General features: G+C 41.3%; 7 protein-coding genes across 10 annotated transcripts; 2 read left to right on the top strand and 5 right to left on the bottom strand.

The window, feature by feature from the left end:
* Positions 1-661: 661 nt before the first annotated feature.
* On the bottom strand, positions 662-16,715 carry FAM221A (family with sequence similarity 221 member A). Its single transcript, XM_054992122.1, has 7 exons — positions 16,454-16,715; positions 13,940-14,113; positions 12,816-13,006; positions 11,295-11,501; positions 4,753-4,866; positions 3,726-3,814; positions 662-856 (listed from the first exon to the last, which is right to left on the bottom strand). The coding sequence occupies exons 1-7, from the start codon at positions 16,516-16,518 to the stop codon at positions 800-802; spliced, it is 897 nt and encodes a 298-aa protein (XP_054848097.1). The 5' UTR covers positions 16,519-16,715; the 3' UTR covers positions 662-799.
* A 1,676-nt stretch (positions 16,716-18,391) lies between these two features.
* Positions 18,392-25,420, bottom strand: CCDC126 (coiled-coil domain containing 126). Of its 2 annotated transcripts, XM_054991504.1 has the most exons (4): positions 25,340-25,420; positions 25,140-25,210; positions 20,774-21,149; positions 18,392-19,966 (listed from the first exon to the last, which is right to left on the bottom strand). In XM_054991504.1, exons 3-4 carry the CDS (start codon positions 21,009-21,011, stop codon positions 19,791-19,793), a joined length of 414 nt encoding a protein of 137 aa, XP_054847479.1. In that variant the 5' UTR covers positions 21,012-21,149; positions 25,140-25,210; positions 25,340-25,420; the 3' UTR covers positions 18,392-19,790. The 2 variants fall into 2 exon arrangements, with proteins under 2 accessions (XP_054847479.1, XP_054847478.1); XM_054991503.1 differs by having other exon boundaries at positions 25,140-25,419.
* Positions 25,421-30,161: 4,741 nt separating this feature from the next.
* TRA2A (transformer 2 alpha homolog) lies at positions 30,162-46,856 on the top strand. Of its 2 annotated transcripts, none has more exons than XM_054990782.1 (8): positions 30,162-30,347; positions 37,455-37,588; positions 39,110-39,269; positions 41,250-41,438; positions 44,904-45,019; positions 45,266-45,373; positions 46,039-46,106; positions 46,270-46,856. In XM_054990782.1, the coding sequence occupies exons 1-8, from the start codon at positions 30,312-30,314 to the stop codon at positions 46,278-46,280; spliced, it is 822 nt and encodes a 273-aa protein (XP_054846757.1). In that variant the 5' UTR covers positions 30,162-30,311; the 3' UTR covers positions 46,281-46,856. The 2 variants fall into 2 exon arrangements, with proteins under 2 accessions (XP_054846757.1, XP_054846756.1); XM_054990781.1 differs by having other exon boundaries at positions 30,163-30,347; positions 45,263-45,373.
* A 33,742-nt stretch (positions 46,857-80,598) lies between these two features.
* IGF2BP3 (insulin like growth factor 2 mRNA binding protein 3) lies at positions 80,599-184,682 on the top strand. Of its 2 annotated transcripts, none has more exons than XM_054991815.1 (15): positions 80,599-80,893; positions 82,502-82,562; positions 120,741-120,789; positions 138,528-138,579; positions 138,661-138,724; positions 150,956-151,240; positions 152,390-152,524; positions 154,271-154,393; positions 159,006-159,141; positions 160,966-161,097; positions 173,550-173,669; positions 177,372-177,446; positions 179,079-179,210; positions 179,322-179,435; positions 182,084-184,682. In XM_054991815.1, the coding sequence occupies exons 1-15, from the start codon at positions 80,719-80,721 to the stop codon at positions 182,183-182,185; spliced, it is 1,755 nt and encodes a 584-aa protein (XP_054847790.1). In that variant the 5' UTR covers positions 80,599-80,718; the 3' UTR covers positions 182,186-184,682. The 2 variants fall into 2 exon arrangements, with proteins under 2 accessions (XP_054847790.1, XP_054847791.1); XM_054991816.1 differs by lacking the exon at positions 80,599-80,893 and adding an exon at positions 81,876-81,950.
* A 5,554-nt stretch (positions 184,683-190,236) lies between these two features.
* MALSU1 (mitochondrial assembly of ribosomal large subunit 1) lies at positions 190,237-201,611 on the bottom strand. Its single transcript, XM_054991928.1, has 4 exons — positions 201,255-201,611; positions 198,485-198,663; positions 196,507-196,588; positions 190,237-191,703 (listed from the first exon to the last, which is right to left on the bottom strand). The coding sequence occupies exons 1-4, from the start codon at positions 201,532-201,534 to the stop codon at positions 191,546-191,548; spliced, it is 699 nt and encodes a 232-aa protein (XP_054847903.1). The 5' UTR covers positions 201,535-201,611; the 3' UTR covers positions 190,237-191,545.
* Positions 201,612-204,459: 2,848 nt separating this feature from the next.
* GPNMB (glycoprotein nmb) lies at positions 204,460-225,872 on the bottom strand. The gene is made up of 11 exons (XM_054991454.1): positions 225,719-225,872; positions 218,323-218,475; positions 217,228-217,371; positions 216,079-216,261; positions 214,366-214,524; positions 213,410-213,718; positions 212,517-212,639; positions 211,581-211,683; positions 209,526-209,731; positions 209,143-209,236; positions 204,460-206,925 (listed from the first exon to the last, which is right to left on the bottom strand). The coding sequence occupies exons 1-11, from the start codon at positions 225,795-225,797 to the stop codon at positions 206,772-206,774; spliced, it is 1,707 nt and encodes a 568-aa protein (XP_054847429.1). The 5' UTR covers positions 225,798-225,872; the 3' UTR covers positions 204,460-206,771.
* Positions 225,873-239,610: 13,738 nt separating this feature from the next.
* On the bottom strand, positions 239,611-249,968 carry NUP42 (nucleoporin 42). Its single transcript, XM_054991006.1, has 7 exons — positions 249,649-249,968; positions 246,350-246,572; positions 244,984-245,078; positions 243,840-243,916; positions 243,376-243,462; positions 241,578-241,662; positions 239,611-241,457 (listed from the first exon to the last, which is right to left on the bottom strand). Exons 1-7 carry the CDS (start codon positions 249,764-249,766, stop codon positions 240,895-240,897), a joined length of 1,248 nt encoding a protein of 415 aa, XP_054846981.1. The 5' UTR covers positions 249,767-249,968; the 3' UTR covers positions 239,611-240,894.
* Positions 249,969-254,131: the final 4,163 nt, after the last annotated feature.

Genomic DNA, 254,131 nt, shown 5'->3' on the forward strand with positions numbered 1-254,131 from the left:
AGCACCCATTAAAAACATCTAAAGCTATCATAGGAGGATACTTGGCTTGCAGGTTCCCAACATTTTGTGCTTTAAGCCTCAGAACTCTATGGCAGCCATTTTGTGACTGGGCCCAATACAAACAGCAGCCATTTTGTGTGACTCCCTCTTCTCAAAGTGCCCATGGGCAGGATTCCTGCTTTATGTAATAAACACAGCAACTGATGAAACTTTTAAAAAAAAAGCCTCCTATGCATAGCTTCATCTTCTGCTGCTAAGACAAAAATACATCGTTGCTATACTACTATGGTTATGATTTTAGTTTATGTAAGCAGTTGGTTTGGGGGTAGGGTTGTCAGGTCCAGGATGGGAAATTCCTGGAGATTTTGGGGGTGGAGCCTGAAGGGGGTGGGGTTTGGGGAGGGGAGGGGCCTTGGAATGGTATAATACCATAGAGTGTACTCTCCAAAGCAGCCATTTCCTCCAGGGGAACTGATTGTCACCCTAGAGATCAGTTGGAATTTTGGGAGATCTCCAGCCACCACCTGGAAGCTGGCAACCCTATTTGGGGGGCATATTTGGCTGAGTGTGATTGAATGTGTGTGTATAAAGGCCTATCTTAAAAGAATATGTCAAATTAATCAGTTAACATTTCACATCAGTTACTGCGAACAGACATACATAGTGCCACATATCAGTTTTAATTTATCTGCATTAAATACAGCAGAATCCATAACAATACAAACATACTGTAATCATTAAAGAAAACACTAAATGATGATAAATGCAGCTAATAAGAATCCCCTTGTATTTATTGTCATTAATTCTTTGATGGCACTGGGCCTTTCCCCTTCTTTGCAGTCTTCTCTTTTTTCAGCTGTAACAAAAAAAGGAAAAATGGACAGGAACAACAAAATCAAATATTACTTCAACAATGAAATGGTCCTGAACCATTCACACTTACTCTGCCTAGCCTACCTGTAGGGTTGTGAGGATAAAATGGGGAAGGAAAACCATGAGCATCTTAGATGAAAGGTAAGATGAAAATGTTCTAGATAGATGGGCCAAATATAACTTTAACTGGTTTCTAGAGGGAGCAATTTCCATTTTTTTTGCCAGACCTCACTTTACCTGGCCCTAGCTGCAGCAGACCAAGCATTCAAGCCAGTTTTCTTTTTTTCTCAACATTCATCAAGTGTCAATCTCCATTGTACATTCACTCAGAACATTTTGGCTTGTTACTTTCCCCACTGCTACAGACCATAGGACAGTTAAAGCATGAGTAAATATCAACTCTTTCTGGAGAGTTATGAATATTAATATGAGGTTTTGCAGCTCTGGGAAACAGCTGAGCATGTACTTCTCGAACTGATTCAGCCTTCCTTAAGCCAGAAGTTTTGCCATTGCTTTGAACACTTTGTTGTGTTCACAGCAACTACAACAAGGATTCCTATTCAATCATGGAAAGCTCTATATAGAGATTTAGACTTTTTTCAACATTGTATTAATATTTGTACTTACTTTGGCAATTAATAAGCTCGCTTTTAAAGAAATATAGGATCTCAACCTTGCAAAAAAACCTGTGTGTATAACGGTGGGTGGATTCACCGAGGCACTGGCACTAATTTTGTTCTTTTCCGAATCTTCACATATACCCTTTGCCTAACTGGGCAATAGCCTTACAAAAACATTGCCAGGAATCATGCAGAATACTTCTATGAGGCTTCTGGATATGATGCCTCCTCAAAGTTCTGCAAGAACACAGAAAAGGACTTAAGAGTCTCTCGATATGAGACATCTGACACGTGAAGAACACGTGTCAGGAGATGCAATGTTAGCTGGGATGGGTAGTTTAAAAAGAGAGCCAACAGCAGGGCAAAAGCTTTGCTATACACGAGTTGTGTGAAGGGGCTGTGAAATGCCAAAGGGGAAATTTCAGCCCATTATAGCCTCTCCAGGTCCAAGCCCAGCTCTGGAAGGCAGCTCCAGCCCATTTTCATTCCTCACTGCCCTCTGGTTGCAGATCCCACACACTTTTAAGGGAGGCGAAGATGAAATTAACAAACCCTCTGAGGAGTGATCTTTGCCAGCTCTGTCTATTTAAACTACACCTCCCCCTACACTTGACAAATACACAAGGCATCTGTGTAGAGAGACTCTTAGATAATTTATCAGAAGGCTGGGCTATCCATTTGAAATGCAAATATGGAGACAGTACTGCCAAAAGGAAAAACTTCTGCCAGCTGTTCATTGAACAGGAGGAGGAGGAGAATGGGGTAGCTCTAAACCCCTTAAGTCTTCTTGTCAAAGACAAAGGCTGATACATGAGTAGATTCATGATACAACTGTTTTCAGTTACAGAACAGTTTAATCAACTAAAGCAGGGTTCCCCAATGTGGTGCCCTCAGACACCTTTCCTGGTGCCTGCCAAATGTTTTTAGAAAGTAGATGGAGTCAGGTAGGCCCTCTACCCAGTGGGGCATCGGACTGGCTATGAAGATTTTTGAAAAGTTGCTTCAGCAGCAGCTGCCACTATGCTACAAGGATCTTCTCTGTATAACTGAAGACAAGCTTCATACATACAAGAAAATGTTTTTTATACTATGTGAGTGTCTATATGGGCCATGAAGTCACAATTGATTTATGGCAACCCCAGCAAGGAGCTTTCAAGGCAAGCGAGAAGCAGAGGTGATTTGTCAGTGCCTTCTTCTGCAGAGTCTTCTTTGGTGGTGGCCCATCCAAGTACCAACCCTGCTTAGCTTCTGAGATCTGACAAGATAGGGCAGTACCTTCCCTCCCTTTTAAATCATATGTTCATTTAAAAAGACATCTTGTTAAAACAGCTTCTGCCTGAAATGTTGAAGTTAATATTAGTGATTACTCCCTGAGATTTTGTGGCTGGTTCTACCTCTTTGGGCAACTGTTTTGTAGTTGTGCCCACCATGCAGTGTCAGAATTCCAAAGGTACCTACAGGCTTAACAAGGGTGGGGATCCATGAGCTACAGCATTAGCTGATTAAGAAGCAGGGCAAATTTTTGATTTGATTTGATTTGAAGCAGGGCTGAGACTGAAGGGCAGTAATGGTTTATTTTTAAGTCCTTTATCCTATCATGCATTGATGTTAAGGAATGAAAACATTAACAATGTCTGTCCCTTTCAAAGGCAGCAGAAGCATTTGTTATTCAGTTTTCAATTTCATTTGAACTAATTAAAAGTCCAGGCAATTGATTAGGTAAAATTTAGTTGGTGGGCAGCCCTAAAGCAAAGGTTCTTACAAATTTTCTTTAACAGCATTCACTAGTCTGTCTGGTAACAAGTTCTTTATTTTGGCCTCTCAAGTATGAAGTTTTTTGGTTGCTTTTGTCTTGTCTTTTTTGCTAATTGCCCCTTTTCACTGTTGCAAATATAGTAACAGAAGTGGTAGTTTTTGCTTTCTGTATCATTACACTTAGAATGAAATCATTTAAAGGAACAAACAATTTCAAATATGATCAAGAAAAGCTTCCATCATAGAAATGACAGAACATAGATTTTCAGTCTAAATTGGAGCTCAACCAGCATTTATTTTATGATAGTCATGGCAAACACAACCCCTTCTTTGCATTGCTATATTTGATTCTGATATACTAATATAATTTTCCTAGATATATTTAGCAAAGTGAAGAGAGAAAAATATTAAGTGTGCCATTCAAGAAATGGTAAAAAAATGCTTATGTTTTATTAAATGATATATGAAATTGCATACCTTTTCCTGATATTGCCTTTCAAAGTAAGCCATGTCATCTTCTTCAGTCCTTTTTAAACTGGAAACTTGCATTGCTGAACTAGCACCGCCTTAATGATAATTAAAAAAAAACCTGTTGCTTTTAAAGATAATTTAAGTTTATTGTTTTCAGGGGGGGGGTTGTTTCATTTCAATTAAATACTAAGCAAATTTTCTTGGAAGAAAGCCTATTTGAAATCAAAAGGACTTATTTGCAAATCAACACTGGTACGATCACTAGACTTCCAATAATCTCTATAGCTAGCATGTTTTTTGGGTAAGATCAAAACATTACTGTCATCTTGAAATCAACTGCTTGACAGTAATAGGAATGCTTGTAAATAAAGTTCTTGATTTGCCATAATTGTTCATTAAGGCCAAAACTTACTAAGAAGCATTTACCTTAAATTCAAAAGTCACATCCTAAACAAACTGCAAGTGGGAATAAGAAAAAGTATCCCTTGTTCACAATAGGGTACAGTGGATTTTGTCACAAACAATCTTCTTTCTGTCCTCCCTACCAACCTACTGTGAGCCAGATATATAGAAACCTTGGAAGAGAACTAGTTGCAAGAGATCTCAGAACCACAAGAACTGCATGATACTTTCTCAACATCATAGATTTTTCTGTTCTGGAATTCCTGTATTTGTTACAGTTTAATCCCCAAAACGTTTTACGGGTTAAATGTGTATATAATGGCTACAGCTCAATACAAGGTTCTTTAGCGGACTGCCTCAGTTTCCTCCAGTGCAGTCCTAAGCACAATTTCCTCAGCGTAAGCCCAGTATATATACCTGAGTAAGATTCTGCGTAGACTGGCTGAGGGATTGCTTCCCTGGTCTATTTCATAGAATGATGCAAGGATAAGCACACATTAAACATGATCTGAGCTAAATCTGGCCATGTATCTGCCTTTAGCATAAAAGGAACATTTCTTCTAAACTAGAAAAAGCACAGTTATGCAGCCATACAATGACTACTTTAAACACACATACACCGTAATATTACCATCTGTTAGTTGGGAGCTTGTTTGTATGGAGCTAGAATGTCCTTGGAATGCTCTTAAAAAAGGATGGTCTGTGTTGGCTACAGGAGATTCTAGGAATTGAGCTGAAGGTGACCCTTAAAAGGAAATAAATGAGAAAAAAGCACAAACAAGTGGCAAAAACAATAGTTAATAGAGATAAGCCAAACCAGAATTTTAAATACTGGCTGTTCAATAAGACTATTAAGCAATAATCATTGATGGTCTGGTAGTTTTACAAATCTTTAATAGCCTGTTTTGAAAATCAGTTACAGAGCTCATGAAAAAAACAGGGTTTTAAGAATTAAGCTAATGTCTGCACCTATGCTAAAACAATAGGTCCATAAAGAAGAATAAAAATAGCTTGGAAGGATAAACCAGATAGAATGAATACAAAAAAGAAATAGCTCAAGCAGAGAAGATTTGACTATACCACGATTTAATTGGAATATGTTCATACACATACTACATTTATTTATATACATAATTGTATAAAGGCTGAAGAAAATGTATTAGTTTGGTTAGCCATAGTTTTATATGTTACTGCATTTTTATATAAATCAAAACATAGCAACAAGTTTTTGCAAATTTATCAGCCCAAAAAATTGAGATTCAGACCACTCCCCCATGAAGTCAGACTCCAAAAATACCCCACAATGTGGGTTTTGCTGCCCTTTTGAAGCATTATTTTAGATTGTACACCTGTGTATGGAGACTTTTTTTTATTTTTGTATGTTGCCTAATGACTTTAGGAGTCTTGTTGGTTTAAGAGATGTTATTGCAAATGCCCCAAGGCTCTGGAATAATCTCATTCAGAACTGGCTGCTTCTTTGGGGTCTTATTAATAAATAAGAACTAACTTCTTCCTTGGGGTCTTATTTATAAATAAATTCTCAGAGAGGTCATTTCAGAACCTTGGGGCACTTACAATAAAAGCGAAGGGCCTAGCTGTTAATGGTTTTCCACCTTATAAACTAAGGTTCTACCTTATAATGATTTTCTCTCGCATACTGAGACTTTATAGAACAGATCCTAATTGATGCTGGAGTACCTAATAGGGAGAGGTAGTATCTAAGGCAGGAGTGTCAAACTCAACAAGGACTGGATCGGACATAAATATCACAAAGGTCACAAAAGCAAGGCACAGTTCAATGGAGAGGTCACAGCACTAGCAGGATTCTGACACGTTGCTTCCACTCCTCCTGGTTTTCTGTGGCTGGGTTTTATAGTGAGGCTGGACTTGCAGCCATCTGCTTGGGCACTATCCTGTGGTCACTCCTCATCACTCTCCATAAGCAGCTGGCATCTGGCCAGGAGGCGTGCGCTTTGCCGCCTTTCCTGCAGCTCCACACGTTGCCTTTTGTCTGCAGCGCTCTCTGGGTGAAGCTGGGGGTTTGGACATCCTTGACTGCACTTCACCAGTGGTATTGAGGCTAGAGGATGTTGGTGCTTCTGGTTCAGCTGCTGGTTGTGGATGCTGATCAGCCAGCAGCTGTTCTTCCTGATCCCTGTACTCTGAAAAGTCAGGGCTGGCTACACGAGGCTCTTCTCCTCCTGAGGAGTCCCGGCTGGCTACATAAGGCTCCTCTCCTCCTGAGGAGTCCTCACTATCACTGAGCCCTATGACAGTATAGCACTTTTGAGTATGCTGTTCAAGTGTGCCTCTGTAAGCTGAGAATGTACTTTTGATTTACTGACATTCATTACAGAAAAGAGCTGTTCACAGATATACGTTGTCCCAAACATAAACAGAATTTTAGAAGCAAAAGCCTTATGTTGGGGGAAATTTGACCCCAAAAATGGTAAAATTTGCTAATGCCAACTTCAGAAAGCTTCTTCTTGAGCACAGCATTACACTTAGGGCTGCCAATCCCCCACCCGGGGCAGGGGATCCCGTTCCCACCTCCTCCCCCCTGACCCCACTTTCCTGGTCAGAGGGGCCCTGCAACTGGCCCTGCAACAGGCCAGTTTTGGGCCAAATCGGGCCTGTGGGGGGGGGGAGAATTCAGCCCTTCAGCAAGTGCAGGAGCACACATCGGTCCACCCTTTGACCCGCGTGATGACGTCACTTCCCAGAAGTGATGTCATCACATGTTCCAGGAGCTCATGCTCATATCGCACACACGAGAAGGAACACCAGACACTGTGGAGGGTGAGTGCCAGGTTCCCAGTCCCCCACTGGGGTACTAGAGGGATCTGGCCATCCTGATTACACTGCAGATAAATTATTTCCATCTGGAGCTCCTCTGAAATCTCATGGACATCCACAGAAAATGGATTATGGAAAATTCCAAAATCTCTGTAGGTTTCTGAAGACAGAAAATCTTTCTTGGGATTCATTTTTTAGTTCAGATATTTTTCTCCTGTGTTTTTATGCTGTCATAAAATATGAGCCTTGCTACAAGTGACATTTTACACGTGAAGGATAAAGGATCATTTTCGCAAGTCTTTCTGGGAACTGAAGTTCCTCTCCCCCACCGCTTTTCCTTTTGTTCCTTCCCCTCGCGGCGAGAGAAAGCCTGCGGCAGCAGCAACTTTTGCAAATCGTTTCTCCAGTCACAAGCCTGCTCTCAATGATCTTTGGGGCAGGCAGCTGCAACTTTCTCAGCTTTCTCCGGAGCATTCCCCACCCCCACCCCCCCAGCAAGACAATTTGCAAAAGCTGATGTTGCCCTAGGCTCTCTCTGTCTCTTCAGGCAGCGAGGGGAAGGAACAGAAGGAAAAGGGGTGGGGGAGAGGAACTTCAGTTCCCAGAAAGACTTGCGAAAATGATCCTTTATCCTTCATGTGTAAAATGTCACTTGTAGCAAGGCTCTATGTCACAATTTTGTTTCAACCTTGCATCTTTGTGGTGAGACAGTTCAGGTGTTCTGTTATATCCACCATAAAAGCAGAACCTTGGCCGATTCCAGACGGCCCCCTGCCTTGCGAAACGTCGCGCATCGTCGCGTGTCGTTGCGCAGAAAACGCGAAATATCGCGTTTTCTCGCGCGAGTTTTGCGCGACATCATGCAAAACTCGTGCGAGAAAACGCGATATTTCGCGTTTTCTGCGCAACGACGCGCGACGACGCACGACGTTTCGCAAGGCAGGGGGCCGTCTGGAATCGGCCCTGGAAACCATTCATTATCTTGTAATTCAGGGACAACTTCCCTTCATAGTTCATAGAAGCATTTCAGTATAGCTCCATGACTTAACCATGGCACTTCAGCATGATGGTACTCCGTGTCTGATCATACTTTCCTCAAGAAGATTGTTAAATAGTCTATGACTGGCTTGAATAAAATTTAACACTTTTTATGACCATGTTCATCACATTATCCATCTTCAATGTTTCACTGCACAGAGTTTCCTGGTGCAAAATGCAATGAAAATTGAAAAACTGATGATGTGGGCTTGCAGCTACCAATTCTTCCCTGAGTTCTGCAGCGACTCCAGCTCCTCCCTCACCTCAATTGTGTCTTTGGCCATAGTCTCCACTTTTGCCCAGTTCACATCTATTTTATTCAGAGTTCCTACCATGTTCTTGAAGATGTCTCATCACCTGTGGTTGTGTTTTTCATTAGAACTATTTCTACAAATTCTTCTGTAATGTATATCTTTTTATTAACTCCACAAATAAAAATTGCAAGCTGTACTAAATCAGTAACATCTGCCAGTGAACAATGGCATAAGTGGAGCGCAGAAGGTACCCAGCGGGGAAGCAACACACTATGCCTACTGGGGCTTCAGGACACCACTTTTGGACAGGGATGGGCACACTTCCCTCAGGGGAATGAGTGAAGGTGAGGGCATAGGAGCCATGCAGCAGCTCAAAGTTGATTGAGGGGGCCTGGTCTGGATGAAGGGTGCACCCAGCCAGCCACATGCTCAGCTCCCTGTCCCAAGGCAGCTTAGACAGCAGTAGAATGTTTTTGACTTCACATATTCATTAGGAGATAGACCATGGCATTCTGCATCAGCTGCAGCATCTCAAACTTCTTCAAGAATAGTTCCATGAAAACAGGATTAGAAAAGTCAATCATCAAGGTTACAGAAGCATGTATGATGAGATGCCTCTTCAAAAAATAAAAAAAAGGTCAGAGCTTGGCAGCTGGTAAGTACTACTCTGGGCCACTGTCTCTACTTGTTTTTGATGGAACAAAACAGTGCTGGAAAAATCAAAAGTGTAAATAGTGCTGATAATATGAGCACCATTCTGCCCCCAAACAAGTGAAACAACTCCCTCAAGAGCATTGGAATTACCAACCATCATTACCTCGGTCTTGTCTGGATTCATCTTCAGTATAACATCATTCATGTGCCCACAGCTTCCAGGTACTTGATTAGGGCCAATCCAGCCAGTCCTGGATGCTTAAAGAAATCTAGAGCTAGGTGTTGTGGGGAAATGCCTTACCCGCCCAGAACTTACATCAAAATTGACAAGTCTCAGGTCTGCACGTATCAAAGGCTACAAAGCACCATTTACAAAAGATACACAAAGGGCAAGCATGGCAGGTATGATTCATCTCCTAGCACCAGAGCCATCCACCTCTATAGATAGATAGCCATAGCTGGGAAGAACAAAAGATAGAAAAGTCACACCTAAGCCAAAGAGCTTGGAGGGCAAAAAGGGGAAGAGCAGGTCTTCCTCTTGGGACAGAAAATGAAGGATGACCCATAAGCAGTGGACAAAAGGGGGAAACTGTAAAGCCCCTAGACAAGACAGAAAGATGTTTGTATCTTTCACTTCTCAGAATTCTCTTAGCTATCTTGTCTGAGCTCCATCACAATAACAGCTTATATGACCATGCTGCTGAACAAAGGGGAGAAACCACCTACTAGGAAACTGAGGTAATGGGGGATTTTTGAATACTTGAATACAATTAAACAGCCTATTCTAATTTTGTCATCATGTAGTATATGTACAGGGTTAGCATTATAGGACTGCATTTAAATTCCTTTATTTTGATCATTCTGCATTCCACTCAAAATGTTGTGTGCATTTGTTATTTCTGTATTAAATTTCTTAACATTTTGAACTATGGTAGACTGGTTTCTGTACCCACATATATCTATACAAAAGGGAAACCATGTTCCTGATGACGTACTTTTTTATCATGGTGCGCCTGTGCTGGAGCACCAAGTTAAAATGTGTGTCTTGGCCAATGTGGCCTCCACAGGGAGCCGCCACCACAGGACAGCCAGGCAAGCCCACCTGCCCCTCCAGAGGGAGCCGCAGCAATGGTGCCACCACCGCAGAACGGCCAGGCGAGCCCGCCCGCCCCTCCGGAGGGAGCTGCTGCCATGGGACCGTCGGGCAAGCCTGCCCGCCCTTCCAGAGGGAGCCACAGCAGCAGAACAGCTGGGCAAGCCCACCCGCCCTTCCAGAGAGAGCCACCGCCACAGGATGGCCAGGTGAGCCCACCCGTCCCTCCAGAGGGAGCCATGGTAGTGGGATAGCCAGGCAAGCCCACTCTTCTGGAGGAAGCCGCCACCACAGGAAGCCCAGTGTTTCTGGGTTTACTAGGGCCCCTTTTTTTAAAAACAGGCTCTGTTGCTAGTCAAGGCATATTCAGTCACCCTTATTGAAGAAAATCATAGGGGAGAGGGCAGCAGTTGATCCCTTCATCTGCATAGTACACAAATGCATTCGTTTGTTCCTGAGTTAGCTAGCATGAATGAAGTGGAAGATGCGAAATCAAGCTGGAGTCTTTAAATAACAACACAACTAACAGTGCAATCCTAAGCAGAGTTACTCCAGTCTAAGATCATTGATTTCAATGAGCTTAGCCCAGAGTAACTCTTCTTAGGATTGCATTGTAAGAGTACTAACCCTTTAGGAGTTATTCTTTAAGGTTAGCTGGTGGCAGCAGATGTTTACCCAGAGAGAAGTTGGTTACCCTGGGAATAAGGAGGACGGAGCCTCTCACCAGGAAGAGATCTAGGATGCCCGCAGAAGGTTCAGGTTCCTACATAAGCAGAAACAGGGCTTGCAAGACAGTTTCCTCACAGGTGTCATTTGCATTATGCTGACACTCAACTCCAAAATTCTGGATAGTTTCTCCCAATGCCTTCGTATAACTATTAAAAAACCTCACACTGAGCATGAGGGACACCAAAGGTTAATGCCATTGGGGCTGAAGAAGCATCCCAATTATAGATGTTATTAGAAGAAACGTTTATTTATTTACTTTATAGCCTACCTTTCTCACTGAGGCTCAAGACAGATTATACTGCATAAATCAATACAACCTAATATATGAGACATCTGACAAGCAATGCAATAGGACTAGGATTACAAATCTGAAACAAGGCTAAAAAAGTATCAGGCATGATATTAAAAAATGGACCGACAAAAGTAGACAATCAGTAAGAGCAGGATAATACATGCCATTGTATTATGCAAAATATCAAATTAGGATATCACAGTGTCATTTCTGAAACCATACTTATTTTAAAATCATGTAAAAGTAGCAATACAATGGTTTTCTCCAAATTACATTGGATCTCTCAAGTAAAAAAAAATAAAGTCCTCTATTCTTACCTATCCCACTGTCATCAAGTCTCATGTAGCCTTCTGCTAGGGAACTAAAGCCAGTTAGTCCTCCCATTGCAGCAAAAGGGACATCTTGCCCCACTGGTTTTCCTTGGGCTAAGCGCTCTTCTTTAGTTTCGACCACTGTTTCATGAGTATATGTTGGTTGACCACATCCACAAGTAGAGCAACTGTGAAAACCTGGACATTTGGAACCTAATGGGAAAAAGTATTTTAAAAGGGAGTCAGATGGACTGACATCTTCAACTATCTTTCTACTCAGCAGCATTTCCACTTCGCAATCCTTCTGTTGCCACTACATGCAGAAACATTTGCAGCAACAACTGTGTCCACATAATAGTTTTTTCCAAACTTCTTTGCTCCATCCCCTTAGAGCCACATTTTCTCCTCCCTCCAGCACTGGAGGGCTTTTTAGGCTTTTTAAAAAGATCAGTAATTGACATACTATTACTATATCTTAAATCACAAAATGACAAGGCACTACAACCTCATATAACAATATTTCAATTATGACTTTTTTTAAAAAAAAGCCAGACAAAGTCCTCCAGTGGTCTGCACAGGTGGTGGTGGCTGCAGGAAACTAAAAGTGTGAATACAAGTGACTTTCTTCACATGGAGAACGCTAGATTTTTCTTGCAAGGTTACCTCGGAAGTGAAGTCCAAGTGGTCCTTCCCCTCTCTGTTAGAATCGCTGCCTGAAGAGCCACAAGAGGGCTTCGTTTGGGGGCAGGCAGCTGCTACTTTCTCCCAGGGCGTCCTGCAGGCTGCCTGCTCCCAGGGAGCTGCTCTGGAGAAAGTGGCTGCATCGGTGAAGCTTCAGCCGCAGCGACAGTGGAAGGATCCCTCTTGTGGCTCTTCAGGCAGTGATTCTAACAGAGAGGGGAAGGACCACTTGGACTTCACTTCCCAGGTAACCTTGCAAGAAAAATCTAGTGTTCTCCACGTGAAGAAAATCACTTGTAGCTTTGCTCTGAGCCAAGGAAAATGTGGGTGGGTGGAACCTGCAAAAATGTGCACCTTCTTTGCCATACAGTGTGTAAAGGTACTCTGACTGTAACCTTTCTCAAAATATTGTAATAAACCAGTTTCGGGAAAGCTTGCAACAAAGTGGGGGTAAACACAGAAAGCAGACAGAGGATGGCATTGTGTGGATGCTTCAAAAAAGCCTGTTCCAGTTAAGACATGAAACTGAAGTAAAACCTATGTGTGGAGGCAGCCAGTGTCTCTATTGGGCATGCTTCAGAAAATCTGTATTCAATCTCCCATTTTTGGGAGCAGACCAAATTAGAAAACATGTAGCATTCTGGAAATGAACTAAATTTGAAAAGTTTATACTGAATATTGAACATGGGTTTTTTAGTTAGTTGCAAAATATTTTAATCAGAGACCATAGTACCCCACATAAGAATACACAGTTATAATTATGTAAAGTCTACAAAGACAGATCTTTGAAATAGAAGGCTGTGATAATCTTAAACAAGGAATACTTATTTAACCAATCTCACTTACATGTGGTACATGGAAAACCAGGTGCAGCACTATGTTGATCAGCAAAGTGCTTACATCTACAACGGATGGGTTGAGTACCATTAAGAGGGACAAAGTGATAAGATCTGCAAGGGCATCGGCTCACTCGACAAGGTACATAAATAGGACGTTCTTTTGGAATCACTTCAAAGTCTGTCTTATGTTGTTTATACCTGTGGAAAGTTTTTTTTTAAGTGCACACATACTGGTCAGTTATCAACTCTGTAAAATAATTTATTCCATGCAACAGAGTTCAAATATTTTAGTAAGAGATCTTGTTATGATTTGGGATTGCCCCTCCAAGAAACCTTATGTTATATGCTGAGGGCTGTGGAGAAAGGACTGGACTGGTCTTTTATTTTGCTCCAGTGTTGCAGAGGTCCTTGCTACACCTGGATAGCCCAGGCAAGCTTGATCCCATCAGATCCCATCAGATCATGGTCAGTCTTGGTTAGTAATTGGATGGGAGACCGTCAATGAAGACCAGGGTTGCAGAGCCAGGCAATGGTAAACCACCTCTGTTAGTCTCTTGCTATGAAAACCCCACCAGGAGTTAAGTCAAGTGACTTGAGAGTAGTTTTTTATTCACTTCAGGAACTTAATAAGAACTGTGTGTCAGCTGACACTTCACCACACAAAAGACTCCCATTTTCATCTACTCCCAACTCGGTATTCAAATCATTAACAGACTCAGACACAAATATAATACCATAACAACAGTAAACTCTTCCAGAAAAGAGATTTTGGAGTGAACGTTTAGCTCTTAATTACACTGCACCAAAGGGCACTTTGGCCATACTTCGCAGTACCACATTCTTTCTGCCAAAGACTAGTTACTGAGGGCCTGGTAATACAGACAAACACAAAGGCCCATATCATAGCTATGAAAGCCCAGGGAAGCATAAGGCCAAACACAGTGGAAGTTCTCTTCATCCTTCTCTGCAGTACAGAAGAATAAAACTTGGAGATGAAGTTACATGGATAAATACATGCACCAAGCCATGCACTATCAAGCCATAAAATCTCAAGCTGAATTCACCATCTACTGGCATGGCACTTTTCTTTAAAAGGGAATGTGTACATAATAGACACACTCAAATCCTCACCTATGAGTACAAAAACATGGAGTTTCTGGGCCCACAAGTTTACAGTCCATCCCAGTTGGTGACCTCCAGCTCACATATAATCTGTTTTGCAACCGTATTGGTAACACTTTTTTCTTGTATTCTTCATATTCTTCAGGGGTGAAGAGTTTCCCTCCATCATCTTCACCTACAATTCTGTAAATAAACATTCATTCCAGTAATACTTTGCATCATATTTTAATAAATTCAAAGACATTCTAATAAAACACACAAAACACATGTAATGGTGTAATGACTTGTGAGAAAGGAAAATGAAAAAAATCAAGCAGTTTCAAATCAGAAAATGTTTGGGACTTCTTATTCTTCTTAGACTTGTGGTGTAGTAGTAGTAGCTCTAAATCATAAATTTTATGGAATATTCCCATTTAATAATAGTTTACTCTGAGGAAGAAGTCTTTAAAGTCCATTCTGAAATTTACATTGTAGAATGATATATACATACCTTCTTTCTCAAAGGCCTCCAATATGAGACTGACAGTGCAATCCTAACAGAGCTACACTCTTCTAAATCCATTGATTTCAATGGACTTAGAAGGATGTAAATTGTTTTAGGAATCACACATTTCATGATAATAACTAAATTCAGTAACCCGCTTCATTCTGCACAAAAGTTGTAATTTGTTAAGCTGTCTTGCTGTTGTTAATTGGTCCTATTAAAAATATTACTTTGTATGTTTGGGCTGCCACAATTTGTAAAGATGCCTACTAACATCTTTGAGGGGAGTTTTGACAAATCCATCAACAGTTTTCACCCAATTTAGTTAAATATCAGTTACCAAGCTTAATTCAAAGTACTGGCTATCACATACAAAGGTCTTCACGACCTTTGTCCATCGCCTCTCTCCCTATGTTCCACCAGCTTTACTCATCTGAACAGCTTTACTCATCTGAATAGAGCCTCAACTGCTGCCCATACACGTGCATTCTCTGTGGTGGCCTCTGCTTTATGGAATGGCCTACCTGAATAGGTTAGGAAAGCTCCCTCTCTCCTGGCTTTCTGCAAACTGTGCAAAACTGAATTATTCAAGAGGGCTTTTTTTTCTCAGACAAGAGAGCTTAAAGGGATAGGGAGTGACTATAGACTTTACTAAAATTGCTGTAAGTATAATCCTACTGGGTAGATCCTATGTTGTTTAATATGTCCATCTTAAAATTACTTATGCTCTGTTTCAGCATTTCTTCATGTTGGGTTCCCGCTGCTTTTAAATCCTTGCAGATGTGCATGTATATACACTATTCCATGTGTATTGAAATATATTAGAAACTGACTGTACTGAAACTGACTCTGTAATATGCCTTGAGTCTCAGTGAAAAAGGCACATAATGTAAATAATAATAAATAAATAGAACCTCCATGCTCAGAAGCAGTATATCTCTGAATTCAAATTGTGAAGGGGGCAACAAAAGACAAAAGTTTGGGCCTCTGTGCATTCCTTGTGGCCTTTCTGAACATCTGACTGGCTGCTTTGGTAAACTGGATGTTGGCTTGAGGGGCTAATCCAGCAGGACTTTTGTATGTTCTTATTCCCTAGAGCAAGAGTTCACTAGTGGCTTTCCACAGGATCTTCAGCTTGACTGCATGAAAAGCCAGGCAGGCTGTCCATGGTGCATCCCACCCTGGTCATTTTACTTCCTCTTGTTCCGGTTTTTAAAAGACTGCATGTAGAATTTAAACAGGTGCAGCTTTCTGCATGGCTATATCTCCACCCCCACATTTAGTTTTCTTGTTGAATTGCGGCATCTCAAGCTACAAGCAACAAGGCAGGATAAAAGGGAACCATGCAGGGGGGTGGGGGAAGCAATCCTCTGCCACAACCTGCAGACCCTCTTTTTAAAAAAAATTACTAATTTTTCCATATAATTCACATAAACGTTTAACTAAAAAGGAGTGTTAACTATTAATTAATAAACACCACAGCAAAGGGAGAAAAAGTTCTCACACTATTTATACAGATTACACACCACCATAATCAATGAGCCAAGAAATAGAGATAACAAGTGCCTCAAAAACCAGTGACCCTCTTTCTAATCCCGGGTGTTTAGGGGCAGGCTACAGTTCTCAGAGGAGGGAGGCAATACCCTTTTGTATATAGCAGTTAAGTCGTTGGGTTGCAAATCAGCACTCTGCTGGTTGGAATCTCACTACTGCTGTGAGATTTGCAGGTGACCTTGGGTCAGCCACTCCTCTCAGCCCCAGCTCCCCAGCAGCATTGTGGGGGTAACAGGGAACACTGACTCGCTGCTTTGAGTGGGCACTGACGGCGCGAAAGCACACTGTTATTGTGCACTCAGAGGCATCCTTGATTATTCTCTCAGGGATGCGGTGTAGAGTTCTCGTACTGCAATCCGAAAGAGCGGCAAGGCTAGACTTGAGAAAGAAATCGCAGAGCCTCCCGGTTCCGTCTCCCTCCCACAACAGCGGGCCCAACCCGCCACTGACATGTTCCGGAAGGCGTCGGGCCCTCCTCGCCTCACCTCCTGTACTCCAGGTACTCGTCTATGGCTGCGGCGGCTCCCGGCTGTAATGACAGTCGCTCCATGACGAAGCAAAGTAAGGCGCTTCCGTGGCCAGCTTCCCGCCGGGCAAACCGCGACAGAGCGATGTTTCGCGGCCTTCCTTATGAAAGCGAGAGTCGCATCGAGCAGGGGGCATAACCGGGTTGAGGCAGAGGCCACCCGCCCGTTCGCGCGCCTTCCCGGCCAGAAGGAGCACCGAGCTTGCTACGCCGCCTGTTGGGGCTCGACTGTTGCTAAGAGAAGACTGTTGTAACGCGCCTCTCCGAGTCAGCATTAGTTTTGCTAAACGGGAGGCGGCCGTTGCGACAGGCGGTAGAGTGCCGAGTTGGTAGAATGAAGGGTTCCCTTGAGATTTTCAGACTTCCCCAACATTAAACATTCCCCCAAGCCACTCAAGCCATAGGATCTTGCCAGAAAGGGAACAGAGAGGCATGGACCCTATACTATCCTTTTCTAACAAGGGGCCTTTGGGGAATGCATTATTTTGCCACCTTGCCTCCTGCTATTAGTGTGGAGGTAGTTGGAAGGTCTGTTGCCTCCCTTCACCTATACAAGCTAAATGGGTATTGCAGTTGCAGAACTTGAACATAGGAGAGTAAAACTCTTTAGAAAATCTAAACTTGGATCCCCGCCCTGCTTTTCTGATCCTGTAGTCTTCAGAGAACTAGTAGAGCCCAGCCCATTGAAATGCACACCACATGTATCCCCATACACACTGCTATCATCTTTACCCAGGAAGAAGACAGTTTCCTTTTTATTCGTTATTAGTTTTATCAGTTATTGGATGAATGAGAGGTACTGCAACTCTGCCTTGTCACTAGTTGACATGAGAGAAGAGAATAGCAACTGCTTCCAAACCAACTTACTTGTTGTGTAACAATGTATGTTTGCAGGGACGTCAAAGTTGATCTTTTGCAAAACTGCTGCAGTGTATTTTTGAACATGAAAATATACATATGCTCAAAGCTAATTTGCATTGTGTCTACATAAAAGCAATATTTAAAAAGATAGATGGCAAATTTATATGTTTATTCCTTTCAATTGGAATTCATGCTCTTTTTTATTTGTATTTACACTCTTATAGTCTCACCCTCTACAGTCAGCTGTTTCACAAATGTACATTACTAAAAAAAAGTCACACATGAGAACAGAAGAACAATGCACACAGGCACAGAATTTTCACTCTGTACCAGCTTTACTTGACAGGGCAGCCAACTTCAATAAAAAGGACTTCAACAGTAAAGAGGAATTCTGTACCATGAATTTTCATTGAAGGTAGATGCATGGGCAGAATAATTGCATAGTAAATTGGAGCCTCAATGCATAAGGGCTGTACCAGACATGAGAATACAAACATGTGTTGGACCCATGATTTAGAAGCTCAGCAAGGACATCTTGCCCTGATCTGGATAGCCCAGGCAAGCTCGATCTCGTTAGATATCAAAAGTTAAGCTGGGTGGGCCTTTGTTAATAATTGGATGGGAGATCTCCAATGGAGACCAGGGTTTCAAAGGCAGGCAATGGCAAACCACCTTTGTTAGTCTCTTGTCTTGAAAATCCCAGCAGGGGACACCATAAGTCAGCTGTGACTTGATGGCATTTTCTACCACCAAGTACATCTTGTCAAAGTAGATAAAGAAATGTGGCCTCATATACAACCCCTAATATACTGTAGTGCAGGTATACGTGTTTAGGTATGTAGCCTTACCATTTCATTTATCAAGTCTAGCAGCTGTTAAGATTTAAAACATGTAAATTAAAGTAACAGGAGGGAGAAAAGGTTGAAAAAATACAAGCCATTTAAACTTTCAAAAAGCAATTTTAAATTTTCTTTTCACACAAAATCATATAAAAGAAAAATAGACTGGGGAGTCAACGATTTCACCTGGTATTTTATTTTATTTTTTAATTTAATCAAACCAGCTTTTATAGTCATCTGCAGGGATAGTCATTTGGGACAATATATAATCTAGCACCACATATCTTGATCTTCCTTTAAATAAAAGTTCTTTGAAAACTACACAGCATATTTTAAGCAAAAATACTGGTGTAAACCCTTTAGAAATCATTCCATAATAAATGCAAAAACTCAAACTGGCACTTTTTAGAATGTATGATACAGAAAGCACACTATAGAATGTAGTGCACACTCACTGTTATTCTCTGCTATAAGGCTTAACATGGAAATAAGGCAGCATTCCACTTCTATTTGTTTTCAAGTCCATCATAAAAGAGCTTAGTGACAAGTCCACAGGACAGTTGCACAGCAGCACTGCCTGCCGGATTGTACCTTTTTAGTATATCTCCTTAGTAAGTGTCAAGATGCCATTCTTCCATTCATCTCAGTTCACCCTCCTCTTAAAAAAATAGCTTAACAGGTGTGCCATATTTATCATAGGCTGTAAGGTATTCAAATAGTCACAAAACAGCAATGAATAAAAAGCTAGCAGTGTTCAATATCTTATGTGACTTCTATTAGTTACTCTTCAGTTGCTAAACACATATTTAAATACTTTAGACAGCTATGTACTATCACAGATTATAGGTTTTTTAAAAATCTAACTGCCCTAATTCTTTAGTAACTATGCATTTTGGCATGTTGCTACTTTCACAAATATAAACAGTATTTTTAATACATTCTCTCTCTCTAGCTATTTCACAATAGTGCAAATAAGAACATTCTTTGGATAGCCATTTTCAAATGTCATCCACAGTGTTACCTTGATTTTTACAGTCAGCCAATGATGATGTTAAAAGTACTTTAAATACACTTAATTTCCAGCATTCATGTTAACAAAGACATTATCCTTCATTGCTATGTATTAATAACTAGATCACAAAAAAGATTAAGCTAATTTTCTCACTTAATCAAAAGATATGTTAGGTTTATATTTAAATAAATTTTAGATATTAAATCTACATCCTTCTCCATAATCTGTTCATAAAATCTCAAACAATTTACACATTATCCACTTATCTTATTATGCTAGCTATGTTACCAGCATTCCTTTAAATAAGATATTGTACAGCATTGCTTTATGACACCTATCTTACCCAACATAAGATTTCTAGAGTTGTATAAAAAAGTTAGAATTTTATTCAATATTCCCTGTTGAAACAGGACGCAGACTTTCACGATCCAAGTGTTGTTTTTCCTCACTGGAACGGCACTAAATCTATGGCAAATAGAGCTGGACACAGTGATTCTGGAACAGAACTAAATCTATGGCCAATACAGCTGCACAAAGTGAATTCTGAACAGAATTAAACAAATGGCACACAGTGATTTTATATGCTATCTTATGTTGCTTGCTGCATTTACCCGTTTGCTTGTAGTTGCTGGCATCAAGTTTCCATTTGTTGTATTTGTTGTTGAACCATTTACAACGATGTAGTCAACCTTGTTTTCCAATTTGCCCAAGCGCTGCAAGATGTCATCTAGAAGAACTGCAATTGTTCTTTTGAGATCAGCTAAAGAACATAAAAGACAGAAAGGAATCCTATTTTGTACTCTAAAGTTTAATGACATAGTTAAACTGTAGTTAATATGTGCATACAGAAGTGAGAATCTCACAGCACTCTAAGAAGTCATAAGAATAGCAGTTACCAGGGGGAATGGGTCCAAGTCAAACTTGTTTGTTTCACATTTAGTTTAGGCGTTAAAGAGTTCATCCGTATATTTCCAGTCAGTGTGATATAGGCAACTATATACCCCGTAGAACGTGATTGGCTGTGGGGAGGTGCTTTTCGGATTAGGCCTTCCTGGTTTCCTTCAATCTGCCTGTACACAGAACTAGCCAAACCATTGCTAATGCACTGCTCTCTTAATGCTAACATTCCACAAAATGAGCACTGCACTTCTATAAGCATTTTTAAATTATTCCATATCCCTGATCAAGTTTTTTTTGCTGTCCTTGGTACTGTTTCCACTTCTGTTGCATCTTTCTGGAGCTTACATATCAAGAACTCTGAATATTCAAAGCGTGGACAGAAGTTATATATAACAGAATGATCATCACCTGTATCATTCTAATAAGCTCATATTCTGATGAGTTCTCTCAAACAACATCAATGAAGCATGCATTTTCAGGGCCACAACAAAAACATAATATGTTTCCCGTTAAAGATTGTGGATCTCCTTGTTTACGGGCTGTCACTTTAAAATATAGAATTTTATGTAGCATTATTGCAAACTGATAATACTTTTTATATGAATAAAATTAAGTGACATTAAATATTGACACATGACACTGCAAAAAAGCATTTGTTTACCCTTACCATATCCTGCCATTGCAGCTCCATTACCACCATTGATTATATTCTTGTTTTCTTCTGCTAGTGCTCTGACGTATCTTTTACTTAAGTCCAGGATTTGTTCACGCAGCTCAGCACTGCTCTGTTGCCTTGGATGTTGAAAGGTATAGCGCAGTAACATTATGCCCCAGATAAAACCAAAAACCAGTAGCAATAAACTTAATTTCTGGGACACATTTTTTCTTGAAAAAGTGAAAAACATTTCTGATCAGGCCAAAGATATAAAAGTAAGTTGAAGTCACAGTATTTTCATGGTAGATTATTTTTAATAGTCACAGAACAGTCACTCTTCTGGAAAGAGTATTTCACCTATTTGTTTTCCAGTGGACATGCTTGATTCCTGAAATTTAAACACAAAAGAGTGTTCTCATTCAAAATGCCTTTGGAAAATACAAAGTCCTTACACATATCACAGTTGGATTTGCTACACAAAAGAAAAGCAGCCAGGGCACCACTGTGACAGACTTCAAAGATCACCAGTATTCATCATGTATATATTAGAGAAACCCTACAGCTATAGACTTCACTACTATTGCTATAAGTATGATCCTACTGGGTAGTTGTTTAATATATCAGTCATAGAATTGCTTATGTTCTGCTTCAGCATTTCTTCAGGTCTGCATTGGATTTCTGCTGGTTTTTAAATCTTTGCAAATGTGCATGTTTATACGCTTTACATGTTTGAAAAGACTGTATTGTCTCACACTGTGTAATTCGTCTTGAGTCTCAGTAAGAAAGGCAGACTACAAATAATATAAATAATAATAAGCCCATTGAAAATATATAGGTACATAGAGGGTAACTCCATATGATTGTACTGACACTGTCAGTATCAGTAAGAAGGGTGTAATAATACTGGCTTACCAGATTTGTAAATATTATGAAGATAATACATGACCACTATAAAAAAGATAAAGGTAGCCCCCTGTTCAAGCACATTACTGACCCACGGGGGGATGTCGCATCACGACGTTTTCTTGGGCAATGTAAATACTAAATATTGTTGTTATGACTTTCAACTGGTTCCATTACCTGGTAACATCCTAAGCCAAAAAAGCTTATAAAGGTGTCCTTCACCCCAGCTAACGAATTACAATTTAATTAAGACTGGTCCCCACTGACTACCCAATTCATTTATTATAATAGTTAGAAGCCAAAATCTATTCACCAGTTACTAACCAGGATGGATGATTGTTAGAATAATCTATTCCCACTGCAAATCGTCATCTGGCATTACCCTAGCAATAACTGGGCTTCAGAGTGAAGAGCACTAGGCAATACCAACTCATCCCTGACTATAATAATAAACTGTTAACAAACTAGGGTGTTTTTTTTTTTGAAAAAGCCGATTTAGACATATAAAATAAAATACTTAAAACACATAGGCAAAACAATAATAGATATAACATTACATAAGTACAAAGTTTAACAACAGTATAAACTCAAAGATAACTCTCATTTCAGAATATATTTTGAAATTGGATTACCACCCAGAAAGGAGAAACCACAAGCCAGTATCTCTATTAATCAAAGAGAAGGCTGACCCTGATAATTACTGTAAATCCAAGTTAACAACAATTGCATGGACTTTTGAAATAAATCTGGCAGTAGCCAAAGTAAGCACATCTGTCATTTCCAGATAAAAGAATAAATAAATGATATACATAGGAAAGGACAGGGGGTGTTTATTTATTTACTTCAGTTATACCCTGCCTTTCTCCCTAGTGGGAACTTAAAGTGACTTACATCCCTTATCCTCACAACAACCTTGTGAGATAGATTAGCCTGAGTGTATGTGACTGGCCCAAAGTTACCCAATAAAATTCCATAGCAGAGAGGGGAATTCAGTCCTGAGTCTCACAGATTCTAGCCCAATACTAATCATTACACGACACATGGAAAGGAAAAATCTGAGAAAGTTTCAATTTATGATAAAGTTTACACGAGAAAAGACGATCTGTTAAAGTTTTATGCACCTGGAGCCCACAGGCAAATTCTTTGATCCCATGGGATGTTAGAAAATCTGTCAAATAGATCAGTAATTGGTAATGAGTTAAAAAGGGGCAAATGGAAAAAAGTGGCAGTACAAAAGGGCTGAGAGTATGTAAATATCTGTACAATGGGGAACAAGTGCATTTAGAAGAGATGTTGCTAGTCCTATGTTTCCAGCTGACCATTCACTAAGGCACAAGGTCTGTTAAACCCCTGGGAAACAAAGCCTGAGATTGAAATATCTAACGCACCAATTTTGGTATCCACCAATAAATTGGATCTGCCTCTAAGAAAAAAAATTATGCTGAAAACTCTGAAGTATCCTGGACTATAAACCTATGATGCTCATAAATGGTAGATTACTAGTTATTTTTACAACTGGCGAAAAGATTCTAGAAGCCAATGCAAACCTAATATAGAAATCTCTAAATCCTGTTGCCAGGTAAGTATGCATCTCTGCACACATCAGCTATTAATAGTAACTGAAATCAAAATCACTATTGCAAATATTGGCATAACCCTATAATACCATCAGTATATACATTGATTTTAAAAATTTGGAATTTTTCCAAAGTGTCTACATTAAGTGAATTTGGTAATTTAAGGGATAGGAGACAAATTTATTTGGGGGGGATTAGAACTAGTATCCATTTATGATTTTGAAAAACTAAATATACTATTAAACACAGTCAATTTTTTTCCAATATAAACCCAAAAGAAATGTTTACTTTAGGATGACAAAATGTTCTTGCAATCTAGTTTTATAATAGAATATTTTTCAAAAGTGACATACATCACAAAGCCAAGAGTAGATCTTCTCCAACTCTGATTGTACCTATATTCAAGAAATAACCATCCTCTGCTAAGCTAAAGTGGTCCTAAAGTTGAGCAACAGATTCCAAACCTGCACTGGTGCTCAAATCAGTATCAGTGTGAATAAAATGACTTAGTTAAATAAATACATCTCTTAGTAATTATCAAAGCAAATAACATAATCTTCCACTAAAATGACAGCCATTTAAGAAATGGTAAAAATTCTGGAGAAAGAAAAATCAAGGATGAGAAAGTGGAAATACATTTAGGCCATTACTCAAATAGAAGAAAAAACAGATTAATTAGATAAGAGAAACTAGAGTATAAATTTCATAATTATTGCAAAAGTCCATAAAGAGTTTAAAGTAAGTTTTAAATCATTAAAAGATAAAACTCTAATGCAAAAATAAGATCAACAGTAATTATCTTCTTCCTGTTCTGTTTAAAAATGCCACCTTCTATACGCTTAAGACAGAAAAGATCAGTAATAATATCTTTAATAATATATAATATTATATCCATACTATCCTTTTTACCTTTCCTTTGTGGTTGAAATTAGCAGTAAGATAAAACATAGACAAAACCATTTTTTTATTCGGCCAGTTTTCTCCCCCCACCCCCAGACAAAAGTTTAAAGTTACCCATGCCTTCAGGAACATTAATGATTATTCCAGCATCAAATTCTTCAGATTAATCAGTAAATTGAAACACAGAGCAGCAATTCAAGACTAATAATGATTAGTAAAATGGAGGGCTTTTTTTTACTTAACACATAGCATATCTAGACTATACACCATATTTCAAGGCATTTTTAATACTTTATGCCAAGGGACTTCAGCTAGATAAAAAATAGGGCAAACATTAACCAGTTCATTCAAATACAGTAATGCTCTCAAAAACTATATTATATCCTAACAATTATTTCTATATCAGGTATTCCAAGGTCCGATTCCAATTACAAAAATCTGATTACAAAGTTACACATAGCCTATGTATTGTCGAAGGCTTTCACGGCCAGAGAACGATGGTTGTTGTGGGTTTTCCGGGCTGTATTGCCGTGGTCTTGGCATTGTAGTTCCTGACGTTTCGCCAGCAGCTGTGGCTGGCATCTTCAGAGGTGTAGCACCAAAAGACAGAGATCTCTCAGTGTCACAGTGTTACACATATCCTGCTACAATAACATATAAAGATTTCATAGCAAATGAATTACAGTATTTATGAATGAAAGCAGAAAATTATTACTTGGAAAGTGGACACCTAGAATCAGGAATAGACCTTTAAGAAAAGAACACTGTTTTGTTTGCAGCATGCAAACATCTAGTTCAGACTTTCTGCAAAACAAGTAATTGAGGGAGGACTTGCTAACTGAATACGAAGATTCAGAAGCTCGAGAAGGAAAGCCATGACAGCGTGCCTTAGTGTAGATAAGTTAATACTGACAAAAGAAATAGTATGGTATAAGGTAACGTCTGATTTAAAAAAAAAAACGGAAGCACAAATCCCTGTTACGCATGACAAATCTTACCTTGAAAACACTGCCGCTTGGGATCACCGGACTCGAACGAGGCCACTCGCCGCCCATTGGCATCTCTCGCCCTGAAATGTTCCACAACCCGCGCTAAGCCATTGCCAGTGCCCAAAGAGCCCTGTCTTGTATCCCTCCAGCCCTCGACCACCTTCTCACCCCCCACCCCGGTCGCGTTCTCCAATCCTAAACAAGGTTACCATGCAACCCCACGCGCTCTAGCGAGCTGTCAGCACACACAACAAGGGCTCCCATTGACTTCCGCTCCTTCCTAGCCAGCGCCTTCTTACTGCGCTGAGCATAGAGAAAAGGCGGAGGAAAGACGTGTCTATTTCCGGCTCTCGGCGGGGGAAAAAAAAGAGTAAACAAAGCAAACCGCCATATGCGGGCAGCAGAATAGATTGTACGTAGTCAGCCCGAGAGATTTTGGGATTAGTATTACATGCGTGAAAAACCAGTCGTTTTGAAGCCTACTTATTTTTCGCCATTCTACTTCTTTTTTTGGAACGGGGTTTTTTGGTCTATATTCAATTAGAAATGTTTTTAGCAGTTAAAGTACGTCACATTAAAAGGTGGTATTGCATGAGGAAAGGACAGCAGGATTTGAGTCTAGCTACACCTTAAAAGACCAACACGATTTTCAGGATATAAACTTTCCAGAGTCAATGGACCCGCCCCCTCCCCCCCGGGATGAATAGAGATAATAAGATTTTTATCTCGCTGCAGATGCTAATTTCTACTCTAATCAAGCAGTCCTGTACCTTTACATACTGACTCCCTTCTTTGCTTCACCCCCCACTGGGATATAAAGGCGTAGGGATTTCTTTCCACTCCTTGTATCTGATGAAAGGAATTTTGACACAAAAGCTTATACCCTGAAAATCTTGGTCTTTAATGTGCCACTGGACTGAAACCCTGCTGTTCTATTGTTGACCAACTCAGCTACCCACCAGAAACTATGAGGAAAAGAGGAAGGAAGGAAACCCACTAGGTCACTTAGATGATTTACATTGCTGTCCTAAGCAGATCAACACCATTCTAATCCTGATTGACTTGTTTAGAAAGGCATAATTTTGTTCAGGATTGCACAGCTGAAGCTCTACTTTATGTATGCATAATCTCTTTTCTGACCTCCGTTTTGCAAGACATCTATCCTGAAATCCACCAAATGGTCGAAATCTTGAATTAAACTATTTAAAGGCCAAAGCAGGTAAGGCACAATCTTCCCAGCATTTTCATCAGTAACTTGCTGCAGTAGGGTCCTCAAATTTAGATTGGGACACAAGCAGGGCTTTTTTTCCAGTGGGAACACGGTGGAATGGAGTTCCGGCACCTTTTGAAAGTACTCGACAATAGCTCGTGAAAATAATATTATTTCAAAGAATCTCATGTGTTTCTCCCTCATTTCCCTCTTGAGAGTTCAGCCACCTCTTTTCCCAGAAAAAAAACTCCAGGACACAGGCATGGGTCAGGAGGTTTAAACCTTCTTATCCCACGTGGTTTCTTTTTTAAATTTTTTTCCCTAAACAACAAAGGAGATGCAGAAAAAAAAAAGATAAGGAAAAACAAAATGCCCATTACATTGGGAGAAAATTAAGAAACACCAATTATCTAGAACATGATCACTATAAATCATTTGAATATTATGTTCAAGCCCACAACAACCATTCTCAGAGAGATTTCCTCTCTCTTCCACTGTCTTGCTAGTAAACTAAAAATACTGTTAGAAACTATTTAACAATATTTACCGCTATATAGCTCAGAACACACCACGATCTATACATTTCATTACTATACTACAATGCACCAAACTATACTAGCTATACTAAACTAATTTTCCATTTTGGAAAATCTAAAGTTTAAAATAAACAATATTTTAATAATCTCTCTCAATCTGAGCTCCTATTCAAATTTACTTTATTTACATTATTAATTTTTTATTTTTCATCTTTATCTATAATAAGCAAAGTAATTTTCCCATTTTTTTTCAAATTCTCTGATAGGTCTTATCCCACATGGTTTCATCAGCCAAAATTTCCACTCCTCCAGCAATTAGCCATGGAAAGATAAAGGCAAGCAATGAGAGGGCAAGCTTCTGAACATACATCCAGACTGACACAGAAAATTAGGTTGTGTTTGCACAGGGAGAGGAAAACAGAGATCTTGTGGCTGTGAGTGGTTGTGTTCAGTAGAAAAGGATGACCAAGACCAGATGTAAAGGTTTAAATGGCAATATGGATTTTATTGAGGGATTTAGTACAATATTAGGGAGGGGGCATCCTAAAAAAATACAAGCAGTACTACATCAAGGTACAGACAAATAGCACACTCCTTATCTAAACTAACGATATCACAACAACAGCCAGAAATCAACTACAGCTACTCCATCTTAGAGCAGGAGTTACATTTAAGCTAGAAGTGTAAATGTGGGGAAAACAAGGAGTGGAACAAAGGTGAAGTTGTCCAGTCTTCCAAGTATGAGCCACTAACTAGCAAAGAGGAACAGAATGCCAGGTCTTTGTGTGGTGGAGTGCGAGTTGGAAATTGGAGGAGATAGAGACGGGGAGCACAGAAATACTTTTCCTAGTCTGCATAGAAATCAGGATGGAAGAAGGAAGGATTCAGTGTGTTGGGAGCCTGAGCTGCAGTCCAGGTTGTAGCCAGGGTCAGACTCAAATTAATGCTCTAAAGCCAAGATTTGGGGGGCAATGACTAATATGGGAACCTTTCAGATAACAGAATTGCAGTTTAGAATAAAGGAATGACTTGGGAGTTGGGTGAATTATCTGGAGAGAACCACCGAATGTGGAGTGTACTGATTGAATTACCAGGGACCAGTACAAAGACAAAGTTAGAAAACTGAAGGAATGACACTGACTCATACCTTTGCTGGGAATTTAGGCACAATGGGAAGGTTTGAATTGGATGTTTTCAGCTGTCACAAGGCACTGGAATCCAAATTGTGTTAGTGGTCCATGATTGCATTACCATGTCAAGAACAATACTGGGTGCAGTGCCTTTGGCTTCTAGCCCAGCTTGACTTAATTGCTCTAGTCCTGTTGGCACAAATATTACAACTTGCGCTCCCTGATTTCTCTTGGCAAAAATGGCTTCTTCTTCAAAAGTTGTTTCCGGGGCAGTATTTGTGCTTGCCTCGCAGGGGCAGGGAATTGTTCATGGTTTTACATACGCAGTACCAACTTTCATGCTGTGAATGAAGGGTGCATAGATGAAAATGGGGGGGGGGCTAGCAACATATATCTTCTTTACCCCTTCCAAGACTAGTAACAGCCTGTAGGAAGGAAAGTGGTCTCAGTTCAAATTTGTAAAACCAAACAGAATGTATGCAGTTCTGTAATTCCAACCCCCATTTTATAAAATAATGGTCCAAGATCAAGTTATGAAAGGTCCAGTATTTAGGTTGGCCTTCATGTAGCTGGAAGTATCTTTCACTGCCTACTATCCCAGAGAGTTGCTGCCTCATGTAGAGTTGTCAGCTCTGGCTTGGGAAATTCCTGGAGATTTGGGGCAGAGCCTGGCAAGAGAAGGGAGCTCAGCAGGGATGGGATTCCATAGTCTACTGTCTGAAGCTGCCACTTCCTCCCAAGGAACTGATCTCTGTACTCTGGAAATCCATTGTAACTCCAGGAGAACCTCTGGCCCCACTTGTAGGATGGCGACTCTAGAAAGCACACATGAGATATTAGGGCAAGCCCTCAAACAACCAGTTCCCTATTAAATATAAGGGAATGTCTCATAAATTCTATCACAACATAAACACTGTTGTTGGGGATTTTTGTAGCCAATGTACCAGTTCATCTCTCCACACAGTATACCCCAAGCCTTTGCTAAATGGATTGGTATAGCAAAATCTTTTGCCTTATTACATATTATTTCTTTGGAGTTTTAAAATGGTCCTGCAAATTTCTTGGCCTACAAGAAAGGGAAATAAGCAGCATTTATTTTAAAATTTACCCTGTGTTATTTCTTAAAAGAGATTTATCAACAGGTTATACTTTTGTGGTATGCTCACAGTTGGGCATCAGTCTCACAATGATACAAACATTGCTAAGGTTCTTCTACACCACCTAGAAAGCTGAAAATTGGTAGAAAACACAGTTAAAGATAACTTGTTTATGATTCCAGATATGTTGGTCTGTAGTTGAACAGCAAGATTCAGGTCCAGTACACTTTAAAGGCCAACTAGATTTCTAGAATATGAGCTTTCGAGAGTCAAGGTTCCCTTTGTCAGATATGAAGGTAATTTGACTCTCCAAAGCTCGTACTCTGAAAATCTAGTTCATCTTTAAGATGCTACTGGACCCAAATATTGCAAGTCCAGATGTGTAACTGTTTTTAGGCTGTAGCAGCAAACTAAAACAGGAGTCCAGTGACATCATAAAGATCAACAACATTTATTCCAGAAGCTTTTCTAAGTGTCTATCCATTAGGCTGCTGCTAGCATAACTGTCACGATGCCAAAGTCCCACTTCTTGGAAACGGTTGGCTACACAGGACTAGAAGCACCACAACGCTCTGCCCCTCGCTGGGCCAGTTGCTTCAGAAGAGCCACTGAAGGTCCAGCAGAATCAACGCAGGCGCGCGCGCCATCTGTTGTGTTGATCCAAGTCATCCATCAAAGTAACCAGGTCAGCTTCTGTTCTAAACCCAGAACGGAACCTCATTTGAAATGCCACTTGCATCCCGTGATATATTATTATTATTATACTGTAGAAACCTTTCAATACATAACTCTGCAAGTCTTCAAGAACATTCACAATTCCGTCACAAAAGACAGCGCCACAACCGCGGCAGATAATACATCCCAAAGAAGTACAGTTGCCCACGTTGAACGTATGCGCAGCTAACTAGACCAGAGAGGATTGGAACAGAACTGGATAACCGTCAGTGCGCTTGCGCGAACCTACAAACTCACCGTTTCGTTCTTTGAGGTGGCAGCGCCTCCATTGTGGCACAAAGGGCGGGGCGTTCCGTTGGCCCCGCCCCCTATGTAGTGTCGCGAGCAGAACTGGTTGACTAAGACGCCATTTTGCGCTGCCACCACTGGTCGACAGTTGGTGGTTTGAACGTATTACTGGGAGAAAGGCCGGGCTCGCTGCCCCTCACCCGGACTGCCGCTCGTTGATCCGCCAGTGTTAGAAACTCGCCGACATGAGCGACGTGGAGGAGAACAACTTCGAGGGGAGGGTGAGTAGTGAGCGGCTGGCTCTGTCCGGGCCGCGGTGTCGGAGGCCTGGCCTGTGATCCTGAGGGCGTTAAGTGGCTGAAGAGCAAGTGTTAGCCTTCTCGCGGGGTGGTGAGCGGGAAGAAAGACGCTCGGGAGGCGTTGCTGGTCCTCGCCTAAGTGGTTTCGTTGCCAGAGGCGAGGCCGCGCCGTTTCCTGACTGGCCCGTTCTCTCGTTTCCACCCCCTGCTTAGCCGGCTTTCCTTTCTAGTGGTTCCGTATCAGAGTCTGTAGACTTTACGGCCTCGCTCCTGGGACCCCTTGTCCATGTTCTTTGCCAACCCCATCCCTTCGCCATTCTTAGTTTTCCGTTGCCCCCCCCCCCCCCCGTGGCTCTGAACCCTGCCAATGGTCTCGGCTACCGACCATCCTCCGCTTAAGTCTTCCTCGCTGCCCTCCTTCTTCGCCCTCACCCTCCAGCGCGTTCCCAAGTCTCGTACTAGTCAAGGAGAGTGTGCGTGTTGGGTTGGTGCGGGTGGGATTGTGAACGGGCGTAGACCGGGAAACGGAAGCATTGTGGAAGGAAGAGTCGGATGCTGAGGCCCGCGGCGTAGGGTTAAAGGGTTGCGATGTCGCCGCTGGGGTGTACAGGATGGAGGAGCTTTCTGTAGATAGGCTCCTCGGACTTTTCAGCATGATTTATTGTGTGCATATCAGATGCTTGAATCAACTTTTTGTTCTGTCAGGCATTAGGAAAGGTATGGTAGCCACAGACATTTCCCCCGCTATGTGTATTTTTGTTGTTAGTAACGCTGAAAGAAAGGCAAACACTTCACATTGAAACAGTTCCAGCCAGTTGCCCTGTATTTATGTGCTGGTCTCAGGGTTTTTTTATTTGCAGAAAAACCCTCAAGTTACCCCTTCAGTAAAGGAAGATTACTATGATTATTTAGAGGTATTTTAAATAGTTACTGGGATTGCTGCCCTCCTGGAGAAAATCCCTTGTGTGCAACTTTATTTGCTAGGTCTTTTTTAGTGTATTTCTGTTTGTGTGTTGAGCAGCTAAGCATTTTTCCCCAATTAAAAAGATGTGAGGGACTTGATGCTTATTTTCAAAACACGTGTGTTTAGCACATTTCACAACTTGTGACATTCCCTGCAGCTCTGAAAACTACAAATACAAAACATAATTGAGCAATGGTAGCCAGGATTTTTTTACTTGCTACATGGATTGTTCACATTGCATTTGGCAACTAAGATTAATGTTATAGCCATGGAATGTGGCTTTTATTGGTAGGCTGTAGAACATTCTGTGATATTTTGGTGACTTATATTTCACATATGTTGTGCTATTCCTCCAAGATGATCAGAGCAGTATACATTTTATCCTCTTAACAACTTTAGGGAGTTAGGTTTTAGCTAAGTGACTGCCTTAAAGTCACCCAATTAACAAAACAAATAATTGAATTTGGTCTTCCTTGGCCTAGGCTGACAGTTGTGCAACCCTGGCTATATGTCATTGAGTTTTTATATTAACTTTTTAGCATTTTGTGTTTCATGTATACTCCTTGAACTTAAGAAAAGTGACTTTTAGAGGTTTTTAATTGAAAACCAATCCCAAGTATAGCATGTGGGAAGTAACTTTTAATGTCGCTAGGTCATTTGGGTAGACAGAGTTAACAGCACAATGTAGGTTTAGATATGGCTGCAGTAAATGTCAATTTTTCTTGTGGGAACAGGGAAAACATTCAATACAGAATTGTTTGTAAGGCTGTTCAGTAACAGTATATCAATGTCTTATTCGTTAATTACATTAAGCTTCAGTATGTATCAATTTTTTTTAAAAAAACAGACTTTATATCCTGTTTTTCATCAGTGTTAGTGTTCTTTTGGTAATATAAACATGAGTATCTTGCATGGGCTTGTAAACATACCCAACATTTATTAGTTCATCTGCTCACAAAAACTTCCATTTATAGCTTATGACCTATAGAAAAGAGAGTCAGAAATAATTTCTATAAACATACCTGGCTTCTTGAAGACAATTTGTAACACAGTTATTGGCATCTGTGGTAGAGTGAAAATTTCCAGAAATATTGAAGCCTTAGAAAGATCAGAAAGTACATTACAGTATTCCTCTAAAGTGCTTGCCAGTGGTGAATGTTTCTCATCCTGGCAAGTGCTTTTAAGACAAAAGTAATTGTAGCACTACTCTTTTAAAGGCTTTAAAGCACAAGACTTGTGGCTCTCTTTACTTTTTGTCTTCATCCAAGTTTTTTCTTTATCTCAAAAGCGGTTGTCTTTGGATGCCCTTTCTCATTCCATTTCCCTCTTATCATCACTCTCAGAGAAAAAGGGAGAGAGAGAGAGCACAGCACTTCCATAAAATAGTAACTAAAAATCAGAGTGAAATAGGGTTATCTAGCAGGTGAGAATAGTATGTTCTTAAAAAACTGAAATTAGATTTATCAACGATTTCTATTAAAAAGTTTTCCCAGACTTAGTTATGAGGTTTCAGCTATGTCCACTCTGATCATATGTATATTGATTACACCCCACACTTTATTTTAAATAAAATTAATGCAATGTTTATTCAGATTTAATAGGGCTTTCTCCCAGGGAAGCGTGTGCAAAATTGCAGCCTTGAACATGTGAAACTGCCTTACGCTAAGTTGGGCCATTGGTCAAGCCAACTCAAGATTGTCTACTGAGACCAACAGTAGATTTCAGGATCACAGTAATTCTACCTGTGCTAACAGATCCTTCTACCTGCACAAGCCAGTGTCTGAAATTGAGGACCTGCACACAAAGCATGTGCTGTAGACCAAGCTGTGGGTTCTACTCTATATAAACGGATACTTTGTATCTTAAAAAGCTGGATAATTGAACTCTAGCCAGCAGAAGGTCTTGTAAGGCGCTACAGAACTTTGTTCTTGGGATCTTTTCAGTCTTCTTCACTTTTGTAATAATTTGTTTGGGCACGCATTTAATTCAAACATTGCACATAATTTTTACAGCAAGCTCTAATAGTATACAACATACACATTTTGTGGCACAATCAAACCCCAATGGTAAGGAAGTTAACACATTGGCACAAATTTCTTCACATATAGTATATTTGTTTAGTCCATTGATTAAATTGATGAAAGAAATAAAAAGGGCAAACAGGTCAGAAATTATAAAACAAATTTAATTTCATGTATTCATTTATTGAATATAGCGAAAATGGAAGTTGTTATTTATAGTCTACCTTTCTCAGGGATGTCCAAGGCGGATTACACAGTACAATTGAAAATACAATATAAACAACAGCTATTCTTTGTTTAACGGGTTGGTTCCCTTCATTAACAGAGAATAAGGTCCTATCAGTCTAGGAATGACTGTTACAGGTAATATAGGATCAGATTTTATAGTGTGTTGTAATAGTTAACTGCCAAACTTAGCCCATACTTGTGGATACCCGCTTAAAAAGATGTGCTATCTTCTAAAAAGTTCAAGTACATTTTCAAGTTTTGTATGTGCCTGTAACCATAATAACTTACGGAGTGCTACGTTTGGATAGCTTGCACAGCAGTTGCTTAGGCTGTATATAAGAGGGTTCAGGAATTATGTCACGCACCTTTTAGTGTTTCACTGCTGGGTGAGACTGCTCATAAATTGCACCCTGGAGGGTTCTGACTAATTCTAGATGCGTAGGGCATGGCTCTAGTTAATCATTGATGAAAGGAAGTCTCTTATTTACTACTGCTTCACATGTTTAAGACTGTGCATTTACTTTTGAAAACAGATTTAGCAGCTAAGCTCTCTTGACCTTAGGATGGAGGTTTTCTTATAGTGTTGCGTGTTAATATGGAAAGCATTTTTTTAACCCAAACTAAGGCAGCTATAAAATAAATTAACATTATTCAGGTTTTTAAAAGGTGCTTGCTATGTTTCCTTGGTACTGCTTTCATATCAAGAAATGAACTCTAAATGGCCCTTTAATGCGGGAATGGTCATGTAAGATGTCAAACGGGATCACATTTGAGAACTTGTGCATGAGAATTTCCTAATTAAAGATACAAATCTGCAGCTACTTTTCTACTCACATTTTCAAAACATAAGTAGACTAAAATACACTGAAGCAGCCTTCAAGTATGCATACTAGAACAAAGTCCTTGTAACATTTTCCTCACTGGATGAGGCAAATGAGATACTGCCATTTAAGAAGTAGAAGTCTAAAGATTCCCTGGATGTAAAAGACTGATTGCTTGATTGACCAGGCCCTGTACACCCAAAGAATCTTTAGACTTGTACAGCTTGAATGGCCATATCTCATTTACCTCATCCAGCGGGGAAATGTTACAAGGATTTTGTACTAATATGCATACTTATTTCAGATCAACCTATTTCTATTTATTTATTTATTTCAAATAAGCCACCCCATTAACTAGACATGCATTAAAGCATTTTAGCCTTGTTCCCTACCAGCACAACTGTTCATCTCCTCTGAATATTTTGGTAACCAGATATTATTTTTGTCTTTGCCAACTCCATTCTTCCCATCGCTCCTCCACAGTGCACAGAATTTGGGGGCATAGTCTCTCGGTTGGTGCTGGAATTAGGCAACTGGTTGCTAAGAAGAGATTCATGGTTGCTGAGTGCTGACTCTTGGGGAACCTGAAATATTAGACAGCACCACCTCAAAACTCAGTTGAGACTCCCTGTCCATGTATGAATTGTTACAGCCTTGAAGATATGAAACTGCCGTACACTGTGCCAGGCCATTGGTTCATGCAGCCTGGACAAGGCTAGGCTCTACTCTCTATCTCACAGGGACTCTGTGAACTCTTTCCAGAAATAGCCCTGTAAGGTGCCACAGATCTTTGTTCTTGGAAACTTGTCAGGTTAATGCTCTTAGTTTTGCTCAGAAAAAATATATCCTGTTTGGCACACTACCACATTATGAATTTGGATTATTTGTAGGCATCAAAACAAGGCTTATTCAATATGGGAAATAACTGGTTGGAAGGGACTGATTATTAGATTGATGAGCATTCCCTTCATATTATACAGTGAGACTGCCCTGTGAATTTAAGGCAATGCTGAAGTCATTTTTACTGTCTTAACCTGGTTTCTTGAGAAAGTAGAGTCTTATATCTGTAGCTCTTTTTACTATTAGCATTACCTGGTCCAGAATGGCATTCGAAACTTATACAATCTAGCACTACACTGTAAATTCTTCCTTTTCTAGAGGTATGCTAGTGGGCACATTGAGTCTCCCAGTTAAGTGGGCTTTGTTGGCATGGTCTGGCAAGTAGTGGTGTAAGGCACACTTTTTATATCTAGCATTTTTTGACGCGCAGGTCTTTACTATGAGGTATTTTAGTAATCTGTGAGGAAAACATAGGGATACTTTTTAAACTTGAGTAGAGGAAGGGCCATTAAGAGAGTTGAGAATTCTTACAATAAAGTACATTCCTTGAAAGCTTCCCAGCTTTACCCTTCTTTACAAAGACAGGAACAATACAAAACTGTACAAATATGGAGAAATTGAGATTAAAAAAGATGGTGTCAAGTGATCATGCTAATGTTGTAATCAGAAATGGGCCCTAAAACAGTATTATAATTGTTAGAAATAGCAGCATTTGTCAAAAGAAATGTTAGCAGTTTTCACTGTCTAAAAAGATTACTGAGAATTTTAAGGGAAGGATGCTGTTTTTAATGTACCTTAATTCATATTCTTCCTGATGTACATGTAATGAAGATTCAAGTACATTGAGACCTAAACCTTTGGGTAAGATTATTTTGAGGGAAAATCTTTGTCTATTCCTTCACTTCATTTCTTACTGCCTTACTTAAGTGCACTAATGCATATACTATATTGGCTTTTTCCTGTATTACTTTGGTGCATCTGTTGCCATGACATGAAAGGGATACAGGATAACAGCCTAATATCCTGTGGATTATTTCACACATGTAGCACACTTGGTGTAACTTCTGGTATAGAACAAGAATCTTAGCTTCACTTTATTTATATTTGATTGAGCAAGTATTTTGTAGCTTTTGGATTGAATGGTATTTAGAAATAACTTTGCATGCCTGGATGTTCAGATTAAATGTATCAGTAGCCTGGATCCAAAGAACCACAGTAGATCTGTTTATCTTGAACTGTTGACAAATCTCAAAAAAAAGAGAGAGAGAGACATTCCACTGTACTTAAAATAGCTCTGTGGATCCTGGTATATATATTTTGATACATTCAGGCAACCTTAATACTTGAGACAACATTTAAGTGTGTGTGTGTCTGTCTGTCTGTCTTGCAGAACTGAAGAGATAAAAGTTAGGGAGCGGAATAGATGTAGAACATTTGAGAAATGCACAAGGAAATCAGTGGACTCATTATTAGAGCCTATATGATTACACCAGTTAAAATACTTTCTAAAAATTGCTTTTATAATCTAGTTATTTGCACTTTACCTGCTGGCTATTCCACTTTGGTAGATAAAATTCTGAAACTCCAGCAGAGTCTTATAATCCCCACTTGCTTAAATATACTAAATGTTCTTTTTCCATTAAGGTTAATGTTCGTGAAGAAATGGAAGAGTTTTTTCCAAGAATGTGGAAGATAAATCAAGATAAAAGAAGGCTAATGAAAAGTATTAAAGATCAGAAAATTAAAATTGAATGGGGGAAAAAATTGAACAGAAGATTGGTCAGATAGAAGCACTTGAATATTTTTAAGGCTATAATGAATTGTTTTGAATTGGGGAAGAATACACGAAGTATGAAAAATGAAAAAATGAAGAATGAAGAAAAGTAGAAAGCAAGAGTGAAGTAGAATTAAAAGAATCTGGAAGAATGAATGGGTCCTAGGTTAAGTAAATGTATGGTTTATGTTCCAGTGTCTGTATGATCAAGTTGTAGATGAATTTGCATGATTACTTAGTTAATAGAGCATTTGGTTCAAGTAGGGAATTATTTGAGGAAATCACACAATGTTAACAGTGGGTTAAACAGAAATTTGTTCTGGAGGGTACTGCCTAACCATTTATCTTTCAGGCACAATCAATAAAATATAGTTACTTTTAATATAAGAAGGTAGGCATTTATGCAACCAGTACCATTTGTAATACTGTTTTTTTTGTTAGGAGTCGCGCTCCCAGTCAAAATCTCCAGCTGGGAGCCCTGCTCGAGTAAAATCTGAGAGCAGGTCAGGATCTCGTAGTCCATCAAGAGCTTCTAAACATTCTGAATCACGATCTCGATCAAGGTCAAAATCCAGGTCAGTATTTGCATGCTGTTAAGATTCACTGAGTAGCATTCTTATACTTGGCATAAATGTTGTTTTGGCCTTTGATCTTTGTGGATGAAACTTGTGGCGAGATTTTGAGTTGTATGTTTTAGAAGTGTATGGACTGTGAGTGCTAGGCGTTGTGAGGTGGGGGGAAATGTTTTGCTTTCCAGGAAAGTTGCATAACTACTCTATATAGCAATTGTTATAGCGAAGGCTGGCTCACATGGGTGGGTCCTGACGGAATCTTCGTCTCCTATATGTCATGTACTGTAAAGTTAGTTCAACTACCTTTCAAGATGTCATCATGTTACAGTGTTGGTTAGGTTACAGCTAAGCGACCCTGTGCAAAAATAAGTGTGTAATCGGAAGTAGCTTTAGGTCATAGGGAAGTTCTGGGTATGATTCTTGTAGAGATACCTGAAGACATTCCTGTAAAATGCCTTTATTTGATGACACACCATTAATATACATTTGCCTAGAAATCAGGACATAGTTAATGGTTTTATTTTTCCATTCTTTTGTAGGTCCTGTTCAGAGACACTTAATAGTGTTCATCTGCAGGGTTAAATCCAAGAGTTGGAGACTAGTAAAGGATTTGATAGAAAGTAATTGTATAAATCACTGGAAGTATGAGGCATAGCTTTCAAATTGCTGAATTATGTCAGCTTAAACATTTTTGTTAAAAATACTGTAGTGCATTGTTCTTTAATCCTCCTCATGATAAAATGTTACGGTAGTCTATTCGAATAAGTGCTTAATATGTTATGACTCTTATCATGTCTTTAGGCAGTTGCACAATTTCCTTGTTTCTACAGTAAAATTATATAGAAAATTTTTGCAATATGTTCTTCACTCTTGCTAAACATGTTTTATAACAAATAGTTACCAAATATGAATTTTATAGCATTGGGCGAAGATAGGCATAATATCTTTTGTCTTCATGTAGATGTCAGATGTCCTTAGACGCCTGTAAATTCCCCACCTTATATGACAAATATCCTGACATGTCAGGAAATCCATGTACTGTCCCCTCCTCCCATTGTAGTGAAATTTTGTAAGCCCAACATTCTGCTATGCATATGGTTGTACATGCTTCATGCAGGGGTGCTGCAGCTTAAAATGAACTCTGCAGAATGTCCTGAATGTTGTGTATCAGATATGCAGAACTCCTCTATTTTCCAGTGTTTCTGGTGATTAGTACATCTTGGACTGCACGCACTGTATTCCATCTAGCTCTTATGCTGAAGACAACTGAGGCTTAAGTGTGCATGCACAAAGACTTTTCTGTATGAATGGATGATAGAAATACTTGGATATTAAGAAAATGTAAAAATTTAAGTCTACTCACAAAGTTTATTCTTATTTACTCTTGTAATACACGCATTCAATGAGTATATTGATTTTAATATAGGTTTTAAATCATTGTAAATTATTTGTAAAATTGTAAAAAATGTAAATAATTTATCTATCATCAGTATTTGCATCTAACTTGAATTTTATCATTTGAAGGTCTCGCTCAAGAAGGCATTCTCACAGGCGTTACACTCGCTCTCGATCCCATTCTCACAGAAGGCGATCACGAAGCAGATCCTACACCCCAGAGTATCGTCGTCGAAGGAGCCGCAGTCACTCTCCAATGTCTAATCGAAGAAGGCACACTGGCAGTAGAGTATGTGGTCAATGTAACTAAGTTCTAAAGAAATGCATTTAAGTCTTCAGGCTTATATCATTACAGAAACTTGCCTAGTGTTTCATTAAATGTTACTTTATTTTGTGATGATTAGCCATAATATGCACAGCTTGCTAGCTTCCGTGGCCAAGGAGACAAACCCTTGGCTTTTTCTACTTGCCAGACATGAGAGGCAGTGTATTGAAGTAGTTAGAATATTGGGCTAGGCTCTAGGATACCTGGATTCAAATCTCCTCTCACCCATGAATCTCATTGTGTGACCTTGTGGTCAGTCTTTCTCTTCGCTTCACCTACCCCATAGGGTTATTGTGAGAATACAATGAAAGAACAGAAGTATGTATGCCATCCTGAGCCCCAAAGAAGAATAATGGGAGGAAAATTGCATGGGATAGATGAGTTTTCCCCAGTGCGGTTTTTCCCCAGGCAACAGTACAGCTAGCAGACTAAGCATCTATACTACCTCCACAACCGAAGGGGAGTAGGACAGGCTGGCTTGTTGGCAGTATTATTTTCCTGTGTTTGTCTTTGAGGAAAGAAGAGTGAAAAATAAGAAAAGGCATTATTGCTGTATCGCACAGCAATAATGATTGTATTAGACCTTACACCTTAGACAGTCTAATGGATTCCAGTAAGATCTTTAGTTATCAGTGCATTAACATGTTGGTAGAGTATGCTCTGACCTGGATGGCCCAGGTTAGCCTGATCTCTCAAGATATCAATGATAGGGTTGCTGCTGATTAGTACTTGGATGGGAGACCACCACTGAAGACCAGTGTCATATGCAGAGGCAGGCTGTGACTTGACAGCACATTACACACAAATGTAAAACTTCAGATATGATGGTTGTTAGGTAGTTGGGGATAGCAGAGTTGTGGCTTTAAAAAGATGACATGGCCTTAGTACAGGGCTGAAAAGACATTCTGTGAAAGACTTTCCTTGCCTTTTACTTATTGGGAAGTGCTTCCACTTAGTCTTCAGTGTAGAATGTTAATTGCATGAATATATATTGGACTTAATTTCATGTAAAGACCATGGAAACTTAGTAGATCAGAGAACCTCAGCTGGATTGCTGGAATACAAACCGATCTATTTTTCTCAGTAAAACATCCAGTTATTCTGAAATGATCTTTATAATTTAAGTTTCAGAAATGTATCACCTGGCATGTAAGTATTGGAAAAGCCTCTGTGCTACAAAGAACGAAAACAAGATTGGAATACCTACAAGTAAAAATTATTCCCTTAAAAGGACTGATAACATCTTAAGAGTGAAGAGTTCTATGTGCCCACACTAGAGTTGCTTTAGGAATGGGAAGGAGCTTGAGAGGATGTGTGACTAATCCTTTCTCTTATCTACTGAAGGTATTTGGAGCACTTTATATGGGTGGTGGTGGTTTCAGACAAGAAATATCCATTTTGTGTTGCTCTCTTGCCAAAGCCACAGAAGATGGAGGTTCTATGAAGTCAGCTGTCTAGAACATGCAGCTACAGACAATTACATGCATATGCAGTCATGTAGCCTATTGCTAGATTATAAATGTGTATTTTCAGCTGCACAAAAATTGAACTATCAAAGCTCATTCGATGGATATCAAAGGAACTATCCTGATGCTTGCTACAGTATGATATAACTGACACAAACTGCCTAACCAGGTTAGGTATGCAGGCTTATCTGCCTCATGGATTTTGCTGTAATGCACTCTACTGTGCAAACACGTATCCCCATCCAAATCCTTGAAATCAATTTAATAAACTAAGATGGAATACCTTCCCTTTGCCCGGTAAGAATTCGATCCTGTGGTGGTGTACAGCAGGCACAGTCGCCTTCATTTCTGGTGTGCAGTATACTGTAAAATAGAATTTGTTTGCTGAGGAAGACCATTAAGGAAATGTGTATTTTAAGGAATAATTTCTTTGAACCACTATTGTAGGCATTCCTGAATAAATTGGTTCATTCTGCAGGCTAATCCAGATCCTAATACATGTCTTGGAGTGTTTGGCCTCAGCTTGTATACCACTGAGAGGGATCTTCGTGAAGTCTTCTCTCGTTATGGACCTTTATCTGGTGTCAACGTAGTTTATGATCAACGGACTGGGCGATCACGAGGATTTGCTTTTGTTTACTTTGAAAGAATAGATGATTCTAAAGAGGTAAAAGCTTCTGCATTCTTAATGTCTTTATTTTTTCTTTGCAAAGTATGTAACTGCTGGAACTTTTTGGTAGTTCTGTGCATTTAATTTGTATAGTTCTGTGAACTTGCAAGGGTTTTTTTGTTTGTAATATCTCTGCTGTACATCCAGAGAGTGATGTGAACAGCTATATGAAAGACAAAGGGTGAAGTTTAGAATTAACAAATGTAAAAATAAGTCACCCAAGCTAGATAGCAGTACCTGAGAAAATTCAAGCATGAAAACACACAGCTTCCTGCTAAAATCAGCTCTCTATCCAAGGGGGTGGAAGCTTTTCAGTGTATCATTCTTAAATATCCAGGATATTTAAAATTTCTCAGCTTAATTTCTGTTCCAGGGGGCTGGGGATGAGCAGATTTCATAAGGAGGATAGCCACCAATGTAGTACCCCAAGGACCAGTGTTGCAGCAGTCTATATTCATTTCTTATGAGTGATTTGGAATCTGCATTGAGCAACCTTATTATGAGTCCCACCAGTAATCTTGGAAGTGTAATACAGTTCATATATACTGAGATCTTAATTTGTCTGGCTATGACTGTTGAGTCATGTTGGAAGCCTGCTTGAAAATGACAGGTCAGCATACAGCAGTCTGTCAGCACAAAGCGCATGGATTTTCACAGCATTCCTCTTCACCCAGCAGTGTTTTCTCATTAAATTGTTTTCTGAAGTTACAGGATGTGCTTGGACAAATAGCCATGAGCATTATAAGTTGCAGTGAGGGAAGAGGAAAGGAGGTGAATACATGGAAAACACCTTCGAGTTGTGCTGATGGAAAGGCGGACAGTTAACCTCCCCACACACACACACTACTGCGCCCTGACCTGCATGGCTGCTAGTCCTGCAACCTCAGGGATCAGGACTGCAGGTGGTGGTGGGGAACCAAAACTTACCATGCTTTCCACTGAAATTGCTGGATCCAACCCAACATGAAATAAGAGGAATGTGATGATAAAAGTCCCATTATATAAATACATGGGTTGGGCTGATCTCTAACTATGGTGAAGAGATATGACGCAGGGTGTGGGACTGCATGCACCATCCTCATTTTATGTTGTGGATTCTCTGTGCCCTTCCCCAATGGCCTTAACCACAATTAAAGGTTATATGTGCCTTGGCTCCAATACCAGTTAATATTAAGAAGCATTCTCATAGTATCCAAGTTTTGAATCCAAGGATCTGAGAATTGTCATTTGGAAGGAGAGACATGTTAAGCTTCCAAAATACACCTAGCATAAAACCACATCCTAATTCATGTCTTAAATGTGGCTACTTCATATCAGTATCTGTAGTAATAGTTTTCTTCAGAAATCTCAGTTTCCCTTGAATGTATAATGACTGGAAATACTTTTGCAGTAGTAGATTAAAGTACATCATTATAGCTTCAGAAGCTTTTACCTTTTTTGTCTGTAAAGTGATTAAAAGTGGTGACAGAGCAACTGAGATACAGTACTGTCTCTTTGAAAGGCAATTTTTCAGGTTGTAATGAAGTTTGCATATATGAATCTGAAGTATACAGAGGATGTGATGCTCTTAATTGCATGTTTTACGAGTTCTGGCTTGTTCTCTCCTATGGACTTTTTGGTGGGGGTGTTTTAAAATAGTGTTTCTATGAGGAAAGGAAATCACTAGGTGGCGCTGCAACCTACATTTAATGTGATTGTAGAATATGCTACTTTTGTTAAGATGTAAAGAGTGACTATATGGAAGTAGGTTTATTTTCATAAACCCTAAATTCCTGGGGAAGCCGAGGTTTTTAAAATCCAACAAAATTAACGTGGGATAAAAATATTTATGGTTTGATGTAAAGGTGCTATCAGGAATGTTGCCTCCTCTACTAATTCTGAGCGCTGATCACAGCCATTTCAGCAGTCAGGCAGGTGAGACGTGTTCCCTTTTGTTTGTGCAACTAAAGGCTCTCCCTTTCCCAAAGGCCTTGCCTTTCCAGTCTCTGGGTTCATTCTGGGGTGCACCTATGCCCAAGTTATGAATTCCAGACTCCACTTAAATAAAAGGGTTTTTTCCTTAAGGAGCGTTTGCAAAAAGCATAAAGCACTCTTACACAGGCAACAGACATTAAAATAAGAAAATCTTACTGTTAGTACATAATAAGATCTGCTTATCTAAAACTTGAGAGCTAGCTTATCTCACCCGTCTGTTAGAATGTGAGCCCTCTCCCTTGTTCAGTCCCTTGGTTTGGCATAGGGACGTGCCGAAGTGATGAACAGCATGCAGCTTCCAGCTTCTCTCAGGCATAATGTCAATATGTTTGCTAACTAGCCATTCTTCTGGGTGAACTAGGAAGCCATCTTTTCAGGACTCAGTGAATCACCCAGCAACTCAACAGCCAATCAAGACTGAGCTATTAATTAGCAATTCAGCAGTGTGAAAATCTAGGGAGTGAACTGAGAACAACCTCTCTAAGGTTGAACCTCTGGGGTACTCAAGAGACAGCTCCACAGGTGTTATTAATCAGCCCAGCAACCACACATCTGAGCTAGGCCACAACCTGACAACACTTACAATTCTGAACCTAAGTCCAGCCATTTTTACCAAAGACCTAGTCTTGGGCTGACAATTTCCTTACAGGTGTGCTTCTGCATATGGGAAGGCTTACATGCTTATGGGCAGATGGAAACATGAGAACTGTTGTTCCTGTTCCTTGTTAAAGCCTCCCAAGTTATTCTGTTGGTACTTGCACAATGATCTGCAGAATAGCACTTGAAGGGTTTTTTCTTTACAGATCTTTGGTCCCCTGGAAGTCTAACAGCATCATCCTATTACTCTGGTCTGAACCATAGCCCATAGTAACTTTTTGTAGGATTGCTCTGTAGATTACTTGATTAACATTTTACTTCATAAATTATAAATCATAAACCAGGAAAAGATTTTTTTGTCAATAAACATGTTGGTAGCAACCAAGAATTCTTCTTTATAATCATAAAAAGGGACAGTAATCAAATAGTTGTATTTCAGAAAATGTACTGTTGTACATCTGTGTCAAATGTTAAAAGTAGGACTAAATGCCATTAAGTGATACAAAGTATACAGAAGCAGGAAACTTTGAGACCCATGAGAATAGAAAAGATGAAGTTTGGTATAGAATCATTCTCTTTAATATACTGGTTGATAAAGTTGTATATGGTGAGTTAGTAGAGAAGAGAGTCATACAGACTGAACCTGCCATGTTAAACTCCGCTGGAGTTGGGCCTTGAAAGCCAGCTGGCAAAAGATTGGGAAGCATGAAATGGCAGCTGGTTAGCAGTAACCCAGACATGTGCACCCTGCAGGAAGTTATACTGTTCCACATTCCTGTTCTAATTCATCCCCTTGTATCAGTCAGAGCAAATCTTGGAAGGGCCTAGTCTTCATCAGAAAAAATTACTGCTTGTTTACCCTTTGGTAAAGTATCGCTCATTTCCTTATAGGCAATGGAACATGCAAATGGAATGGAACTGGATGGCAGGAGGATCCGTGTAGATTATTCCATCACAAAGAGAGCGCACACACCAACTCCAGGCATTTACATGGGCAGGCCAACCCAGTAAGACATTTACTAGCTTTATTCTGGGCTTTTTTAAATGGTAGTGTTTTTTTATTTAAGGAGTTGATAATCAGTAGACTTGTAACAGTCTACTTCTCCTAGTTTAATCACTGTAATAGTTGAAAGGATTCATTCTGAAACATACATTTAAATGGTTTTTAAACCTGAGTCTTAAATAGACAAAATACAATATTTGGTATACCATTACAATGTATTTTTTTTGTACTCCCCCCCCCCCCAAAGCAGTGGAGGTGGTGGTGGAGGTGGAGGAGCTGGCCGTCGCCGTGATTCCTATTATGACAGAGGCTACGACAGAGGATATGACAGATATGAAGAATATGATTATCGCTACAGGTACATGTTTTGTAAATGCTGTAGGAATCTCTGTGACAAACATTATATTCTATCAGTGCCTTTAACTTAACTATACATCCACACAGTGGCATGCTGTTTACTATACACAGTGTCTGATATGTATTTCTGAAAATGAGAGTGTGTCCAATATATGCTCATGCATATTTTCTGAGCATAGGGCCAAAAAGTTAGTTTGCTTTTCATTCAGTCAGAATATGTGCAAAAAGTAAAGCTGCACTTGTAACAAGGCATCTCCCTCTTCTTCTTAGCAGTTTGATAATACTAGCAACAAGAGATTAGGTAGCCTGCTGGTTTTGTAATTGCTTTGGGACTGAAAAGAAGCTTGTTAGGGAGGGAGCACACCTGTAATATGAAAAACTGAGGAAAAGCGACTTGCTTTTATAATTAAACTGTTTTTATACAAACATTTCCACATCAAACCAGTAGTTCTAGAACATTGTAGAGCACCAGCTAAAATAGAAAAGCGTGTACATAGTTTGTTTTCATATATGACAGTTTACATTTGTCTGAGGGGAAATTGTACACTCTATAAACCATTTGACCAAAAAAAGAATGTTTTAAACTTTGAATAATGAATATGGACAGGAAAGAATTAAACATAGGTATGAGCTACTGCCAACAAAACTACTTTGTTCTCTTCAAAGGAGGCGATCACCTTCTCCTTATTATAGCCGTTACAGATCACGATCAAGATCTCGTTCCTACAGCCCAAGTAAGTATGCATTTCTATTGAGTAGATGTATCCTTTTAGCATAATGAAAGATCTTGAAGCATACAGCAGGTGAGTAGAAATTATAACCATTGTTACTGGGAGGAGGGGAAAATGCAAATGTGAAAGTATGATGGTTTACCACTTTTTTTCTCTTTCCTTTCAGGGCGCTATTGAAGAACAGAAGCCAGTTACAATTGCAAACATGGTTTTTAAACAGCAAGTTCTGACCTTAGCTTTTCTTATAGATCCTCTGAAGTTACCCTAGACCCTATTAAAGATCTTTGGTTCATTATGTATTTTTAGTTGAAATATCAGTTTTCCATCTCTTATTGTAATTCTCCAAGTGTAATTGTTGTAGTTTTATGTACTTAAATGTCTTTAAGAAAAACGAAATAGGCTTCCCAAAGTGTTGATACATTTTGTAAATCATTTTCTTTATTTTTTAAGCAAGTGTATTTCTGTTGAACCTAATGGGGGCGGGGAAAGAAATAATTAGTTTGTTTTAAAGCTTGCACATTGTATTTCAGTAGAACCCTACTATTTGAATAACCATCTTTTTGCCTATTTCTTCTGAGAAAATGTTGACCTGTATCTTCAGTTACACTTCAGTATGTATCCTTGAGCCGGAGTTATCATTTATAGTTCTCAATGTAGTAAGTAAACATTACTGGAGGGAATTCTGTGGAAATATTAATTGTATACTGAAAATTACAGCTTGGTATGTGTTGGATAAAATCTTTTTGATGGCAATATTGGTGACATTTGAAGTTATTTCGTTAAAGTATATGAAGCAAAGCTTTCTTTAAATTGTACTTTATCTATTTGCAGCCCCGTTGTCAGGACACAGGCTTAAGCCTTAATGTTCTTGGCATAGCAAATATTTGATATTCACAATAATTCCATGATTTTTAAATTATGGTTAAGCAGGTTCTATTTAGTAGTATGGATTGAAAAATTATTACTCTAGACTTCTTAAAATAAATTTTAAATTCTGTCATTGTAGCCTTTCGGTATTTATGATTGGATAGATTAGATGGATTTTATTTAAGAAAAGACAGGAGAACATCCAAAGGTACCTTGGATAAATTGCCCATTTTGAGCTTAATTTCATCAGAGCTTGGAAGCTAAGGGTTGGTACTGGGATGAGAGACTGCCAAGGAAAATAGGATGCTGTGCAGAGAAGGCAATGGCAAACCGCCTCTGCTCATTTCTTGCCTTGAAAACTTCACGTGTTAGAGGTTTATGGAGTTGCCATGATCAGTTGTGACTCAATGGGCACTCTTTATCTTTAATAGGTAGGTCAGTTACTTCTTTTGCTCCTAAGTGTGGTAAGGATAATCTGATAATTTCAACTATCCCCACTAGCAACAGGTTTTGATCCTCTCAACTCTGATGTTGCAGCACCATCTTCAGATAACTTCAAGGATACTTATTACCAGTTAAATTGAATTTGGACCGTTTGAGAGGTTAACTGATTTGATAGGTTCACTCATCTAACTGAAACATTTCTGAAGATAGCCTGTGCAGAACACAAAGAGTATGCTACTATGGTGCAGAGTAATCTGGTTTTAAGGTGTTGTAGGCCAGTTTCTTCTGTCTTTCCATATAAATACAATTTCTCATACTAGGGTAAAAAGGGGATAGCTATCCATCTAAGCTGTTTCCTAAAAATGCCAGTGAGCCAAATAGACCTAGTTGAATCTGAAATCCTCCCATGTGGAAAATTATTTAAAAACATTTAAAGATGCCAGTGGTCATCTTTAGGAATCAAAGTAAGTGTATCACTATGATCTAATGCCATCATGGGAGTCCCTGGCCATTTTCAAAAGTAGTTCTATGGCACAAAGCTCTGATAATTCTGACAACTCTGAAAAGTGAATTAACAAGACAGGAACCTGTATGTTTTTTTACAAGTCCTAATCAAGTAGGAGGAACCTGTTGCTAACCCTGAGCTCACTGCCATCCTTAAACCTTTTGAGGAAGCTAACTCAACACAAATGACTCCTAATGTTGATCACCTAATGGGAAAATGAAGAAAAGAACATGTTTTCCTCCTCTGTGGCTCTCCCACCTACAGAACAAAAAGCCATTATAGGTAAACTTAACAGATGTAAATGAAATACTCCCTGTCATTAGGAACCAAACAAGAACAGTTCTTCCCAACTATGAACAGCTTAACTAATGCCCACTCAAGTCTGATAACAAGCTATCTTAATCAGATTCACTACTGAATGACACTACCTTTAATACTAAAAAATAGGGCACGTTTGTGAGTAAGCCACAATCTAACACTTCAATATAAGTGTAAAAGAATAAAATTTAATGAGCTGCTTGAAATGCTTAAGGAAGTGTTTGGATTGCTTGTGCAGAACAATGGACTCCACCATTATGGACCCAGAAACCTTGAAATTCATCATACGCAACAAGATTTTAAGAATGTATTGCTAGTAGAGGAAGTGGTACAAAGTTGATGTATGGCATGGTAGGGACATGGCAGAAATGTCTCTCAATTGCAAGAACTAGCTGGTCACGCCACAGAACTTCGGCTTGAGAAAGAAGCTCCTCATCAGTCCCCTCTTCTAACACTTGATTACTAATGTGCTTAAACCAGGGGTTCTCAGCATGGTACCTGCTGACACTTTTCCTGGCTCCCACCAAGGGTTTTTAGAAAGGCCGGGTGGGGCCTTGATTAGCTTTTATAGATTTGACATATTCTGCTGGATGGGTGTTTCTTAGCTAGCTCAGTATGTACATTTGGGTGTGTGCATATTTGTGTCTATGCAAGGAAATATTTTAAACCATTTATTCATTTTAAAAAGCATCATGTTCAATAAAGCTTCTGCCTGAAATGCTGAAGAACTACAAACAGTTATGCATAACCTCACTCCCTCACATTTTGTGCTTGGCTCCACCTGGAACAGCCATTTTATGGGTTGCACCCACTATCCTGTGTCAGTTGGTGAACTGTGGTTTCATTCCCCTCAGTTTTAATCTTATGATTAAGATATTTCAGGACATTAAAAACAGAAAAACCTTCCTCCCCTTATTATCCTTTAACAGTCGACAATAATATGTAATACATTGGTTTGCACAAGCTGACTGCTATGCTGGAGTGCTGCATGTATGTTGAGCTTGTAAAAATTTCTATAAACTGGAAGGCATATTTATTCACACTTTAAAGAATAGCAAGACTGTGCAGCCACAATGTAACTTTACAAAGCATAAGATTTAAAATTAACATAAATATTACACAGCGCATACCAGCAGAACCTGGAGTAATAATCTCTTTGAGAGAGAGGGGAAAGGAAGCTTTTTGAATAGTCAAGGAGTAAGTATGGGGAAAGCTTGGCTTTTCAGCCATTTAATACTGTTTTACTATTGCCCAGGAATTGTCAGCTTGCTGTTACTGCTTTTGGTTTGGGTGAGATGGATGTTTAGTATAATTTGGGGTGTTGAAGGAGGGGGCGGAGAAGAAGAGAGCAAAGGAAATCTTGAATACTGTATAGCTTGATAGTTTTGTTTTAGACCTATCAGATATTTAAGATGTAAAATTTAACATACTTTCCATAAAGAAGGACTAAAGAAATCTTTCTAATTCTTCCTAAGCAGGTTATCAATAAATGCATCTCTGAGGCTAGAATATCTAATATAAGACCAGTTTTAATACACTTACTTGACTTTGCTGCTTTGAGGTGTATACTGGTACTAGGACAACAGCATGCTGCATAACATTCATTTTTGTTTTGTAGTGTATCGAGAAGAAGTTATATATAGGAATAGATGTCCCTTCTTCCTCTGTACTACACCTGGTGACTAAGAGCAAAACAGCCAAAAGAATTTGGGTAGATTATAGTACAGAATAGTATTAACCACTGATATGTATCTTTGACAACCTTGGAAGAGTTGCTTTTGTAAGAACTAATCTGAAGGAAGCTTTTCATATTAGCTTTCTTCCTTGTTTTCAGGGGTAGGTGGCAGTCTTGTGTCGGGGGGCGGGGAATTTAGCAATACCAATGTTGTCCTTTCTTGACTACAAGAAAATGTAGTGAATGTACCCCTTTCTGGCAGTCTTGCAGCTTTCAACACCTGCTACAGATAGCTGACCCCATCTCTTACTTCCTGACTGCCTATTTAAGGATGTCATGTGTTGAGGAACGAATAAAGAATGTGGAATGCCCGTACCCTGTAACTGCTGGCCTGCAATCAAATTTACTAGAACACAATCTTCAGTTTTAACCCAATGCTGTTCATCTTTCATAAAGTATTTCTGCATTAAAGACAACATACGTTTTGGATGTTGGTTTTCTAATCAGTATTAATCACTGTAGCAAAGCTTGCATTAATACTGCAAGTAAGCACTGTTATCTACTGCAACTCATTAAGTTTTCTTTACAACTTCTACTGTAAATTAAGTAAGTGCAATAATAAAATAAAACGTTTAATGTAGGCATATATATACCATATGGGGAGACAAGGTATACAACTGATGCTGTTCTGTCTTTGTGTTGTGCTAATTTATTCACAGGAACAGTTTGACAGCCAGCTAAATTGTTTACGCAGACTTAAAAATACAAGGAATTTTAGGATACTCAGCTATATAACCCAAACTGTGAAGGGTTTAGTTTTCTATATGGAATGGAGAGCCACATTCCCAAAAGATAACTTTGTAATTTCTCTTAAATTCTAGGGGAAATGAGGCATTGTAGAAAGGGTATTAGGGCTGTGGTAACTGTTCTGATACAAAAAGGTGAATGAAAAATAGCATAAGAGATGACTTGCTAAGAAACTTTCTATTTTCAAAACTGGTAGGCAAAATGATATCTAGATAAGAAATAAATGTTTACATCACTCACATAGAAATATTTCAATATTTAAAGTGTTTTACTCAGCATAGAACACCAAAGCAAAAAAACTCATCAAAATTCCTCTTGCATCAAGCTCTGCACAGCCCAAAATTGCCTTGTCACCCTACAGCCATGTGAAGGGTAGGTTTTATAGCCTTTCTTAAGTTCATGTGAAAATGACATCTGACTTGAAGATATTCCAAAAGTTTGGGGCAGTATCCTACTGCGTATAGAGCAGTGGGGGACTGGTTCTCTGTAACTATTGTGTATGACAATCTCAGACTGGAAGATTCCTGAGCAAGGAAAAATCTTTAGGTACAAGCCTCATATACCTTGATTTGGGCCTAAATGCTCTCAGGTAACCAGTGCAGTTGTCATAGATCCAGCTGTGAATATGTTTTTCCAGTATGCATTGGGAGATGAGCTACTGCATTTGGCACTTGCTGTAACTTCCAAGTCTCTCCTCCCCCACTCCATAAAGCACATCATAATGGAAACAGATTACAAAAGATTGAATAAGCAGGGTGAGTGCCTATGTCTCCAAAAAGGCCTCGCCCAAATATATGTGAGAAAAAATTAGGTCTTGCTTCCCAGGAACATTTCCAGGCCCTGAATTTGTTTTGATGGGTAATAAGCACCCTATCTGTTAAAGGCATGGCATAACACAGCCCTTAATACCACAGTAATTACCTATGTTGTATTTGGGTTTGTTTTGTTTAATCCCTTCCATTTATGCATTCAGCCATTGAGTTTGCTGTTCCAGGATGCTTGCTTTCTTAAGGAGATACAGAGCATATTGATAACATTCTATCCCAAAACTGCAGATGATTTCTTTCAGTGGTTTTATATGCCTGGTAACCATTGGGCCAGGCTGACACAATCCTTCTTCCTTGTATGAAAATCATTTCAAAGTGTTCAATTAACATCGGTCATGTCTGAACATGGGCACCTTAACAGCTTGCCTTTCCTCCCAGTAACTGGCATTCTTAACCGTAACCAGATTGTGCCCATCAAACATACCCAATTTTATTCATGGCATCTTAGAACGGCAGACTGAGAAGTATAATAATAACTGTGCTTATATACTGCTCTTGTAGACAGATCAGTGTCCCACCTGGAGTGGTGAACCAAGTCAGTGTTGTCAGTGTTATCATCCCCACAGTACAGTTAGGGAGCTGGAGCTGAGAGGAGTGGCTTACCCAAGGCCACTTACTGAGCTCATGGAAGAAAGGGGATTGGAAACAGCAAAACTGATTTGCAGCCCAACCACTTGACCACTATGCTACAGCAGCTCTGTAAGATCAGTAGGGAGGTATTCTCCCTGGTAACCTTAAAAACCACCACGTTTATTGGGGTTGTCTTAGTCATATTGCCAGGCTGGAAGCCTAATTAAAGCAAATCTAGGAAGGGGGGTTTTTGTTTGCTTGTTTTTGTTTCCACATCCTAAGAAGAGAAGATAACTCTTAAAACTAGCCCAATCCCCTAAACAGTCTTCTGGATGGCTAGATCTCTAATACATATGGGGCATTCCGCTCCCCAGTGGAGCTTTAATAGACCTAGGTAGTCCTTTGCTTGACTACAACAGAGTTTGTAGATTGTGAGTCTCGCTGTGTTCAATAGCAGAGATTATAAGGAAAGGCAGAATGCCTTTTCCTTACCAGCAAGCCAACTTAGATCCATCTGTGTGGAGCCCTGATCAAAGCAAGTACAGGGTTCCCAGCTATCAAGTGGAACACCCCTCGGAACTGAGGAAAGGATGCAGGCCCTTGCTTAATTGCTCCAGTAGTCCTGTCGATTCCCTTTTCTGCTGGCTGTGAACGAAACTAGTCTAGCCACTATGATATGAGAGAAGCAGATAGGTGAATGGGTACTAACTAATGAAGCAGGGTGAATCGGGGGGGGGGGGGGGCTTCTTTCAGTGGTGAAATAGCACAGCCAGGCAATTTTCAGGCACCAGGAAGTAAATACCAGGAAGTATTTGGCTTTTTTGAAGACAGCCTAAAATTCTGTTACTACATAAAATAGGCTGTCTACAATCGGATCAAAATAATTAGCTCTTAGAAAGTAAATATGGTATTCATATTGCTGCTTCTGAAGGGTCATCTACCATTTTATGGACTCATAGAATTAACATTTTGGCATGGACAACCAGAATAGAAAAACCAGAATAGCACTCAGTACATCCTTCTCATTTATAAAACTCATTGCTTTGGCAGAAGCCTCTGCCTATGGATCCTGACAGGTCTTTGAGAGTGTTCAGGCCACCACCTGGTCTCTGGACCTATGTCCATCCTGGCTTTTAAAATCTTGCCAGGAAAAGATACTGGAACCATTAGTGAAAATCCTCAGTTCCTCCCTGATTAAGGAGCTCCTCCTAAACCTTTGAAGGAGACAGTTGTTATACTTCTGGTAAAAAAAAACTTCATTAGCTAGGGATGAGGTGGCCAGTTACAGGCCAGTCTCCAATTTGCCTTTTCTAGGAAAGATGATAGCATGTGTGACAGCAGAGCAGTTCCAGGACTTTGTAGATAACACATCTCATTTTAACCCAGCTGTGCTGAAGCTATGGTCTTCAGACAGCCATCTGTTGGCTATCCCACCTCTTAGGGTGGCCTATCTGATATTGAACTGAGCCAGAGCCTTTTCAATCATGGCCCCTGCTCCATGAAATGGGCTCTCTGAAGAGGTGTGGGGAGCCCCCACCTTGGAGATTTTCAGGAGGTACTGCAAGGCCTGTATGTTTTGAGGGAGATTTAATGACAGGTATTTTTTAAGGGGGGATAGAGGAAGGGATTTTTGGTTTTAACTGTAAATGTTTTTAAATCTATTATTTTAAGCTGCCTTGAACCACAAGGAATGGCGGATAAAAATGTTTTAATAAATCAGTAAGTCTGTGAGGAAGTTGTAAGAGGAAGGTAGAATGCCTGGGAAGACGGGCCAGGTGAGAGCTGGCAGTAGTGGGTATTGGTGGGAGGTGCTTCCTCCTCTGGAAATTATTACTTGAATTTTCTGTGGATTGTGTGGTTTGGGTTCACTGCTACAATTTTGATATCTCTGAGGTATGTGCTTGGGAATTAACGTAAGTGCAGGGAAGGATGGTGGGGCAGGGAGAAATAGCAACAGACAGACGTACAATACAAGATGAAGGTGGGGTGTCAGTGACCATCTTCCTTTCCAGTCAAGAAATAATATTTGGGCCATGTGTGTGTAAAAAGTTAAGCCCCCCCCTCACCATTTACCCTCATCCAGTTTGGGGCCTATTGTCATGAGCCAGTGACACCTAATTCAGCTGATTTCAGCTTTTTATGAAATGCTGACAGAATCCAGTCACACATATATTGCCTCATCTGGTTTGATAATTAGATGAGCCATTTTTATAGGGCAACTACAAAAAAAACCACAGGAGATGAGTTGATGTTTGGATGAATTTTATTTGTTCAGGCTTAATAAGGGGCTCAGAAAGTCTACAACATGCTGGGGAAAGTGTGGCTTATCTGTATGCTTGGACCTTGTCCATCCTGGCTTAATCCAAAGGGGGAAGGGGGATGACCAGTTGGGTCTAGGGGCTGGTTAATACTTTACTGAGAAAGGGAGTGGTCTCTACTTCCTTGAAGGAGATGGTTGTTAGATTGTTCTTTTAAAAAGCCCTACTGGCTTTGAATAATAATTTCAACAATTATTGGTTGGTTGCTGATAATCCCCCACCTCCTTTCTCTCTCTTTAAAACTCGATGGTGAATGGGTAGTGGCTGTATTCCTGAATGAAATTTATTATTCTAGACCCACTCAATCCAGCTCCCTACTAGTTAGGGACCAAAACTTATTTGGTACTCCTGAAAGATGACCATTGATGGGGTACTTTGAGGGAATGCAACTTCTCAGCACATTTCAGTACTGTTAACCATAGTTCACCCTTCGACAGGCTCTTTGGGAGGGGAATTTGGATCAGTGCTGTCGTAGTCCTATTACTGTTTGACTGCTGAGTTGTAGAAAAAAGAATTGAGGGGCTGTTCTCTATTATCTTGACAGCTGGAGGCAGCTGTATGGTCCCATAGGATTCTTTAAAAACATAGGAGGAGCCATGCTAAGTTAGACCAAAGGCCTATCTTGTCCAGCATTCTGTTCACACAGTGGCTGACCAGCTGCCTCTGGGAAACATACAAGCAGGATGACTCCAACAGCACCCTCCTGCCTGTGCTCCCCAGCAACTGATATAAAGTGACATAGTGCCTGGTGCTGGAGGGAGTGGATATCCATCATCATCGTAAGTTTCTATTCATATACCGCCCTTCAGGAACAACTTAATGCCACAGAGCGGTTTACAAAATGTATTATTATTATCCTCACAACAATCACCCTATGGGTGAGGCTGAGAGCTGAGACAGACCCAAGGTCACCCAACTGGCTTCAAGAGGAGGAGTGGGAAATCAAACCCAGTTCTCCAGATTAGAGTCCTGCCCCTGTTGACCACTACACCAAACTGGCTAGTTGCCATGGATAGCCCCATCCTTCATGAATGTGTTCACTCCCCTTTTAAAGTCTTCCAGTTTGATGGCTATCTCCACATCCTGTAGCAGGAAGTTCCACAATTTAACTAAGCACTGTGTGAAGAAATACTTTATTTTGCCTGTTCTGAATCTCCCAGCCCTCAGCTTCAGTGGGAGTGAGGGAGACAAGCACCCTCAAGAATTTGGTGAGTTAGTATGCGGGTGGGGGGAGGGGGATTATAGTGAGAAGAGATCAATGCTGGGATAGTTGTGGCAGACTTGAATCTTGTATGTCAGCTTTTTCATGCATCCAAAGGTGGTAATTAGTGATAACATTAACAACCATGTTCCATAGAAGCAGGGCTCATTTTGAGGGGGAACACGGAGGAACGAAGTTCCGGCAGTTCCCCAAAGAGGTTACATGACAGGTGGCCCCGCCCACTTGACTCTCAGCCATTTCGGGCTCATTTCAGCCTGGATTGGGGCCAAAACAGCCCAGATCGGGCCTCTGACAGGTGGTGAATCACTCTCCCACTCAGCAGCGGCCCGATCCTGACCATTTTGGGCCCCTTTACAGCCATTTTCAGCCCCTTTTTGCCATTTTGGGCCCAATTTCGGCCCTGAATGGCCAGGATTGGGTCCAAAACAGCCGGGATAGGTGATGTCAGGGGGTGTGGCATATGCAAATCAGCTATGCTAATGAACCACTTCCGGCAATGGCAAGGGGCGTGGTACATGCTAATGAGTTATGCTAATGAATTATGCTAATGAGTTCCTTCAGCTCTTTTTCTACGAAATGACTCCTTTGGAAAGAAGTCATGTTGTTGGCATTCAGTGGCACAGCTGCTCTGTGCCTGAGTATGTGAGATCTATAGGTTTTAAGGTTCACATGCTAATGAAACTTAAGCTCCCCCTTCCCCCCTGCCACATTCTCACATGAAGTGCAAACTGTATATAATTGCTAATGTTCATCCTTGCAGGTCTGGAGTGCAGTGATAGAAGACAGCACTTCTTAGCAAATCAGTATTTTTTGCTGTAGCAGCAACTGGGAAGTGGAAATGATGCTTTACTTCCTCCTGCTGTCTTGGCATGAGTCCTTCAGCTGCTCAGGCACAGTTGTGATTGAAAGAAGTAGACTTAATGTGTTCAAGAGGCATGGAAAGGCCAGGTGATGGGAAAGCAACACCAGCATGATTGCTGTAGCCACTGAGAATGACTGCAGACATTACCAAAAATATCACCAGCTGAATGTTGAAATAACTGCTTATTTGGCTGACAGCACTACTTTCGATTCTGGGGGTTTCTCCATGTTATGCTTGTATGCAACAAAGCACTTTGTAATGCATCTCAGTTCATGGGTAATGAGCAATTCTAAACTCAGAAAGTATATTTTATTTTCGACTGGAGTATTTTTGTGACTGTGCATTTGGCTAGTTGGAAAAAAAATGATCAGGGTGCAGACTTGTGCTATATTTGCTTTACATTAGATGCACAGTACTTTGTTATCCGAGAAGTATAGTTGACATATAAGCCTTAACCTTAAGTACATGGCTACAATCTGTCGACATACCTGGAAACACTAATACAGCCAGAACATGTCTATTTCCTTCTGCTTGTGTCAGACTTGTGAGTTCTAAAACAGAGCAACAAAGATTGTACAGAAAGGGCTATCCAACTTCTTTATTTGTGCCAGAAAAGCAGCCCTGCTAGTTGTTGCAAAAGCAACATAGTGTGTAGCACCTGAAAGTCTCATACATTTATTATGGCTTCTACAGGCAAGGAATTAGCTGATGATGGACCTGCTAGCCTACAAAAGTCCATCTGGCAATAAACATATTGATCTTAAAAGTGCCAGCAGGCTCTGCCAGTTCTCATCTTGTTATCTTTTTCATACGCTGCCTCTTGTCAGTTTTGTTTTAGCATCTCCAAGTTTCATAGTCCTGTCCTGTAGCCATCTAGATAAACCAGCAAGTTCAGGCCACTGCAGCAAAGCAATGAAGAACTTCCTTGAGGTACATGAACTTATATACTCCTGCAGTAGGGTAAGAGAAGCCCTGACCTGGATAGCTCAGGTGAGCCTCATCAGATCTCAGAAGCTAAGCAGGGTTGGCCTTGGTTAGTAACTGGATGAGAGACCTCCAGTGAAGACCAGGGTTGCAGAGGCAGGCAATGGCATACCACCTCTGATAGTCTCTTGCCATGAAAACCCCACCAGGGGTCGCCATAAGTCAGCTATGACTTGAGGGCACCATACACACACCGGGTAAGAGGAACCAACTGACTTTTTGGTCTTGCTACCGGGGCACATGGGCATACCATTACCTCTCTGCTATTCAATTCTGCAATGCCAGTTAAAAGGATCAAGCAATAGATAATGAGAAAAGACTTCTGCCTGAGACCCTGGAGAGCTTCTTCTGCCTGTCAGAGCAGGCAATGCTAACCTTCATAGCTCAATGGCTGGACTGAGTGTAAAGCAGCTTCATGTGTTCAAACTCCCACAACAGTCTTCTTATATTAAATGTTTAATCAAATTATAGATTATCTTTCCAAATTTTATTTCTACCCTGAAAAAAGTCCAGAGCAATAAAGAACAAGAGGAAGAGGGAAGACCTAATCAAAGAGGCCTATAAGTTGAGTGCCACTGCACACTTTATTGGGCACGTGAATTAATTTGCAACATTATGTACATTGTTGAATGTTACACAGCGGGTTGTCGTGCTTTAGCGGGTTTTTTTTCCAGATTACTTGAAACAGGTGGTGATTTTGTCAATGCAGAGGAAGCAGCAGTTGCTAATTCACGTGGGGGGGGGAGTTGATGTGTCTTGCTTGTAATTAACTGAAATATGAATGCCCCTAATGCTATATCATTCTGTGTCTCCTTTTACTTCTAGGAAACCAAAGATGCATTTTGGCGGATTTTCTGCTGAGTATCTTCCTTGAACGGGTTCTTCAGCAGAAATAGTCAAGTGTTCTGAGGCCTGTTCAAGAACATTCCCTGTACTTCCTAGAAGCCAGCTCTGTAGCCAGTGTGTTATGCTGGTGCTGAGCAGCACCAAACTTGCCCGGTTTTCAAGAGCTAAAACTCCAGTTTGCAGCTTCCCCAGTATCCATTAACCTTCTAGTTGCTGCTGTTTAGGGGTGGGAGTGGGGGTTGTGGTGCTCCTTTCCTCTGTTGTACCTCTTCTCTTCCTGTCCTGTCCTCTCATTTCAGGCTGATTGTGTTCTGTTACACTGGAGGTTATATTGTGAGTCATTTATTCTCGTCCAGTAGGAACAACCTTCAGCAACTTTGTGACCCTGTGATTTAACCTCACCGGGCTCTCGCTTTGACATCATCATCTTCTACAGCCAATGTGAAACATGAAGAAATATATTTGGTCTTTTTAGAAACCCCCTGTGCAGGAGGGATCTGTTTTTGTTCTGGAAGGTGGAGAGGGTCCTATAAAGGTGCCCCACACCTAGTTTAAGACATAGTGGAATACTAGTAAAAGATTTGTTTTAGGTTTCCAGCCTCTGGGCCCTTTCAAGAAGCCTTAAGGAGTGTGCATCAGTGCTCGGGGAAGAGACTATTATTTAATCTCTGAGTCTACGGACATCTTAGGGTGCATTATCATTGGTACTGAAGGCATGGGTATCTGTCTTCTATGTCTTTCAAGAGTTTCAGTTGTCAAAAGAAGACTGGAAATTACTCTTTGCTATTCATCAGCCTGCAGTGCTGGTTGGCTGGCAGTGAAGTTTTCAATAATGCTTTCAGCTTAGCCCATCAATGTCATCTATTACATCATTGGCATTCCACCCTAATCTTCGTTATTGCAACAATCTTCCAATGAGCCAACATTATAGATTGGTCAGATCTAGTAACATTATACTCCATTGGGGTGAGCAGTACAAGGTAAATCCAAGAAAAGCCTTGCTGGGTCAGAAGAATGGTCCATCTAGTGCTGTTTTCTGTTTCTCACTGTGCCTCAGAAGGCCCACAAGGATGCAGAGGTTAAAGCAGTTGTTGTCCTCCCCTCCCCCAAAATGCATACTGCAGTATACTGGTTGGGACGTGGAGTTCCTATATAGCTGACATTGCTATTGATGGCATCATACATTTGGCTACTTCCCTTTTAAAGGTACCTAAGCTTGTAGCCATCACTATATCCTGTGGCAATCAGTTCCACAAGTCTATTATGTGTTCCTTGAAGAAGTATGTACTTTATTTTCATAATGGTCTATAGAGCTGCAGCAGCAAAATCTTTGTTGCTCAGACTAGTGAGGAATTGTATAGTAGCTGGTCTCTTAAGAGCCTTTTGCTCTTAAGAGGTCTGGCTGGCTTGGTAGTGATGTACAGCCAACCAATATCATGTCCAAGGTTCAGGATGTACTGCAATCTCAAGTTATGAGGCATTTTTAAACTACTAGGCAGGCCAGTGTGATTCAGAAATGATAAGGCTTGTCTTAGACTGGGTTCAAATTCCTATTCAGCGCTAGGTATATTGGGTTACCTAGGCCAGCCTCTTTTTCTCAGCGTAACCCAACATGTTAAGAGACTGAGCTTGCTGGAAGAAGAGGGACATGAAAATGTAATACAGAATATATGTTCATTACTGAGGCCCACTAGAAAATAAATGGCTTCAGTGGCATGTGTTTTTCCATACCATCTACTTGACTCGGTTAACAGGAGTGCTACTTCAAGTCTGTATCATATTTGGTTCATATTGAATACACTCTGTCTATTGCATCTTCCAAAGTTCTTGTATCCAAACACATTGGATTTGCCTGCGGCCAAAGAGAAGAAAGGCATAGCTCCTTTGTTTCTGTCACCTTCCTAGGAGCTGTTGCTTTTCTGCACTTCTGTACAGAAAATCATGTAATCACTTAACAATTGTTTAGGAGCAAAACTATTATTTTGAAAGATCTCTTGATTGCTGTATTGCTACAGATACTCCCAAGAGTCATCAGTGCTTGTACTTCTTGTATTGGGTTTGTTTATTTTATATTATTATATTAAGGTGAGAGAGAACGACTGGCCCAAGGACATGGACCAGGCAGCGATTTAAACCCAAGTCTTTGCAGGTCAAGCCCAATCATTACAATGAAAATACCACAAATAGATAAATTATGTTCATGTAGTTTAAAAACAGAATGTTCCCAAGAGCTTTGTTCAGAATATAAAAAACAAAATTGTATATAATGCACAGCAGTCTTTACATTTCCCATGCTACAGATATTCTCGTGACAACTGAGAGGGGCTTTAGCATATCTCCTTTAAATGTACCCAAAACATTTTCTGAAAGGACAAGGAAGTAAATGAGCATGAGCAGATAAAGAAATAAGTGCATCATAATTCAAAGCTGAGAGAATTGCATATCCTGAATGTAGGTCATCATTGTGGTGAAATTCAGTTCTTTAACCTAATTTTTTGACATTGTTTCACTTGACATGCTAGTAGCGTTGGGGACATTATGAGATGAGACCATTGTGCTTATGATAAATTTAGATTGGATCTGGTACTGGATGCTTCTTGTTATTCCCCACCCCACCCCCAAATCTGCTATCAGGCCAATCAAAGCTTCAGTCAGAAGGTGGCAATATGTATTCCATGCAAAACTAAAAAAAAAAACCTCAAAACAATCCCAGTTCTCTCTATTGCTGAGGGAGTATGATAGGGTAACTGTGAAAATAATCCCCTAAAGTAGCTATAGACAGTCTCCAGTTTAGGAGTATCAGACAAAACATACACATGTACACCATGTATCAGTTGTGGAACACCATCCACAATGACCTGGGACTAAGGTGGCCTTCCATATAGAGGCCAAATTTAAAATTACATTGTTGGTTTCAGAGACTTGAAGTCTCATCATTTCCTACTGGCCCAGCTAAGAATTATACTAATTTCATTGGATCCCTAAATATTTTAAATATTTTACTGGCTCTATGTGTACTTTCAGTTTATGCACCTGAGGCCTCTTGGCAAACAAAATGATGTTTACTTTAACACAGGGGTTTTTTTTCAGCAGGAACACGGTGGAACAGAGTTACGGAACCTCTTGAAAACGGTCACATGGCTGGTGGCCCCGCCCCCTGATCTCCAGACAGAGGGGAGCTTAGATTGCCCTCCGCACTGCTCGGCGGCACAGAGGGCAATCTAAACTCCCCTCTGTCTGGAGATCAGGGGGCGGGGCCACCAGCCATGTGACCATTTTCTCCAAGGGCCAACCCATTGAGTTCCACCACCCCTTTTCCCAGAAAAAAAGCCCTGCTTTAACATCATTTGGTAGTATATATCAATACATTGAAATCTCAACATGGCCCCATCTCTGTATACTTAAAGCCAGACACTGGATCCATGGAAAGGCAGGACAGATGTTTCTACAAACCTGAGGAAAGCCCCAGGTTTGCAGAAAATTCTTAAATCTAAAACAAACAAAAAACTGTGTGGGCGTGGGTGGGTGGGGCATTAAACCCTTCAAATGGTTTAAACTGGCCTATAACTTTAAGAAATGAATGCTCTCAGTGACCATTTCTAGGCAACCACAATATGTTGCCAGCCTTGGTCTCTGTAAGTAAAAGGCAGGGGAGAGGGTGCAGAGCTCTTTCAAGGGCTGTTCTGGCCTTTGAGGGAGGACTCATCAGTCCCAGGGTGACCCTTCTTGGCCCTTCTCTCTCTCTCTCTCTCTCTCTCTCTCTCTCACACACACACACACACACACACACACACACACACACACAGCCTAATCTAGTATACAGGGTTGTTGAAAGGGTAAAATGGAGGCAAGGAGAATAATGTAAGCTGCGTTGGGTCTCCAAAGGGGAGAAAAGTGGGATATGCGTGAAAGAAATAAATCATAACTTCATCTGAAGATGGGAGAAGATAAAGGTAGGTTAGATGGCGGGTGTGAAGGGGAAAAGACAATGGGGAATGTTGAGGATATCTGAGCTCCCAGAAGGGTACAAAAAGGAAATAGCGTGAAGAGGGGGATACAGGGAAAATGAGGTTCCCCTGCAAGTCCTTGCAGGTTCCTCACTGTCCAGCTGTGCCCAGCACCATGCAACTTGACTCAGCGTAGTGGCTGGCACCATGCAATTCTGCCAGACTTTTCCAGGGGTTGCCAGGGGAGGGAAAGAGAAAAAGCTGAAGAAAGGAGGGCAGATAAAGGTAGATTGGCTAGTGGGTGGGAATGAGAGAAGAAAGCAGGAAAAGGGGAGATGCTATGGAGGCTTTCAAGAAAAGGAAAAAGGAAATAGTGGGAGAGAGGAAAATTAGAGGCCCACTGCAAGTTCTTGCAGGTCCCCTGTTTGTTATAATTTAATCCCAAATCTCTTAGAAGGTGCTTCATCTCTATTAATAATGGTTAGTGCTGAGTTGTCCACGTGTATCAGAACTGAAAGTATATAATCATGACAATTAAGATAATGCTGTGGGCAGGAGAACAGACAACAGAGGAATGCATGCAAAATTATGTTAAGACAAATGTAAAAGAGTCTCTTTAACATTTGTCCAAATGTAATTGAGGAGAGACAGAAGCTAGACTAATTTCAGTAAAGCTGCCTGTTAGTACCGCAAGCTTTTATATGTTTGCGCACACAAGTATAAAGCACCAGTTGCTGGGTGGTCTGTGTTAAACAGCCAATGAAAACAAAATCAAAAAGAGTCCAGTAGCACCTTTAAGACTAACCAACTTTATTGTAGCATAAGTTTTCAAGAATCACAGTTCTCTTCGTCAGATGCATGGAGGGCAAGAAGAAACTGGTCAGATATAGAGGAGGGGAGGGGAGGGAGGAGTAGATGCAAACAGCTCTCAAACAGCTCCTTCTGATATGAAGATCAGTTTGCTTCTGTACAGGAAATCAGTTACTTTTGATAATGAGATAACCATTCATAGTCCCTATTCAGTCCCAGCTTGACAGAGTCAAATTTACATATGGATTCCAATTCAGCAGCTTCCCGTTGGATTTTGTTTTTGAAAGGTTTCTGTTGAACTACAGTGACCTTTAAGTCTTTGATGGAATGTCCTGGTAGATTGAAGTGTTCTCCCACTGGTTTCTGGACGTTGCCATTTCTAATGTTAGATTTGTGTCCATTTATTCTTTTGCGCAGAGGTTGGCTGGTTTGTCCAATGTACAGAGCAGATGGACATTGTTGGCACATGAGGGCATATATCAGATTGGAGGATGAGCAGCTGTAAGAGCCAGAGACAGTGTCGTTGATGCCATTGGGTCCTGTAATTGTATTCCCTGGGTAGATATAAGGGCAGAGCTGGCATCTGGGTCTGTTGCAGGGCCTAGTACCTGTGCTGGTGACTCTGCTAGCCGATTCATGATTGTAAGTGAGAAGTCGTTTAAGGTTGGGGGGCTGTCTGTAAGCAAGGAGAGGTCTTCCACCCAAGGCTTCTGAGAGAGAGGTATCATTTTCCAGGATGGGTTGTAGCTCACTGATGATACGTTGGATGGGTTTGAGCTGGGAGCTATAGGTGACAACCAGTGGTGTTCTGTTGATAGTTCCGTTAGGTTTGTCCTGGAGCAGGCTGTTTCTGGGTACTAGTCTGGCCCTGTTGATTTGTTTCCTCACTTCATTTGGTGGGTATTGTAGTCCCAAAAATGCTTGTTGTAAATCTCTTAAATGGGAGTCCCAATCAAGAGCATTGGAGCAGATACGGTTGTAAAGTAAGGCTTGGCTGTAGACAATTGACCGAGTGATATGTTTAGGGTGGTAGCTGGAGGCATGTAGATATGAGTATCGGTCTGTGGGCTTCCGGTATAAGGTGGTATTTATCCATTATGTAGTTGTACAGTGGTGTCCAGGAAGTGTACCTGTTGTATAGAGTGGTCCAGGCTCAGGCTGATAGTAGGGTGAAAGTTGTTAAAGTCCTGATGAAATCTCTCAAGGGCTTCCTTCCCATGGGTCCAAATGATGAAGATGTCATCCAGGTATCTTAAGTATAGTAGCGGTTTCAGTGGATGGGAGCTGAGGAAGCATTGCTCCAAGTCCGCCATGAATATGTTAGCATATTGTGGTGCCATGCGTGTGCCCATGGCTGTGCCATTAACCTGTAGATATATTAACCTGTAGACAATCATGAATCGGCTAGCAGTCACCAGCACAGGTACCAGGCCCTGCAACAGACCCAGATGCCATCTCGGCCTCTATATCTACCCAGGGAATACAATTACAGGACCCAATGGCATCAACGACACTGTCTCTGGCTCTTACAGCTGCTCATCCTCCAATCTGATATATGCCCTCATGTGCCAACAATGTCCATCTGCTCTGTACATTGGACAAACCAGCCAACCTCTGCGCAAAAGAATAAATGGACACAAATCTAACATTAGAAATGGCAACGTCCAGAAACCAGTGGGAGAACACTTCAATCTACCAGGACATTCCATCAAGGACTTAAAGGTCACTGTAGTTCAACAGAAACCTTTCAAAAACAAAATCCAACGGGAAGCTGCTGAATTGGAATTCATATGTAAATTTGACTCTGTCAAGCTGGGACTGAATAGGGACTATGAATGGTTATCTCATTATCAAAAGTAACTGATTTCCTGTACAGAAGCAAACTGATCTTCATATCAGAAGGAGCTGTTTGAGAGCTGTTTGCATCTACTCCTCCCTCCCCTCCCCTCCTCTATATCTGACCAGTTTCTTCTTGCCCTCCATGCATCTGACGAAGAGAACTGTGATTCTCGAAAGCTTATGCTACAATAAAGTTGGTTAGTCTTAAAGGTGCTACTGGACTCTTTTTGATTTTGCTACTACAGACTAACATGGCTAATTCCTCTAGATCAATGAAAACAAAGCCTGCAGTTAATAAATATACATGGTAAATGACAAAAAGGTGCACCCATTACATATTTGATTAGGGTAACCATCAATATTTTTAATTCTCAACTTGGAACCACCTGTAGATACTTTAATCTAGAAACTGGCCCATGGACAGACAACACAGATCTTTCTACAAACTTGCAAAAATCCCCACATTTACAGAAAAATCTGAAAAAAAATTGCTTGGGGGGGTAAGTGCCCTCCCCCCAAGCATCTCCTGTAGCTTTAAAAAAGTGAGAACCAGTGTGGTGTTGTGGTTACAGTGACAGAATAGAATCTAAGTGACCCAGATTTGATTCTGTACTCTACCATGGAAGCTTGCTAGGTGATCTTGGGCCAGTCACACACTCTCAGCCTAACCTACCTCATAGGGTTTTTATGAGGAAAGAATAGAGAATGATGTAAGCTGGTTTGGGCCACCTGTGGGGAGAAGGGTGGGGTAGAAATGAAGTCAAATAAAAAATGAATGCTCTCATTGGCTATTGCTAGCCAACCACAACAGTATTACAAGCCTTAAAGCCTTGGTTTCTGTCAGGAAAATGTAAGGGTCCTTCCCAGGGCTGTTCTGGCCTTTGAGGTGGGGACTCATCAGGGCCAGCAGCAACCATCAGGTGACTTGCTACCACCCTGTTAGCATGACTAACCCAAGCCCAGCTGCTTGCTGCTGTTCAACAGCAACCACCACAAAAGCCAGTGTGGTTTAGCATTTCAGACAAAGATTTGGGAAACCTAGGATCAAATCCCCATTCTGTCCTGGGTAACCTAGGGTTAGTTCTGCAATCTCAGTCTAACCTACTTCAAAATGTTGTGAAGATAAAATGGAAGTAAGGAGAATGCTGTAAGCTGCTTTAAGTCCTCATTGTGGAGGAGGTGGGGTATAAATGAAATCAATCAAATATAGCTGAAGATTGGGCAGATAAAAGGCAGGTTGGTGGATAAGTGGAAAGGATAAAAGGAAGCATGGAAAGGTAAGGATATGGTGGATGCTTGGATGAAGAAAAGTAGGAATACTGTGGGGAGGGGAATACAAAGAAAAGTGAGGTGCCTCCTGCAAGTCCCTGTGTGTTAATTTCTACCATGCAACTGGCTCAGCCTAGCAGCCAGCACCACTCAACTGGGCCTGGACTAGTTTGGCTCAGCCCATAGAACCATGCACTTTTCTCAGAGAAAGGCTGCCAGGGGTAGGGAAGAAGGGATAACTGATGAAGGGGGAAGGGGGCAGATAAAGGTAGGTTGGTTGGTGGGTAGGAAGGAGAGAAGGAAGCAGGAAAAAGGGAGAGGCTATAGGGGCTTCTAGGAAAGAAAAAGAGGAAATAAAATGCCTCCTGCAAGTCCTGGCAGGCCCCCCTTGTTCTGTTCTATAAGTGAGCAAGCAGAAAGAGTATTCCAGAACTTTAAGGGATATGCTAAAGATGTTTGTGCTAAGGGCCAGTTTGTATGGAACAGAATCATTTCTTTCTTCAAACACCAAAGGTAAGTAGAGGTTCAGTGCAATCTGGGAATGAATGTTTGCCACAAACATTGATGAGGGATATATATTGAAAGACACTATATGCTCATGGTGGAAAGAGGAAGAATGTGTCAATTAAAATACAAGTGGTTCTTAGCAGACTGTGCATACCAGACAGGAATACATTCAAACACACTGTGATCTGGGAGCTTGCCTGGAAAGCCCAAAAATGTCTACTAGAGCAATGTGCCTATTTAATGGCATTCCCATGCCTCCACAATAGCTCTGCCCCAGCTGGGATGGAAACAGCTCTTCTCACATTACATTTTGCAGGCTTGGTATTGTCAATCCTAGAGTGGCCTAAGCAGCAAAACATAGTGTAAAAATACATGTTTGGGCTAGGGTTGCCAGCCTCCAGGTAGTGGCTGGAGATCTCCCAGAATTACAACTGGTCTCCAGGCCACAGAGATCAGTTCACCTGGAGAAAATGGCTACTTTGGGGGGTGGACTCCATGGAATTATGCCATGCCAAGGTCCTTTCCCTCCCCAAACCTCACTTTCTCCAGGTTTCACCCCCCAGATCTCCAGGAATTTCCCAACTTGAAGCTGGCAACCCTGGTTTGGGCTCATCTGGCTGTCTCATACACATAGACTCTTATACAGCCATCTTCAGTGTTCAAGAGAGGACCTGCGGCTGCTCCATGAAGCTAGCCTTCAAACATGAGATACATCCTGCTCCTCATGCAAAAATGGCTTTTGAGCTCCTTTATGGTTCCGAAGTATTCTTCGTGCAGCAAGTAGTGCAGATGTTTAAAAACTATTAAGACCACTAATTCTATAGAAACATGGAAATAATTAGCTAGGGCTGTATATGCCAGCAATGGATCTTTCCTTTGGTTCAGGAAGCATTCCCCAGACATCAACGGGCTGCTTCTACGGCTCCTTGCACCAAAGGAAAGTCACCACTGATGGGGTGGGGGGAGGCGGAATTCACAGGATTCAAACCAGTATTCTTGGGATCCAGGGCACAAAATGCAGGGGTTTTTCCTAGCTGATGCGCATCCTGTTTGTCATCCTCCCAGTTGGACAACTTGACAAATATTCTGCTGCAGCACTAAGCTAAATTGTATAACTTAAAAATGCATCCGCTGTACTTTCCTCTCAAACCATCTTGTAATCATGTTTGTGTACAATGTTACGATCATACTTTTGCACACCTGCAGAAATGAATCAACCATCTTGTACCATCAAAGTGTAAAAAAAATGCACACGCATGAAGGGATAAGCTGGATAAGTAACTGCATGTATCTGTGCCACTGAATTTTCCCTTCTTCCAATAATGCTCATCTTTTGCAGGAAGGCAATGGGAGAGGAAAAGAAATGTCTTATGAGATCACTTCCTGCTACTCCTATTTTAAGTCACTGCTACAGATCTTTCCAAAGCATTTGCACAACCATAGAAGGGCTGTCTCTTTTAACCCTCTACTTATATTATGGTTCTATTTTGTGCCTGAGGCTTGGGGGAGGGATACTAGAATGATTCTGTTTGATGGAGAGGGATATTTGGCAGCTGTGAGGGGGATAAGACAGTTAAGACCTGGGGGGGAAGGGCCGATGGACTACTCACATCCGCAGAGAGACAGGTTTGAATATCTTGGGAGGTCTCCCCTCTCAGTGATAGTATTATTCAAGTGGCTCTCAAGTTACAGTGCAAATATTCTGACATTCTTACTCAAGACCACATTTTTTTTCTACATACAGGATGCAGGGCATGGCAGCTTTTTTCTTTTTAAGTTGTCTTTGAAATTACTAATTGCAAACACAGGATTAGGTTTCATTTACAAAGTTACTGGAAACTACAAATAACAATTATATATAGAATGCTTCATGAAGGGACAGTCAACTTTGTTTATGATTTGGAATATTTTCAGGGTGAAGCTTGAATTCAGTTTAAAAACACCTACCTGGAAACAAAGCCTTAAAATACCTGGCTGATCTTTCCCCCATCTAGGGAGATTCAGGCTAATTATGTATGTGGCTCTGGTCATCCAAATACTCACACACCCCATGCCCCCACCCCAAGTTTCTTATGTGCTTCCCTGAGATGTACACATTTTTGCCTTTTAGGCTTTTACAGTTATATCTTACTGAACTCTTCTGCTTCTGTCTTTTTACATGCTGTGAGGGTGAAGATTTACATATATTACCTTAGTAATTAAATTTCCTGCATGTTGAAAACAATTTACATGCATTTTCTTCAGAGTTTTTACACACACACACACACAGAGAGAGAGAGAGAGAGAGAGAGAGAGAGAGAGAGAGAGAGAGAGAATAAAATAGTCCAGTTTTACTATCTTAAAGATTCAGTACATATGCTTAGAACAGTGATCTGGTAAATTCATGACTGCAATGAAACAAGCAGGGAGTTGCTGGTTCATAGTTTATATCATAGTCACTTTGATGTACCATCTCTCAAATAACATTGTGAACAGTTCAAACACCGCATTTGAAACCATCAGATGACTTCTGTAGCCTGTTTATTTTCCTATTGATGTTATGAATACTACAAAATTGGGATTATGAAAGCACTACTACTACAGCACAATGCAGATTAATTTTTATTTTATCTTTTAAAGAGAAGTACCACCTAAAGAAATCCCATGTTCTTAAAACCCAGTTTGCCACTGACCTTAAATTATCTGTTGGATGGTCAGCTAAATCTGTTTTATAGGCTTGTAAATGTCATTAAATGTGTATGATTTTAACATATAGTGATCTCAATTCAGCTTGCATTCAAGGGTGACTGAAGTAAAACTGGAATGAAGGATTCTGGTTTTATAGGTAATGTAAGAACTATATAGGGCTCATGGAATCATTAGAAAGACAAAAGCAGCAATCCTGCACCTATCCCAGAACAAAGTGAAGTGTTGTGTTATATCATTCTGATTTAAAAGATATTAGTTGTATTGTAGAGCTTGTTAGATTTAGCAAGAGCCAGTGAAGTCTAGTTGACTTTCAGCTCTGAAAATCTGCAGTTAAAGTAACATATCTGCAGATTCATTGCATGGATTTTAACAAGTCACTGTTAGCTTCAGTTGCCCATTTACAAAATAGAGCTAATAGTGATCACCTAAAAACAATAAAGCAATGCCATAAAGCATTTTACAAAATTAGTTGTGTTTAAAAATAACAAAAGTTAGAAAATGACTAACTGTAGCATTACGGTCCAAAGGACAAGAACATCCATATTTCCCAACAACAGAAAGTTGCCAAGCCGATTATTAACATATCTGTTGACAAATGACTGCCAAAAACATAGAAGTATCTCTCATCAAATCATCTTCTGTTTTCCTTTGTGTTATAATCTTGCCTTATCACTTCTTCCAATTTATTGGATATTAGATTTTTCAGCACGGCATCTGTTGGTGCCCTTGTTTCTGACTAAACTTACCAGATATGAAAACATGACTTGTAGTTAATTGTCCTTATTCAGTAGGACTTTTTGTCTTATGGAAGGAATGTCTTGTTTGTTGTATTTTAGGTGGAGGTTGGTAAATTTAGCCCGTATTAATACAGAGGCACGCAATGCAAATAACTACTATCAGTCTCTTGCCTTGAAAATCCCAGCAGGGATCGCCATAAATTGTACACGACTTGATGGCATTCTCTACCACCACCAAAGTAATTCTTAATTTCCGTTCAGATTTTCAGTTACATCATCACTTAAAATGGGAAGTAATTAAAGAAGCTACTTCTTTTAAGTCTTCCTTCCTTTTCACTTAATTGTTACCAATGCAGGTTTAATTTTCAAAAGGTTGCAGGGACATTATCATTGCTGACTACAATAACAGGTTTTCCCAGGTTAATTTTGAACCTCCTCCTTATTTCCATGTATCTGCAGAAAGAAAATATCATGGCTGTTTGTAAAATTTTAAGTACCCAAGATACATTTTTTCCCAAACTAATTAGCATTTCTCCAATTAGTATAAGGGAATGGTCATAGAGAAAAGTATTTAGATAATTTTGCAACAAATATGAAGACTGGAAAGGATTTTAAATTATGATCACTTCATAATTATATGATATCACAACACTGTTGTAAGCTTCCATGTTTGTCACTTATGTGACAACATTGTGAAACACTTTGTGGGATTTTCCTTGAAATTCAAATATCAAAAGCATCTATCCATGAGTGATAAAGTTGAATGTGAGGTGTGTACAAGGGAGAAAAAGAACATTTTGTTCCAGTACAAATACTTATCACCTGCACCACCCTGTTTCTAAAAACAGATGAGCTCTGAAACTAGTTCTTATGGGTACATGAAGGAATTTGGAGAAGGAGGGTAGATGAAAATTAGCATTTCTAGACACCTTGTTTCTGGCAAGGCTTCTAACAGCTACATGGGAAAGCTATTTAACATATGCAGATTTCCCTGTTCACTGCATTTCCATGTTGGTGAAAGATTTGTCTTTTGAATTTTTGCCTCTTGTTTAATTTCTAAAGGCTCAGCATCCTTGTCACAAAAAAGTATTAAATTCTCTGAAAAAGTTTGTCCAGAAAGTTAAATGTGCAGTTTTCAAAAATGTTCCAAAAACTGATTGTTCCTAACTATTATCTGTTTATTTTTGTTAATATTGGTAAAATCCTTTATCTTATTTTTCCACCCCACCCCCTCTCTCTTCTTGTTCAACATGTTTTCACATGTTTTCAGGAAAGACTATGCCAACAGACTGCAATATAAATTTCCCAAGTCATAGTTTTAGGAAATAAAACAGTCAAAGGTTTAGCCACCTTAATTTAATTTTGGGTTCTCTGAATATGTATTTTATTCTTTATTTCTTAAGGGTGTAAATTAGTTTTGTTACCCTTTGAAAAGGGAAGATATGCAGCATGATTAACACAGTCTTTGGAAACTTGCTTCTTGAAATAAATATTAAGTTTTTGGTTTAAACAGGCAATTCTAACACTAAATTCAAATCAAACCTGTTAATTTCCTATCAGCCTTGAAAATCAATATTTTAAATTTTCATGGCAGAGGTTGATTCTGCTGTTGTAGTGTTTGCTCTTTATTGCTGTTGTTTTGTTTTAAGAATAATGTTGTGCTTTATATTATTTTAGTAAAGAGCAACAATATCTGCACTCACAATTACATACCATCACTACCAAGAACTTACATGGCCAATTAATTTTGTAGTAAACAAAGCTGACCACCTTATGGTAGTAGATCTTTCTCGTACCTCCATCAATTTAAAAAAAAATATTTTTCTACTATATGTATTAGAGCTGAACAAAGTTGGCTGCAACAGGTAAAATAGACATATTCTTCTGCTTGCAGAAGCATGAACATTACTATTAGAGCCTATCTATTATACTACTGCATAAATTCTTACAAAAACATCTGTAGAACAGTGCAAACACCTACTGGCTTATGTTTTATACTGTGGTTTTTAATTGTAAGCTGCCTCAAGCAGTTCTCTAAAAAGGAAACATAGCAATATTCTAAATAAATCTAAATAAATTTCTTTTCCACATATGGTTCTTCGGGAAAGTCTTTGTTTACATATAGGCTAGAGTTTTATTCCAAGTCTGATGCATCGAAATTGAGTTCCTCCTTGCCATCTGTGCCCCTCTTATGGTACTTTGTTGATAAGCATTTTGAAAAGTGACTACCCACATGTGAGAAACAGGGTCTTTTTCATAAACCCCAGCTAATACCAAAGCAGTCTGAAAGAATTATTACTACTAACTTGGCTGGAATAGTTTAAATGTTGTTTATCCAGATGAGCAATATTCATTTATTTACTGTAATTTTGTTGTGTTGCCACTCTTCTAACCTAAGCTCACTGATATATAGATACAATGGAAATAAATCATTATTGAATTGGTAAAACTTTCAAAAACTAAGATGTCACTGCATACATGGTTTTTAGGTAGCTATATGAAAAAGCCATGCATTTGAAACGGGGGAAGGGATGTGTACCAAAGATGATATTTCACAATTTGAGATAAATCTATTCTACATTACACTTAAAACATTAGAGATGTGGTTGATGTGGAAATGAACGATTTATCTTGACAAATTTAAGAACTTTCATCTATGGAATTTATATCACATAGAAGTCCTGCAAGATGCTTTTCAGGAATGCAGTTCTCTGAAGCTCTAGGGAGAAAAATATTGTTTGAAGAATAGAAGCCTCTCCACCTGTTATTTTCATGAAGCTCAAACTACTTGGATGTACCCATTTGTCAACATCTTTGAGTCATTTTACAGCACTTGGTAACCATAGTAAATTCATACTCTGATAACTGATATCAGAGCAATTCTCTTTGTACATAACAGCTAAAAAAAACTTCAGGCCAAAGTTTTGTCTGATCTAATACTAGATTATCTCAAATTGGTGTAGTTTGTTTTATACGAAGGAAACTTGAAATTTCTTCTTCTTTTGGGATACTATTCTTAAACATTGTTATTGTTGGGAATAATATATTGTCATTAAACCATCTTTCTACAGATTTCATATGGAACAAACAGCTTTTGTTTTTAAATCTAGTCTCCCCTTCCCCATTTACTTCTTAAAATAATTAGTGGACCACGTTAAAAAGACAATTTCATGTATGAAAACATTCGAAGGATACGTTTAACACTAGTTAGAAATAACAATATTGAATTTTATTTATAGACATATCTGGAGACTTCAATTTGCAGTTTCAAGAAATCAGTTAGTTGAGAACTAAATACAACTAGGATGGAGTTCACAAACTAATATGTAATGTCAGATCTAGTTTCTTATAAAGACTGAATGCTGTATTTAAATATATAGTTTTCATTACAGAAAACTTGAACTGCATGTCAAACCAAAACTGATTGTGATCAAGGAACTATTGGTGTCTGCATGTTTGGACTTACTTATCGAAGTTGTTATACATTTCCCTCAAAGGCGGTAATCCTAGATATACTTCCTTGAAAATAGCAAGAGTCCAGTAGCACCTATAAGACTAACAAAATTTGTAGTACGATATGAGCTTTTGTGGGTCGAAGCTCACATTTTATCTGAAGGAGCAATGACTCATGAAAGCTCATATCCTACCACAAATTTTGTTAGCCTTACAGGTGCTACTGGACTCTTGCTATTTTCTACTGATAGACAAACATGGCTACCCAGGAAAATATGTACCATTGAAAATAAGGGATCATACTGCCAAATAAATGTGATTGGGGTTGCAACCTTCCCCATACAAATATCAAATTATGTAGCTGTAAGGAATAAGGTAGCTATAATCAACCTTATTATTCAAGATAAATCTTTCATTTTTTGTTCACTTAAAATAGTTTAGAATCACCATAGTTACTTTAAAAAGCAGAAAAAACTAATTCTTGATGCATACGTTTACTATTTGTATGACATTGTTTTTAGGTACAGAGAAGTACTTAAAAATGTGAATCTAACAACCTAGTCGTATAGTCAGTTAAAGAAAGACATATTAAGGCTACAGCCCTAAGCATATTTACTTGAAATCAATGGGAATTTACATCCAAGTAAGTCTGTTCCTGGGCTGAGAGCTTATCCATTAGATACTTGAGATGCTGAATGGCATTTGTGATATGATAGTGGTGAACAAGTTCATTTTAGTGGGATTTCATGCTTACAGTATTCAATGTTAAATTTTTCCTCCCCTTGGCAAAACGATTTGATTACATGGGTAGCAAACAAACCTACTTTACATGAATGAAAATAATTGAATTGTGATTACTTTTGTACTTTCTATAACAAAAAACGTTTTGCTTTTGAAATTTACACACTTCCATTAAAATCATAACACATTAAAAGCTGTACAAAATCCATTACTATTCTCATGAAACCACAATGATTTGGAGATTCCTGCTTCTTTGGTAGCTAGAATTTATGCATGTTACAAACTATTTTAAAGCAATCTTGGTAGATACTATAATAGTTGTTTATCTTAAAATGTGTTACCAAATATTTATTTCAAACTTCAACTTTGTGTCATTTTGCCTAATACTTTAATGAATGTTTGTTTTTTGTTAGAAACCTATGTGAACAATATAGATAAGCAATGTAGATAAGTGTATTTCAAACATCTGTTTTTGTAGTTTGATAACCAAACTCTCAAATTAAAACACAAATCAATGTCATTATGATTATTTCCAGTAGAATATTTCCAAGTAAATAGACACTATTGTATTATTTCATAAATGAAAATGCCAGTTTGTATTCAATCCTATTTTATTTTTAATATATTTTATGTTCTTATGTTAAAGATAGCAGAAAAACTGATCTACAGCAAATGATGCAGATTAATTTTTATTTTATATACTGAATAAAATATACAAGTTGGTTGTGAGTCATTTGTTCCCTTATATAGTTGTCCCATGTAAATAATCAAATATAATACAAATATTAATGATACGAGCATGTTATATGTTAGATAACATGATTAATATTCCTGTAAATTTACCAAGTTTTACATGTATACAATGAATCCAAAAGGAGGCACTAGGCTTTAATGTGTGTCCCTGCTTTCCTGGAAAGACTTCTGCACCATGAAAGAAAAATGCAACATTTTTTGTGCCACATGGCTTCATCCATCTCCCTCATGCAGTTGCTAAAAGTACATGAACCTAGCCAGGTGACAACCACTCTGCATAGGTATTGCATGAAATCAAACAGCCCTTCAAATCCAATAGCAGCACCTTGCTGAATGCCCTGCAAAGTTCAAAATTGTTTGGAAGTTTCTTTTTAAATAGGTTACAAAAGTGGCTTTGTCTTTTCCTCGCAGACTTTCAAATATATGCAGCTTAGGGTGTAAAATCTTTGCTAAAGTGAACAGTTTAAGTGTCTCCTGAAGCTTTTAGATTAAAAAAAATCCTGAAAATATTGTTGGTCTCTAAGGTTCCCTGGACTCAAATCCTGTTTTGCCTGGAAGATACTTCAAAGCAAGATGTGGTTTTAGATCTAAAAAAAAACTTTCAGGGATGATGGCCACTCCGTAGTCTTAACATGTGAACAGACACAGCGCAGAACCTGTTTTGAACATGGAAGCACCTTAAGAGCTGGAGACAGAAAAGTGCAGACTGAAGAGACAAGCTGCTAATGGAGTGTAAAGAAGATAACTGCTGTAAAAGGTCGAGAAGCCTCAGCTGCAAGCTCGTATGGAATTACATCCTCCCCCACCACGCAAACCCCACAGAAAACTCCCCACCGTCTATTGAAATAAGAGGAAGCGGGCGAGGCTAAGAGGGAGTTTACGAGCATTTCCCTCTCCCGAGCCGCTTCCTTTCTTCTGAGGCCTGTCAGGCAGCCCCCTCAGTGGGAAGCAAACCTCCTTCCAAACAAAAGACGCCCCAAAGCCCGAAATGGCGGGGCTGGGGCGGGAGAGAGAAACCGCCTTTCGCGCCACAAGGACAAGAACCGCCTCAGAGGGCCATGAATGGAGAGAAGCGGGAACAAATCAGGCAGCCGGCGGCGCCCTTACGAACCAGGCGAAGCGCGCTGGTAGGCGCAGCGCTCGGCCAATCGGGAGCCACTCTGACTACACACACACACAGCCGGGGAGGCGCATCCCCGAGCTCACGCGCGGCTTACTACGATTACTACGGCTACTCGCAGGCAGCTCGCGCTTGTTGTCGACTTGCAGGCTGGGTCTACGCGAGGAGGTTGCTTGGGCGCTTTTTTCCTCGCCCCCTCCTCCCACGCTGAGGGCTACTCGCTTAATACTCCGAGCGAAGGGTAGCAGATATGAATATATACCAGCTATAGGGGTTCCTCTTGGGGGGTAGGTGGTATAGGCTGATTTTTATCCCAGGCTGCTAATGATTACCGGGTTGGGAGGGGGCGAGGGGAAGAGTGCCTGCACGGTAAATGTGCTTCTGACACAAGGTAGGGCGAGGGAGGAAGAGTTCTGAGTCAGCTGTGGATATGTTCAAGCCGCTACAATCAGTGTCCCTGGTATGCCATAGGAAGTGAGACGCTATGCCAAAGGCAAGGTGGGGGCCGGCGGGGGAGAATAAGGAAGGGGAGGGGGAAGCCCACACCGCAGTGCTGACCAATGACATCCCCCCCCCAACATTTGCATCATGTTGCTAGTAGGTTTGGGATTAATCCCATTCTCTGAATTCCTGCAATCCCAGGCGTCCATTTTCTCCCATCCTTTCTCCCCAACCCCTCCGTCTGCCGTAGAAAAGCAAAGCTTCCTCCACGCCACCCCCCCCCCCTCCCGCACACCACTACTTATGAAACGTGTTCTCTGTACCCCAGCAGAATTCCTAAAAGCAGAGGAAATGTCCTCCATGTTGTACGAACCCAGATGCCAGGGAAACCTAGCTACAAAAATAGAGCAGAGTTCATTAGATCAGGCCTAAGGTTCCTAAACCGTACACAGCCACAGTAGTCCAGTTTTTTCTACAGCAAGCACATTAGTGACTTGCAGTTGTAGTAAAAAGTTCTATTTTGAACTCTTGATCTTAAAAACGTTTCGTAGCCCTTTCTAGTTCTCCTGCCTGATTATTTCACCCATATCAAGTGATAAATAAAACTTTTCATAGCCCATTCAAATTTAATTAGAGAAGGAATAACTTTTTCAAACTACTGCAACAATGCAAGAAATGTACATCGAATTGTATTTTACATCTAACAATACTGTATCATATAAAAATGTTACTGTTTAAACTAGTCTGGATGTCTGTTATTTTTCTACTAAATATATAACAAATTATTCTGGATGACTTTAAAAACACATTGCACTTGATTCTGAATGAAAACTTTTGCCAGTTTTCTCCCCCTTTAAATTTCCTCTTTAAAGTTCAAGGAACACAACTTTTATTGGCATAAGCTCTTCAAAAACAAAACTACCATACTCACAAGTACTTTTACACATTATAAAGGTGCATTTTAAACACAAGGTACGTATTAACTATACAATACTCAGGATGGAATATAATAATTTTAACTAGCAAACCATTACTCCAGTATTCAATAAATACCTCATCTTTACATTTAATCTCTGCCAATCCAACAAATACAATAATTTCCTTATAGAAAGGATCATAATTACCTCTGAAATAAAAAAATGTTTATATTCGTTATTGGAGATTAGCTAGTTTAAACAAAATCCTGGTATGTTTCTGTAAATAAATCCACTGTTTTCTTAAAACAATTTTAAACTATTGTTTCTATATTTTTCAAAAGAGTTTGGGCAATATGCTTATAACTTTTTGTTGTTACAGTGAATTCAATAGGACTTCTATAATTAATTATATTTAGAATTGCAATCCTAGGCTTTTCTGCAACATTACTTGATTTTTTTTAAAAAAACCTTGAATTTCAGTTTTTTCTAAATAATCTAACATCAAAGATTTTAATTAACGTACAAAACTGTTAATGTAATAAAACATTTAAAGGGATACATTAAGCTCTGCTCATATCCCACATGTGCAAATTATTCTGAAAACTAACTGCAGCCAAAAGTACAAACTTAATTATTGGTAAAACCACTAACAGAAGAACCCACATTTTAACTATTACCTCAAAGTCCTTCTCCCTTATTCACAAGAATTTATAGATAACTAATCAAGAAAAATACAAGAATGCAAAAAGATGGTAAATTGCTGAAAGATTTGTTACAAATTAGAGTTTAGTTTTGTTCTATAACATGAAAACCAAGGATTTCTGATTCTCTAATTTATCAAAGTACATTAAATGCTTCTCTTGGAAAATACATATTATTAGTCTGCTAACAATTTTGCAGTGTAATCCTGTGCAGAGTTACACCTTTCTAAGCAATTAACTTCACTGGATTCAGAGAGGGGTAACTCTGTTTAGGACTGCACTACTAGACACACAGCAGTGTTTTGTTTTGCTGTTAAATACCTTTTTGCATCCTGTTATTCTGTTGCAAATACTGTCCTGTTTTATACTTGTCAAGCATGCATTACACACTGCAGTATTTGATCATTTCTTTTGATTAAAAATACAGCTAACAAAGACATTTACTGAAATTCATTCAGAATGCTTTTTGCAGGGTAAAATTGCATGGTTTACTTGATCATTATAAAACTGAAGCTAGTGATTAAACAAAACTATTTTGCATATTTTTAGAAAAAATATAGTACATGTGGAAATTCAGCCATCAATTAAAAGTCCTTAACTGTTCTCCATATCTATTATAACATATCCCACCCCTCCCGATCTACAGCAGAATAAATGAAGCCTTTCACTGAAGTGAATTCTTAAACAAAACCTACTGGATTTCTATATATTAAATACAGTGCTGGCTTTCATTTCCGTATCCTTTCTTCATCTTCAGGCAACATTTTGTTTGCACTGGAACCAGGCTCCACACACTCTGACCCCTCCCCCCACAAACCCACCATTGTGCTCTTTCCCAATGTTGAAAATTATGAATGGTTCCTTGAACCAATTGGGGGAGGGGAGGAGAATGGGGGTCGGGAGGTGGGTGGATTCCTATGTATGCTACGGCAATCCCAGAGCTGTGTTGGCTAATCGTTCCTCTTTCTCTGGGCTAGAAACCACCATTAAGTAGATTTACAAGAAAAGGGGAAAGAACTCTCTTTGGCGGGGGGAGGAGGGGAAGAAGCAGATGTCCGGAGAAGCACGCTCTCCTCTGCCTCTGAGCACTCCCACTTTTTAATCACCCTCCAACCGGCCTCCACCCCCTTTGTCCTTCGATTCATAACGTTGCGCGCCGGAGCCGCTGCAACCGACGCTCATCAACCCGCCAGAAATATTACTATGCAGGAAGGAAGGGGGTGGGTGGGAGCTGTTTCAAGGAGACCCTCGTTTCTCCCGCCCTACCCCTCCCCGATACTCCTCGGTCTTTCTCTCGCGTGCAGCCAATTGCGAGCAAGAAAGAGCCACCGAACACGAAATTGCAGACAAAAGTGGCGGCGGTGCTCAGGGGCTTCTTTGCGGGCGGGGAGAGAATATTGCCCCCGCGATTGCACCCAGTTATTGCAACCCTCCTGCCCCGCTCAGTGACGCCGAAAACACTTTGCCAAACCCTGCCGGGGCGAGGTTGCAGAAGCGACCCTAATGAGTCACCCCCGACGCGCAGGAGGAAGGCGAATGGGTGGCCATTATAACGCACACGGCCACCTCCTGCTCCCCAGTCGCACTGCCTTTGGCGCTGCAAAACGGGGCGAGAATATCGTCTCTGCACCCCCTCCTTTTTGGGGGAGGGAGCATTGGGATAGCGGCGATGCAGGAGAGAAGCAGAGCGCACCACCCGAGCTTGTGCAGAGCGCCCGTTTGGAGCAACCAAACCCGCTGCAGAAAGTAGTAAACAGGGGGAGGGGAGAGGGACCACGCGGTCCGGGCTCCGCGCCCATCCAGCCGCCCTTTCTTAAAAACTTGTCCGGGGGCAGCCAGCGCGCCTCTCCTCCTCCCTTTGTGAGTGGAATCTGCACTCTCTAATTGAGGCGTTGGGATTCCTCACGTGAGAAGTTGATTTGTAGTTGGAACACGTGGCTCATTCAAAAAGCCGGAATATTCAAGTGATTTCCCCTCCTCCCCCTCTGAATTTTTTTTTTGAGAGGGAGGCGGTCCCTACATTCACGCATTGTAACATTTTCATACTCCGCCTGCTGTTGCCAAAGGGGCTTGGGGGCAAGACAAAAAAGTAGTTTCTTCCCCCCGTCTCTCCTCCCCTTCTTTTTTTCAACCCGCCATCGTAGTTCCAAAAGCGACGTGATTTCCCCTATCGCTTTGGATAACGTAGCCAAGACTCAGTATTCCGATTTGGTCACTGGCTTTTTTTTTTTAACTCCGGAGAGAGAGAGAGGGAGGGGGGGCGGCTGGGTGGGGGAGGGACCGACGGATACAAGCTGCAGTTGTGATTTCCCCCCCTTTTTTTCTCCCTGTGGCTTAATTTTATTTTATTCTCTGGATCCTTGGGAGGTTTTTGTTTGGTTGCAAGACGGCGTGTGCGTATATATATTTTTTTTAAAGAAGCGAAGCTCTATTTTTTAATTAAGAAGATGAACAAGCTGTACATCGGTAACCTGGGCGAAAACGTGAGCCCTCTGGACCTGGAAAGTCTTTTTAAAGAGTCCAAGATCCCCTTCACCGGTCAGTTTCTGGTGAAGACGGGCTACGCGTTCGTGGATTGCCCCGATGAGAACTGGGCTATGAAGGCCATCGAGGCACTTTCAGGTGGGTCATTCCCTCCGGCGTCTTGACTCCCCTCCCCTCATCCCCATCTTTCTGGGCGCCATCCTCTCCCTTCGGCTCAAACCCCTCGCCGGTATCGCCCCTCCACCTCCGTTGGGGCTGCTGCGTTTTAAGGCTCAGCATGCCCCGAGATCTTCCTCAAAGGATAGCTCCCCCCCCCCGCCCCTCAGGGCCGGGCCATAGGGCATATTTCAGAGGGTATGATGTGGGGGCTGCCGCCGTGACGGCCTGAGCGACCTGGGTGGCTTGCTCCCCCCCCCCTTGCAATTTATAGACACGTTGTCAGGTAACACGCAAAGTGTTGCTTTGGAGCCATTTCTCGTTTTCAGGGGCGCCACGAGGCCGAGATACTAGGAAGGTGGAGAGTGCTATCCCCCTCCTCTTAAAAATGGGGGGGGGAGAGTAAGAAGCAGCCGGTGTTTGCGGCACGGAGGAGGGGGCGAGGCGCGCAAAACAGAGAAGGGGGAGGCGCGCGCACACGCCAGGCCCAGCCAGCCACCAGGTTCATTGCGCAGGGACTCGCGGTGCTCTGCTCATACACGGGAAACTGTGGCCTGCGAAGCCAGACTGTAGCAGCATAAGGGCTTGTGGGTCCCCCCAGTTGCCCGAAACGCAGATAACGGGGGAGAGGGCACAGCAGCTGAGCGCAAACGGCGAACGCTCAGAGGCGCTTGGGACTTGTGCACCATGCTCCTCACTTGCCTGGCAGCGGGAAGGGAGAAGCTTTCAGCAGCCGGCGGAGTGTACCATCTCCGAGGCTTCCTTGGCTATATGAGGAGCCAAACTTTGGACGCTTAAATAAAAAAAAGCCAACAAAAACAAGCCCCGCTTTTCTCCTGCTCCCTGCACTTTGCCCTTTCCAGGAGAGAGGTCAAGGCCTGAAGGGCCGCGGCACGGCTGTTCCTCGGGTGTCATTTATTTCGCTTTCCCTTTGGCTCTCTCTCTCCGCACCCAGCAAGCACGTCGTCCTCTCCTCGTTTCTACATCCTGTTTTTGTGCGAAATGCCACTTGGCGGGCTGGTTGGGGGAGGCTCGCTAGGTCGGGTGATGGCGCTTGGGTCCTGGCTTCTCCAGTCTCCACCCCAGGATTGACATGGCGGGGGGGGGAGGGGTGCTGTTCGGCCCAGGGCTGGTGAGGGGGGTGCTGTTCAAGGGGGAAAGTGTGGGAAAACGCTCGTCCTTCACTGCAACCAGCAGTTCCTGTTTCCTCCTGACTAGAGATTAGAGGCCTGTTAATCTCGTCAGGGAGGCATAGGTTTGTGTGTGTGTACGTATTTTATAGGCATTTACCGTTTTTACACATCACTTTGGAAGGGAATAAAGTAACCAAACTTTCTCCTCAGGAGAGTTCCCCACTTACATTTTCAAGCGTTTCTTTTGGACCTGGCCTAAATGAAAAATCAGCTTCTTGGCTTGAGGTTTCCATTCCTGTCATGTTTCTGTTTCAGCCCTGTAACTTTGGGTGAATGACTTAACATGTTGTATTTGTGTTTTGTGTTGCATACTGTCATTAATTTAGTTTGGGAGGGGCCATAGAAGGGGGAAGGAGAACATAACTCATTCTAAAACGAATTGTATTCCTGTTTACAGGTAAAGTTGAACTGCATGGTAAACTCATAGAAGTTGAGCATTCAGTTCCCAAAAGGCAAAGGTAATTTTTGCAATTTTTGCATTGGAAATGGATGGGTGATGGTATTTAATCTGCTGTGTAGTTGATTGGGGGTTAACCCTGAGCTATTCTTAAAGCCACCCATTACTTTGTAAAACTCAGTACTTTGTAAAACTCAGTAATTTTCTTTATATTATAAAGAATGCTAACGTGGCTGTGACTATACAGAAAGTTGAACCTCTCAGAAGATAGGGCCAAATTTAAGTTTAAATCATTGTAAAGGTTTCATAGAGGGATTAATTCTTGAATAATACTTTTTTGGATAGCAGTGGGATAAGGGGAAAAAAGCATTTTAAATAGCAAGCTATAAACTTGTATGTCTGTTTGGTGTTGAATTTTACGTGAAATTGAAGAATATGGTATTTAAGTACAGGGAGTGCTATCTGACTAAATCTTGTGACTCTATGCATGTTTACTTAAGAGTTAGCCACACTGAAGTCAATGGGATTGCCTTTTGCATGGGACTGTGCATTTCATATATAGAGATATCTGCTGATATGAGAACCTAACTTCTTTCTCATGACATGACACATGTATGGCTAACTCTTGTATGTTTTGTGAAGTGACTACTGAACTGAGTAATATTGATTGTTATGAGCCCAGATGTATGTGCAGGAAGGGTGTTTTAATCTGTGCACCAAACAAAGAGATCTTTATTTCATAAACTGTTATATTATAAAGCCATCTTCTGTTGTGAGGAGGAGTGCAAACGAGTTTCGTAAATGCTTGTTTTAAAACTTTTGTTGAATACCTAGGCATGAATACTGTCTGTGAAATAGCCTTTCCTTGAAGTCTACAGCATAGATATTTAGAAGAGTTTACTGCTGATTATTGGTCATCTGATTTGGAAAATTAAAATCTACAAGGCCTGTTCAATGTCGTGATTACAGAATTGCTCTCTAGTGTCAATTATATAGGCTAATACTACTTAAGTTGTAAACTGAAATTAATCTCAAGAACATTAGAAAGTGCCTGTTTTCCTGCAGTTTAAGTTAATACCCAAGTATAAATTATTTTTATTGTAATTCAGAAACTTGTTATATTGCATCCTGATTTCATTGAACAGTATTGAAAATACAGAAGTTCTAAAATATTAAAGTTCTCACTGGTGAATTTTCAATTTTTCTATTGTGCTTTATTGCTATGAACTTCACAAAGTTTATCTGAAGGAATGCTGCATCAGGCATTTAGCTAATAAACATAATATAGGAACAAATATTTTATATGATTGATGCTCAGAGAAACAATTTTTTCTCAGTTCTTGATCATGATAAAAATAGTTCTGTTGGAGGTCAGATATATATGGCCATCAGGTTAAAAATTATATTAACTTTTTCTGATAGAGACCAATTTAAACCTAAGCTTGCAATGGCCCAGTTGCTTCCTGTTAAATACTGTATATTAGCCTGTAAATAATTTCCATGCATATGGTTTTTCAGACTAAGATTTCAAAAATTTATAGTTCTTGCATATTTTCTGTATATGTAAAGAATTGACTTTCTGGGCATTGGCCTATCCTGTATTGTTTTGTTTACCAATAAGTTACTGTCTGTAACTGCTGTGTATAATTTAAAAACAAAGCTTTTTAAAGATAGCTGTATAAATTATTAAAAAGTCATTTAGAGTTCAAGTAAGTATATCAAGATCATATTTGTACGTCACGAAATATGTGGAATAAGTAGCTGTACTGGAATTCTAGGTTAACTTTTCCTCCTCTTAAGGAGAGGGTGTGTGCAGTTGGCATAAGTGATTCTGGGCTGAACTTGGTGGGATAAATGCTACAATTAGATTTTTGAAAGTAGTTAAACAGCTTGGTTTGACAAAATAATTTCAGAGGAAACACATCATCATTTAATTATATTTATTTAAATTAGTGGATTTTTTGAAAATCTCAGAAGTGTATGAAAGTAAATAACTCTTCATTGTGTAAAGACGAAAGTTCTGATCCTTTTTGTAAGTGTTCTTCAATGGAATATTTATTTTAGAGCTGTATAGTTGTCTATTTTTGGCCCTCACTTGGTTTTATGGGATGAAGTGCCAGAGGTAGACAGAGGAGAGTTTATGCATCTCTTTGTCACATAATGGTGTTGAGAACTCTTATCAAACTAAATTTAATTCAAAAAGGACTGTCTTTAAAAACCAGCTTGATTTGTTATACAAAAGGAATTTTTAAGGCCCAACACTTTGGACTTTGATTGAAGGGGTACACACTTGGAAAAGTAACCTCACACTCACACTTGGAAAAGTAACCTTTATACCTGCTGTGAGAGGCAAGTTAGGGCTATAGTGCTCTAGAATAGGAGACTGACAAGATTTCACTGTGAATGAGAGAATTCTTAAAGGAGGGGGTTGATAAGGAGCAAATTGTTTATAAAATGGCTTTAGCCAGAATTTGATTCCTGACTTACTATGGAGATCTCAAGGGAGCACAAAAGGTATGTACAATTTTTGCATTCATAACGTCATGGTTCATAAAGAATTACTAAATACTTCACAGAAGCTTAGAGAACTTCATTCAGAACTTGGAAATAGTATTGAAACAATGCTGGCTGCTTGTCATGCTTTCCAAAAGAATGTGGAGTATTCTTAGTTATGATTACCAGTTCCATAATTTGTGTGTGTGGGGGGGAGGGGGGTGTTATGCAAAACAAGATAGTACATGCTTATTGAAAAATTGTGTGCAGTCCTTTTAGGTACTTCTTGGCTTCTTACAAGAGCAGCTGTTATCTTGTGGAGCAGTATACTTAATTGCAAACTGGTTATTCAAATAGCACTGTTGTGTGATAGTTTAGGTTGGTAGGGGGTGGGGTGGGGAGCTGATACTGGCCAGCTGGAGGCCTGCATCTTGAATCAGCCCTTAAGGATTTCATTCAGTATTCTTTAATCCTTGGGAAGTGCATGTTCCTGGCATGCTTTGAGGATAGGTGCTAATTGACCTTTGTTTCTTCCATTGCATTTCAAAATGAGATGTCATCTTTCCTGAACCACATGGCAGCAATAGTTGGGTTTTTTAAGAAACTGAACAGAAAAAGCCTGGTCACAACATACAGCTTGGGATATATAATCGGGACAATAATCAGAGAATCTGGCAAATAGTTCTTTGAGAAAGTGAACAAAAATGCAGTTTAGCCCTCATTGGGGTTAAACATTCTGAAAATAAGAGGGGAACAGTGTCCGAGAAAGGAAGATTAACATCCAGTGTGTGTGTTCAGGAGTGGAAATCAGGTATTCCACTTGGGGGGAGGGTAAGAGGGTTTTGTCCACTGTATAGTTCTTTGTGTTCCCTTGTGGCATCAGATTCCTTGCTTCTTCTCTGTTATGGTACACGCACCTTCCTGTGCCTATCTGATCCAATCCTTGCCAAATTCTGTTGAAGATCTATATGAAGCAGGTAGACTGTAATAGTGATTTACAGTCCACAACCAGAATCCTTGTTGCTTCCTATCAGTGAATCTAAAGCATAGATCTTAAAAGAGCTAAGTGGCATGACCTAGAGATGGTATCCTGCCTTTTAAAAAGTGTAGATTTTTATGCTTGGATCCTAGTCTTGGAATATAGTGGGACTGACCATAGTGTTGATCAACAGTAATATTGGCTGCTCTCTATAGTTTCTTCTCAACATTTAGCATAATTCTTGTTCCAATTTTAAACACCATCCCTTCTTTTGTAATGGGTTGTAGAATAATAAGCCTTGCTGCTTTTGTACATATTTGGCTAGAGTTGATCCTTTTATAACATTTTGTTTACATCTTCCATTTGGTCATCTTTCTTAATTTTGCTAATTGTCTGAAAGGGTAGTGTCCAAAACTAAATCCAGTCTTAACATGTCCAGGTTAGAAAAATAATGTTCTTGTGAAGATACTACAAAATGGCATTGTGTTTGTTCTGTGTGGAATATAAATGAGAGACAAGGTAAAATTGTCAAATTACTTAACCTGATCTTGCCTGTGATAATTCAGGAGGTGGTTGTTGTGGTCTGCTCTACTTGTTCAAAGCCAGGAAACAGGTTGTGTACAAGGACAGGCAGCTGCTTAGATACCAGCTTTTTTGACTGTAAGGTCTGATGGTAGGAAGGGAATTAGGATAAGTTCGGATGCATGAGTGCATTCTTTAACTGCTTCAAGAGTATGACAAAATTATGTGCCGTTCTTGCTAGGGAAACACTGTGGTTGCCCATGGGCTGGCCGCTCTCTAATGGGGGATCTGAGGGAGACGTCTCAGACATTACAGTCACTGTATGATGTTACATTTCAGCTGGGTTTACAAAGCAGAGCTATGTGCATGTTGTTGAAAGTACAACCAGACTTGCTTACAGACAATTTTTACTGATGGGGGTCTAAATAAGCTGTGATAACGCAGGAAAGAGATTCTGGGGTCTAGCTAGAAAACTTCATACAATGCAATGTGTTGTGGCAATGAAAAATGGCAAATTAACTCTCAGAAAATAGTGGTGAAAAGTGTGGTCCTTGGCAATGTTTTACAGAAGGAAAAAAGGGCAGGGCAAAGCAGAGGAAATTTTTTTGTCTCCCCTCCACTTCCAGTTCTCACTTAACCATCCTAACTCCATGCCACTGGCTTCCATGCAGCTGCTGCCTCAGCTGTTACTGTGCCTGAGCAAAGGATCTGCAGTGGTTCTGTTGAAACCCCCAAAGCAGTTGTGGGGACTTAAGTGTGTATGTTCCAGAGAGTGAGCGATTGCAATCACTTCCTTCCCCTTTTGAGCCCTGAAGCCCATTACAAGAGCTTGTCTTGTGCTCAGAGAGCAAGCAAAATGAGGTTCATTCATTTCACCCAAATTGCCCAAATCTCAGAATGTTCAAACAACCATAATTGCCGATAAAGGAGTGAGTTTTGCACCCTATCCATGCTTTAGCCATGCTTTGGGATAGATTTGGTTGCAAGAACTGCTCTCCAGATGCAAGAATTGTTTTCTCTGAAGGCCAAATGTTCTCTCAGTCTTGAGGAAGCCTACAGAGGAGGTCATATTCAGGTCCTGTCCCCCTCTCCCAATTCTTCATCGTCCCTTTTCCCTCCCTAACATTTTCTGTTAGCGCTGCCGTTAAAGGAGCAGGTATGTTTTCTGTCTCTGCAGGAACCATAGCAAGCCTCTTTTTCTAGAACAGGGAGAACTGGTCCTGAGAAGAGGCCACTTTTCTACACACCTTGCAAACTGCAAAATTTAAGAGATTATATTGGGGATGGTGAAAATTGGCCTTGGGAGACATGTGTGCCCTGTGATGGCTGCTTCTGTCTCCCCTTGAGATCTTTTAATTTCCACCTTACAATATGAAATATTTTCTGGATGGAAAAATTTGAGTTCAGGGTTGCGTGTCTGTAAGTACCCCTCCCCTCAGGCCATCTCTCCCTGCCCTGTTGAGCAAATGGCAGACTGCTTGCTTCCTTTCAGCCTGTCATCAGCAGCTGACTGATGCCTTCATGCCACAACAGCAACAGCATAAGGACAGCAGCAGTTGTCAAGTCTCCATGGCTTTGAGAAGATTTTTTTTAAAGAAGCACAGCAGAGATTTTCCTGCATATCTGGACCTTTCTCCATTATGCTCCCCTCCTGACTTTTTCCTTTGCTGGCTCTGATCCCTGGCCAGTCCCCACCCACTTTTTACTAGTACTGGGTGTGAAATGGTGGAATATGGAATCCTTTTCTTTCCCCATCACAAAAATAATACTGTATATATGGGAAATACATAAAAATGGAATCAACTTCCTCCCCCAAAAGGAAGCTTAAATTGTTGGGACTGCCTAGCATAGTGGGAAAAGGGAACTTTGCATGTTAGCGAGCATGTTGTGAGCAACAAGAGTGAATAACCATTTTGTCTCTATAAAAAATACTATTGAGAATATTCTGTACAATTGTTTAGTGAATGGTTAAAGGTAAAGCATTGCTATAGAATTCATTGTCACAGGTTGGTTGCTAGCATACCATCAAAAATATTTAGACAAACTTTATGCTTGCAAGTCCATTGGTGATTATCTCTAATAGCAAGAGGGAAATCTCCATCTTCTGGGGTTATATTGCAGGTTATTAGATACTCTGAAACTGCAATGGGTTATAAGATCTGGTTCGAAGAATGATGGACGCTAGCCTCAACAGTAGATACAGGGTGAAATCAGCTGAATCTAGATCCAGGGTCAATGGAGCAGTACCGGGCTGCTGCCTCCATTCCTTCAAATGGCCTGTTTATGCAATTCCCATATATTTCATGTTGTTGGGGATGTTGCTGGGCTAGATAGACTTTTGACGTGATTGTCCAAGGGAATTGTTTTGTTGTCAGGTAGTCTCCTCTAGATAATGCCTGCTCAATTCAGTATAATCCCTTCCAGCCTTCAGTTTGACAATTTATGTTAGAATTGTTGAACTGCATATCTCTGCAAGGGTCTTTAATGAATGTTTTTTGCTTGCCTGCCCTGCATAGTGTACAAATAGCCAAAAACTGATCACAACAATGCACGTCATACTAAGATGGTCTGCTGAGCAGGTTTCTCCAAATGATTGTTAATTTCAAAATGTTTACTTGAGCTGCTTTGAGATTCAGTTACCTAAGAATGTACATGTTCTTTGGGATACATTTGTAATGTCTCTTAAATAAAGACTGAAGCGACTCCAGTGCAGTGTTTGAACTGATTAGGTCACCATGTGCTAGTTGCATATTAGAGTTATTTGCATAGGTGATTGATCCCCTGTGATATTTTTGTAGCTTTTTTCTCTAGACATACTGAATTATAATGGGCACTTGATCCCTTAGAAATGTGAAGGGAGATAGCATATGTACAAGAATATTTGAGTCATTTCTGTATTTGCTGGCTGAGTCAATCCATTAGACTGCCTGTGTGAACTTTCTACTATGAAGTTCTCAGAGAAACCAGTGCTAAATTTTCTTGCCCTAAAATCGAACTGGACTGGAGTTAGCTCTTCAGAGCTAGGTGGTCCAATCAACACAATAGAATACTGGGAGCTCCATGAGAGTATTCTTTTGTATGAGAGCTGGGTGTTTGCAGTGAACTGAATCACTTCATTGAAAATTCCTCTTTAAAGAGAATCTGGGGAACCTGTGTTACAGTGAACACTTTTGATTCTGATTCCTTATCTGTAGAATTTGTTTTTCTCATTGGTCAAATAAAGCATGCTTTTATCTTGTGATTTTCTCTGGCTAACTGTAAGACAGATATGTGTGGATGCAGTGTGTTCAGAGAATAGGATTTGGTGCTTGTACTTTGTGTTTTCTGTTCTTGTTGGTGTATGTAAAATGGTATAATCCTCTGATAGTACACAAATATATGAAATCTGGAAGATCCATAGCTAAGGAAAAAGGAGAGAATTGCAACAGACTTGTTAAAATAGGAGCAAATTTTTATCACAAGATAAGAGCTTCTTAGAAAAGTTTTCCAGTGGTCATAGAACATGTCATGTGGAATTACAAAAAATTAAATCATTTTCATGAATGTTCTAGAGCAAACATCCTAGTGCTTTCTTTTCTTCATACTGGCGTTGGAATCTTTTTTCACCTTAGAAAGCTGAAAGATAAATGTATTAATCTAGCACAGTACATGTCTGTCAGATTAGTGTAGAATGGCATTTATTTAACACAAGGGACATACTGAAACACTTGGTGACTTGAAAATTATCATTTTGGGTTTAGATGTCATATGCCCAGTGCAGCTGCATGCCATACAAAATTGCTACACAGAAGCAGGCATTGACTGAGTGTGCTGTGTTTTGCAGTGTGTGTACCACATGCTGGGAAATGGCAATTGGCTGAACCTTCCCAGTACATGGGGTCTCAAATATCTCCACATAAATACCCTCTAGGATTCTTTAAAGTGAACTGTTTTCCTTCTCTTTGGTGTTTTAATTTAAAAAGAAGCATTCACTATGAAGTGTTGTGCAGGGCAGTATTTAATTTTTGTCCTGATTTCAGAATCCAGATACACTGTATATGCCATGTGATTTTAAAAATAAAAATGGCTTTATTCATAATCATGCATTTAGCTGTTGTTGCTAGCAGGTGTCCTGTCCATGTTGACTTAAAGGATACATTCTGATTGTAAAATATGGTACTGGCGAATGTGCTACACATGAATGAGAACTTATTTAGTTCCACATGCCCCGTAAACCAGAAAACCCACTTCAGAGTTCAGGGGACCCTCTGGAACAGCAACCAAAAGCACATGGCTGTTTAGAAAAGCCTGCCTGTGGGCCTCTCCTATGTCTGCATAGAACCACTTACTGCACATATGTTTGCTTCTCCGGGCCTCAGCCTTGATTACTGTTGCTCATAGTTCAGGTGCTACTTTAAAAAGAAACAAAATTATTGATTAAAATTGGAACACTGTTTCTATGCTAGAGTCTAAAAATTAACTTTAAAATTTCATTAACATAGTGAAACTTAAGAATCAATTAAGCATTATCAAATTATTTACTCCAAAGTGCATGAATAGAAATCTGTGTAAAGTATGTGTGAAGTGGAATTGTGGTAAAAAGTGATCACCTGCTTTGAACTGTAACAGTTACTTTGGTTTTAAGGGATGGCCATGTGACTTCAAAATACTGCTTTATAACACTATTAAGGAAGCCTTAATTATTCTTTAAATAGTTTCAGAACTGTCAACTTTTAAAACTTGTTTTGCCCATACAAGAAACCCTTCCATTGAAAATGAGGAGAAAGGTGCCCATAAATGTAGCCTGTTTTATCATCATATGCAAGAATTTGTATTCTAAAGAATTACAAAGCAAAAGCTTTGCAGTACAACAAAAAGGAAAGAATTGTAAAGCTTAAAATAAACCAGTGATACTCTGTGATTCAGGAGCCACAATCGGCTTGTTCACATGCTGCCTGTGGATCTTCTGAACACTGTTCTCCAATGTGACATGTTGTACTTGTTTCAGTAGAGTGGGCAAAACCCTTGCCTGCTTCTGGTTGGTAGTTGGTTCCCATCTTAAAACAGTTGCCACTAGAAAATGGGGTAAGCTGTGCGCCTCCCTCTATTGCAGGCCTCTTGCCCAGAATGGAAGTAAATGTGGCTCTTCTGATTGAGGGTATTTGCAAATGTGTCTTTCTGTAAGCCATGGAGCGAGTGCCACAGCTTTATGCTTGCTACCGATAAGGTCAAAATAATGGAAAATCTGTCACTGAATCTTCACAGCCTCTTTTAAAAGGTAATTTTCATGCTTTGTTCAGATGAGAGGTGAGGGTGGGGTATTTTGCCTGTTAACTCTGTTAAGCCTGGGGAGGGGTGCAGTTTTGATTGCTGAACTCTCTATCCTTGGACTTGTTAAGGTATAGGGGGTTTAAAGTATGGGTGGTTTAATCCTTTCATCCCTGCACACACACACACAAGATCGCATCTTATGGTCAAACTAGAGGATATGGAGATTAGGGATTCCCACCAAAGTCTTTACAAACTAATTTTCAGGCACACAGGGCTTCTACTCAGTTCAAATGAGACAAGTTCAACGTTCAGATCAAAGGCACCATCTTTTTGTGTTTGTATTTTTGTTCAGCTCCACAAGAATAGGTGAAACTATAGTCATTCTTGCATTCCATTATAAATATAGAGCAATAAAATTCTAAGTGGGAAATAGTTAAAGTTGCTTGTTCAGTTTGATAAAGTTTCAGATATACTAACCTTGAGTGTTGTAATAATTGATTTTCGTGAAAAGGCGGCCTATGAATCAGGAAATGCCAACAACAGACATAAATATACATACAAAAAAAATTTGCTACTTCATAGAAAATGTCTGCCTGGCTGTGCCTGTGCTTTACATGGAGTTATTAAGCTGTTGTCTGATCTTGTTTCTGTCAAGCTGAGGGGTAGAGAGAGGCAAAGCTCCCTAGTTAGACAGAGCATCGAGAGAGCCTGCCCTGGAAGTTCTGGATACGAATTTGTCAGTATCACATTGAACCACTTTGAACGTATTGTTATAAAGAAGCTTCCTTGCTGGTTTTCTTAGCAATCTTTGACCAGCTTTTGATAGGGGACATACAAGCTGAATTTAACCCTTACACCTCATGACCTAGTGTAAGTGTTCAAAATGAGATGATGATAAACATTGTTAACACGGACACCCATTTAAAGTTAAACAGGAGAACTGGCTTGTTGCATTCTGGTTGAAGTAGTGAATACTATAAATACAATGTATATCATTTTATAATAATTTCTGTAATGATAGGATTGAAGAGAAGATGGACATTAAAATATGTGGCCTTGTTTCCCTGTAGCAAGCATTTGGACTGGAATATCCTTCCGGGTATCCAGAAGATACGTGATCTGAGTTACCCCCCTCCCATCCTCACAGTTGTGTGTGACATCACTTGGCCAATTGTCTGCCTATATTTACGTAATATTTAAATGTGATATTAAAATGTACGCTTGTCAAGGTAGAAAGAACCTTCAGCTTTGCAGTAGAGTCTTTTAATGGACACCAGGGTTGGACTGCAGCTTCTGCAAGGGAGTGGGTGCTCTTAACCTCCCAGATCAGCCCTATATTCTGCACAGGTATAGGGTTCTTTTGGAGTTTCCCTGAGCTCCAGCTTTGGATGTCATAATTCCTTCTCCTCTTTCTCTTACCTTGCCTTATTGCCCTAAGCCAAAGGGTTGGGGAGAGAAAGGTTTGTTCCTCTGGAAAAATCACTTAAATTGTGGTGAGGTTGCGTGGATGCATGAAGCTGCCTTATGCTGAGTCAAGGTCAGTGTTGTCTACACTGTCAGATAGCACCTTTCCAGGATCTTGACCACCTTTTTCATAACATATCATGTGATCCTTTTAACTGGAGATGCTGGAGACTGAACCTGAGCCCTTCTGTTCTGCTGCTGAGCCACAGCCACTCTCCATCTCTGTCTTTGCTTTGCCAGTCCTCTTCATCTTGTCCCAATAATAATAATCCTCACAGATGACGGAAAGAACTTGGTATCACTACTTGTAGAAAAGCAATAGTAAATCTTGCAAAACTGAGCTTGAAGGAGCAGCTCATGTCACCAACAGCCACAGCAAAAAAAAGAACCGTGGTGGCAACAAAAGACAGCTGTCTTTCCATTCCCCAGCACACCAGCAGAAGCTGCAAGAAGTTCTACAGAAGTGATGCATGAAGCACTAGCTGTGAATACCCCTTAAAGTCTATTGCTATTCCCACTCCCCTAGAAAGATGATACGCCAGACTTGAGTTCTTGGAGTGGGAGAAACAATTATTAGGGAGATCCATGGTTCATTTTCTTCAGAGCTAGCAAGAATTTCACCTAGATAAATGTAGACATTTGTGTGAACAATATGTCATGTCCAGCCAAGCCTAGGTGCAGGAGCCACTCATAGGGTGCTTGGGTCATAAGTGCAGGGCACATTCCAGTGACCACATCTAATTTGTCTGTCTCCTATAAGGGAGCAAAGAAGCAGTGGTCAGTTTGACATTGTTCCTTGGTATGTGTTACAGAACATTAATGGAATTATCCAGCAATTGGCATCCTGGTGTGCTGCATCCACTTAAGATGCACGAGATCTGGAGATAGGAAAGAGGATACGCGATGAAGTATGTCAGCTTTCTGTGGACAGCTTTATCAATCCTGCCTGGTCAAAGGATCTGGATAAGCATTAGAGAATTTATTTTTCTATTTATTTTACAAAATTTGTATTGTTTCTTTCTGCCCTCACAAAACCACCAAGGTAGCTAACAAATATGTAGATAATAACATACCAATTAAGACAGTGTGTACTGGAAATGTGCACTGTAAAGCTCTTTCCCTGAGGAGCTTAAGAGTTAGTTTGGTTTCTTTTTGCATTGTCAGAAAATACTGGGCATGCTTGGGTGTGTGTGAGGGGACTCTAAACCTAAAAAGAGATGTTCCTAAATAAAAAATATATGGCGGTTCTGTGATCCATCATAGCAGCCATTCCCATGCGGAACTGCTTTGGTCGTTGAAGTGTATACTTGCATTCTCCTCAGGATGAGTGGTAGGAAGTTTCTCTGCATTGCCAACAACCAGAGAACTTTCAGTTCCAAGCTTGTCAGCTTCCAAAGCAGCGAGAAGTCAAGACGTTATGGTCTTACCATCCGGTAGATTTGATGGACCTTAAAGAGATACTGAGAGCCTAATTTCTTATCAAGATGTAAGGTGCCTTTCCTCTTCAATGGCAGCAGAGGATATTTCTTCTATTTCTGGCAAGCCTTGCCAATTTCAGAGTTGGAACGCAAAAGAAAGTTGTTCTCAGGGCAGGGTAGGAAACGATGGTTGAATCTGCACATATTACTCCAGAGTATAAACCTCAGGAAGTTCCACAGAATTCTCATTACAATAAGTGTATAAGTTGGTGACAATGATCACTTATTCAGTGGAATGGTTGCAAATGATCATAAACAAGCTGGACCTCAAGGTAGGTCAGAATTTAGCTAAAGTGCATGTGGATCATAAGGGGGAGCACACACCATAATCTCCTTTGTGCAAGGAAGCTCTGAGTTGATGTGTTAGGCAGAGAGACACCTTGCTGACATTAGGGTAGAGGGCAGTATTAAACATGAGAGTGGATTGGCTCAGCCATTACAGTTCTGCTATCTAAAATAGACAACTGCATTGCCAGATTTTCCAGCGCAAGCCCAGAAGAATCACCAAATGGAAACATCATAGCGCTGATGTTGTATAGCAAGCAGGAGCAACTTGCCAGAGGACTTCCTTATGCATGCCTTCAAATCCCCCTGTTAGCTCACCTCCTGTAGCTTACAGACCATCACGCTGAGAGAATTCTGGTGGTTCCCTTCTGGCTGAGAAGACTTTAATTCTCTTGTCTATCCTTCTCCCTCTGAGGTGCAGGAGATCTTGGGTGCTTTCCACCATCAAATCAGGGATGCAGGAAGTTAATTTTTGTCATCTTTCCTGTTGGCGCATGGACCACCCCTTCTCTCAAGTTCTTTCCTGCCTCCAGGGAGGGCAGTAGCAGCAGCAGATCTCTCTGCTGCTTCTTAGGTCTTTATTCCACTTTCACTTTAGTGTATCAGGCTCTTTCCTGATTCTTCTTCTCTGTACTGCCTTTTCTTTATTCTTATCCTTCTTCCTCTCCCCTCTATCCCTGCCTTTGGTGATTTATTCTACAGGAGTGCACGCAGCCCCACAATGGAGCCAGCAGACTCCGACACAAGCTTCATGGGAGAGGAAGATGGGGAAGCAGGCTTCCCTGCAGCTGCGGTGGCATCAGATTCCGAGCCTCCTGGTGCTGTCCTGCCTTTGCGGCTTGAGTGAGCTCCTGGCAAATTTCTGGCCTTAGAGCCATGTATTCCTGCCAAATGGGCCCAGAGGCAACAGAGGCCAGATCTTCTTTGCACCTCTGCCTAGAGGCTGAGTGCAGCGCTACACAGCAGGCCGCAGAAAAGACGGAAAAAGGTGGCGGTAAGCTCACCAAGCCCTGTGCAGCACCAGATGACATACTGGCCAAGCTCCTGCCGGGAGACGCCTCTGCAGGTCCTTCCTGCCCGGATCAGCACCTGCCTTTGAATGAGAGCTGCTCTACCAGGATGGGTAACATACCTAGCAATTTTGGCTCCACGTTTTCAGCTGACCTTCTTTCCTTATTAAAGCAGGCCTTGAGAGATGAGCTCTCCAAGCTATACCAACCTCCTTACAAGGCCAGCAACTAATTGTCCTCCCTCTCCCTCCCCTCTCTGTCCACCAGGCCCAAATATAAAACCAGAAGTGCTGCAGTCAACTGGCCCACCAAGGCAGCCCAAAAAGTTAATCCAAGTCAAGGATAAGGACAAGGTGTTCTCCTAGGCTGGAGAGATGTCCTCTGACAATGAAGTCAGGGAGGAGGGCGAGTTCCTCTCGGAGGAGGAGGTGGAGGTCACCATTCTGGAGCAGCCAGACAGACTGTTTAAAATGGAGGTCTATCATTATCTCCTCTCAACGTTCCTGGCAGCCCTTGACCTGCAAGAAGTACCAAAAGGGGAAGAAGAGGATCCCAAATTGGGCAAAGCATCAGCAAAGCCCAAAGGGTGCAGGGAATTCTTCCCTAGAGCAGACCCACCAGAAAAGGTCTTCCCATTCCCTGAGTATTTTGAGAGACAAATGAAGGCCAAATGAGAAATGCCAGCAGCCAACAATGTTCTAATGCAGCAAAGAAATTATATGCCTTATCAACCTTTGCCAATGAGTTATTGCAGATGCCGAGGATCGATGCTCTGGTGGCTGCTCTGCAATCCTTGGGCCTCCTATCAGAGGATGGTCAGGGATCCATAAAGGACAGCCTTGACAGAAAAGCGGAGATCGCCCTCAGGAGAGCCCATGAAGCCTTGGCTGTGGCCATTAGAGCCTCCACTACAGCCTCCATCGTAACCAGAGCAGTTATGGCAACTGCTTCCAGAAAACAGCCAACGCCTTTTGGAAGCGGTCAACACTCCTTAAAGCCAGCACCTTTGCATCGGACACCACGCTGGATACCATATCCTTTTTGTCCCAAGCCATGGCCTCGGTAACGGTGATTGCTGTGGCTTCAAGGCTGGCCAGCCAACCTCTGCTCTAAGTTCATTCTCATGACTTACCCCTTCCAGGGCGACAAGCTTGGACACACTCAAAAAGATCCTGTTGGAAACAAGGAATAAGAAAAAGGTGCTACTCAGAACCCTCAGGAGATCGTATAGGTGTTCTTTAAGCTCGCAGTCCTTTTGTTCCCACTACTTGCTGGTCAGACCATGACAAAATTCAAAGCGTTCATCCTGGAATTTTCCCAGACAGAGCTTCAAAAGGGGCCCTTCGGAGCCAAGAACAACAGACATCACCAAGCCTGAGGAGACAGGTACAACTTTGACAAAAAGGCCCTCCTATCCTGACTTGCCTCAGGGTCCATTGGGGGAGGGGGGAAACTACTCCACTTCTACCAAGCATGGGCCAAGTCAAGGGCAGACGCCTGGCCCCTCAAAGTGGTCTCCAAAGGCTACTCAATAGAGTTTGACTCTTACCCACCGGATCGGTTCGTGACCTCATCCCTTTGAAAAAAAACCCAAAGAAGCCTCATCATGCATAGGGTGCTCAGCCATCTGCTAGACATTCAAGAAATAGAAATGGTACTCCACAAAGAAAGATGAAGAGGTTTACTCCCTCTTCGTTACAGTTCAGAAGAGAAACAGGGTCTGGAGGGCGATTCTAGACCTGAAGTTCGTAAACAGGTTCATAAAGCTAAAACACTTACATATGGAAACACTGTGCTCAATAACTGAAACTCTACAGCCTGGGGAGCTCCTCACTTCAATAGACCTTACTAAAGCTTATCTTCATGTTCTGATCAATACATCACACCAGCGTTTCCTGAGGTTCCACATGAACAACAGGCATTATCAGTTTAGAGCCTTGCCCTTCGGCCTAGCCACGGGTCCAAGAGTCTTCACCAAGGTCCTCATCAACCCAATTGTTCAACTCAGAGAAAGGGAAATTCATACATATCTGTATCTGGACAACATCCTTGTATGTGCCAGTTCCTGGGAGAAGACCCATTGGGACACCTGGATGACAATAGGCTTCTTACAACATCATGGTTTCCAGATAAACTTGGAAAAGTGCTCCACCCAACCCTCTCAGAGTATACATCATCTGGGAATGATCCTGGACACCAAGAGATGTTGCCTGTTCCTTCTTCAGGAGAAGGTTTAAAAGACCAAAATCCTGGTTGGCGCAGTCATACGAGACATATCTGTTCCTCTACTGACTCTCTCCAAACTACTGGGGACACTGGTGGCAAACTGTGAGGCTATCTATTGGGGGCGCCTTCACATCAGGGTCCTACTGTCCTTCCTCCACCCCTACCAATTGCTCATCATGACTCAGGTTAACACCATAGTGAGAGTTCCCTGGAAAGCCAAGGAGAGTCTCCTATGGTGGACAAAGGACAACAACCTTTCACCAGGGCAAGAGCTCCTAATGCCTCAAGTGACCCAACTATTCACAGATGCCAGCCTAACTAGATGAGGAGCTTCCCTGGAGGGTTGCCTGGTTCAGGGACAGTGGTCCGCGGAGGAATCTCGCCTTCCTATCAACCTCCATGTGATGAGGGCGATCATGCTGGCCCTGGCACACTTCTTTGATTAGGTAGCTGGAAAGGACATCGCGGTTCACACGGACAACACATCAGTGAAAGCCTATATCAACAAACAGGGAGGAACCCGTTTATCCAGATTACTCAAGGAAGCAACCAGGATACTCAAGTGGGTGGAGCCACATTTCAGTGTTACCGCTCACAAGAGGTCTCATACTATCCAGGCACCCTCATATCCAGCTTTTCCTCCAGGGAGCAACATTACTGAGTCCTCCCACAGTCCACTGCTTCCCCACCTGGAAGACTACATGTCGTCCTGACAGCCTTGACTAAGCCCCCTTTTGAGCATGTGAGAGACATTCGACTTAAGTGGCTAAAGTTAAAGACCGTCTTCCTTGTAGCCATTACATCAGCCAGAAGGATATCAAAACTCAGTGTGATACTCCTGAAACCTCACCTGTGCATTTTCCATAAGGACAAAGTGGTCCTGCGCACAGATCCAACATTCATCCCCAAAGAATACTTTTATGTTCTTCTTCTGAGGCGGAGGACATCTTGGGTGATTCCTACCATCAAATCAGGGAGGCAGGAACTCAAATGTTTCTTCCTTTTTCTGTTAGTACATGGGTTTCCCCTTTCTCTCAGTTTTTTTCTGCCTCCAGGGAGTGCAGAAGCAACAGCAGACCTCAGCTGCTTCTTAGGCCTTTTAACTCTTTTCTCGCCTGTAGCTATCTCCATCTCCCTCCTGTCTTCCTTTGCTAGATCTAACTCTCCTCCTCCTCGTCTCTCCTTTACTTTCTTGCTGTGCCTCCCTTGGAAAAGAAATCTATCCAGGAGCATTTTCAGCTCCAGCCACGAGATGAACTCCAACGCTAGTTTTATGGGTAAAGAGGAGAGAGTGGAGTTTGCGACCACCGCGACTGCAGCGGGCTCCCAGATTATCGGTGCCGTCCTGCCTTCATGGCTGGATCGGGCACCCGGCAACAATACGGCTTCTCACCCTTGTGTGCCCACGAAGAAGGCTAGACTGCAAGCTCCAGATGACGGATTGGCGGCGCAGCTCTGCTTAGAGGCTGAGCGTAGCTGTCATGTCTGTACCCTTACATCCATGCCATTGTTCTAGGTGTTGAACCATTGCTAATGCTGTGCCTTGATTTCATTTTACAAATACTTGCTCTAACCAACATTTTCGTTTCTCTAACAGCCTGAGAACACAGCTGTGTTATCTCTTTCTTTGAAGCTCACAGTAATAACCTTGTACTGTCTGAAATATTACAGTTTACTTTCATGCATTCCCAGACCCTTTCCCACACAAACCTGTAGTCTAGTTGGGAGGGGGGAAATGAGTGGGTATTTAGAGTTGTACTTTCCTTAAGTCTCTATTCCTATCAAGGAAGTATGTACTGCTAAGATGCTTTCTTGCCCTGAGTTACTCTATGGAAATATATGTGGAAAGTTTGGATTTTTGAATAAAACCATTTAACCAACAGCTTGGACTTCTTGTTGCAATGGTGCAGGGACCTGTCTACCATATCCTGTCATCCATAGTCTGACATTTTGATAGGAATCCTTTATTCTCTTCTGCACCTGTAACCTTTGGAGGATGGCTTTCAGCTTCACATCATCAGAGCCAGACCCGGGATTAACAGTGCCAGAAGACCCTATTTTCCACCCAGGCCTGCATCTGGGATGCAGATGCTGAAAGGACTCCTATGGAGCTGGGGGTGATCCCCAGGAGAGAGGTCACCCATCTTACATGGACAACTTTACCAACTCTCAGACAATGGGCACTCCGGAACCGGGAGGAGAAAGAGAGGTGGAGAGGAGCGCTGTTTGGTCACTAACCGAGTGAGACAGGAGTACTTAACATCTCGATGGAACCGCAGCTGACCTCCATCCTGGAGAACGAACCAGGGATCATGCCCATGTGGGGACCCCTTCTTAGGAATGTCACAACCCACTTCCGAGAAAGACATAGTGAATATAGCTGCAAGTGGACTAGATCTATGGTGGGATGATGAGCTGGGATATTATGTAAGCCTCCCCTTGCAAAGAGAGAGTTATTTGCTGTGGGGTTTGAAGCCCCCTCCAGATGTACCTCCAGGAAAGGGCCGTGAGCCACAAAGGGATCACCAGCGATGGAAAAAATTTGCCAAGGGAGCTTATTCCTTGCCCGAGACTCACCCGAGCGAGGAGATGGGACAGAGTTGAGAGGGAAGGATCATTTGGACTATCTCAATGAACAGCTCCAGGTGATGGGATATGACCTGTTGGCGTTAACAGAACTTACCAGGGGCTGGATGAGAGGTGCAGTGGATGCCCAACGTACCCTAGCCCCAGCAGATTTACAAATACCAGGGGACCCTGGATTACCCCCTGATCACCTTGGATCCTGGATTCCCCCCTGCAGAGCACTGTGGATTTACAATTAACAATTTACAATTCCCACCCCAAATAGGTGGGAAACGGGAGTTGCGGCTGGGCTAAGCAACCAAGATTGGAGCCAGACACCGCAACTACCTGTGCCACAGGAGACAACAATGCAATCGGTGTTGGGGAGGGGGACCTCGAATTACCCCCTGGCAACTGGCAGAGTTCCCAGCAGAACATAAGCAGGGATGGTACCTACACCTTGAACTGGAGTGCAGCTGGGTCATCAAACATGTTTGGAGGTCAGATGCCACATCTAGGAGAAAGGGAAACCAAGTACCAAACTGTTGAAACCCAAATGGCATTAATGAGAGAGGAAATGACCTTGCACTGTCTGAAATATTACAGTTTACTTTCATGCATTCCCAGACCCTTTCGCACGCAAACCTGTGGTCTAGTTGGGAGGGGGGAAATGAGTGGGTATTTAGAGTTGTACTTTCCTCAAGTCTCTATTCCTATCAAAGAAGTATTTACTGCTAAGATGCTTTCTTACCTGAGTTACTCTATGGAAATATATATGGAAAGATTGGATTTCTGATTAAAACCATTTAACCAGGAGCTTGGACTTCTTGTTGCAATGGTGAGGAGCCTGTCTACCATATCTTGTCATCCATAGTCTGACAGCAGCACTATTCAGCAATTAAAAAAGAAAAGGCAGGAAAAGGCAGCGGCAAGCACACTAAGACCCACGCAGGCCAGAATGGCGGGCAGACCAACCTCCTGGCAGGAGAGTCCCCCCCCCCAACTCGTTCCAGCATGAAGCAGCACCTGCAGAGCGCAGGGACCAGCCCCAAGGAGATGGATAAAGTACCGGGTGATGCTGGAGTGGGCCCTTCTTCCAAGCAAATGGCCATGATAAAGCAGGCTATGAGGGATGAACTCGCTAAGCTATGTCATCCCCTCTCTAGAACTAACAGCGAGACCTCCTCACCCCCTCCCCTTCCCAAAGCCAAGAGCAAGCCCAGTAATACTGCTTCCTGGCCTGCTAAAGCTGCCAAAAAAGCTACTCAGCCTAAGCAATCGGGGATTGAAACGTGCTGGGTGGGGGGAACATCCTCAGACAGTGAGGAAAGAGAGGAGGGTGAATTTCTATCTGAGGAGGAGAAGGAGGAGGTTTCCATACCTGAGCAACCAGGTAGACTATTCAGAATGGAGGATTATCAGTATCTCCTCTCTAAATCGTTGGCAGCCTTAGACCTGCAGGAATGTGACAAGGGTGAGGAGGAGGAAGAAAACCCTCCAAATGATCCAAGGGGGTAGGGAGTTTTTTCTCAGGGCCAACTCTTCAGAGAAGGTATTTCCTTTCCCTGAGTACTTTGAACGGCACGTAAAAGCAGAATGGGATTTGGCAGCCACAAACAAACTATGTTCTCAGGCGGCCAAAAACATACACTTTACCATTTTACGTTAATGAATTATTGCAGGTTCCAAGGATCGATGCACCAGTGGTAGCCGTACAGACATCTGGTCTCCTCTCGGAAGATGGGCAGGGTCGGTCAAAGACAGTCTAGACAGAAAGGCAGATGTCTCCCTTAGGAGAGCCTGTGAGGTGGCAGCCATGGCCATTAAGCCTTCCGCAACACCTTCTATCATGGCTAGGGCCTCAGTGGTTTGGGCGCACAAGCTACTACAGCTGATCTTAGATGGTAGCAGATGCCTGGCCGAAGGGGCAAACAGAATTCTCAAAGCTAGTGCCTTCACAGCAAACACCACTGTGGACGCCATTTCCTTCTCTTTCTGATCATTGGCATCAGTGGTGGTAGCTAGAAGGTTACTCAGACTTCGAGCTTGGCAAGCAGATACCCGGTCCAAGTTCACCCTGGCTGTACACCCGCTTCAAGGTGACAAGCTCTTTGGGCACCATTTTGACAAGATTTTGGTGGAAACAAAAGACAAGAAAAAAGCTCTGCCCAGAACCCTGAAGAGAACAGATAGACACCCTTTGGGCACGCAGCCATTTCGATCCTACCACTCTAGCCAGATCTCGGGGATTTGAAAAGGTCGTCCTGGAACCCCCCAAGACAGAACTTCAAATGGGGGGCCCCTTTGGAGGCAAAGCCAACAGATCCTTCTACGCAAGAGGAGACAGATCCGACTTCAACAACAAGGCTCCCAAATTCTGACTCGCTTCGGGGGCTGGTGGGGGGGGGAGACTGCTCCTTTTCAGTCATGTATGGGCAGAATCAAAAGCAAATGAATGGACTCTAGAAGTGGTCTCCAGAGGCTACTCAAAAGAATTTGAATCTCTTCCTCCAGAATGCTTTGTCACCTCTTTTCTACACAGAAATTCCCAACGAAGGTGCATTACTGTACTGGCAGTCAGGCATTTACTGGATATTCAAGCAATAGAGCCAGTGTCTCCAGGGCAATGGGGAAAAGGCGTGTATCCCCTTTTCTTTACAGTCTCAAAGAAGAACCGGGGACTGGAGGGCGATCCTGGACCTGAAGTTTGTCAACAAATTCCTGAAGGTTCAGAGCTTTCGCATGGGAACTCTTCACTCCATAGACCAGAGGAATTCTTGACATCAGTACATCTTACGGAAGCTTACCTGCATATTCCCATCAATGCAGCACATCTCCGCTTCCTGTGTTTCCATGTGAACAACAGCCATTACCAGTTCAGAGCATTGCCATTTGGCCTTGCCACGGCCCCGAGGGTTTTCACCAAGGTCCTTATTAATCCAATAGTCAGTCTCAGGGAAATGGGAATACACGTTCAGCCATATTTAGATGACCTCCTGATCTGCACCAGCTCCCGGGAGAAGGCACAAGACACCTGGACAACAATACGCTTCTTTCAGCGCCACGGTTTCCAGATAAATCCAGAGAAATGTTCACTACATCCTTCTCAAGTAATCCAACATCTGGGAATGACTGGACACCAAGAAGTGTTGCTTGTTCCTTCCCAAGGAAAAGGTACAGAAGACCAAAAGCCTGGTCAGGTAGGTGATTTGGGACAGTTCCACTATTGACTCTTTCCGAACTCATGGGAACTCTCATCTACACACCAGATCTCTTCTATCTTTCTTGTGTTCCTATCAGGACCTGATTATGACAAGGACAAACAAATCAATTGTAGTTCCTAGGAGAGTCAAGGAGAGTCTTGTATGGTGGACCATGGACAGGAACCTGGGGCAGGGCAAGAGCTTCTTGAACCCCCCGGTGATCCAGATTTTTACAGACGCCAGTCTCTTGGGATGGGGAGCCTCGCTGGAAGGAGTACTGGTCCAGGGAAGGTGGACGATGGAGGAGTTCCGCCTTCTGATCAACTTCCTTGATCTGAGGGCGATCCAGCTGGCCCTATCCGAATTCTCCAACAAGATCCTAGGGCGGGACGTTTTGATCCACACAGACAATACATCGGCAAAATCATACATCAACAAGCAGGGGGGAACCCACTCTTCCACTCTTCTCAAGGAGGCGACCAGAATACTGACGTGGGCCGAATCCCACCTGTCATCGATCTGGGCAGAACACATAAGAGGTCAGGACAACACTCTAGCAGACTGGCTGAGCAGGCAAACCATCCAGCCAGGAGAATGGTCTCTCAAAAAGGAAGTTTTTCAGATGATAACGGATCACTTCGGGCAACCAGTCATGGACCTATTTGCATCTCATCTGAATCATCAGTTTCCCCAATTCCTGTCCAAATACCAACGCCTCCAAGCAGACGGCACAGACGCACTCACATTCCAGTGGCCTCAGGGATACTGGCCCTGATTCAGAAATACCAAATCAGGCATTTCCGCTTTGATTTGGGTCAATTTAGAAATAAGAGAATCGCCATTTTGCTATACGTTGGCATTTGCTAGCCATTTACATTTGTTCCTTGCTTTCCGGGAGCCTGGGGGGCGAGGGATTTTCTTTCCGAATCAAACCAAACTTGGTGGGGACCTTCTACTAACTGTCCTCTAACTAGCCCCCAAGTTTCAGAAAGATTGGACTTTGGGGGGCCATGTTAGCCCCCCCCCAAAGAAGGTGCCCCATCCCCCTACACTCTCCATTATTCTCTATAGGGAAAACCAGTCATTTTCTAGGTGGCTTGGAGTGGCATTTTGCAAGCAAAATGCACCCAACTTTCAGGGGACCTGTTCCCCCCTGTCCTCTCACCCTACCCCAAGTTTCAGGGAGATAGCACTTTGGGGGGCCATTTTATGGCCTCCCAAAGAAGGTGACCCTATCCTCCTCCACTCCACTATTCCCTATGGGGGAAAAAAGAGGCTTGTCTGGCTAGGGGTGGCATTTTGCATGCAAAATGACCCCAACCTTCAGGGGCCCATCTCCCACCTGTCCTCCCACCCTCCACCAAGGCTCAAGCAGATTTCATTCACCTAAATCATTACGCCTTCTCTCCTATAAAATTAAAGAAAAGAAAGCATTAAACTTCATTTAAAAAGCTATTGATAATAAGGGGCAATCACACACCAAGACAAAAGAAATTTTAGGAATCTTTGAAAATTATTACACCCAGCTCTATAAATCTAAAAATCCAGCATATGTAAAAACAAAACAATTTTTACAATCTCTTAAAAGTTTAAGCAAATTAAAGGAGATCCATAGAAATTTATTAGATAGAAATATTACTCAACAGGAGGTGACAGAAGCAAGTAAATCTCTGCAAAACAACAAAGCACCAGGCCTAGATGGTTACCCATCAGAATTTTATAAAAAATTCACAATGCTTATATGCAAACCCCTAACTGATGCTTGTAATGCTGTTTTAGAACATGGTTCAGTGCCCCCTACCTGGACAAATGCACTGATTACAGTTATTCCCAAACAAGGTAAAGATGTCACTAGACCTAGCTCCTACAGACCCATCTCTCTTCTTAACCAAGATTATAAGATTTATACTACCATGCTTACTAGAAGACTTAATTCCTTTATTTCCCAATATATACACAAAGACCAATCTGGATTTATTCCACATAGAGATTTAACTAACAACATCTATAAAACTTTAAATTTAATTTCATATTGTCAAAAAAAACGTTTAGAATCAGCTTTTTTATCTCTCGATATTGAGAAAGCTTTTGATTCTATTGAAATCCAATACTTCAAATTAATATTACAACATATGGAGTTTGGTAGTAATTTTCTTAGAATCATAAACACTATTATGCACAACCCTCAGCACAGGTCAAGATTAATGGGCATAAGTCTAATAAAATTCCTATTCAGAGAGGTACCAGACAGGGTTGTCCACTTTCACCCCTTTTATTTGCTATAGCCATAGAGCCCTTAGCAGCAACTATTAGAGAAAATATAAGTATACAAGGTATTAAAACAGAACGTTATAATTTCAAGCTAAGCCTTTTTGCAGATGATATGTTGATTTATCTTACAGACCCTGTAAACTCATTAAAACACCTTCAAACCACACTCACAAATTTTAGTTCAATTTCAGGTCTAACTATTAACCAGTCCAAATCACAATTACTCCCAGTATTCATTCAACCTGATATGATTAAAATTATAAAGCAAACGAATAAATTTCAATGGGCACCTAACCAATTTTTATATTTGGGCATAGTTATCCCAACAGATCTGAAACAACTGCAGAAGCTAAATCATGATAAAGTTATGAACCAAATTAAAATATACTTAGATAAGTGGAATAAAATGAACCCTTCATGGTTAGAGAGATATCATCTAATAAAAGCCTTTGTATTACCTAAACTTCTGTTTCACATGCGAGCGATCCCTTTAAAGATACAGCAAAAAACATTAAGACAATGGCAGAGCTCTCTAAACAAGTTCCTATGGAACAAAAAGAAACCAAGAATTTCATTTACCACAATCCGACTAAAGCATACACAAGGGGGTTCAACTACCCAGACTTGGAATTATACCAAGCAGCAGCCAGATTACTTAATATAATACAAATTTTAAACATTTCAGATTCCCTAGATTGGGTCAAAACAATACAGCCGGACAATGACCTCACAGTAGTACAAAACTCAATTTGGAATATTAAAAAAACCCGTCCAGTAGAAATCAAGAGCAACCCTTTCTTATCAGCTATTTTAAATATATGGGACCAATTTAGAAGTAAGATTTTACCAAAGTTATCAAGATTTTCATCCTTTTTAGGCCAAGACTGGTTTTTACCAGGTCAATCAAAATCTTTTATGAATACCTGGATACAGAGCAACTTAACTCGCCTAATAGATATATCATCAAAAATGGGTTTTCTAAGTAAATTGGATTTAGAGAAAAAGACAATTTCCAAAATTCAATGGTTTACCTACTTACAAATGTCCCACATGATGAGTCAAATTAATATAAAAATATATTAACCACCCCCATGACTGAATTTGAAAATTACTTGAATCACTCAAAATTAATACAAAAATGTCTCATTTCAAAACTATATCACCTATTACTTAAGACATATAAAGTTAAGACTCTGAAATATCAACAAGATTGGCAACAAGACTGTAATTTGGAAAATATAGCTTCCCAATGGGAAAGAATTTGGTCTTCTAATATACTAAATTCATATATTAGTTCAACTAAAGTTCAGTCATATAAAATACTCCACAGATGTTACATAACTCCAAAGAAACTCTCATTAATTTCACCGTCTAACTCCCCATTTTGTTGGAAAGGTTGTGGTACCATTGGTACATTTGCCCACTGCTGGTGGGAATGTTCTTGTTTGAAAAAATTCTGGGAAGAAATTTTAAGACAAGTAAATGAGATTACAGGCTACTTTGTTCCATTAGACCCTAAACTGATTTTTTTAGATCAATAGGATACTGTTATAATTCCTCACATTAGAAAGGAATTAATACGAAGCCTGTTGATGGCAGCTAAATCTTTAATAGCATGTAATTGGAAATCTACGAAAATACCAACGGTGGAAGGTTGGATTAGCAAAATATGGGACCGCTATATCCAAGAGAAAATCTATGATGATTTATACCAAGCACAAAATCATATGAAAGAAAGTGATTTTTTAACGAAATGGTTTCAGTGTTTTTGAATATCTCATTATTACTGAACTACACCCTCCTAAACATCTGCAATTTCTCACTTTAATAAGATATAATGATAATGTAATTCCCTCTGTTTACTTATCTTTTTGTAAATCTTGTTATGTGATTGTTTAACATATGCTCGATAATGTAATTGTTTAAACAAAGTTTATAGTCCTTACTGTAATTCATAATCTCTATTTTTTAATTATCTTTAATATTGTTGTACTGTTATTGTTGAAATGAATAATAAAAATTTTAAAAAGGCTCAAGCAGATCCCACTTTGGGGGGCCATTTTATGGCCTCCCAAAGATGTTGCTCTTACCCCCCTCCTACTCCACTATTTCCTATGGGGGAAAAAAAGAGGCTTGTCTGGCTAGGCTTGCATGCAAAATGACCCCGACCTTCAGGGGACCTGCTCTCACCTGTCCTCCCACCCTCCACCAAGGCTCAAGCAGATCCCACTTTGGGGGGGGCCATTTTATGGCCTCTCAAAGAAGCTGCTCTTACCCCCCTCCTACTCCAGTATTCCCTATGGGGGGGGGGAAGAGGCTTGTCTGGCTAGGGGTGGCATTTTGCATGTAAAATGCCCCCAACCTTCAGGGTACCTGCTCCCACCTGTCCTCCCACCCTCCACCAAGGCTCAAGCAGATCCCACTTTGGGGGGCCATTTTATGGCCTCCCAAAGATGTTGCTCTTACCCCCCTCCTACTCCATTATTTCCTATGCAGTTAGGCAGGGAAGGATGAGAGACTGGGCCGGCTACCGCAAGGTTCTCGACATGGCGCACACAGCGGATAACATCACTGCCACCCTGAGGAGACAGTCGGACGAGTGGGTAGGCCAGGGCCCCGCCACTGTGGGATGGATGGTGGCAGCAACGTGAGGGCAGTGGCGCAACTAGTGAACCAAGAGCGTGTACTGTGCGGCCCACAAGCTTCACCTAGTGGTGAGAGATGCGCTTGGTGCGGGCTCCACTGCAAAACCCCGTGATCCCATGACTCGTGAATTCCAGTTGCTGCTCCAGAAATATCGGAAGCTCATGAGTCACTTCTCGCACAGCGTGACACCCACTCACAAACTGCGCCAGAAGCAGACCAGAACAGGCGTGCCAGAGCACGTACTGTTCTCGGACATTACCACTCGCTGGAACTCCACCTGTGCCATGCTTGAGCGCTTGGTGGAGCAGCAGGCCGCATAGGGGGGGTTGCCCCCCCGTGGTATGATTGCATGAAGTTAGACTCTCTGATGTGAAGTGAGTTGTGTTATTTTTGTGTAGTAGACTACTTTCATGCCCTGTTGTGCCCTCCTACTGTGTAACCTAAAGCAGTTAAAGAAATAAAGTGTTTTTGACAGCAGTTGTGTTTTTGGTGATTCTCTGATGTTAAGTGAGTTGTGTAATTTTTTGTGTGGGAGACTGCTGGTGTAATGTGTCACAATACTTTGCCTAGTTGTACTTTGAAAGTTAGAAAATAATTTTTTAAAAACTTTATTCAGTGTGTGTTTGTGTTTTCTTCTTTGGTGTGAAGAAAGTTCCCATCATAGGGAACAATGGGGCTGGCTGGCCAGCCATCTCTGTAAGTGGTGGGGGAATTTTGGGGAGGGTGTCTGTGGTTCAGGTGTGCTTTCACAGGGACGAGCTCGCACTCAGGAGTGTGCCCTCCATTATGGCACCCCTTGCCTGTGCATAATTGCCCTGGGAAAGAGAGTTTAAAAGTTCCCATCATAGGGAACAAGGGGGGGGGGGGGACAGCTGGCCAGCCTGCTCTTGGAGTAGTGGCCAGTGTGGGAATGTTGGGGAGGGTGTCTTTGGGGCTGTGGGGGGCTGTGGGGGGGTATTTAAAAGGGAGACTATGCTTGTGGCAATAGATGCCACATTCTGTGGGTTCCTGCTGTGGGAGTCTGGATTTTCCCATAACAGGAATCAATAGAGAGAGAGTGGCTGGCCACAGGGGAGGTTAGGTTTTGGGAAGGGGATGTGCGGTCTTTGGCAATTTGGATGCAGGTGGGCTGTTGCTGTGGCCATTGGCAGCCCCCATCCCATGTGTTTCTGCTGTGTGGAAGTCTTCCCCACAGTAGAAAGACATTAAGTGGTGTGGCAGGAGAATCACCTTGGGGGGGGGTGATTCTCCTGCCACCCCTAGCCAAACAAGCCTCTTTTTTCCCCCATAGAGAATAATGGAGGGGGGGCTAAGAGATCTTCTTTGGGAAGCCATAAAATGCCCCCCCCCAAGTGGGATCTGCTTAGAGCCTTGGTGGAGGGTGGGAGGACTGGTGGGAGCAGGTCCCCTGAAGGTTGGGTTCATTTTTCTGAAACTTGGGGGAGGGTGAGAGGACAGGTGGGAGCAGGTCCCACCCCAAGCCACCTAGAAAGATAACTTGTTTTTCCCCATAGAGAATAATGGAGAGTGTAGGAGGATGGGGGCACCTTCTTTGGGGGGGCCTAACATGGCCCCCCCCAAAGTCCAATCTTTCTGAAACTTGGGGGAGTAGTTAAAGGAGAGTTAGTAGACGGTCCCCACCAAGTTTGGTTTGTTTCGGAAAGAAAATGCCCCCCCGGGCTCCTGGAAAGCCGGGAGCAAGTTCCCCATTGAAAATAACGGTCGAATCTTTCCGAATCAAATCGGTTTACTGATTCGGGTTTCCCTTTACTCCGAATCGGTTTCCTGATTCAGGTAAACCCAAATGAGGAATACCGAATCAGGCTGGCCCTGCACACCCCTATTTGTAAATCGGATTTTCAGAGAACCGTTCGTGGAGGTTTCCTCTGTCCAGGCTGATAATCTTTGAACTATCTGAAACCAATTTAGGTTCTCAATAGAATAGCAAGAAATCTGGTTTCTTGGTCACCTAAGAACTTTTGGGATAAAATGATTCTACAGATTATGTATGGAGCTGAAATTATGGGGCCTGGATGAGATAAACCATCTCCGAGTTCTCCAAAGTAAGCTTTTTTTGGTTGGTGTTTTTTGCTTGGTGTACACCAAGGGCCCATTCAGCTTATGATAAAGTAATAATAGGATTTATGTCTGTCAAGATGTAATTGCTACAAAAATCTACATGTACACTAGTGGCCAAAATTGTGGAAACCTTTTGGAAAAAGCGCATTTTTGAGGTTTGATGGCTCATAACACCACTTTTCTTTGGAGTAATACCATAAAATTATATATCAATGGAAAGATAATTTAATCAAGAATGTAATGCAACAAAGTTTGTTCAATTATCTGTATTCTATCAAATGTTATAGCCAAATAACCAGGAAAGGAAGCACAACTTGCTTAGGTTGATATGAAGTAGCTTTCCTTCATTTGAATGTAGCCATTCAACATAATACAATTAAAGAAATGGAAAGAAAAAGAATCATTGGGGTGTATACAGAACGGAATGGCGCAATTCAATGTGAAGTTGAGTGCAAGGACTGTTCGGCGCAGACTGGAGGAATTTGGTCTTAATGCTAGAATTCCGCGAAAAAACCATTGTTATCTCTCAAACAAAGGTTGAAAAGATTAAACTGGGCTAAAACCCATGTTGACTGGACAGCAGAACAATGGGACAGTGTTATTTGGAGTGATGAGACCAAAATCTCCCTGTTTGGTAGTGATGGCATGAAATGCATGAGAAGAAGAATAGGAGGAGGTTTTCATCCTGATTGCATTACACCTACCGTGAAACACCCAGTTAGTGTTATGATATGGGTTTGTATGACATCGAAAGGTGTGGGCAGAATTTGTGTGATAAATGGCAATATAAATGCCCAAAAATACATAAATGAAATACTTGAGCCCAAACTGAAGCCTTCCACACGTGATCTTTTCCAAGATAATGAAGCATTTATATTTCAACAAGATTCAGCTCCATGTCATGTTGCTGCTGTGTGCAAAAAGTGGTTCAATCATATTCCACTGTTGGAATGGCCTGGGAATAGCCCAGACCTTAACCCCATCAAAAATCTATGGAACCAACTAAAGAAACTGGTTAGTGAGAAGCAACCCAGCAATAAAACGCAATTAATAGTAGCAATAACTCAATCGTGATTTCACGTTATAACAGCTGCAGAACTAAAAAACTTGGTTCACTCCATGGGAAGGCGTTGTAAGACCGTAATTAAAGCAAAAGGTTACCCAACTAAGTATTAACTGACATGGTGAGAATTGTTGTATAACTCATTTTTTTTGTGGTTCAATTTTCTTCTTTATAACTACTGTTCTAAAAAAATTTCCTTCATAAAAGTTATTGCATTACATTATTGATTAAATTATCTTTCCATTGATATATAATTTTATGGTATTGCTCCAAAAAAAGTGGTGTTATGAGCCATCAAACCTCAAAAATACACTTTTTCCAAAAGGTTTCCACAATTTTGGCCACTAGTGTATATATGCATGTTTAGAGGACAGCAATTTTCCAAAGAAACATTTTTTTAGAACAGATTAAAATGAATCAAGCACACGCAACAGCTGACTGTCTTGTTTTGGACTTCAGAGCAAATTCAGATCCCAGTCTTTCTTTTTACCTCTCCACCTTCCTTCTCCACAAAATGGTCATTTATGCAGCAGGAGCTTTTTATATGTTTCCCCTTGGAGCTATACAGAGAACAGGAATTTTTAGAAAGAATTTGTCACAGGAATATTGTTACCTTAAATGCCAGCAACAATAGATTATCCCATTGGGATTCAACCTCAAATCCGCCTGTTAGAAAACTTACACATCTTTCATTTGGGGTATATTTCTACCCCAAGCCCAATTCCTCATGTATGTAACAGCAAAAAAGTCCCATTGTTTTTTTTTTCTTTGTGTTGTTAGAGGTTAATGTGTTTCACAGTATTAAATTATCCAGAACTCAGATAGGAGGGCTGTATTGTAGGGAAGAGATCTCAGATGATCCACTAATGAGTTAGGAACCATAGAGTGCACCACTATGTTGTATTAGATTCCTACTAATGCTATGTCTTTATTAACTTGTATCTATTTACCCTATGGCATTGTTTATGGAAATGTTCCTGCTGTTGACTGTACTAATCTCACACTATGTAGTATGACTTGAGTCTCAGTGAGAAATGTGGACTATAAATGACATAAATAAATAAAATGAGGTGGAATTTTTTTTCTTTGTACAGATTCACTCCTACCCTCTTGCAGTGTCAGGCTAGCAAGAAGAAAAGTCAGAGAGGCACAGAAGAAATGTTCAGATCATGTGTAGTTTGAAACTATTTAGCCAGTAAAACCTATGGTTGTAGTACAATTTTCTCATACAGATTTTAGCTTTTACTGGTGAAAAACAGATCAGTTGATCCTACAATATGGGAGGAAACAGGCTACAAAACAGTCAACTGAAAAATCAGAATTAAGAGTGTAGGAATTATACATTGCAAAATGTATCATAAACACCTTAAACATCCCATCAAATTTTAAGATTTGCTCTCAGTTGCATGTCAATTTGAAAATCAGTAGGACTGTGCAAATAAGTACTTGTTATAAGATATGTACACCTTGTGATTTTACTATTAAATTTCATTACTGACTCACCCTTGGGAATTGTCAAATGATTTCCATAAGATGTCATGAAGACTAGTTGAAGTCCTGATGTACTAACTGCACATTTATAGAAGATGAATTGGAGAACATCAGGGATATGCTTGTAAAATGGAACCAGCATTGCAAAATAAGCACATAGCAGACCAGATGGTTGGAGAAGACCCTCAACCTTTTCTTCACCTGACTTGTGACTACATGTTAACAAGAAGCTGATCTGCAGGATAATCAGTATTGTATTTTCAATAGGGTTCATTCATTCCTGCTGTCTTAAAGGATATGATGGTATGGCAACTTCTAGAGAAACCATCCTTTGGACCCTGTGGCCCATTTTTGGTCAGTAGTACTTGTGGGATAACTCCAGGGACTCTTGGATGAAATGGGTTATAGAAATCCCATTCAGTCTAATTTCAGGTCTTGCTTAGGGGAAGTGACATCTTTGATATGCACCTTAAGTGTCCTTTATTCTTTGAAAGTGCTTTCAAGTAACTGTTTATGACAACATATTGTGTGTTCCCAGTTGCTGCATAACATTGGCACTGGATCCCCTGTCTTCACATTCTTCTGTCTTTGCACCTTATAAAAGAGGCAGGCTAACACACAAACGAATTTCAGTCCATGCAGATTTTTGGGTGGCCCACAAGACAAAAATGAATCAGAATAATAAGCTATTGATCTTTCAGAAACTGATGAAGCAAGAGATTATAGTATTTTCAAGAACATGTTGTTTAAATATCCAAACTGAGAGTCCTGTGATCTATTAGGCTGAAGGCAGACACCACTTTTAGAAAGTTGGAAGCAATTTGAAAAGAGAATTGTTGCTTGTGGTATGTACTCTAGCCTCTATTGTAGCCTCTAGTTTAAGCAGGTTTTATGTCATCTTTTGTTCCTGAATAATGTTGGCTATGAGGAAAGGCAACTGTTTCTACATCTAAACAATTAGTTTTCTTTTATTTGCTCCCATATTAAATGGAAGCCATTAGCTCGTTTTCCTATTTTCCCATCTTGGCTTTGGGCTGTATCTGTAGGTATGTGTGTACTTACTGCTTGAATTAGACTACATATTCACAATTGTATATTTAATACATATATCAAGCAGTACAATTTGTATGGTCTCTAAATTCCACAATTTGTTTTATGTTAAAGTAAGTTTAGGTTTGATAAGAAAATAAATATTGCATATAGGCTTGGATCAGACTGGCATTTCTATGGGTGCAAGAAGGGGGGGAGGGTGCAAAAAATAGCGCTTTGTGTGTAGAGACAGGATGGCATTTCAGCCTGCTGCAGGATGAGGAAGCAGGAAAATAACACTGGGCAATTGGAAATCCTTGTGCTTGTGAAAATGCTGGTCTGGAACCAAACTGGGATGCAGAAAGAGGGAGTGCTGCATTTCTTTTTTAGAGCATAAGTTACAGAACCAGAGGAGCTAGCTGTGTTAGTCTGTAGTAGCAAAATAGAAAAGAGTCAAGTAGCACCTTTAAGACTAACCAACTTTACTGTAGCATAAGTTTTTGAAAACTGTACGTATTTATAATATTTATATACCTCTTTCCTGGCACTGCATTCAGTGGATAATTGCTGGTGGAGATCACCCAGAGGTATGGACTGAGATGTCATTGATATGCTGAGGGCACCCACCTCCCTTTCTCCTTTTTGTCTGATGCAAGCATAGCAGTCCTTTCCTTGAACAAAATCTGAAAATTGTAATGGGGTGGTTGTGATTAAGTTCAGTATAGAGATAACAGATGTGAAAATAGTTCTGTAGCAGACTTGTAGGTTGGATAACACTCTAGAACCCAGCTTTGCTACTGAATTCTTGGGTTGTGTGTTGCTTTGTGTAGAGATGTGAAGGCCTGGAAAAATTTGTGGGAAAGGGTTTCTTCAAACATTTTTACTGGTAAAATTGGGAAATTTGAAAACATCAGAGGATGTTTTCAAATTGTCCAACAGGAAAATCAAGAAATTTTGTGGAGCGCTGGAAAAACTCATGATTCCCTTCCCCCTTTATATATCATCTGCCTTGTGTATCAGTGAGAAATGTGGGTTATAAATAAATGAGTGAAATGTTTTTTACGGCAAAGTTTTACTTAATGTGTAGTATGAACGGCGTTAGATAACAAGATTTGAGACCAACGAGATTTTCAGAGTCAAAGCTCCCTTCTTCAGATACCAAAGGGAGCTTTGACTCTTGAAAGCTTAAACCCTGAAAATCTTTTTGATCTCTAAAGTGTCATTGGACTCAAATCCTGCTGTTCTACTGCAGACCAATGTGGATACCTACCTATCTACCCATTAGATAATGATAATGCTGTAGACATATACAATTAATACAATGTTTTTTATAATAATGCATTATTAAAGAGTTCATTTAGATGTTATAATTAACTTGATATCCAAATACGCTGGTAGTCCTACATATTATCCTTGCATGAAATTGTTTCTATCAATTACATTTTATTTTGTTTGCTACATAATTTGTTTTCTACTTTCAGTTTTTATTTTGCCTCTTACTGTGGTGTCAGAAGGCACATGTGCCCTACATATACCTCAGTGTGAACGTGGCCACTCTGCATTCTTAGCCTTTATCCACATTAAATAATGAAAGGAAGAAAACTCCTTGTACTGCTTTTCACTCCCATGCTGAAAAAAAATGTTGGGACACAACTCAGATTGTTCCGTGGACCAGAATGGTCCTTCATTGGAGCTGTGGCCCCACCCCAGGCTCTGCTCCATGATATCAACTACCCCATGATACCACTGGGCCAAGGAGGATTTGAACTGGAGTGTTTCCTGTCAAGCACTCTAGATACCAGGTGCTTTCAGCAGTCAGAAGAAGGACAACATACAAATAGACACTCTCCATCCCTGAAACTGTCACTGGCATAAGAAGAGGACCTGCAGCAGCTCCTCCCATTCGTCATGCAAAGCCAGCCTTCTCCCAAGGTTGTTGCTTCACCCAAATCATCATCTCTGATTGCATTTCTCAAACAGTAGCCCTACATGTCACATAGCTAAGTACTTGTGAAAACATGAGGCATTAGGAGTTTAATACGGCATTCAAATAGGAAGGTCAGAAACCTTACAGGTCATGTCTCAAACCCAACATTGTGATCCTGTGTGGAATTACTGCAGTCTCTAAGACTATTGAAATCAATGAGCGTAGGGCAGAGTTACTGTGTAGGATTGAGCTGTAAAGGCTAGAGTAGCTCTTTGGATCTAACCCATGAGGCAACAAGAAAATGACTTGCATGTGCCATAGATTACTTTCACCTTACCAAATAGTTACCTGACAACTTAAATAGGGTGGAGAAGACAGTGCTGCTGCATAAAGCCAGCCTTCCAGTTTCACTATTGAGGACAAGTTAACAGAGGATGGAGATTTTCAAAACTGTTGTATGAAATTTGCCCTGGTTTTAAGAACAGATCTGTGGGTTGTGAAGTTCAATAATATTTCCATTGAATAAACCTGCCATAGTGGGCATGTGGGTGATTTTGAGAAGGTATTTAAGTGCCGCTTGTATTGAGATGCTGCCTCTTCTTATTGAGCAATACAATTGATCTTGTTCTTCAGAGACGATCGTTATAAATACTAAAGACCTCTTCATTGACCAGATTAAGTTGTTCAAGTAATTCTTAATGTTTTAAGTAAAATTTACCAGGCCGGGTTGCCAACAGGCCTGATGGAAAATGCCCTGTCCTTTTAACAGAGGTTTACTGAATGGAAATGGCAAGCCGAAGCTTTTCATGGCATTGAGGTAAATATATCACATGGTAAATAACATCCTCTGATAAAATGGCAGGACATTTTTTTCCCTAGGCAATTGGCAACCTTAGTACCAGGTAATCTCTTCTTAGTATAGGTATACATACTCGCACAGTTCTGGCTTTTTTCTGTTGTATACTAACTGTCCTCTGCAGTGACCTTAATTTATTGGAATACTACTACAATGACTTAAACTCTTGATTAGGTGATACAGTTAAAACCACTAAAATTCATTATACTTGCCTGCATAACTTGATGGTAGATAGGTAGATAAGTTTATTGCCTATGGCCAAAGGCCATTACAATCAAAATACATAAAACACTACGACATAGATATATAAGTCATAGATACATAAATCATAATTACAAATATCAGCAATTAAAATAGTTTAACCAGAGTTACTAAATAGAAGCAATACTCTCACTAAAAACAGCTCTAGTCTGAATTTTGTCTGCTACAGCAAGAAGCTGTACTCTATAAGAGACAGATGGATCAGTGTCTGAAAGTAAGAAATGCAGCTTCTCAGAAATGGAGGAAAAGTTTAAACCCATAACAGCTCTGCCAGGAATTTAGTCCCTGTTGAATAATTTAAACCACTGGGAGAATTTGGAGTAGGAGATTACCTGCTTGTCCATTTCAGCATCGCAATGAAACACCTAGTCCCAAAGATTGAAACCGGCTATAGGAACACCAGGAGTGTCATCAGAAATGAAATAACACTGGAAGAGGTTATTATAGCTAGCTGACTGGGCAGCATTGTTTTGCAGCATTGTTTCATAGCAGTGTCTAGGAAATAACTTGTTAATCATTACTTTGTTTTTTCTAAAATCTTACAAAGTTGCATGTACACATGGCTGTTATTGAAGGAAAACCAATCTCTGCTTGCATCGGAGCTGCAGGAGTGCCTCCTTAAGAAGGAGTTTTGGGTAGAGTTCAAGGATGTAACCAGACAACCTCTCCAGCCCCAAACTTCTACACCATAAAGTTCTTGAGGGACTACCTTACTTGAATGTATTTTCAGTGCTGGATCTATCGGGAAGCCTCCTTTTGAATAATAAGATTTCAGATCTATATGCCTTCAGTAGAACATAAGTTTCTTTTTTTTTAAAGGTGGTAGCAACATAGTGGTCAAACAGCATTTTAGTATACAAAATACTAAAGCTCACCTTCATTTTAGTGACATATGATAACTATATACATATAGTTAAAACAATTTTAATAATTAAATGATTAATCATTTAATAATTAATTTAATCATTGTATTCAAAAAGCAGTGTTTACATACACATGAGGTACCTAAAATCTAAAGCTCTCTAACATTTGTTACTCTTCTTTCAGCTTGCTTCAGAGTCACAGAGCATATAAAGCAATAAAAAGTGGACTCTATAACGTAGTATTCAAAAATCTTACACTTCTGGTCCTTTCTTGAACATAATACATTTTAAATCCCTGACATTGTAACATTGAAAGATGACAAAAAATATGAATTAAACCACAATGAAAGATACTGTAATCTGGAACCATTATAAACCCGGCAGTATAGATGGCACTTGGCCTCTCCTGTGACAGTGGTGTAATCGCTACAAGCAATTATGTTAGAAGTGAGATGTTTAAAGGAAAGTTGGTCAGTCTTATCTGGAAGGGAAGTTGTACATAATTTCATTCTGGAAAGTAAAACTTTTCTGTACTGTGTAAGATCTGAGTTGAATACCATAGGTTTGACTGATTCCAAGTATGAGTAATCTTAACCCTATTGATGGGCTTGTACCCAAGAGATACACTATATGGAAAGTCACAATAAATAATATTTCAGTGAGACTGATCTTGTTTGTATGGTGGTCTTGGCAATAAGGTTTAAGTTTGCCCCCAAAGTTTCAAATTGCTTTATTGATTTTATTTGGTGACGTCCAGCAAACAGGTTCTATATTTTTTGCATATTTTATGTATGGAAAGCATGCATAGAGATATTTTTAAAGAGAAATGAATTAAAATTAATGCTTTCCCCAAAGAATACTAATATTTAGATATTTTCCTTAATAGCATCCTTTTAGCATTCAGCCATCTTTGTAATGCCGGAATATGTTTCTTTGAGTTGGAAAGGAATCAGCTTTATAAGCAAAAATAAATTTTAAATCTTTTTTATATTTAATTGCAAAATATTCATCACACAGCTCCCTTTTTATCTCTTTCTAAGTGTGGCATTCCTTTCAGTCGTGAATAACCTTATTGTGGGAAAAAATGAATTGATTGCATTGAGCATTGAATACTGATGTGTAGAAAAATCCATATTGTTGTAACTGATGGGATACATCTTCAGAGTTATTGCTGTGTCCATTTTTAAGAGCTACGGACCTTGCGTTTTTGATCAACCGTAATTCTGATTCTTTTAAAAATTATAATTAAATAATGCTTTCAAAGTGAATGTTTCCCAGAGAGTTTTTCATTTGAATTTCTCCTTTTAGTGGGGCTTCTGGTGTTCTCAGCTTAATTTACAAGATGCTGTTTCATTGCACAGAATGGAAATCTCCTGAATCCTAAAAATATCAGATTTCAATGCAACCACTTTTTTGAGTGTTGAACTAGGATCAGGGTGGGGTATAAATGAAATAGCATCTAAATCAGAGTAGTAAAAGATGATCTTGCTTCTGTCTGTTGTGCTTAAGTTTCATGGTTGTCTGTGGATCTTAATGACGTAATATATTTTGTATAGGTGCAGTTGCGTTTCTCTCTTACCCAAGAATGCTTGTTACTCCTCCCCCCCACCCCAAGTTCCTGTAAGAATAATCTTCCAGTCCTGAGAAAATGCACACAATACTTGTATGATGTATGCTGATTAAATCTATACATTTTTTGAAGATTCTATAGATTATGCAGCACCTTTGGTATCTTTTTGTCCTGCTTTAGGTAAAATGGGAATGGGGTTAAGAGGTTAGAAAGCAAACTACTTGGCTGTTACTGTCATAACTGTAAAATAAATACTTGTTTACCAGCTAAATGGCTGAGATACATGACACTAGTTTGAAACACAGGTGAAATGTTAGGAATTCAGGTGTTAATTAAACTGAACATATTTTATAAGATTTAGCATAATTTCATATACAGAAGGCATTTTGTGAGGATAAAAAAATTTGGTGATGGAGTATTTAGACATTATGAGGTAAGAACTGATAATCTTGAAATAAAAGCTTTTGTATGTTCTTCTGCAACTCAAGAAAACATTGTAAAGATCAATAGGGTTGATGTATCTGTTCAATTAACTTTAAAAAAATTAAAGCCACTTGAAAAAGAACATACATTAATTTGTACCACTGTTGCTGCTTTATTTGTCATATTTGTTCAGTTGTTGTTTTCAGTCTTAAGGCTCATGTATACAACATACATTTTTGTGTTTTAAAGTTCTCTATTTCTCTTGTTTGCTTTTTCCATCCCTAGGAGTCGAAAACTTCAGATCAGAAATATTCCACCACACTTGCAGTGGGAGGTAGGCATTCATATTTAAATTTTAAAGGTACTACTTTTTAAAAAGGTAAATTAGTGGCATTTAAAAAAATGTTTGCCCCCTTTCCCTTGTCCCCCCTCCCTCCCAAACATCTAATACTTGGAAAGTCTTGCGGAGACCTTTTGCATAGGAGAGATATTTTGCGTGTTTAAATAATAAGTTTATCCAAATAATTCTTTTAACTAACTAATCTTAGGCATTTGTGAATAAATGAAGAGGTATGAATGTTTGTGTCTTCCAACTAGGGGTGTGTGCTTCGAGTTCCCAGTTCGGGAAAAAACCCTGAACCACCGGCCAGTATGATGGCCCCAATTCAGAAATACTAAATCAAAGCTTCCCGAAGAGATTTGGGAAGCTTCGGGGCCTTTTTAAAGGGCTCCCTCCCACCAACACCCCACTTACCTGGGACATCCTGGTGCCGGCGGAAGTGGAGGCGTGGGTGGCAGCGGCGGTGGCATTCCTCGCCACCCTGCCGTCCGCGGCAGTGGCACAGGCAGCGGAGGTGCCGGCTCCAGCCTTCTCCACCACCCTGCTGGCCGCCACCACAGCCGAAGTGGTGGCTCAGGCGGCAGAGGTGCCGGCCGAAGTGGCAGTGCGGGTGGTGGAGACGCCGGCTACGATCTTCAGTAAAGGTTTGGGGTTGGGTGAAGGAGGATTCAGGGGGAGGTGGAGGTCTCACTTTGGTATGCTCCAAATTGTTACGAAGCATACTGAAGCGATTCCAATAACCCGAACCAGCTTGCCACTTCGGGTTTTGGGTTATTCTGAATCATTTCCCCCGGTGCACACCCCTAGTTCCAACAATACATTCTTAGACACATTGCAGCTTCCTGGTTCTCTCTGACTGAAGGTTTATCTGTGATTTTCTTCCCTACAAACATTAACATTGTGTCAACGTTTATAAATAGAAAACTCTGTAACCTTTTCATATAATTATTCTTTTCAGTAGTTATTTCTGTAGCAGCATGCCATACTTCCAGAAACAAAATTCGTAAATTCATAGTGAAGAGGTAGTAATATACAGATTATCATGAGAATATGCCTTTTCACTTGTGCTTCTTAAACTTAGTGTAGCAGATAAGTGTAACAAATTAGTGTAACAGATAAGACCTTCTCAATATTACTGAGACAACAGAAATATTAATTTTATAAATTGTTTACAACAGATCACGTAGAAGTGGTATAGAAGGAAAGCTCAAGACTTGTCAATCCTTTGTTTAGCCAAAGCTAGTAAATGCCATTTGAACACTTAGTATAAAGGGGGAAGACAGAACTCTTAATATGAAACACGGGTGTATTTATTTAAAGATGGAGGTGGTGGAGAGTGCCATCAAGTCATAGGTGACTTATGGCGACCCTGGTGGAGTTTTCGTGGCAAGAGACTAACAGAGGTGGTTTGCCACTGCCTGCCTCTGCAACTGGGTCTTCATTGGAGGTCTCCTATCCAATTACTAACCCAGGCTGACCATGCTTCGCTTCCTAGATCTGATGAGATTGGGCGCACCTGGACTAACCAGGTCAGGTTATTTGAAGTTACAACCTATTAAATCTCAGAAACAAAAAAATAGTCACAAAGCATGAAAATAAAGTCTGGTCTAGAAGTTAACCCAAGTTTCTACATGATCCTTATGGTTATGGTTGTTAAAACACTGTTTTTGAAAAAGAACAATTAATAGCTTCTGATATAAGGAGGGCTTCATTTCCAAACTCAGTGGTCCTGTCTGAAAAATGGTATGGACTGGGGAAATTGCTCATAAACAACAAAAAATAAACTAGTAATGTGATTTGCTGTCATTAGGAATTTTTAGAATTGCTTTAGTGTTTGGATTATATTTTGGCAATTCAACACTATGTACATGTTTATCAGCATTTTTAGATAATGGCCTGCAATGGCCCAAGGCAAAAATTAAAGCTAACTGTTCCTAGATTAATACACCGAACCTCATACATTACCCTTAACAAGTTTCACTACCCTCTTACTACTTTAGTATAATGTATTTGTAATTAACTTTTTTTGTTCAAGAACTGCCTTTTGTTTGAGTCTAACCATATAATACAATTATACATTTAGATTTGAAGAATGTTATATAATTTTTAAAAAATTGCTTTGAACACCTTTCTGTCAAGCCAAATAACGTTTCAGAAACCAATTATCAAGGTTTCTAATGATAGATTCAATTTTTATCTCTAACTTCTTCATATATACATATTTCCATTTCCTTTAGGTATCTGCTGATGCCTCAATAAGAAACACCAAATGGTGTCTTTAGAAAACGCAAGCACTGAACGTTGTTTTAATTTGCTGGTGTATTGCATCTGCTTCATGTTAATTGCTTTAAGAGATCCCTGAATACTCCTAAACATGAACTTCAGTATTAGCCTTTTTAAAGGAAAACATTTTCTTTGCTACAACTAGAGAAAAATACCATCTTGTTTCTGACCAGCAAGCAGATGGTGGGGGGTATCTGCCCCTTTCGATGTGATGCAGTAGAATAGCATTAAAGGTTTAAGAGAAATCTCTGATTCTTCGTAGAATTTACGGGTTTGCTTCCTGGGCTTTAGAAACACGAGAAATCTGTCAAAATATAATAAATAACTGGACAAGTCCATAAACCACTTTTATTATGTCTTAATTTATTCTCTACCTTTCAGTCAGTCCTAGGGCACTTCACCTTATTATGCTATTCTCTTGTGGAATTCAATGTCTGGGCAAAAGTATCTTTAAACTCCTGCACTCACTGTGAACAGCAAGAGGGGCCTGCCAAAAGTTCTTCCCTTGTATCACTCAACTTCTTTGGGCTTGCATAAGGGAGTAGGTAGCTGAGTTGTGGGAGGGGAGAATTCTGCCAAGCTTCTCTTGCTGTTTACATTTGGAAGACTGAGGTGTAAAGATCCTTTTGCTTGTGTTTTGGCTCACATTGCAGTGAATCAGTGGGTGGAGCCAGTGGTGCTGTCTTTTGAGTTCTTGCTCTGTTTGAAATATGGCACCTGCTTAAAAATTAGTTAACAACCAAGACTCTACCCCTTACTGCTCTCCAATTTGAAAACCAGCTCCTGGTTTCTTGAGCTCTTTTATATAATTTGTTAAAGAACAGAGAATGTCTAGCATTAGATACCTCACAATCTAATTTTATAAGTTAAATGTCAATTACTGGCAAATTGTATGTTGTTAAGCATTTTATACCTTCAAGGCTTTAACAAGCCTGGATATACCTTTGCAGACTGTTTGACCTTACTGTACTATTTAGAACCAATAAAAATACAAAGATGCATAAACAAGAAAAAGCAACCGTTATAGCAATTCATTAAAACATTCCTAGCCATCCCTGCTGCCTGGCCATTCAGCAGTGCTGGATTCAGAGGTTCTGCCAAACTGCAAAACTATCCAGAACAGTTTGGATTCCACGGCTGGGATCAGCTGAACCTCAACCCAGCATCAATTTATTGTCTGGACTAAGTTTCAGCTTGTTCGCCCCATATCCCATTTTATTACTGTCTTAGACACTGATTCAGTAGTTCCACTGTCTCCTTTGGATTTTGTTAAATATTTTAAACTTTTTTCTTTAAGAAGTGTTCATATTATAAATGAGCATATGCATTGTATAAATACAGTTGCATGTTTTTTTAAAGAATGGTAATAATGAAAAAGACAGTATTGAAAAGTATGGAAAGCAACACCAAGTCCTTCCTCAAAACTGCGTTTGAGGGAAGTACTGGGTTTTTTCCCCTCCGCCCAGTTGCCTACCCATTTTGCCACTGCCTCAGCACGTAATATTGGGTAACAAAGAGAAGCTCCCCCGGTAACGATTAAGAAAGAAAGAGTGGACAAGACACAACCAGAGGTGTAAGTATCCAAAAATGAATTTATTAATTATCAGTATAGCTCAAAACATATGTGTAAAGTGACTGAGTACATGAATAGCTGTAATAAATACTCCTAAAATTCATACAAAATCTGATATCCTTCTCTATCAAACTGCAAAGAACAAATTTTGTGAATTCAAACGACAAGACACTAATATAACAAATAATATAACACACTAATATAACAAATCTCTGTGAATTCAAATGAGACACTAATATAATATACTAATGGGATATTCAGTATAGGATATTGGACCTATATTGAAGCCCCTGATGAAGTATATATGAAACAAGCGGTTTAAATAGCTAGCACCCTGTTGGAATGGGGGCATATGGGTTTTCTTCCCATGCCCCTGAGATTCCAGTCCAGCTGAAAGAAAAGAAGAACAAAAAGCATTATTGCTTATAGACTGTACCGAAATCAGCTGTATGTAACTTTGTTTGGTGGTTGTCCATCCAAGCGGTCCGTCTATGGCACACCTAAAAGGAAAAGAGAATCACCATCCTCATAGTAATGGACTTGATAACACTTTTGTATGGCCAATGATTTTTTTTATTATTCTGTTTTTCTGTTTTTATTTAGTTTTACAAATAATAATATAATATATACAATTCACATATCAAACAGGTAACAGTACATTAGAACATATAAAAACGTAAGCCTATATGAACCATACATCAAATAAACCAATTTCTGTATATATTAAAACTACTTTCAATACAATAAGGATGTTGAAATATAGTTTGATCCTATATTTTTATTAGAACGAAAAGTTACTCATGCAGATATACTGAATATTTTTAGCTAAGTTACTCACTGAGTTAAAGCTATGTAAAAAAAAGTTTTTTAGGGGGTTGTAAGTTATTTTCAGTTACGTACTCTAAAAATGGAAACCATTTTGCCATAAAATCAATTTCTTTTGGGAAGTGTTCTGCTTGATATATTCTATCATGGATTTTCTCTTGTATATAGTGATCCCAAATTTTTGCCATCCAGCTATCGACTGATGGTATTTTTGGCGATTTCCAATGCGCAGCTATTAATGTTTTGGCAGCCACTAATAAATTATTAATTAGTTCTTTTCTGATTTGGGGGATTTCAATTGATTCCCATGGCCAGTGATTTCTGAATGTTGAATATGTACTTTGAATATGTTGTTGTTTAGCTCCATATGATAATGACTATATTTATAGCAATGGTATCAGATTTTGTATAATTTTTAGGAGTATTTATCACAGCTATTCACTTTACACATATACTTTGAGCTATACTGATAATTCATAAATTCATTTTTGAATACGTATATATCTGGTTGTGGCTTGTCCACTGGATGCCTAAAGCAACTGAAAAAAAGTCATTACAGGTGCCTAGTCATATAGTTCAAAATGTATCACATATATTATCACAGTAATCCTTTATATATATATATATATATATATATATATATATATATATATATATATATATATATATATATATATATATATATATATAAAGGATTACTGTGTGTGTGTCTATACACACACACACACACACACATATATACATATATACATATATACATATATATATATATATATATATATATATATAAAGGATTACTGTGTGTGTGTCTATACACATACACACACACACACACACACACAGACACACAGACACACACACACAGACACACACAGATATAAAGACAAGTGTCCTGACTGACTCATCAACACCCAGCCCCACCTCCTGGACCTAGAAACATGAAATTTGGGGAGAACATTCCTTTCATGATGTAAACACCCACTAAGAAGAAATGTTAAGAAATTCACCCCCTAAGGGGATAAAAAGAGGTCAAATGTGTTGTCCCATGGGGATACAGCGTCCTTCTGTGGTTGGCAGGCTACTGGCTTCTTGCACCCCCGGCCACTGCCAGCTTGACCACTCTTCCCTGATTGGGCCAGCCTTTCAAGGTCATTTGCATATGTGGGCTGATTGGGGCTCACAACATTCCACACCTCCCCCCCCCCAGACGGTTGGAACACAGGGGTCATTTGTGTATGTGGTCTGATTGGTCCTTGCCCCTCACATTCTAAACAGTATGTATGCAGTTGCTATTGGGAGTAATTTAATGTGTCCTGAGGTAAAATGTACCTCCCAGTCTTCCCCTCAAAGTTCACTAGGGTTGTTCTCCGGCCGTGAAAGCCTTCGACAATACATCTTCACTAGGGTTGGCAACTCAAAACAAAAACCCACAAACCAAAAATTGTTACGTACCCAAAAGTATTATAACTGGATTTAAGGTAGTTAAATACCGTAGCAAAGCATGGATATAAAGCTAGTAGCTCTATAAAATAGACCAGCATTATTATCTCCAGTATTGCAGGGTATGGCAGTACAAGCAAGGAGATTGTTTAATATTGCTACTGAGTTTATCAGATGCTTGTATAAATGTTTGTTATATTTTGGACCACCATAGGCTTTCTAAATTTCAGGAATTGCCACAACGTTTTAAATATACATGGTCATCTAGATAATTATTTTAGTTTTAGAAATGCCTCAGGATATAACTATAGCCTTTTTAGAACTAGTGGAAACATTTTCTACATTACTAGAACATTTATGTACTGATTAAACGTTTTAGACAAGATCAGACTATACACAGACAGTAGATTAGTATGGGAGATTCTAGCCTTTTAATTTGTATTATGTAGTCTTGAAACCAGCGTTTTTGTTTAAAGGTTACTTATACTGAGTTCTTCCTTTTTTTGTTTCATAGAATTGTAGTTAATGGCTACCCAAAGGAAGAATTGAAGCTTTGTTGCAACTCGGTCATTGCTGGCTTTTAAAAAATGTAATCACCATAAAATATGCAAATATTCAGTGTGGGTAGCATAACTTACTTATTTAGCAATTTATATCCTATTTTTCCTAAAGCACTTTATAACATTTTCCCCTCTTTCATTTTATCTTTCTACTGGTCCGATGAGTTTGGTTAAGCTGAGAACGAGTTACCCAAGGTTACCCATGGCAACGTGGGATTTCAACCTTGGTTTCTTAGATCCTAAACCAACACTAACCACTGTACCATGCTGAGTCTCTATCGAAAGACTCCTTCTGGAGGTCAGTTTTAATCATGGATAACCTCTGAATGGGTGCCCTGAAAGGTGGCATTTGCCAGCACTGTCAAATCTTGGTGGTATGAAGAATGTTATTTAAAGGCCATAGTATTTGTTTACAAAAGCAATGAAGAAATGAGAGATTTTATTGTCACAAGTTTTCCATCTTAATTTAATCCACTATATACACACCATGCTGTACTTCAGTTCCTCCACTGCTTTTTTCCTCCTTGGTTCATACTTACATTTCCTCAGTCCCGTTACTTATTCCTTCCTGTGAGCTGTGCTTGTCCTTTCTCTCATCCAGTTCTGTGTCATTCTGACATTTTTCTATGGTTGTTCTTGTTTTTCTTGTGCCACGGTGCTCCTGCTGCTCTCCTACACAAGGCCATAGAAGGAAATTTATATATGCCTCTTTTCCCAGATAACAGCAGTGGGCAGGTATTGGAGTCAACTCTGTAATCATAACAGCGAATCACAATGAAAATAATAGATGCACAAATCAAGATGGGGTTTTTTTTAGTCCATTTTATATCCAGAAAAGACAGAGATCCAGAATAGAGGAGATGCCATCTGGAAGCTTCTTACAGGAATACTTCTTACGGTACATGTATCTGCAAAAAGTGGAATTAGAAAAAGACTTCTCAGGAAGGCACCTGACTAAAAGAAAAACCTATGATAATTCTAGAGATCTGCATTGTCTAGAATATATGTCCTGGTGGGAGAAGGGTTTTGCCTTGCACATCACTTATAGGGAAAAATTATGAGATGGAACCTTAGCTTTCTTACCCAAGCCAATTAAGAAAATGTGTGTTGGATACACGCAGTTCTTCCAAACAGGAGTTCCCAAATATGATGGGGCTAGGTACATGCTAGTATTATTTGTTCATAGAAACCACTATCACACATTAAGTGACAGTTAAATAACACTTCACCTTCAGAACAAATTAAATTAGGACTCCTTATCTGATTTAAGTTGTTAGGATTCCAACAAGTATTGATGAAATAGGAAATAGAATTTCCACACAGTTTTAACCTTTTTTACCTCAAATTCTTCATAGTACTTCATAAGAATCTGTTTAAATTTGCTAAAGTACTGTGGAGATAAAGCATGTATTTTTCATTCCAAAATACTGACATCAAACCTTTAGATTGTGTACTGTGATTCTATAAAGAAGTACACTTCTGTAGGGCTGACATTTATTTTTGTTCATAGGTAACTATGCCATTGTGTCCACTTTCAGTAAATATACCCTACCTAAAGCTGTCCAGAGCTGAAGTAGGTTGACAAAACAGCCTTTCCCTTGCTCATCCGATTTAACACAAGCCCTCTGATGTTTTGTGTGTAATCAACTTTCTCCCTGAAGTAGTCGTGAGGTTTGGGGAGGAATTGGTTAGCTTTAGGGGAAAGTTATTGCCTCCAAACATGAGCCCAGTTCAATCCCATGCCATTCCACTGGGAGTAGATATGTACAACTTCTAGGAATTTTAAAGCAATTAAAAGGAAAAATAAGAAATGAGAGCTGAAATGCATACAATATTTTTTCTTCAAACCTAATTTTTTTCTGCTTTAACATGAAACACATAGAGTATAGTACAGTTTTATGATAGCATATTCATGAAATTTAAACGTATAAAGCCTTTGCTTTCTACAAAACAAAATATGCTAGATAAACAGAATTCATGATTTTCAAATGCAAGCCCCACTGTATCGTCCCTCTTATAAATTAACATCTGTTAATCAAAGTGTAAGTAACAAGCAAAAACCTTTGTTTTTTGCTTGAACAGGACATTTCTTTCTATTGTAGGAATGTGCATTTCAGGAGATAAGTTTTGCAATCATTGATTGCAGTCCTCTGTTGAATTATAAATGCCACTGAAATTGGCAAGTTTATGTGAAAATTAAGCATAGCAGTGAAGCGTTGCCCAGTTTCTGAAACGAGTCATGCAGGGGTTCTACAAACACTTTCCCACAAACACTACAGTGTGGTGCCTACATATTGCTGAGTATACTGGGTCATATTTTAGACGATACATTTGGTTCATCCTGGAACTTTGGCCACATCTGTTAGTCTTGATTGCTATGCACCAAAAAGCTTTACCTGGATTTCAGTAAAGCTTTTGATAAGGTTCCTCATGACATTCTAATGGGTAAACTGGAAGACTGCGGACTGGACTATAGGATAGGATAGGGAACTGGTTAGAGGACGGCACCCAAAGAATGGTGGTCAGTGGTGTTTCATCAGATTGGAGGGAGGTGTCCAGTGGGGTGCCACAGGGCTCGGTTTTGGGCCCAGTACTTTTCAATATTTTTATCAATGATCTGGATGAAGGGGTAAACAAGCTACTCATTAAATTTGCTGATGATACCAAATTGGGAGGAGTGGCAAGCACCCAAGAAGATAGAGTTAAAATTCAACAAGACGTGAATACTCTGAAGAAGTGGGAGGTTGTCAGTAGGATGCAATTCAACATAGATAAGTGCACAGTAGAGATGGGCATGAACCTAAATATGAACCCAAGTTTGGCATGAACCGGGCCAGTTCATGGTTCATGAGCCGACACTTCATCAATGCCCATTTCTGATGAACCGCCACAAACTTTAGGCTGGTTCGCTTGGTTCAGTTTTTGGTTCATCACTGCAGACTGCCTGGCGCTGATCAATCAGTTTCCTAGGCAACAGGGGATGGGCTTTCTGCAGACCTTCTGCTGACCCAGGAGTGACGATTTGCTGACCCAGAAGTGGCGTTTTCATGAACCAGACGAACTGGTTCATGAACCAGGGTTTGTGAAACGTGACTAACCACGAACCACACGGTTCGGTTTTTTCCCGGTTCGTGCCCATCTCTAGTGCACGGTATTACATCTGGGCCACAAAAATGTGAAGCACAAATACTGGATGGGGGATACACTTCTGGGTAGTAGTGTATGTGAAAACGATCTTGGGGTAAGCGTGGACTGTAAACTAAATATGAGCAGTCAGTGTGATGCAGTGGCAAAAAAGGCAAACTCAAGTCTTGGGTTGTATCGAAAGGGCCATTGCATTGAAATCGCAATAGATCATAGTCCCTCTCTATACTGCCTTGGTCAGGCTGCTCCTGGACTACTGTGTGCAGTTCCGGAAGCCTCACTTCAAAAAGGATGTGGACAAAATCGAGAGGGTGCAAAAGAGAGCGACGAGGATGATCAGGGGACTAGAGACTGAGGCCTACGAGGAAAGGCTGAGGGTCTTGGGAATGTTTAGTTTGGAGAAGAGGAGATTGAGGGGGGACATGATTGCTCTCTTTAAATATTTGAAAAACTGTCATTTGGAAGAGGGCAAGGAGCTGTTCCAGTTGGCAGCAGAGGATAGGACTCAAAGCAACAGGCTTAAATTACATGCAGAAAAGTAAGGACTGGATATTAGGAAAAACTTCTTCATGCTCAGAGTAGTTCAAAGGTAGAATCAGCTGCCTACGGAGGTGGTGAGTTCCGCTTCACTGGCAGTTTTCAAGAAGAGGCTAGATGAATATTTGTCAGGGATGCTTTAGGCTCATCCTGCATTGGGCAGGGGGTTGGACTAGAAGGTCTGTATGACCTCTTCCAACTCTATGATTCTGTGAGTTGAGATCACATCCTGAGGCATGTAGCACTCCTGCTGTTCAGTGGATGACAAGATCAGTAGTGGGCAGATGAGCTGTTTTTTAGGGAAATCTCTCCTCCATTACTCATCTTCTCATTTAATGATTAATATTTCTTGGGGTTCCCCCCCCTTTGTATCCTCTTTGGTTTCATTGAAGGAAAGCAAGCTGTATCCCAGATGCTCTTTCCCAGTCTCATCAAATCTCAGTAGCTAAGCACGGTCAGCCTGTCTTAGTACATGGATGGGAGACCACCAAGGAAGTCCAGGGTTGCTATACTACGGCAGTCAATGCAAACCACTGAAACTGAAAATCTGTCATCTTGAAAAACCCTATGGGGTCTCCATAAATTGGCTTTGACTTGACAGCACTTTACAAGAGCTGTTCTGACCATATCAAAGCTGATGATGGAACAGTCCACTCCATCTTACAGGAGTTTCTAAAGCACTAACAGCTGGGTAGCATAGTAATTTCTAATAACTGGCACTGGGTGGATCATCTCTGAGTAAAAGTGCTAGGTTTAGAGGTTTTTGGTCTACCATCCCCAGACAGCTCAAGAAATGCATTGCTATGCTCTGTAGGTCATTGGACCATCCTTTTCCAGTGGGAATATTCTCTGGCACTTCCACAGGTTTTTTCACTAGTATTCCCAGAGTGAACATTTGTAGAGCAGCAGTTGGGCCATCACCATTTCTTAGGCATTACAAAAATGATGCCTTTGCTTTTGCAGATAACAACCATTGGCAAGTTTGTTTTGCAGTAGGTCATTTAAAGTTCTGTGATGTGGGGCGAGGCCACTTCTTTTTCCACCAAGATGTCAGAGAGCTATAGTACACACATTTCCTGGGGCTAACCAAGAAAGGGAAGTTGGACATGCCATGAAATCCTCTTCCGTTTAAATAATATAACACAGGCAGGACACTTCTATATGGATACATGCTCCTACTAAGGGAGGGGGACAAAGCTTTTGTTTGTTGTGGGCTTATACCATAGAGCTATACTGGGGTGTACTGTGTGTATTAGGGGTGTGCAGTTCAGAATTTGGATTAAAATACCAAATTTTGGCTGATTTAGTAAAATCCAAGTATTCCAAATCCAGCCTGATCTCCCTTCCTAGTCTTGTTTACTTTTATAGTTCACTGTGCATCTGTCCCCGCCTATGCGGTCTGAATGAAAGAAGTGTGCAATACTGAGCACCTCATTGAGTAGTGATTTTGTTGTATTTATAATGACAGTGGATTTTATTATTTTTTTATATGTATGAACTGGGGTTGTTACTTGCTCTGAACCTGCTTGCAGGGAGAGTGGTCCCCCCAAATAGCCCCCAGATATTTCCTCCAAAGGAATAATGAAGAATGGGTGGGGCACCTTCTTTGGGGGGCCATAAAATTGGCCCCTAGGTTCCTATCTCTTCAACAAAGGAAGTATCATTTCACTACAGTTGGAAGTGTATGTGGTTTAGATTCGAAGTTCAGGGTAATTTGTTAAGCTGTCCTCCCAGATCTTGAGGTTTCCTGTCTGACCAGGAAATAAAGTTCTTTTAGGACTTGCTTGCTGAACTGGAAATGTAGTTAAAACCATTTACTGCCTACTGTCCTGTTGCTAAAGACAGGGTATTTCAGTACAAGTCCCAATATTCCTATTTTTTGGCTAATAAACTTTTTATATTAACCGTGCTTAATAATAACTGTGCTTATTTACATTTTTGTAGACAGATTAGTACCCCGCTCAGAGTGGCAAAAAAAGTCAGTGTTGTTGTTATCCCCACAATGCAGCTGGGCAGCTGGGGCTGATAGGAGTGGCTTACCCAAGACCACCTGCAGGAGTGGGATTCCAACCAGCAGCATGCTGATTCACAACATAACCACTTAACCATTATGCTACAACAGCTTCTATTTCTGAAGAATCATTTATCTTGATGGACTTTGAAAGTTTGCATAATCTGAAGCGTCTACTTTTTCACGTGCTGTGCTGAGTATAGTCACCACTCTTTCTGGAGGGAAAATGTAATAGTCAAAATTCCCATATTTGCTTCAGAGTGTACATAGTCTAGTGAACCATTTCACCAACGGTAGAGGCTCATTCCTGCTGCAACCACCTCTTGCTCTAAGCAGCAGCTTTCCTGCTGTGTTTGCCAGCGTGCGCTAAACATTAAGCTCCACTTTTAAGTTGTGAGACCAACCAATTTCATCTAATAATGAATTTTAAGAGTTCTAGTGTAAAAATATGAGATGAACCAACTAGAAGAGGGTGTTAGAAAATCATCACTATTATCCTACAGTCACTGGAAAGTATAGCCTATTTTACAGCTTTCAGATCTTAAAATTATCTCATGTTGTGACTTTAAAGCCTTTATTGATATTAATGTGTGTACTGTAAACTTAGTCATTCAGCTGAAGGCAAAACTCATAATGTACAAGAGAGACTAACTGGATTTGATTTTTCAATTGGACTACTTAAGAGTATAACTGTGTAGCTGTCTTAGAGTTTTTGTCTTGGAGGGAGATGTGATGTAGTTTTTTATTGGTGTTAGTTGGTGTAGGGTAACACTATTTATTACTCAGTCATAGTTGGCTTTTACAGTCTGATGAATGAAAGTCCACTGTGTAAGACTGCAGCTTTTTGTGTGCAAGAAAGAGGCATCTGTGTTATAACAAGAGGAGACGACCAATTTAAACAAATGCTGGAGTTTAAAAGGAACGACTTATTTTCTAGCTTGAGTAAATATTTATACAAATAAACTTTTCTTTTCAGTAGCTCATCAGGATTACTATCGCACTACCAGCTTGGCTGAGAATTCTGTTCCCCTTGCCCAGCAAGGCTGCACGTGGAGACAGGGAAGCGGATGAACACTTAAGACAAAACCTGTTTGTCTAAAAAGCAGAGTTAGAAAATTAGAAATAAAAAATAAAATAGTAGCCGAGGGTGGTTTTGCAGTAACCTATCAGGAATTCAAATAAGGAGCTATTAGTATGAAAATCATGAAGGAAATCAAGTGTATAAAGAAATTAAAGCAAGCGACAGCTTTTATTACAGCTGTTTTTCCTCTAATCAGCTTGTATATGAATTCATTAAAATGTGGCTTTTTCTGTGCTAACCTTTTGCTTTAGGCTGGTATGGTGAAAAGGGGAAAGGGGAGTCTTATCTTACTTTCCCCCCTCCTCCCCAGCGTTTCATGTGATGGGGTGAAATTAACTTTCCCCATCTCCACTTGCTCAGAATGAGTAGGCTTGTAATTGGCCTTTGTACAATATATAAAATAATGTAGGCTTACTTTATACTAAGTATTTAGTGGCATTTATTTCTCTCTTTTTTGAACGCATTTAAAAGCTTAAAATATTTTAGCAGAAGAATAATAGATATTAAGACAAAATTTAAAACTGACCAAATCACGAATACCGGAGAGAATAAGAACATCTTTATCTGCTGGTTTAGAAGTTGCATTTGCATCTTTCTCCAGGGAATTAAGGACAATACATGAGGGGCGTGGTGGTCTCTGTTATTTGTGTCCTCTCTGTTATGTCTCACTGGCTCTCATGATTTTGTTAATCATGAATCCTAAAGCTGTGTTTTATAAATTTTGAATCCTAAAACCATTCATGAAGGGAACCTGGTGTCTCCCTAAAGTCAAAGCTTAACTAACAGCTGAGATGGAAAGTTTAGTCCTGGAAGGGGGGGAAATTGTTCACTGATCTCTGCTGTGAGCAGCCAGGCAGGCATACTAACAGCAACCTCAGGTTTATTTTATTCCAGCTCTAGTTGTTGCAGATAAGCCATAGTTACAGCTTAGAAATACGTAAAACTTGGAACAGACTACCTACATTGACTTCAGTGTGGTTGCTGTGGGTTAAGACTGTGAATGGGAAGCACAGATAGCACTTGGGACCATGTTTTTATGGATGACTTACATTTTCCTTTCTCAATCAATCTTTTCTAGTGATGCCCTTTGTGCAAACTGTTTCACTTCAAGCCTGCTTACTCAAGTGATGTTTAATTTCTGTGGGGGTGTTGCTTATAAGAGAGAACTTGATCATGGAAAATACTGCCTTCATGTGTAGTAAGCACTTGTTCCTTAAAAGTTTATCTAGAACAATTTCATTTTCAGTAACAGAAAATATTTCAAACCTTTTGTAGGAAGGTTTCAGTATTCAATAATATAAAGACAAGTATCCTGACTGACTCATCAATGCCCAGCCCAAACCCCTGGACCTAGAAACGTGAAATTTGGGGTGGACGTTTCTTTTGTGATGTGGGGGCTCACTAAGAAGGGATTTTAAGAAATTCGCCCCCTAAGGGAGTAAAAAGGGGTAAAATGTGTTTTCCCACAGGGATACAGCTTCCCTGTGTGGCTGGGAGGTTCTCTCCCCCCCCCAACTGCCAACTCAGACTCCCTGACGTTATTTGCATATGCGGCCTTGATAGGTCATCATCCCAACATTCTAAAGAGTATATACTTGTTATTAGGAGTCACTGAATGTGTCCTGAGATAAAAATACACCTCCCAGTCTATGGTTGCCAATCTCCCTGTGGGGCCTGGCTTTCCTGTGTGGCTGGCAGGCTGATGGGTCAGCTGTGGAACTCTGTGTTCTGAGGTAAAAATTAGGTAAAGGAGATTGCAGACAGTTGAACAAAGACAGTACAAGACTCCTGAAAAGGGATTTTATATAAAAGTCGGCGTGGCAACTTAGTTTTTAAATGTTCATGGGGAGATGGTGCACAACCTTTCTAGGAGCCATTTCAATGCGAACCTTTCATATGAACGTGCCAAAGTGTCCACCACACCATCTTTCCCTCAGTCCAACTCCACACCTCTTGCAGCCTTCATCTCTTACTGTCCCCAAGAAGCCTCCTGGCAGACGTTGTGCAAGATATACCAATGCTAAAAGGAGGAAGCAACTTAGAGATGCAGGAAAGAAATATGCACATCATACTTCTGTGGTGCACTGAGTAGCAGTGGCCAAGTACCAGTAAGTCCTGAGTCCAAGGGAAAGGTGACCATCCCTGCAGGCCTGGGCACAGCAGTGATGACCCTAGCAGACCTAACAGCCACGATATACCCTGATATCGCCACTATCAGAGAGTAGTCCATGGACAGGCTGTGTAATCATGCCATTCTGACCCCTAAGAACGATAAGGCTGCCATTATTAATGAAACACAACTCCCTCGAAGGGGCAAAAATGGAATACAGATCTGTGGACTCAGTGGTGCAAATGGATGATGCGGTCCACTACCCTGTGGAGTTCCTCAACATGCTCAATCCTCCTGGCTTCCCAGCCCACAAGCTTCTCCTCAAAGTGGGGGCTCCAGTGATGTTAGTCCAGAACCGCAGCTCACCCAAACTCTGCAATGGCACCAGACTATGAGTGAAAGCCCTCCACAGGAACATCATTGAAGACACATTGTTCATCAGCAGTGCTTGGGGGGAGTCGGTGTTCATACCATGCATACCATTCATATCATCAGATAATCTCTGAGTTCAAGAGACTGTAGTTCCCCCTGAAGGTCTGCTTTGCTATGACGATCAACAAGTCCCAGGGGCAGATACTGAAGGTGGCAAGAATTGACTTGAGGGAGGACTGCTTCTCACATGGGCAGTACTATGTGGCCTGCTCTAGAGTGAGCTCACCCAGCAGCCTGGTGATCCTGAGGGAAAAATCACCAATGAGGTCTACAAAGAGGTCCTTCAGTAGGAAAAAAAAAGTTGTACGTATTTTTCACTTTATTTCTTGTACTACAGTCTTTTCCTTTTAAAAATCTTTTCAATAAATGTTAATTTCGAAATTCACTTTATCAGTTTTCAGCATCAACATGCTTCGCTTTATTCAAACACCTTTGTGAAGCTCAGGTACTATGCTATTATACTACAAAACCAACTCAACCCCGCCCCCTACCAAAAAACATTACATTCGCATAAATATTGTAACTGAATTTAAAGTAGTTAAATACCCTAGCAAAGCACGGGCATCAAGCTAGTATTCAATAATAGAAAATATTTCAAACCTTTTGTGGGAATACTTACACTGCTCTCAATTTATGATTGTAGCTTGCATAGATTGGTTGCTATGACAAGTAATTTTTGTGATAAAAATGTGAAATATGTTTGAAAATGCTTGCATGTTCTTCATATCTATACATTTCTTACGACTACTGACAAACTTATTCTGAGCAAGTCCAATTATTGTGCTGATGTCTGTGACTTGAAAGTCTGCATTCCAGAGACCTGCAAATCTTTGCCTAACTGTAGGGTAGGGTGCATTCTGAGGGTGCTTACTGAAAAGCAAGTTCTGTTCAACTAAGTAAAGTTATACTCTGGAGTAAATGTGTTTAGCATGGCGCTGTTGGTTAGCAAGGGTAGTTTTGATTGTGTTCAACTTAAATTTATTATGCTTGGGGAGGGGTATTTACTAAAGTATTAAAACTGATACTTTGCTCCAAATTGTGCAGACATCAACCTCAAATAATTATCCTTCTCTTTTATTGACATTGTCAATATAAGTTTAAAATATCTGTTAAGAAACTATCAGATGTGATCCATCTGTATTTTTTTTATGAATTGTCAAGGTCTTTTTTACAATTCTTATAATGCTGCTTTAGACTCAAGAAAGGATTTATGACTGAGCCTTTAAAACGGAAATAATGTCATAATAATGTACTCTGAGACTGTTGTGAATCTACTCAATTACATAAACTACAAGAGGAAGAACAGTAAACATGTAAAGAGTGCAGGCTTTGGTATGGGACAGTATATCGCTAAACAAATGACAACAACAACACTAGGTCAACTGGTGTGTATATTACATTATTTTGCTTTCTCATCTGGATTTCTTTTTGTGTGTGTGTGTATGTGGTTATGGAAAACAAGATCAATTTCCTATTAATACTCATTTCCTTTTTTATCTAACCTTATTTGTATCAATCCCCTCCCCTCTCTTCACATATGTCTGTGGTATGCATGCATTTAGTTACAATTATTAATTCGGATCATGAGAAGTAGTTTAGAAGTGTTTGGGAGGAGAAGCCGTTGGAATAGTTTTGCAGAACATGCACATAATTGGGACTTCTTACACGCTACTGAAGTGTACGTGTTTTCATATATACTAAAAATGTTAAATGTTAACCTGTGTTTATTTCTGTAGGTGCTGGACAGTTTGCTAGCACAATATGGTACAGTGGAGAATTGCGAGCAAGGTAACACTCAGAACTCAAAGCATTTTAGTTTTTTAAGAGGAGTAAACAGAAAGGAAAGAGTAATTTTCTTTTCTCTTCCAGTGAACACTGACACAGAGACTGCAGTAGTAAATGTAACATATGCCAATAAAGACCAGGCCAGGCAGTAAGTACTAATCTAGCTTAATTTAGCGTTTGCTTCAAAATACTGTTTTTAATGGTTTTATTAAAACTTGATTTAGTTGCCAGAGATAGTCTTCTGCTGTTCTTCTCAGTCTGCTGTATCATTTGCTTACGGCCTTATTGCTTACTGCCTTACTGCCTTATTTTTGCTTACTGCCTTGCTTACTGCCTTATTACTGCCTTAGAAATTGTTTTAGCTTTTGTACAATTCACACAGTAAGTGTCTCAAACTCCAGGTTTCCACTTAAACTTCCTGCAATTGTTATAGTCATTGTAAGTGTTATATTTGTTATGTTTATTAACTGTTGAAAAAACTCAAAAAAATATTTTTTTAAAAATCTTTTACCAGAATAATTGGTGCTGTGGTGCTTTAACTGTAGCTATTAAATGTTAACCCAAACAAGTTGTTATGAGGTTTGAGTCAGGGTTCAAGCTCTGGTAGTGCCTATTTCCACTGAAGTGGAGCAGGCACTGAGAACACTTCTGAGTGTACCCTTGCTTTTTAAATACGCACATGGTATGTGAAGAGGGTGCTCTTTACTGATCGTCAGAGTCATAGACAGTCTCTGGTGTGTAAGGCAATAAATAGCTAAAGCTTTCTATGGAAAATCAACTGATTGATGTCCAGATGCTAATAATATGGATGCCGCAGCTTTGGTGTAATGTGTAATGCCCTGTAGTAGTCCATTCTCAAGATTACAAACAAAAATTGCTAAATTTGAACAAGAGATCGCAAAAAACTAAAAATGTTGAAAAGGTACTATTGGTCAGCATTGAAGTGTATGGTTTCTCACATGACATTGGATTAAAAAGTACCCCAAGGCTTCAGACTTGACAGAGACAACTGAAGAGTCTGAATGTATATGATGGGCATTAGAGTAGCCCTTTCCTCCCATCCTGCCTAACTCTGTAGATTAGCTGATCATCATTAGTCTTGCCTAGATGGAGCTACTCAGCCACATACAATGTCCAGCTGTGGCCATGTTCTGAGCAAGCATCAGGTGAAGAAAAAAGCTGGGGAGAGATAAGTATCATTAGTTCATGGCACAACCCAAAAAGGGGAAATGTCCTCCAACCAAGGGAAAAAAGAAACACATAAGGACTCTAAACAGAAGACAAGCAACCGCAATAGATTTTTGTAGATAAATTATATATATTCATAAAAATTGTGTAACAATATGGACATGAGCCAGTTTGGTGTACTGGTTAAGAGCGGCAGGACTGGAAAACTGGGTTTGATTCCCCAGTCCTCCACTTAAAGCCAGCTAGGTGACCTTGGGTCAGTCCCGGCCCTTTCAGAGCTCTCTCAGCCCCACCCACCTCACAGGGTGATTGTTGTGAGGATGATAATAATACATTTTGTAAACTACTCTGAGTGTGGCATTAAGTTATCCTGAAGAGTGGTATATAAGCACAAGGTGGTGTTGGTGGTTATATCAGAATAATTAATGTGTACAAAACAAAACCACCCAATACAATTATAAAATAAATAATAAACTTAACATCATATAAACAATGAACAAGGCATTTATACATAGAAATAGAGAACAACAAAAATAATATAAATATCAACATTGTACAAAAAAGCTGAGGTCCTGGGCATGACTCGTTTCAAATCTGTCTCTTCCTCCTCCCAGTTGTAAAATGTATATAGAAGATAAATTCTTCAGGACCCAATGGGGAATGTCCTGAGGTGAGAATATGTAAAAACAGTCTCTATCCTTGAGACCTTTGCACTAAGTGCAAACAAAGACCACTCAAGAACAGATACTACTTGCAGGATCCCTAAGTCATGTAGCTGATATCTTATGATCAGCAGTATCAGAAGCATTAGGATGCAGTTTGAGCCTGCTGATCTCATGGTTATACACAAGCTGAATTCTAGACTGACAAAGGACTGGAATCTGATTGAATGTAGATGTGCCTGAAGGACAGCTACTCCCCTTCAATCTTTTCTGAAAAGGGAAGGTTGGAAATGAGACAGTAGCTGGGCTCGGTTTGATCATCTAACATGTGGATGATGGGTAGTAGGTTGGGAACATGTTTGTCTAAGTCCTTGTGGAGGTAATGCCACTGGTCAGTATTAAACTAAGCCAGGCATCCACTGATTTGACTTGTTAAAGATAGGCAACTACTTTTTGTCATTCTGGATTTTTTTTAACGCACACAAAACTTTTAGGGATTACTAGTAGTTCTTCAGTAACGCTGTCATTTGTTACCTCTAGCTTAGATATATAAACTTTTCACAGAGAATGCTTTGGTCCTTAACATTAATTCTTTGCACTAAAACTTCTTTTAAATTGAGCTTAAAGAATTCATGAACAAGTGTGTCTACCCCACTCAGGTTGTAATATTTGTTGAGACTCCTCATTCACCACTTTCACTAACATTGGTAAAATATTGGAGGGCACCATAAAGATTTTTTTTAACTTGGAAGTTTCTGCCACCTTGTGGTTAACTGATATTATCAAAATTTTCAGGGGTTTTTGTTTAAAACAACTGTTCAGTACTTACTGAATTTTAAATAAGGATTACATACACTTCATATTGAACTATCTTGGCTTTATTGATGTTATCAGATGATGGCACATAACATACACTGTTGACCCAAAATAGAATATCCAATTCCTTTCTTTGTAGGCATGGACACACAAAATTTTTTAGTGTGCTGCAGAGGAGGAGAAAAATATCTGGCAGTTCCTAAATACCGTTCTTAAGATTTTTTGCTGGTTTGATAGGCCAGCATAAATTTATAATGTTGACCTATCATTATAATTTTGACCTCTTTCAAAATGTATTAAGGTGCTTTAAAGTCAATGGTTGTCCTACAAAGACATTAGCGTTTGGTCCTGTATCACCATATACAAAATTAAAAGCAGTAAGTAGTAAAAAAAAAAAAAACTTATAATGCAAGCAAGTCCAATTCCCAGTGGAACAATTTAATCTGCAATATTGAAGAGTAAAAGCACAGTAATTAACTTTTCTTTTTGTGTCCTATTTAAGCATCTATTTAGTCTTTTATTGCTTTAAAATAAAACTGCATGTGCCTTATAAATATTCACTAGTTGCTGAACCCATAGAAGTCTTTGTATATCCATAGAACTAAAGCTTTAATAAGAAGACAGATGCAGAAAATTACAACAAAAATCTTGTTACAACAAGTAAAACATACGAATTAGAAAGCCACTGAAGAAATATAATATATATGCAAGAATTCTTGATAGCATATTAAATGAACCTACAGTTGAGCCCAGTTGTGTGTGAGAAATCATTCCATCCACCATGAGCCATGCCATGCTAAGAGCTCCTTCAGTGCTACCTGCCTCATTTCTAATGTAGTAACTGGCAGCGTAATTTCTCTTTATGTAGTATTGTAAGTAGGTACTTGCATAGGGGAGTAACAGTTGCCTCCAGGCAACCAGGTGCAACCCTCACTGCAGCTGCTGTATGAAGAAACATGCTTGCGAAGACTATCTGGCTGTTTGCCTGCCTGGTGAAATAGAGTAAGGGCACTGTTCATCTACGGTCTTCCTATGCAGTCCCACATGGGACTGCGCACGCGCAGGCCTGCTGACTTCGGAGATTTTTACAGCTGAAAACCACTAGGGGGCGCCCTCGCCTCTCAACGCACATGCATGGCCGTCTTCCCGTCAAAAACGGCTCCTAAGAGGCGAGGCGCCTCCGACGTACCCTCAGTTCCTCTTTTGCCACCAACTTGAGATGTTCTTGCTCACTCTGTTTCTTCAGAGAACGTTTCGTAATCTGTAAGAATGTCAGAGAAAGCATTATTTAAACGGTGTACTTCTTGCGATCGGAAAATGACAAAATCCGACGGTCACTCCACTTGCCTGTATTGTTTAGGGGAAACCCACAACACACAGGCTTGTAAGTACTGCCGCACCTTCACTCCGAAGGCCAGAGCAGAATGGGCAGGTAGACTACAAAACTATTTGTGGCGGCGCGCCATGGCGGTTGCTGACCCTCCTCTACCGGGTAAATCCCCCGTACAAGGAACGGCTACCACTCCGACGTCGAGGTCCTCTGAAAAATCGCCTCGTTCCCGTCAGTCACCCACCCACACTAGCTCGCGACTGCTGAGCCCAACAACACCGGTTCGAAGTTCTTCGCAACCAACTGCTCCTACCTTGTCGGATCCGATCTTGGAGTCGAGACCAGCCTCGGAACCACCGCAGGCGATGTCAGGTGATTGGTCTCGGAGAGAGAGCTCCAGGATACCTAGTCTTTTGGAGCTGAGAACTCCCCGGAGTGGATCTAAGTCGGATCATCGCAGTGGCTTTTCATGGAAGGCCTCGGTTCCGACGGGTTCCTTGGAACCACCTGCACCGAATCTGGAAAAGAAGAAGAAGCGTCAGTCCTCTAAATCTGATAAACAAATTCTGGAGAGCGTCATTGTTCCACAACAAACTACGGACCAGCAGGCTCCATCCGGATCCGAGTCGCCGGAGAAGAGACGCCGTGGTTCCACGGACAGAGTCTCCCTTTGGGGAACTCCGAGGTCTGACAGATCTCGTGAGCCGGATGTCATCCTGTTCGAGAAACCCGCAACACCATCGGGGACACCGCGCTCGCCCTCTCGTGACTCCTGGTCTTCGCATTCTTCTCGCACTGCGAGGGGTCGTACGGAGCTAACGGAAGTCGTACAGAGAGGTATAGCCCTTATTCTAGACGGAGGCATTCTGCGGTGAGCCCGCCACACCGTTACTACAGATAGGGTTTCTATGGTTCGGATCATGGAACCAGGAGACAGTTGAGGTCACCTTCCGTACACGCTGGTTCCTCGGTGGGTTCCAGAAGGACCCCTGGACTGTCGGATACCAAGTATGTATCTTATCCTTGATATGAAAGGTCCTACGACTCTCCTCCTTCAGATTCACCCGACGGAGTGATTGGTCCATCGGAGGAGGCTTCCCCGACAGACTATTTCCGCACCTATAACGAACTCCTTCAACGCATGGCGAAGGCGCTTGAAATTGAAGTCGCGTCTACGGAACCACGCTCGACAGATAAAATACTGAAGCACATCTACTCAGGTTCGACTCTGAGGGTGGCCTTCCCTATGATTGAGGGTTTCGTGGACCTCTTGTCAGGCCTGAATTTAAAACCGGCGTTGACTCCTGCCACTAATAAAAAAGTGGAAATCTTGTATAGGGTGAAGGACAACCAATGTCCATTCCTATCCCTGCACCCACCTCCGTCTTCACTTGTAACTGAAGACATGCAAGCGAGACTGAAGCAAGGTTCCTTATCGGTTCCGTCAGATAAGGAGAGTAGGAAAATTGACTCCTTAGGAAGAAAAATTTATACTTCAGCAGCATTTGGCATTAAAATCTCTAATTTTGCCGCGATGATTTCTACCTACCAATTGTTACTCTGGACGAAAGTAGCAACATTTGTACCTCAGCTGCCTGAGGAACACAAAGTTTTTCTTAGAGTTGTACAAGAGGAGGTGGTGCGTCTATCGCGCCACCAAATTAATGTGAGCAGAAACATGGCGGATACTTCAGCCAGAGCTCTCCTCTCAGCCTTAGTCTTGCGCAGATTTGCTTGGTTGAGAACCACTGCCTTACCAGCGGAGACTAGAAACAAGGTCGAAGACCTCCCTTTTGAGGGACAGACCCTTTTCTCAGAAAGAGCAGATGACTACCTATCCAAGAAGTGCAAGGACAGACTTACGGCACGGTCTTACGGTGTTCTGCATCCGCATCAACCACCTCAACCTCAATATAGGTTGTATGCTAGAGGCCGGCAGCACCACTTCCACCCCTATTATGGGTATGGCTATCAACCACGGCCTCGGTATCAGAGCCCACAGTCTACTTTTCGAAGAGGAGGCAGGGCAATAAGAACAAACAGGGAAATAATCAGCATCAACCGAAAGATCCAGTGCATTCTCAGAAACAGTTCTGACAGTTACAGGGTCCTGACCCCCTGTTCGGGGACAGGCTGTCTGCATTCTTCTCTAAGTGGTGCCGTGTTACTTCAGATGTTTGGGTTTTACAGTTAGTAAAAGTTGGTTATAAAGTTGAGTTTTTTCAGTGGCCTGGTCTCCGGCTCCCAATTTTTTCTTCACAGAAACCTCAAAGCGGAGTAGTGTCCGAACTCTCAGCTCTTCTCAAGAAGGGGGCTATTGAGGAGGTGTTGAATACTGCCTCTCCCCTTGGGTTTTATTCGAATCTTTTCATGGTAGAAAAGAAGGATGGGGGTCTGCGCCCTATCTTGGACCTGTGGGAATTAAATAAATCCATAAGGGTCCGGAAATTTAAGATGACCACGTTACAAATGGTCTTAGCTTTACTACCCACTGGTAGTTGGTTTGGGGTTCTTGATCTCAAGGACGCATATTTCCATATATCCATCATTCCGGAACATAGAAGATTTCTTTGGTTTACTTATGGCACCCGTATTTTCCAATACCGTGTCCTCCCTTTTGGGCTGTCCACGGCCCCTAGGGTATTTACCAAATGCATGGCTGTGGTTATTGCCTTTCTTAGAACACAAGGTTGCTGTATTTTTCCTTACCTTGATGACTGGCTGATTGTTGGCCAGTCGGAGGAGGATGTGAGGAGGCCAATGGATCAACCCCCCCCCCTACACCATTCAGTAAACTTGTTCCACTTCAAAGAGTATAACTGTCGAGTAGACAATCGACGGGCATTTTGAAGTACATGCATTACTCCTTCAGAGAAACCCCGTCCTGAAGTATCAGCCATGCCGTCAGTTTGAGTGTATGCACACTGTGATGAAGCACCCCCCCGGAACGACAGTAAATCCGGTTGGTTCGGGAAACGGTGCATCTGGCTGTGGAGTCTCAGAAGTGCATGAAACCATGGCTGCCTCGGCCAGTAAGGGGCAACTAGGATGGCCGACGTTCTGTCCATCTGAATCTTGGAGAGTACTCTGGCTAACAGGGGGAACGGAGGGAAAATGTAATGAAGACGACCGGACCAGTTTAACTGAAACGTGTCCCGAAGAGACTCGAGGCCGACGCCTCCTCTGGAACAATAACGGGGAGTCCTGCAGTTCTCCGATGCGAACAAGTCTTAAGTCTGGGAATCCCCATTCTGAAAAGACAGGACGTAAATATGCGTTGTGAAGGGACCATAGCCAGATGCACCGTTTCCCGAACCAACCAGATTTACTGTCGTTCCGGGGGGTGCTTCATCACAGTGTGCATACACTCAAACTGACGGCGTGGCTGATACTTCAGGACAGGGTTTCTCTGAAGGAGTAATGCATGTACTTCAAAATGCCCGTCGATTGTCTACTCGACAGTCATACTCTTTGAAGTGGAACAAGTTTACTGAATGGTGTAGGGGACAGGGGGGATCGATCCATTGGCCTCCTCCCTCTCTGATGTCTTGGAATTTTTGTGGGGCCTTAAGCAGTCTGGTTTGTCCAACTCATCTGTTAAGGTTTATATGGCTGCTGTATCTGCGTTTCACCCCCTAGTTGATTGTCGAACAGTGTTTTCCCATTACACGTCAAAACTGTTCTTGAAGGGCCTCAACAATTTATTTCCCCCTGTGCGGGTGTTAGTGCCTCAGTGGTCTTTACCCTTAGTGTTGACTAAGCTTATTTCCAAGCCTTTGGAGCCGCTGGCCACTTGTCCTCTGAATTTACTTACCTTTAAAGTGGCGTTTTTAGTTGCTGTCACATCAGCCAGGAGGGTGGGCGTGTTGGCAGCCCTTTCCTGTGAGGCTCCTTATTTGAGTATCCATCCGGAAAAGGTGGTGCTTCAAACAAAAGTGGAATTTTTCCCCATGGTGGTGTCCAAATTCCACCTGTCTCAGGAGATTTCCCTACCTGTATTTTTTAAAGATCACTCTTCAGAGGCAGAGAGGTTCCTTCATTCCCTAGATGTTCGTTGGGCTTTTCTTTTTTACTTGGATAGAGTGAAGCCCTTTAGGAAAGATTTCTACCTTTTCATTTGTTTTGCGGTTCCTAGGAAAGGGATGAGAGCTAATCCTCAGACTTCGGCTCGCTGGGTAGTTCAGGCAATTCTGTTAAGTTATAAATGTGCTAACTTACCTTGTTCCCTGGAGGTACATGCTCATTCCACCAGGTCTCAAGCATCTTCGGCAGCGCTCCTGAGAGGTGTCCCTCTGCAAGACATCTGCAAGGCTGCGACTTGGGCTTCGGCAGACACGTTTGTCAGGCATTATGCCCTGGATGTCCTAGACAGGAAGGAAACAATAGTGGGTACAGCTGTCCTACAATCAGTCTTCCTGCAATGATGCTACAATGCCTACCACCCAGGTATTTATGCTTTGTAATCTCCCATGTGGGACTGCACAGGAAGACCGTAGATGAAAAACAGTGTTTCTTACCTGTAACTGTTGTTCATCTAGGTCTTCTGTGCAGGCACACATACCCTCCCTCCTTCCCCGCTAATTCTCTTGGTACTTACCTTGTAGTGCGGCGGCGAAAGAGGACTGAGGGTACGTCAGGGGTGCCCCGCCTCTTAGGAGCCGTTTTCGGTGGGAAGACGGCTGCGCATGCGCGTTGAGAGGCGAGGGCGCCCCCTAGTGGTTTTGAGCTGTAAAAATCTCCGAAGTCGGCAGGCCTGCGCGTGCGCAGTCCCATGTGTGCCTGCACAGAAGACCTAGATGAACAACAGTTACAGGTAAGAAACACTGTTTTTGCTGCTGTATCTGCACTCTTGCAGGGGCTTGAGCTGAGTTGAAGGGGAACGATGGTGGTCCAGGGATAGAAAATATTTGGTATTATAATAGTAGTATTGTAAATCTCTCTTTTTTAATCTTTTCCCATTTATCTCTCTTTGCCCTGTTGAAACCCAGATGCATTAAATGTGCAAATTATTGGAGCATGACTTTTCATTTAAGCAGATTCATTTCAGATGTGCACCAAACTTCACTGAGAAGCCAGAGTGTGAAACATGTCAAAATGGACTTCTTTTAAGTACTGTTGATTTCAGTGGTAATTTTTAGCATGTGCTTAAACTTTCCCACTGAAATTAAAGGGGCTTAAATTTATCATAGATAAATATGAAATCTGTCTGTATTGCTGCTCTAGAATTCCAATAACTGGGCATTTCAACCCATTTAGTACTAGCTAGCCCAGTATGGGCAGCAGTAGCATCAAAAAGTAAAAATTGTAATGAATTCTGGTCATTGCTCAGCAAATGTTGCTCATGTCCCTCCCTGCAGGGGTTGTTTTGGAATGGACTTTGCCAGCCCATGCTGTGAGAAAGGAACCTATACGTGGCATCCTCTGAATGGGCAAAGGACACTGTTACAACTTAACCCAACAGAAGCAAACTGAAGCAAGAGAATACCTTGTGCTTCTGGTTGGATACTGCTGTTCTGTGGTGTTTCCCCACTGGCTGAACCCAGTGTCTGGCTGCTGTGAATGACACTGGTTCTGTTGGGCTAAGTTGCAACAGTGTTGCTTTCTTCAGTTTGATTTGTGTGGAATGGATGTGATTCTCTGATGTGAAGTTGGTCCCCTTCCTTCACTTTGATTGGGGGGGGTTGCATTCCTGTGCTTCAGTTTTTTTCTGAAAAATGTCACCCCCCATATAGCCCCCAGATATTTCCCCCAAAGGAATATTGGATAATGGGTGGGGAACTTTTGGGGGGGGCATAAAATTACCCATGATGTCCAATCTCCATGAAGCTTGGGGGGTCTTTAGAGAACTGTCAGCAGTAAGTTCCCACCAAATTGGGTGAAATTTGGTTGAAAAATGAGCCTTCCAGCCCACCCGATAGCTCCCAGACTGATTTTCCCATAGAAACAATGGCCGTATTTAACCTAATTTTTTTAAAAAATTCATTACAAATGTAAGGTGCCTGATTTTAAATTTGGAATACCTGGATTTTACCAAATCAGCCAAAATTCAGTATTTTAATCTGAACTCCAAGCCAAACTGTATACCCTAGTAAATAATGCTGTTGTAAAAGTGCTTTATTGTCTTTGGTTTAAAGTTAAGAAGCACATGCCTTTACCAACAGATTTGTTTCTTTTTTTCCAAGGGACCCAAAGATCTATTTGCACTGCTTGTGTAATAAATAGATAATATCTTTTCATAATGAACAATGGCTATTTCAAGATGCTTTTATGATAGTAACATCTGAATCTAAACATGGAGTATTATTTTAATGGCACAAAGGAAAATTATTGGTAGAAGTTTCTTTTAACAGAAGAGACAGAAGGCTAAACAAAGTATACTTTTAATAGATAATTGGCTTTAGGATTATGCTACAAAATCTTTCATTACCTAGAATTTTAACATGAACAAGAAGCAACTCAGTTTCTATGGAAACTTTTTTTCTTAGTTTCTTGAAATTAACTCCTTTGGATTCTTGTTTTTCTGGAAATAGTCACTCATTTTTGCTGTCAGGTATTCAGTTGTAGTTGTATTTTAAAATAACTAAATATTGTTAGCCAAAAGGGAGACCACAACCAAGAGAACAGAAGGAGGTTGAGACGTGGAAGCTGAGCTATGAAGGAACTAAAAAAGATCCTTAACTGTAAGGAAGTGCTAATGAAGATCAAGATAATTAATTCATAGTATGGTATTCCCCATTACTGTGTATGGATGTGAAAGTTGTAGTCCAGTGCTATGGTAAGTTAGGTATACCAAGTTAATTGATATGAGTGTGTGTAAGTATACCCAGCCCTGCATAGGATCATGCTTTTGTTTGCATGTAAAGACTGGATTGTATGATGTGATTTCAGTAAATAGCTACAGCATTGAATAGTTCATAGTACAATTTTTAGCTGAAACATTTTGCTTGCTTGAAATTATTATATAATACTATTTGATATATACTAATGATGATGATTGTGTGAGCAGTTACAGCTTAATGAATATAGATGACCAGGGCCGTTTCTACATGGCTGACTTCACTTCGTAATGTCCCAGTAGATCGTGCAAAAAACGCGGAAGATTGCGTTTTCTCGCGCGAGATTTGTGCAATGTCATGTGACGTCACGCAAATCTCGCGCAAGGAAATGTGATCTTCCACATTTTTTGCGCGATCTACCGGGACATTACGAAGAGAGTTAAGCCGTGTGGAAATGGCCAAGGTATGGACCAAAGGGGAGTATAAACAGTTAGAAAATTTTCTCCCCCTCCAGGATATTATAAACAGTTAAAGACTCAAGCAATCTAATTTCCTGCCCCTCCTCTTTTCATTAACCAACATTTAACTGCCCTGTACGTCCATGAGCTTGCTTGTGGTTCAAGATACTGTTTTGATTGTAAGCGAATTTTCTGCTATCAGTAGATTTCGTGATATGATATGTCTATTAGGGAATGACAAGTTTGGGAGTTGAAATCTCTCACCCCCCTTCCACTGAAACAGAGCAAGACTGTTGAAGTTCTCTTAATTCTAAACATCAGCAGTCTGTAACACAGTTGTTCTACAAATCTGAATGCATAGTTTTGGTGATAGATGAACTTAAAAGTTACACAAAATGAAACCCCCAAAGTGTGTGTGTAATATGTATGTAGTGCTTGCTTCTGAAACAGCTTTGATCTGATGTTGGGTTTCTTAGGTTACCGTTTAATAGGATTGGGAGCGAATTAAACACTTCTTTCTATGTGTGAAAAGAAGCAACTCTAACTTGTCACAGGTACACATATGAAGGAGTTTAGCAGAGGTGGGAAACTTGTAAATTGTAATTTAAGGAAACATCGTTAGTACACCAAAGTCAGTATCCACAGGAATCCCTCTTCAGCTTAAAGTTTTGAATGCACAATTTGATTGTAAAAGTGAGGAAACCCAATACAACCTTTGGTCCAAAAGAGAACTATTCATGTCATGTCATCAGACTCACTTGTCTTAATATCTTTTCCTAGCATAAATGTACATCACTAGGCAGGGTCCTCAAGCTATTGTGTCAGAGGTTACAGGACTGTTAAGTATTGATCCAACACATATTAAATACTTCTTCTTTGTATGAGGGAGGTTCCAGAAGCAATAGTGTTTATTACAAAAAATTTATATTATTGTCTGAAATAAGAGACGTGACTCCTCTCTTTATATCTGAAGGATACATAAACAACAATGAAAGCAGAGGAAGGAATGCATCAAATTGAGAGAGCTGTTAAGAGCTTCTTGTTTGTGTGTGTTTAAGTGAGCACAAGTTCACAACAGTTGTTCTGCAGGCTTCTTCTTACCATTCTTTCTCATCTCCTCCCCCCTTCAAATCTTGCAAACCTATACAGAGCAATAGAAAAACTGAACGGATTCCAGCTTGAAAATTACTCATTAAAAGTTGCATATATTCCGGATGAGATGGCAGCACAGCCACCTCCTCAGCAGCACCCACAGGGGAGACGTGGCTTTGGGCAGAGAGGTCCGCCTAGGCAAGGGTCCCCAGGTGCAGCTACACGGCAAAAACCACAATCTGATGTTCCGCTACGGATGCTGGTTCCCACCCAGTTTGTAGGAGCCATTATTGGAAAAGAAGGCGCCACCATCAGAAACATCACCAAACAAACACAATCAAAGTATGTTGTCCTATCAAGTTTTTCTATTGGTATACAGTGTGTTTGTATGCTTGTTATGACAGTCTCATTAATTCTCATTTTTCTGTATGGCCCCCTTTTGATACTTGGTAGATTTATTGGTGAAGTAGGTTGGTGGTGGCAATATGAGGGTGATGTCACTGGGCTAATTTCAGATTGGTTGTCAGTCTGGACACACACACACACACGCCAAGGTATTATAACACATTTGTTTAAGGAACAAACTTTAATACCAAGTGTCCAACTGGTCTTCAGTGTAGCCTCCAACACAGATCTTAAAAACAGTTACCGCAGTTACACAGTCATCTTCTACAGAGCTCAGGACAACAACTAGAACCAAAACAGACCCAACCCAAACACTTAGATGTGCAAAAGCACCACCCACTGATAGGGAAGGTTATAGAAGTGTTAATATACCTGATATAGTTAATGAGAAAGATAAAGCAGAGAAGTTTACTAACTGAAAATATTGAGGCTTCTGAGTTAATGTGGCTTCATGTGTCTCTGAGTTTAGTTACCTTTTATTTGCCATTTGCTTAGGTGATCTTTTGGGAGACTTAAAGAAAAAGCAGCAAAATGTAGGCACTGCTTAAATTGAACAGTGAAGTTCAGCAAATTACCTGTGAAGTTAACCCTCCTGCTTCATCAATGGGTGTTCTTATCTACTCTTACTATAGAGAAGTATTATTATTTGTTTATCTTGCTATAGAATCTTAAGTTGAATTGCTTCCTTTAGAAGCTGTCATTGCCTTGATCCAGCAAAGTGGAAGACCCATGCAAAGAGGCCTGCGCATAGAACTGGTGTGGACCTAGGCACATCTCCATCCATATTGCAGTACTCTGGCCCCTTTGAAGTTGGTGGAGGCATTATTTGATACAAATGGGCATAATGTGCCCATCACTGGGATCAACAGTTGTTACATTCAGTCTATTAGGAACCATCTGAATACAGAGATAGTGTCTGTATGTGTTACATGTCAAGTTACTTCCAACTTATGGTGACCCTATGAATGAAAGACCTCCAAAATGTCCTATCATTAACAGCCCTGCTCAGATATAGTGTCTACTAGTGCAAAATTTAGATGGGTGTTTGAAGAGTGTTTGTATTGCTACTTCTCTTTTTCTTTCTAGAATTGATATTCATCGTAAAGAAAACGCAGGTGCTGCTGAAAAACCAATTACTATACACTCAACTCCAGAAGGGTGTTCAACAGCTTGTAAAATTATCATGGAGATAATGCAGAAGGAAGCTCAAGATACTAAATTGTGAGTAAATACTATTACCTATTTAGGATGCAAAAAGGCAAATACACACAATAAATGGCTATTATACCACTACCACCCATAAAAGAAAACTACCCCTAGGTCCATCAGATCTTGATTCTTGAGCTTGTTTGTATGTAATACAAAATAGCAGGAGGCAGCAAGTAATGAGTTCTCTCTAAAATATAGTTCAAAATACTTTGGAAAGCTGAGTAACTGCTTATACTTTTAGATTTTTTTCTAACATTTGGAAATAGGGAATAAAGTTCGTGAAAGCTGATATCATATCCAGTCTCTCCTGCTCCGTACTCGACTGTACTCTCTCACAGGAAGTTGCTGCAGCTTCTCTGTCATCTTTCCGGAAGCAGGTTAAGACTCCAAAGTTTTGCATTCAGAAAAATCTGTACTGCTGTTTTTTTTTAATTGACTGGTTTCACTTTTATTGTTTGTTATGGGTTATAATTGTTATAAAAATTATAAAATATTGGAAGTTTGTTGTCCCCTACTTTTGAACTTGACATTGAAAGGTAGTATGTAAATATTTGATAAATAAATCCAAACTGATTTAATAGGTGATTCTCAATCTGCCTAGCAAAGATACTGTGATCAGTAGTGGTAAACAAAGACTGTGAATCTGCTGTTGGCTGATCAGACCAAATGTATAGCGGTTGATAAAACACATCTGGATAATCAGTTCATTAGCTATATGACAAGATGAGGTTACTTGGAGGTACACGTAGGTAATGGATTTAACAGTTTATTAAAAATCACACTGATGCGAAGTAGAAGAAAGGACAGGTGTCCCACTTGAGAACTGTCATATTAAAATGGTTAATGCTCCTGATTGGTAGTATCCCACACCACTCAAGTAAATGTAGGAATACAGAAACGATGTGATGTGTGTTGGATGGGGAGGGGAATCTTCTGCTAGCTTCAGATAAGGAAAGGAGACTGTTGGATCATGCTGTTCTGATGGTTTTTACATTGTTGTGTTTCTGGAGCAATGTGATGCCACCAGGGTACAAGAGGCATATTATTCTTGTAACATAAGAATGAGCCATCTATATGTGAACTAAGCATTTGGTGGGGGGAGGGGGTAGAAGGTATAGAAGAGATCTCTCCCCCCCCCCAATCAAGGCAGTTAATCTTCTGCTTATAGATAAAAATGGGAATATGCTGGTTTTGACCCTATTTGCCCAGTTCATATTGCTCTGTAATCCAGTCTAGCTTTATCCTGATTGCTCACTGCAACTTGGAGAAAATAAGGCTGAAAGAGCTTATGTGTAACTTACTGTACAGGAAAAGGCCTACAAATTAGCGGTTCGTTCCTTTCTAGGTGAGCAGATTGCCCAAACAGTCTTTGGCCCCAGATAGAATAGAAGATAGTTTTCCTTGATAGAATAGAAGATAGTTTTCCTTGATGATAGGAAATACATGAAGTCCAACAGCCACAGGCTACCACTGTTCTTGGCCAGAGATGGGAAATATTTGTAATTATTAATTGCAAAGGAATCTTGCTTCTGGTCAGCAAAATGATAAACTTGCATAGCTGTCTTGCATGCGAGTTAAGGAAAACTACTGATTACGCTTAAAGAAGCTCAGTAGTTTTCTCTTGACTTGAGAAATGTAACAAGAGTTGAGAGCCTCCTGATACATCGGTAACTACACAACTGACCCTGATTCAACTTCTTAATTTGTGGCTGAATTATGCAGTTTTTGAATTAATACAATACTTTGGATTGCTTACAGTACAGAAGAAATTCCCTTGAAGATACTAGCACATAACAATTTTGTTGGCCGGCTCATCGGCAAAGAAGGACGGAATTTGAAGAAAATTGAACAGGACACAGACACTAAAATCACAATATCTCCGTAAGTGTTCTGTGATCATATTGCTGAATGTTACGTGTTTGTAGGAATTTTAGCTTATCACTAAAGAATCGTGAGTTGTTTTTCTAGGTAGGACTGCTATAAATACAAAGAACAAGTTTATTAATCAACAACCAAATCTGCCTCTGGCGAATAGGCTATGATGAGAACCTTTTTTTAGGAAGTCCTGTGATGTAGAAACTAGAAATGACATACTTAACTGGAGCTAGTCAAATGATCAGCAGGGTTTCCTGGAAGATAGTGTTACTTCATTCATATAATTTATTTCCAGTAAGTTAACTATCAAATATACATATGATTCTACATAGAAATGCAATGAACATAATAATGCATCTTACATTTCATGAACCTGTGGGGGAGGGGGGAAATATTTGATGTGATGGGTAGAATGTTGGGCATGGAACATGTTCAGTTTTTTTTTCCCTAGAGGAGAGTTACTTACATATACTTGTTAAAGGTCATTTTCAGAGTTCTTGGCAAAAACTAGTTGATGATAGATTACAGAGACTCAGTTTATCTTTTGAGACCTTAAAACAAATGGAATACTCCTCCGCATGAACTGATTAAATCCATAATGTTACTACTTCGATAAATGGCGCACCAGCTGTAGAACACGAAGGGTAGGCTCTTTGTACTATCTGGGTTTTTCTGTTCCAAAGATCTTAGCGGCTTACTGTAAATTTTTAATTGTTCCCAAATACTTTTTTCTAAGGCCAGATTCAATGTTCTGCCATTAGGGGAGTTAGCAGGCAGGTTTTTAAGGATTCCCTTTTCTGGCGGTTTTTGTGATTGTAAATCAGGGAATCTAGATACTATTTGGCACCTTTTTACTGACTATAAGAAGCATGTACTCACCAGAGATAAAAGGATTTCAGTACACATCCAGAAGTGGGGGTGTATTTCTAAACAAGTAGTAGTTACAAAGCTTTTAGCTGATACTGACCAGAGTGTAACTCTTGCTGTGGTAAAAATTTTATCTATGGTTTTTAATGATTTTTTTCTCCTAATGATATATTTTATACTTTGTATTTAGCATTCTTGATATATTTGGTTAACCATTATTATTGCGCTGTATCATTCTGTATTTTGAATTACTGAACCTGTCTGCTTATGACCTGTTGGTCTGTGAGCATGAAATAAAGGACTGAACATTCCAGGTAACGTCAATAGCTGTATCACAATCAGGATGACATTGCCTCTTTCTGCATATTACTTTTCTGTTGACTACATGTGGAAAAACTCAAGGTCCGTCATCTTGCTGTAGGGTTCTGTTTCCAGCCTCTAGAGCAGATTCAGGCAACCCATGGATACAAGCCTCTCTTCCTCTGGCTGGGAGATCCCTTCCAGGAATTTTAAGTGCAGTGCTAGCAGATTTGGGAGAAAATGCTTCACAACATCAGCTGGCTTGCAATATGAATACTGTATCTGTCTGTGAATAAAAAGGAACAAAGTGCTGAGAGGACTGACAACATCTCTACCAAGGTCCATATCAACAGGCAAGGGGGCACTTGCATTCAAGCCCTACTCAGCTAGAATGATCTAAGACTAAACGTTCTTCTCTTGTTTATGGAACTTTTCGGGGACCTCTCTGCAATTGGAGAGATTGGATTTGGGGGAAATGTTGACTCAGCAGGCTGATACTATTCACCTTTATCAAGGAGGAGGATGATTATTATCAAGAAGAATGCTCTTCAGGACAAGGTTTGGAATTCTCACTTGTGGACTTTGTTTGCCTTTCATATCAGTCCCAGAAGCTGGCGGTGATCTTGATGTCTGCATGACCTCAAGCTCTGTTCTTTCTCCCCACCCCCAGCAAGGCTTCTGGCGCAGTTGACTTGGGGTCCAGTATATTGCCCAGATCAGAGTGGTGCCATTTCCTGAACTTTTGGTACTTGCAAGAAGTTGTCAGCATCTTACTGAGCTCCAGGTAGAAGGTCTTCACTAGTTGGTATAGGGAAACTAGTTGGTCTAGAACATCTTGGCATTTCTTCGTGCAGACAAAGAGCAAGTGGTACACTGTCAAGCAGTGAGAGGCAGCTGTCCTAGCTAGTATTGTTAGGACTCTGTAAAAATTCCTCTATTTTGCCATCCTAAGAATTACTTAGAGGTGTAACTCTTCTCCATCCAGCCACCAAAGGTTTCCCTTGAAGAAGCTTTGACGTGGCTCTCCCAACATTCACAGGATCTCTTTTGGCTCACATCAGCATTGTATACTGAACCTTTTGTCCTCCAAAGTTCTTTTTTAATTGCATCAACTTTGGATCAGAGAATCTCAGATGTTGGAGCCTTGTATCTTAGACTTGGTATATTTGTCTTCCACAAGTACAGAGGGCCATCCTTCATATTGAAATTTTACTATATTTCACGGAGCCCAGAATTTTTTTTCTTCCTTCTCCTATCCTCATTCTCAAGTGAAAAATTAGCTCAACTTTGTTTAACATTCTTGGTTTTTCAGCTGTGCTTCTGACTTTCAGATATACTCTGCTTTCAGTCCTGTCCCATTACCAACCCTTTTCAGGAAGGTCTGTAAAGCCACATAGACCCAGTGGATTAGGGAGTGCATTAAAAGGTGAAAAACTTGCTCCTGCTTAAAAGAGACATACATTCTGTGGGGAAGCCTTCACACCTGCAGTGTTTACCTAAATGACACATGTAGGGCTGCTCTGTGGGGCCTATTCATCACTACAGAATGATATCTTCACTTTTGTACATGCAGTCTTTGGCCTACAACATATTATATAACCTTGAACATTTTGAGTGGGAGGCACTGCTTTCCAACATCTGTCCTTCAAAGGTCATCATCTTCAGAAGGAAAAATGGGAACAAGCACAAGGCATTCCCTTGCTTCTGTTGGCTAAGTTGCAACAGCGCCCCCTGCTTCAGTTTGGTTTGGGTGGAATGGTTGTGATTCTCTGATGTGGTGTTGGCCCTTTTGCTTCACTTTGGTTCTGGGGGGATTCCATTTCTGTGCTTCGGTTTGGCTCTGTTGGGCTAAATTGCAACAGTGTCCTTTGCTTCAGTTTGGTTTGGGTGGAATGGTTGTGATTCTCTGATGTGGTGTTGGCCCTTTTGCTTCACTTTGGTTCTGGGGGGATTCCATTTCTGTGCTTCGGTTTGGCTCTGTTGGGCTAAATTGCAACAGTGTCCTTTGCTTCAGTTTGGTTTGAGGGGAATGGTTGTGATTCTCTGATGTGGTGCTGGTCCCCTTCCTTAATTTTGGTTCTGGGGGGAATTCCATTCCTGTGCTTCAGTTTGTTTCTATTGGGTTTTCTCTGGGATGAACTCAGCTTGCATTTGAAAGTGTGCTTGGCAATAGCAGCCTTTCCTCAGTGTGTTTCGGAAATGGGAGCCAGATTTGACTTTTTCCTCATAGGAAACAATGGAGTGTCTGGGGTCACCTTGTTCAAGGGCTCATAGAATTGGTCTCTAGGGTCCAATCTTCCTGAAACTTGTAGGGTCTTTAGAGGACAGTCAGAAGTAGGTTCTTGGAAAATTTGGTGGAGGTTGCATGAAAAATTCTATCTCCACCCCCCTGGATAGCTCCAAAATATTTTTCCATATAGGGAATAATGGAGAGTGGGTGGGGACACCTTATTTGGGGGGCCTATAAAATTGGCCTCTGGGGTCCAGTCTTCATGAAACTTAGGTGATCTTTAGAGAACAGTCAAGAATAGGTTCCCTCCCAATTTGGTGTAGTTTGGTTGAAAAATGAGCCCTCTAGCCACCGGATATCTCCCAGAGCGATTTTCCCGTAGAAAACAATGACCAAATTTTTCAGAAATACCTGAACCAAATTAAAGAATCAATTTGGAATTTGGAGGATTCTGAATTTTTTCTCAGATTTGATAAAAAAAATCATATTTACCAAAAAAAAATTGCTACAGACATCTAATTACAAGCTAGCAGAGTCCCAGACACATTTTTTAGAAAGATGGAGAGCTGCAGCTCATTTCCCCCCTGCAATGTTATCATTCGGGGCTGAATCATTGCTGAGTTTTGCTTCAAGTACCACTCCAAACCAGTATAGGAAGTAGATGGAGAGTCTATATCCCATGAGGTTGCTGTGTAAAATGTACCCTTCCTTCTTCACCCTATACCAATTGAATCGGAGGTAGTTCTGGGCTGAAGAAAGAAGCCATATTTTGCTGATAGGAGCGCAATTCTTTAAACTATGATAGGCACGAGGAGTTGTCCCCTGGACAGTTCACCTTGGAGTTTCAGGTGCTGCTTGCTAGATCAACTGGCCAGCAAGTGATAAAATGATTGGGAGGGAGAAGACAGAATTTGTCTTTCATTTTCTCCATCTTCTCCCCTCATCTTTTTCTGCCATGACCCAGACTAAATCCAAACATCACATTAAAGCAAAGACTCGTCGAGCTCCATGGGTCTTCCATGTGACTGAAGTACCTAGAATGTTGTCTCTATAATTTTCCCCTTTCCTCCTGGTAACCCAAGATTCTTGAGGTTTCATCTTCCCACAAGTATAAAGGGATTTTGAATACTCTGCAGAGTGCAAATTTGAGGTTGACATGGTAGACTTACTTTTTGTTTGAGCTTGGGCGTATATAGCAATTTATTACTTTCTGCTTTGTAGATTGCAAGACTTGACACTTTATAACCCAGAAAGGACCATTACAGTTAAAGGCAGTATTGAGACATGTGCCAAGGCTGAGGAAGAAATAATGAAGAAAATCAGGGAGTCCTATGAAAATGATATTGCTGCTATGAACGTAAGTATATTTCTTGCGTCTTGTGAAGTACTCCAGTTCAGTCATGTTTCTTTAATGTGTAATTAACACCAAACCTGAGACTGTGAACTTGCAGTGGAAGGCCCAATTCCCACAGAGCCCCTTTTCACTGTCTCAAATTGGCTCATGAGCACTTATCCATGCCCTTTTGATAGCACTGTGCAAGTAAAAAAATTAGTATTTTGGGGCAAAGTATGTCCACCAAATCTATGGGTTCCCCCCACCCCCTTAAGCTCTTAAAAAGAGGCTTTTAAACAGTTTGGGGCAATATTTGGTAATACTTCAGGAGCCTTCTTTTCCTCCTTTCTTTTGATGAACAGCATTTCTGCTTGTAGGACCCAATTAACAGCCGTTTTTGCAGAAAGTGACCTTCATTCTTTGTATCACAAACAGTCATTCTCAGTAACATTAACTGTTACTCACCATGGTCAGCCAACTCATTGTCCTGAAAGCAGGATGAGTCGTTTGAGTCGTCATAGAACCTCGTGTATTTGTTTGCATTGTTAATTTGCACACTTCCTAAACAAATCAATTTCAGCTTTCTTTAAAGCTTTGCTTTCATCTTAGATGGAGTATGTTCAGTGGTTTTAAATGGTAATATAAATAAGGTTCTTAATATTGTCCCTTCAGACAATGCTCAGATTTAGTAATAATTCTGTGTTAATCTTGTGCAGCAAAACTAATAAAGCATATTGGCACTTTAAAGACTAACATTTTATTCCAGCATAAGATTTTGTGGACTAGATCCCCCCTGGGCATTGCGTTTGAAGAAGTGGGCTCTAGTCCACAAAACTAGAGTACAATTTTATTAGTTTCTAAGATGTCACTAGACTCCTGTTACATATATGATAATATTTATTTATTTTATTTACAAGATTCAAGTTAATAAACTTGCATCTTTAGCTGTACTATTTCAAGTATCAGTTGAAAGGTAGATTTCAAAGATTTTTTTTGTATGGTATGTGTTCTTAGCATTCTAATATTTGATACTTTCATGTTGTTAGAAACCAAACTAACCAACAGCATACTGATGTTCTTTCAGCAAATTTAATGAAATGTTTTGCAGTGGAATCCTTAAAACATCACATCCATCCTTGTTTGCTTATAGTGTGATACAATTTCCTGCCAATGTAATTACGTTTGCATCTTATGAGAAACACCCTGTACACATTGTTTGCAATCTTGATTGTAAAGAGTTGGTGTGCTGTATTGTTCTCAGGTTTATTCTATTTTAGAGGGTTCTGATACAGTTTTTAACGATCTTAAGATGGTGCATGGATGAGCTCTCATCCCTTTGTTCCTCCACACGTTTCCCGGTTTTGGTTGCTTCCCCCTATATATTCAGCTACATATAAATCTGAGGAATCTCTACATATAAATCTCAGGAATTCCTCTGATAAATGTTCCATTAAACTTGCTGAAGTAATATCATCATTGTGTTCCATTTCACAATGACAGCCTAGGCTGGTTGGCAATGCTTCCGCAGGGTCATAAGGTAAGGAACTGTCTGGACATGCTTGTTGCCCCTTATTTTAAAGCATCCTTGTTAAAAGCACTCCTTGCTCACACAGTGGCTTATAGGATCAGACTATAATTGTGAGTTCTGTTGTACAATTAACTTTGAGAATAAATCTCAGATGTCATACTTTTAATATTGTATTGCTAGAAATACAAAGTGTCCAGGTTGAACATTTTGAAATTTGGCTCTTGAAAAGGACATGGGATAATGGCAATACTGTGGTGATGGGTGGGGCATCCTCATTAAGTTTTTATGTTATGAGCTAACATTCTTTTGTGTCACTGCAGCTTCAAGCACATTTAATTCCAGGATTAAATCTGAATGCTTTGGGTCTATTCCCGCCTTCCTCTTCAGGGATACCTCCTCCTACAGTGGGGGTTGCTTCAGCTGCTGCCGCCTCTTCATATCCTCCATTTGGGGTAAGTATATCACTTTGATGGTAGTTGCACCTGCTGTTTTTCAGATGTTGGACAGCTGGTGATCTGAGAAGCATTAAGTAAGCAAGAAAGAATGAAAAGGCATTTATTCCACAGAAAATAGACGTTTGTGGTAGAATGGAAAGAAGTGATAAAAGAGCATTACAAGGAAAAACTACCAGTATGTCACTGTGTAACAATCATAAGTGCAGAGTCCTGGGGGAAACATGTGAGATTAACTTGAAGATGAATCAAATGATGAAGGAATATTTTCAAACCTTCTCAGTCTAATGGTTTGACCTGTTGTCAAAATATTTATTGAGTATGTTTATTCCTGAAGGTCAGCATTCTATTAAGGAGATTTTTAAAATCTGATACTTCGAAAAGTTTTTATGCAATTGGAGTTTGAATAATACAGTGCATGACTTCCTGATTAGAAGTATTCAAGAGGACTGGGTGAAAGTGTGTATAAATAAATGCATTCCTCTGGTGGCACAGTGAATATGGTTATGTGCAGATGTAAAATCTTCCAATTTTAATACAAGTAAGAAGAGGGTTTACAGTGTCTTTATGCTGGCAATAAACTCAGGATTGCAAATTCCATCCACAGTTTCCTGAGGATTCAATACTTTAGAGACATTGAACTGTACGTATCCTTCCAGCAGGCAATTTTGTAGCCATACACTGCATGGTTCATTTTCAAATTTGAACATAGTAGATTTAACAGTATTAACATAGTTGAAAGGAATAAAATACACAAATTAAGATTTTGAAGTTTTGAGCTAGCCAATTCTTGTAACAGCAGGGTTCCCCACCCTCAGGGCCGGCACCAGCGTTTCTGGTGCCTGAGGCAGCTTCAGGGGTGTTGGTGCACACATGCTTTGTGCGCGCGCGCACCCGGACTGCGTGATGACGTCACTGTGTGTGACATCATCACGCGGGGAAGCAGGGACGGCGCATGGGTGGCCTACCAGTCCTCCTGTTCAGTTGCTTTGTGCTGGCGGCAGCGGCACAGAGCAACTGAGCAGGAGGGCTGGGAGGCTGCCCGCTCAGCTGCCTCATGCTGCTGCCACCAGCACACACTCCTGTCCGGGCGTAGCAGCTGTTGGCCAGGCACGGTGGGCGGCCGGGGCCGCGCATGTGCATCCTCCCTCCAGTTCAGTTGCTCCGCACGCCACCCCAGCCACTGCCTGACCTGCAGCTGTGTGGTGGCGGTGGCGGCGGCGGCAGCACAGCTCCTGGTTGGGCACAGCAGCACGGGGCAATTGAGCTCCATGGCACGTGCTTCCGGCACCTTAGCGCTCAAAGCGGCTGCCAACCCAGCCTCAATGGGCATGCCGGCCCTGCCCACCCTCCAAGATTAACATCAATTCTATGCAAAGTTACTCCAAATCTGAACCCATTGGTTTCACTTGACAGACTGGATTAATTCTGGCTAAAGATTTATGTGGGGTTAGGCAAGAGCTGAACATCTAGGACAAAATAAGTGCTAAACAAAAGAAATTTAGGAAAACAGTACACGTTAGCATGTAAGATAGCATTTTGTGTCTTGTTTTTCCTAGTATGTAGTTGAGTATTTTGAATATCATAAACCAGATCTTAAATTAATCAATAGAGTTAACCAAATCCATGGCAACAACTTTTTGTGTTTTGGTGATTCAACAATTGTTTTGCTAAACAATCTTGCTTTCTAAGTAAAGAGGGATCCTCTTATGCATAAAGAACACTGATTTTACTTTCTGCATAGATCAGAATCTATCACTAATACTCCTTTTCCTCTGAACTGTATAGTAACCTGTACACAATGTAATTTAAACACAGAGCAAGAAAGGGAAGTGAGCAATTAAAATGCTGGCACAGTAGTCTCCAAGTAGATTGACAGAACTCTGCCAACTGAATCTAGATATAACCATAGCAATATCAGTTGGCTCAGTTTTTGAAATCTAGTGAAATATGCACCAAAAGTTATGATAGGTGTGGCTGATATGGAGTCATGTCAGTGGAATTTCGACCTTGTTAATGGTGCAATGTTTTTTGTTAACACACACCAACAGCCCTATTCCATGAGCTGTGCTGTGAAAATTTCTTTATTGAATCCTGCACTCTCAGCCATACTAATAAAAATTAAAAATATCTATTAAGATTAAAACTTGTTTAAAATTTATAATCAGCAAAAAATAAAACCAGACCTTAAAAATACCAGCAACATAAAATAGTTATTAATAAAAATGGTATCAGGAAAACACTAAAAAACTTAAATAGAGCACTAAAAACCTTTGCTAAACAGGTAAAAGTTTACTGCATATTTAGGATAGGTGCAGCAGTTGTTTTATCACTGGATTCTTCTAGATTCCAAAATGACCTGGGAGATTTTACAGTTCCAGACACATGCTCCATTGAGGGAGCAGTAGGAGCTTGGAATACAGAGGTCCTTGAAGCTATCAACAGTATTCCTCCACACTTAACTTTCCCACCCTGGGATGGAAGCCAGCCTCATGATTTATCACGGAGCTGGGTGACCTAAAGAGGGCTAAAAGATGCTTAGAACAATGCTGTCAGAAAACTCTCAATGAAACCAATAGAGAGTGCAACAGAGCCCATTGGAGGACCTGTGAAGTTGCAATGAGATCAGCAAAGAAATGTTATTTCTCTGCAGCCATTGCATCAGCTATTTCACGACCATCCCAATTGTTCAAGGTATCTCGACATCTTCTAACTCTGAACCTTTACAGTCTCAAGAACAGCCAATTAGTTGTGAGGCCTTTGCAAAGTTTTTTGCTGATAAAATAGCACAACTATGCTCCTATCTGGATGCTAGCAGTAATATAGACAAGATGGAAGAAATGCTTTACACCATCTGGTCCATGTATGGACCACTATGAACTGTTACAATGAGGAATCTAGACAGGATCCTGGCATCTTTAAAAGCCACTACTTGTGTGCTGGATCCTTGCCCATCTTGGCTTTTAAAATCAAGTAAGGACTGCATAAATGAGCCATTGAGGTCTGTTGTAAATCAGTTGCTAACTCAGGACATCCTCCAGTAACTCCTGAGGCAGTTACCCACTCGCTACTTTAAAAAAATCTCTAGACAGAAATGACATGGCCAAATATCACCCAGTCTCATACCTGCCCTTTCTGGGCAATGTGATTGAGAGAGCAGTAGCTGATCAATTCCAGATCTTCTTGGACAACTTTAGTGCTTTGTACCCATTTCATTCTGGATTCATGTCAGGCCATGAGACAGAGACAGCTCTAGTAGTTTTAGTGGATCATCTCCATCTGAATAGAGACAAAGGCCATGTTTTGTTACCGCTCCTCCTGGATCTATCTGTAGCCTATACAGTAGACCATGCCATCTTGCTGAGGCATTTGGAGGTAGAAATGGGTATCACAGATTATGCCTTGGACTAGTTTAAATCATTTTTCAGGGAGCAGACTCAAAGGGTTGCTATTGGAAACCAGCTATCTCCAACATGGAAATTATCTTGTGGGGTTCCACAGGGTGCAATCTTATTCCCCATGTTATTTAACCTCTATGCAAAGCCTTTAGAAGAACTCATTCACAGCTATGGAATTGGATGCCACCAATATGCAGATAATACCCAGCTCTATATCTCACTATCCAAATTACCACAGGATGTAGTAGAAAACTCGGATCACTAGCTGACAGCTGTGGTCAAATAGCTGAAATTGAAAAAAATGAAATTGAACCCAGACAAAATGGAAGTGATACTTGTTGGGAAGACAAGGATCTTGAAGGACATTGTACTGCTCACTTTCAATGGGAGTCTGTTTGACCCTAGTTAAGAGCCTAGAGGTTATACTGAATCCAGCACTACTGCTAAAAAACTAATTTACAGTAGCTGCAAAAAACACTTTCTACAATCTCAGTCTAGCCAGGAAGATATCCCCCTACTACAACATAGCAGATCTGGTCACCTGGATCCATGTAATGATAATATCAAGATTTGACTACTGTAACGCACTGTACATAGGTCCCCCCTCTAAGTTAACCTGGAGACTGCAGAATGCTGCAGCTTCCATTCTTCAGTCCCTCCACTGGCTACCTATTAATTACCAGGCTCAATTGGCTATCAAATACAAAGCTCTCCATTGTCTTGGTCCAGCATATTTATGGGACCACCTCTCTCCCATTGTTCCGCCACAGCAACTTCACTCATCTGAACAGGGCATTCTGCAAGTGCCACCTTGCACATGGGCAAAATCAACAGCCGCCCATACATGTGCATTCTCTGTGGTAGCCCCCACCTACCTGAAGAGGTCAGGAAAGCTCCCGCTCTCCTGGCTTCCCGCAGGCAAAACTGGATTGTTCAAGAGGGCTTTTTATTCAGATAGGGCTGTACTGTATGGAAGAGGTCTCAAAGAGGTGCATCAGTAAAGAGATCGGTACCATAGACTTTATTATTAGTACCATAGACTTTATTACTGTGGCACTGTGTACTATCTGTTGCTTCAAGTATGATTCTACTAGATAGTTCTATGTTGTTTAATTTGTCAGTCTTAAGAGTTGCTATTGCTCTGGTTCAGCATTTCTTGAACTCTGTATTGGATTTTTCTTGGTTTTAAATTGTTATAAATTTGCATTTATATACCCTATTTCATTGTTTATTAAAATGTCCTTGAAATTGACTGTACTAGTTCACACTATGTAATCTGCCTTGAGTCTCAATGAGAAAGGCATACCATAAGTGGTGTAAGTAAATAAATAAATAAATGGCTGTGATATTGTGCTGACATCGCAAGGTGCTTGAGGCAGAGATGCCTCTATCAGGAGGCAGCATAAGGTGACCTGCTGAGGGTGGCAGTTTTTGCGGAGCTATTAAAAGCTGTAGACTGGTAGAGAGAGATTGCACCATTAGAGTACACTAAGGCATTTTCAGTTCCCCAATACTTACACTGGATAACTTCTCAGTGGACATCCCCATGCTATCTGCAGACAGAGGTACCAGTTTGATTTTCCTCTTCAGGGAGGGAATTTTGAGCCAATTGAAGGCCCCAGGGTATTATTTCAGTGTAGTTCACTGACCCCATTTTGAAAACATGTACCTGCAAACATCTGATAGCTTTCACAAGTCCTCCAGTGGTTTCAAATGTATATATACATTCGGGAAATACTTATTTGCTGGAAGGATATTGTAAAATTAGCAATAAAACAGGGGAGTTGTTTTTTGTTTCTTTGATATAATAGCTGTGTAAATGTTTGTAAAATAAGCTTTCAGCATAGAATCATTCTCACTTTGGAGTTTTTTACTTGAAAGGTAACATACAGACTGAGTCAATGATGCTAAAGAAGGCCGTAGTTTCTTGGTCCACAACACTGTGAATGTCAGTGGAACCTCAGAATAAGTCTTTCTCTAGCTAGATCCTTCCAATTCCTCTCCTACCATGTGATTGTAAATGTGCCTTTCTTCAAGTTTCTTGTGTGTTTGATTGAATCATGTAGTATTTCAATTCTTGGACTATGTTTAACTTCAGATAAATCGTTTTATGTGCTGCTGGAGGATAACTTTTTCACTGAATAACATCTGAATTTTAGTTATTTCCCTCCCCTTAATAAGTAGGAAAGCTGTATCAAACATTAGACTGCCCAGAAAGGAGTCATTTCAAATAATGCAGTTTTCCTAGTATACGTGTTATTTCTAGGAAATGATGATTTCACCTGGCAGAAAGTTATGATTCTGAATCACTGCATTTTTAAAAATATGTATGGTGGCTACCCAAGTTATTACATGATGTACATTTTCATTTCTCAGTTTGGTGTAGTGGTTAAGAACGGGGGCTCTAGTATGGGGAACTGGGTTTGATTTCCCACTCCTCCACTTGAAGCCAGCTGGGTGACCTTGGGTCATTCACAGTTTCTAGGAGCTCTCTCAGCCTCACCCACCTCACAGGGTGATTGTTGTGAGGATAATAATAACACACTTTGTAAACTGCTCTGAGTGGGCATTAAGTTGTCCTGAAGGGCAGTATATAAATTGAATGTTGTTGTTATTATTAACAGACTTATAGAAACACAGAGATTTAGATAAAGAAATATATTGTAAATTACTGGAGATTAACTGTGATACGTAATTTCCAGTTGGCTGTATTTCCCTACTGAGCATGTACTTTGTTGCAATGTAATGTATGAAATCACTAGACTAGCATACTTTCAGAAAATCCTTTGTCTTCCTCTGTAATATTTGCAGAAATGCTTTATTCATCTCTGATATTATTCACATATCAGAGGAGCCATGAATCAGTGCTAAAACATGTGTTATGTATACAGAAGGTCCCAGCTTCAGTCCTTGGCATCTCCATTTTGAAGGTCTCAGATGACAAGTAGGAAAGATTTTTCTCTGCCTGAGCGAAGCATTGCCCATTAAATGGTTTCATATGTATGTGTTGCAAAAGGAATATAAAAAAGCTAAAGTAGTTTAAGGGAAGTTAACTTGAGTTATATCAGTCATGCTATACTGAAATTCAGTGGCATGCTTAATCTGAATTGCTCTGTATGCAGTCAGAATTTTAAGCAGAACTTGACACATCTTAGTTTCTTAATGTTAAAAGAATATGTATTTGTTGGTTGAGGAAATTGCTAGCCCTCTTTTTTTGCTGTAAGGCACGCAGTATGGCTAACAAAATTATAGCAATTTATAATAGCTGTTAAGAGAGTCTGTTCATAAGGGAACTTGTTCACATTGTTCAGATGTTCCTGTTTTTGCAAGTGAGATTGAAGTAATGAATGGGTGTGATTTGAAGTTAGGATGATGAAATTGTGGGACAACTTTACAGGCATGGTAGATACCCAATTATAGGCAGCATGAATACAGCAGGAACGCTGATCATGCTTTCAGGAGAAGATTCTCTTAAATAGACAAGCTACTCAGGTGCTTATAAAGGAAATATTAATACCACTGAATAGGCTATAAACTGGTATAGGAGACTAAACTAGTAGAATTTTGCCAGTAGTAATAGATGATATGTGAAGAGAAGGCACAGGATCATTTAACTTTAGAGAAGAAGATAATTGGGTTGCTGCTAAGCTTTATTCCCAAAAGCCTATATTCCTATATTATATAGTTCACTCAATAGGAAGAGACAGCTCATATGGAAGAAGGTCCCTACTCAGGATGAAGAAGGCAGTCTCCAATTTGAAATAAAAGGAGAGATGGTGTTACTCCTAACTTCTTGAACAACCTCTCGTGTTTGCTGCAGAAGGCAGGTTCCAGCTAAGTTCTGCCAAAAGAAAAGCATGTTTATTTTTTTTAAAAGAAGCTAAAGGGTCAAGAACACAAGAACAAGAGTAAGTGCTGTCTGGGTAATTCTCACCCAAAGCTTGCTCTTGTGTACACCTGGTTATAATTCTTCTACTCCCTTGCCCTCTCCCTACCCAAGGAAAGGACCTGAGTTCCTGCCATGCAAGCATGCAGCACAGTGTGAACACAGCCATGCCTCTCCTTAGCCCAGTATGTCTTCAGATGGGTGGACATCCGTACTGCTAACTGCACATTTTTATCAACTTGTATTTATACTCAAGGTGGCATGCATAAAATTCCTAGGTAATCTCCCATGTAGGCAACAGAACCAGACTTGTTAACCTTCTCCCACATTGGTTAACAACATATCCTGAGACTGTGGTGGGGGCAGCTTGTTCAAGGGCCCCTAGAAATAGACCCCTGAGTCCAATCTTCTTGAAACTTGGTGTGTCTTTAGTGGACAATCAGCACTAGATTCTCTGCAATTTTGGTGGAGTTTTCTTAACCCCCCTGCAGCTCCCCAGATAAGTTCCCCCATAGCGAATAATGTAGGGGGGAAATGCTTGGAAATGTTTGGAAGTGGCTGGAGCTGCATTTACCAGATAATCCTGAATAGGCATTTGGGATCCCAAATATTGTCAGGATTCCCTATTATTGGGTGTGGGGGGGGGGGCTATATATTTGGCATATCAAATAGCGAATTGCTCAGTACTAGACAGAGCGATTAGCATGTGGAGGTGGCTGTGAGGTAAAAAAAAAGGGGGGGTCCTATATTCCAGATGAAACAAGGCGTTTTGCATAATCAGAAATAGAATCTTACTATATAATTGAGTAAACGTGTTTCAGACAACTCACTTTATACCCTGGTGCACCACCAGAGGGTGATGCTGTAGAGGAAAGCCCAGGTAACTCACCATATCGCTCCAGAAAACATGCCGTGGTGGGAAGCCCAGGCTGGGAACAGGAGCAGAGCAGCTGGCAATGCCCTCCCTGCACCCTAACCCAGCTGATATTAGGAGCAGAGTAGGTGGCAATGCCCGCCCCCTGTTCAGCCAGCTGGTATTAGGAGTGGAACAGGTGGCAATGCCCACCACCACCTTAACCCAGCTGGTATTAGTAGCGGAGCAGGAGGCAATGCCCACCCTCCGCCTTAAACCAGCTGGTATTAGGAGCATAGCAGGTGGCAGTGCCTGCCCCCTGCATTAACCCAGCTGATACTAGGAGCGGAGCAGGTGGCAATAACCGCCCCTCTTTGGCCAGCTGAGATCAGGAGCGGAGCAGATGGCAATGCCCACCTCCCTCCTTAACACAGCTGGTAATAGGAGCGGAGCAGGTGGCAATTCCCACTCTCTGCCTTAATCCAGCTGTTATTAGGAGTGGAGCAGGTGGCACTGCCCACCCCCTTCATCCAGGTGGGACCAGGAGCAGAGCAGGTGGCAATTCCCACCCCCTTCACCCAGCTAGGATCAGGTACCAATGCCTGCCCGGCGCCTTCACCTGGGTGGGATCAGGCACAGAGCAGGAGGCAATTCCCTTCTGCCTTCACCCAGCCAGGATAAGAAGTGGAGCAGGTGGCAATGCACGCCACCTTCAACCTACTGGAATAAGGCACTGAGCAGGTGGCAGTGCCCACCCCATTTTCACCCTGTCGGAATCAGGCGCCAAGCAGGCAGCAATCTCTGCCCCCCCTTCAACCTGCCAGAATAGCAGAGAAGGTGGCAATCCCTGCACCCCCTTCACCCAGTTGGAATCAGGAGTGGAGCACGTAACAAAGCCCACCACCTGCCTTCACCTGTCAGGGTCGGGCGAGGAGCAGGAGGTAATGCCCACTCCTTTCTTCACCCAGCAGGGAACAGGTGGCAATGCCCACCCCCCTTCAGCCAGCTGGGAGCAGGCTTGGAGCAGGCAGCAATGCCTGTCCCCCTTCACCCAGCCGTAATCAGGTGCAGAGCAGAAGGCAATGCCTGTTTTCTTTTCACCTGGCTGGGATCAGAAGCGGAGCAGGTGGCAATGCCTGTCCCCCGTTACCCGGCCTGTATCAGGCATGCAGCAGGCAGCAAAGCCCACCACCTCTTCACGTTGCTGAGATCAGGTGCAGAGCAGGTGGCAATGCCCACCTCCCTCCTCTACTGGCCGGGATCAGTGACAGGGGAGGATTGAATGCTTGCCTGCCCGCTCTCCCCTTTCTAGAGCCCATTGTATTTTTTCCCACAACGGGCTTTGTTTCTAGTTCATTTATAAGTGCATATGTGTTATTGTTGCAGAGTATTGGTACATGTATTGGTTTCATAGTAGGTTCATAAGCTTGGTGGTTTCAAATTAAGTCCACATCCTTAAATTTACAGAACCACTCACAAAGAGTGATTTTCCACACAGGTTGCCTCTTAGGCTAGAAGTAATAAACAGGCTCATTCACAAAGACACATTTTTCTCAGCTCTTCAATAACAGAATAAACATTCCTCTCACCCACACAGACGCAGTTTCACTCAGGCTTTTCCACACAGACTCACTGAACTTGACAGATTTTCTGAAGTAGACTCTCTGATGGACTGAACTCGACTAACTAAACTTTCCTTCTGCCCTCTGACTAAGCCTTCAGTTCACTCCACCCCCTACGGTACAGCTGCCATTCAGTCACAGCACACTTCACTTACCTATCCAGCCCCCTACCTTCTTACTTCAACCCTGCATTTTAAACCACAGTAACAAATATTCAAAAACCCCACATTAACCAGCAGAAACAAAACACAAGCTATTTATATGGCAAAAACATTAAAATGTGGCTCAGCAGATTTCTTAACTCCACTCCCATTCCTAGACTAGTGAGTCCCCAGCATCTTTTTTCAAGAGACAGAACAGCTATTTCATTTAGACAAAGGTTTCCCAAAGGCGCACTTTGACATTGGTACCTAGCCAGGAGCAATGTCTCCTCTGAAAAGAAGCCCATATTTTCCCCAACCACTAATTCTAAAGGAATCCCTCTATAATAGTAAGCAATCTCAATTCTTCACAGGTAGAACCAAAACCTCTACAAACATCAGAGGCAATTGGGAAGTGGCTTACATTTCAGGACAAAAGAGCTGGAGAGGAAACACTAAGGAATGACTAAGCACCTGGCAATCAGACAGTCACTCCTAGTCAAAGATCATTGTGTCCTGTCCTATCTCTTTCTTCATGACTGGTGGCATCATTTCTCAGGAAGCTGCTGTTGGGGGAGTGGGGGGAGAGATGTAGCGCTGGTGGAAATTGCTGTCAAGTCACAATTCTATAGCGTTTTCAAGGCAAGGCAAGTACTAACCAGGGCTGACCCAGCTTAGCTTCTGAAATCTGACAAGATCAAACTATCTTGGACCATCCTGGTCAGGGTAGAGGAGACTTATTACTTGTCAATTATTTGCTCTTTCTTGTTGTGCCAGTTGACAGGCGTTTTCTTGATTTATGTATCTGGGAAGCAAGTTATGAAACCTTGCCTCTTCCAGTTTGAAATCGAAACCTATGTTTCTCCATGCTAGCTGTTTTTCCTCCCTTGGAGCCCAGATTCACAGATAAGTCTCTAATTTCCCTTTTCTACCTAGAAATGTAAAATTGTGGTTCTTGAAACCATGCCTCCCAAAACCTTTTTTTAAAATGGGGAAAAATAAAATATGCAGTTCTTACAAATATAAAGTTATTCCACTGCTTTATGAACATAAAATATATCATTTATAATTTTGCATATAAAATTGTGCTATTTGGCATATATAAGAGGTTTAAAAATATAAATGCCTTACTTTTCTGTAAACAAAATTGCAAATAAGCACAATACTAAATAAACAGAATTATGCTAGCATAGCACAACATTTCTTTTCAGTACTTTCCAGCTTCTATCACAGCTGAAACTAGTTTGGGTTTGGTTTAGTTCTTTGGGTTTTTGTGGGAAGGGGTTATTTTATTTGAAAAACAAAGTGCAGTTGAGACAAATTAATGAAGAAAATGATTAAAAAGATGACTTCAGCTGAGTGCAGAGGTAACTCTATCACAAGAAACACCAGAAAAAACACCTCTTGAGGTCTGTTTTCATCAACAGTAATACTGAGAATGAGTATTGAAATTAAGTTATCAACCCAATATGCAGGCCAATATAAATGACTAAATCATTTCTATAAAGGTACCAGAATTGTTGCATCAACTCAGTTTTAATGTAGATTTATAACAATTTATATTCCATCTATTTTCTATTCCCTCCATACTGATTCAGAGCTATATATAGCTGAAAGGCATTGGGTTTCCAGATTCTATTTCTTGCAATAAATGCTCAATTACTGACTGCTTCTTGTACATACTTTGAGTGCTACTCTCTTGATGGAGTTTTTCAATTTTTATGATAGTCTTGAAAGATAGTATAACTACACTGAAATGTTTTTAGTCTTTGTGAAGATGTCATGCCAAATGAAGAGGGAAAACAACTTAAGGCACTGTGTAAGAGCTATATTTTTCTTTTTGGAGTAGTTGTGCTGGTAATGGGTGTGTGTTGCATAGTGCTGCAATTTGCAGGTACCCACTTGTATGTACAGAATCATAGATTTGAGAAAGGGATATAGTGGCCAAATGTCATCTAGACCAAGCAGTATAATCCTAAGCAAAATTACTTGAATCTAAGCACATTTACTTCAATGAACTTAAACTGGAGTAAATCTTTTTACGATTGCACTGCGAATCTCCATCCAGACACATGATAATCTATTACTTGCGTTTCTTTCACTCAGAGACCCATATGTTAGTAAAATAACTTCAGAAAGTTCTATATTTATAGGCATTTCATGGATTTGAAGGATATATAATTGTTTTGCAATTACATGAATGTAGAGGTGATCATCCTTATAAAATATCATTGTTAAAAATTAATGTGGTTCTGCTATGTCTAAAAGTGAACTGTAACAATGTAGTTGAAACAAAATGTCATTTTTTTCCTTTTTGCATAAAGCAGTTGCAGTTGTCCCCCAAATTTATGTCCTTTAGATTATCATTTAGAAATCCTTTAGATTGATGTTTTTTTAAAGATATCCCTGTTCTTCAAACAAGTTATTCAGCATGAGATACTTGATGCTTGGAAATCAAAACATGTTTGTTTCTTTTAGCCTCACTTTTACAGCTGATTTCTGTTCAAATAGACAATAAACTATCTTCCCTCCCCCCCTTCTTTTCTGCCTCAGCAACAGCCAGAATCTGAGACTGTTCATCTGTTCATCCCAGCCTTGGCAGTGGGGGCCATTATTGGCAAGCAGGGGCAGCACATCAAACAACTTTCTCGTTTTGCAGGTGCATCTATAAAGGTAATATTGAAGTGATCAACTTCATTTATCCCTAGTCTTCACGAGTGTTCCAGCAAGTTTCTACAGGTCATGTTCTGTTCTGTATCAGATGCATTGCTTTGAATTTGAAGTAGTAAATGTACCTGCTGTTTATGGAATGCATCTTACTAGCTTCTTCAGATAAAAGATAATTAGAAACACATTTCTAAAAATTCTTTGAGACATGAAAATTAAACTTGAAACTCCTCGCTACCTTTGGTAGTTCTGACATGTAATACACTTGTTTGTACAAAAATTTGACACACGGTTTAAGTTACTTGGTTAAAAGTTACTTTTTCATGTATATATGTTTGTTCTGAACATGTCCCTAAAGGTGATGTACTAATTGGACGGGGTGGGATGGCTGTTTGCAGGAATACAAAAAGTGGAGAGGGGAAATCAGCTTTAAAAACCACACACATGCCCCAAACCAAAAAAGCAGTGTTTGTGTACCACACATCATAACTTCAACAGCAACAAAGAAAAGTTGACCAACATTTCATGAGATCACACTCTGGCATTGTGGTGTTGCCTAGCAATGCTGTACACACTGGCACTTTTTTTAAAAAAGGGAACTCTCCCAGGTATGGAGAAGAAAACCAGAAGGGGAGCATGGCTGCGGTGGCAGTGAAGGAAGGCAGCAACAGAAAGGAGGAAGAGGCAGCAGTGACATGAAGTATAGGTGGTAGCAGCAGAGGGAGGAGAGGAAATGGCAATGAGAGGAGGCAGTGGAGGAAGGGGAAGGGAGGAGAAGGCCTGGAGAGGAAGGGAGTCCAGCAACCCCCTGATTAGCTGGCCAATGAGGGAATTTGGAACAGAACCCACTTTCCACTATGAATCACCCTAGTCTTTGACCGGGAGTCTGAGCTGTGAGTGTAAGGCACCTTGTTTATGTATGTATGTATGTCATTTATGGTCCGCCTTTCTCACTGAGACTCAAGGCGGATTACATAGTGTGAGGTCAGTACAATCAGCAGCAAGGACAAGGGCAGGCATTTTCATACAGATGCATCTTCCCCTCCAAGCTCAAACATTCCCCTTCGATCAGTAACCAATGATTGGGGTGATAAAGCTTGCAGTGGAAAATGGACCCTGCATCGGTTCTGTTTCAGGCCTTCCTTCCTTGGAGCTGAGAGTAAGACCTGCTGGCTTTCAGCTTCTGTCTCCCTTTCCCATATCAGCTAGGTGCCAGGGAAAGTTGGCTGTCCTGCTCTGCTGCTACTGTACTATAGAAGGATTGATGAAGGGGAAAATGAGAGTTGAGAAAGTGAGGGTGGGGGGTCTCTCCTGCAGCACCCGCAGGTCTGCCTTTCCAATCCTGCAACTGCTGGGACAATCTTGGCACTCTCTAACCCCCCCCATCTTACCCAAGGATGGTTGTAAAGGTTGAAACAGACTCTCCTTTTGCTGCCCTCATTGGGTAAGCTGAAATGTTGCACAACATGTTGTTGCAGGTCTCTGGAGGCTTGTATTTTAATGAACAAACATGAGAAGTGAAACAGTTGTGCTTATGTTGATCCAGGTGTTTAAGTCAAAATAGGAACAAGTAATTTGTACCTCTTTGGAAAGGCCAATTTCTAGGGGGCTTACCCATTTAATACACTTTAGAATCAGCAATCTGAAATCTATCTTGCCTGTTGAATAAAGAAAAGTTTAGGCATCAAATTAGCAACAGTGTTACCAGAACTGCTCTTTATTGTAATGGGGAATTAGCTATAGCAGTCTGTAACTTTAATATTAAGCGCGGATCATAACCTATGTTTACGGAGGTCCCGATCCCAGACACTCTAGTGAAAAAGAGGCAGACAACGAATAAGTTCCAAACACGTGTATTAAGTGTGGCGTAATGCCTAAACTTGCACAAGCATACAGAGAACACACAAGACCTAAGAAATACAGGGTATGAAATACAGAGACGTTCGCATTAGCTGGTTCCCAACGATGATAAGGGAAATACTCACTTATCCTGGAGCGAAGCAGAGACACAGCAGCGAGGGTGGCCCAATGCCAGCACTGGGACCACAGACGGACAGCAAGGAGGTCTGGATAGGGAATGGCCGAGGCACCGAGTGGTCTGGGAGACCAGCTTAAATACCCCAAAACATACCCTGGGGCTGGTGCTGTACTTGGTGGTTCTCACAGATTAAAACAAAGGGTCTAATGGGCTACTGAATGGCTTGGATGGGCCACTTTGGTAATCAGATTGTGATAAGTGACACCTCAGGAAGAGGGGACAAAAGAGGGAGGGGGAAATCCAAGTGGGCTGAAAGGATGTTCCAGCGGACAGGGCTTGTCCTGATGTCATCAGCTTCTGGAATGCGGAGGTTTCTTTGAGATGCATTCTCTAAGTGCTTGGGATGGTCGGCACTTAGTTCTTCTCCGGGGCGGCTCCTAAGATATGCAGAGCGGGGCGAGGGGCTCTCGCTGCGGATGTGGTGTGCCCGCTTCGCCGAAATGACTTCTCAAAGCAGTCTTCTTCCCAGGGTCTTCTGGCTGCCTGAGAACATGGATGCCGGCTGGGCATAGCTGGGGCTGGATAGCAGGCTGCCCGGTAGCGAGGGCAAGCTCGGGGACCGGCTCGCGGGAGGCTCCAGGCGGGAACTGGCCAGGGAGCGCCTAGCCAGGCTCGCTGGAGGTTTCCCCGGCAGGCGCCCGGCTGCTAGCAGCGGCTTGGGCCCATATGAGGCAGGCTTCCATGGAGGCAGGGGGAACAGTACTTTAAAACACAGTCCAAAGCAGGGAACAGGCACGGTCCGTGGCAGATGGCAATGTAGGCATGGGGCACATTTGTAACAGAGTCCAAACACACACTAGGAATTCCAGATACAGGTCAGGGCAGGGCTGCCCAGAAAAAGAGTCCTTTGTGCAGTTATCCAAACATGGAGTCAGTAAACTACACAGTCTATTACAGCAGCAGGGTAATTGACACGCAGGCAGGAAACAGACACGTGTATCAGAGCACACACGTGCAAAGCAATCTTTGTGCAGCAGTGAAACAGTAACGCAGGAAACTTTAACACAGTTCATGGCAGGCCTTAAAGCAGGGGAGGGGGCCTACTTGGCAACAACAGCTTCATTTTAGTAGAAAAGTGTGTTTTAAATTTAAGAAGTTCATGATTAGAAATAATCTTTAGTACTTGGTTAAAGGAAATTTTAGTTATTTTGGTATATATGACAAGAACTTCTCCTCAGGAACTCTCAAGAGGTAAATGAGGAAGAAACACATGGGATTCTTTGAAATATTATTATTTTCACGCATTATTGCCGAGTATTTTCAAGAGGTGCCGGAACTCTGTTCCACCGCGTCCCCACTGAAAAAAAGCCCTGCTTCTCCTTAGATTCTAATAGCACTGCAGAAATCTTCCAACTGCTGTCTTAGTTTTCAATTTTTTCTAGCTCTGTTTTCTAAGATAGTCTGTAACACTAAATGTTTCTATGTAGGTTTGAGTGAACTCATTGACAAGTTATACTGTATAATATATTAAAATAATCTGGAATTGTATGCTGGTGGGGCTGGTATTTCCTTTAATCAGTGGTAAAATAAGGAGCTTTAAGATGCAAGTGAATCTTTTTTTATTAATATTGCTAGTTTGCTTGTATTGGGAAAATGTTTTTTCAGCACTGTACATCAGAATTTCTTCCATAATACCTATCAGTCATTTTTACTTAATTAATATGTTCCAGATTGCGCCTGCTGAAGGACCAGATGCTAAGCTAAGAATGGTGATAATCACGGGACCACCGGAGGCACAGTTCAAGGTGCTGCATTCTAAGAGTCTTACTTCATTTTGCAGTCAGAGAAGCCTCTCTTATGGCTACAGCTGCCTCTTCTAAACTTTGCAGAAGTGCTGTGCTTGTTTTGATTTCATTGAGCTTTGAGTTGGAAGATGAATAGTCACAAGATATGCCAGTTCCTCCCCCCATTATTAGTAAGGGAGCACCCTCCCCATGTCCGCCCCTCCCCCAGCTGTACACCTGATAAGCAGTTGGCTTAGCCGAACTCTCTTCATCAATAAATACCTGAAGGTGCTTGCTAAGCTTTCTTGCCCATCTCAGTTTTTTAAAAATTCTATTTATGTATTTTAAAATGTTTTTTAAAGGAATCAAAGATGCACGTTTTTACTTATTTATTTTCATATGAACTACCCTAAGTTTTATGCAAGTCCTCCTCAGCTCTGACTTTGTCCCACTCTAATGCTAGCTTAATATCTATCCCCTTCAGTTAGAGCCTTCAGTCTGCTCTAACCAGGGCTGAATCCACACACCCCGGCACAGCGCTAAACTGTTGGAACAATAGCATCTTCCTGGCACGATTTCTGACATTATCGCACCACGATTCCGCTCTCGTGGTGCAATGACGTCAGAAATTGCGCCAAGAAGACGCTATTGTTCCGACACTTTAGCGCTATGCCAGGATGTGTGGATTCAGCCCAGTTCTATTTCAATAAGCTTAAGCTCCCAAATACAACATGAAACAGGCAAAAAACCCCTCCCTTATAACCAATTAGTCAGTTCCCAAAAAATTCCTGCTCAGCCCTGAAGCAGCTAGTAATCCCAAACTTTATACAGCCTAATATACACGTTGATATTCAAATAAATCCACAAATTCTAACTAAAGTCGTGATGTTTCATATTTGTTTCCTGTCACAGTTCTTAATGTGGAAAGAGAGAAGGAAGCAGGGCAAGGTGAGGGCATGGGGATTTCCAGGAGAAGAAGGGAAAGAGGACATAGTGTGAGGAAGGGGATCTGGGGAAAATGAGATGCCTCTTGCAATTCCTTGTGGGTTCTTTACTGCACAAGTGAGCCTGGCCCAGCAGCTGACACCACACAACAGGGCCATCGTTTTTCTGGGTAGAGGCTGCTGGTGGAGAGAAAGAGGGAAAGCTGAAGACAGGGTAGGAAGCATAAAGGTAGGTGTGCTGGAGGGTAGGAAGGAAAGAAAGAAGCAAGGAAAGGGTTTTAAGAGTTTTAAAAGAAGGGAAAGATGAAATAGTGGAGGAGGGGAAAATAAGACACCCCCACAAGTCCTTGTGGTTTCTGCACTTGTTAGATTCTAAGCATAGCTAGAAAAACAGCTACATTGTTGTGGTACCCACTGTTTTGCAGAATATGGACTGACAAGAACTGTAAACGTTCTAATTAAAGAATTTAAATGGTGTTTTGATTGTTGAGATTCATTTCTATCACTGTGTTCTTCTAAATAGAGTATCCGTGATGATGGTAAGGCAGTAAATCCAAAGAAATAAAAATTCACCCCTTCCAATTCCCCTGGCTTTTGTAACTGACAAATATTTCTATAGCGCCTTAAGTTTTTAATAGAGTGCATATGTAATAGAACTGAGTTTATAATAGAACTGATGTGATAATTGGGGATATTGTTCATTTTACAGGCTCAAGGAAGAATCTATGGAAAACTTAAAGAAGAAAATTTCTTCGGACCTAAAGAAGAAGTGAAACTAGAAGCTCATATAAAAGTACCATCCTATGCTGCTGGTAGAGTTATTGGTAAAGGAGGCAAAACGGCAAGTTTCTGAAGAAAAATTGATTAATATAAAAACTTTTCTCTTGTCCAGTGTTATAAAACATTGTAGTCTGGTGCAGTGATTTTACTGTTTGGGTTTGTTTTTTGACAGGTAAATGAGCTTCAGAATTTGACAAGTGCAGAAGTTGTTGTTCCTCGTGACCAGACACCTGATGAAAATGATCAGGTGGTGGTGAAAATTACTGGCCATTTCTATGCATGTCAGGTAGGTGGATGTTTTTAAACTCAAGGAAAAATTACTTGAATGGAATTCTTTGTATTTTTTAATGTTTGGTCATTCTGTCCAGTTGACTGAACTAGTACCACTAGGAGGGGAATAAAACCATGCTTAATGATTTAGAATGAAATTATTGCACTTATATACCTACTAGCAACCAAGTCAGTTTTTTAAAAAATGGACTCTAGAAAAAGGAGCACCCTCCAAAGGGACGAGCTGCTGTGCCTGGCTTTCCCGCCACAGCAGCACCAGGATAAAAGGTGAGTCATCACCAATACAGCTTGCTTTTTATATAATAGGATGTTTTATTAAATCATTCCTTTTGCAATCTTGATGAGGGAAAAAGTCACTTATCCTAACAGAAAACATCATGGTCCTGTGCCTAAAAGAGGGCAGTGAGACAGGGCCACTCACAGATAAGGAAGGGATTTCTACATACTCCTAGGATATGCAGAATAATATTAATCTGTAAAAATTTAAAACTAACTTAATAACAAGAACAAAACCCTGCTGGAAGACCAAGTGTCAGTTAGGAGAGAGAGAAGTAAAGGAAAACAGGATGTGTATGTTGGGGGGCAAGGAGTAGAATTAACCTTGACTGTTTATAATAGTGGGATGGGGGAGAATTATGATCAGATAGGTTCCAACAAAAGCCCCCACAAACATCACATACTCGGGGAAGCTATGAATTTAAGAGTCCTGACCTCTTTGAAATTGAAATAGATTCAAGACTCAGGGGGATTTATTATAATTAGATAAATTATATAATTATAATTTATTAGAGAGCCAGTGTGATAGAGTGGCTAGAATGACAAACTAGAATCTGGGCGACCCAGGTTTGGTTCCTCACTCTGTCATGGAAGCTTGCTGGGTGGCCTTGGGCCAGTCACAAGCTCTCAGCCTTAACCTACTTCACAGGATTGTTTGGGGGGGGGTGGAAGAGAGCAGGGTGATGCAAGCCACTTGAGGTCCACATTGGGGAGAAAGGCAGTGTATAAATGAAATTAAAATAATTAATCTCTTCAGACAACATTGTAAAGAAGGCAGAACCCCTAACAGCTCATACCATCCTGGTTTGGGGAGGGAGTGCTGTTAAGGGGTTAGCGCTGGGGAAAGTTCTGCTCAAGTTCAGGGTTAGATAAGCAGGTTCCTGTCCCCAAATCCCTGCATTTGGGACAGTTGCGAAGACTACCTAGATGAACAGGCAGCTACTTCTGTATTCCCAGAGCTCCACCATTTCTTGCCCTGACTCTGTAAGAATAGAGATTGCCTTGTTCCCTTCCCCTTTGTAATCTCTTGTGGAACCTATCCTGCTTGCCTCTGTTTAGGCTTGTGACAGCAGTTTACAGGACATGATATAATATAATACATACTGTATATAGTTAAAAGGAAAACACCCCCAAATGTAAGATGACTCCTGAAAAAAGAGAATTATACATAAAAACAGATTACCTTGAATTTAAGACAACCCATGCCCCTCAAAAGAGGCTAGCCAGAGGTGTGTCTCCTCCAACCAATATCTTCCCATCTCCCATCCTAAGCTGCAAGTTTTGCAGGAGTCAGTTGTCACAGCAGCTATTGCCTCTGGGCCTGCCTCTGTGCCTCTCTACCAGCTCAGTGTATCCAGAGCCAGAAAGCACCAAGGAAGAGAATGCACCATTGCCGGGGCCAGTTCCAGGTTTTGGGGGACCCTGAGCAAAGAGCGCTCAGGGCTTGCCCTGTGTCCACTAGGCTCCCCTTCTTGTCCTCCCACCCATGCACCCGCACCTGCCTGTGCAGCCTTCCTTGACCACTCGCAAGCTCTCCCACCATCTCAGTCATCACTGCTCATACTGTCTGCATGCCCTTTCCCCGACAGTATTAGGTAGTGGGACGACTAGAAGTGCCACTGCCATGGCCACCAGGAATGCTGATGCTTTGTGCACTACCCATATGCCCTTCTCTAGCAGCACTAGGAAGCTGGGAGCAGAGGTGACGAAGCACTCACAAGAAGGCAGTGGAAGGGTTGAGTGCAGGCATCAGAGGAGACACGTGAATAGAGAGTCAATAGCATTGGTCCCCACCAGAAGCCTTGGCAGCTGCCTCACCTTTGCAGTGTGCTGATACTGGCCCTAACCACCACCCCTGCAACTTGGTTGCAAAAGGCTTTTTCCAGCCCCCGTCACAGCTCATGGAGAGGTTGGCCTTTCTTCCCCTCTGCATTTTCTTGCCAAGCAAATGTGTGCCCTGCAACTCAGTTACAATGGGCATTTTCCAGATCCCTTCCCAGCTTACTGAGGATGGCCTTTCTCTCCCTCCCCGTTTTCTGGCTAAGCCACAAAGCATTAAGGAAAAGAGTGCGCTGGCAATGCTTTCATCCTTTGTGACCAAGCGGCACACCCTCTTGCCTCTCTCTACAGGCTCAGAGTATTTGTATCTGAATTTAGGAGGGAAAAAAGCCCTTTTAAAAAGCTGCTGGGAAGGGTTTTTATTGTCTTTTATTTGAGTAAATAAGATAATGCAGTCTCTGCTCTGTAAAATTTTATAGTCCCAGCTGTAGTTGAGATGCAGGGGATGCGAAAGTGAAAAGATATGAAAAGTTAATTTAACATAAAAGGTGGTGGCTGGAACTGACCATCAATTTCATTGCACTGCAGCTTGCCCAGCGGAAAATTCAGGAAATACTGGCTCAGGTAAGGAGGCAGCAACAACAGCAAAAGACAGCGCAAAGTGGATCGGCTCAGCAAAGACGAAAATAAACGCTTAGGAAAAGACCCTTCAGAGACAGATGCCAGACCAAAGAGAGACTGTTATGGACAGGTTCTGGGCACCTGTTGGAGTTGTATGCAGAAGTTTCACCAAGCCAGTCACTTGTCTGAGGACCAGGCCACACTTGGCAAGCTGTCTCTGAGAATGTATTCTTTAGGCTCTCTTACTTTTGAAACCCAGCTTTAAACTAAGGACCCCTTCACTTCCCTTTTTGTTCTATTCTCACGGTTCAGCATAAACTCACTAGTCTTCTTTTATTGTTCTTACTATTCCCCAGCAATTTTAGAACTTGGTTTAATGAAGCTTTCTCTTTTGAGTTCACTGATTTAAAAAAAAAAGAAAAGGCATTGCTCTTCTAGGTCCACTTGTAAAAGAAGAAAAGACAATGGAAAGGGTGGGATTCTGGGAGGGTTTGGGTTTAGAACAAGGGCATTGAGAAAGAGGTTAAGTGTTACTCCCAATGTAAACCAAGTGGCATTTCTTTTAAAACATTTGGTTGCATTTTTACATAACACTGCCATGTATAAACTAAGGGAAGTGTTGAATGGTGTTGGCCAGGGCATGAACAGATAAATATGCATTTTACTAAACTACCTCAGGCATTTAATACCTCAAATAAGAAATTGTTCCTTTTTTGCTTTTTTTTTCTTTTGGGTATTTTGTATACTTTATAAAGCTAATAGTTCTTGAGCATTTTATTTTTTTAAAAAAAGTAAAATTTGATCAGCCAGCAGCTAGAAGTACTACAGAATTTATTGATTGGGGGGGGAGGGAAATATAGTAGATCACTTCTAGCTGCTGGTTGATGGGAGTGAGATGGAAAAACTATAGTCTCAGATTATATCTGAGGGTTTCAACACAATCATTTGTTTGGGGGAGGGGGGAGTTAAGAGAATGTTTAAACGATACCTAAACAAATGCCAACATTCTGAATAGCAGCAATGCCATGATTTTTCTTTTAGAATGGGATGAAAAAGTTTGTGATGGTACTTTGTTGGGAACAGAACAAGGAAGTGATGGCAAGAGGCTGGGACTTGGGGGTAAATTTTAGAAAGTCTGCAGACTGGAAAAAAAAATTCTTGTACTACTTGATTGAATGCATGAACCCTTTGTGCCTTTGACCATCACTACCTACCTACTAATACTACACTTAAAAAGCATTTGCAGCCCATTTGTACTTTGCTGTTCTGTTTCAAAGAGCAAGCTTCATCTTCAGTTTAGTAGGATGCTTGATCTGCTGGAGCAGCTTGGAGGTGTGGTTTCTCCGCTCTCTAGCAGATTGCTTCAGACTGTTTTCAGTTACCACAATATAGGGGAGGGGAGGATAGATCAAACACTGTTTGGTCACATTTAAAGGTAATGAAAGGCTAAGTTTACATATCCAGCCGCAACTAAGGGCCACACTTAAGCCACTTCGAAGGTTTCTCTTTTTTGTTTTTTTTAAATAAATTAATACAACCTGAAGCTTGGCTTACAGAATAGATACAGCAGGATTTATGCACATTCTGCAACTAACCATGAAAGGAGGAAGAGAACTTAACAAAAGGCAGGGATCACAGAAATTTACCAAATTTTTTTTTTAATTTCAGAATGTAATTTGAATCATGATTGTGGTAATATGCATTCAAGTTTCTACAATAAACTTCAGTCTACCTCAGTTTTAACAATGTGGCAACACATGGTGCATAAAGACTGCTGTGCGTGTGCACGCCTGCCCGTGTGCACGAGCCATGCTATTACCTCGGACCCTTTTGTTTGTGATGTTTCTGTGCATGAGAAGATTGGAATTGCTACGCTGCACTGATTTGAGGGGCACAATTAGCAAAACAGAAATTTGTTTCACCATTTTGTTGATCTACCTCTTAGATTGATATTAAAATAGAGGCATTTCTACATAGAATAGATCATTTTCCCAAAGATCATTATTGTACAGGTTAGATAACTTTTGAAAAATGGTCTGGTGTTTTTTACTTCATCTTTTCTTTACTAATTGGTTTAAGAACCACAAATTTATGTTGTAGTTTAGCAGAAGGAAAAAATGGAAGGGGTTTTTTTGGTTTTGGGCAGTACTTTTACCTAATCTTTAGGAGAATTTTTTTCTTACAATGAATTTACAATTACTGAAGTATAAGAAGGTCATAGTGTGAAGTTTTGTTGTCTAAATCCAATATTTTCTTAATATTGGGGAAAGGTTGATTTGATTGTTTTCCACAACAGATTTATTTACATAATAAGTGCTGCATTTACATCTGCTGATTTAAATATTGTCATTTCTCTTAAATTTCTAGACTTTAGTGTGGTAAATCATGTCTTTTACTTTCATCTGAGATTTGGTAACTTGGAGTATTTGGACATAGCTAGGAATTTATTCTGTAAATGACTGCAGTATTCACAAAAGTATTGATCATTTCTCTTCTGTAATGTGCCCCCAATGCAGCTTCACTTGCCAGGTGCCTCTGAATGGAATAAAGAGTTTAACTCCTATCATCATGTGTGTGTGTGTGTGTGTGTGTGTATTTCCTGCTCTGAAGTTGATTTAACATGGCAATGAACAATTGTGGCCCAGTTTGGAAAAAAAAAATCCTATTCACAAGATCCTTGTGAAAGAGCTACTGCTATTCTGTGGTGCTTCATTCTTTGCCTCCCTCCTACCTGCACAACTGTACATTTCCTGTATTTGCTAGCTTACAGAGACTTCAACAGCATACACTTAGTATATGTAGAGGCCTTTGTTTCTCCTGATTGTTCATTTGAATTGTCCAGAAGACTAACATTCCTTAAAGACTCCTTCAGAAACTTAGCAGTCAGGATAATGGGGGTACGTCCCCTGCAGTACAATGGGCTAGGAAATGCTGGCTGTTTGCTCCAGAATGTCGAAAAAGTTTCCAGTGGTTTTTTAAAAATTGCGACTTTGAGATGGTGGGCCCAGGCACTATGTTTCACTTTACTGATTCTGTGGAATTGTGATACAAAATTTCAAATAGGTAGACAACTCACACTTCTGGTGGCAATAGAAAGGATGCTAAGCAAAATCCCAAAATTCAACATTTCTGTAGAAGTCCAATTCATGACACAGTAGTTGGGATGATGTAATGTTTTGCATGTAAATAAGGTGTGTTTTATTTCTGCTGGTTAAAGTGGGTTTTTAAATTTTTGTTATTGTGGATTTAAATGCAGGCCTCAGGTGAGAATGAGGGGATCTGGATGGGTGATTGGAACCTGCTCTGATTGGACAGTAGCTGTACCTTAGCAGGCAAAGTGAACTGTTTTTATTTTGATTCCCCACTCCTCTGCTTGAAGCCAGCTGGATGACCTTGGGTCTGTCAAAGCTCTTCCAGAGCTCTCTCAGCCTCACCCACCTCACAGGCTGATTATTGTTATGGAGATGATAATAACATACTTTGTAAACCACTCTAAGTGGGTGTTAAGTTGTCTTGAAGGGCAGTATATAAATCAAATATTATTAGTCCTAAGTGGTGAGAGAAAGTGGCCAAGTCTGTATGGAAGCCTAATTCTGTCAAGTTCAGTGAATCTGTGGAGTTCTGAGAAATTCTTGTTTTCAGGTAAACTCTGAGAGCCCGTGTCAGTGTGTGCATATCTCAGGGAGAGGTTTTTCTATCTAGGGCTTCTTCCACATGGTAAACTTTGTATTGAGCTTCCAGTGTATTCAACCCATGAGGATTGAATTTGTTTTATTCATCAGTTCTGGCCCCATACTGCTTAGATTCTTTAATTCTACACTTTGAGGGGCTCAAACTGAAGTGGTATCTGTTTTTTATTTCTGCATTTAAAAAATGCCCCATTTCTGCTGCAGCCTTTGAGGACTGGTCAGTTTTCTCAGTACATTGCTGAGGAAACTTAAGGGTTTTTTTCCTTTTTTTAATGGTACGAACATTGGTTTTATTTTTTTTTTAAATGGGCTAAAATGTACAGGAAGCACAGGTGAAAACTTTTATCAAGTGGGGTTCATGACTGTCTGCAGTTTTTGTGTTGGCCGTATTGCTGCATTCCCTCCACCCCCCACACCCGCAGTTGCAAGTTTTTTTTCTTTAAAGCACAAACATTAATGTTGCTATTTTTTAAAAAAATCAGGAAAAATGGATTGGTTGCTGTTCAACCAATCAGAATGCAGGGAGATAAAGGCATGGAAAAAGTCTGGGCCAGGCCTCAGACTGGAGAAAGTATTCTGCACTTCAAAAACAAAACCCTGGGAGGCCGGCAGACGTGCGCGGCACCTCGAGTGCTGCCGGGCCATGGAAAACGGCAAAGAGCAGAACTAGGCGGAAGCCTGTAAGTAAGCGAATCCCTTCTGTTATTACAAGCGCACGCGAAGGAGTGGTGGGATCTGAAGCTAAGAAGGCTCGTTCTTCCCCCTCGCTGAGTTTCAGAATTTGGTCGGCGGTTCCCCCCCCCTAAAATGGCAGCGAAAAAGCAGAGTCCCGCTTTGGGCAAGTCAATCTCGGCTGCCCTGCAGGGGAAAGGAGAGTCGCTCGAGGACTTGGTGAAGAGGTTGGTTATCGAAGCCATAAAGCCCTTTGTTGACAAGCTGAATGAAATAGATCAAAGGGTGGGCTTAATTGAGAGCGAAGTGAAAACCATTAAGGAAGTAGCAGGGGGGGGGGCAGAGAAGTCTGCTCGGGAAAATGCGTCACTCGCGAGGGCAACGAATAAAGAGTTAAAGCTGGTGGAGAACCAGCTGATCGGGCTACAAGTGGAACGAACACAGACAATTTTGCGCCTCCAGAACGTGAAAGAGGAGGAAAATGAGGATTTAAGGGATCTGGCCTCGGAACTATTGGGGACACCCGCGAGGGCAACTAAAGAAGAGGTAAAAAGCGCCATTTTGGAAGTCTGTCGGACTTCTTCAAAATATGCAACGAAGCGTCAGCTGCCTCGCGAGATCATCATCGATTTTTCATCTAAGAGGATCCAAGACACTATCCTATACAACTCATACAATGCGGATCTGGACTTTCTGGGTAATAAAGTTAAGATACTGAAGGACGTTCCATTCTTAGTTCGAAAAAGGAGATTTAAGTATAAAAGGTTTGCAGCTCTTCTGAGGGAACGTGGAATAAAGTATAAATGGTTATTTCCGGAAGGTATCTGGTTTAGTTACAAAGATCAAGCTTACAAGATAACATCAGAAGATCAACTAAGGGATTTTGAGGACAAAAACCAAGAATTTCAGCAAGACACCAAGCAAGAAGAAAAAGATTTGAAGTCTGAAGGGGGGGGGGAACGAGCACTGCGGTTGCAGCTGCTCAGAGAGAACTGCGTCCGAGGCCCGGGGGGGGGGAGGAAGACTTAATTTGGATTGTAATCTGTATTTTGCAAGGTCAACCACTCCATCAATATCTTACAAAGTTTTAATTTCTTAATAATGGCAGTATGAAGGGAAAGCATTATTTGTAGTGTAGTGTTGTTATATGTTGCTGTTTTTTTCTTTCCTTCCCCTGCCCCCCTTCTTTCCCTCTGTATTGTTAGTTAATGTAGGTAATAAAAAATAAAATAAAAAACAAAAACAAAACCCTGGATTGACTTTGCTTGGAAAAAAAATCAGGGTATGCACACAGGGGAGAAAGCTGCAGAAAAGTCAGGGAAAGATCAATTCTGTGGCAGATTCACCCTTTGTGTAGAATGCAAAAATGGCTGAGAAGCAGTTTGGAGACTGAATTGTTACTTTGACAGTGTGCAGAAGTCTGGAGAGAAGTCGATGCAGTATGGGACTAGAACCAATGAAAGAGCCCCATGCAGAAAAAAACAGTGTGGAAAAGCCTGAGTAAATCTATGTCTGTGAAAGAAGGGCGAGTTCGTATTGAAAATCTGTATAGAAACCTTTGTGACTGGATCTCTGAATATACTTTTAAGAATATCTAACTACTTTGAAACCACAAAGCTTTATGAACCTATTCTGAAACCAGTATGCTTATCAATACTCTGCAACTATCACGTTTGTATACAAATTCTACTTTTGGGTAAGCAAAAAGGATCCTTTTTTAACCTCACAGCCCCCCTCCCTTTCATACTATCATCTATAAACAAGCCTTCCTATAGTATGAGTTACTGAAGAGATTTAAGGCAAAAGCCTTTGGTGGCAGTGCAAACCTTTTGGGAACACTGAGTCAGAGAAGCAACAATATATAGGTCACAGAAAGGGGGCAAAATGCCACAGGTGGTTTTAGCAGTGGGATTCAAGCCCCAAAGGGAAGGTGCTCTCAAGGTATACGTCTGGGTAGAGAACACTTGAAGCTCTGTGGAGAAAAAAGTGTTGTGACCAAGGTCCTCCTGAGGTAAAAGTTTAAGGTAATGTAAGGAGGAGCTGTAATAAAGGTCCAAAGGCAAGATTAAAACAAAATCATTATGTGTGGTCTTAGGCAACTGGAACCCTCACCACCCACATCCCTGCCACTCTCTCCCTGGACAAGGGGGGTGGGCAGGAGAAGAGCATGTTCCTGCTGCCAGCCATGCTTACTTTGCTCAAGGTTTAGGCCACCAGTCCACAGTGACAACTGCTCATGCCTTTTGTCCAGGACTCAGGCAGCAGCCGTTCATGCTTACTTCACCTGCTCTGCTCAGGCAGACAGCTCCCACTCACCTCACCCAAGGCAAGGACCACCCCTTGTTTGGCCCTGGCAAAGTGATGGTGGTTACTGTGATTCTGGGTCCTCATCCTGCACTTTTGCCTAGAGCCCCAGAAGTACCAAGACTGCCTCTGGTAAGAGCTCAAAACTGAAAAGCACTGATTTTAGGGAAACTCGGATGTGATAATGCATTACTGGCAGATCACTGTTGTTCTAGTTTAGATTTGTTAATAGCCCTTAATACTTGGATATGTTATATCGAAGGTAGATTAGCTCTCTGCACCTCTAGCAATTAAACCCAGACCTGGAGCTTGGCTTCACACAAAATTTCATGAGAAATAAGGTTTCTGCAGCATGTTAACAACTTACTATCCTTAATGCTTTTATACCAACATTTTTATAACTACCTAAGGCAGATTTTGGAGAACATGGAATTTTTTAAAAAATACATGCATGTATTTCATGCTAATTAGCAGGTGAACAGGAAAACCAAGGCTAAAATTATATATATAAGCACTTTGCACCCCACCTTTTCTCCCCAATAGGGACCTAAACTGGCTCACAACAATCACCTCTTCTACATTTTATCTTCACAACCCTGTGAGCTTGGTTAAGCTGAGTGGGAGATTGGCTCAAGATCACCAAGCAAGCTTCCATGGCAGAAATAACAAGATATTTAAAAATATCTTCAACAATAGAGCTCCTAGATCTCAAAATAGTTTGACAGCATGATCTGCCCACATACAGGCATACTTTTACCTTTTAATTGCTGAACTGCAACTGGTCAAATCTTCAGCATGCCACAATCAGTGTGCGCACTAAGAGGCTAACCCACAAGTTTGCCAGCACACGGCAATCACAGATTCCAAGCACACAGGGACAGGAGTGCCTAATCTGCACAGCCTTTTTGGATAAGGTGATACAACACACACACTGATCCCTTAAGATTTATTAATAAGTTATTCTAAAAGCATTAACTGAGTAATATCAACAACAAAAGGATCAAATAAACTAGTCCTGATTTATGGTGTGGCCTTGCTGAAACTTTCACTGAGTTCTATACTGAACTACCATTCAATTTAAGAAAACTCTAGTTGTTGTATCCTACCCTTCCTCCACAGAACAGTGTACAGTTCTCCCCTTCTCTACTAACCTCATCACAAGCCTGTAAGGTAAGTTAGGTTTACAGGATTAATCAGCTGGTGAGCTTCCTAACCTATATCAGTAAGCCCAAGGTCATCCAATGAGCTTTAGATTAATGGAGATTTAAACTTGGGCCTTCAACATCCTAGTCTGACACTTAAACATTTTAAGACTATAACAAACCTGAAGGCAGGATACAGTTCACCAGTCAACATCTCAAAGCTCTTACATGGATCATGCAAGGCTTAAGGTTCATTCAGATGACACACACAAGTTGTTGCTTGGGGATAAATAATTTCCACTAAACAATGATAAAATCCCAGTGTTTATTTTCAATGAAGAGATTTTCTAAACCAGTGTAATACAGAGCATTCTAAAACCATCTGGCCTAACTTAATAAGCACCAAGACATCACGGAGATGGACAAAAATATAATAAATTTTAATAAAACTAGAAAACAAGACTAGAAATTATTCCAGGTATCAGTATTTCAGAGAATGCTGGGCACAGACAAGTAGCAAGTCTCTAACTCAAATTCAAAGAAAACCATTCAAAAGTATGTTTTACTAGTATACTGTTTCACAGATGTCTACAAAATTGGCTATGTACTGTTGTATAAAACCAGCAACTCACCTTTACACCTGTATGTGGGCTTGTCCAAAAATGATATCCAGGGAGGAAATGTATATGCAATTAAATTGATAAGTATACTGTTCTTTTTGATTAAATATTGTGCCGGAAGCAAAAAAACTTGTACTTTAAAACAGAATCAATGGGGAATCTCTTTATTGCGGCAAAAAAAATATTCTCTAAGTGGCAATGTTCAATGTTCCTACTCTTAGGATGCCGAAAAATAAAACGGGAAAAGGGAACAGGTGTATATGTTGTAACCTTAAGGGAAGAAAGTGAAAAACAAAATCATCTGAGCTTAATTCATTGCTATTTTTGTAAGCAACGACTCAGTCTTGATTTAAGTATGTGTACTGCAGTTACCTAATTCTACAGATTTGTATGATTTATGTTACATTGCCTCTCACCTCTGGCTGACAATACAGAGTGTTTAGGATTAAATATACATTAAGCAACTTAATGTAAATTCTGTGCTGTTGTCACTTAGAAGCTGGTTCTAGGGCGGCAACAAGCCTCGTACATTTGTTTCCTGCTAGTGCAGTTTACATAGTAAGCATAAAAGCTCGAATTTATTGTGATCACTGGGGACAGTAGGAGGTTTATGAATAAAATACATTTTAAAACCATATCTACATTCCTCTCACTTCTCACCACAATACCTCACAGCACCACACTCTTCTGTTGCTAACAGCCATTGTATGTGTTTAAAAAAAAAGATCCCGAGAAAGAAGGAAAATGTGGGAAGAATGTAATTACAGTATCTACAAAGTTATACCAGCCCTTCTTGTTTCTGTAATATACTTCACAAGTTCTTTTCACTTATACCAAGTATCCATTTATAGGCTGTATTTTTATATATTCATTTGTCACAAGGCTGCTGGCAAGCTTTCACTGAAGGTTATGTAGTCTCCTTCACGGTCACCTCCTAAGAATCACCATCAGGAATCAAACAGCTTAGTTTGTGCAAAGTTAGGCTTGCATTATACAGGCTATTCATTCTTGTTCAGAAGGCAAGCCAAATATGAAGTCATCAGGTAAGGATTCTGGAACCATCTGTGCTAACTGATCATCGTAAGATCGAAGGGTCCATAACTTTTCCAACTCATAGATTTCACGTGTCTCTGGCAACATAAAATGGACCACAATATTGCCTGTAAGAGAAAACAGAGAATCACAGTAAGCAAATGGCAAGTTCAGTCTGTCCTGTTCTGTGGCTGGTAGGGGTGTGCAAGCCAAAAATTTTCGGCTATAGCCGAAAGTAGAAAGCCGAAAGAAGATTCTCTATCGTTAAAGCCGAAAGCCGAAACAAGAATCTCTTTCGGCTTTCGGGATTCTTTCGGCATTATTTCGGCATTCTTTCGGCTTTTTTCTATGGGAAAATGCCTCCGTCTTCCAGGACGCCTGGAGGAGGCATTTTCCCACCAAATAAGCCCAAAATTGGTGGGGACCTTCCTCTAACCCTTCTCTAACAACCACCCAGGTTTCAGACAGATTGGACTTTGGGGGGCCATGTTATGGCCCCCCAAAGCAGGTCCCCCCATCCTCCCATAAGAAAGCGAAGGAGCAGCATATTGTTAGCATGCTGCTGCTGATCTTTCTTCATTATTTCCTATGGGGAAAAAATGAAGAGGCAGGCTTCCTTTGCCAGGGGTGGCATTTTGCATGCAAAATGCCCCCCAGCCCTCAGGGGCCCTTCTCTCACCCCTCCTCCCACCCCCCACCAAGGCTCAGCCTGCTCCCACTTGGGGGGGGCCATTTCATGGCCTCCCCAAGTAGGTGCTCTAATCTCTACCACTGACAGCTGGGGGAGGCTTGTGTTGCCAGGGGTGGCATTTTGCATGCAAAATGCCCCCCAACCCTCTGGGGCCCTTCTCCCACCCCTCCTCCCACCCCCCACCAAGGCTCAGCCTGCTCCCACTTGGGGGGGCATTTCATGGCCTCCCCAAGTAGGTGCTCTGCTCTCATCTCTACCACTGACAGCTGGGGGAGGCATCCCCAAGTAGGTCCTCTCAGCCCCTAAAGTCCACCCCTTACAGCCCCACACAAACCCAATTCCCCCCCAGCTGCCACACACAGACCCAAATCCCCACATTAGCCCCTCACAGACCCAAATCCACCCCCACCTGCCCTACACCCATAACCCCAGGAACAGGCTGGCAAAGGCCAGCCCTCTCCCTTTGTTCCCTATGCTGGGAACTTCTAAACTCTCTTTCCCTGGGCAATTCTGCACAGCCCAGGGGTGCCACAATGGTGGGCACACTTCTGAGTGCCAGCTGGTCCCTGTGAAAGAGCACCTGAACCACAGACACCCTCCCTCAAATTCCCCCACCACCTACAGAGATGGCTGGCCAGCCAGCCCCATTGTTCCCTATGATGGGAACCAACTGCACAACAAAGAATAAAACAAGAACAACACAAAATAAAGTTTTAAAAAAATTATTTTCTCCCTTCCAAAGTACAAGTAGGCAAAGCATTATGACACATTACACCAGCAGTCCCCCACACAGAAAAATTAAAACAAAACTCACTTAACATCAGAGAATCACAAAGCATGATTCCTGTCAAAAACACTTTATTTCTTGAACAGCTTTAGGTTACACAGCAGGGGGGAACACCAAAGGGCATGGCAGCACTATCTTACACAAAAATAACACAACTCACTTAACATCAGAGAATCACAAAGCATGATTCCTGTCAAAAACACTTTATTTCTTGAACAGCTTTAGGTTACACAGCAGGGGGGGACACCAAAGGGCATGGCAGCACTATCTTACACAAAAATAACACAACTCACTTAACATCAGAGAATCACAAAACACAATTCCTGTCAAAAACACTTTATTTCTTGAACAGCTTTAGGTTACACAGCAGGGGGGAACACCAAAGGGCATGGCAGCACTATCTTACACAAAAATAACACAACTCACTTAACATCAGAGAATCACAAAAACACAATTCCTGGCAAAAACACTTTATTTCTTGAACAGCTTTAGGTTACACAGTAGGAGGGCACAACAGGGCATGATAGCAATGTACTACAAAAAATAATACAACCCACTTCACCGTTTTTGACAGCAATTGTGTTTGTGTGATTCTCTGATGTGAAGTGAGTTGTGTTATTTTTGCGTAGTACACTGCTTTCCTGCTCTGCGGTGCCTTCCTACTGTGTAACCTAAAGCAGTTACAGAAATAAAGTGCTTTTGACAGCTATTTTTTGGGGTGATTCTTTAATGTGAAGTGAGTTGTGTTATTTTTGTGTAAGATACTGCTTCCATGCCCTTTGGTGTCCCCCCCCCCCTGCTGTGTAGCCTAAATATCAGGTGCTCTTTCACAGGGACCAGCTGGCACTCAGAAGTGTGCCCACCATTGTGGCACCCCTGGGCTGTGCAGAATTGCCTAGGGAAAGAGAGTTTAGAAGTTCCCAGCATAGGGAACAAAGGGAGAGGGCTGGCCTTTGCCAGCCTGTTCCTGGGGTTATGGGTGTGGGGCAGGTGGGGGTGGATTTGGGTCTGTGAGGGGCTAATGTGGGGATTTGGGTCTGTGTGTGGCAGCTGGGGGGGAATTGGGTTTGTGTGGGGCTGTAAGGGGTGGACTTTAGGGGCTGAGAGGACCTACTTGGGGATGCCATGAAATGGCCCCCCCAAGTGGGAGCAGTCTGAGCCTTGGTGGGGGGTGGGAGGAAGGGTGGGAGAAGGGCCCCAGAGGGCTGGGGGGCATTTTGCATGCAAAATGCCACCCCTGGCAACACAAGCCTCCCCCAGCTGTCAGTGGTAGAGATGAGAGCAGAGCACCTACTTGGGGAGGCCATGAAATGCCCCCCCAAGTGGGAGCAGGCTGAGCCTTGGTGGGGGGTGGGAGGAGGGGTGGGAGAAGGGCCCCAGAGGGTTGGGGGGCATTTTGCATGCAAAATGCCACCCCTGGCAACACAAGCCTCCCCCAGCTGTCAGTGGTAGAGATTAGAGCACCTACTTGGGGAGGCCATGAAATGGCCCCCCCAAGTGGGAGCAGGCTGAGCCTTGGTGGGGGGTGGGAGGAGGGGTGGGAGAAGGGCCCCTGAGGGCTGGGGGGCATTTTGCATGCAAAATGCCACCCCTGGCAAAGGAAGCCTGCCTCTTCATTTTTTCCCCATAGGAAATAATGAAGAAAGATCAGCAGCAGCATGCTAACAATATGCTGCTCCTTCGCTTTCTTATGGGAGGATGGGGGGACCTGCTTTGGGGGGCCATAACATGGCCCCCCCAAAGTCCAATCTGTCTGAAACTTGGGTGGTTGTTAGAGAAGGGTTAGAGGAAGGTCCCCACCAATTTTGGGCTTATTCGGTGGGAAAATGCCTCCTCCAGGCGTCCTGGAAGACGGAGGCATTTTCCCATAGAAAAGCCGAAAGAAAGCCGAAAGAATCCCGAAACGTTTCGGCTTTTTTCTTTCGGCTACCCGAAACGTTTCGGCATTCCCCGAAACGTTTCGGCATTCCCCGAAACGTTTCGGCATTCCCCGAAAGAAGCCGAAACACTTTTGTTTCGGCATTCTTTCGGCATTCTGAATGCCGAAACGCACATCCCTAGTGGCTGGATAAAAATTTGCACCTAACTAACAGGTTCAATGGATATATCATACAGTCTTGACTTTGAAATTTTTAAATTCTGTGCTCAGACATATTCCATCCATCCAACTGCTAGTGGAGGGTGATCGCAGACATGGAATTTTTCCCCCTTTGATCAGTTCGTTTTCACGTTCAGAAAAATGCTGCCTGGAGTTGTACAACTTGCATGGACATGAATTTCACACAAGTTTTCTCTGGGAGTGGGGTGGAAGTTTACAGGAAGGAAAGGAAATCAGGCAATGTCACTTTTCTTTTGCCAGCACTGGGGGATCAAAAGGGACTGACCGGGGAAACAGAGCACAGGAGATACATGCATATGTTGTGCTGTGGGCTGGTTGGTTTCAATCTTTCTTGAAACTGTTGTTTTAAGTTTCAGCTTCACAGAAGCATTATTTAATGTGACGGTACTGATGGTATATTATTCATTGCTTACATTTACCTTTTCCAATCATTAAAGGTGTTCAATTAACAGGTACTGGCTGCTGACATGAAAATGCATGTAACACACACCCACGAGCAGAACTTTTAAGGGGAAGTAATTGTGTCTGTTTCCACCATCCGATGCATAAGCTCAGATAACTAATAAGCATGATCCAGATGCACGCTGCATCAGAATAGAAGTACTAACTGAAGATGTTTTGAGGAGCTGGTGCTCGGTGCATGCCAACCTCTGCTTGGCATGCAGAAGGTCCCAGGTTCAATCCCCAGCATCTCCAGTGAAAGATCATTACTCAAAACACTGGAAAGCTGCTGCCATTATGATCAGGCAATACTGAAAGGGTTGCCCGGTCCCTATACCCTCCAAGCAGGAGGACGGGGACCTGGTCCTTATCTTGTGCCTTCTGTGTTTGTCTTTTGGCACACACGCTCCCGGTGAATGCGACATCACTTCCAGAAATGATGTCACGTCAGGCACAGAAGCGTTCCCACACAAAGTGCGGAAGCACTCCCACAGCTGGCACACCATCACTTCCAGAAGTGATGTCGCATCTGTTGTGAATGTGTGCACCGCGCATGTTCCTGAGGCGCATGCCAGTGGTGGGTGATCTCTAGGAGACTGAAAACCTCCACATGCAGGTAAACCGCCAGGAGACTGCCTGCCACCGGCAGCTCCACGTGCTCTCCAGCAGTTAGGAACAATATCATTTTGTATGTTGTTGTACACCCATGTCGCAGCAACACTAGCACAGATGCTTAGATGCAAGAAGACACTTTTTCACTCGACATGTATTCTTGCAATAACCTACTCAGCAGGGGTATTACATCCAATGCAATTATGTTCTGGTTTTACTCTCTACTCCCAGTAATAAGCTGCTTCACTTCCACAACTTTAAGTGTTGAATTTAGTGTTTACCAAAATCTATACACAACCAGTTATCAGTCTCTCTTCCTTCAATCAGAACATGAGGTTCTGAGTCAGTCTTCAGATGTTTATACTGAAAAAAAAAGAAACCAAGCTGAGGAACCATGCTATGAATGTTAAAAATCAAATGCAGGAAATCAGCAACTACTAGAGTTAAGCTTTCCCACAGCAGCTGAAGCTTTTTGTTGACCTTTGCACTGACGCTTATAGCGCATTCCTGATTTGAGTTAATACATATTCCATCTCAAAGGAATTTTTCCTTGAACAGGGTTCTAGAGTGTTTTTAGCTCCACCCAGTTACACCCCACAACTGTACAAAATACCACCCGCTTTTAGTGTTGAGCAATATCCAGACAGGAAACAGGCAAACCTAGCAGAGGGAGCATCCTTCTGAAAGGGAACTGTAGGGCCTTTCACACTTCCGTCAGTCTCTCTTAGAGGTATCAGTATGGTCCAGTATTCTGGAACTGACAAGCCTGAGAAGTTGTAGTTGTCCTGCACATAACCTTCAATAATCTGTCAGATGCAGAACTGAAGGGAGAGGTGAGACAGGAAGACCTCTTTCATTAGTCAACCAGGGTCTAACTCGGTCTCACACACACAAAGGTGCTTTATACTCTGTCACACCACTTGTGTATCAAGACCAGTACTGTCTATTATGACAGGCAACAGCTCTCCAGGGTCTCAGGTTCCTCACATCTGCTCCTTCCTACCTGATCCTTTGCTCTACTCTTCCTGTCCCCTCTTCCCTCTGTTCTGTATTATAGTATGGGCAGTAGTTCTGAACTGTGAACTGCCTTGAGCACACTAGCAGATTGGTAGTATATAAATACATCAAATAAAACTAAACTGACTTTCTCAGTACTCTGACAGTTATCTTCAAAAAGTCTGCCCAAAGCCTTTTCAGGAGGGGTCTACTTATCCGCTGTCTACCCACACGGGACAGGCATGCTATATACAAAGGGCCTTGTGCAATACTTGCATCTAGCCACACCCACAGCTCACACAAGCATCAGTATTCCCAGGTTCCCCTCCAGTTTTGCCTGTGCCACTGGTCCTAACTGAGAGGACCGGTGCCAATAAGGTTAGGAGCCCCCTAAATTTGAAAGGGGAGGAGCCACCACCCACAGTTAAAGTACAGCAGCAGAAGAGGTGGGCAGAACCTATTTCCCTCATCTTTCTACACGTAATCCCAAACCTTTGGGTTTACAGACTATATTTCTGTTAAATTACTTTTCCCCTCCAATTTTCCAAACACTTATTTTCTATAGTAGCACCTTTCTTCTGGGATTCCAATCCTGCCCCCTATGAAAACTGCTGTATTTACTGCCCTCTTCAAGAATACTTTATAAAACTCTTCTCTCTCATGCTTTTCCAAACTGATTTTCCTCCAGTCAGCTCATCACTTAGTCTATTTTTAATCCCCCACCCCGTTTACATCCTTCAAGTATCACATCTACTTTTAACTGCTAAGGTAGCAGGCAGCTAATTGGTCTACTTGCTCTGTATACAATGCAGTTGTTATTGACTCTCCCTAGTTTACAAAAGTCTTTCCTCTCCTAGGAGTGATCCTACTTCCTACAGGGAACAACAATTTACAATTACATAGGCCACAAAAATGAGTTTGTGTAATGATTTTCCATAAGCTCTTCTAAAATCAATACTGAACCAAATATTTATATGATAACTAATGTGGCTAGAGATATATATTTACCAATTCAAGCTAGCACTTCAGCCTCATACAGAGTCAGAAGTCAATATACTCCAATTTAACTCATTTGTGAGTTGGAAATCCTGCTAGTTATGGTACAATCAGATGCTGCTATATGAGACACTATTTCCCTTAAAATATGTATCTTGCAAAGTTGTCTGTCTCCTTATTAAGAATACAAAATGGGCACAACACACTTCAGAATGCTATCTATTTAAAATTCTCTCAAATCTAAACAAGTGAAAATATTTGCCATACCATTTTTACCAAGTAGTGGGCCATGGCGTGCAGGTGCCGTGCAGAGGATCCACTGACAATTATAAAGTAATTGCTGTATCTCATCTCTGGAGGCAGCTGAATAACACAGATATCTTTGGCATTTTCTTGTCTTAGCAGTGATACCATATGGTCAATGCTGAATGTTGAAGCTGCATAATCTGAAACAGACAACTCTTAAATGATAAAAACTAAATATAATCAAGGAAAAATAGACACACATTGTTACGGATGGAATTATGCATTTTCATCACCTTGCAGTAAGCACTACTTTCTACAGAGGTATGTGAACATTTTACTACACTGGTTAATACACATAATGCCAGCTCTCTACAAACTATGGTTTGTAAGCTGGGAGCAGAGCTAGGGAAACAAATACTCCTAGCTTAAAGGGGCTATCAACATGAAATGCCACACAGGAACACCACACAGACTAGTGTTTCTTCCAAACCTGACTGAAATAAGATCCTGAGCATCACAGAAAAATCAGCCAAGTAAATGTGTCCTAAGACAATCCTCAAAGTAATCAAGTTGGCTCCAGAAGGGAGGGAGGGAGCTGAGGAGAAGGAGGTGAATTAGCCACTGAAGCTATGATGAAGAAACTAGCTGAGCACATTAACAGAAAGAACCAGATACAGAATACCCCCAGGAACAATATGTTATAGGAATTACATTTACAACACAATAAAATATTTTATGTCACCTTGGAGAAAAAATGGGATGTGGAAGGGAAACTGTGGCAGTTTGAAAATTACTGAGACTTTATAAAAGAAGAGAGAAGTGGCTTTACCGGGAAAGGGGGATTTAAATATTAAATTCTAAGCTATTATCAGGGTTAAGATGAAAATTCTGTTTTATTACACACAGTATTAAATAGCAGACATATTATTATGAATAGATATTATGAATATATATGAGCATGCTAGCTGGGTATTTTTTATTGTAGTTAAGTTCTTAGTATAACAGGTATTTTATAACTAAAATAGATTGAGAATAAGAATAAGAAATGTTTAAAGGAATATATAGACTATAAGTTAAATTGATTAACTTATATGAGGGAGAGTAAAGAGATTAAGTAAGGGAATAGAAAATGGATAAAATGTTTTACTAATAATATAAAGGTTATCAAAATGCTAGCAATGTGTTATTTAGAATATACGATTTAGTAAAGGAGGGGTTAATGGTAGTTCTGTGTTTTAAAAAAAAAGAATAACAAGCTTAGAAGAGAGTTTAAGTGTATGTTTAATAGATTACATGAGGTATTATATAAGTAAGCAATAAGATAGATAAAGGGTTGGAAAACTGTTGGAAGTCAAATAAAAGGGGGGAGGAAAGGGAGGGGGTTAGAAACAGATATTAATAAAGGGGGAATTTGTATTTTATGATTATATAATCTAATCCAATTAAAAAAAATTTATATATATATATATATATATATATATATATATATATATATATATATATATATATATATATATTTTATGTCACCTACAGGAGCCCTTGAGCCGAGACTACTGAAACCAAGCAGACAGTACTGGAAGAGGCTGCACATGCTTGCAGGCCAAACTCCGCCACTGTATGTAACTGAAGTTCCCAAGGCAAACTAAAGTCCCATAAGCTAGAAGGTATACTACCATGTGCCCTGATCTCAATAGCCCAGGTGAACCTGATCTCATCAGATCTCAGAAGCTAAGCAGGGTTGACTTGGCTTGGATGGGAAACCTCCAACTAAGACCAGGGCTGCAGAGGCAGGCAACGGCAAACCACCTCTGTTAGTCTCTTGACATGACCCCCCCACACACACACACACAAAAACCGGGTCAGCTATGACTTGAGGGCACTCTCCTCTACCATGTAGCAATTTTGACTTTAATACAAAATATTTTAAAATTACTGTTGCAGCTAGAGTCCAGCTCGAGGGTGCAATTAGCCTGCAAGCATCTTCAGTTCTATACCCCTTCCAAGCCGTACAGACCAATATGAGTGGCACTCCCCCCCCTTCCACTCTCTCCAGTTGCCCAGAGTACGATCCAGTTTCCTTCCTCAGGCCTTCTTGCAGAGCCAGAAGTATTCTAGGTTGTTCTCCCCCTCATCTCTCCCAGTGCTTCTTGTACCAGGAATCCCCACTGAAGGGCTCACTGCAACATCAGATCTTGTTTCCTGGTACTTCGCCTGCTCCCACCATTGGGCCGCTGCTGGTAGGTTTCCAGAGAGGGGCTGTCCTGTCCCTTCTCTCCCTGTAGTAGGATGTACTTGTGCTTCAGTACTTCCACGCTGCTTCCTCTTCGTCGTCCATTATCTTTTTATGACTACTTCATCTGCTTTTGAAGAGGATGCAGCAGGGCGCTCCGCCAGTGTCGGTCAAAGGGAATAAGAGAGGACTGTTCACATCGCTGGGCGGAAGCCGTACAAGACCTCCCGCTTCGTTATGCTGTTGCTTGCAGGACTTTCTCGGCTGTTATCAGTCTCAGCGGTCGGATCGCCATTCCAGTGGGGCAGCCGCGCTGGACTGCAGCAGCAGCAGCAGAATAAAACAGGGATCCAGTTGCTCCTTAACAGGATTTGTTCCAGCCGGAGCTTTCGGGAGCCAGAGGTCAGAGATACATCGAACCAGGACTCCAGAAAGCTTACGCGGGAATAATTTTTGTTACCGTTTCAAGCATCACTGGACGCCTGCTTTATTCTACTGGATCACAAACTTGTTAAAGGCACAAACGCGACGGCCACCCGCGCTGATTTCGGGGCTTCTTACCGGAAGGGTCCCCGCCAATATCTGGGCAAGGGTGCGGCTCCGGCCCGACCATCTCCACTTCCTGCCCGTGCTCCGCACCCGCAGCCTCCTCTGCACCCCGTAGCTGAGAGGTACTCACGCTGCCAGCTTTTCGCTGCGCCGCTGAGGCCACCGTGGTAATGAGAGGGGGAGCCACCGGATTCACAGCACGCAGCCCCCTTGTTCCCAAAGCGCTCCCAGCAGCAACGCCTCCTGTTCGGGCCCGCAACAGCGCCCGCAGGCAGCGAAACCCTCGCCACATGGCGCTCAATTGCTTCGCCAGGAGAACCCCTATGGAACTTCCGCTCTTCCAATGTTCCAAATGCGAACCTCTCAAGAGTCCGGGATAGTTCCTCCTCACTGATTGGCTGCTGCATACAGAGTCGCCTTGTAGTTGGCCACTTACCGCACGTGGGAAAAGACGCAGGCGCTCTCTGCGACAGAAACGAGACGGTTTCTTTTAAGGGTCGCTTTGTTTTTGCTCCGCCTTGATTTTAGCGCAGTCGCATTTGGTGTTGTCTTGCCTGCGTGTTGTCATGTGTACAAAGCCCTCCGTGCGCGGTGCACGTTACTGGAAGCGGTCTTTTTTTTTTTAACCGGTTATAAAATCTTGCGCCAGCATTCCGCACAGAGTGCGTTCTGCTGTAGTCTTTCCACATTTTGACTCCAGAGGCCAGGTGTATGCGGCAAACATACAGAGCCGGAGTTAAATTGACTCCCAGGTGCTCCTACGTGTGGATCATAGGCATGTAGAAGAAGGGACGGAAAGGCAGGAACATCTGGGGCGTTGTTAGTGTTTGTTGGACATGGAGACCTCATGCTCGGGGAGAGGCCGTGGCTCAATGGAAATGCCTCGGCTTTGCGTGCAGAAGGTCCCTAATCCCCAGTATCTCCAGTTAAATGGACCAGGCAGTAAATGACCTGAATCAGATTGATGGTCTGATTCAGTATAAGGCACTGTTCAACATTATGCGGTATTGTATAGTGGTTAGTGTCAGATTACAGGATCTGAGAAGAAAAACTTTAAATAACTTTCCTCCCATATTTTACTTAATCTGTCAGACTAATTATAACATGCACTATAGCTAGCTTCCTGACACACTGATTTACAATACCCCTCCCACCCTATGCATGGATTTTGCCACTTCTATCTGTTGAAAGGAGCGTTGTCTATTGAAAGCTCATACCCTAGAAATCTAGTTGCCATTCTGCCATGGACGCTCAAGTCAGTCACACACTGACTAATCTAGTTTATAGGGATGTTGTGAGGATACAAGGGAGGGGAGGGGAGCTATGTAAACTGCTCTGGATCCCAACTGCGGAGAACAGTGAGATAAAAAGGAAGTAAATAAACCTTAAGCATGTTTAGCTTTCAGTGGGACAGAGATGCAACCAGTATTGCATAGTGGTTAGAGTCTAATTAGAGCCAAGGCCCATAACGGGGGCACTGAAGGATAGGTTTGTTTTATCAGGGAAGGGGCCTGGTTCATGCTGCAAGCCCATTGCCATGGTATCATATTTCATGGCCATGATAATATCTTGGTCTCATTACATCATTACAGAAATAAAAGGGTTTTTTCATGTATGTGTGTGTAATCTTGATTTAGGCCCAAAGAAACGTTGCTTGGGTCCCGTGTTCAGCCTTAAAATTCATTATGTAATCAGTCACTATAGCTACATCCACATAGATATTTTTTCCCAGCTTGGCTTCCAAAGTGCAGCAGTTTGGGGATTTTTGGAGCACCTATATGACCAGGTTTTCCCTGTCATTGAAACATTCTTTCTCAAACTTGGTTTGGTATGATCATTCCAGAAAGAATGCAGTCCAAGCACATGAGCAAGTCATTTGAAGGAGAAGGTGTGCATTTTTAAAGATCCCACCCATATTATTTTTCTTTCAGCTCTTCCCTGCTGTTCAAGAAAAGAGCTTTTAAAATAAGCCAGGAGTTGCTATTTCATGTGGTGCAATAACATTATTATGATCCATAATCTACTAGTTCCTCTGAATTCCAAGCTTGAAGAGAAATAAATATTTGATGGCAGAGTAAAAATGCAAGGGAAATGGGAACTTACCGAGGACAGGCTGTACGAAATTCCTCAGCAGGTGCTCTATTGCCAGTATAACAGGGAACACAATTCTCACTGTGTGGATGCATCTTCTCTTAGCCTAATCTTGGATTTTTAAAATTTTAATTCTGGATGTATCAATTATGCTGCAGAAATATGGCCTGGGTTATGTCCTTGGGTACTAATATGGTTCTGATTCATTAACTGTCTCCATCAGATGTGTGTGGTGAGGATTATGTTTTTGTGGGTGATTCAAGAAACTTGAATCTCTGCAAACCATATGTCCAGAGACAGATTGGCCATTAAGGCTATTGAAAAGAGTCTCAATGACCTGCCAGGCCTCACCTTGCCATAGGGGGGTAAGATTGCGCCATCCGCCGTGGCCAGGCATTTCTTGATCTGAGCCTGGAGGGCCAGTGCTCTCTCCCTCCTTTGGGGGTCCAGGGGTGGGGCTCTTTTCCAGAGCTATCCCATCCCTGCTTATGTCAGCTGCTCCACTCCTAATACTTATGTTCCAAGGAGAACAGCAGGTTCCCTACAGAGATAATAGTTGTGCAAAATGAGCAACAGTAGCCATGATAACAGATAGCAAGGCTTTTTTGGTGTTGATTTCCTTTCATAAATGATTTCCTTGCCATATATCTGAGGGTCACTCTAAACATTACTTTGGTCACGAGTTCACCACGGAACCAACTTGGGCTCGTGCAGGTCACACAGAAACTCTGGGGAATGGCTTCCATTTAAAAAAAGAAGAGCCCAAATAGGCTCTGAAAGCTGCCACCAGGGGAGGGAAAGCTCCTGCCTTTCTCCCAAGCTTTTCTCCCTCCATACAAAAACAATGTGTGTGCAGGTGTTCCCCTTTCTGCTTTCACATGCACATAATACCTCCGTGTGCAGTAGCAGGTAAGGATGTCCATGTAGGAAATTTGGAGCATATGGAGATGCCTTATGTAAAGAATACTTACTCTATAAAGAATGAAATCAGCAACAGAGAAAAGGCAAGAGAAGGCACAGGTCTCTCAGGTTCTGCCAAAATCTGACAAACTTGGCATTAATGTGGTGTGTTGAAATTGCGAAAGATACCGAAAGTCTGAACATAGGCAGTTTACATGAATTAAAATGAGATATTTATTGTAAATTGCAAGAGAAAAGACTCCTCTCTCATAGCCAGATGTCAATTAGAAGATTTAGCAAGAACCTTCTCAAAATATGATACTTACTACATTTTTACAGATCCAGAGGAGTTAGCCGTGTTAGTCTGTAGTAGCAAAATTCTCGAAAGCTTATGCTACAATAAAGTTGGTTAGTCTTAAAGGTGCTACTGGACTCTTTTTGATTTTACATTTTACAGCTTACTTCAAAATTAGAGTTTATCAGAGTCTTGCATACTGGCTTTAACTTCATATTACTTCCAAATCGACACACTTACAGTAAATGACATATCCTGTTCTTAAAACTTTTTTCTTCAAATTGAAATCACACTCACGCTTCTTAGTAAGGCAAGATGCATTCATAATCTCTTATTCATTTCCCAATGTGTTTTTTAACGTTAAACTCAACTGCAGGGGTGGGGGAGGGGTGATTGAGCAAGGGAACCTTTAGATCACATTGGGCAAGGGAACCTTTAGATCTTTTCACCACACCAGTTTACTGATCCCTCTCCCCCATGTGCCATTAGTCCTGGTAAGGAAAGAAGTCAAGATACTTCCTTGCAGACTCGGAAGGCCAGTTTCAACTAAGAAAACTACCAAAGGGGAAGGATTAATTCCCCCACAACCCAGTGCTTTGGCCTGGATCTCCTGAGCCCCCATTTTCCATAACTGCTTCTTATGACCCAAATCTCTACAAATTTACAAATCTCTAATATCACATGTAGATTGGCTCCACAATCATTTATACCTATTCTCCAGCCTCTCTCCAGTGTTTGTACCTATGCTGAAAAATAAAGCTAGTGAAACTAATTCACATTCCCAAACCTTTCAGAAATAAAACTTCTTCACTAATGTTTTTAGAATACTGACATTTTATTGAAGATTGATCTTTCAACCTTCTTGAACACCTTTCATGCAACATCCTAATTCTGTGCCATTAATAATTTAGGTAAGCTTACATTCAAACCAGTAAACTGAATTGTTGGTTCCAATATTTGCACCATTGTAAACTTGAAGATACAAGGATGTTAGTGAATCAGCGTGTTCTATGTACCAAAGTGAGGTTTCTAACCTGATAGCTGGGACAACAGCAGTTGCAGTAAGCAAACAGGAAAGCTTTACAATGGGGAAAAATACAAGGGAGGCCTTGTTTTGACTTCTGATTTTAAATTGAGCTAATGCAAGCATATCATCTTTGGGGTACAGCACATCCATGTAAAAACTTCTCACACTTTCAAATATGCCCCTTTCATGAAAGATCTTCCAGGAAATGAAATGGAATAAGGTACAAGACAACTCTATACCACTTTGTATTCTAGGTGGAAAATAGGCAGAAAGGGGGAAACCATTGTGGGGTAGAGACTCATAAGCAGGTAGACTCCTGGTATGAATGTCTTTGTGTTGCCTGTTGATATCTCCAAGCACATCCCAAGGGAGCTAGGTCTCAAGCAATTCAGTGCCCACTGCCTACTGCATGCTCTTCTCAATACAGATAGAAAAACTGTTCTCCATAGGGTTGCCAGCTCCAAGTTGGGAAATTCCTGGAGATCTGGGGGGTGAAACCTGGAGAAAGTGGGGTTTGGGGAGGGAAAAGACCTTGGCATGGCATAATTCCATAGAGTCCACCCCCCAAAGTAGCCATTTTCTCCAGGTGAATTGATCTCTGTGGCCTGGAGACCAGTTGTAATTCCACGAGATCTCCAGCCACTACCTGGAAGCTGGCAACCCTAGTTCTCCAGCAGTCCAGAGAATGGAGGGAACAGACAGCAGCTCATAATAGCCTGTTCAACTAGCCAAGAACAAATTGGTCTTGTCTATCTATTTGAGGATATCTGCCCAGATTATATACAGAGTAGCTAAGTAGTGGTCATTTTTATGGATATTATTCATAGTTTTTAAAGCTGCTAAACTGAATGATGTGTGCACCACACCATGGCATTTGGGAAATTCAGATGTAATTCTCCCCTGGTTCAATAGGACTCACTCCCTAGGAATTTAGTTTAAATTATTCAGAGGAAAAAATCTTCTCTCCAAAGCATATTTTCTGGTATTTCTGAGTAATCCATCTAAACTTAACTAATATACTGTAGCATAACTAACAACATAAGCAAATTAAAATATTCTATTTCTCAAAGAGATGCCATTTTATACTTCTAAATGAGTCATACAACAGTCACTGCTATTGTTCCTGCACATGTTGCCAACATATCATTCTTCCACTGAATTACAATTCAGCATAAAGCCCCAAATAGATGGAAAAGGCAGAATTTATGCTAAAGAATTAGATAATTCCAAACTTGTTTTTCAAGAGTGGATCCTTCTCATTGTTTGCTGGGAAGAGAACAGCCTTAAAACGGTTGAAGTAAACATTCAACCCCTCACTATTTGCTGTTTGTTCTGTGTTCCGGTCAATAGGCTTGTATTCTTTGTATCTCCTAGAAAAGAACATTTTTCAAATTAATTATTGAAAAGTCTTCCTGTGATGGTGCATCATCCTACCATTAACAAAACTGGAGTGAGAAAAAAGTATCCAAGCTACTTCATTCTCCTCCTATAAAATGTCATTGCCCAGAACATCAACATTCTAATGAAATCCATGAAAACTATAGGATGTTAACACAGGATGTAAATAATTGCACTTCCATGTAAAATTAATTTTAAAAGCCAGAGGAAAGCTTATACATGTTTACTGTTTGCTAGTCACCACTTAACTTACTACACTGCATTTGTAGAGCAAATTCTTTCCAGGGACAAGACCATAAAGATGGAAAGGGCATTATTGGTGGTTTTTATAAAATGTTTTTGGCTCTATCAAGATGCAAGGTATGCTGTAATAACATTCTGACATTAGTGTTTTACAAGCAGGGGACCCTCAAGGACTTGTGAGGGACATCTCATTTTTACCTGTACCTTCCTCCCCCACTATTTCCTCTTTCCCCTCCTAGCAGCCCTCATAGCCTCCTGTTTTCCTGCTTTCTTGTTTCCTTCCTACCCACCATTCAGCCTACTGTTATCTGCCCCCCCTTCTCCATCTTTCCCTTCTCCCCTACTCCTAGCAGCTTCTCCTCAGGAACAGTCTGATCAAATTGTGCAGTAGCTGCCAGTGGTCAGGCCAAATTGTTGTATTGTGGCTGCCAGCAGGCCAAGCTGGGTCCAGTAGTGTGATGGGCTGAATGGTGCAGGTTGTGAATCTATAATGGCTGCCTTTTCCTTGGCATGTCCTCCTCTATCAAGGGGAGGGGACCTTTTCCCTGGTCATTTTCACCTCCAAGTCCCACCCCAGATCCCTATGACTTCTTTTTACAGAAACCAAGCCTTGGAAAATTCAGCAATATTGTTATGGTTGCCTAGCAACCTCCAAAACGGGGACTGAGAACTCACTGGGCATTCTTGTCTTAAAACTACAAGTGTTGTTTGTTATTTAGGGGAGTTTTTTTAAATCCCCCATGCTTTAAAAAAAAAAGATTTCAGACTTTTCTGCAAACTCGGTACTTCCTCCAGGTTTGTAGAGAACTACCCCCCATCTTCACTTAACTCCTTTTTATGGATCTATTAGTCTGCACACTACTGATTGAGTCGGAATTAAGTACATCATGCCCTGATTCTAAAGTATTTCTGAAATTTGACAAACCCAAGGCATCCTTTCAGATCCCATCCTTTGCTTCCTAATTTTCCCTCAACTACCTGGAAAGTTTACATTAGTCCTAGCCCAGCCATACTGCCAGCACCTTGTAGAATAAGCACATTGTGCTTACCAAGCCATTTGCCCTGTGTATATATAGTCAGATGCTGGAATAGCATGCACAAAAGAAAGTGGTGTGTGCAGCTGGCACTTTGCAGCTATTTCTAAATCTTTGCCTAATGACTCATTGGATTCTTTCACAACAGACCTTTAATCTAGAATTGCCATATTTGTTTTGTTATGTTTTAATGATTATATTGTAATGTTTATGTTTTAATGTTGAATCTCAATGATGTTGGTGGGCAGTGTTTTCTCCAATGTCTTATCATTAAAAATTTTGTGATGATTTTTAAAAACATAAAATTGCCTTTGCAATTATTTAGTATGCACAATAAAAATGCTGCTAAGGGCTACTCTCCCCTTATATTTTCCTTCTTTCCATTCTTACCAGTGAGTAAGCCCCCCTGAACTCAATGGGGCTTGCTTTTGAGTATATATACTTTGGATTGCACTGTTATTTACTTATTTCCAGTTCTGTTCTACTGCAGGCCATGGCATTCATGAATCAATTGCTAATGATCTCTTACTGGGTTCAATTTGGGGGGGGGAGACAAAGCATCTCAAAAATAATGACCAGTGCCTTTTCCCCCTACAATGTAAGAAGTACTTAATCCCCTCCACCCACAAAAACAGTCTAACCAATTAAGCTTAAAAAGAGCAAAACATACAATTGCAGGGGAAAGCAGGATCTTTGGTGAATGATTTTTCCCTGTAAACATGTTGTAAGATCTTGTCTCTGTGGATGGGCATTGCTGGATTTTGATGGAGAATGTTAAGTGTTGTGTAGAACCCCAGTCCAATTTCAATTCCCAAATGACTGCTCTGATCCTATTGCAGTACAGATCAATCCCTGCATAGATTACAGAAATCTCCTTCTGAGATCATTAAGATTCTAGATCCAGGAACTTACTTGTAGAGGAAGAAAGTCAAGACAGCAGCAAACACCACCAAGAAACCACAAGAGATGAGAACTCCTTCTGCTGTTCTTGAAAATGATCCTGCAGCTTGGACAACAAGTTGGAGATAGAAGCGTTAGGGCATGTCTGAACTGTGCTTATGTTGGGGATCAGCGTGCTACAGCCTACATCTCCTTGAGGCTCCCAAAGACTACTGGACATCAATACAGCTGACAAGGACAGCTGTGGCAACAACTGACCTAACTTGTTAGCATGGGACCACCTGGAAGAAATGTTGTCTGACTTTTGAGGGACTGCTGTCTAACACCTCACTGTGAAAAAACTAATAGTCCCAGAACCATCTGAAAACAAATGCAGTCATTCAGCCAGGAATTACCTCCACTGATGGATATTAGAGTACTTGTGAGAGCCAGGCTAGTCGCATCTCCCAGAGTGATGTTCACACAGTAGGTTCCAGATTCATTGAAGGCTCTTCTTATGGTCAGTAAACACTGGTCAGTGATGTCAACAGGGTCACATGCCTCATTCTGTAAGACCTGACACGTGGGATCAGCAATTGTTGTGCAGGCATCTGTAGGAAGACTGAGGAGAGAAAACTAAAAAGGTTACATCAATTACCTAGTAGCTAGCTAATTTATTAAACATCTATACCAGTTTTCCATGAAAGTGTGCCCAAGAAGCTAAAATCATTATACAAACATGAAAGGTAGCTCTAAAGCCTTTGACCTTTAAAGCCCCATACAGAGTGGGGCCAGCATCCCTTAAGGTCTGCCCAGACCCATATAAACTTATCCAACCACTACAATCATTGGCTGAGACCCTGCTTTGGGTGCTTCTGCCTTCAGAGGTTAGGTGGATGGCAATCTGAGACAGGGCCTTCTCAAGTCATGACACCAAGATTGGGGTACCCCCTGAATCCCAGGTATATTTGTCTGTTTCCTTCTATCACTGTCTTTTTCCTGTGGGAGAAGACTTTTGTTTTGCCTGGCATTCCATTAATGCTCTCTCCAGATTTTAATTGGAATATGTGTGTGTGTGTGCATATACTTACATATATGTATATGTATATGTATATGTATTTTAGTTTTAGTTTTTATTCTTTTAGCAAGGTGTTTTATTCTGCTCCATTTTTAGTTGTTACCTGCCTTGGTGCCCCAACTGGGCTGAAAGCTGGGATATAAATATTGTAAAATACATAAATAAATAATTAAATATAAAATCAACAGCATGCTATACTAAAGAGAAGCAAAGTACAAAAATTAGCTATCAAATTCTGAGCATCACACCCTGCCCCCAACATTAAAATACAGTGATAAAGAGATTCATGTCTTACTATTCCTCAAATGCCTAGCAGAAAATAGATACCTTACAAATAATCTAGAAGTGTGCAAGGCCTAGCCTATCTCTCTCTAGTTTCTGATGAACTTTTTCAACAAATTAAACCAGACTGAATATGAGGAATAATCTTATCATTCTAAGTTAATTTCCATTTAATGGTGTTCCAAGTGAGATGTTTGAAAACGTACAGGAAAGAAAAGGGTGAAGGAAATAGCAGAAAGATGACAGCAGATGGGTGGGTGGGGTGTATTTAAAAAAAGAAAGCATGGAAGAAAGAAGAAGTTAAGTGGAAATTAGATAGATGAGACAGGATGATGAGGATGAGGAAAAGGAAACTGAAGAGAGGCTGAAGAAACAGGCAACAATGTATACACATCAGACATTGGCTGAATGGCTGTAACAACACAGAATGTTCCAAACGGTAAACTTTGCATAGGTTCCAGTGCTGCCTGTTGTTGATGGGAAGGAAAGCAGAGAATAAAGAAGACTGGGAATTGCACACATCTTTTGACTGTCTAGCTTTTTCCAATGGCTAGCATCACTAGGTGAAAAAATAGCAGAGGTTCCATATAAAAGAGTGTTGAACTCATGCACATCTGTGCACTGTTGCTGGAGTGGGATGTGAAAACCATAGGGAGGGCTAAATTTAGAGCAAATAAATTAGAATATCCCTACTGTAACCATCAGGATGTTCTAATTAGTTTGTCCTAAATGCATAAACAGCAGCCAACTAGAATATCCCCTAATTGGCTTGTGTTTGTGAATTAATAAACAGAATGGAAGAAGATCAAGTATATACTTCTTAATTCTCTGTGAAGATTTCTCTGCATGTGTACGTGACTCAGCAACACCAGTGGTATATGGTCAGTGCAGTCAGCTGCTCCTTTTGCTTTATATAAGCATGCCAGTAATGATAACTATTATCAAATAAGGCAAGCAATATTCAATTACACTGGTCTTCTGTGTGTGGCTCTTGTTTTACTATCAGAGATGAATGCAGTAGTTACTGCACTAGTTACTGTATGGCACTACAGGATCCAGGATCCAAAAGTTCAATGGTAGGCAAAGTTGTCAAGTTAATGGAAACACTTACCTCCCTTGACAGGTTACCACAAAATCAACCACAGAGTTCTCAACCTGAGCAGCTGCTGCCTGGATACTCGTCATTTGGATAATATTTACTCCAATGATCCCCTCTGCCAGAAGAAGCCAATCAGCAAATGGTCAGCATTTTTGAGAAAAAGTTCTTTGGCAATTGCAAAATATCCTATTTGGCAACTTATAGCGCAATCCTAAGAATACTTTCCTGAGAGTAAGACCCATCAAATAGATCTGAGTAGGATCTACTATTTACTCAGAAGTAAATCCCACGATATTCAGTGAGGCTTATTGCCAAATATGTGCACACGGAACTGCAGCCTTAGTTGCTTATTTAACTGTATTATCTACACTACAGGACTAGTACACATATCAGTCTGTTTCAAATGGTCACTTCAAGTTGTGAATGTAAGCACATTTAAAATAGATACAAGGTCCACTGAAATCAAAGGGGTGCAAGTCTCATTTTAAGAAGAACTTTCTGGCCTGAATTCTCTACAGGAACAAAGAAATGCATAGGAAGAGTTTTCTATAGGAACAAAGAAATGCATAGGAAGAGTTTTGTTTCTCAATTGCTCTACTTGTGCAATAAAAAAAGGACAACAACATTGTAGAAGTGTCAGGAAGGATGAGCAGGAGCAGGCAATAACCTAATGTGGTAGCAGGACAAAGATCTTCCAAACAAACACAAATGTTTACTGTTAAGTCTGTTTAGTAAAATGTTCAGTAAAATATATTTAATGTATTTTATTCATGTGACCTGGTCAGAACTGTCCCTTTATTCAGGCTGCAAAACAAATACACTTCTGAATTGTGTCCCAATACATGAAATTTTGAGGATAAGACTTCATTGTGCAATTAAGATGCTGTGACAGGCATTTCCCTTATACCCTGCCAGACAGAGTTCTTTTTTTACTGATGGAGATTATACCTGCAATGGAGAGAGATGATTGGTAGTGTCCATATCTCGTAATATGGCATCCTTCACCTGGGGCCTCTCCTGTTGGCAGGTCTGGTAAACTATCAGGGTGAGGAGTTGTCACATTAGGCGGCACTTTAGATGTTACCATGAAATCAAGTAAAAAGGAAAGGAGTTAATGTAGACACACTTCCATCAACACATTTTGAGCAGAATCAGCCAGTAACTTCTTTTGGTCTCTTGCTCTTCACTTATTTAGGAAAGGCAGGAAAATTTCCTGATGGGACTGTGCCAATTCTGTGTTTTAATCTAGATGTGATGTAAGTATTTCATACTATCAAGCAAAGGCAAGTCAAATGATAATGCCTGTTTTTCTGTGGGTCACTGCTTGAGTGCAGCAGTATATTTCTCTAACAATTGTATGTATAGCAAAATATCTGTGCTTACAGTTTAAATTAAGCCATGAAGGGCTGGTAGTTTGGTTTAATGACAGGTATAATGACTTCAAAACTCATTGGGGTAAGGTAGTAAGAATCTTCAGAGCAAAGGTGTGGCACAATAAAAATGTGCACTGCAACTCACCCATCACCATTTTAAACACAGGATGATCTCTGCCTCCTTGCTTAGCTGTTTTTCTGAAACTGCCTTACACTCCTTTTGGTGTTCACTCATTGGAAGGCTTGTGTGATCAAGAGGTAGGGAAGGCAATGTGTGCTTAGGCATGGGCCATACATATTGACTGCCTGCCTCTTCCAGCCAGAGCGAAAAATGCATAAGATATGGCAATTTTTTTCCAAATTTGAATCCATTGAGCCTGCTGAACCACTTGCGAATTACTTCCATAAATTTGAATTATTAATAGATATGACTTGTAGCTTACTTTATACTGATCCACAGACTCTTACCTGGGAAAGTAGGGAATGGTGGAGGAGGTGTCACAGGGCCACAAGGGGCAGGTAGAATAGCTTCAACAGTCAAGTTAAGGCTGAAATTTCCCACAAGTGTATACGTATGCATTGAAACAGAATTGTTGAAAACAAAAGAACCACTGCCGTCCCCAAAATTCCAGTGGTAGAAAATAATAGAGCGGTTCAGGTAGTGGCTGGGATCATGAAGGTGGACATAAAATATAATAGGAACGTCCTTGATGAAGATATGGTCTGAAGCATTGCGATCATTCTTCTGAGACAGGTACACATATAAGGGGATTGTATCTGTGTAGAAAATAAAGCCAAAAGAAAGATTCTGTTTGTGGCTGAACCTAAGATAGATACTCTCATGGACTTTGTAAGAAAAAAAGGGGTGGTTGTTGTAACACAACCAGTTTCATAAGAAGTTTTTGTAGTTATGGCAGGACTTGGCATTCTCCTGGCAAACATAGGATAGCCATTGGCTAGCTATTGGTCTGCAAACCCTTTCTTCAGCCTCCACTCTAGCAACCTGAGCTGATTTGTTTTCTCAGGGCCAAGCTACACATGATGAATGACACTTGAATGGCAAGTGTATTTCTCCCTGTTCACTTGCCCTCCACTCAATCCACTTGCCGTTCAAGTGTCATTCGTCATGTGTAGCTTGGCCCTCAGACCTCTATTGGAGAAAGAACTGGTGAAAAGCAGTCTCTAGAAGAATCAATTGGTGGGGAAAGAAATGCCCCTCTCCCCCATCAAGTCTTCCTGTGAAGGCTTATACTCTGAGAAAGATTCATGTAGTCCATATGGCTGGCTGTGATTTAATCATTCTCAAGGAGACCTGGGAACTGACACTGGGCTGGGAGAACAAGGATACTCCATTAACTGTATGTTAAACCTCTAGGGTAAACAGTCCACATTTGCCAGGTTATGATTTAATGTACCCCTCTCACCTGTTACCACATAAACAACACTTGCAGTTGTTACTGGTACATACGATCGATAACCTCTTCTGTAAATCGACACTTCCATAATATGACTGCCAAGAGTGATATTTGTTGTGTTAATGGAAACAATGGCTGAAGAGCCTCCTGTCTTTTGATAGTACTGCCCTGTGAAAAGATGAAAAAGAGTGTTAAGCCATTGTGCTAGATACTATTGCACATTTTCTTTGGAAATGGTCATATGAATGCTCATTTTTCTAAACCAGGTAAGCATTCGTACTGTACTGAAAGTACCAAAAAATTAAAAGTCGGTCAAGTAGGTTAGGCAAAGAGAGAGCGGGACTGTCCATGAGAGAGAGAGTTCAGTCAAGAGGAAGCCCTGCGATGATTTGAGGTGACAAATAGGTCATAAAAACAGCATCCCAGACAATGTAAAGTTTTTAATGTCGATTTAGATGTACGCATACAATCAACAGCTCTCAGGCATATTGTAAGAGATCCTTGTTCCCAATGGACATTGGCCACCAAGTCCTTAACATTAGATGTGATTCCTATGTGCTGTATGACACTTTTAAAAGGGCTTGTGGGAGAAATCTTGGATTTTACTTTCAGTTTGGGATGAGTGGCATAATTAAATTCCCTGACTCTGGCTAACTCAGAAGTAATTGCAAGTGGGCTGTGGCATTACAGCCCACATCCATCTGCTGCCCAAAGTCCTAAATCTTCCTCCTCCCCAATTTGTAGTTCAGCGCCTGTTAAGACTCACTGGAGCAAAAATAAATTGAAAAGGAGAGTGAACAATCTTCAGGAAGCATTAAAACTTTTAAAAATCATCAGGGCTTTTTTTCAGCAGGAACGTGGTGGAATGGAGTTCCGGAACCTCTTGAAAATGGACATATGGCTGGTGGCCCCGCCCCCTGATCTCCAGACAGAGGGGAGTTTAGATTGCTGCCCTCTGTCTGGAGATCAGGGGACGGAGCCACTAGTCATGTGACCATTTTTGCCAAGGGTGATTTAAACTTTTAAAAATTCCCTCCTTGTTTCAGCTGACACAAAGTGACATCATTGGTCCTAGGAGCATGTGTGTACTTTGCACACACACATGTGGTACCAGGGACACCACCTCCCACCAAGAGTTGCACCCTGTGCTAGCAACTCACTGAGTTCGACCACCTCTTTTCCCAGAAAAAAAGCCCTGAAAATCATTATAATAGAAACACAAACACAATGCATGCTACCATTTATTTATTATAGTAATCAGTCCAAGAAGAGGCCAACATGAGAACAAAACATAAAAAACTAGGGCTAACTGAAACTAATTAACAATAATAAGAATAATAACATTCGGATTTATATACCGCCCTTCAGGATGACTTAACACCCACTCAGAGCAGTTTACAAAGTAAGCCATTATTATCTCCACAACAAAACACCCTGTGAGGTGGGTGGGGCCGAGAGAGCTCCTAGAAGCTGCAACTGACCCAGGGTCACCCAGCTGGCTTCAAGTGGAGGAGGGGGGAATCAAACCCGGTTCTCCAGATTAGAGTCCTGCACGCTTAACCACTACACCAAACTGACTGTTCTCTCATGAAACTGCTGATAAATCTGTCTCGGAATCCTTAATAATGAACATTAAGGATATTCATATAGGATTTTTCACTTTTTACAAGTGCCAAATATAAGGAATAATGACAAAAAGACAGTTTCATTTTTTAGACTAACCAAGTGTATGAAACATATACACAAAGTTTCTTCTCCTCCAGTCATGATGGTGTGGGAAAGGTCTTCCGTCAGGAAACACATTGTGGCTGTTGTTGTGTGTGCAATTTTGCCTGCCACAATCATCAATCCATTGAGTCCAGTTGTATACATACTGGTCAGAAAGATTTGAATAATCTAAAGAACCTAAAAGAATAAAAAGAAAACAACAGCAAAACTGATTCAGGCCTTTCAACATAGACCATGCGTCAAGATATTTACATGTATGTAGATCACACATTTACCTGGAAGTCAGAGGAACTTTGAAAATATAGGACAAAGATCCTAAGTGGAATTAAGAAGTCTCAATTATTAATCAGACAACAGGAATGTGGAATTTTTTAAAGTAAGGGGGTGATGGTACAAGGACAAGAGGTTAAAATAAAAAGTCCTGCTTGCCCCCCCATTCCCATTACAAACATCAAAAGAAAATTGAAGTTATCCCATCTTGTCATTCATTCTTTTTGATCACAAATCAAATTGTTCCATACTTAGTTATAGCTATATTGGAAAAAAAAAGGTTCTACTTGATATAACAACAACAACAGCACTTATATACCACTCTTCTAGACAGATTAGTACCTCACCCAGATTGGTGAACAAGTTAGTGTTGTTATTATACAGCTGGGGCTGACGTGGTTTACCCAAGGCCCCCTTCTGAGCTCATGGCAGTAGTGGGATTTGAATCAGTAGAGTGCTGATTTGCAGTGGAACCACTTAACCACTGTGCTACAGCAAATCTCTGATATGGTTGAGCTGGTGGGGAAATGGTACCATGTGGAAGAAATTCACAAAGGGTTGTGCGTCAGTGATATCTCCACACAGCTGTAGTGACTGTGGAGAGAAGGCTGTGGCAGGCCACTTACACCCTCACCCATCCCACTAATTTTTACATTTTAAAAGAGACTGTTGTAGCTGTGCATCTATTTACTTCTATTTATATAGGACAATATTTTCCCTGCATTTGTGTAATCACTCAAATTGAAGAGGAGGAGAGAAATCCTAGATGAACATCCAGAGGAAACTGAGTCTCTGTATGGCCAAAGTGAGAAATAGGAATGATAGAGTCAGAATGTGTAGAAATGTGGAAACACCAGCGCAGCTGTTCCTTACCGTTTCTGCAGTTTCTATCATATATTATGTTGCTGTCATTGTCTTCCTTTTGGCATCTGGGAAACTTCAGTTTCACACTGAAAGTCACATTGGATCCCACCAGAGCTGGGCTGTCACTGGTCAAACTTACCAGCACCCTTCCGCCTGAGGAGGTTAAAACTGCATTTAAGTGAGATGCATGGCTCGTTATATCTTTTACAACTTTCCAAACTGCTCAGAATACTTCACATTCATGGACAACCCTGTAATGTGCACCAGTATTATTACCACCATTTTACGGAAAAGGGATGGAGAGGGACTTAGAGATAATAGAGCTTGTGCATCTGAGAACCAATGCTGCCTGTGAGCAGACTCTAGGTGAGTAGCTGTGTTGGTCTGCAGTAGAACAGCAATGTTTGAGTCCAGTGGCACCTTAGAGACCAACAAAATTTCAGAATGGCTTTTGAGCACTAGAGCACCCTTCTTCAGACAGAATTTACACTCTGAAAATCTTGGTCTCTAAGGTGCCACTGGACTCAAATCCTGCTTCCTAAGAGCTGCTCCGTCCCAGGTACCATGTCCCAGTGAAAGCCAATCGTGTTATCGGCCTTCTCCACTGTGTCCCCAAGCTGCAGAATTCACTGTCCTGGGATGCTGACAAGCGCTGTGCTCAAAGCCAAAGAAGTGAAGGTGAAATGTTTATTTTTAAAACAGACATTTGTTTTGCAGGGTTTAAAATGCTTTTTGTAAAGCAGGGATTTGATTTGATTCGATTCGATCTGGATTCATTTTAATGTTGCTTTTCTTTGGATGCTGCTGCAACTATTGTGGTACAAACAAGCTAGGGCATGCCATCCAAGATCTCCCTCGAGAATTGTTCTATTGAACCTGGTCATTTAACACTCCCCCAATTTTAACATTAGCTCTGTTATAAATAAAAGCCATTTTGATTTCAGCAAAGGGAATCGTATTTTTCTAGCCTGGCTCTTGCAGACAGTATATCATCAATACTATTCTCCAGTTACATGCATTTTTCACATAAACACTGTATTTGAAAAACATTACATTGTCAAGCTATTGATCTCTGTGGTTCAACACTGCTTGTAGAACTTGTACCTTTCCAGCAGCTCTGCCATCTGGCATCTCCATCTTCCCAGTAAGGGTAAAGCTTTTCATTCCAATTATTGTGATCAGAAGACCAGCCACTGAGCTTCCTATGGAATGTGATATGGGAATAAGCTCTTCCTCGAGTCATCACATCATGAAATTCTAGAACGAAGAACAGTATATCAGTGTATTCTTATGACCCCATTGTCTGCTGTACATTCACATAAGAGCCAAACAACTTGTGATGCCAGGTTTTCTGATTGGAACTCCTCACAATTTGGCCTTAAAAGCTTGGATCAGGATAAAGAGATAAACATAAAGAGAGGTTAACTCTGCCCCGTGCATCATTTCCCTGATTTACATTACATACAACTGCCTCTGGACTGCTTTTAGTACTGTAGTGGGAAAAGACAGCTATTTAAACTGTGCCAATTTTTCCCTCTTACTGGGAGCTTAAAGCAGCCCAACCTAGCCATTTTCAACTGGGAAGATGCTGCCGGAAGAAAGAACTGACACTCTCTTCCACAGCACCAGGAGGCCAATCCATACCAGCACCCTCCCCGCAGTAGCTCTGCAAGGCTGAACACATCTGGAGTTCCAGCTATGGAACTCCATGATAACATGTAGAATCACTCCACCCTAACTTTCTGCATCAATATATGGGCCTTTAGAGCCACAAAGAAAACACATGTCTAATCTATGACCCTTTGATATTTTTCCTTTGCCTATGGCATGTTTGAAAGCTACAAAAGGACTTTTGTAAATGTAAAGGCACATGAATGAACATTCTCTCGTCCTTTGTTTACTCGTATTTTCATTTTCGGAAACACTTTTTGAATGCTTGTTTTGGATTGTAAATGAGTAACAGTTGCATGTAAATCAGTAACAGCTGGATACTTGCAGGGGCATTATGGAAATGTGCTAGGAGGCTTCAGGAATGTGTATTTGGCATGCCCAGCCCTGCATCACAACAAGTGTTGCATAGTTTGGATGAGTGAAATAATAGGATGTACCAGGGCAGCTCAGATTAATACCAAGAAACAAATGATGACTGTATTCTTAGCCTGAAATGGATGAGTCCTTGGAGGGGCTGCCGTCTTTTGTACGTTTGCCGCAAGGCACATGTGACTGATTGGATGATTTAGGGCTTGTTTGGGAAGGCACACTAGCTTTTATTTTTCATGTCTAATCTTGCAGCTCTTCCCTGGAGGTAGCAGTCACTCAAAGCATGGCACATTGATGGATGGGGGACTCTTCCTCTCTGCCTCTCTAACTAAACTTGTTAGGAGGCATTCCTGGGTTTTCATTTCAGATACTTTATAATGAAGACAAACAGCCTGAGAGACATCAGACATGCTGCACCCCTATTTTGGCTGCCATTGTGTTTTTTCTTTATTATGAGCACCGATTATTGCTGAATGTTAATAAATATATATGTACACCAAGGTTGTTCATATGCTTTAGGAACATATTTTATTTTACGCCTTTTATACTCTGCCTTTCTCCACGATGGGGATCCAAAGCAGCTTACATCATTCTCCTCTCCTCCATTTTATCCTCACAACAACCCTGTGAGGTAGGTTGGGTTGAGCGTCTGTGACTAACCCAAGGTCACCCAGCGAGCTTCCATGGCAGAATGGGCCCTAGTCCAACATTCTAACTATTACACCACTATTACACCACACTCCTGGTTGAGAAAGCATGCCTACAATTTTCTTTTAAAAGACAGCCATGTAGCTACAGGATCAATTAGAAGCACTCTAAGCATCTGTAGAAGGCCATACAGCTGAAAACTTCCAAGTGGATCCTGGAGATCTCCTGAAATTATAACTTATTTTCAGACAACAGAGATCATTTTCCCTGGTGAAAATGGCTGCTTTGGAGGGTGGACTCTATAGCATTATGTCCTGTTGAGATCCCTCCCCTCTCAAACCCCACTCAGACCCAGACCCTGGGGAGAGGGGGGCCCTTGGTAGTCATATTAGAAATGACCTTTGAGCATGCATGCTCCAGGACCTGGTGCAATGATGTCACTTCTGGAAATGATGTCATTGTGGAGTGTCCCAGCTTCAGAGCCATGTAGTTGGGAGCCAGCAGTGGGGAGCTGGCCTGGCCAACTCAGTCCTCCTGGACACCTGGTGCTACCTCCTCCCCCAATCCCCTGCTTCCAAGCAGCTTGCCTGCCCAGCCCAGCCGCTCAGCCTCCTGAGCGCCACAGCTGGCCTGGGGAAGTGTCCAGGGAAGTGGTGAGCCTGTCTATCTGGCCTGCTGCAGCTGTGTGGTACAGCCAGGGAGTGGCCACCCATCCTGGGCATCCAACCTCCTGCACAGTGCCAGCAGGAGTGGTAAGCCCACCCACTCAGCCTGCTGTGTCTGTGCGGCCAGCCAGCTCAGGTGTCCGGAAGTGGGGTCAGAGCAATGATGTCACTACCAGTAGTGATGTCAACGCATTAGGGCAGGAGTGCGTGCGTGAATAGAAAAACAATTGTAAGTGCCACCCCTTCTCCCCAGGGTCCTGTATTATTCCAGACCCCATCTAGCAACCCTACCAATACAGGGCCAGAAGATCTGAGCTTTCTAGACAGCCTGTGGGAGTTGTTCTTAAAGTACCAATATCAATATACCATAAGGGTGTACTTTTGTCATTGCATGACTGCCTTTCATGTTATGCTTCAGTAATGGTAGTATATGATATCCCCTGTCCATACATGGGATATCTGTATCTACTACCATCCTCTGATTTGTAGAGAGTAGCAGGCGGCAGGCTTGCTGTGGTTCATCTTTTTAAAAAACATCCCATCAGTCAAATACTCTAGCATGTGAGTTGTACAACACAGAAACGTACAACCACTGAACAACTAAAAAAAGCCAGAATTGGGGCAGGGGAATTTGATTGTTTACCTATAATAATGATGTCACAAACAGTATACATCAGGTGGTAACTGTGATGTTCATGCAACCACATACTGAACGGCAATTTCATTAGCAACTAATGCAGTGGTAGTGGAGAAGCGGAATGAGTATCATGTGTTCCAGACATAAAATATAGCTAGAAATAAAATAGACTTGATATATAAGAATGCGTTGAGGGATCTTGTGGACTGTGCACTACAAATCAAAGCTGAATATACTCCCAGTGTAATAGAAACAAATATTTCAGGGTCCAGAAAGCCTGGCAGTCTGAGCCAACCTGAGCCTGCTCTCCTATCTGCATAAATATTCCTTTTATCTATTTTGTAGGGTTGCTTTATGACGTAGAGGTCTGGTAAACCTGCTTTCATACTAAAGTCTTACTTTCTTCCAGCCCTTCTTAGCATTACCAACCTCCAGGTGGGGCCTGGAGGTCTCCTGGATTAAGCTGATCTCCAGATTACAGGGATTAGTTCCCCTGGGGAAAGTGGCAGTTTCGGAGGGCAGAATCTATAGTTACGATGACATTCCCTCTAAACTCCCTTCCCTCCCCAAAGCTCACTCTTCCTGGGCACTGCCCCCATCTCTCTCAGAATTTCCCAGTCTGGAGTTGGCAACTCTTCCTTTCCTCAATGCACCCTTGTATAAATGGGCTGTGTATGTGACAGACAGGAAGAATAGGATAAGTATTGTGTGTGTGTTAGGAGATTATTGGGGGTTGCAAAGGAGAACACTGAGAACACATTCACAAAACAAAACAGGATTCAGCTGAACAAGATTTTATCCTTCTTCCCCCCCCCCCTGCAATTTATTTTCTTTTGTCCTTACTGCCAGTACTCACACTGGGATTAGTAGTGGTGATACACGTTGCTGATTCCATTAGGGCCTATGCCAAGTCCCTGCTTGTCCTTGCTGGTTGCAGTGTAAATAGGTCAGTAGACCTTTTCTGGAAATGCATGGGGTCATATTAAACTTTTGTCACTGCTTCCACTTCCCTACCTCTTTTCTCCACTGTACTTTACCTCAGGATATGGAGGGAAAACTTCCTTATTTAATGGTGTTTTAAAAACACACAAATTTACAAAATACAAAGAAGTTTACCTTCAAATAATATGATTTATGGCGTTTTTTAAAAAAATATTTATTGCATAGCTTCTTACCAAAAAAAGGATAAGTACATCATCTGACCCTCTGGATTAAAGCCCAAGAAAAAATGCCTTTGAATTCCCTGCTCATTTTAATTAAAACGTAAGACGCTTCATGAAGTGGCCTTACTTGTGCCAGCCTCAACAACAATTCCTCTATTTGAAAATGGTGCTTGAGAGAGATTTTTTCTTGTTATGAAAGAGCAGCGTTAAAATAAAAACATTTACCAGATTAATAATAAATTACTACCAGATGAAAAGAAGCTTCTTTTGTCAAAAGATCCGCTTTAACAGAAAGTATTTGAAGAAGTCCACATTTTGCACACTTCTATCTCTGCAGTATATAGAAGATCACACTCTTTTCTTCCTGAAGTAATTGCCTGCCCCAAGTTCTGTATACACAACGGTCCTTTCCAGACCTTCTAGGGGGATAAGAATTAATGCATGGGGTTGGGTGGGGATCATGATGGCATACTCTGCCTCCCACCGCTTCCCGGTTGGGCTCTATATACTCAGAATCTCTTTACATACAGATCTATGTGCATATTATTTTCTCCAAGAAGCTGAAAAACTATATGTGTATCTCAGGGGAGGAGCTTGCCTTGTAAGTGATGTGGATTAGAATCTCTACTCCACTTGTAAGTGTGCATTGAAAAGGGAAGAGAAAACATTTAAAATTAAAGGTTTGCTTCTCTTCACCCAACTTGGCTTTGGGTGCAATACATGTGTCGAAATGAAAACTTCGATTGAGCTTGAATTTCTACATTCCTAGCTGCTTTTCCATTTATTTCATAGGCTATCACTGGGGGAAAACTGTGCACACACACACGCACACACACACACAAACGTACATTTTCCCTACTCGCAATCTTGGCTCAGGGTAATAAAAGTCCCCTGAAACGCCTGGTATTGCTATATGGAGACCTTTGGGAGGAGACTCAAGAAGACTGACTATTTTATGCATCATCTTAGCTATGCACAGTTCCGCTTTGCACCCTACAATGCAGATGCAAAGTATTCTAGACTTTGGATAGGTGGCATGGGCCAGAGGAGAATTTGGGATTTGCTTAGGCAAAAGTCACAATGCAAAGTTACAGCTTTTCCTGTGTTTACTCTTGCATTCATAGTCTGATTTCACTTCAAGGACACTGAACAGGGAGCACAATGCAGACTAACCCCTAATCCAGACCTGCTGAGCCAGGAAATCATCTCTGACCATGAGTCAAGATAGATCAGAGAAGATTAACTGTCATCATATTTCGTTTTACCCCTTATTCCATATATTCTTATTATTGTACTATTTGTATAGAGGGAGAGTATTTCTCTCACTTATCCAAACCCTATATGGGTTAATAACATGTTTTGTGCTAATATTTGTAACTGTGCCTAATTTTTTTTAAAGCACAATTACTAGGTATTGAATTTAGAGTAGAAACTGAATTATTCGGAAAGGCTTTTTTACTCAGATAGGAGGGTGGTATTGTGGGGAGGGGGTCTTGGATGTTTTGCTAATAGGAGGGCGGTACTGTGGGGAGCGGGTCTCGGATGTTGTCAGCAATGAGTTGGGAACCATGGGCTCCACCGTTATGTTGCTTTATATATTATCTGTTGCTTTGAATATGTACTTGTATATACTGCCTGTGCTTCATGTTGTTTAATGTAAGTCCTAGAAATGATTATGTTCTGTTTCAGCAATCTTTCAACTTTGTATTGGATCCTTGCTAATGCTATGCTTCTGTAAACTTGTATTCATCTACCCTATGACATTGTTTATGGAAATGTCCTTGACACTGTATGGAAATGCCTACCCTTGTCCTTGCTACCGATTGTACTGATCTCACACTATGTAATCCGCCTTGAGTCTCAGTGAGAAAGGTGGACTATAAACAAACAAACAGACAGACAGACAGACAGACAGACAGACAGACAGAAAAGTGGAAGGGAGATGCCAGTTCCTCCCTCCACCTTTTGTTTGCCTGCTCCAAATTGCCTTCTATGAGAGGTCTCCTTACCCCCACTGAGTTTAAATGGTATACTTGTCATCACTTGTGAACATATGGAGGGAGCTACTTGAGGACTAATAAACAGCAGAAAATGGTGAATTGGGAAAGGAATTGGTACCCTTTGCTTCTTCCTCTTTGCTCTAAATTTCCCCCTTCTACTATAGCTTTGCTTTTTAAAAGTGTTGTTGGGACACAGTTACACAGATTAGCATGTAATCTGTAGCTAATATCCGTTCCTTGCCCATCACAGAGGCTCCCTGTTTCTGAAAGGGTCAGTTCCATCCAAAGGCGAGTGAAACTGGGAGTTAGGACTGACAACAGAGCAGATAAATTGGCCTGTCCTCTGTATCGCTTGATTTGTAACGTTTTCATATTCTGAAAATAGCATTCTCATCTTCTAATGTCTAAAACCAAAGCCAGCAAAAAGTTGGCAATTTCCCGGCAGTTGTCATCCTTTTCTGGAAAGACTTTTGTGTTTTTATAAATTGTGTGACAAGCAGAAATTCAATGGGTGAAGTATAGCAGGGGGGAAAGCCATGCCTGTTGAATTTTTGCTTGGCTTGGAGTTCTTAAAGCCACAGGAGATCTCCCTGGAATTAAAAAATGGCAACAGTATTTCATACACATGTACAGCAGCAGTTGTTCATAGGGTTATCACAGGAGCGTGGTTCCCATCATTCCCAATTGTCTTAGGTATGTCCAATTGCATCTCCCCACTTTTAGCTCTTTTGAACCCTTCTTCCATCTCATGATCTACTTTTAATTACAAGTTGCTTAGAGCAAAGACCTGTCTGTGTTGTTGCATATAGATCTCTGTAACACACCATAAACACTGTGGGCTCTGTCAAAGTCTCTGTCTTTCTTCAGTCCCTATCAATAGAAGTGTGGGAGGAGTGCATGGATCCGATCTCTCTCTCTCTGTCCCTAGCTGTTCCCTTGCTCTGCATCCACAGGTGCAATTACATAAATTCACTAGTATTGTGAAATCTGAAGAGTCCTAGAGAGGGCAACTTCAGAAGCAAAACCCATTGAGTTTGCATAGTAGTATTCCATGTCAAACTAATTCAGAAGAATTCATCTGCCAGGTTTCATATCCAGAATCACATTCCATTACAACTGTTAAGAGTACCAACTTTCTTACAAGCTCCTGTGTCTTTAGTAACATCTTGCCCTGCACAAGGTAGCAGGGTGTGACGTTTACCAGTATGCCCTGAAAACCTTGACCTGCCAATTTCTGCAGCTCAAGCTATTGTTAAAGGCACAAGAGCAAGCCGGATCAGCTTCTTCTGGTCCACTGGCAACAATTGATGTACTGTGGTGATAAAATGGGGAAAATTAGGCACTCACTTTTGGTGGCGGCAGCCGGTACAACTTCTTCAGCCACAAACAAGCACCCAAGAAGGAAGATGAAGCAAGCCCACTTCATGATGGTATAGACACAGCTGGACTCACGGACCACAAATCCTACGCAGGTTGGTTTAGTGTTTTCCCAGACCTCTTCTGAGTTGAGCTGGGGATAAGGTTCTCCTGCTGCCCTCCTCCCCTTTGATTAAATTTAGGCCCTTGGGCTCATCATGTGATGGCATTAAGGAGAGATGCATGATTCTCTGTCTTCAGCCCTCCTTTTTTCCAGCTCATGTGTTTATGACTCATTCCTCTCACTTTCAACATCCACTGGGATTTCTTTGTTAAACAGCTCTGCATAGACGTTCCTGTCTTTTGCTTCTCAGGCATTTTTAAGATAATTTTCCACCTTTCACAGATGCTTATTTGGTGTCGAGATATGAAATCGTACAGGAGCGCAGAGATGGCCCTCTTTTGTTTTATTGGCAGAGGACTGTCCTTCTTTTCTAGAGAGCAGTCTAAAGGCCAGAAGTGTACTTTACTTTGAGGAGTTCTGTAAGGGTGTTGGCGCCACCTAGCCGTAAGGGCTTTGCTTTTATGGAGAAATTGCACTCAAATATTATATACAAAATCCAGAGGATAACGTAAGAGAATGTGCCTACTGGGTTCACCTGATGCAGGTTCTTTTTACTACAAATGAAATGGTGGGGAAACATTTACATTCCCTTGTTTAAAATTCAAGGCCACCTTGCACTGTTAGCCAAACCCAGCCTATCGGCCACCGCTTGCTCTCCGGCATGTCTGGAAAAGGTTCCGTAGGAGCAGTTTCTTCTACTGTAGTTCTGTAGAGGGCGGGGAGAAACATTATCCTAGCTTTTATGCAACTTTTAAAAATCTAGAAGTAATCTTAAAGGTCCAGGCCTATGTTTAAGTGAAAATGATATTTTATTGGAAATAAATACGATGTACAATAATTTTTATGTGTGCTGTAAAGGCTTGTGCATACTGGTAATTGTGAACATTCATGGTGAAAACTGGCAGTCCTGTGAGTAACTCTCAAGCAATGGAACCAGAGTAAAGACACAGCGCTAGTCAAATCAGCCAATTTTGGCCAGAGTTGTCAAGTGGGAGGAGACGACTGGCACAAGCTGCACCTTTCCTCTCTCCATGCTATTACTCCCAGCCAGTTTCATGCCCTAAGTATCCACCTGGGTGCTGAACCGGCACCATCTTCACACTATTGACAAGTTGCTTGGACTGAAAGGACCAGCCCAGAGGTAGCAGCTTTACATTTCCAGACACAACAGGCATATCATAGTGACATTGTTTGCTAAGACCAAATACCAGAAAAAAATGTCCAAATGACATAAATAAATATTTATCCAATTTTTTTTAGTATCTTTTCATTATCACAGCAGCTATGAAACAGGTAAAGAAGCTACTCTGCATTTTAAAAAGTCAACCATCTTCAACTATTTTCTCAGAGGTCCATTGCATTTAAGCAAGGCTTTTTTTCTGGGAAAAAAGGTCATGGAACTCAGTGGGTTGCCCTCAGAGAAAATGGTCACATGGCTGGTGGCCCCGCCCCCTGATCTCCAGACAGAGGGGAGTTTAGATTGTCCTCTGCACCGCAATCTAAACTCCCCTCTGTCTGGTGATCAGGGGGCGGGGCCACCAGCCATGTGACCATTTTCAAGAGGTTTCGGAACTCCGTTCCCCTGCGTTCCCCCTGAAAAAAAGCCCTGCATTTATGTATTTACATATCCATTGTGTGACCCAAATTGTCCTTCACTTTCTCAAACTTCCTCTTTTAGCAGCAATTTTCTATAATGTATTAAATCCATGTATTTTGTAAGTTTGCATCCTAAACCAAGTAAGAATTAAAAACAACATTGGTCTGGGCTGTTGAGATCAGTCTACATAATTACAAGCAATTTAATTATCTTGAACACATGACAGAGCATATGCTGGCACCACATTTCATGTGATCTCCAAGAATAAAAACAGTTTCACAGGAATATGGTTAGCATGCTGACAGGGAAGTACTGAGCCTACTGAAAGCACACATACTATTTATTATGTCCTCTCACTAAGAAATCTTTTAAAGAACACTTTAGAGATGCAAACTGCCCAGCTAACACTGTATAGCATTAAATCACACCTTATAGCTAAATTGCTGCTGCCAGATCAGTCTCTGGGAGTGAGGTGTTTTTTCCCCCTAACCTGTCAGGTTGTAAAACTGGAATGTGATATGTTTGTGTGGGACAACTTGTGAGGGAAGTGGAAGTTTTGAGTTGTATGTTTTTTTGTGGGGGGGGGGAGGAAATTTTGTATTAAGAGACTAGCTAAGGGTACACAAATTGTATAGCAGTATTGAGGATGCTGACATATGGCAACTAGGAACAGGTGGACAACAATGAAGATGAAAGCTGACATGTATGCTATATGTGCCAATCTTTCAGATTAGTGAACAATTAGAAGATTTCTATTACACTATTAAAAAGTTTAAAAAAAGTTACAGCTATCCTGTGTTACTGGTAAATTTTATTGACTGAAAAGCATGCCTTTTGGTTTTATTTCCTTCAGAGTATAAGCACTTCTTTTAAAAAGTGAATGTCTTTACACAGTAAGAGTATTGCCAGTCGTTCAGTGAAGAACTAATTTCACAGGCAGGGTGTTTCCAGATCGAAGATCGAAGATTCTTTAGGTATTTATTCACCGATTGAATGCACGGAACACCTCCAAGTAGTGCTGAACGGCTATGCCAATTGGTATGCTGACCCCACTAGACCAAGTAGCACAACAGATAAGCACAGTGAACATAGTGTTACTCTCCAGAAAAAAGAATTCCACATGGACACCCCCTGAGGGCCGGAACTCTTCATTGGACTTTTACATTGAATGCTTCTGTCGACGCACCCAGGCTGAAATAATTGACAAACAACAACACCTAAAGCAGAACCTCAGCCATGCAGAAAGAGATGCCATAAACAGCCTCCAAAACAATTCTGGCATCATAATCAAGGAAGCCGACAAAGGCGAAGCAGTGGTCATCATGGACAAACAGAATTATATACAGGAAGCAGAAAGACAACTCTCCAACACAACATTCTATAAAATACTACCTGCTGATCCTACGGAGCAATATAAAAGAGAACTCAATAAAATATTGAAGACTCTTCCCGTGGACATACAAGAATGCATCCATACGGACACACCCCAGGAACCACGGCCAGGGAAATTCTACCTACTACCCAAAATCCATAAACCGGGTAACACAGGACGCCCCATCGTCTCAGGAAGAGACACTATCACGGTAGGAGTCTCAGGATACATGGACTCTATCCTCAGGCCCTATGCCACCAGCACACCCAGCTATTTACGGGACTCCACTGACTTCTTCAGGAAAATACAGTCCATTGACAACCTACCTGATGACACCATCCTAGCAACCATGGATGTGGAGGCTTTATACACCAATATCCCACATGCAGATGGACTACTAGCCATAGGGAATACTATCCCGGACAAAACCACAGCACACCTTGCCACTGAACTTTGTCACTTCGTACTCACTCACAATTACTTCGAATTTGGTGACAACTTATATCTACAGATTAATGGCACAGCCATGGGCACACGCATGGCACCACAATATGCTAACATATTCATGGCGGACTTGGAACAACGCTTCCTCAGCTCCCATCTGCTGGAACCACTACTATACTTAAGATTCCTGGATGACATCTTCATCATTTGGACCCATGGGAAGGAAGCTCTTGAGAGATTTCATCAAGACTTCAATAACTTTCACCCTACTATCAACCTAAGCCTGGACCACTCTACACAACAGGTACACTTCCTGGACACCACTGTACAACTACATAATGGACGAATAAATACCACGTTATACCGGAAACCAACAGACCGATACTCATATCTACATGCCTCCAGCTACCACCCTAAACATACCACTCGGTCTATTGTCTACAGCCAAGCCTTACGTTACAACCGTATCTGCTCCAATGCTCTCGACCGAGACTCACACTTAAGAGATTTACAACAAGCATTTTTGGGACTACAGTACCCACCAAATGAAGTGAAGAAACAAATTAACAGGGCCAGACTAGTACCCAGAAACAGTCTGCTCCAGGACAAACCTAAAGGAACTAACAACAGAACACCACTGGTTGTCACCTATAGCTCCCAGCTCAAACCCATCCAACGTATCATCAGGGAGCTACAACCCATCCTGGAAAATGATACCTCTCTCTCAGAAGCCCTGGGTGGAAGACCTTTCCTTGCCTACAGACAGCCCCCCAACCTTAAACGACTTCTCACTCACAACCATGAATCGGCCAGCAGAGTCACCAGCACAGGTACCAGGCCCTGCAACAGACCCAGATGCCAGCTCTGCCCCTATATCTACCCAGGGAATACAATTACAGGACCCAATGGCATCAACTACACTGTCTCTGGCTCTTACAGCTGCTCATCCTCCAATCTGTTATATGCCCTCATGTGCCAACAATGTCCTTCTGCTCTGTACATTGGACAAACCAGCCAACCTCTACGCAAAAGAATAAATGGACACAAATCTAACATTAGAAATGGCAACGTCCAGAAACCAGTGGGAGAACACTTCAATCTACCAGGACATTCCATCAAAGACTTAAAGGTCACTGTAGTTCAACAGAAACCTTTCAAAAACAAAATCCAAAGGGAGGCTGCTGAACTGGAATTCATATGCAAATTTGAGTCTGTCAAGCTGGGACTGAATAGGGACTATGAATGGTTATCACTAGGGGTGTGCAAGCCAAAAATTTTCGGCTATAGCCGAAAGTAGAAAGCCGAAAGAAAATTCTCTATCGTTAAAGCTGAAAGCCGAAACAAGAATCTCTTTCGGGATTCGGGATTCGGGATTCTTTCGGCATTATTTCGGCATTCTTTCGGCTTTTTTCTATGGGAAAATGCCTCCGTCTTCCAGGACGCCTGGAGGAGGCATTTTCCCACCGAATAAGCCCAAAATTGGTGGGGACCTTCCTCTAACCCTTCTCTAACAACCACCCAAGTTTCAGACAGATTGGACTTTGGGGGGCCATGTTATGGCCCCCCAAAGCAGGTCCCCCCATCCTCCCATAAAGGAGCATCTTCTTCATTATTTCCTATGGGGAAAAAATGAAGAAGCAGGCTTCCTTTGCCAGGGGTGGCATTTTGCATGCAAAATGCCCCCTTACCCTCAGGGGCCCTTCTCCCACCCCTCCTCCCACCCCCCACCAAGGCTCAGCCTGCTCCCACTTGGGGGGGCCATTTCATGGCCTCCCCAAGTAGGTGCTCTAATCTCTACCACTGACAGCTGGGGGAGGCTTGTGTTGCCAGGGGTGGCATTTTGCATGCAAAATGCCCCCCAACCCTCTGGGGCCCTTCTCCCACCCCTCCTCCCACCCCCCACCAAGGCTCAGCCTGCTCCCACTTGGGGGGGCCATTTCATGGCCTCCCCAAGTAGGTGCTCTAATCTCTACCACTGACAGCTGGGGGAGGCTTGTGTTGCCAGGGGTGGCATTTTGCATGCAAAATGCCCCCCAGCCCTCTGGGGCCCTTCTCCCACCCTTCCTCCCACCCCACACCAAGGCTCAGACTGCTCCCACTTGGGGGGGCCATTTCATGGCCTCCCCAAGTAGGTCTTCTCAGCCCCTAAAGTCCACCCCTTACAGCCCCACACAAACCCAATTCCCCCCCAGCTGCCGCACACAGACCCAAATCCCCACATTAGCCCCTCACAGACCCAAATCCACCCCCACCTGCCCCACACCCATAACCCCAGGAACAGGCTGGCAAAGACCAGCCCTCTCCCTTTGTTCCCTATGCTGGGAACTTCTAAACTCTCTTTCCCTGGGCAATTCTGCACAGCCCAGGGGTGCCACAATGGTGGGCACACTTCTGAGTGCCAGCTGGTCCCTGTGAAAGAACACCTGAACCACAGACACCCTCCCTCAAATTCCCCCACCACCTACAGAGATAGCTGGCCAGCCAGCCCCATTGTTCCCTATGATGGGAACCAACTGCACAACAAAGAATAAAACAAGAACAACACAAAATAAAGTTTTTAAAAAATTATTTTCTCCCTTCCAAAGTACAAGTAGGCAAAGCATTATGACACATTACACCAGCAGTCCCCCACAGAGAAAAATAACACAACTCACTTAACATCAGAGAATCACAAAGCACGATTCCTGTCAAAAACACTTTATTTCTTGAACAGCTTTAGGTTACACAGCAGGGGGGAACACCAAAGGGCTTGGCAGCAGTATCTTACACAAAAATAACACAACTCACTTAACATCAGAGAATCACAAAAGCACAATTCCTGTCAAAAACACTTTATTTCTTGAACAGCTTTAGGCTACACAGCAGGGGGGGGACACCAAAGGGCATGGAAGCAGTATCTTACACAAAAATAACACAACTCACTTCACATTAAAGAATCACCCCAAAAAATTGCTGTCAAAAGCACTTTATTTCTGTAACTGCTTTAGGTTACACAGTAGGAAGGCACCACAGAGCAGGAAAGCAGTGTACTACGCAAAAATAACACAACTCACTTCACATCAGAGAATCACACAAACACAATTGCTGTCAAAAACGGTGAAGTGGGTTGTATTATTTTTTGTAGTACATTGCTATCATGCCCTTTTGTGCCCTCCTACTGTGTAACCTAAAGCTGTTCAAGAAATAAAGTGTTTTTGCCAGGAATTGTGTTTTTGTGATTCTCTGATGTTAAGTGAGTTGTGTTATTTTTGTGTAAGATACTGCTTCCATGCCCTTTGGTGTTCCCCCCCTGCTGTGTAGCCTAAAGCTGTTCAAGAAATAAAGTGTTTTTGCCAGGAATTGTGTTTTTGTGATTCTCTGATGTTAAGTGAGTTGTGTTATTTTTGTGTAAGATACTGCTGCCATGCCCTTTGGTGTTCCCCCCCTGCTGTGTAGCCTAAAGCTGTTCAAGAAATAAAGTGTTTTTGACAGGAATCGTGCTTTGTGATTCTCTGATGTTAAGTGAGTTGTGTTATTTTTCTGTGTGGGGGACTGCTGGTGTTATGTGTCATAATGCTTTGCCTACTTGTACTTTGGAAGGGAGAAAATAATTTTTAAAAAACTTTATTTTGTGTTGTTCTTGTTTTATTCTTTGTTGTGCAGTTGGTTCCCATCATAGGGAACAATGGGGCTGGCTGGCCAGCCATCTCTGTAGGTGGTGGGGGAATTTGAGGGAGGGTGTCTGTGGTTCAGGTGCTCTTTCACAGGGACCAGCTGGCACTCAGAAGTGTGCCCACCATTGTGGCACCCCTGGGCTGTGCAGAATTGCCCAGGGAAAGAGAGTTTAGAAGTTCCCAGCATAGGGAACAAAGGGAGAGGGCTGGCCTTTGCCAGCCTGTTCCTGGGGTTATGGGTGTGGGGCAGGTGGGGGTGGATTTGGGTCTGTGAGGGGCTAATGTGGGGATTTGGGTCTGTGTGTGGCAGCTGGGGGGAATTGGGTTTGTGTGGAGCTGTAAGGGGTGGAATTTAGGGGCTGAGAGGACCTACTTGGGGAGGCCATGAAATGCCCCCCCCAAGTGGGAGCAGGCTGAGCCTTGGTGGGGGGTGGGAGGAGGGGTGGGAGAAGGGCCCCAGAGGGTTGGGGGGCATTTTGCATGCAAAATGCCACCCCTGGCAACACAAGCCTCCCCCAGCTGTCAGTGGTAGAGATTAGAGCACCTACTTGGGGAGGCCATGAAATGGCCCCCCCCAAGTGGGAGCAGGCTGAGCCTTGGTGGGGGGTGGGAGGAGGGGTGGGAGAAGGGCCCCTGAGGGTAAGGGGGCATTTTGCATGCAAAATGCCACCCCTGGCAAAGGAAGCCTGCTTCTTCATTTTTTCCCCATAGGAAATAATGAAGAAGATGCTCCTTTATGGGAGGATGGGGGGACCTGCTTTGGGGGGCCATAACATGGCCCCCCAAAGTCCAATCTGTCTGAAACTTGGGTGGTTGTTAGAGAAGGGTTAGAGGAAGGTCCCCACCAATTTTGGGCTTATTCGGTGGGAAGATGCCTCCCCCAGACGTCCGGGAAGACGGAGGCATTTTCCCATTGAAAAGCCGAATGAAAGACGAAAGAATCCCGAAACGTTTCGGCTTTTTTCTTTCGGCTACCCGAAACGTTTCGGGATTCCCCGAAACGTTTCGGCATTCCCTGAAAGAAGCCGAAACACTTTTGTTTCGGCATTCTTTCGGCATTCTGAATGCCGAAACGCACATCCCTAGTTATCACATTACCACAGGTAACAGATTTCCTTTACAGAGGTGGGGTCTGGGGGAGCTCAGTGGCACCTGGCGTGGGCTTTCGGGAACCACAGATCTCTTTGTCAGATGCATCTGGCAGGGAGAGCTGTGGTTATCGAAGGCCCATACTGCATTGGAATTGGATGGTCTAGCTGTTTGGCTTCTACAAACTAACAGGGCAACCTCCTTTGAAGCCAACTGATACACACACTAAAAGGAGATGTTTACATATACTAGCAAAGGAATGTTTTGATTGCTCCCTCCCCCTTCCTCCCCCTAATTGCCTCTTCTCTCTCCTGCTCTTCTGTATTTGACCAGTCTCTGTATCAGGCATCTGACGAAGAGAACTTGATTCTCGAAAGCTTATGCTACAATAAAATTGGTTAGTCTTAAAGGTGCTACTGGACTCTTTTTGATTTTACTACCACAGACTAACACGGCTAACTCCTCTGCATCTATGACTCCTAAGGCAGGATTGCTGTGACATTGTTAAGCTAAACTCCACATCTCTATACTAATTGTAAAGGGTAGGAGTACCATTTCATTCATATTATCTCTCTCCCTTCAAAGTCCTTCTCAAATCTACTTTTAAAAATAACCCCTTTATTCTCATTCCCAACTAGAACCATATGTAAGTCTGTGCCAGTGCATTTATTCACCTTCAACCCTCCTTGCGTTTGCATTAATTAAATAATACAACGATAGTAATATCCTATTTAGTGCAAGATCATAGAAAATGCATTGTGAGATTGCTGCACATGCCCTAAATTGTGACACTATATAATCAAGACAATACTTTACTATTTTTTTTTATTTGGTAAGTTGTTTTCTTTTATACATAAAGGACACATTCACAGGAAAAGGAAAAAAACCTGATAGCAATATCATCTCATGTTCAGTCTCTCTGGTAACTTTTCATTCATTTTTGAGAGCTCCAGCTGATCCCATGAGAAACCATTTAACAGCAGGATGTAGTTAAATCTGGAATTTTCTTAATTCGCATTTATCATTTACTGAGTTTCCTCTGAATAAACTTTATTTTGTGTGCACTATTATTTATAAAATATGTCAAGTGCTTGTGAATGGGTGATTTTTTAAAATACTAGAATTGTGGTTTGCTCATCATACACGATTACGTTGCTTATTATTTCCATAGCTCTGGTGCACATCTTGAATGCACAGCATTTCCGATGTCATTGACTTCCCTTTTGAGATAAGAGCATTTGCATTTGAAAGTACATCTGACTTTCATTCAGCATCTAACATCCATCCACGTGGAGGTCTCCTCAGTAGGATGGAAGCCCATGTTAGGATGGAAAGTGGTTGGGAAGAAATTCTCAAAGCCTTCCTTGAAATCCCAAACATAGCTTTAAACACCTTTTTGTCTGGACGCCTGTTTACTTAAAAGCTATGGAACTCCCCAAAGACTGATACTGTAATTAATTAACCTGCTCTTTATACTTTGCAGTTACTTTGTAGATGTACTTAGCTGCTGTTTCCCTTGAACTAAAAGCACAGGGCAATTTATAAACAATGGCCTTTAATTTAAATATTGATGCCCCTCTCAATGCTGATATCCACCATATTGCAATGAATGCTTTACTAAAAGCAGAAGAGGCCAATTACTCCATTACCTTCACTCATAAAGCAATTGTCAATAAAAGCAATTATGTTTACCATGCAAACTACATCTTTGTGTTGTGTGTGTGTGTGTGTGTGAGAGAGAGTAATGTCCCTTTAGTGTTCCATAGCTTTTTCAGAATGTATTTAGAATGCTAAGCAGACCAGCCAGGTCTTTACTCTCCTGTTATGATGTACTGCCAAAGCAACACATACCACTAGGTGCTACTTCCTGTGCAAGCATACTGTTACTGATGGCTGTGGACCAACAACTGAATTAATTACTGATGCAGCTCTGCTAACTGCCAGAACCACGCTGGCAAGAGCCCCCAGGCTCACATGAGATGAACTCAAGTTTGTGTAACCCATGCAGAGAAGGGCATTGAGCCATCCTGTGGGCTCCAGAGACCCTAGGAACCACTACAGCTGGCATACCACGACACCAGCTTCACACAACCAGTATGTTGGCTGGTGAGATTTCATTTGGGGGGGGGTCGTATGGACAGTTCAGCCTCATCTGACAAGAGCAGGATGGTCAGCAAGGTGTGGCAGTGGCAGCTGCTGGTTGTATCAAAACATTTCTGAAAGATTAGACTGCCAAGACTTAGCAGGGCCTAACCTGTGTTCATGAGATTGACTTTTATTTCACATTTCAAAAGAATTCTCCTTCTTATTTTTCGTTTTCAGACTTAAACCAAACCAGAGTCAAATTTGTTTCATGTATCTGAACCATCTGAATAAATTTGCTCTCCTAGGACAGAGCATTCAAATCTGATGCAGCAAGTACATGCTGTGGAAATAGTAACTCCCCTGCTAGCATAAGGTTCCTGATTCAGCTAGATCAGAATGGTAGTCTCTGCCCAGCTACAGGTTTTATCCTGCCCTTCCTCCAAGGAGCCCAGAGGGACAGATGTGGTTCTTGCAGCCTCCATTTGATCCTAAGAAACAATTTAGGTTGAGAGTGACTGGTTCAAGGTTTCCCACTGAACTCCATGACTGAATGGGGATTTGAACCTGGGTCTCTTGATCCAAAATGATTAGTGATGTAAATATTGTGTAGTAAAGCTATTTTTCAAACAAGAAAAAAAACACTGATGGTTTAAACATTGTCGTTAGCAAGTTAAGGAGAAGGGGAGTAGGAGCCTCTCACACTTGGCAAAGGGGGGGGGTCCACTCCCCTTCTTCATGGTGCCCAGCAACTTGGAGCTCTGGGAGGAGTAGGTGAGCAGGAGTCTCCTTCCCCTTCAATGAGATCAAGCTAGACTTGGTGAAGGGGGGACTTCAATTCCCCTTCTTCATAAAGCCTACTTCATTTTTCTGCCCAGCAGTAGCTGGCAAGGAGAGCATGTTGGCCTTGATGAAGGGGAGGGGGTGCTGTTCTTCTTCTTGCAGCCATGGCGGAAGAGGTAGGGTGTTGGTGGAAAGCAGGGCTCTTTACTCCAAGGCTCTGCCTCAGCCATCTTGCATTCTTCTTAGCCACTGCCCGAACAGCCTTTGTTAAGCCATTTGGGAGATCCTCCTACAGTAGCTGCAGTTCCCACAAAATGGTGAAGGCAGGAACCAACCACGAATCAGAAGAACCAGGTGGGAACCAGCTACCCCACTTACCACTGTTCCTGCCCACTTTCTTGGCATACATGATACCCACATGGGAAGGGGAATGGTTGTTCAAAAGTTTACAGAAAAACACGATTAAAAAACTTGTATTGCATTTTGTTGACATTTTTAATAGCCCTAGATGTCAGGTGAACTCAGAGGACAGCCATCTGATTGGTACAGGGGAATTGCAACCAGGAGGGGCTTTCGTGATGACAAGTTTTCTAAATAAGGACAAAGTGAAGGAGAAGGGTTTCAGAAGTAAAATTTATTTGGTTGGAAGCAGTCACAGAACTACCTATTCCTCCTGACTGAGTTTTCCATTGACCCAGGCAGCACTTTTCTTGGGAGTTTTCTGCTTCCTGCTAATCTAACTTTTATGCTACCATTTCTAAATTTAGATCATGTAAAGCAGCTGCTCCGTATTTTCTTCTGTCCCAGTCACCTCCTTAGTCCTGCAAAAGTTAGTTTCACATATTATATGTTCTGTGCCCCACTCAGAGAAGTGAACAAAGTCAGTGTTGTTATTATTCCCACAATACAGTTCGGGAGCTGGGGCTGTGAGAAGTGGTTTAACCAAGACCACCTGCAGAGTTCGTGACAGTAGTGGTATTCAAACCAGCAGAGTGCTGATTTGCAACCCAACCACTTAACCACTAAACTACAGCCAAGCCAACTGAAACACCCACCCATTTCAAGGATCAGAATAAGATGTTCCAATTATGCTGCCACCATTAACTTGGTTTGCATTCTTTTTTTTGACAATTTTTGGTCAATTTTAATATATGAAAATATCATCTCCTCTTCCTAACCCACAGTACAGTTAGTTCAGTGGACATTTTCCCAAACAGCCTTCAATAGAAATTAGGACCATCAACAACAGAACAGTATTTTAATCAATTCAACGTTTTCATGTATTATATGGAGTGATTCAATATATTTACCTATTACAAAACTTCACAGGGCTTTCCTTAGCAGGAATGGAGCAAATGTAAGTTATTTCATACTTTAAACTGCTTCTCTCCAGCCCATTCTCTCCATACAGGGCTCCAACCCCAATAATTAAACAAAAAGGGAAAAAGTCTAAGGAAAAATTATTTGGAGGCTGAGGGTGGGCAGAGGAAGAGTTGAGCATCCCTCAAAGACCCTCAAATACATCACTTAAATTGAGAGATTCACTTTCAAACCTATTCCCATTTTCTTTGAGTAGCTGTTTAATTGTAGCTTGACTGCCCCTGCCCTTGGTACTGTTGTACTAAGCTCTGGAACTACCTCTCATGGGAAAGAGATTCTTAGTCCATTAATCATTAGAGAGTGGGCCACTTAATCAATTTGATCTGCACAACTCTGCAAGTGAACAAAATGCTGGTTCTGAACAACAAAATGCTGCTTTATTTCAAGTGATGGTGCATACTGTGATGTATACATTAAATCTTAGAAATGCCCATTCTGTCAGTGCGAGAAAGAGGAGCTCCTCTTCTAGAAGGTACCTGCCATCTATAGATTATATTTGTGCTTACATCGTATAGTAACATATACTTTTTTAAAAAAGGGTGCCAGTAGTCATGTTTGCTGCCTTGGGGGCCCAAGCCACTTGGTATAAGATGTGTCAGTATTGCAAAAAGAGGTGCTGGTACTGTGTACAGGTATGTACCATCAGAAAAAAAAGCCCTGGTAGCATAACATTGATGACATATAGATGGTCAGCAGAGTTAGTCAGTTCTGGTAAAAACCAAACTTGAGTCTTGCAGCATCTACATGTTTTTATTTTAACATAAGTTTCTATAGGACTAGAGCCTGCAAAACTGGATTAGAGCATCTAAAGTGGGATCTAGTCCATGAAAATTTCTGCTAGAATAAAAACTTGTTTGTCTAAGGTGTCACAAAACTCCAGTTAATTCTTAGTACCCTAGAATTTAACTCAACTTTGCAGCCTTATCTTCGGTACAAGTCCATTGAATTGCATTTAGTTTGATGGGTCACAAGTTGTACACTGTCGACATCATTCCCATCCAATTCTGTTTTTTTCCTATTAATAAAGCATTTTAAAACTCTTAATTTCCAAACTCTTATCATGGTGCAGTAAATGGTTGACTAGGCTCAGCACTTCAATCAGTGATGATAGGCTATATAAGAGAATTTCCTTCATTGTTTATTAAAAGTATCATGCAAAGAAGGTGCTGTAGTAGGTGGATACTAAGTCTCCTTGAAAGTATAGGTAGAAAAGAGCAAGAGTCCAGTAGCACCTATAAGACTAACAAAATTTGTGGAGGGTATTAGCTTTTATGAGTCACAACTCACTTCATACCCTCCCACAAATGATGTTAGTCTTCTAGGTGCTACTGGACTCTTGCTCTTTTCTACTGCTACAGACAAAGATGACTACCCATCTTGATCTATCTCCCTGAAAGTATAGTCAGCCCTTAAATATTCAGTTGACAGTGATGTCTCTGCTAAAACTTCAGACCACTTGAGACTTTGACCTACACAGTAGGAACGTCAATGACTCACACATCCTGTTGTTTCAAAGAAGCGAAGTGAAAAGCAATCACATGAAATCAGATTAGAGGCTGAGAACACACAGCTTTGTTTCAGTCCTTCTTCTTTTCCAGAAGCTGAAAGTGTTGTAAAAGGTTGCCTTCCCCCCCCCAGTGTCCCAGTTTTATAGGAAAAAAGACCACACTGTCTTTCAAATTAAAACTGAAGATACAGCCTCTTAAGGAACTTTTAATCCTCAGCATAAAATTCCATTACAACACTAAGGCAAAAAAGGCACGCTTTTTCTCAACCTGGAGGGCAGATTTACACAGTGATTTTTCCTATACATGAACATTACCAACCATCTCCATGTACACATAATTTGCTTATATTTGTATGTACATAACATAGTTGGTAATCATTTCATGATCTCTATAGTTGCAAAATGTCTTACTCATGAGTGGCATTCTGAGTTCGCCATGAGAATTACCAGTCGGGTCAGAGCACGCCCATCTAGTTCAGGATCCTGTATCCAGGCAACAGTTAGACCAGGGTCTTGGGAAAGCACACAAGGGGATGGGATGGGGATATTTATTTCCCGTTATCAGCAGCGTCTCATCATCTCATAATGTGTTGCATAACACAGAGGTTAAATGTTGCCTATTAAGAGAATGATAGATGTGCATTCACCTAAAATTAAGCCTTGACTGTAGCAAACAGTGTGTAACCAAAGTTATATTTGCTCATTAAAACCAGCCTAACCTATTGCAAATGGAAATACTAAGGCTGAGAACTGTGATGTTATGCTGGAGCTCAAGGCCAAAACTACAGCAACAGTACAGGATGGACGGAAAGGTTCATGGATCACACTGGAACTGGCACAATGTAAAGAGGGAACAGCTGACATGATTTTGGATGAGTTAGGATATGTTTTCGATTAAGCCAATGCTACCAAAGAACGGAACTTGGGTTTGCAGCATTTTCAACTGATTGCCAAAGCTTTATTTTACAGTGCACTGTTCTCAAGATAACCATGTCCATTTTGCAGCCTGCAAGTTCAACAGATCACTTTTCTGAAGCAATGGTGGCATGACAGAAAAAAACTCTTTAAATTCTGAAGAAATAAAACTGGAGCGTATGCACTGGGAACAAAAGTAATGAAGACAGCCTCAAAATATTTTACACATTTAGAAGTTCCATTGGTGGTGGTTTTAAAGGAATCTTTCCTAGTGTAAATTTCGTTGCTTCAAATTGCTTCAGCTCATCTGCAGACAGTTCAGCCTTTGGGGTAAATAACTTTTCTGAAACGATGTTAGTTTGGGTTACTGATGATGCAGCACCACTACTACCAAAGACATTTGTCTGCTGTCCAAACAGGGTGTTCCTTGAATCCAAAGGTGGGGGTATATTACTAACACCAAACACTGGAGCAGATGTATTATCTGAAGAACTTGCAGGAAGTGACGGTCTAAACCCTGAAAATCCAGAAGTTCCAAAGCCAACAGGAGTTGCAGTGCTTTTAAATGAAAAGGAAGCTGCAGATGAAGCAGTTTGGTTTCCAAAGCCAACTGAATGGGTGGTAGGAGTAGTAGTGGATGAAGATGTTGCAGCCAACGTGGGATGATTCGGAACGCCAGTAAGGCTCCCAAATGCAGGCAGGCTTCCAGATGAGACATTAGCAAGCTCCGAAGGTGATTTGAAAGAAAAGGTTTTAGCGCTGCTTTGTTTATTCACAGGAAAGGCTGCAAGAGTATCACACAGAACAGCATTTATAAAAGGTACGTTTATCACATTAAGGCTGAAGAAAGATCAGCAGAAACAGAGTCAATATTCACTACTTGAGTTCAGCATCAGATACTTACTTGATGTCCCAAAAACCGACAATTGCTGTCCCTCAAACCCAACTGCAGGTGGTGCTTGGTTAGTCACATTTTTAAGTTCAGATATCTTAAAACAAATAACAGATAAGACATGATTTAATGTGCAATACAACCAGATATAAACAAACGTCTAACAGAAGAATCCTACTGAAATTACCAAGGGTAACTGTGCTTGTCTGTTGTATTAAAATTAGACAGGACTTCAGTGTTACCTTACAATAACAAAACCTATCTGAGCAACTGACTAAGTAAGTTCTGACTCATAACAGCTTATGCTAAAATAAATGCTGCTAAATTTTTGGTGCTACTGGATTCCTTTTTAACTGAAACTAGCATCACAATATGTATTTAGCCATCACAAGATGCTACGCACTGGACTGAACACAGGTAACTGACAGGGTCTCTATTCAGAGGACGTAAAAATATCAGACCAGTGATCATCAAACCCATCTGTTGGGACCCCACCAGCTGGGTCTCAGTTCCCTATTGACCTGATTTTTTTGCTGTTTTGTGGAAGCACTTGCATGCCACCTGCTTTCTTTTGCACTCACAATGAGAGGAGCAGCAGGATGGTGAGTTGAGTACACTCAGTAGTAGAGGATTCCTTGTAAACACAGGCAGGTTCAGGCACAACTTGTCCTGACAAAGCTCTCTCTTGCGTCTCTTCTCCAGCCTTCCCTTGACCAGCTGGCTCTCTAATGCACCACATGTAACTGCAGCATGGGCCCCTGCCCCCAAAGAGCTCCTAATGCTGACCTCCCTGCATTCTGTCATGTGGGTCAGATCATGCAGGAGACCTAGCTCACAGTGGATCTCGTATTGCCACCTGAGGATGGATGAGTTGAATATCAACAGAGAATATGACTAGGTAAGCTGCTGACTGCAAAGCCAAACCACTGAGAAGGGGAATTACAGAAGATCAGACAGGAGCTATATTCAGGGGAACAAAGATGAAACACCGTAGGATCTCTTGGTTCTGTTAGCTACTTGTGAAGCAAGGGTAACTATAGCAGATAAAATGCATGATTTATAAAAGTCTGTTCTACTAGTTTACGAAGTAGATAATAAGGGGCCACAAACTCAGCAATGGTCACCTGGCTTCAGCCAGTGAGGAGGCGGCGGCGGTGGGGGGTGGGGGGAGCTGACAAAACCAATCCCTGGCCAAGCTGATTAGAGGGCACAGCACACCCATGGCCAGAATACTAACATTCCTGCTATTGTTTCTCACAATGAGGTAGAGTGGGCATAATTTCATTCTGAGCAAGGCCTCACAAAGAGGTCTTTCCAACTAATCAGATCTTTCCAACTAATGTGCACATCTACTACATAAAAGGAGAGCCATATTGGCGACAACTCACCTTTCATCCTGGCGCAGGTGCACTGAGGGGGCCCATGGGTGTGACTGCACCAGAATAAAAGCTGAGATGTTGGTGTGGCAGGCTCTGAGAGGCCGCGGAGCTGGTGGGGAGGTGCAGTGTGGCCCCACAGCTGCCGCAGAGGCAGTGAGAAGGCTCTGTCAGGGGTGGGGCTCCACACAAACTTTGTGGGGCTTTGGGAGGTCCATGCCAGGCCTCCGTGCTGCCGGTGGCAGGCCTCTGAGGGGCCATGGAGCCAGCGGGGAGGCTTCCTACCACCTCCGTGGCGGCTGCGTGGCCTTGGGAGAGCCGCACCGGCATGGCTCTCCCAAGGCCCTGCTGCTAGAGCCTATTGTATTTATTTTCACAATGGGCTCTGTTGCTAGTATATGTATAATTCAAGCAAAGAACTTTCTTTAACTCACCAATGAAGCTTTAGTGGATGCATTTATATTCTTCAGCTCAAGTAATCTACTTCTCCATTGAGCAATTAACTGCTGGACTGAGTTAACCTGGAAAAAAGGGTTTTTAAAACTATCTAGATAGGTCACTACCACCAATCAAGCACTAAAGGAACAGAGTTTCTAAACAATTCTAATTCAAATGTGTGCATGCTTTCTTAATACAGGAGCTTCACTACTTCTTCACAACTCAAAAGTCTGAGAGCCAGTTTGGTATAGCGGATAAGAGCAGTGGACTCTAATCTACAGAACCGGGTTTGATTCCCCACTCCCCCACTTGAAGCTAGCTGGGTGACCTTGGGTCAATCACAGCTTCCCAGAGCTCTCAGCCCCACCCACCTCACAGGATATTATTATTATTATTATTATTATTATTATTATTATTATTACGAAAAACCTTCCCCATTCGATAATGTGTAAAGATTTACATAATTCTGAATATTATTATTTGCACTGCAGTTATAGTATTCAAGACGTAGTTCTTCAGGGGAAAAGGCCGGGAAACCTGCAAGAAAATAAACAGTCAGTAGCCTAAGAGAGGAAGAACACAACTTCTACCCCTAGCTGTGAAAGAACAATAAACATATTCAACTGTTTTTATGGATTTAATGTATATTTTAATACTGATGTTATCTGCTCTGAGCCCATTCATGGGGAGAGAGGATTATAAGTCCAATCAATCAATCAATCAATCAATCAATCAATCAATCAATCAATCAATCAATCAATCAATCTGTAACACCTTACAAGGCAGATATTACAGACAGGCAAAGTCATTGGCCTATGAAACTATAACAGAATTAACTTTCTCGCCTTTCTCTTTGTTACTTAAAGTTTGCATAACTTGTTTTGGGAAGTGTGCCGTTAACAGTTCAAAGCTTCACGTTTGTGAGCTTGCAGATTAATTACTGCTTCATTAATGGCGAAACTATTTGGTTATTTCACCAAATACACAATTTCTCCTTCATGTTCATCAAGATATAAGAATGGGAGGGAACCTATTGGACAGTATTCAGTCCCTCCTGCATCCACTGATTCTCTCTTGTAAATAATTCTTGAAGACTGCCCCTTCTTTTTGGTTCCTGAGGAAAATCAGCAGGTGAGAGAAAGGTTCCAAACCTCATTTTCTTCCTGTAAGCGCCCCCCCCACCTGAACATTAGCATTACAAAAGAAAAATGGGCTCAGGACTCTTGTGTTTCAGTGTCTGCAATGACAAAAGATGAGGCCTGGCCAAACTGCCACAAGTAGGCCAAGTCAGCAAGAAAAGTTTGTAAGGATATATGAAGAACATAACTGCTGCCCACCTGAAAAAAAGAAGCCAGACCCCAGTATAATTTCATGTAGATGCAGTTATATATCTACAGCTACATTGAACAAGAATTTGAGAAGCACAGTCCACACACTCACTAAAAAACAGACATCCTCTGGTGTATTTGTATAGTAAATATTTGATCATTTAAGGACCATAAAGTTGATAAAAATTAAATGAAATTTAATATTTAATGTTCAAAATTAAACTTAATATTTAAATCTAAATAAAAATATAGAATCAACACTTGAGAATGCTCTACCTGAAATATTAGGGTTGTCTTTTGATGGAGAATAGGAGGAAAACATCCACTGGCCTGAAGATTCCCAAAACTCCATGTCTTTCATTATAATGTCACTAGATAATTGATAACAATAAGTCATAAACTAAACTAATCTGGAAATTAAAACCAATTTAAAGCTAGAATTAAAAAAAACACATTGACAGGTCAAATGCCTACTGAGAGGAATATGAAGAATAAATTATAGAGTTGGCATTGCAAGTAATTATAGAAACAATAGCATAAAAGAACAACCAACTGAGGAGCACAGAGTACAAGATCAAGCAGGCACACAAAGTATTTGATAAGTGTAAAGGTTTCATTGAAGAATAACATTTCTCTAAGTTTTACAGCACTTCTGTATTCCTATAGTTACACTGATCTTGAAAGGCACACAGATGGAGATCCAGTCCCCACTGAATTTGATGGATGTGGTTTATGCAAAAGGAGCTTCCTCCAAGATTGTAGAAAATCTCCCACTATATATGGCCCCATTATGCAGATTTTTAAATTCACACTCTGGAGTCATTCTACATAATTAGCCATATTAATTTCTAGATAAACAAATCTTGTTGGTTGCGGCACTGGAAAGCTGCAGCCAACAGCACACCTATCCTACATGATGACATCTGGAAGAAAGTCCCAAGGATCAAAAACCCGCTTAACATTATAAAGTTTCTACATGCAGAAGGAAGAATATGTGGGGGATACATGGGTCAGTCTTGCCACCCCTTTTTGACCCACTTCCCCTCCCTCTGATTCTGCTTCCTGCCTTCACTCATCCTTCACTCATCCCAGCTCCCATTCATTCTTTGCTCTTTGAAAATCACTTCAACGATTTTCAAAATGAAAATGTTACCCTCTCACCTCCAAGAGTGTTAAAACAAGACTACTGAGATCTTGTTAGACCATAACATTATTTTAGATTCCCTAGACAACCACAGACAACTTTGGCAAAGCTGCTTGTAGTTGCCAAGAGGTAGTCTTTGGAAACCTTGGCACTTTTAAATGTTTTTGTTTTGTTTTATTACCCCCCTCCCCTTTTTAAATTAAGATTATTCTCCAAATCTACAGTGTCCCCGCAGGTTTCTGAAACTTCTACCCTAGCCCTGGATGGCACCACTGAGATAACTTTTTGATTTGCATGGCAAGGCCAACTTGGGAATTAAATATATGATATTATATTGCACCATACTCTTATGCTACATATTTTCCATTTATCTAAATATATTTTAAGAAGACTAACTGCATGTAGGACTTGCAACTATAGGCATTAAGAATGCATTTTTTACATTTAATTTAACTTATTTAAAGCCATTAAAAACTCAAAAGTTAAAATGCAACTTACAGAAGCTTCTCGTCGTCATTTTTAATGCCATCACTACTCACATCTTCACTAGAGTTTAAGGCAGTAAACCTATTTTGAGAAAAGCCCAAGTCAGCCTGGGAGCCATGGAATGCTTTCCCATGATCTCTGTTGCTGCGCCAGTTCAACGGTTTAGAAAAACTGGATGCCTGGACAATAGGATCTCTCTGATTATGGCTACCCCATCCACCTCTTCTACTGGAACCTTAAATTGGAAGACAAAGAGAGAAGATTTATCTTCTGTGCAATAAAACAGTTTAACCTTTGAAGAAAAAAACCCAGAAAATATATAAAATCAGCTCAATATTTGCAAAAGGATGACTGATAGGATATAATAAAAAATAAGAAGATACATTGAATATACATCATTACCTAACATGGAAAGGTCCTAAGGCTGAGGGTTCATAAGGATTACTTATTTATTTATGTTATTTATAGTCTGCTTTTCTTACTGGCTCTCAAGGCGGATTATAAAAAGTCAGTACAATCAATAGGATGGGACATCCAGTGAACAAGGCAATAGGGTACGGATTACAGAAAACAGGAAACAAGTAAAAACCTGAAACAAAGCTGAAGGAAAGCATAACATGATGTGTTAAATGATTACAATTACATAGTAGGGACCCTGCTCAAAGCAACACACAGTGTGAACGATTCACAACAGCACAGCCCACAGTTCCTAACTCTTTACCAAAGCGTCTTTCAGAACCATTTTTATTTATTTATTTCATTATATTTCTATTCCCCCCTCCCCGCGAACGGACTCAGGGCAGATTACATCAGCTAAAACACATAATCAACAACATAACAAAAGTTCACAATTATAAAGGCATATTAAAATTACAGTTCACATATAAATAGTTTAAAAAGATATCAAGAGGGCGGCAACTACAGTATAACTTAATTTATCTTCACTCAATTAAAACAAAATTCTAAAATGGAATAGTGGTAAAAACATCTAGTGGGGGCGCATGGCTGGCGGAGGCCAGGCCCAGCCTCAACCATACGCCTGGCGGAACATCTCTGTCTTACAGGCCCAGCAGAAGGACAACAAATCCTGCCAGGCCCTGCTATCAAGAGACAGAGAGTTCCACCAGGCCAGACCCATGACCAAAAGGGCCCCGGCTCTGGTCGAGGCCAGAAGGGACTCCCTGCGGTCAGGGACCATCAATAGCTGTTTGTCTGATGATTGAAGTGTCCTCTGGGGAGTATCTAAGGAGAGGCAGTCCCGCAGATATGCAGGTCCCAGTCCACTTAGGGCCTTAGAGGTTAGTACCAAAATTTTGAATCTGATCCGATACTCCACTGACAGCCAATGCAGCTGCCATAGTATAGATGTTATGTACATTCCAACAGACACCACAGTAATAACACGTGCAGCTGCATTTTTAACCAGCCGTAACTTCTGGACCAGAACAAGGGAAGCCCTGTGTAGAGCGAGTTACAGTAGTCTAGTCTAGATTGTTGCTTGGATCACTGTAGTTAAGTCGTGTGCCGAAAGATAAGGGACAAGCTGCCTGGTCTGTTGAAGACTGGAAAAGGAAGACCTGACAACTGCTGCAACCTGGACCTCCATTGTCAGGAAGGCATCCAGGATCATCCCCAGGCTCCTAGCCCTCGGAACAGGCACTACTGGCACCCCATCAAGGGCTGGGAGCTGGAGTCCCGAATCCAATTGCCCATGGCTCAAGTACAGGACCTCTGTCTTCGTGGAATTTAGCTTCAGTCTACTCTGTTATAGTACAGCCCTTCTACCTGTGTAAAAGAAATGAACAATTCAGTTTTGCATAATTTGTGGAAAGGTAGGAGGGTTGCAGCTGGAAGAAAGTCTCAATGGAACTAATGGGTCTTACTGCCAAACAGTGCAATCCTAAACAGAGTTTCTCCCATCTAAGCTCACTGAAGTCAATGGGCTTAGACTGGAGTAACTCTGTTTAGGATTGCACTGAAAACGGTGCTACACCTTCTGTTTCTTAAGCAATATTAGAAAGTAAAGGGATGAAAGGAATCAAGAACAATTTAATATAACACTCTGAAGGAAGAAGAGTGAATTTTATTATTGACCTATCTCCACCCTCTATATTTTGAAACAGGAAATGATATCCATGGCAGTGATCTTCACTCTTCCAGATCAAACACCCCACCCTGAATGGGACCAACTGAACTATGAAGTGACCTGTCAGAACCATATGATAAGAAGACAGGGAGCCAGAATTATGATCTCACTGGTGCCAAAGCCACTAAGCCAGTGACAACTAACTGCTGAGTTCCAGGAGACACATCACAATGAAGAAAAAGTTGAAGGGCCCGAGTCATGGAAGAATCCTCTCAGCTGCTGGGTGCCTTAGCCTTACTGTCCTGTTGCCTGTCACAGCATTTATGTACCATTTACTATGATCTATTACGTATAAACAGACCATACTATTCATTTCAAAGACATTTTTATTACACATAGAAGAGAGGAGTGATAAGCAAACTATCAGAGAATTTTGAAATTAGGCTCTTTCTGAAATAATCTAAAAGATCTCACTGTTAGACAACATTGTATAACAGTCAGAATGCCAGACTAGGATCTGGGAGAACAGATTCAAATCCCGACTTGGCCACAGAAGCTCCAGGGGTGACCCTGGATCAGTCATTCTCTCTCAGCCTAAACTAACTGACAGGATTATTGTTGTGAGGATAAAAGGAAGAAGAGACTATGCTATAAGGCCATGTTGGGTCCATACTAGGAGAAAAAGTAGGGTAAATATCTAAATAAAATAATGTTCAGGGTGGCTACAGCTACCTAATCCTGATCTTATTCATGTGTGTATTTATATCACCTTTTAGCCAAAATTGGCTCCCAAAGCAGTTCATAGAGTAAACCGACACAACACAACGGACATTAAAATGCAGTAAAAAGAACGCTTTTTTAGGCAGTGGGCGTTCAGCTCAGCTGAATCCATACATTAAAACATTCCTCAGAAACGGGACTCTGCTGAGCTGGATCTAGATACTAACAACTCAGTAAACCGTTTCTTAGGGAAGGGATTCTCGGCTGAGCTGGATCCAGGGGAGCGGGGAGCCCCCTACTTTAGACCAAGCCGGTCTAATTCAGCCCGGTGGTGTAGCCACACGAGGGAGCGAGTGGCCGCTTCCTTCTCTGACGCGTGAAGATATTTTACAGCAACAGGTCCCGGAGTCGAGGCTGCCAACCGCACGGAACATCGGACCAAACCCGCGACAACGGTAAGCAGCGCGGGGTGCTTCTCCCTCCCGCCGCCCATCGCGTTACTCACCGGAGCTCTGAGATGAAGACTGGCCGGTTCCTTCGGCGTAGCCCGGGTGCCGATTCCAGCATCTCTCGCCGTAGCGGCAGTTGCCATTCATATAGTAGTGGCAAATCCTGCCGGCCATCGCCGTTCTGCAAGAAACTCTCCGCTAACGCCCCGAGAACGCAGAACGTTTGAAAAAACTGCCCCGAAGCCCGCCTGAGAATCCTCGGGGAGCCAGCGCAGGGCTCATGCCGATGACGCACCGACAGGGGCTGCTCGCTACGGGCGGAAGAGAACGAAACGGGCAGGCAACAGCAAGGAGACCGGGGCTTCCTGGCTCTCCAACGCTACTTCCCGTATCCGTTGGCAGCCGGTCGTAGAACCTCCAATGAAGCCAAGAGGTGGAGCTGGATGTTTACATGACTGTGTATGTGAATAGTTTCAGGCGTGCAGCCGTGTTGATCTGCAGCAAGATTCTAAGGTGCAGTGCAACTGGACTCGAACGTAAGTGAAGGGACGTCTGTATCTCGCTTTCAGCGTTCAGTGCACGCACAGGCTCATTAAAGCAAAGCAGGTCGACTTGGAAGGAAGCTCTTTTTTATTTGCAGTGTGCACTGCCATCATGATCAATTCTGCCTCCTGGTTTACCAACTGTTTCGAAATGGCCCGTAGCTGTAGGAGAGCACCGCCGTCCTGTACTTTTAAGGGAGCACGAGGCAGAAATCATTCCAACCAGTACAAGCCCTCGCAAACATGCAGTGCCAATTTTTCTCACTGTTGTGCTGTCTTTTAAAGGCAGAGGAAGTTTCACCACTGAAACCCAACACTGTATCTGTCGCATCAAACCTTATTCCAACAAGTGATAAGGCTTTGTCTGCTCATCTAAAACACTTTCAAGTTTTTGCCGCGTCCAGGCACTAACATGCATTTTTAGCCTAAGGTCAGTCCAGCAAGTTATCCTTGTGATGGTTGCACTTATTACCTAGCATTGTCATCTTTCAGGCGGAGTCTGGAGTTCCGGAACGTGGGGATTTCACCTAGAATCCATGGTATGCCTGTTTGCCCTCTGAAGTTGCCATTTTCACTGTAGTCTGGAGATCAGTTGTAATTTCAGAACTCCAGACCCCACTTGGAGGCTGGCAACCTGAACTATACCTATCTTCTTCTGCATCCAATACAAGGTATTGGTTCTGATTTTTAAAGCCCATTATGTTCCTCATACTCAAAGGACTGCCTGGATGCTGGACCTTAAAATTCTCACAAGGTTTGCTTTCTTTCCCCTCCTTAAAGGTGAAATTTGTGACTGCCACAGCAAGAATACTTTGTGGCATCCAGCCCTTATGGAATAGACTGCCAGGTGAACTAAGAGCCAAGCTACAAGTGACGCCTGGCACAGGTTGGACACTCGTCAGCTTCCCTCAAGTTTTGATGGGAAATGTAGGCATCCTGGTCTTGCAGCTGTAATGGAGAGCCAAGCTGTAAAACCAGGACGCCTACATTTCCCATCAAAACTTGAGGGAAGCTGACAAGTGTCCAACCTGTGTAAGGCGTCACTTGTAGCTTGGCTCTTAGTTGTGCTTGGTCTGGCATCTAGTAATGGGTGCATTATTTAGGTGGGCCTTCTCCTGAATGGTTCTTTCTGCCTCTTCTAATTATATAACCTGTGTTTAAATTATATGACGGGCTGCCTTAGATCTTCAAGCTACTGTTGGCAGGGGAATGCCTACACCAATGTCTGCCTCTATTCATGGGTCCACCTGCCTGGATCTCCCCACCATGGCTGTGATTGAGGAAAGCAGTCTAGTTTCCAGCTCTGCCTTTACTCCAGTGGTTTTCAAATTGTGGGATATGAACCCAAAGCAGGTCACAATTCACAAGCACATTATGTGCAGGGGTGAAAGGCCAGATCTGTAGTCTTCATCCTACACCATCAATGTCCAAGGGGCTCAATTCAAACCCAGCCACTGCCCACTACTTGCACAGTAGAACTAGAGTAAACACAGAAGTAGGCCCTACTTCAAAAAGTTTGATCACTGTTGGTTGACTGTGTCCAGATGCCTCCATGTTATGACTCAGGCAGGTCTCTCTTAGACCAGGCTGTTTGGTTAGATATTCCCTTTTTTCAGTCAGAATCTCTCGCCACAGCCCAGGAGTCCGAGTTACCTCAGAACCTACTACATACACTGGCTGAATAGAAATGCCTCACTAACTGCTTTAATATTTCCCTTCTGTCTGGGCCCTGGGGCATCACCAGGATACAAAAGAACCCCTGCTGGGCCCAGGAGAACCATACACACACTTCAACTTGTCAGGAAACCAGTTCAACTTGCTGAGGCCAAAATGGCATGAACAAATTCCTAAAAATACCATTCTAGAATCAAGATGCTCCAGCCCTGAAGATGAGGCCTGTGCAAATGTTTTTCAGTGTGGAGGGCATGTAGACTGGAGCAGAGATTCTGCTGATGCAAAATGTTCGATGAGTGAAAGGTCCAATCTACTGTATGCCACTGCTGTCTTCCATCCACCCTACATCTCAGTTGAATGAACCCAGTACCTGGGCGAGAGTGTTTCCCTGTCTGGATCCCACCTGCCCACCCCAGCACAGTAAGGTGAAATTATTGCTCTGGGCTTTGGGGTTCCCCCCCTTCACAAGAGGAAATAAAGACAGCTTACATTTTGTTCTCTAATTTCAGTGCAGGTAAGCAAGCCAAGAGGTTGCTGGTGTTGGTTTGGTATTTATATAGGAAACTTTTATGCTACCTCTCTAGTCCTGTTCACAACCACTACTCTAAACACAGCATGGCTCTCATATTTTCTTGCAAAATAGTAAAAAGTTGAGTAGCACCTTTAAGACTAACCAACTTTATTGAGGCATAAGCTTTCGAGAACCGCAGCTCTTTGTCAGATGCAGGCTTTACCTAACACGGCTAACTCCTCTGGATATATTTTCTTGGTTGTTGTGCAAACACCCGTATAAGCTTAGCACCAGTATCTCTACCGCTTTATAGATTTGCATCCTTTGTTTCTAGATATGATCCATCACTCATAATTAAGCAGAATTCATTCACTTTGGGGGCAGCTTCTAAATGTACACTAACCATACCCACTTTAAAAGCAATACTTTTGAATCTAACTTCCAAAACCGTAAGACAACTCTTCAGCCATTCCGTAAGTAATTTTGTTCTCTAGGAACAATCTACAGCATTAAGCTGGAACAGAGCTGGGAGTGTGACTTAGGAGGACCGGCAAGAGCTAAGCTTGAGAGAAAGCAGGCGTGAGCCTGGGAATTTCAATAATGGCCTTCATCTCCCCCCTCCCCATAAATTCACCCACTGCTGTGAACTATGATGAAATATTGCTTTAAATGTTGCTATCTGAATAGATTCAGAACAGGCAGCACTGTTAATTTCTTTTCCTATTATTGTTTGTTTCTAAATACAGTATCAACTTTTCCACTTGCCTTGTTCCCCTTCTCCCTGCAGTTCTATCCCACACGGTAGACCTATGCAACTCCCACAATCCCCAACTTTCCGTGGATCGAGAGGTTCCTTCCTTCTTGTTTCAGCAGAAACATTAATGATATCCTCTCTAAAACAAGTTAAATTCATATACAACACCACCTTTTATTTTGTTCTCTGTGTGTCTTCTTCTTCACAACCACCCAACTATCTTTTTCAGAACTCCAGTTTTCTATACCAACAGCCATTAAATGAAGTATGTGTGTATAAGTAAATAAATTCCTTTGGAGTTTAAAAATCTGAAAGGTGTCCCTCTATCAGTGATACCTCAGCAGGCACAGGTGATAATACATTCAGACTTGGCTTTACCTAACTTCACACATACACACCTTCAGACTCTTCTGTGATTCTGAAGGCACACCTGGATAATTTACACAACCATGCTGTTCCATATTTTTATAAGCCATGTGATAGTATGGAACAGTAGCTTTCACACAAAAAAAGGACTCTACTGAAATACCCAAAGGAATGCAGCATATCAGAGTCACACTTATATTTGTCTGACCATAGCCATTAAAACTATGAATTAGAACCTCTATTCCTTAAAAAAAAAGTTAACACACTTAGAATTAACTTTGCATGTCAAGCAACAATGAAGCTCATTGTAATATTTTTGTCCCTTAAGCTTTGGAGCACCTGAGGCTAAAGAACCTCATGTCAAAGTATATCGGTAGAGTGGCACGACACATGCATGTGTAATGTACATATTCTACAGACAGCAAGTAAGACACATGCGTGATGTACATATTCTACAGATAGCAAGTAGAGATGGGCAGGAACTGAAATACGAACCAAAATTAAGCACAAACCCGGCTGGTTCGTGGTTTGCGAACCAGCGGTTCGTCAGATCCCATTTCTGATGAACTGCCATGAACTTTAGGTTGGTTCGTTTTTTGGTTCGTCACTGCAGACAGCCTGGTGCAATCAATCAGTTTCCTAGGCAACAGGGGATGGCCTTCCTGCAGACCTTCTGCTGACCCGGAAGTGAT

The sequence above is a fragment of the Eublepharis macularius genome, chromosome 11 (assembly GCF_028583425.1).
Source record: "Eublepharis macularius isolate TG4126 chromosome 11, MPM_Emac_v1.0, whole genome shotgun sequence".
NCBI classification, from domain to species: Eukaryota; Metazoa; Chordata; class Lepidosauria; order Squamata; family Eublepharidae; genus Eublepharis; species Eublepharis macularius.

Coding starts and splice junctions, on each gene's coding strand:
- IGF2BP3 (XM_054991815.1), top strand. CDS start 80,719: ATGAACAAGCTGTACATCGGTAACCTGGGCGAAAACGTGAGCCCTCTG. Junction 80,894..82,501: donor GGCCATCGAGGCACTTTCAG/GTGGGTCATTCC, acceptor TCCTGTTTACAG/GTAAAGTTGAACTGCATGGT. Junction 177,447..179,078: donor CACCGGAGGCACAGTTCAAG/GTGCTGCATTCT, acceptor TTCATTTTACAG/GCTCAAGGAAGAATCTATGG.
- GPNMB (XM_054991454.1), bottom strand. CDS start 225,797: ATGAAGTGGGCTTGCTTCATCTTCCTTCTTGGGTGCTTGTTTGTGGCT. Junction 216,262..217,227: donor TGATAGAAACTGCAGAAACG/GTAAGGAACAGC, acceptor TTATTCTTTTAG/GTTCTTTAGATTATTCAAAT. Junction 212,640..213,409: donor ACCATTCCCTACTTTCCCAG/GTAAGAGTCTGT, acceptor TAACATCTAAAG/TGCCGCCTAATGTGACAACT.
- CCDC126 (XM_054991504.1), bottom strand. CDS start 21,011: ATGTTTTTCACTTTTTCAAGAAAAAATGTGTCCCAGAAATTAAGTTTA. Junction 19,967..20,773: donor AGCTGCAATGGCAGGATATG/GTAAGGGTAAAC, acceptor TATGTTCTTTAG/CTGATCTCAAAAGAACAATT.
- NUP42 (XM_054991006.1), bottom strand. CDS start 249,766: ATGGCCGGCAGGATTTGCCACTACTATATGAATGGCAACTGCCGCTAC. Junction 245,079..246,349: donor AATGACGACGAGAAGCTTCT/GTAAGTTGCATT, acceptor TCAATTATCTAG/TGACATTATAATGAAAGACA. Junction 241,458..241,577: donor GTCGGTTTTTGGGACATCAA/GTAAGTATCTGA, acceptor ATACTCTTGCAG/CCTTTCCTGTGAATAAACAA.
- TRA2A (XM_054990781.1), top strand. CDS start 30,312: ATGAGCGACGTGGAGGAGAACAACTTCGAGGGGAGG. Junction 30,348..37,454: donor AGAACAACTTCGAGGGGAGG/GTGAGTAGTGAG, acceptor TTTTTTTGTTAG/GAGTCGCGCTCCCAGTCAAA. Junction 39,270..41,249: donor GAAGGCACACTGGCAGTAGA/GTATGTGGTCAA, acceptor TTCATTCTGCAG/GCTAATCCAGATCCTAATAC.
- FAM221A (XM_054992122.1), bottom strand. CDS start 16,518: ATGGAGCGACTGTCATTACAGCCGGGAGCCGCCGCAGCCATAGACGAG. Junction 14,114..16,453: donor GAGTACCTGGAGTACAGGAG/GTGAGGCGAGGA, acceptor GTTTATTTACAG/AATTGTAGGTGAAGATGATG. Junction 13,007..13,939: donor CCATGTTTTTGTACTCATAG/GTGAGGATTTGA, acceptor AACTTTCCACAG/GTATAAACAACATAAGACAG.
- MALSU1 (XM_054991928.1), bottom strand. CDS start 201,534: ATGTGGCGAGGGTTTCGCTGCCTGCGGGCGCTGTTGCGGGCCCGAACA. Junction 198,664..201,254: donor TATTGGCGGGGACCCTTCCG/GTAAGAAGCCCC, acceptor TGTCTGTTTCAG/ATTATGCAGCTTCAACATTC. Junction 191,704..196,506: donor CTGGTTGTGTATAGATTTTG/GTAAACACTAAA, acceptor TTTCTCTTACAG/GCAATATTGTGGTCCATTTT.